Below are 288,358 nucleotides of genomic sequence, written 5' to 3' on the forward strand. Positions count from 1 at the left end.
GGGAGGTGATTCATTATCACAGGAAACTCTCAGTATAATTAACATAGTGTTTCACAGCTTGCCTTTGGAGCACATATAAATGTACAGGGTGATCACAATCTATGTCTGTTAAAATGTGCTTCAAGACAACAGTATAATATTAATTTCATGTTCTAGAATAAATTCAAGGGATGGCTTTTGCTTCTCCTGCCTTATATGTATGTTTATGTTCTTTGGGGGTGCTGTTGGTCCGTTCTGTTAAATTAATGTCAAAACATAATTACAAAAAAGGCATTGTATTTACATTGATTATATTACATTGGACTTACAGAAAGAGCTTACATCATCACTGCTTTGGGTTTTGGATTCAAGTCAGGTCTCAATTACAGCATGCCATTTTCTTCTGTTCTTTTCCTTTTGTCCTGAACTGCACTGTATTGAATTGTAAACGACCCAGATTTTTCATGGGTGTTGCACAAAAGTAAAGCACTGCAATTGGTTCAAGGGAAAGAATGTGAGTAATATTGATAAAGAGTATAAACCACAATAACCTTGATTCAATCCTTCTCTAAGTGCTGTAATACAGGCAGCTCCATAATGCCTGTACTCAAAGTTTAACCTCGGGGACTCACACTCTGCCTGTAAAGAGAGAGAGAGAGGTAGAGAGCAGTTCCATTTCACAGAGGAAAAAGCTCATCGCATGTGTGTCTATAGCTCTTGACAGGTGGAGATGAGAGGATTCTCATGTCAATTGAAGTATCCACTCTGCACCTAGCTCTCATGTCTAAGGTCATTCAGAGGATAAGTTTGTGTGCTATGCTACATGGGTCACACAGGAAATGACTGCATGCCAATCTCTCTCTTTCTATGTTTCAGCTTTTTAAAAGTCCAATAGTTGCCTTTTTGACTATATTAGGTTATGTTCAGTCCGCCCATCAAGGCTTGTGGTCAGCTGATGAAGTGTGAGTACTGCTTCACCTGACACTATTTTGAAGGACATTGTGAGAAATTCTGTATCACTCTAATGAAACTTAAGTTAAATCTGCCCTGGTACTTTGCGAGCACCGCTGAGCTCTGTGAGAGAGCTGACTGCATGTTTGATGCTGTGCCGTCACCTTTCCGCTTCAGCAGGCATTGGTGCACTGTGACCTAGAGGCTTGTTACCTTTCACACAGTGTCATAACTGTGGTTCCACACACGAGAGGGTCAGTGCAAGACACTTTTTACCTTTTGGTTCTGCTGAAGCATGATGGAGCTCTGAGGATGTACCTGTAGTATTCCTGTGATGGCCAGAGTCATATATGCATGATATATAACTCTCACATAGGATTTCTCATTTCTGAGGTGCAGAATCTGTGACAAGTAGCCCTTTCCTTGTTCAGTTACTGAGGGTAACATGTAATATGCAATTTCTTTTAATATGTTTTTAACATCATGGTTGTAAAGGAGTAAATTTAACGACTGATGAGTACCATGCAAGATATAAATTTTCTCTGAGATGATTCAGAACAATGCATTAAAATGTGCAGTAATGCAACATCTGCCAAAGAAACCAATTTTCAGGAGTGTAGAGATACAAGAAAACATACAGTCCAGCAGGCAGGCATTTTGACTCATGGAATGTTGAAGACTCAAAATTGAAATGAGGAGGCCCTACTGGATGAGGACTCTTTCCTGGAATTCGATTGTACTGTCTTTGGTATCCCATAAGGGTAAAAGGTTCAAAATGCAATTATTTTTCTTATTTTTAGAAAGTCATATTTCATAAATACACTTTAGAAAGTTATATTTGGCTTTTGGTAATATTCAAATGCAGATATTTCTGTTGCGATGATATAAGCCTTCATATGTCCTCTGATATCTTCTTCTATTACTTGTAGGTCTTACTTGTGTGTAACACATTTATTGTAAATCATGGCTGATTGAAAAAACTATTTTGTGTTGACTTTATGCAAGATGGGTCTGTCACTAAACTGTCAGGTAAACCAACTAGAGAGTTTTATCCTTTTATCCTGTTTCCAAAGTGCATTTGTAAATAGCCTTTAAATGAAAACAATATTTCCAACAAATGCACACATTCATAAACCCTATATATAGTTCTTGTAATAAACATGTCACCACACCTTTTCTGTTTGAGACTCACCATGGCTATATAAGACTCCCATTGCCCACTGCACTGAGTCATCGTGCTGCATTAGGTCAGTGGTGTTAGAGATCGAAAGCTGCAGTTCTTCATTGCTCAGGATTGAAACTGATGGGCAGAAATGGGGACCTGTCTGCTTTACCCAGATATTCACAGCCATTTATACTGAATGTGTTCATCCTCTCTCTCTCTTTCGGGTTCTCTCTCCTCTGCCTTACCACTTCCACTGACTTTCCCTCTTCCCCCCTCTTGCCTCTCCCTCTTCTGGCACTTCCCTCTCCTTCTCTTCCTACTTTTGTCTCTCTCCCCACTCCTCCCCCTCTTACCTCATCTCTCTTTCTCTCTCTTTCTCTCTCTCTCTCTCCATGTCAGTGCTGGCACAAACCCTCAGGAGCAAGACTGAGAGTGGTACACTATGAAGATCTTAATCTCTGTCTTGTCAGAGTGATACTAAAAACATGAACAGGAGAGAAACATAGCACTGAATGTGTTTAGATCAGTGTTAATGAGGCAAACTCTCCGATGAATCATGCATTCCTAAAACTTTCATTGCATTGCTAGTGGGAAGAGATGTAAGAATCTGTATTCTTGAATATATATCAGTCTTGTTCACACTGGTCTAACTGGAGAGATTGAGCAGCCTACATTTATTTTATGCCACCGGACTATTTGTGTCAATTCTATTTAATAATGGAAATGTGATATACCACACCTCCTGCTATTCAGGTAGCACTTGATAGGATGAAGTAGGTTCCAGTTATAAACCACATAAGGTGTTAAAATAGCTGTATCTGTATTAGATTTGCATGTTATCTTGTAGTCAACAAGTTAAACAAAACTAGCTCCAAAATATTTACTATTTTTTTTTTTTTTTTTTACCTCTGGTAACCATCTTAGCAGGTTATGAACATCACCCCAATTTATCCTACCAGGTAGTACAGGGTGTCATAATCATAAATTCGTTATTCCATCATGTGATATCAGGGTGACCTTTCCTTATGTCTTCACAGAAGGCATTCTTCCTGCAGAGATGATCCTGTTTTTTAGGTTCTTTCTCATTAGTTGTTCAGATTGTTCAGTCATCTGTGTATTGTATTAACAGGCTAAGAGTTCCAAATTTTGGAAAAGGAAATACATACAGTGTGCAGTGATTTTGGAAATGATTTATTTCTTGATATGCCACACTCACAGATATGGGACTGATGAAGTTCAGGTTCATACATTACAGTATGAAACCGTTTGTTTATTATGCTTAAAATTTAATACGCAAAATATCATTAATTGACAAAGTCAATACAATGCATAATTGAGTTAATAGATTTGGAGGGGCTTCTTATTTCTTGTTTAGATGCAGAATTACAATGTGTAATGGGAGCGATGATTTGCGTTTTCATTTTGCATGGAACTTGTCCAGATAAAATACATACTTGCATGCATCAGGATTTAATATTCCTTGCATGTGTTTCAAATTTGGTCATTTAAGATCTCCACAGTTTAAGATAAAGGCCAGCATTTGTGCATTCTTGTCTTTCAAAAAACATATGACTGAATGTTTTCTACTCACCTTTGGGGGGTTTAAATGTGCAAATTGCCCATGTTTACAGGGGTAAGTGCTGAGGTAAATTGATCCTGGTCAAAAATGAGATTAAAATTCAAAGTCTGTCATGAGTGCAAACGTTGTTCTGTTTGTATTTGCCATGTGCTGGACAGCTACTTCAGGTAGAACTGAAGACATTCCTTTTGAAAGAGGTGTGTTTGAACCATGTACAAATGACTAAATGGACCAGTGAGGGGAAAATTATTTCCATACTCCCTCCACATAAATCATTTCATTGAGTTTTAATGATTGAAGTCTGAATGAATTGATTGAATGATGTCAGACACACAGTAGTTAAAGTAAACAACTAAAATATTTATTAACTTAAGAATGTACAGAGAATGCCATCACGACACAGTCTTCAAGTCAACTGACACTTAACCCTTTAAGTACAATTACTAATGGTGGTGAGTTCAATTTAGAAGCACTAACAAGACAGAGGCCTAGATGGGTCATTGAGGATTTAGTGACATGGAGGTCTAGAATTTCCAATAACTCCTCCTAACATATATATATATATATATATATATATATATATATAAATGTGAAATATGAATGTTGTTGAGAGCACATGAATTTGTGATTTATATTTTACCCTGGTAAAGTAGTTCTTTTTTGGTGGACCTCTGGTAAAGTATTAGAACTTTAGTCCATATAACAATATAATTAAACTATTGTCTTACATATGTAGACTTTCCAACACCAAGAAATAATCCTATTCACACATATTTACATGTTAATCAATAGCAGAGCTGTCAAGAATTTTTTGAAGTTGTTGAACACTCCCATTACCCTTTCCACAGACCACTTCCCGGTAGTGTGTGCACCACTGTGACTGAAGTCTGCTCCAGTAGTTATTATGTAAAAACAGTTTGATCACACAGTGAGAAAATATCTGTCAGTATCTCTGAAATGTAATCAAGACAACAAAAAATGCCATGGAATTTTGATATTACAATTCCTGTTTTCCATGTTTAGAAAGAATGATACTCAAACAAATTCCATAAACCTTGTTTTGCTTTACCTGCCACAGTTTCACTGTTTAATCCTTGTAATGAGTATGTTTACTGTATACATGTAGACTGATACTCAAAGGGTTAAGGCAATAATACAAAAAAGTAATTAAAAAGAACATAATTTGTTGCTCTTTCCACATTTAAGTAGCTTAAGACCTAAGAATGTATAATAGTTAGATTTATTCCCATACACATTTTCTTCACATAGGCCCTGCTTTACACAGTATTTACAGAAACAACAACAACAACAAAAACTAAACTGAGAAGCACATATATTAGAAAATAATCTAAACATAATTTCAGTATGTTACAGTGACATTTACACAGAAATTTTGAGAAAGATGGTGTTATTGTTGGGTCATTCCATACAAAATCAATAAATAAGAATTGTGACCCTTTTGAGGTTAATGAAAATTTTCACAAATGTCTGCCTATGGAGGAAATGCTGGCGGTATGGACTTGTGAACATGAGTTGTCCTTAAGAGTGAGGTCAGCAGTTCATTGATTTGGTATGGAATAAGCCTGTTAAACTTTAATAGACTGGATATGTTAACACCACTTACTGTATGCTCCAAACCCTGAAAAATGTACACTTGAAGGGCGTCTCTCTGATGCGCCTGTGCCTGTTTTTTACATGCAAATTATTAAGAACACATCTCCTACTTCCATCCTGTCATGTGTTTAAAAATAACCTTCCCATTCAAACTGTGCATGTGTGTGCAGAGCAAGACTGCCTTCATGTCAGGAAAAGATCTGTCTGTGCATGTGAACATGGTTAATAGGTGCTTGTTGATGCACTCAGTGCAATACAGTTCAGCATCTTGTGCTGAAAAAATGGAACATCAATAGCCACATCTAGCCATCTTCATATATTTCACAAGAATTCCATGGTAAGTTTCATGTTAATTCATCAGCCCACAAATCACAGCTTCAAACCTCTTGGCCGCATGAAATTAAATGAATTTTCTCTGATGTATCTCAAGGACTACATCTCTCATTTACCACTAGAATATCAACTCAATGCAGGCTGAACACAGATTCTATGAGTTAAATAACAAAAAGGACTGATAAATCTGACACAAACTGTACATGTACATGATTTGACACATGGTATATGAATGGTGTATGCTTACTATTTGCATATTAATTGCATACTAGTTGAATGTTACTCGCAGTTTACCATGTCTCTAGTTCTACAGAGCCAACTGTATTGTTTTTTACAGAACTTTGAATCAGAGATTTTACATGGGTTACAGCATTTCTGTAACTGTCAGTACTTCGGCCCCCTAGCTGTTGTTTTTGTGTTTCTCCCTGTCTGTCAGTGTCGTCCATGTGCTTTTGTTTACAGTTCCCATGTGTTCCAGCCCTGCCCCGCTCTCCGCCCTGTCCCCGCCCACCTGATTTCCTGATCACCTCCACCTGCTTGCCTAGCCACCTGCATCCCATCTCCTCGTCAGCCCAGCCCAGCCCTTTATATACCCTGCTTGTCTCTGTGTTTTCTCTGCATGTCTTGGTGTTTTCTCTGTTATGTTCCCGCCTTGTTACTCGTGTTGCTGATCCTGTACCGACTTCTGCCTGACTGCCTACCTTGTCCCTGCCTGCCGACCTGCCTTGGTTGCCTGATTTGCCTGCCTACCTGGTTTTTGACCCTGCCTGTTCTGCCACCTCGAACTTGCCCTGCATTTCTAATAAAGCCGCTTGTAACCTGAATACACCTGGTCTGCGTTTGAGTCCATACCTGTGCCCTGACGGTAACATCAGCGGCCTGATTTTAATTGTGCAAATACAAGTGTCTAATACTGTACAACAGTCAAGTGCAAGTGGACAGAGGTGGTGCCATTTGTGGTATCTGGACAGTGCAAGAAGCCTGTCATGCCTGGCTATACAAGTGGCAGAAGGGTCAGGTAATAGCTTTCAGTGGGTTGTAGGTGTGAAGGTGTGACTGTGTGCTGGCCAATCAGGATGCAGCCACATTACCTTTAAACACAGTTTTGCTTGAGTGTAGTGATGCAGTGACATTCTAGCAGCAATGTACAAGACAAGAAATGATGAGCCAGTTACTGAATGTGTTGTGTTCATGCTTTGTGTTAAATAACCCTTCCTTGATGTAAATGTATATATAAGTATATGTATGTTAGTATACATCATTTTCAGCTGTTAGTGTAATATATCTCTCAACAACAAATATTCTCTTGTACAAAAATATACAAAAATGTTACTCACATCTACAAAAACTTGGTTTGGCATTAAAAATATTTCTATTTGATACTGAGGCCAAGTTACAACAACCAATTTGGTAGAACATTATCTCACACAAACTGAATAAGCACTATTTCAAAGCAATGCTACCCAATATTTGCCTAACTCCTCTCATGTAACTTGGCTTGATGAGAGTGTGGTCAAACAGAAGTGTCAAATGCCAAAATGTAACAAAAGCACTTTGTCATTTTGATGTCCATTTTTTAAATTAGAGGTCAAATGATATAGATTTTTCAAGGCCAATATGAATATTTTTAAAAGCAGGAAGGCTGACAGGCCCGTATCAGGCGATATACCCTCCAGGCGACATACTTTTTATTTTTTGATGGTCATTCCTTCAAATACTGCAGTCAACCATGCCTGAGCAGTGTGTACTCATAAAGTTAATCATTTTAGAGCAGTGTAAAAATGGCAGAAGTTGCCATTTTATGTATTGGGTGTACACATATGAAAAAGGAGAATCACACCAAATAATTTATCTTAAATTAACTTTTTTTTTACCAGCAATATTATTTAATAAAACAAGTACAGTGTCCTTGAACCACAATGAAAAAGGTCAGACTGGATTAGATTAAAAATTAAATTAAATTAAAACTGAACATATCTAATTCAAGTTTTAATAATAAAGAACATTTACAGTCAGTGTTGCACAGCTGGTTTAAGAAAGTTCAGTTTAAGAGGCCTTTGTCTGAGTCTACTGTTAATATATTAATGAATTTTCTGAAATGACATGTAGTGTCATGCCTGATTTCTTCACTCTTAAACAAACCAAAGCAACAGAATTCATAGCAACATGACTGTCAACTAGCAAGTTAGCTAGCATGTCAACTTTAGGTTCTCTGTAATTTGTTGTGCACATGGTTATAACAAGCCCTGTCGTTTGGTCTTGTTTTATTATTATATCCAGCTACTGTTAAGCACGGCTGAAATGTTTCAATAGTAGCAGTCTTCATATTAGTTTCTGTACCACTGAAATGCACTGCATTATTGACACCTAGCAAGTGAGTAGTTTCCAGCTTGCCAGTGCTAACATGATAGTCTGAGACACACTGCCATGAATTTTGCAGACTGGCTTGTTTTATCAGATTGAGAAAGTTCTCTGTGACACCTGTTTGTCTTGCAAAGTGCAATTTCAATCATAGAAGAAAGTAAGACTGGCGGTGTCTCAGACCGAAAGGTAGTCTGTGCATATGCCAAATCCAGCAGGAGTGATTGCATCGGTGTGTATGAACTGTCTAGCCAGATGTTAAACATTTTTGAAACATCTTAAGGCTAAGACAAAGGCCTCTTAAACTGAAACATTCAACTATTAAAACTGCACCTTGCAAAAGACGCCCGTCACTACCAGTGTCTCCCACATGCACACACACACACAGACACACAGACTCTATCTCTCTCTACGAAACACATTATATATTCCAGATATATTCCAAGATAGACAAAGGTCCAATAATACAAGCAATGTTATTAATGTAGTGTCAAGGCAGTACATTACTGCTGACTACTAACTTGTGTATGTGTGTGTGAGAGTATCTTTCCCTGTTGTGTCTGTCCTGCCAACATTGATGTGTTTAATTGATTAGGGGAAAGCCTTTGGGTGGGAATAATTAGGGTGATTTATTGGGTTCTTGGGGTTTTGGGTGGGCTTAAGGGGAATTTTGGACAGAGAAACCCCACTGTTTTGTTTTGTTCGGCATTTGGAGAGAGATCAGTTTGAGTGTTTCCACATAGTAGTAGTGACAGTTCCTACTGAGCTATATCATCTTGGTAGCAAGTGACCTTCTTCATTCGTGTTTATATTATTGGCACTTTCTACTGCCCTTGTCTAGTTTTTTTTACAGGCAATGAAAATACTGTTGTCATTATTTGCCCTGGATACTTTTCTTTGCCCTTGGAAAAAGTCTTGAGGTTACAACAGTATTAGATTTGCAATATTTCAATAGCAATATTTGATCCATATTCATGCCATTGCCTACTGAAGGCAGAGAGATGTGCTCTTGAACAAGGCCATCATATTATATTACATGTTTGCTCATATTAGATTCCACTAGTCGGATTTTATGGCTAGTCAGCCAGCAAGCAAAGGATGGCAAATTTGAAATAATATTTGCCATGTATTTCACTGGCTGCCCCTGTAACCATGGTGCCCTGCTGTTTGATTACATCCAGGACTTATACAGTGAGCTAGGAAGCTACTTCAGCCTGGGCGAAAAGCGCAATAAACATTAGTACAAGAAAACAAATGTTAAGGTGCATGATTTTGAAAGTGGATTCACTAAGCTACCTAGCTTCTAGTTTCTTAAATGTTTTAGTTCATGATCATATGACAACCAACCAATGGTGAGACCAGATAGAGAGATGAGAGAGATGGCTCTGGCAGAAAGATATTTTGAATCTAATATAGGGATTGCCCTTGATCGTGAACTGTATTTGTGTAGACTATAGGAAATTACTTTAATATACATTTTGGTATGTTAAATATAAAGCTGCATTATGGTGAAGGAGAACTCCTGGTAGCCACATTTGTAGGATTTAAAGAGAATGTTACTGTCTTTTGGCATTTTTGAGTAATTATACTTTACATGAACTGATATGGCTAACATTCCACACATTGCTAACGTGTTAGCTATGAGGCCTATGTTGTAATTTTGAGAAGTTGCCTTTGATGAACACTTGATATGATGCAGTTATGAAGTCAGAAATGAAGGAAAATATGTTGTAGAACTGTCCAGCTGTTCATGGCATAGATACTGTTTGCCCTTAGCAACTGATCCTGCATCAGAGTTAACATTTCACAGTCAATAGATACAGATAGGAATTGAGGTGGGCAATCTGACCTCAGGTCTGTTGTGAAGGGACAAACATGGACTGGAATAAGACATTAATGCATTAATGTTGTCTAACTTGTGATTAGTGACAATGAACAGTTAAGGCTTTGCCTAAATCTGGGGAGACACCAATAGTGAAATGCATTATTCAGGGACCTAAGCATTAATGATAGTGTAATGTGGTGTGAATAATAAGACGACAAAGAATCAGAGGAGGATAAGGAAGCGTATGAAAAAGGTCCAAGGTTAGGCATTTATTGTGTGTCTATATGAGACTGCATTCAAATTCTGTATCAAAATGAATGTATATCAAAATAATGACAGCCTTATGAAGCAAATGGTCTGTGGTTTCTGTGACCTCACATACAGCAGAACTGACAGCTTACTGGGAGTTACTCCATGGAATGACCCAGTGGCATGGAAAGACAAAGCATCTGTCGTCTTTACAGCAACAGGTCAGGAATGTAGACAAGGTGAATTGGTTCAACATTAAAGAGACAGTATAAATCTGCCATATATATTCTCTATTTTTTTACTTTTTCATAATGTTTAGTTGGGTATATATTATACACTATATGGACAAAAGTATTTGGCCACACCTGTTTTTCAGGGTTTGGGCTAGGCCCCTTAACTCCAGTGAAGGGCAATCTTAATGCTTCAGCATACCAAGACATTTTGGACAATGCTATGCTTCCAACTTTGTGGCAACAGTTTGGGGAAGGCCCTTTTCTACTCCAACACGACTGTGCCCCAGTGCACAAAGCAAGGACTATAAAGACATGGTTTGATGAGTTTGGTGTGGAATAACTTGACTGGCCCGCACAGAACCCTGACCTCAACCCCATCCAGCACCTTTGGGATGAACTGGAACGGAGATTGCGAGCCAGGCCTTCTCATACAACCTCAGTGCCTGACCTCATATATGCTCTACAGAATGAATGGGCACAAATTCCCACAGAAACACTCCAAAATCTTGTGGAAAGCCTTCCAAGAAGAGTGGAAGCTGTTATAGCTGCAAAAGGGGGACCAACTGCATAATAAAGTATATCTATTTGAATACAATGTCATTACAGTCCCAGTTGGTGTAATGGTCAGGCGTCCGAATACTTTTGTCCATATAGTGTATTTAGCTTAATAATGTTAAATTTTAAAACCAATTGGCTGCCATTGACCTTATTAACATTTTTAAGCAAATGTTGCAGTTTGCATGCCTTTCCCAGATCTCTCACAGTTGGAAGACATTGTGCCAGTCTTTCCACTAGGTCTTAGGTGGACACAAATGCAAAAATACCTCCTGCACTATGCCAAAATGCCACTGCACCTGGAATATTCACAAACAGGTCCAACACCCTCCTAATTTGTCAATGCAAATGGGATGAAAAAGTCGGTGCTGTTGGCATTTCTACCGACTGCGCTGACATCGAATTACCAAACAACTGCTCTGCATACATTTGCCGACTGCACCAACTTATTTTTTATGGCGTTAAAATTGGGCCCAAGGGCTTGAAGCTTTGTTGTTTCAGATGCGCCCCCATGATTCTCGACACCAGGCATCGGGAAGCCAGAGGCTGACTAAGTGAAAGAGCTGACGAAAGCCATAGAACACCCTGTTCTGGAGTGAACACTTAAGGCAGAGGCCAGATTCCTTTCCTTTTTAATAAGCTTGCCAATAAGTAAACAAGACTGACCCTTGCTGAACTATTGGCATATAAAGTCTCCGTCTGTGTGACTTGTCTTTAATTATATTTTTTTCTGTAGTCCTGCTGTCATATTGTTAACAGTCAGGAATATGCTAATGCTCTTTGAAAATCAAGGGGCCTTGTCTATCCATTAAACACTCTCTGCATTGAGAATTAGCAGAGCACTTCTGGGAAGAATTACTGTACGCATTTGATTTGCCATCCTTCACTGGCACGACCTTGTCTGTACTGATTGTTTTTTTTTTCTATCTTCTAGCAAAGGGTGTGTTTGCTTCTGTCAGAAAATGTGTTAATAGTTTTTTTTGATGAACAAATCACTTAGTGAAGTGCAAGGCCAATTTAGCAGGGATGTCTTTAAACACAGTCTTCGCAATTCCCTTAAAAGGGAAGATCTCTGTGTTTTATCTCATAACTAGGGCCAAAATGTCTGCCAACACCAATAGTTGTAGGGGGAGATGGAGATAAAAGCTGTTGTATTTACAAGATGAAAAATAAAAGTGTCTCATGAAAACTATTTTACATACAGTATGCTCACAGTTATTGTCCACAGTAATACACGTGGCTGAGTGTTTTCCTCTCTTGTGTTTTTCCCAACAGATAATGGATAGAAAGCTAAAATACAACACGTTTACCAGGAGGAGGTGAGGATGGAATCCAAGCCTGTCATTTCCTTGTGATAGACATATTCAACCCACTTGGCTTATCCAGTGCCTCTCCTGAACCACAGCCTGCAGTACAACTGGTTCCCTTGTAAATGCAGTTCCAGTCACATTCCTGGTATGGAGACTTTGGCAATAGCCTGGCGTGTAAAAAAATGAGTTGGACTTTTAAACCAGATGATTACTCCAGTTTGGGGTTGGGAGGTATTCCATGGAAGCTGCGTCTAGTTGTTCTGGAGACATTCTAACTCCACTGAGCAGCAGATGCTCCCATTCTGGGGAAGAAAGGAAGCACTGAAGCAGATAAGCACATGAAAAAACACTCCAACAGTGCATGCTGTCAGAATCATTTTACCGCAGATCAAACCATGGTAAACCCACATTAATAAATATTCTAACTGGAGGACTGGGAGAGGAGGACTGGGCCTTAGACCACACATTTTAAAAACAATAAAAACTAGGCAAATTTTCTTTAAATTAAATTGGGACAAACCATTTCCGGTCCCTAGCTGGGTAAATATAATAAATCTATTGTTGTATTTCTTAACCCACAATATGAGGTTTTGATAATCAAATTTAAAGACAGCCTATATACAGTGTGCAATGAACACATTAGGTGCTGTTTGGCTGTTATTTCACAGTTCATTGAAATACGTATTTAAATGTTAGAAACATTAAAAAAATTACAATATTCAGTTCTTGAAAAACACTGAAAATTAAAACAGGCATCAGAGAATGCACAACAATAGCTTTATAAAATAAAAATATACATTTTTTATAATTTAAATGTAGAATTTAATCATGTCATGTAATCAACATCACATAACTGAGTTCAGTAGTGCAATGGCTGGCTTACGTTATAAAGTAATATGTAAATGGTAATTAAACAGTAATAGGTACTTGAGCGGAGTGCTGGAAGTTTTTCTGGCTCAAAAGCTATCCACCCATTGGCTTCATGGCCCACCCTTCACTCTAATTATGTTCAGCCCCAGATTCTTATGCCTTTCTAATGAGGATCAGATTGTATTCTAAAAGGCTACAGGTCCTGTTAAGTAAACATGGCATTTCCTTTACTGTAACTTATGGGCTTGTTACACTGTAGTGTGCAGTGATACCATAGGTGGGTGAGGTGTGCAGTCTTCCCTCATACCTTGCACTTGCATGTGGTGCACTGTGACCCGGGCATGATCCATATGGAGCCACTGAGGCGCGTGATGCCAGAAGTGTCCACGCAGGTTTTCCTGATGTCATAGGCGATGTTGTCGGCAAGACAGGGGTCCGTTACGCAGCGAGGGCAGCACTCATCTTCGGGCACTGAGGTGTATTCACAGGCAAGGATGGGGCAGGGCAGGGGCCAGCAGTCCACCTCTCCCTCCTGTACAGACAGGAGATGGGCAGTTCAGCTTTTTTTAGTCTTAGTTTCACTGAGGTCAATTCAGGTGAAATTGAGCCAGTTGTTAACGCTGTATAAATGTTAACCTATCGGCCCAACTCTGAGGCGGACTGAAAATACAATGATTGGATAAAAAAGACACTCAGAGAAGCTTTTCCTGGGGAGACGGGAAATCTGAGTCAGAAGCTAAACAGGATTTCACATAAGATATTAATCATGCAGTCACCTACAGGCGGCAGCAATTAAAAATGCTATTTTGACAAAGCTGTGCAACAGCTCCGCATTACTGTGTCATTATTACAGAATTAATTGCAAAGCTGTCAAGGCAACGTGATTCCTGGTCAAATCAGACAGGTAGAGATAAAGAGAAACAGCCAGAGTAAAAAGGCCAATACTCTAGCATAAAGGGTACATTACAGTAGCTGCGAATGAATTTAACCTAAAAGATCGATTCCATCTCACTGCATTGAAATATAGTTGATATCATAAATATTTTATTCTCGTTTATCAAAATATGATTTATCTCCTCAACTCTGATCCAGATTAGTTTTGGGATGTCAGATCAAATTAATCGCACTAAATGAGAAACCATAAATCAAACATATATTATGAGTATTCAAGTATTACATATCTTACATAACCTGTACATATTAACATTTCCGCTATAAAAAATTATACTATAAATCTGATAAATAATAGAAAGAAGAAAAAAAAGAAAGAAAGAAATTTCTTATTTAGCTACCAGACACTTACTCAGGTAACCAAAAATACCATGAACATGTGGCTCTAATTTCCAATATAATAAACAAAAACTAAAAAAGAGAAAACATTCCATGGCAGAGGCCAGAAGACTTGTCGACATACAGATCCTACAGGGGTTAATTATGGGATGTGTAACCATGGTGTTTGTGCCAGATGCCATTATCCAATGTCTGTTATGATTCTCCTAATTATAGGATCACAGCTGCTGTCATTTCATCAGAGGAGAATAAATAGCTCTCTCATTTGGGACTGATTGGAGGCTGGACCCTAGAGTGGCATGCTAGGAAAAGATGCTGGGGAAATACAATAGCACAAACTACCAAATCTTCACTTTATTTCTGTCCAGGTTAGAGACTCATTCTTGATTTCAAGCACCTTAGCATCTCCTCTCTGTCAGCTGGCCACTGAGCGCTGCTAAGGATGTGTGAAATTTTAAGCACAGGTACCAATTAAAGAAGGCAGCTTTTGTCAGTGCATGACAATTAACTTGATTCCTCAATATTAAAATTGCCAGACAGATCAGATCCCCATATCTAGAAAAACCTACACCTTGCTAATTACTGTCCTTTCCAACCAGAATATTGTGTTGTAGATGATTAAAATACATCCCTAAAATACATCGCCTTTAAAGCCATTCAAGACAATATGATGCTAATTTAAATAAATGGAAGGCTTTTGTAGAACAATAACAAAATGTCCTCATCACCTGAGTAATTTTGGAAACTCCGAGGCAACCCTGCTAAATACTCTGAAATTCCAAACTGACACAGACTGCTGCAAAATCAAAATGCAAGCACAGCACATTTTTCAGGGCAATGTGTTCCAGCACGGTAGAGCGGACGGGTACGCACTAGGCATCGGCACTGCTGGCAGCTGTAGATCCAGCTGTCCCCACTGCCATAGAGCGTGTGGCCACTCTGGTGGAGACACTGGCTGCTCTGCCGAGCGTCGCACTCTGGGCAGCAGGACAGGTCCACGCTGGCGTCCTCGCAGTCACAGGCAATTCGTCTGCAGAAGATAGTCCCATCCTGGTCACAAAGAAGAGGGAAGGGTGGTTAGGGCACAGGCACCATTACAGCTGAAGGTCTACCCTGTCGGGCTCAGTGCTTTGCCAATACAGCACATCTCACCAGGAAGCAAACCATTGCCACAACCCAGCAAGCAATGGCAAAGCAGAAAATGCTACCCTCAGAGCAGTAACCAAAACCATCTGCAGAGCTACATTTTACCACAATTGTTATGCTGTTGCAGTAAACTAGCTATTTCCACTAAAATACTGTTATTGGCATGTGATAAAATTTTTACAATTGTCCTGGCTAATTAGCTAGCATTCCTTTTTGAGCTGAATAAATACTGTTGCTGTATAAAAAGCATGAGGATATACAGTGAAAATATTTTTTCAATTTCTCATTTGCATGCTAGATTTATTGTTACAATAATATAATACAATTCATGGCTGGCTTTCATAGGTATGAACCCAGGTTAACCCAGCAAGATAACCTTGCTCTGAGAGAATACACTGCATGGAAATTTACGGATGGATGGAGGTCATTCTCTCTATAAAAAACTAGGAAAAGAAAAAAAAAATATATATAAACACATATATATATGTTAAATATATATAACAACTGTATGGAAAAATAACACTGTGTAGTTCCTTCTCAGCTGCTAAGGTATTCAGCTGGTAAGATAAGACAAGCTTGCAGGTTGGCATATGAAGCTTCACAGAGGATAGGGTTCACAAGGGTCTTAGATGTGCGCAGTGTATTCTGAATCCTGATCTGGCTTTGGCGGATCTGCGTGTGATCTCAATTGATTTGTGATTGGGCTTGGGGCGACGTGCCGTGACAGAGGAGTCTCACAGAGGGAGAGAGAGTGGTTTTGAAATTCCTTTTGCTGCGCTGCAGTCTGATAGAAGTGGAGCAGATTAGACAATATCTGAGATCCTGAGGCTAAATGGCGAGACTGACGTAAACTCATGGACGTCTTGCTGCTGACACGAACTCCTAGTCATCGATTCAGTGGATGACACTCTCAAGCTGTGTGCTTTCAGGACAAGCACCCTGTAAAGAGTCCTTGCTGAAGGCACACTCGATCTATGCCCCTAACATGAAAAGTGCTACAGCACGATAAATATTGCAGCATAATGTTCCTGGTTTCAGGATAATGGCAATGATAATGCAATGCAACATACTACAAAGCTAGAAAATGCAGGAAATTGTAAATTATGAAATATACATGTACACACGCAGTATATGCCAGGGGAACTAGCACAGCTCGATCCTCAGATGGAATCAGACTATAGTTACAAACAGACTGCTTTTTTTCCAAGGAAGGGCCAACCTGTTCAGATTTCTCCTTTGCTTCCAGACCTTGGACGTGGTCTACATCCAAGTATGGTCACATGATGCTAGTTAGCTTTGCCATTATTGATGATTCTTTGGCACCAGGTTAACATAATAATATCATGTAATATTGTTTTTTTATAGATTACTGTTAGGCTGTCCATGCCAGTATGATGTACACAGGTTGCTACTGACATATAATTGTTTTGTATAATATACATGGTTCTATTTTAACAGTAATTTTCAGCATGATGCTCATGTACTGAATGGCTGTTGTCTTCCTATATTATTGCTGCTCTTGTTTGCTCCTGTCATATGTGTTGAATGTATCATGTCATGTCATTGCTCTGGATAAAAACATCTGCCAAGAAGATTATTTTTTTTATTGAATAGTGTTCAAAATTGATTAAAAATAAGTAGATATGCAAACATGGGTATTGGTAGGCTACTGTATGTGACATGTATTTCACATTTTGTCTGTAGGAGGCTAAATGTCTCAGAATGTGTGTGTGCCTGTGAGAGACAGTCTGTGATTATCTTCCATAGAACTGACACACTGGTGACACAAAATTGTAGAACAGGTTTGAGGAGAGACACATTCCTCCGCATCTTCAGTGCGGACCTCCCACCTCGGCACTTTAAAAAAGCATTTTGCATATGGCTTGCGCATGTAGAATTCTAAATGGAGTAAAATTTGTTTTGACACACAGCACACAGCATTACCCACTAGCCTCCACAGTATTGTGTAAGAATTCAAAGCTAGTGTGCAGAAACAACCCTGATTGCCTTTGATATTTATTTCAACTTTGTAAAACAATTGATAAACCCAGATGAATTTTCACACATGAGCTAATAAGGCGAATGCAATTTAATTTCTGATGAAACTGGAATGGCAGAGATAGATACCCCTGCAAACTGTCATTAGCAACCTAGTAAGTAATAACCCAAAGAGGGCAGATCAGCAGAGGAGAGGTGGCAGTGATGCGGGTGTCAGGCTGGCGAGGACCATGTCTCTGGGAGTCACCCACCTTGCAGGAGCAGAGGGAGCAGTGGTCCTGTGGGAGAGTCCAGACCTGGCCGTTATGCTTGACCCCCTCCCCATCAGGGCAGTCCCCAGTGCAGGCGGGGCCAGTGGTGCACAGGCAGTCGAAACCTCCCTGCAGGTTCACACAGGCTGAGTCGTTTGAGCAGGTGTGGGTCTGTGTGGCGCACTCATCAATGTCTGCAACACACGTACACATGCACATACACACACACAGACAAACACACACATACACAACAAAAATTGAGTGAATCACCATCACCCACTGTCACAGCCATTCATGTATCTTTAATATATCTTGCTGATAAAGATGTTGTCTGGATGGTTCCTATCAGGTAATAATATTTTTCTGTGCACCCTACAGAAATGGAAAAGCTGGTTTTTAACATTGTCCATTTAACAAAACCTCTTTCACTAGGGTGCCAATGTGAATTCACATGCAGGTTAAACAGTTAAGAAACTAGGGCAAATCCAGTGTCTCTCACAGTAAAAACTTCTACCCAGTTTTAGCAGGAAAAAATGAATATTCAAATCCAAAATATTTTTGAAAAGGTTTAATCTCTCAGTGCTTCTCTGATTCAGAATTTTAATTACTTCATAAATCAATGTCAGATACGAACCAAAAACCCAGGCCAAGATTCCTTAATTCTCTGTGTACAGGTGCATGTTTTGAGACATTGAATATTAACGACCAATGTGTAACAACTGAGCACTGACCTGAAAGCCAATGAATTTCCAAATGTTTAAAATCCAATTACCAATGTGTTTTCCTTTCAATTTTTAATTGCAGTTGCCACAAGATATCCACACTATCAACAAGGCAGGGCTGACGGGGCTCAGTGCCGGTGAATGTGATACAGTAAAGGTCCACTTTTGCTTTGAGTCCAACCTTAAGGAATAGCACAGCAATGTGCATTTTGATTGGGTTCTGCATAAACTTACAGTGATAGAAAAAAAGTGCTTTCGACAATTTATGTGAAAGACCGACAAGCAATTTGCATAAACTAAATGAAATACCTGTCAGGGAGAGAGACATACCTTCATAATTCACTGCTGATTAATAGGTGTTCATGCCATACTCAACAGAGTGCTGTTACACCCTGCAGCCAACCTCTCACTCATTCACACACACACACACACACACACACACACACACCCTAACAATCGATTAAAGAAACAGATGTTGGTAATGACTGGGTTCTTCTGTATTTCAGCTTTACTTCATCGTCACATCTCTCGGCCTGGCCGTACGGACAGGTCGTGGATATTAAAATGAGCACACCAAGCAGTCTGTTGGTTGCATCCTGTCATAATCTTTATGTGCAATCTGTATATCCACACACCTGGCCTCTAAAGCTTGTGGATCAAAACTGTCTGTTTAAGCCCAAAACATCACTGTGCAATGATTCTAATAAAACCAAATAATTTGTACATCAGATTAACCTTTCTGCTGTGGGGCTGAAAACATACAAATTACCTTTCTCAATGTCTGGAAAGGGCACCCGTGGATGAAAATGATATACATGGACTAAAATAAAAAGAAATGAGGTCATCATATTTGTTCCTTGGCAGTAAATGGGAAGAATGATACAATTTCAACTTACATCTTTTAAGCATGATTTCTTTAGTATGGAAAACAGGTCCTGTCCTGGAGACCTGACTGATCATGCTGGGATGAAATCATATTCTTGTTTAACTGCATTGCTTGCAGCTCAGTGACTGTGGCAGTCCGTGGATGTGCATCTTCAGGGATGCCACATTACCTTCCTAATCACAACTTGCCACTGGATCTATCAGAGGAGAATTATAAGGCTGAGGAGAAAGCACACCATTGGCTTCCCTCGTGCAGATGGTGAGCTGCCTAGTGGTTCAATGAGGGGCTGTCTTTAATGATCTTTCAGCAAGAAAGAAAAGGCACACGGGCTCCTGGACCACCACGCTTTTCAAATCCCAACACTGTGGCAACCTTGCCAACAGTGCATGTTAAATGCAGTATACAGGGTTGGGAGGGTTACTTTTAATATATATTCAGATTTATTCAGATTCAGATGTATTCAGATTACGGAATACTTGCCCTAAAATATAATTTGTAGCGTATTCTGTTAGATTACTCAAGGTAAGTATCATAATCTAAATAATTTGGATTGCTTTCAATTTTTATGGTTCTGAAAGGTTATTTTTAGGATGTTTACTTAGCATTGTCGTGGCTAACATTTTTTGCAGCCCCATGTTAAGTCTATGCATTTCATCGCAGTTTCTTCAGAATAAAAACCTGTACATTACATGAAAACATGAGTTAGAAAAGGCATGGGCCAACCTAAATACATTGTGAGTGAGAAAGGAGTATCTTAACAATTTAATGTATACTATGCATTATGTAAAATTGTTGGAGTAATCGCAGTTTTGAACATTCACTTTTTGAAATTTCACTTGTTTTATCACTGTATCTACTGTTAGTTGAATAACTAATCCAGTGCAGCCAACTATGTAAGATAGCTAGCTAGCGATCAATATTATCTTAAATAATGAAAAAGAGAACTTACTTCAAGATGTGGATAGCAGTTTGGTTGCTGGCAAACACAGCTTGCATTGCACTGTTATGTTGTGACCTTAGCCAAATTTGAAAGTAAAATGGTCCCGGTATTTCCATGACATAAACGTGTTGGGCTGGTTGCTTTCTGTCTCACTCTCCATTCTACTGTCTTGTGAGTCAGGCAGGCTGTGCACTTTCTTCTTTTTTTTTTTTCGTGAGGGGCATATGGGACATACACCCCGGAGTTGCCTATCATTGGATAGATTTTCCAACTGAATAAACATTAAATGAAAAAAATTTATGAAATTAAATTTAAAAATCCAATGTAATCCCTTCAGTAATCTAAATATTTTTAAAATGTAACTGTAATTTGATTACCATCAATTTAAATGGTAACTGTAACGGAATACAGTTACTCATATTTTGTAATTTAAATAAGTAACGCCGTTATATGTATTCTGTTACTCCCCAACCCTGGCAGTATATGCCCTGACCATGTGTTTGTGAGACATAAATCCTCTTTTGCGTGGTTTGCTCAAATATCAGATTTTGACAGACTACAGACAGTGCCTCTACTGGCAGATTCCCTGTAATCATTTTACTTCACTAAAATAACAACAGTACATTCTTCCACAGGGTTGGCAAACTGACAAAGAGATATAGGAATTCAGTGTAATATATGTACATTCTTTTAGGACCAATGATTCACATTCCCATGTATATTCAGACCACAGTGTGCAGCAATTTTTGTTTTTTTACATGAAAAACTACATTAAATAGCTGCATACAGAATGGGATTACATCCAAATTGCAAAAGGAAGCTTCCACAAAGAACAAAGGGCTTAGACAAAGGAATGCATTCTGGAATAAAAGTGGTAATTCTATAAACACAGACACACACATTCTGCTGAGTAATAACAAAACCTTCTAATCTCATGCAATATAGGCTTATGACTATAGGCCAGCCACATGAAAAATGTTGCGCACACACACACACAAATATATACACATGCCACACAGAAGACTGATGATTGGTAAGGGATCATAATTACTGAACATTTATGTTTAGTTCATGAATTTAATTATCAGATATGTCAGTGGTTCATTAAAACACACATGAGCTTTGATCACTGTACAGCACCATGTTAGCGAGGTGTTCACCAGCAGATGCATGTCTGCATGTAGGCAGGACAGCTAGAAAGAAGCTGGCTCTTGAGTGAACGACAGGGGTGTGAAAGCCTATGTGAAGGTCTGGGGAGTCTGACCTGAATTCTCTTAAATTATGTATTCAATGAGTGGGAACAGTCCTAATGAGAGTATGATAAGGCTAGAGGCTAATTTCTAGTCAATCTGAATGACAAATACTAAGCACGGTGACACTGTAGTCTTGAGGTCTAATGTAAAATCTCTCCCCCCATACCCAGTTCCAGAGAAGAATGTACATCATATCTGATTCGGATAAATTATTCACGCACTCTGCGTATGCTATAGAGGCCCAGTTCATGCTATGACAAGGGCAGCGTAAGAGTTCATCATGCAATGTAAACTTGATACAGTCTGAGAGTTAACTGAATATAGAAGTGCAGATGGAACACTTCCAGTGGGGTACATGAATACTGTTTAGCTCCCAAGATGAGTGGAGCTCTCACAGCACTGCTTTCACACACTCCTTAGTCAGTAGAAGTTCTGAAACCCATACACAGATTATGTAAACACACTAAAAAATAAGCCAAAACCAACTACAAAGCACGCTAAAGAGTCTTAATGTCTCACCTCCTTGGAATTTGCCCCAAAATTCATACTTCGTACTTTTGTTTACCATAAGAACCAAATGATTTCTCCAAATTTCACAACTTCACTGTCATCTTCACATCTACTTGAACATATATTTAGTAAGGAAAACGAACTGCTAATCACACATTAAAACCACTTACCTCACACTCTCCAGTACTTGCAGAGTACATTTTTGTAATATGACAGAGTTTTGGCAAAGTTCATGCACTATTCATGTACATGTTGCTGGTTGCTTCTATTTGCAGTATTGTGAATAACTGGAGGGCACATCACTCCGAAAACTAATAGGTGTGCCAAACAACCAACAAATAGCTAATTATGTTGAAGCACCTTTTTATACACTCCCTCATTACTCTAAGGCCTCTCATTACAAATTACTCATTGCTGTGGGGGGAGTTCCTTTATTAAGCATGTGTGAGGACTGAAGCAGGAATGTTAGATTACCACCCCAGAAAACCTGGCCTTAATGGACTCGCAACATTGCTTTTGTCTGTGGCATCTTCCCAGAGCCTGTAAGAATTAATTGGGAATAAGGCTGAAAGGCCTCTGCTTAGTCTGTGAAGTGAAGACTAGGAGGAGCTGTTTTTAATTGCTTACCGACACAGGAACCCCCATCGAGCAAGTAGGAGCCATTGTCATGGAAACCACTCCGGCACTCGCAGTGGTACCAGCCAGGGAGGTTGATGCAGCGTGAGTGGTTGTGACACTGGATAAGACCCTCTGCACACTCATCGATGTCTATCTCACAGAGAGAGGAAACACACACACACACAAACACACAAGGGACGTTACTCCAAGGCCATTCATCCACAATAGGTAAAGGTCTGGAAGGTGGCTGCCTTCTTTTCAATCAGAGACCAGTGTTGTCTAATCTTGTTATTTTATGTCCCTTGGCATTAAATTTACAGCACCTTTAATTCATCTTGAAAACATTTTCCATACCCTCTTTGTGTCTTTTTAGATAGTAATTCATGTGTGTCCAAAGGGCACATGCTTAAAAAACCAAAGCTGTACAGCCTGTGCAGTTTCATCCTTTCACCTTGTCCATTGATTTAATTACCGTAAAATACATATTGACATTTTTTTTTTCAGTCAGCAACACCAACACCAGAATGCCACACTCCCAAACTCCTCACACCCTCCATTCATTCCACCCACTTATTTCAAAGTTTAGATAGTAAAGCCACCTCGCTTGTCCTTTATGTACTGAGGTAGAGTTGCATTTCTTGTACTCTTCATTAAGGGTTCAAAATGACCTCCCAAACTGATGCTTCCATAGGTCTTTCAGGCACAGATTTCCTTGCCCCAGAATGGCCTTTTGAATTTAAATGAATTAAAATTTCATCATGCCTCACTGATTTTGTTCTTGCCAAGAAGCCTTGACTACGAAAGGAAAGAGGCCAGGAAAGGTCATACATTTATAGGTCCCTGGCTGGATAGATTTCTCCTTGACTTGTCAGATCACATTTGCCGAAAGATCACATGAGTAGGACAGAGGTCAATGCAACAGGCACTCAGACAGATGACTGTGTATAATATGGGGCTTGTGCTCTTGTGTTCACCTTGAAGTAACTTAAAGAGAAGTGAAAAATGGAGTGGGTGGTATTCCTAAACAGCAGTCAGTAGTGAGCAATGAGCAGTGGGTGGGCTGGGGGTAATGGGGGGCGGGTTGGGGGAGGGGTGTGTTGGGAGTTGCGAGCCTTGGTCACATACCATGATGCTTCCAAAGTATCAGCTTCAAAGGGTTCAACAGTACTAATACCCAAAAAAAACTCTGGCTCAAAACCACATGTTTCGTATACACAGAAATGAACAAAAATGTAGCTACAAGAACCAAAGATAAAGCTTTTATCTTGTGTCTCACTTTTCTATGCATCATTCATCCAAAGGATTCAATATTCCACAGTGGGAGTATTGTGGGGAACAATTTCATCTGTGTGTGTTAGGGCTGTCAGTCACCCCCTGTAGTTCACAGGGAAATCAACCTGCAACACAGCACATGTGTCCCTCCAAGACAATAAGCATGCAGGACCTAACAACATATGCTGATGGGAGGATAAATTAAACCATAACATGCCTTTATTTTAGTTTTTATTTCAATATCGAGAAGTGCACTGTCAGTCTCAGACAAAAGACTTGGTAAGACACATGCCTTTCAGATTAATGCCCAGGAGAACCCCAGTCCGTGCATTTCAACTCCTTATCGTGGCAGAATTTTGCATTAAGATTGACATGTCTTTGTTTTCTACATAATCTTCTGCCCGTTACAAAAAACTCTTTTTTCTAATAACATCTCCAGTTGTACTGGCACAGGGATTTCATGTTTTGCCAGGGTTTTGGCTTCAAAATTCATGACTAGTAGGTGAGGAAACAAACAACGTAACTGATGTATCACCAAGTCCATTTAATGTGAGTGACAAACACCTTATACTGGAAAAGTGTATAATTATCACACTATTCAAAAATGACATTTAGCCTTTAAAAGTACAACTCTCTCAAATCCTCACTTATGCTTAAATATTCTTTTCAAACTGTCATCTAATTGAGAGAGAACATTTACAGCCATTTTCTCTTAACCCACTGAACTGTAAACCATTTTCTTGTCATGGGAATTTTGATGGCTGGTCTAAATAGTACGTATTTTCTGCTGATTTCCAACTTTTGACACTCCAGTAGTACCATATTCATTTTTAAGGAAAATATTTATGCAGCTTTGTGCTGTCAAATCAAATTATTCAACATCTAGCCTTCATCTCTAAGTGCTATTTAAACTCTCAATATGTGTAGGAGCAAGCAGCATTTACAACAGAGTATGAAAAGTCACATCAGCCTCTCACACTGTTGTGTAATACCTGAACTTTCTGTATCTAGAGTGACATATGGAGTCACACAAGTGCCACAAGGAGAAACGATATAAACAGCAAAAAAACAGCAATGCCAATATCCTTTTTTGACCCCATGACGAAGTGATTGGCAGTCACTGTTGACAGAGCTGTGACTTCTACTGGATGCTGACCCATTAAATATATTTTACATATGGAGAAAATTAAATAAATGTCTGCCATCTGTGATTACATTCTCTCCACTCTTGCATTTTTTCTGCAAGTATGAGGAAAACAGAAATGTTCATTGAATTTTTGTGAAACGGACCATACGTGTTATTAGAAACCATGAAGGCATGTTCTCTTTGTGCATCCTGCATATCAAGTCCTAAATTAAGCTGGTAGCTATATATTCAGGGATGCAAGAGGCTTTCATACCCATAGACTTCTGTGACATCCAATTCTCATTGGAACTGCCATCAAAAATATATGCTCCTATCAGCTTGGTGTGAATAGAGTATTCTCTGCCAAACAGCACTTAACACCAGCAATCATGGCTGCTAAAGACTCTGATGACTAGATGAAAGGAAAATGTATCTCTACTCTAACGCAATATAAATGCAATTTCCCCTTCTTCACTCCTTGCCTTGCTGTGCAATTCAGGACTTGTTTACTGAAAGGTGTCTCGACAATACATCACTTAAACACTTCACAGACGAGATAACTTGTAAGAAACCAAATTAAAAGACATACATTTCACACTGCTTTCATTATGTTGATCGTTTCTGCAGTGCATTACATCCTTCAGGTTCAAAGTCTACTAATATCTGCTCTATGAATAGCACCAGTGTAGCAGTTAGTACCAGTGTGCTTTTAAACCTCACACCTACACACTCTTATTCCATATGTAACATATTACTTGTACAGGCCACGCTACCTAACCTTATACAAACCTATTAACATTTTCTATGAATAATTACATAACATGTGTCATTTACCTTCACAACTTAAAGTGTGGAGGTTTAAGTTGTGTGTTCAATAAACATTATTTTCTGTGTCAGACAACATTAGGTCTGTTGACATGCAACAGACAGCAAACAACCATGTTGATGGGCATTAGAAAGCACATATTTTATTAACAAGTAAAATGTTTGCAGCATGTAAATGGCATGCTAATTACAATTTAGTAACAAGGAATGATGGTAGTATGTACAGTGGGGTCCAAAACTCTGAGACCACATTGAAAATCTCTAATATTTTCACGTAAACCTGGAAATAATGAAAAAGTTTGAGGATTCAGAAACATTTAAAAACACAAGAAGTTATGTCATGTAAAATGAAGAAGAAATATTTAAGATTCTGCACTATTTCTAGGTCAGGATTCAAATTTAAGCAAATTTGGGGCATTGACCAACTTAACTCCTTTGTACAAAAGGTCATTTCCTTGAGCTGTATCTTTTCCATTGAAGCATGTGTTCAGATGACACTCAAGTGGATTTGATCTACTCATCAGAGGCTCGTTCAAGTAACTCAACTCGCAGCCAGTTATAAATATGGCTGTGCATCAAGTTTCCAGCAGATCATTGCTTACTAAGTAGCATTGTGATAGTGGGAAAAATGGCATCAGAACTAAGAGAAAATTGTTATACTAAGCAAAGAGGGGCTTTCTCAGCATCAAATCATGACTAGACTAAAGGTTTCTAACGGGGCTGTGCATGGAACTCTGAAAGGCTTTGCAGAAACTGGATCAGGTGTATCCAAAGCATGATCAGGCAGGCCAAAACTGACCACACCATCAGAAGATCAATACATCAAGCTTAGTTCCCTGAGAGATAGAAAAGCAACTTCATCACATATACCGAATTTGCTAAATAAAGAACGCAAGACTCCAATCAACAAAAGTACTGTCAAAAGAAAGCTGTCTTGTAGTGGTCTCAGAGGAGGAGTAGCAGTTTCTAAGCCACTTCTCAGGAGGGGAAACAAGGCCAAATGCTTGGAGTGGGCTAAGAAATACCAGCATTTCACAATGGATGACTGGAAAAAGTCTTATTTACTGATGAATCCAAATTTGAGATTTATGGCAGTAACAGAAGGGTGTATGTAAGGAGATGAACAGGAGAGAGAATGATACCACAGTGTATCAAACCGACAGTGAAACATGGCAGTGGGAATATTCAAGTCTGGGGGTGTTTTGCCTACTCTGGAGTTGGACACCTACACCGAATTGACTACACCCTGATCAAGGAGAAGTACCACTCCATTCTTCAGAGACACGCTATACCCTCTGGTTTGCATCTTTGTGGAGAAGGATTTATACTGTAGCAGGATAATGACGCCAAACACACCTCAAAGCTTTGTAAGAACTACTTGAAGACCAAGGAGTCCTGACTGTCATGGACTTTCCTCCATAGTCACCTGACCTCAACCCCATTGAACATTTATGGGGGCACTGGAAGACTGAGAAAGCCAAGCATTCTGTGACATCACCAGAAGCTCTTTGGAACATTGTCAAATCATGCTGGGATAACATGGGTCATCGGGTTTTGCACAAACTTGTGAAGTCCATGCCAGCTTGAGTGCATGCTGTCATTAAAGCAAAAGGGGGACATACCAAATACTAAGATATTCTGAAATTTATGTACATTTTTCAAAGATTCAACTTTTCACTCAAATTGTTAAGCTGATATTATCATTTGTAATGAAAAAAATTAGTATTACATTCGAAACAAATGCAAAATAGAAGTGTTTTGACTAGTGGTCTCAGACTTTTGGACCCCACTGTATTTAAATATGTTTTGGCATAGCCACACATTATATGTCGGGGCTATGCAGTAAGATACTATTCAACTCATTAATTCTACATGTGTTGTTCAATATATATCATTTTAATGAACAACCTTTCTAAGGCAAACTGTAATGGAATAAACAGAGAAGCTCTCTTTAAATAAGTAGAGTTTGAGTGTCTGTTCAGAGGAGGGTGTACATACAAAACATCTCTAAATCTCTTTAAAGGAACTTTTAAGAGTAGTGCTACAGTCCTGCTTTTGAGTTGTTGGTGGGCAGAAACCATGATCACGCATTGATTCCTCTCTCACTGAATGCCACCACAATATCTACAGGACAGATGTCCACAATGATCCCCAATGGTTTACCTCACCTTCACCTCAGGTCAAACCCCTCCACCCTCCATCCCTCATATACCTACAGCTGGAGACTTTTTTCACCTGATGAGTCTTCAGCTGGATGGAGTGGTCAGCAGGGTGCCAGTATTCTTTTACTTTACATTACCACTTAAAAAAGACAGTACAAGTGAAATAATTTATCTGTGGAAAAATCAGCTAGGCCTCCTTGATTTATTGGAGATTCTACAGACTGCTGCTTTCTAGTCACCCACATACAAAAACTCTAATCTTATCTGTCATGTTCATGGCTGTACCCCTATACACCATTTGTAAATGGATTTCTCCGCCCTTGTTTACCGTTTCTGTTTTTTTCTTGTTATTGTTTTCCAATCGGCTGACTGACATAAGATTACATGATAAGACCTGTGGTTTGGATACTTGCACTCCACATGGCAAAGGAAACGACTTTGTTATGCCTAAAAAATGGGGCGGCAGTGTAGCATAGTGGTTAAGGAGCAGGACTCGTAACCGAAAGGTTGCCGGTTCCATCCCCGCTGGGACACTGCTGCTGTACCCTTGGGCAAGGTACTTAACCCGCAGTTGCCTCAGTAAATATCCGGCTGTATAAATGGATAACATTGTAAAGAACTATAACCTATGTAAGTCGCTTTGGATAAAAGCGTCTGCCAAATGAATAAATGTAAATGTAAAAAATAAATAATTTGTCTCCTTACTGGTTCTTCATTGTACAATAGAAAATAGTTAAAAATAGTTAGAATCTTTAACAGACAGTTTTCTCAGAGGACAGGTGGAGATTATGCTGACATGTGGTTGCCTGGTTGGTTTGTCTGTGACAAAGAAGACACAAAAGACCCTGCTTTGCTCATCAAACATATTTGCACTGGAGACAAACAAAGCTACACATGATCAAAAGAGAAGGTGCATGGGAAAATGTATGCATTTTGTATGAAATGACAGAAAATACATGCGATTGTATCTGAGACCCTTTGTTGTACAAAATAAAACAAAAGATATAGTAAAGTACCTAAATAAACATATTTAACAAAACAAACACTTGCCAGCTTTCCTACAACAGGTCTCCAGATGGTGTCAGTGGTGTAGTCCTAGATATTCTATTTTGTATTACTATTTGTATCAAATTGGTAGAATAAACAAAGTCATTTATTGTCATATAAAGCAGATCATTCCCAAACCTATAAATCAGAGATTAAAGCCATGAAACTACAGTCTAATCTAATCACACAAACTGACAGTTGCTGTTTAAAAAGCTGTAGAGAGTGTGCATAGTCCTGTCTTTCATGGCCACATGTTCCTCTCATGGAACATGTAGAGCTTTGCATCAGGATCATCAGACAATCAGATCATTTCCATTACTGCATCCACAGTCATCGGCTGCATTTAGACATTCCCACAATAGAAATGATGCTTGGGGAACTTCTGTAATACATGAGCGAAGCGTCCATTCATCTTTGATGCATTCACATCAAGCAAGCTACTTGAGTCGACCAGAGTTTTAAATAAACCATACATCATAAATTTTGAATTCCTGATGTGGGGAAACATGTATTTCTGTACTTTCAGAAAAGTAATATGAATAGAAGTTCAGATGCACCATCTGTGCAATATGAAGACACCCAGGAGTATATTACAGCTCTCTGGAGTACACTGTATATCACCACTGTGCCATAACCATGCTATACTGTCACCTTTGTAAATGTCCCGATATGTGACAGTGCTTTTCACTACCATATTAAAGGCCGGGGATCAAACACCCAAACCAAATGCTGGACCTGTCAAGTCACACTGTTACATATTTGTTGATGTAATAGACTATTAGGCAATGAAATAGGGATGTTTATCGTTACATAATAGACCTCCTTGTCTAGCGTAACTTCAATTACAGTCCCTACTGCCTGCATCACATTGCTTACTTCCATCCACAAAGATGGGTTTTACCAGAGCAATTCAAGAGGGATAATAGCCATGTTCCAGTAAGTAACAAATGCTCCCTTGACCTTCACCCAGCATCCTGAACATCAGTCCACCTTTGAGGAAAACGTACATTATAATTACAGAGGGCTACCATTTGCTATTCGTCAAAGGTATGCTTCGAGAAAGGAATGAATAGCACAAATAGCCTGGAAGACAGATAATTTCATCTGGTCCACGCTATCTTGGAAATGTTCAGCTTGTCTGCTGTGGGCTGTGGATTCAGTGCTGTGTCCAGCAAGGGAATTAAGCTGGATTCAGCTCCAACCAAATCTTGCTCTTCTTCCATTATCTTTATTTTTAGATGCTTTTAACCTCTTCTTAAGCAAAAAAAAAATGTGTCCAATCAAACCAAGGGCTGCTCCTAAGTTGGCACAGGAGCACATAGAGTACACTACGTTGTACCTTTGGGGCTCAATTAAGAAGAGCAGAAAATAAATCTGTTTCCTACCCAGTTGCGGGAGATGTAGACGAGCATGCGCGTGTTGCCTTCCCTTTCGTGAGGGGATACACCACCGAGCAGAAAAGAAAACAAATCTTCAGAACACCTCGGGCTAAAGGCAGAGATCCACCGGGAGGAAACTAATTACTGAAATGATGTGTTAGTCTTTGCTTTACAAGCACCTGCTTTGAAAGGGCTCACAATGATTTCCATATCAGGTTTCATGTTTCTATTTGGCTTTCTTCTCCCCTCATCCTCCTCGTCCTCGTCTCTCTTGCATCAGGATGCAAGCAAAATCCTTGAAAATACTGAAAAAATGTGCAGAGGAAGTGTTACCATTTCAAACAAATGGCCTTTACTATGTGTACTGAAACCTAAACTACAATTGCACTGATGAATTCTACCAATGGTGTTGTGTTTTACATGGAGTCACATGGATGCAGCACAGTTTGGAAATTAATCAAATCTTTTCCAAAAACATGTTAAGAGCAATCTAGCACCAGAACAATGCCTCACCAACTTCCAACAAACTTCCCTGAAAAGCAGCAAATCTCAACAACCAATAATATTTTTTTCCCGTAGTTTGGAAGTTTTACAAAGAGGAGCAGGGATACAGCCAAGAGCAAGAACCTTTCGCACTGTGATTGTATTTTTGTGTTTGACTGTTTATATCCAAGGCAAAGGGCTAGTCATGTCAGCTATATTATTAGTGTCATTTTTAACATCTAGAGTCAGGTAAAGAGAAACCACATGGGAACTTTGATGGAGCACAATGCTAACTGGTGATGATCCTGTAACACTAGCCAAACATCATAGCAAGGGGCAAAGACACCACCATAATTATTACTATTATTACTACTATCATTGTTGTTTTTGTTGTTATTATCAAGTGTCATGTTGACTATGTTTCTTCTTACCAAATATTCAAATTTCTATTTCACATGCCAAATTCACATTTATTGAGCTATGTTAAATTAACCTTAAATTAACCTCCACAACAAAATCAAGTTATATTAAATTTGCAGAACTCTCAGTGTTACATTAACTAAAATAATCTAAGAAAAATGTAAAAATGACTCAGTGACAAAACAGTGACTTCAGAAACATTTTAATTTATAAGACCTTTGCAAATTGTGCTCTTTTATTTAGGCTTATGTTTCATGGAAATTTGTGACTTTGCACTTAATTAGTGAATACAGCAAGTGGCGGGCGCCAATTTCTTTCAGCTCTGAGCTTTACTGCTACGCATCGGCAAGGATCTCTGCTCTTAAATGTCACTGCTCAACTCTGAAACTTCTTGGTCTGCACAATTACAGCTTACTATAATGGAATGGAGAAGAAGCAACCACTTACAAGTTGCTTAATTAGCAGAGGTGATGAGACAGGAGTAACACTTTTAATGTGTATGAACTTACATGGAAAGGTGCAATTCAAAGATGTAGTCAGTCAAAAACCTTAGAGAGGTCTGTCCCTACATGGGTATGAATAATAATATTATTATTAATAATAATATGAGATGATCATAAATTAAAATATGAATTGGTTTTTGATAACTTAAAAACTTGCCGGTCAAAATGTCCGGTAACAATGCTCATACAAAATGTAGCTACAACAAAGGCTATCTAAACAGGACATGTGTGTTTTGACAGCAAAACAGCCTATTAACAGCCAGCAACAACAAGTGCTTATTTATGAGTTCAGCGAGCTGTACCCTGACTGGGCTACACTGGCAAAAATTGCCTGTGTTCTGCCCGTGTCAAGTGTGCCAGCAGAGAGGGGCTTCTCTCTACAGAATCGAATTAAGACAGCGCTGCGAAGTCGTCTGGAGCAGGAAAGAGTGACGCGGCTTATGCGCATTGCAAGCTGCAAAGACACATTGGACACATTTGATTTCAACGGCAGCAGAAGACTTTGCTGTATTGAAAAAAAGGAGAAAATAAAATGTTACCTGGTAGCCTATAGGCTACATTTGATGCCATGTAGGCCTAGCCTTTTTTTAAACAGGCTACAGATGTTACAGGGTACAGATGTTTATATATATATATATATAATGAAATAATAAAATATATACTGTACAGTATAGCACTGATTGATCTGCTAGTGAAAATCAGACAGATTTGAAAGAGGCAGAACAGTTTCAGCTTAAATTTTATGAAATATATTAATAAAACCTGACCTGCCCTCCCTGATGTTTATGAAATGCAATACTAAATAGTTTATGCATGTAAACAATGGTTATTTTGTAATTGGAGCATATTTTCTTCAATTAACGAGAAAAACACTGCCTACAGCACATTGTCAAACCTGACTGCCATGGCCTGGTGCATGGATATATTACATCAGTGCATGTGTAATTATGTGAAAATACAACCTTGAGCCCAGACACTTCAACCTGTCAGTCTCCACTGGAACTCAGCAGGTCATACACATCTAAAGAGGAATGCCTTCAATTAAATTAGAAACAGAAATGTTGCTGAGTTAGGCACTTCATTATACTGTTTATCCCATAATAAATAAACCCAGTGGTGGAAACTGCAACTGCATGTATAGAAACAGAGTATTTAAAATACACTAAGAATGGAAATGAGTGTTTCCTGGGCTGAAATTATGGCACCACAACCAGGAGACTGGTGGGGCAGGGGCCAATCCACTGAGGGAAAGGGACTATGAGGGCAAAGAGGGCAGATGGACTAATAATTGGTCTCATTCCTCATGAGCTCACACCCACAAATCATGTGACACTGCTGTCCAAGGTAGAAAGCTGTAAAATGTCAGGTCAATACATTTTTCTGCAGAACCAATCTGTTATTTAGTATGATTATTCTAATACCATTTAATACATACCAAGTTTCAGCACTTGAAATTGTGAATAAGAGTCACTGTATTGAGTATGCAAAAACCATACTCATTAAAAATAACTACAAAGATCACTGAGCTATCACCAATAAAACAAACTGCATTCTGAAAAGCAACAGGGTGCCTTTCAGTCTTAATGGAGAGAAACTTAACAACAACTCTGGGTTTTAGGAGACTGAAGTTTTCATAGCAAGATCAGAGGATGAGCCTGGTTGGGCCCTTTTTGTTGGAAGAGATTAAACTGTAGGCAATAAAGTTGGTAGAGTGACTTGGAACCTCAGTGATGTATCATGTTATCTTTTTTGCCCCTCTAGGTACTCCATGCTGTGCAATGACACAATAACACAGGGTATAAACACAGACAACTGTCAACTGACGTCAGGCATGGAAGCAAGGATGTGGGTAAAAGATCACTGAGACTGGGCTATATACTTGTGAAATAATGAATACTAACCTTAATACATTACCTTTTGCATGACCTACCCTTTGGTGTCAGTTGAGTTTATGTAAGAGATACAAATATACAAAAATGGCACTTAGTCATTGCACTGTGGTCTTCAAGAATGAAGAGGAAGAGAGTGCTAAACCAAGGAAGGAAAACACAGCTACAATTTCCTTTAGCCTGAAAAACTTGTTTAAGCTTATATTAACAGATGTGGCCTCTGTCACATTGCTAATGTAACAGGGTCCAAAGTGATTAATATGGTCTGAAGTGATTACACTTTCATGACAAGATTAGATTCACATAGATTCCCAGAGAACAGTTAAAAAAATTAGAGGCTAAGTGAACACTAACTACAGAATACAAGTGGAAGTGAAGGTCTTTCAGTAGATGCTAATTCAAAGCTAAAAATAATGTGTTGTCATTATGCCTATTTCATGAACGCCAGTGTTTGCCTACACATACCTCTACTAAGACACCTCTTTAGCTCCAGCTTGTAGAGAGAAAACAACCTCACTGTTACATTCCTGCTGATGGAATACAAAGCTAGTTTCCACGGCTCTGTCGTTTGATCGAGGGGCCTGTTCTTGATAACCACTGTTCTGTGACCACAGATCTGATGGCTTTACCCAGCACCTCACATTAACTACGACAACAGGATGAAGGTACTCTGTCAGCTTTTGACAGGACTGCTCGGGGTTAAGGGATTCAGGAGGGGCAGGGTTTGAACAGTTATTTAATACTGCTGTAGGAGAACAAATGTATCCTATACCTTACAGAGGGAGCAAGTACCAAGTGAACAGCGGTTCTTCACTTTGTGGCTGCATTCATCTACTTGAACAGATTAGAAATTATAATCGAGGTACTGGCAAAAAGGCATTGTTAGATCATACCAATGATCCCATTATGCTACCATTGTTTTTTGCATTCAAAAATCAACTCATTATCAGGAGTAACCTGCTTTAAAGGAAGACAAATAGATTGCTTTGCAGTTGCTGAAAGAGATTTGACTAGAGTGAAGAGGAGGGTCACAGTCATGTACGCAGCATGCAGTGCGTTTGCCAGTGTTGAGGAGTCCTACCTTTCTCGCAGTAGCGCCCGGTGAAGCCAGAGGGACAGAGGCAGGTGTTGGGGGACACACAGGTTCCTCCATTCCGACAGCCCTCCTCACAGAATGCTGGGAATGAAATATGATGAGACTGGTAACCCAAGTTTCAAAAAGGTAAATTTATATATAATGGACTTGTTTTATTAGAAAGCACTTTAAATACATTATTACATTCCACAGCCTAAAATAAATTAGCACACATATACATCCATCAGTGCAAGCACTAAGAACAGCAAAGAGGAACATAGCAGCCAGCCACTTGCATTTGCTCATTTTCACGCTTGACTCATATGACCGTAGCCACAAACTAATGGCAAAATTGAGGCCACTCTAATGTCAATCACAGTCAAATATTATTTTAAAATAATGCTCTATCACTTTCTGCTCACTGATTACACAGTGAAAAAGATGTATAAAAAGGTTTAAACGATACATACTTCCATTTTCATCACATTGGAATTTTCTCTTTACTTTTTAGAACACCACCAAGAGTACAGTAATTTACCTGTCTTTTTAAAAGGGTTATTACATTCTGTGAAGAAAATACTAACACCCAATTTGGGGAAAAATAGGCAAATTATCCCCTTTTGTGCAGTTCCCTTGGCAAAGTCTGAATACTGTCATTGTTGTCTGCTAGCTTCCTGCTCAATATGGTCTTTTAAAAAATGCAGCTGATCATAAACTGAACAAAAAGAGACACCTTTTTTACCTACATGGCATACAGTACATACTGTATTTTCAGCAACTGCTGGTGGATGTAAAAATACAACGTGAATATATCCATGAATCCAATGAGATACTTCAAATTTAGAAATTCAAACATTCACATCCCCAACAAGAGAGGGCAAATTATGCAAAGGAGAGAGGAAGGGGAAAGACAGAGATACCAAATGAACAACAGGGGAAAAAGAAGATTTAAAAGGGGAGGGCAAACCCAAGAGGAGAGCCGCATTCATGGAAACCTTATTATTAAAGTCAGAATTCAGTGTTTAAGCTTAATGAATAACATGACTTGAAAGATAGGCCAGAGCAAAAAAAAAATTATTATTTATAGCCAGAGGTGCTGGTGTCTCTTGTGCATGTCCCTAGGCAATGCTGTAAGTGTGCCCTCAACATAATTTGCAAATATAATTATTTGCATCCCTCAAAAAGGATAAAGCCACAACTGCCTTTTAATTTGACTGGTTCCCCTCTTTTGAAAACTTCTATCTGGGCCTAATTAGGAGCCTGATAGGTTCTGCACTAATACCACACGCACTCTGAAATTAATTACAGTTGTATTGACTCAATTTATCCATTTCTGTGATGATGATGATTTTAATTTCATCAGCACAAATGGAGGCTTGTCACAGTAATGGCAGCGGTTAAACTGAGCATCATTTGGGCTGCATCACGAGTGTGGGGGATGGGGCTGATCTGTAATGGAGCCCCTCTGGCCTGGATACAGAAGGCAAGTGCTGGCTCAACATGCAACAGCTTCTGTACCAAACACCAAGGTGTGTAAGAGAGAGGCCCAGTTGCTAGAGGACAGGGATTAAGTGTGGACGGTCTCTGACAGGGTCCCTGCATTAGAAGCCGCCTTGGTCACGCTTGAACCTTCCTGCCTTTTTGCCTGGCGTGATAACCTGTAGTCAGCTGCAGGAGCTGGTGGTCAAGCATTGGTGCTCATCTCCTTTAATAATAGATCAATATCATTTCCGGTGACTGTGCACTGTGGAACCTTTGCCATTTAACACAGCTGGCTGCTGATTCAATGCAATATGATTCATGCTTGCATCTGTATGAGGAATGGCAATTAAGATCTAAATTAGAAACCAAGATTGATTTTTACTCAGTGATTGTGGGAACCATTTTTGTGTCATTGATGAAGGATGTCTACATGGTCACTGAACATCCAACTATCTGTTTCCAACTGAGAAGATATTGGAGAAAAAAATAAAGCATTGATTAAAAAAAATGGACAGAACTCAGACATTTTGAAAAAAAAATAGTTTTCATATTATGATGTAGAGGATAATGCAGATTATTGCATGAAAATTACAATTTTATTCTAAATACTGTCATCAGCAATAATGGAATTCCATCAGAATGCCATTTAGATAATGATGCTAAGCTGTTTTTACCCCTTCCTGCATGCTTATGCAGCTGGCAATAGCAGTACTACTGCAGGCAAGGAATACAGATTTCTGGAGATTTTACTTCTTACACCAAGCATTCAAATCACAGGTGTAAACAGTGTAAAATATAAACAGTGGAACATGAAGTAACACAAGTACTGCACTATCTAGAATGGTGATAGAGGGAAATAAATATAGACATTTGATATAACGGTCTTCATGACTACAGTACAACCAAGCTGAAATGTTGTGGGAGTTAAAAATGCTTGAATTAATTTTAATGCGAACCTATTCAAAGGCATCTAAGTATATCAGAGTGGTTAATTCATTTTTTCTTTTCCAATTCTATTGATCTGTTCAACTTCAACATAATGGTGAGAATGATGCAGATGGAAAAGTAATTAGTGGTAATTAATCAAGACAAAACACTTTAGCACGTAAAGTGTCTATCTAATAATAGACACTTTAGCAACAGAACTTAAATAACAAATTCCACAAGTCAAATTAAAAGTTTAACAGACTTTCAACTGAAAATCCACTTACTGTGACTGTGTTATTTTCTACCTGATTTGAAACCTCCTGTAACAGATTTTCCAAAGCATTGTCAGCCAGATTTTCATATTGGATAGTACAGACAAGTCACAGACACAGGCAAATAGATCTGTGCTGTCAAGTTAATGCCATTGAGGAAAACACTTTACTAATCTTACACCTTTGTTACAAAAATAACAGTGCACATGGTATGATGGCAAGCACACTTCCTTGTTTTAATGCATTTTAACAGTTGCACTGTCAAAGCAATCCTTTTTAAAAAACTGGAAGGTGATTCCCTGACCACAGGAATGCATGGAAGACAAATAACTACATACAGTACAGTTCTAATTATGTTAATTATGCAAAAGATCTACAATCTCAGTTACATAAATCACCCTGGATATGCATTACTGATTACATGGTATTCCATTATGATAGTATATTGGGATACTGAATTATGAAATAGCAATGTCAGAAATTGAACTGTATACACAGTCAAAAGTTTGGAAATACCTGATTAAGATAATGGGAAACATACACTCAAAGACATTGTGATCTAAAGATTTATTCTTACATGTTTAAAATTTGTTTCTTAGGCAAATATAAATAATGAAGTTGATACCTATGTATGAATCTCTTTCCAAAAATGTATATATTTTTGGCTACTTTGAAGAATCTAAAATATATGATAATTTTGATTTAACACTTTTTGGTCACTGCATAATTCCATCTGTGTTATTTCATAGCTCTGATGTCTTTACTTTTATTCTTAAATGTGGAAAATAGTAAAAACAGAAAAACCCTTCTAAGAGCAGGTGTGTCCAAATTTTTCATTGGTATTGCATATACACCTTATAAATATACTGTGATATGTAATGACATGACACAAGTGGGTTTTAGAATAGGCCTGTCAAAAATATATCACCCATAATTACACTCCCTAAGACAATGAGTCAAGTTGACCAACCCTTCATTTCCCCACACACTCTATCAGCTCTTGAAATGTAGTAGCTAATAGTTTGATTTATCACTACTGCAACTGACAGCTCCCCTCACACCTGCCATTTTCTGCCCATACACATATTTCAAAGTTCCACACCCTGTAGCAGACAGAAGCATCTCTGTGTGCTTACTCAAGGTGTTAAAATGGTGCCATCATCTCTGGGGGACTCTACTCCCCCAAGTATGAGTAAGTGTCTTTGGTTTTCAAAAAGAAAGAAGGCATTTAAGTAGTAAATGAGACTCCAGTCTGTAGGTGATGTGGAAAGAACATCACGGCTATAGAAGGAAATATACTGCATACCGAACCTAGCTTCCCACCTCCATGAGCATCATCCCTCATGTTACACCAGTATAGCACCAGTGAGTGATATAGTGTATTTAACAGCTTTCAAGCTAGCATGTTTTAAATATTAGCTAGTTAAGTTGTAGTGGCAGGGTGATCACCTTGCTTGCATCATTATAGTGGTTTAGATGGTCGCCTTACATGCAAGCTGAGCACTAAGACCCAAGGATGATCATAACCATGCCATCAGCTTACAAGTAGTATAAAACTAGACAAAGAAATGTACAATAAACAGACTAAGATTTACATTTTGCATGATTACTTTGTTAACAAAATGCTTTCTAAAAGAAAATATCATACTTTGAAAATCTCATACCATTTTACATCTAATATGAACAGCTAACAAATCATGAGTGAAAATATCTCATGTAAAGCTCTTACAAGACATCAAGGCTACAAAGATGTATGCACCTAACACTACACATTTACAGACCTACAAAAGCTTTTAGTAATGAGTTATGTGTTGATCCTTCAAGCATATTGCATCTGTTATTTGGAGGTGGGGCGGTACTGGCTGAATATCTAAACAATGTTACCAAGGATGATGAATAATTTAGGGAAATGGTACAACAGCATTATTGATCCATGCAATTTAGTTAACCTTGTACAACAAAAAAGCTAACAAGTGGCACAGACTGAGCCTCTAGTGGTTTTACATTTAGGAAGGTGCTCATTCAGGACACCTTCCAGGGACAGTGACACGTTCCCTCCAAATGCAGCTCCTTACTCTTCCTCTGAGAAGATTCATATTCCTGATTGCTGCACCATTACTGCCTCTATGTATTATTGATGTAGTCAGTAAGGAACATTCTCAATTTAATCTCAAACCTGCATAGAGCCTATTTCAATTAAACAGTTTCTGACTGAATCTTAAGGGATGCCATTGGGAGACAAAGGCTGATGCAATCATTTTGTTTATTTATGGCAAAAGCATTGGATTGGGACTAAATCCAGGCTGAGAACATCAATGCAATGATGACAGCATGAAACAAGAAGATTTAAAGGAGTGGAATAAAATAAGACATAACTACTCTTCTATTGGATACTGATAACATGTTTAATTTCTGAAGTTATGGAAGGATAAGCATGGTGGAAATGTAAAAATAGGCCTCATGCAGGAAGCGATATACATAACAAATTTCCTCTTATTTTTGTTCGTATCCACGATTTGTTCTTATTTTGTTAGTACCCATTGATTTCTGGGATTCACCAATGTTTTCTTATTTTTGCTCTTGTCTTAGGTAAGAGAAGATTTTACGAGTGGTCAAGAGCACTCTTACCAAGATAAGAAAAAACATCTCATTTTCACAGTCCACAAATTGTTTGTCCAGCGCAAGGAAACATAAGTTTTAAATTGGAGGAACAAAAAAAAACGCATGAATATCATTTAATCAAATTTATATTATTATATGTTTTAGAGTAATTATAATGATTATATTATTATTATATTATTCGTGGGCTAATTAGTTCCCTCTTATCTTGTTCCAAGACCCCCAGAGGATGCATGAAAGCGCGGATAGTACCAAACCCTATATATACTGTTAATGTTAATGGGCAGGTAGCATATACAGTGTGGATATGCTGGACAAAGGGATGATTCACGTCCCGGGCAGGACAACACGAGATTTCATCAAGTTCACGTTCTACTCAGAACGCTGCGCAATTTAAAACTTAGGAATTGTTTATTTCTGGAATTTTCCATTTAATATTTTTGGACTGCGGGTAACTGAACCCGCAGAAAGCGAAACCACGGATAAGGCAGGACCTATTAGTCCATTGATCCCAATTAAGACTATAAAAACCCTTGGATGATATTGCGTGTGTTCAGCTTCTGAATGGCCTAGACAATGTGTTTTTTTTGCTTCCATTTTCATGTCAAACCATTTTCTTTAATTTCAGTTATTGTGCGTCCCTCTGCTGACACGGAATTTACAGCATCACAAATGTTTAGCCATTGCTGGGTTTTTGATTTTCTAGTAACGCCGGTACTGACACTCTGGAAAATCACGTTTACTTTGTTTAAGTTTATTTAACAGTAAGTTGATTTCACTACTGCTGAGGTTCTTCTTCTTCTTACAGCCTTTTTTTGGTGGCATCTCTCTAATTCTTGGGCGTGTGCCAGAGTATTTGCACACGGCACAACCATGGGCACAACACCTTATGTAGTGTTTAGGGGGCGTTACCTATGCTAATAACAAACAATCAGCCACATGCCTCCAATTTATGATCAAGTGAGATTCTTCATTCAGCACACCTGGGTAAGAGCAGATTTGGATGGTTAAGAACGTTTGATGCATCTGGAGTTGACTTCTCTTATTTTTTGTCTTAACAGAAAATTAAGAGAAAATATAAGAGAAATTTAAGAGAATGTTGTTGCATGAGGCCCAATGTTAGCCTTCACTGAATTAATAGCAGTATGTCATAATTGTTCATTGTCCTGTCCTGGTGATGAATTATGGCAAATATTTTTGCAATATTACTGACAATATACTGATTGTTGGTCAGAAAAATGGAAGAAAGGAAGTACAGAGGAAAAAAGCAGAGCTTTGTGAGAGCTAAGACAAGCACTTAGGCACGAACATATGAAGGTTTTTGCCCTGCAGGGAAAAGTTGACAACAAACACGAATGCACAAAGGAAAAATGCTTTTCTGAGGGGAAAAAAATGGGTTCATCTGGAATGCAGTGGTGAGCCAACAGCATTTCCAGCTTTTCCACACAGAGTCCGGGAGCCAAAAAGGAGCTTACATTTCACTTTCATTTACTTCATATGCTGACAGAAGTTGGAATATTTTTAATACGGACCCACTAAAAAGTCTGCAGAAAAAGGCTCCAAACAGGCTTTATAAGGAATGTGTAATGAGACCTGAATTGGGTTTGGTTCCTGGGGGTATCAGCAAGTGACATGTAAAGTGGGTCAGGCTAGGGTTGGGTCTCCAACAATGTTTTACAAAAAAAAGTATGATAAAGAGCAGGTACAAGCCCAGTTATTTATGTTATGCACAACGTTATTTTGCATGGCACTGCAAAAAAGTGAACCTTCCCCTCATTTAGCAAACACTGTGACTTGTACTGTTTGTTCTTCCCTGGCAAGGTTGTATACTGAATATTGCAAGGGTGAAGGTTAATATAACTCAAGATGAATACATGATTGTAGATAACATCTATAGGGCAAGCCAGTTTGACATGTGGAATGGAAGGACTGTGATCAAGGAAAATGACAGTAGAAGTATTTGTCTCACAAAAAAAATGGAAGCGATACCTTGAGAAGTGGACTGAGTTTTCAGTGCTGTATGTAATGCCACTTGCACATTATTTAGTCTCAATAGAGTTTTTTTCATTCCACAATTTTAAAAAGGCTGTATTTGACTAGATGACCAATCTATTGCTGTTAGAATCCACACTTGCCACACAAGCAGAAGACAACAGTGGCATAGATAGAAATGCCATTAATGCATGTCAGAAAATATGGAGGAGTTTAACAACAGCATTGGACATGAATGCATCCACTGCTGCATCAACACTCATCATGATGAGGTCTATCTGATGTAAAACCAGACGTGTGGTCACCAAAGGCACACAACAGAAAAAAATGTACTCTCAGTGATGATGTCTTGTGAGGTAGCTGGATAAGTATGCCTGCACTAATATAAACATGTTTCATTCTTGACAACAGAGAGTGTTAACTGGTCCAGCAGAGAGTGCTTATGATGATGATGATGATGATGATGATGATGATGATGATGATGATGATGATGTGTGTGTGTGTTTGTGTGTGTATAGATTGATAGATAGATAGATAGATAGATAGATAGATAGATAGATACATAAATATGCTTATTCAATAAAAGTTTACAACTTTGGTCTTAGACAACTCAATCAGCAGCAGGATTTTTGCAGAAGTCAGGCAGCTTTGAAGTGTTTGGGGTTTGGGGAGGGGGGTGTTGGCATGGAGTGATGGGTGTGCAAGCTGAACAGCTGCTTATTAGCTGTGCAGGTGGTCCCTGGAGTGTGCAGCAGAGGTCCCATTTAGCCTGCCACTGATGTTACCAGTTCTATTATGGGAGTACGAGGCCACTGGTCACCACGCTCACACCAGAACATTACAGAAGAATTTTAGAACAAAGTAGCAGAGTAAGATTCATAAACCACTAAACAAATGTAAAATCTGTGGGATCAAAAATACACCCACAACTACAAATAACCCCCATTTTCTCATCAGGATTGCCACAATTTCAGCTCTCCTAATGTACTCACTTCCTAAGTAAACTATTCTGGGAAACTTGCTAATAGGCCTAAGTAGGCCTGAGTGAGACCTTAAGGTCCACTGAAAGCTTTGGTGTGCTGGTGGTCTCTGATGTTAATGCTAAACCAGCAAGGATCAATCAGTAGATAAAGGATCTAATTGTTTAAATATACAGCATTAGAAGCATTCCTGTTGCTGTGTTGGCTTCATAATTATTGTACTCATTCACGCACACATGCAGGCGCAGACAGACATGAACAGTTAGAGATCAGCATCTCTAAACAATACAACAGGTCCCACACTGGCCACCACTGACAAACCTTTGTGGAAGCTATAAGATCTGCATTACAATATCTGTATTTGAATCAAATGAAATCAATGTATATCAAAGTTTCATAGTACCATGTAGCACTGATGTTTTCCATACAACAAACAAAATACACTATTGTGTAATGCCATGCACTAGTATTCTCTGCATACAGTTATATATATGAGAATTTTTGTATGCATTTTAGCAAATTAACAGCCATGCAGATATATGTGAACATAATAAAAATCAACCTAAAAACCAGGAGAGATGAAACAATGGGTAACACACTGTAGCAGAACATGACTTGACACTACATACAGAATCTCCTAATGTATAAGTTAAAGAAATCGGCCTCATTCCTCTATTCACACTATTAGCATGAATGCATGGGGTATTGTAGTACTCTCTGCTGATGCTTCTGAAATTGGTTTCAGGGGACCTGCTACATTAGTGGGTGGGAAACAGTTGTGGACAGAAATGAAGCATGATTCAATCCGGACCTTGGATGCAAGATTGGATTGGATTGAATGGGGAACTGGAAGGCTCAGTAAATATAATTAAATTCTAGGTATCAATCCCTAGTAGGGTTGGTTACACATAAACACAATCATTCACTTAATGGCATTAAGAAAATGTTACTCTACTCTCAACAGTGCTTGCTTATCGACCATGGAAAGTTCAGTAAATAATACATTCTCTCTACCTTCATGAGGAAGCAGATCACTTACAGACTGGGCTGAATACATGCAAGTGTCTCTTGCTAGATTGATGTGACTGTCAAGTTTGAGGTGCGTGGACAGGAAGATGACGGGCTGTGAGGGCCTGAAATTAGTCTCTCTGGGCCTAATTTCACCCAAAGTGGGGTGAGAATTGCTGACGGACTGGGAGAGAGCAGGAGATGGACAGACCAGCCTGCTGTGTTCGGGGGAAAAAGCAAGGTATCATTTGACGTTCTTGTCAAAACCTTCTCCAAATGTCATATATCTGTCTGTCACTGAGTCAATCAAAGATGCACAGACATGGATACTATAGCAGGGTCATGGTGGCCAAGAGCATTTCTTGTTAAAGCTTTTGGTGCTCTTAGTAATGTATGTACACATTCTTTCACAGTCCAAGAGAGTACAAAATCACACGGCAAACAAAACATCCAAACAAAAGGTCACAGATTGGCACCATAAGAGAATAATGCCAATAAAAAGTAACTTCTGCAGAATGAGCTGTCAAACATTGTATGTTATGTTTGTGGCTAAGGATCAAAAGCTTCAAAGAAGATCATGTCATCATGTCATTTTAGTGGTCTGAAAATTATATTGTAGATTATGCAATTGTTTTGTCAATGCTTATATTTTATCAGTACGTCATGAGATGAAGCTGAGTCTAATGGAGATGTCAAGGTTAATCATAGAAGCAAGAGCATTAATTCTATGACAACAGCACACATAAAATACATTGCTATGTATGAATTATTAAAATAACAATCTGACACAAAAAATCTATATGTTAATCATCTGAACAATGAAAGTGAACAGCCAAGAACCAAAGTTCCAAAGAATTCATAATTCTTTGTCTACCAGTGTCTACCATGCATTATTTATCAGTAATCTCAGCAATCTGAATGTTTCAAAATAACATAAAACTGAATATGTAAACATACATAGTTGTTCATCAAAGGGACTGGTATAACAAGTAACTGTATGCCACATCAGAGATAAAACCATCACTGTCATACACTAAAGGCAACTCACAACGGAGAGCACAGCCTTCTAAAGGACTCCAGTGCTGTTCCTCTCTGGTTTGGTTATGCAAAGCTTACAGTCAATGGCATACCATCCTGCTCCTTATCGTCAATGTAACAAGTTGTTTTAAATGTATCCTGTCTGTTGGGCGCTAATGAACAGCTTGTCTCAGTTCTGTTCACTAATGAACAGCTTGGCTCTAATACTGAGTGTCTCTGGACACTGAGGGCAGTGGAGGAGGTGGTCCCAGAGGAGTGCTTTGAGCAAACGGGTGCTCCCAGTAGAGAGGCAGGCTGTATGAAGGCACAGGAGATGCAAATGCCCCTGATTCCCCAAACTGATTCCCTTTTCCCTGCTGGGATCGGCCATACAGATCGATGTAGCAATGAAAGAATTCTCTTGAGTTAAACACATTGGCCCTTCATCAGACTACAGTACATCTCAGTTGATTTGTTTTCTGTTTCTTGAATAATAAAGCAGTTAATTTTCCAATTAAAAAATAACATTTAAAGAAAAGTAGTTTTACACCAACCAATTTGATCTTTCAAATTCTATCTAGGTCAATCCTATTATATAAATGTTCAGCATGTACCTTTTCAATTTATACATTCACAAAGTCAAATGCTTTAAAACTTGATGAATCTCTCATAAAAAATGAATACCTCATTGAAGTTGAATCTCCCAGATGAACTGTTACAGCCCTGTGAAAGTACATGGCAAACAGGAGGGAGAGTGACTTTTTCCCTACTAATCAATAAGGAATTTTATTTTCCGTGTGAAGGATCCCCCCCAACTATATTCACCCCATCCAGATTAACAAGACTTATGCTCTACAGCCTGTTTCTTTGCCACATCAGGGACACACAAAACACATTTCCTCCTCCTCGAAGACTAGCCGGCAGGAGTTCTGAGGAACACCGCCAATTAGTCTCTGTGACTCTGCAGAGCAGCAAACCAAAAATAAAAATCACTCTATTGCCAAAAGCATTAAAAGAGGAGAGTCGTCAAGAACTAATGCAGATGCCAGAGCCTTCCTTTAAGTGTCCTGCACCTGATAAATCTGTAATAAAATTTATATAACATTTACCCCCCATGGTGGGATTACTGCTCCCCACCCCATGCTTAACTGTTTGATCTGGGCAGCTGGCCGTACAAAGACCCCCCTCTCTGACAGTGAAAGAGCATTGTGGCAGAGCATTGTGGAGGGGCTGGGAAAGCCAGCACTCGGGGACCCTGGTCGTTATGGGAACCCAGAGAGCTGGTGACTGGCAGGCCAAGTGTCAAGTGTTGAAGGTGGTGCTGGCAGATTAATAGCTTTGGTCATCGGCGTGGATGAGAAAGCCGTCAGCAGTCATAAAGCAACTAATCAGGAACACCGAGTGCACTTGATGAGTCATGCTAGTGTAATGGCATGGCCTCCTGGTTTGAAAGGCTGATACGTGCGGGTGAGTGAGGAGATGCCCATCCTGGGAGAACCTTTAGACTGTGTAATATGAGAGATAGCCTCGATGCTTAAGTGGACATCAAAGTATAACTTTATAACATGATGGATATAAAGTAGTATCATAACTGGATATTACTCCCAAACTTCAATAAACCACTACTTATGAATCAATTTAGCATAACTACAGAAACAATATAGAAAATACAGAAATAATCAACAAGACTTTACACAATTAAGGACAGATAACCAGAGTAATTGCTAAGACATTTGGGAATGATATGAAGATCTCTCACTGATAACTGAAAATGAAAGGTGGCAACTGAAATGGGATCCTGTTGGCACAGTTTAGTATGACAAAAATTAAAAATTGCCCAGATCAAACGAACACTCTAAATGTATACAATTATATCTGTCTGATTTTCCACTCTAGTAAACTAATGATGGCTCTTCTGCTACAATACTCATTCCATGGGCATAAATAATAACAAGATCAATTAATGCAGACATGATGATAAAATAATACAAGAAATGAAGTGCTTGGGATAGAGACTTTAACACTGCTTTACCAAAACTGTGGTATCCTAGATCAAACAGCATTTTCTTGATCTTTTTTTGCCATTGCTGGACAACAGACAACAGACAAAGCGTTGCATAGCATAGCATTCCATCGCCTACAGCAGTGCATTCCAGTCCTGTTTTCAGCTATATGCTGTTTTTGCCTAGCACTCCCTTTAGAGCAAGAAATACAGGAGAGGAATGTATGGCAAGAGTAAAACCATTATACTGTGGCTGAGCTGCAGAGGAACATGAAAAACAGCTCCCTCCAATCCCCCAAAATGTGGCATTACCCTCAATCTTACACTGCAAATGAGTGCTGTCACCTTATTATAACAGGCTATCAAGACAAACAACAACAGTCAGAGGAGACAAAAGCTCCTGACAATACCAATCTATTATCTTTCACTGTGTTTTAATTGTATTACTGTGTTCTTCTTATTGTTATATGCAGAGAAGGTATTACATTACATTACATGCATTTAGCAGATGCTCTTATCTAGAGTGACTTCTATCACAATAGAACATAAGTGTATCATTCAATTTAAACGAGCAACAGTGTCAGACCAGGCTCACAACACTCCCAGATCAGTGAGAGTGAACATAACACTATTCAAGCCCCACCACAAGTTAACCAAGTAAACTATGATACAACAGTTTTTGCATAATTGTATTTGCATAATGTTCTGTCTGCTGGCGATTACTGATATTTTTCCCATAGACTATAATAAGATGGGACACAGGAAGAGCTGTTCTATCACCTTATTTCATGACTACCTGGCCACCTTGCCTATCATAACCAGTACTGCTACTGTATAGCCTCAGTAGGTGTCTGTTGCTCCTTTCTTTAAAACAGTGGATGAGCTGCACACAGTAAGAACAAAGTCCTTGTTCGGTCCATACACGTCCTTGCTACATCAACATTAGCAATACGACCTGTTTTGATTATTCTGGCATTTAATCATGATCTTTTCAAGACAAAACTCTGAGATTCCACATTTCAAATCAGCTATGGTGGCCTAGGCCATTCTGAGCCCTTGATTAGCTTTGTTGCTCATGTCATGTCCTGGTAAATGATACATTTTAATCACAGATACAATGCAATTACACATTTTTCATTTGAAACGGCTTCTAGCACTGTAGGCAAAGTAAAGAGCTATCTTACCGCTATTCTGTGACTCACAGCATAATGTGAGCAAGATTGGCTCTCACCTCTGTCTTATTCAGTGAGAAATTCTCATGCTTGAAGCACTCATGGATCCTCAAGGCAAAGGTCTACCAAGAAACCACAGATATCCACACTAGCATTATAATCTATAGTAGTTATACTTTACACATTATTGTCAAACCTGTAACTTTCAAGTGCCATCTATGCAGTGATCTAAGCATTCAGAGAATTGCGCATATTGAGAATTATGACCCATTCTCAGGGATGATATTTGTTCCTATTGTGGTGATGTATTTCAGTGAATAGCCACTGTTGGATATGTCCTTGGTCTTTTAGCGATGGGTAGATTTTCCTCCGTGACAGCAGGTGGGAAGGAGAATTACAGTCCATTCATGACACAGGTATTTGATGGCCAGGATTTGTGCTAACTTCATTTCGCAGAGACCAAAAATGGTCATTTAAACTTCTCCAGGCCAGACAAGCACGATTGTACATGCCTGGCACAGCTGTGAGTCTGTGGTGCACCGTCATGACAGAAGGAGGTCTATGTCCGCATCACAAGCAGAATTACTTTACTCGAAGACACCTCCTATTTTCTGACATCCCTTGAACAGATGGTGCAGAAATGCTATGGCAGCTGCTTTGTTTTATTTTTAAATCTACACCATCTCGGAGGCTGGAATTGCTACATTACTGTGTTGTTGGGCTAATAAAAAATGTATTGGCCTTTTTGGCGGGCTGAACACATAATTTCATCACATTCCATGGGGAGCAGGGGGTACCACAAACCCCAGCTGAGACATTCTGCAAAATATCATGATGCTCTTTATTTCCAAAAGCATAGCAATGCATCAAAATGCACTGAAGAATTACTGCTTCTTCTCAAATCAATTCCCGCCTTCCTTGCTATTGTCTATACATTAATGATGTCCCTGGGGGCTGGGGTAAAGCCGAATGGCAGTGCTTGGCTGGAACACTCTTATTGTGCCTTTGCCTATTGTGCAGTGGTTTCTAATGCTGCTGTTTATCTGTGGCACTATATCATCTCAGCCCTGCACCTGCTGCACTGCATACATACAGATGAGCATCATGAACCTGAGAGAGCTTTACGTCAGCAATAGAACAAAAAAGAAAGACCTTTTTTTACTACACTGTAGACCTGACCCAGCTATAAGCTATGGCCATATCTGATATCATAGCAGCCTACCTAGAGAACATAAAGAGCAGCCCTCCATGTATTGGTGTGTGGAAACAAAGGGCTGTCATAAGAAGGTGCTTGTCTCAAGTTTGAAACTGGTGTCATCTCATGACATTGACTTAAGAGTCCACACTGGTGAAGCAAATTGACTACATTCAGCTAGAGGTAGGGGTGGGAAACTAGGCTGGAGTACCCTTACTGTACTACTCTCAGCACCATGTTACTCATCAGGTATCTGCCAGTTGCTCAGATGATGTTAGTGGAGTCACACATATCCTCCAGTTAGTGTCCACTTTGATGAAGTGAACTCTGAGAGTTGTAGTCTGAAAAACAGTTGATCTGGCAAGCCTGTGTATCAGGGGATTGTCTTCACCTTGTGCTCACACACAAATGCAGAGGTTGTCACAGTAAGATAAGACTAAAAGCAACCCAAAATGGCAGCATGTCAGTATATCAGCTCAAATGGTACCAGTTACAAGAGGTTTAGGTTATTCTGGACTGAACTACAGGCATGTCGGTAGCTGAGCAAAGAGCAACATTACATTAATTCAAATACGCATGTTAAAAGTAAAATTCAGTTTTTACTCATGTGTTATTTAGTCTAATAATGAAACTGTATCTGTGCCTATGCATGTGGCTAGGGAGGTAGCTAGAGGGAAATGTGTTGTTAAGGTTAGACAGTGACTGCAGGCCTAGAGGAGCTGCGGACCGGCATCAGCAGGGATAATCCTCTGTTGTCAGGTTACTTGAAGGTGGGGCTGGGCGATTAATCGGATTTTATTTTCAATTATGATTTTGGCTTCCAAGGATTATGAAAACAAGATAATTGAGATGAAACGATAACTGTGCCGCATTATTTATCGAAATGATACATATAATTTATTTTATGTATTTATCTCAGTTTCTACATTCGCTAGAAACTTAGCTAGCTAGAAACATAACTTAGCTAGAATTTTTCACACCGGTTTTAGCATACACGCTAAACGGCAAATCACACAGGTGTGACCGTACGTGCAAAAGGGTTAAAAAGACAAGTTTTTTTTAAAAGTTCAATAAATGCATGATGTTTCCAAAGTCAATGAGTAATCGTGTTAAATAATCGTGATCTCAATATTGACCAAAATAATCGTGATTATGATTTTTTGCCATGCTGGGCAATTAGTGTGTAGGCCAAGGAGGCTGTGCTGATAAAAATATAATATATATATATATATATATATATATATATATATATATATATATATATATATATATATATATATACGTATGTATATACACACACACTCTTATTAACTTAAATTCAACACAAGAGGAATTCAGTTTTGTCTCTTAACCAAGGAACTGTTCCTCTTACCATTTAATTTCCTAACGAAAGTGATAGCAAGCTAATTTAGAAATGCTACCCCTGCGGTTGGTAAAGAATTACTATAGTTAGCTTCAGAAATGTTTTAAATAGTTTCTGTGTCTCATCACTTTCAGAATTTCCAGCCTCAATGGTAGGCTCGGAACTTTGAGCTAAACTGAGCTCGCTACAGGAGTGCACAGTAAGTTATGGACTGTTAAGTTAGGAATGAGGGATGTTTGAAGTGGTGTGCTGTGTTATGTACCAATGTTCCTCCAACTTTTAGATGCACGTTGTAGTCACTGTAAGTTGCTTTTACAGTGTCTGCTAAGTGACAAAATGTAAATGTGAGCCATTTAAGCAGTAATACTATTATGGGAATATAATGGCTTCATTTTAGTGATTCCAGATCTGAATAGACCTATGTAATTAACAGACAACTGATGTCTAGAAATAGTCAGATCATTCAATTGCATATACAGCATGTGATGTACATAGTAAGCAGTGAGATAATAGCTTGGCAGTTTTGAGTGGTCATTGAAATTTGGATGAACTGCTGCTGACTTTGTGTAAAACATTCAGATCAGAAGTTCTGAAGCTGAATGAAAGTGAATGTAAAATTACTGAGGTTGGACGCCAATGAAAATGCTATATAGAAAATATCTAACTGAATCTTATCTCATCTTTACTTAATTTATTTTTCATAGTATTCTGCTGATATATCTTAGTCAAAGTTAATTGCAATCATTGAGTGGCATTTAAATTCTATGAAATTAACAGTATGATCATATTAATATGTATTGTAAATGATGCTTTTAGATTGGCTTGACAAATGATTATCTGCCTCTATAATGTTCACCGTCTAAATGGCAAACCAATTTGTAGTGAGCTTTGCACAGTGTAATGATGTGAATGTGACTGTCGGTACAAACCAAAGCTATATGCAAAAGGTTCACATCCCTGAGTTCAGTAAATTATTCAAGTTGTTCCACTTCTCCAAAGCAATAAACCCTTTTGTCCTCAGCAGACTTTATGCATATTAGGAACTGCATAGAGTGAAATGTGTGGATGTAGCAGTAAAGTTGGGCAGCAACTTTTTTTCCTACCACAGTGTGCCCTGAATGTTGGATCAAACCCAGCACACAAATTGTCAGTATGACACTTTGCAAATTGCATTGATCTCTCAAGACCTGTCACACACCTGCCTCCCATTCTAATGTGCATCTCTATTACAGAGGCATGTCCAGCCATGCAGCTAGTGCCAAGCCAGAGTCCATTTCCATCATAGCAACCAACCCTTCACACAGCTTCTATCTGTGATACCTGCTGTAATTAATGGCAGATTAGCTCAATCAATATTCCACCATGACACAGACCAGATTTAGACAACAAAAGAGAAAAGACACAATGGCTGGATATACATCACCACAGATGTGCTGTGAACTCTGTAATGTGAGTTCTATTGGAGGCTTCTCCTGTTCTTCCGGTGCATAGTTCTGGTATTCCCTGAACTCATTTAAAATTAATGCAGGACCTACAATCAGTAATCTCCACTTCTTCCTTTCCCCCATTGTTCTTAATTGCAAATACATCCCAATTCTGCAAGTGTGTTTGCATCCTGTACATTCCCTGGCCTTGCATATCAAAGAATACTTTACGCATTATTGTCACTGACTGACTGCTGTAGTGACTGTCCCCATGCAGGTAGCCCCAGCAGTGCTCCTCCATCTCCATTCAGTAGGTGCTACATGTTACTCTATATACAGCCTTTGGCCAAATTCCCACAGCATCCCAGGGAGATTTGCTTTTATTTCCTCTGGGAAATAAAACACATCCTCTGCTACCTCCACAATGGTGAGGCTTTAAATGCTCAGGGCGGGGGTGCTAGAGGTGGAAGGCAGCTCTCAGGGAGTGGCAGATGTTATACCAAAATCAATTCTCATCATCCACCGACTAGCTAGAGATAAGTAACAGTGAGTGAGAGGTGGGGGGAGGTGTCACAGCGAGCCAGCAGGAGGCCCGGCTGGCCCTGGCTGTGAAAAGGCCTACCTCTGCAGGTGGTTCCATTTCCCACATAGCCCGGCTTGCAAGTGCACAGGTGACCCCTGATGGTGTTGGTGCAGATGGCGTTGTTGTCGCATGAGTGCTGCCCGCTGCCACACTCGTCATGCTCTGGGAGGAGAGACAGAGGCGGAACAGGTCAGTGCGCATGCTGTCTTCCACTTGCAGTGTGCTGTTGTATTTTAAGGGAACCTGACATGTAACCAGCTTGCACATTCCTTATGTTAAGCCTTTAAGAAAAGTCCCTGAATTGCCTGGGTGAATCCATATAAAAGGAGTAAATGTACACATGTAAACCTGAGGAAATTATATACCTTGGTATGTAGGGGACATGTATATGCATTGGGCTTTTGTTGTTGATATTAAAGAAAGGCAACTGCATGTGATGCATATCCATTTACACTCTCAGGGAAGCTTGATTAAATTGAACTTGCCATCTTATTCAGGTTTTTTGATGCTGAAATTAAGTTTATCTTGTTCTACATAAGGGACTGATACTTGAGGCAGTATTGGATCAGACATAAGGTCTGCTAAAGTATACAAAATATAGAACATGTCTCATCTTCTCTGTTCAATCTATGGGTGCACGTTTGTCTGCTGATAGTAATCTCTAAACACAGGGGTCTGGAGATAATCTGAGTCAGTGTAAATCCTACATGTGCAGATCTCACACAACAAATACCAGGGGCAGAAGGACTGCAGAGCCCTATCATTCACGTATACTGTGTGATGCTAAAGTACTTCTATTTCAGTCAATACATATATGAAGATTCAAGATGGTTGGCTCCCAGGACAAATCTCAAGAATTTGAAACTTGGGTAGATGGCAATAGATGTAGGATTCCCTGATGCTATGGAGGGCAAATTCTGTTTAACATACATGGTCTATTCACTAGTTTTAATTCTAGGCAATTTAGTTCAACTAGGCTTGTCATTTGCCTATAGTCTATAATGCCTGTCAAGCTTGGCATTTGTAACCTGTCCTTACACTGACAAAGCTCTAAAAAAGGAACCACAAAATGTCTTTTGTTATTAAAGTATTATTTTTAATGCACCAAACCTAACTTCTCCCTTTTCAACTCCAGTGCTGTCTGAGTCATTTGGTCACCTTTATCTCTTTCACACATTGACACACATTATAATACAATATCACTTATCTGACCGGTGTTTCTCGTTCACAGTTCTACGGTCCACGCGTGGTACAGCACCCATTCTTTGCTGGCTCATGTAAAATGAAAAGTGGAATTGCAGAAGGTGGCGCTGGCTAGTGAAAATACATCAAAATGTGACAATGTTTTGGTCTTGTGGCTCCAGTGGTACAGCTGCATCAGTACTGCAAATTCTATTAGAAAAATAATGGTCTAGACATGAATTATCTCCAGCAGAGGAGGTTAGAAATTGTATCACAAAGCTACACGTATATCAATAATACACACTGCAGTTTTCCTCCTGTTTCTAGCTGCTCGAAGCCTACACATGCATTAGCTGGTCTTTGTTTCAGATGTTCTTACTGCTATTATTATAACTATTACTGCTCTATCTGAATTAATGAATTAAAACAGAAAACAGAACTATTAATATGCCCCTTGGGTGGGTAAATCACACAGATTCACAATTACTATTTAGCATTTACTGTATGTTAGTTATCAGCCAGCTTATTAGCTACCTTGTATATGTATGTGCAAATTGCAAATTGAATTTCATGATTACATATTTCAACAGGTCATTATGTTCACATATAAAGTTGATAGTTCTACAGTTTTATCAGACTTGCAAAAAAAACCACTGTCTTGCTCAAACGTGTACTCACGTGTACTGTAGTGGTAGTCTGGAACAGCCATATCTTTTCTTTTTAATGACAACAAATACTGACAACAAATTCCAACTAAGGAAAAACTGATTAATCCTTAAATGTTCATCAGATTTTGCTTAAACATAGAGAATTGTTTGAACATATAACTAGTGAATCTGGTGTATGGATGTTAATCAAAAACTCAAATTCTGAAAGACTGTCTTTGACAGTAGTTCTATGTATGCTGGGAAACATTTTCTGTGACATATGAAACATTAACAAACTAAACCATTTCATTTCATTACATGAAACTGCAGCACAGCATGAAACACAGTCTTATCTGGCAGTCTGTTCATTTTTACATTTGATTCACTTAATTGTTTGGAGTGAAAGTCATCATTTGTTAATTTCATTCTCCTTCACTAATTGCATCAGATATTCAGTCAATCAAAAAATTAGCAAGTGAAGGAAAAATAAATACCAGATTCGGTGTTCATGCACCATCTCTTTTATAATCCTGTCACTACAGCTGAGTATGCGCTCTGATTGCCATACCAACAACCCTGGCTCTTTGGTGTTGCGGTCAAGCTACAGGTTTGGTACCCCATAGACCCGGGTTCGAGGCCGGGTGGGGGGTGACTGCTCTTGCCCTTTACTACATATGGTGTCAGCAGTGGGATCCAAGGCCACTGACTCAACTCATATATACATTGCACTCAAAGCATGGCTGACACGTAAGTGTCACATTTCAAAGGATGCTGAAATCATTACTGAGAAGAAAACATTTTTGTTGAATAACAAAAAACAAAAACTTTTTAAAATAAGGAGTCTGCACATTTATTATTCATATTTTCATGTCTGAACTTTCATATTTTTATTTACATATTTATTTCAGATTATATGTGCTATATGTTTAGGTAACATTTGTTAATGTAAATTTACACATTTAAATTCAAACCATCATTATTTTTAATAATACTTTCAAAACATTTTCAGTGCACAAAATTGTTGGACATTGGACAATTGTTGGTCATACTGATATTAACACTGAGTATTCATTTCAGCTATTTTTGCAAGTGTGTATGGCACAATCTAAGCAGATGTATTCATTTGTTTACACACTGAATGGGGTTAAATAATGGGCAAATATGTAGAACCAGGCAGACAGTAATGAAATTAAGCAGAGACAGAGATAATCCTAAAATTTCCCAATTGGAGAAAATGGCATAGCAACCACATTATTGTTTGTATAGCTTGTATGTATGAATATACTGCATGACCTAGTACGAAATATTTATCTATATCTTTAACATGTTAGGCACTGCTGATAGAAGAGTGGGGCATGCTTCACAACTGATTTTTGTTCATTTTAAAAGCATTCACATATACTGAATTGTCATTTGTCCAGTTAAAGGCAAAACTCTCCAATAGTATGTTATGGTCTTACCAATACATAACAGAGACAGCACCTGTAATTTATATTACATATTATATATATATATATATATATATATATATATATATATAACATTACAATGAATGGAAGTAGATATGGGCTGAATATGACAAAATAGGCTATCCAGACAGACCAATGGTGAGATACATTATCAGGGGGAAAGGGGGATTTGTGGTGATGTGAGGCAACAAGAAAATGAAAATGGAGAAGCAGAAGATAAGGAGAAAACTGCAAAACAGTCCATGTTCCACAGTTTATTGTGTGGCTGCATGAAGCAGTCTCTGAATTCTGTGCATGTTCAAATGAGGTTAGATGGGGCAATATATAGTTGAGAAGTCAGACCTCAGGGGCATTCTGCTTATTTGTGTGGAACACTCCAAAAAGCCTGAATAGGTACATCACCCATGTTAACAACAGACTGCAAAAGCAATGACCTATAAAATCCACAATTCATAGGCTTGTGCAATGTATGATGTGGCTGTATTTTTCATCCATCTCCACTGTTACCCTCACAAAAGAAGGCTTGCTGCTCTGTAAGTACTGTGTGCTTTTAACTATACCATTTGTTTGTACATCTAATTAATGAAACACAGCCATTTAAGTATCAAGGAGGTCTATGTGAAATCTGAAATACACACATTGTCACTGAAACGACAATCCATGTGTGATCAGGAATCGTATTATAGTAAAGGCTGTCTGAGAAATGCAATCAAGCATAGGACACCATCAGTGAAAAAACTGTAATTCACACATGAGCTTGCAATGAGAAGTATAACTGAGTTTTCATGACTCACCCAAAGAGGTAGGACAAGTGGGATTTTCAGCAAATGGGTACAGGAGTTTGTGTAGATAAGACTAACATTGTGTACATTTAAAGGCATCTGGTGTGGCAGATTACTTAAGTGAAGTGCCATTACTGACTTTTTTTCTGTGGCAGGTGAGTGAAGCTCAAGCCTGAGTATTAGTATTATTGTATAATTGTATAATTATTGTATAATTGTATAAGTATTATTGCATTATACATTTACTGTATGTTGCTCAGCTTTATCCTCTCAGTCCCTCAATAATATTTATATTGTAACCAAATCTGAAAGTAGTGTGTTGAGTGATAAAGGCTGCTCCGCATAGCTAAAAACTGCCATATCCAGTGGCCTCATTCCCTTCTTCGTGTGAGTGCGTAAATATATTTTCCCCTCACATTTTCTCTTAGTCCTTGCTCTCGTCGCAACACAGCGATTTCATGGCAGGACATTTCTCCTCTCAGTGAGGAACACCTCCTGTTATGTGACACAGTCCTCATGAATATGCACAAGCCATCATGTTCACGACTATTAAGTTTCTTCTTAATGAATGAGTTGCACTTATTGAGCCCTCAAGCAAGTTTAACACATAAAACGATCTTCCACAAACACTTCCTCCCCAGTGAAATATGGGATGAGGGTGGATGTGTTATTGCACATCTGGGGAACATCAGCCTGCGCTGAAGATGAAATCCTCCACATTTCATTCAGTGCAGTGAGAACTTGAGGCTACCCTCAATATGCAGATTCACTTGTCACAGACAAATTTATAATTTTTTTTATTTGGGGGTTGGGGAGGGGGGGTTGCACAGTGTTGCTTTTGAATTGCAAAGATGCACCACACAAAAATAAGCTTAACACTGCAAATTGGTATTCTTCTCAGTTCCATTTTTCAATTTTGTAGTGAATATGTGGAATATGGATCATTTACAGCCGCTCCCCGACACAGGCACTCTAGTCATTACTGGATGGAGGCTTGCTGTGCTGCATTTCCACCATGGTGTCGTGTCCTCGACTCACCTCCATTACAGATCATCATTTCTCACCTTTTAAAAAAATCCATCTTAAACCTGGAAACTGGGTTTACCCAGAGCCTCATATTGGGATGCTTCCCTGGCTCTCAGCTTCTAAGACATTCCTAAGCTATTCCCGTGGAAACAAGCAAACAAAAAAATAATCATACTTAATAGGTATTTGGAGTCTTATCTGGAAATATTTTAACTGATTCCATTAAAGATTATTTATGGGTCTTTCCTGTCCCCACTCCGTGAACACACAAGTCAACAAGTGAATGCGGTGTTGATGCTCTCTTTATTTAATGGAGCCTACAGTTAATAAATGGAGGAGTGCAGTGCATGCAAGGTGACCCTTTAAGGGCTTTCTGCCTCCAATGAGTCTGTGCATACTGGAGAGTGGGAAAGCAAGGGTGAGTGGTAATTTAAACAGAAACCCAAATCCAAGGTCAATGATGAAAATTTTTTCACTCCTTAACATTCTAGATGTCTAAAATTCAGGTCTAAACATGGGCCATGCACCGTATCTCGTTTCCCCTTTAGCGGCACATATATTTCCCAGGCTGAAGAAAGTAATGGTGACATTGCACAGCAAAGAAAAGCTACACATATAATCTCTGCCTAATTTGAAGCTCATCAGGATAATTATGAAATGATGTCCATGTCAGGATGAATCATGTCAGAATTGACCCTTGACAACCGGGGAGAATGATGTGTGGTAACTGGCCATGCTCTGCTCCCATGGTGACGTGAGTAATAAAACACAGAATTTTGGTCATAATCTCATGTGTATGAATAATCCAATTCCCAGCTGTAGTCACAGATTTCAACAATTCATTTCTCTGTATTATGCATATCCAGTATCTTACGTGTATATATACAACAAACAAACATATAAATAATGCATCTTTAACGTATTCAAAAGTTATTACTTTCAGTACTCTTTATCTTATCCTGAAATCATGAGTTACTCATAAATTCTTTTTGTTTTTCAAACAGAAGCCTTCCTCTCAGACATCAAACAGTACCACGTGGTAAAGTGAAATTTAATGGCCAGAGAGATTCAGAAATTGCCCCAAGAGCAATACAGTTGCCCTGTCATGTGTATATATGTATACCTATGTGTGTATATGTATGTATACCTACCCACATACATACATACTATTTTCTACATGCCTACAAAGTCTGATAATGAGCCAAACAATTAAAAAAGACAAAATCTAAAAGGTTTTACATGCTGAGTATGGTATGTTGCACATTACTTAAATATATAAATATTCTTTACTCTATTCACTAAAGGCCCTGTAACATTCAGAGTATTCTAAAGCTCCCCTCTGCATAACAAACACAGAGTGGGGAAACCATAAGGAGATACTGCAACCCATTATATTGCCCAATAAAATGGTAAAAAAGACTGTGGGGAAAATAGCTTGGCTTATATGGCAACTTGCATTTCTCAAACTTTTTTACACCTTTCAGCATGAGAGTGAATGTAATCCTTTTATAGTTCCTCACAGTGCATATTAATCAGGGCACACCAAAGAGGGAGAGGACAAGGCAACAATTCAGACACTTTCACTACTTTTGATAGGAACAGAAATGACCTAGGTCTCCCCATCAATCCCACTGTAAAATATCATGACATAAAGTGCACAGTGGAGGCATGTTATATATTATGTGGTTTATAGCTGAACATAAACTCAGAATTCTGGAACAGAACTAATACTGGAAAATAGAATATGCTGAGTAAAAGAACAGTCTGCTTTACATATTATTTCTTGTTGAATTTAAATTGTTTTCCAGACTGTGCCTATAAGAACAGTCCACACACTGAAGCAGCACTTGGCCATGTTAATAGGGTTGGGATCATTTTCTCGCTTTGGGATCATTTTCATTTTACTGTAGCAGCCATCAAGGGAACACAAAGCCTGAAAAGCTTTTGGATTTCATTACACTTGAGCTCAAAATTCATTATTTGTGTAACTGGAATTGGATTTAATTAAACTTACAGATACAGTATATCTCAGTGAAAGTATCAATTTTTCATTACCATAATCTTTCAAAATAAATATACTCAGCAGCAAAATAATACACTCAGCTGCATTAAATTGATAAATTCACAACATAGCATTATCAACTGCCCTGTATTTAATATACCAACAAAACATGATGTCATCACTATCCATTAATATTCCTATTACTTCATGTCACAAATTTCACATCCATCCAACAGATATACAATGGATAAAAAAAAAACATGCTTCAATGGTTTCAGTTGTTACGGCTTCTGTTCAGATATCGTTCAAAAGATATTGCCTTTACTAGTACTGTGCGACAACCATCAGGTGACCAGACTATTTTCCTATGATTTGCCACTGAAACACCAAAGCACACCTTCTCATAAGTCACATTTTTATCTACACTAGCAGAAAATGAAACACGATGATATCTCAGAGAAATGGCTAAAGGCCAATATAATAAGCTGCAGGAGACAGAGGTGAGTAGCAGGCACCAGCTCCGCAGTCATTGGCAAGGGGTATGTTAAATAAGATTTCAGTGCATGCCCTACTCCCAGCAAAAGGTTGCATGTGAGAAAGCAGCAGCATATTGGCATGAAACTGAGGGGAATCATAATACAATAAGGCTGAGAGTGGGAAATGTCAGGCTCATTCTAAATATGAAGGGGGCTGAAAGCAGATGTAGGCACACTATGGAAGATGAAATGTTAAACATGCACAGAGAGATTGTTTGCATTACAAAGTTACAAGCACTACCTGCATTACCTGCTTTGAAGACATTGTAATATTGTCAAGACATATTACTTATGAATTACAGTGATGCATTACACTGGTACATGACTGGTAACATGTAGCATCACAAGAGGCAAGACCACAACAAAATGGAAAGTACCAACAGATGTTATGCCACCAACACAAAAGCCTTCTGGCAGAAAAAGAGACGCCATCAGTTACCAATTGGCTATGTGACTGGTAATTACTGGGCTAGCAAAGCATTAATTGAGCACCAAAGTCAATTAGCTCAATACAAAGGGCAGTAAAATGGGAAAAGACTCTGCACCGATTTCAAAATATTAATATTGACTCACAGGTGAGCTTTGGCAGGGGAAAGCATTGCATAAAGTACTTCAAAAGAGGAACTGTGGAGGGATTCACTACCTAATCTGTGTTGATAGTGCGAACCCATTAATGGAGCCTGTGTATGTTCCGTGGCACTGACCCAAACAGTTTAGAAACATCAGAATGCATTGATTTTCCATGGACACTCACTTGCACACAATTGCCAACTCTCAGCCAATTAAAGATGGCTTTTCCCCATGCAGCAGCACTGACTGAACTAATCCGGCTCACTTGTAAACACGGTAAATTCCATCTAATACTCATTATACGCATCGCTCTGTGATGTGAAAGCACCAAAGGTGTTTAATCACACACTATGATTGTCTGATTTCCTTCATTCTCCAAAATTTTCTGGTTTATCTGAAAGGTTACTACTTGCATAAACTTATAATTATCTATTGTGTTGTCAACAAGCTTAGCCCCATTTGGGATCAGTAAATGCCATTTGCAGTGGAACACTGAAAGTCAAATGTATTTCCATACACAAGAGCCAGTTGAAATGGAAACTGCTGATGATCTGTGATACACAAATAAAAGATTTAAAAAGCATGACAGCATGATTGTCTCACTATAGTTATTAAGACATCATTATTTAACACTAGTGAATTAATTTCCTACTTTTGCCATTAATTAACGCTTCTTTTAAGTGTAAGCTCACAGCAGTTTTACCCCACAATGAAAAAACATTCACATAGTTGACAAAATGAATTTCATTCTTAATGAACCTGTTGTGCAGTGCATTAAAGTCCATGCGAGTCAGAGGCTCCCGGATAGCTCAGTAGTTTAGGTACTTGCCTCAAGCATAAGCTGAGCTCAACTCCAGGGTCAGACCCGGCCATTTCATCAGAAGATAACTGGCTTTGCTCTGCCAGGCAAAGAGGTGGGTATGTCGGCAGGGCTTCTCACCCCACTACTCTCAGACAGCCTGTGATTCATCAGGTAGCTGCAAATTGCTCAGGTTACATCAGTGAAGTAGCACCTGTCCTCCAAAGAGCAGCCACTTCACTGGAGTGTGCTGTGTGACTTTTGTAGGGATGTCACAAGAACTGATGCTTTGGTACCAAGTTGATGCCAAAATTCTGAAAACGTGACAGTACTCGTTTTTCTACAGTACCATAGGTACCGGGGATGCAGCTGCAGCGACAGCTCCGCCTAGACTTGTCGAAAACAAAAACAGTAAGAGTCGTGTATGGAAGTATTTTGCGTATGAGGCGGATCATCAGGGATTAATAATAAATTTGCAAAAACCAGTATGCACGGTGCATAACGGTGCCATCGAACTTTTCAGATGAAAGGAGAAACACTTCCAACTTAGCGAAGCACCTCAAAGACAGACATCCAGATTTATTCAAAAAAATTCAAGGTGAGTGAGTTTCATGTTAATTCATGTTAACGTTACAGTAGCAATGTATGCAAAGTATTATCCTTGTTATCCTTATCCTGAAATACGCGTTACCATTATTTTTGTTTGAGACAGCTGGCATTGCTGTGCAGCCAACTATGTTCCATACGACGTTTGAAATGGCTAAACGCTAAAGGCTACCCTGTTTAGGCTAACGTAATGTAACCATAGCTCGTAGTAGTAGGCTACCGTCCTTACCATTCAGTCTGTGTCATCTGTCATCAAAATATAATGTTAGCTTTTTAAATAAAGATTTAATGGACTAATGGTTTTTCACCATGTCAGTAAATTTAAACTACTGCTTGCACTCTGAGTATATAGAGGTGTGTGTGTGTGTGTGTGTGTGTGTGTGTGTGTGTTAGTACATTGTGTGTTCAGTTGTTCAATTGAAATGCTGTGCCATCATAAAAAGTTTGTAATTAAGCACAGTATTGTTTGTTTTAAATACTTGAAGGCTACATGCCACTGTTCTTTTTTGTAATGTTAATAGCTGTTTCTTTTTACTTATTACTTGAAGGCTACATGCCACTGTTGTTGTTTTTTTGTTATATAAAAATGTTTTTAATAAAGGAGTGTACATTTAAGTCCATGGGATTTATTGTTTTGTTTTTGTTTTTTACCGTGGTAACGAATTGGGTATCGAGAATCATGGAATTTCACTGGTATTGGTAGCGACTACTAAATTTCTGGTGTCGTGACATGCCTAGACTTTTGGTGTGAAAAACAGGCATTGGCTGTGTCCTAGTGTATCAGAGGACGGCTAAGTACTCCTGTGAGAGTTTCTTGCACTGACACAAGCTTACTACTTCCAATTCCAAAACAGTGTTGCGTAAAGGCAACAAGCATGAAAAATCATGGGATTCATACATGGAAAAGAGAGACCCCAGGATTCATATGGTTTCTGTACTACACTAAACTGTGCAGAGCAGTCACCAGTTGGCTTACCAGCTGGATGTGTATATAGGAATGAACAGGAATGAATAAGCATTATCTGTCAGCTTTCCAAGACTGTGTAAAAAACACTTTTTTATATTTAAGAAATTACTGCAAAATGCAATAATGATTATGAGGATAATGATGGGAATAATGGCAGTGGCTGCAGTCTTATTTCTGGGAGATCTTCAGATCACACCAAACAGAATTTTAAAGGAAGCCACAAGCCCTGCACTATATTTTAACTGTCACATAACATCTCAGCACACCCTACAGAGTTTCTGCAATTACAATGGCTGGATATCTGGAAGTGGCTGACACTCTTCAAGCCAAAAAAACCGAGAGGGTAATGCTGTCAGACAAAATGGATACAATTATACATGTGATATCCACATTACACAAATCAATCACCGTAATGAACCAGCCAGTTCTTTATTATCTCATTGGAAACACTGCTGCTGATTAACGGCTCAGCTAATCAAGCGCTTTGCACTACCTCTCGTTGGTTTGCAAATTTCTCAAATGAATCAGAAAATACAGGGAAAATGGCACAACACATTGTTGGAACGCTGAGAGGGATGTCTTGCAAAACGACCAGTGGAAGAGTTTGATGTGAAGAAAGTTGCAGAAGGATGTCGAATGAACACTTTCTGCATTAGCCATTCTGAAGTAAATGAAGTATTATAGTATAGTATAGTATATAGTATAGTACTACTCAGAAGTGCAAGGCGTTGTAGAGAGCATGATGCAGTGGTGCACGCACAGATCTATACAGAATTACACAGCAGACTGAGCCGATACAAAGAAAGAATGGCACAGTGTCTACAGCAGCATGCAGGCTCGGTTTTATTGAGTCTACACCATATAAAAAATTCAGCTGATAGAACATCATCACCAAAATTGCACTGGAGCAACAGCATTGCTTTTGACAGGCATTCTCCTACGCAGGGCCGGTCCAAACCTTTATGGGGCCCTAAGCAGAATTTGATTTGGGGGCCCCCCACCGCCTTGGCACCGCCAATACTATTGACTATTGTTCACATAATATTGCGTTTTTGTATGATTAGCATTGACATAATATAATTATGGCTGTCAAGCAATTAAAAAAATTTATCTAATTAATTACATGCTTTGTGATTAATTAATCTAATCGCATATATCAATATTTGCCATGAGAAGCATTTAAAAATATTTCAGTTCAAATGGATTTTAGTAGATGACTGCATCAAATATAACAGACATTATAAACTTCAAAGGCCAACATCTCTTTTATTTCCCATTCAGAACATTTTTTCACTGTTAATATGCAATAATGGCCATAACATAGGGATGCACAATTTTGGATTTTTGCCGATATTCGATATGCCGATATTTTCAACTCATTTTGGCCGATTGCCGATGCCGATATAGTGTAGATATAGGTGCTGTGTAATTTAATAATGGTCTCACATAACTAGCATCCTCACAGGGTGAGAAACCTAGCTAGGGGTCGGTCGAAACCATTAGGCCCTCTGTTCAAGTCCCAAAGCATGAGCTCGGCGATCACGAGCTGTCTTATTTCCCATCGCATTCTCTCTTTATGGAGCCACGATATTTATTTTGAATGAGCAGAGACACAATAAAGTTACAGAAAAGCAGGAACTAGGCGATCACAGGTTGTCTTGTTTTATTTCCCATTGCTGTCTCTGCTTCCGGAGCAGTGTTATTTAAAATTTTTCTCACACCCCCTCCAGAAGCAGAGAAAAGCTTAGCAGCACACAGATAGCATCCTACCAGGGTGAGAAACTTAGCTAGGGGTCGGTTTAGACCATTAGGACCTCCATTCAAGTCCCAAAGCATGAACTCCGCGTTCGCGGGCTATCTTGTTTTATTTCCCATTGCATTCTCTACTTATTGAGCCGCGATATTAAACAATGATCTCACGCCCCTCCAGAAGCAGAGAAAAGCTTAAGATATAAAATAAGAGAAACTTATTTTACCACTCCTCGCATCCCTGGTGCTTTACAAGCATTGCAAATAGCAATTTTGTTATCTGTTTCAGATACTTTGAAATAGGCTACTTCCATACAGCTTGCTTGTTGCTGGCGCTCATAATAAACATTTAGCATCATCATGTGCGCATAGTTAACGCGTCACCTTATTGGCCAGGCACATCGGCGGAAATTTAACTTCTTAAGTTTTTATGTCGTGCCAATATTTACATTACATTTACATTTATTCATTTGGCAGACGCTTTTATCCAAAGCGACTTACATAGGTTACAATGTTATCCATTCATACAGCTGGATATTTACTGAGGCAACTGTGGGTTAAGTACCTTGCCCAAGGGTACAGCAGCAGTGTCCCAGCGGGGATTGAACCAGCAACCTTTCGGTTACGAGTCCTGCTCCTTAACCACTATGCTACACTGCCGCCATTGTGTTATTGTGCATCCCTACCATAACAATCAAAAATATGACCTAATGAACTGAGGAAATAAAAAATCAGAAATGTTTCAGCAAAAACAATGATGGAAATAATAAGTTTGTCATTTTATCCTTGACATTGTAATGATTGTGAATGTGTCATATTTCAGATGCCAAAAAACTAAACTAAAATTAGTTAGGCAACATAGACCAACAGTAATATATAGTGGATATATATAGTATATAATGTGGATACGTTTCCGTGTATGATATAAAAGAACCTAGCTAGCCTGCAGTTGGGTATGATAAACAATAGCAAGCTAGCATGCCTACCGTATATCTAGCCTGTCCATGTATGCTACAAAGTAGTTCGCTAGCGTGTAGTGGGCTACGATTAAAAGTGGCTTGCTTGCCTACTGCATAGCTAGCCTTTATGTGTATGATAAATGTAGCTGGCGAGCCTGCTGTTGGGTATGAAAGAAAGTAGCTAGCTAGCCTTTTTGTGTATGATAAAAAGCAGGAAGCTAGCTAGCTAGCTAACTAACTAACCTGCAGTCAAGAAACTGTTTAAGTGTTGCTTGACAACACGTGTAAATGTAATCTTGGCGGAGCCGAATAAACAACAAAAAAACATAATTTGTTGTCTCAAATTATCGTTACTTGATAAACAGCCTTGTTTGTAGAACTGTTGAATAAAAGCAATATCACACTCGAGGTCGTGCTGTTATACTGAATATCAGCATGGCTGTGACTATCTTCAACACTTGGCTTGCAGCCTCATACCTACAACCGAATCACAGCCATGCTGATATTCAGTATAACAGCACTACCTCTCGTGTGATATTGCTTAAATGCACAATGACATATGGGGTCAAGGGGCATCATAGAGTGCGATTAATCTGCATTTATTTTATGAATGAGTTATTTTTTCTATAATTAATTAATCGAAATTAAGTCGTTATTTTGACAACCCTAAATATATCACAAAAAAACATTTCAAACTCTCTTGTGGGACATCTTCAAGCGCCTGGTGGCCACGGGGGGCCCTAAGCAGCCACTTAGTTCGCTTATGCGTCGGGCCGGCCCTGCTCCTACGACTGCTTCAGCCCACCAAATTCATTTGTCAAATGACAGCAATATGATCATCGTTATCAAAATGTGGGTTTTCAATGCTACAAAAATATTACTTCATAGAATTTGCAGTACAGTCCTGTGCAAGGGGTACATTTTTTTAAATGTGCAGATCTGAGTTAATCAATTCAAATAATAGCAACTTCTTGGAAACACTCCAATTTAGTGCTTAACAGAAGATGGAAAGTATCACAAAATTTCAGACAGCCTAATCTCCACAGAGTGGGCCCTTACTATCTCAGTAGCACCACTCCTCATCTTAGTATCCATTTATGAGTATATATTTACTCCTTAATCTTAAAATCTTAAAACATACCTCAGTCTGTGTGTCTCTAAACAAGCAACACACGACTGCTGCATGTACTGTACTCCTGAATATACTGTCACACTTCCAAGTGACACCTGACATGAGGCTGCCCAGGAGGTGTTGTAGTAGTCAGGAAAAAAACACTCACACTGAGACTGAATTTTTAAAATAAAGAGTGGAGCGGCCTGCTGTCTCACCTGTGCAGGAGAAGTCGTCGACTCGGATGAAACCGGGCAGGCAGTCACAGCGATGGCCTCCGGGGAGATTCACGCACACAGTGTTGGCATGGCAGTAGTGCATCTGCGTTGCGCACTCATCAATATCTAAGGGAACAAGAGCAGAGTAATCTTCACATGAAACGTTTGGCATCCTTGTGATCTTAGGCTTGACTAACTGCAAAATGGAAGGGCTTAGTGAATAAAATACTCATGCTGAGGGGATGGGGTTTCCAGAAATCAATCCACTCATTTTTTACCTGTGCATTCATACAATGATGTGGATGTGGATGTAAAAAATACAACACTTACCAATAACTAATTATCATTATTTTACTATAAATTTACCATTTCTGATACAATATAAAATAAACATTTTTCAAGATGAAAAGCAATGAGGATTATGAGAATGACCAATTTTGAGAAATTCCAAGAGAGAAAACCCACAGTTTCAGTTTTTCACTACAATCCTTAGACTCAAGTACCATGAAAAACATGAACATAGAAAGTTGTAATTGTGAACACTAAAGGCAACCTGATAAATGACCCTCCCTGCATATTTATTTATACGCATGATTAAATAGGAACAAAAACATGCGATATAAGAAAAATCTATACATCGGATGTTTTTTCCACTTAAATAATTATGTTAAATAAAAATGTTGTACTTTAATATTTGTCTCGTGGAGCTGTTTTGGTTCAGCAGCTCAGCACTCCCGAATGACTGCAGAGAATTGTCATGGTGAGTCGAGTGTAACATATAATTGCTGAATGCAAACAGGGGAAAAGCATGAAAAGGAACCATATAAAGCTGCATGCATGAATGTTGCATTCATGACAGAGTGGCAAGGAAGAAGCGTCTTTTGAAGACTATCCACACAAAAGAGGCAACTTGAATTTGCCAATCTACCCTGCAATGGCAACTGGCAGCTTGCCTTATTGTCAAATGCAATGAAAATGTAGATTTTCGGCAATCTGGGTAATATTCTGCACAAAAGATGAGTCTTATAGCTAACAAAAAAAAAAAAACACTGTTAAATATGGCAGATTAGGTTTTGCCATAGCTGGTTCTCTCTGCCAAGATCCTCTGGCTGAACATTGACATTCCACCATGACAACAGTCCAAAGCATGTTGCAAATCTACAAAGAAATTGTTAAATGAGCACAAAATAAATGTTCTCAGTTAATCATGTCAACCTCTGCACCTCAATCCAATTAGAAATTTGTGGTTCAAGATCAAGAGGACAGCTCAGAAACAAAAAACAAAAGGACCTAGAGAAGGACCTAGAGAAATTTTGCCAGTAAGAGTGATCAAAACTCAACACAGAAGGGCCAGAACCTCATAACACACTACAGGAAGCACTCTGTCAGTGTCATCTATGCCACAAGACAATTTACAAAATACTAACTACAGGGACAGGTGTTTTCCAGAATAAAATATGTTATTTGTGTACAGTAGGGCTCTGTGAAATGCTTTTACGATTAAAGTATAACATTTTAAGCAGAATAATCTGTCTATAATTATCCAATGCATACATTTTCATTTAGTTGGGGGTATGCACAAATATGGAACTGTAAATGCTCTCAGCCTAGACAGGCTTTCCTTGCATTTCAATTTTGTTCATTTTAATGCATGACTGTGAATAGTCTGCACTGAGCATGGTCCACACAGATTGGGTGCACCCAATGTCAAATGGAGACTATGAGTCAGGCTGTACTGCCTTATCCAGCTCTATCATTTAGGTTCTGTTGAAGGAACAAAGCCAGACAAAGCAAACTCATCAGGTATACAGTAAGAATAGCAGGCCAGCACTACCATTGACAGGGACCCATGCAGTGGACAGCCGAGCCCCTTTCCACTGAAGAATGCAGAATTTCACTCTGAACTGATTCTGCCTCTCCTCACAGACACTGGGCCAGTTCTGCAGGAACACAGCTTGAGCAGCAACAGAATGAGACAAAGCAACACGTTCCTGTCCAATGTGTAAGTATCTGACACTGACTGCATGGCCTCCTTTGGGCCTGTGTCACCTATACCAGGATCCTACAGAACAAGGGAGAGGACCAAGCAGAGGAAAACACCTTGAATCCTAGTGATATGATATTATTGTAATGGATTCTAATTATGTCCACCTCTCCATTTTTCCACTGTTAATGTACCATGAAAGTCATGTCAATGAGCATATTGTATCACTTATCAAAGGCACAGGAAAAAGCCACAGTTAGTACTTGAAATGTAAAGATGAAACTAAACAGGTTAGTCAGTGTTCTTTGTTACATATGAATATATGCATTTGGATGCACTAAATGAAAAAAAAAATGTCAGTGGAATACAAGGCAATTGCATCTCCTGTCTTCTGTTCACAGCTCTTCCTGATTCTAATCCTGCCTGCTTTGACTGATCTCTGCACACTTCCTTGACATTGAGCATACAGAGCAGGTGAGGATTTGTGGCAGAGCAGGGCCATGTCATTTTACACCGGGGTAATTAATTTCTCTGACTCGTCTGCGCCTGTAGCCTTATTTATTTATTTCCCGGCAGATGTAGGTCATGACTGGGGAAAAACTGTTCGCTAAAAATAAGACTGTCTTCCTTGCAGAGAGTGGGTTAGCTTGCACAGGAGGTTTGCAATGGAGGTTAATCGAAACATGTCTATCTGACAGAATCGTCTTGCCCACAGTAAACAAAGGCACAAAAGACTGACAGTGATTTGCCGTAATAAATTATACTCTTTCACTGTTTTGAGCGGAGCAGGTTGTCATTTGCAGAATGGGGTTTGAGCAAATTTGATGACAGAAGCTCTGAGACGGTAAAAAATAGGAATGGTTTGATAATGTATTTGTAAGGGTCATTTTTCAATCTGATCCCCACAGGCTAAAAAAATAATGGTTTGAGATTGAAGGCTCTAGCAGAAAAACTCATTAACACCCACTCCGGAGGTGGAGCGAGGTCTTTGTGTGTCCAGCAGCACCCCCTCCCTGTGGTGGTACACAGACACAGAGCAGATTCTGATGGATAGGCTTGGACAGGCCCATGTGACAGGGGGCCAGAGTTCACAGAATGAAGGGTCACAAAAAATGAAAGATCACATTTAGCCAACATAGAGACAGTGGGCCGAAAAGTACACTCTGCACACTTATATTTCCTTATCCGGGATGAGTACCCTGGTTCCTAACATCCATAATAGGCTGCCCTGGTACCACTGTGCTCATTCCAGTGGTGTGTATAAAAGTTAGCAGTGGATAGGTAGTGGTAAGCTTGTTTGTGTGCAGATCACAGGAAAAAAATTTGACAACCTCTGCTCTTTCCCTTGTCTTTTTGCAGAGTCCACAGACATTATAAAACGTGTGTTCAATGCAGATACAGACAATATGTGATTTCCATGCAGAATTTGTCTGCTAAGTAGTCAAACTGAAGCACAGATGTTAATCCCTTTTCAGTTCTCAAACAGATGCATATTATGTTACAACTTAGGCAGTCCTTATTTGTAATAGTTTTACCTACATGCTTTTCAATCTGCAATCAGTATTGTAGTGTGCTGCTCTAATCATAAATGTCTTTACCACAATATGCATGTGTTTGCTCCTATATGCACGTTAAGGTGCTGAAGAGATGATGACGCAATATGCATTGATTGATTATTGTCTTCTGTGAAAAGGACATCAGGGGATTTAGAGCAGTGTTACTGTGGGGTCAATTAACTATTCAGCTTGAACGTCTTGAGATGAAAAGACTTGCGGAGGAATATTTAAGTCTGTTATTGTCATAGATATAGTCAATCAACAACTGACCATTATTGTTTTAAATTAAAAGAGGGAGCAAGACAACTAATATACAAAAAGGCCAATCACACATTTCTGTGTAAATGCAGGAGTAAGCCTATTACAGCCTAGAGACAACAGAGTATCAGTTGAAACAGGCAGGACTACTTTGTAACAGTCTTGTTCTATGCTGCACAACACCCTCAGTGGTCGATGAGTTGACTAAAGACTGCAAGTTACATGGTGTATTGATCAAATAAATCAAATGTAATTCAGCTCAACCACAATACATCTCACAAAGTAAAGGCTGCTATAAGATGAACAGAGTTCAGTATATCAATATCATTAACTCAGAGTTCATTGACAAAGTTGATCAGTTCATAGAGAGTCCATTTCCAGCCCTAAATTATCCAGTACAAGAAAAAATCCTTGATCCTATCAGTTTGATAGGGAAAATCAAATTCTCCAACCATGTCCAATGTCCAAGAAAAAGTAATCGAAAAAGGCAAAGCCAATAAATCCACAGGAAAGGAAAAAACAAGCTCCAAACTGTTCTTGAAATTCCCAAAAAAGTTTACATCCACAACATGGGAAATCACTAAAAAGGAGACCTACAACTCCTTTCCCCTTTGTTATTCTGAGTGCTAGCTGCTAGCAAACTATTCATCAAATATTCAAAATTATATACAGTACAATTATATACAAAATTACTGCTGTGGCATATGACTATCCATGCCACACCCTTTCCTGTTTGGATTAAGGGTGCTTTCACACTAGAGCTTTTGGTGCGGACCCGAGTCCACTTGAGCTGTTAGTTCGGTTTGTTTTGTTGATGTGAAAGCTTTTTCTGAACCTGGGTGCGCACCAAGGGACCGTACCCGAGTCCTCCAGAAAATGGGGGTCTGGGGTACGGTTCACCTGAACTCCAGTCCAATTCGCATTTGGTGTGAAAGCTAAAGCTAAAACCAGGAAGTAAACGCTATTGATGACATGTTTCCACCACACAGTAGACCGCAGATGGATCCAAATTCTCCCACAATAAATAAATCACTGTGAAATTATTAATTAACATGCAATTTTCAAAACCGCTAACAATCTTAAAAATAGTGACTAGAGGTCAGCTATGTGGCAATTCATGCTTGTCGCATCTAAAAACTATTTGGGAAATAATTGCAGATAGCCACACTGTTTGCTCACCTTGAGGGTATGCGTGTATGGTCTGCAAACAAAGCTGAAAATTAATTTCGCATTGCCGCCTGTCTCTGCAAAAACTTCCTTATCCGAGCAGCTTGCATCACTCTCAGACAGCGGGACGCATTTATGGCATAGTGAAAATGCCGAACATGGTTATTTTGGTGCTGACACCATATCAATAAAAAGACGAATAAGAAAACAAATATAGTGTGGCTTTCCATTTTGCCTCCCTTTTGCGTCATTGCCTAGCGACATTGGTAAATAAAAGCTGCACGTTCCTTACATGTTGATGATGTAAACGAACCAGGGTTCGCAACCAAAAAAATGTAATGTGAAAGGAGACCGGTAGGGGCAGGGGGAGGGGGGAATAATCACACTCGTGTTCAGAGCAGCAATACGGACCAAGCGTGAAAACAGCCTAAAGGTGCTCTCTGCAAGTGTCAGTACTTGGCCTTAGTCTGACATTAAACACCACAGTATCTTACCATCTTTATGACCATTATCATTACCATTACCGTAACTTCATTTTTAACATTTATGTTTTACAGCCATTTGGTGATGTACAAATGTAGTCCATTATGACTCAGTCTGGTTTGAGTAGGACCTGAACTTTTCTTTACATTTTGTTAAAAATCGCCCTTATGCTCTCATAAATATTCATAGCTTTGTCTTGTTTATGTCAGTGAGATATTGCTCACCTTTGCCCCACCTGTATTAAAACATATCTAATCTCTTCCTGATATAAAAGTTTAATGTTTGCTAGCAGTTAAAGAAAGTGTTTGACAAGCATGAAAGCAGTCTGATTCCATCAGGGTTGTTAAACTACATATGAAACGTGGAAGTGGCACATGGTGCAGGCTAAGACAAATTCTTGTTGCTTATCTCACGTTGTTGAAAAGAAATGTGCTAACACCTCCATTTGATGTATTGCTTTTTGCTATAGAGTCATACAGGAGAAGTATCTACTCATGCATTTAATTAGGGCAACCTCAAACATGTACTCCACCTCTTATCTGTATTTCTTTTCATGCAGTCTCTTCCAGGAAATATCCACCATGCCCAGATTTTCTTCACGTAATTGTCTAGTTTAATTGCTTTACTTGAAGAATAGGATTCACAATTTTGTGCCAATTGAAGGCTGACGATAAATACTTAGAAAGTTTGTTCTACAAGTCTTCACATGCAAGACTTAATACAGATGACAGCTCTACACATCCATAGACACAGACACAGTACCTTGGTGTATAACACTACTGCTCAAAGACTTGTGACAAAATGTTATTCAGATCCAATCATATATCAAATGGACAACAACTACACACAACATATAACATAATGCATTATGCCAATAAAATATAATATTGTACAATATAATGCACATATTTTAAGTGGACCTATAATATCCCTTGGAAAAATTATATAGGACAACAGTTATTATGTTGAATGTCTTTATCAGTATGAACTATCAACTTGAAATGATTGAAGTTCACAGGGGGCCTTTTCAATTAGCTGTGTATGAAATGATTTCTATGATACATATTGGTAGAGACTTCATATTGAAGTGAAAACCTTAAAGAGCAGCAGCCACTATATTTCATTGTCCTCATAAGACCCTGCTATTCCTCCTCGAGGAGTAGAAACAACTATTCTTTCAGCATTTGTTTGTTAAAAGAGCTCCTTTTCCCATCAGTAATAAAGAATGATGTGCATATATGTAGGTGAGTTGAGACCTGGGAAGAGCTTATCCCTGGTACAGTAAATTGGTGTTATTAACTATGGTGCTCTGGAAAACCCGCAAAGGGACTCTTGCTCTGACAAATCCTCATATATTTAAATGACATGAACACAATACCACTTTCCCACAATCCTTGGCAGGGCTCATCTCAGGAGCAGCTACTGCTGTAGTACTTTTTAAAACTAAATAAAAGGCTGAATGCAAATTAAATTTACTCTCTCTAAGATAGTTGAATGCATACCACTGAAATGCAATATTAGTCAACATAACAGACACAGAAAGGAAATGAAATTAATATTCTTTTTAGAAAAATAACAGTTCAGTAGTAAGATGAACAGTGAGAGACAAAAATAATATGTAACCACTGTTTAATTAAAAACCTGACTCGACTCATGTGAATGTACCATGTAGATAAAAGCTGAATGCAAAGTCCCATTCATTCATGAGCTAAACAGTGCTGTATATAGTTTTAAGTCAAAATAAGTGGAAAGAAAAGCTGGAAAATATGCAGAATTCAGATAAGAACACTACAGCTCTTCTTGAAAATTCTTATAAGACTTTGATGCATAAAGTGCTTTGCTGACTGGAACTATGATGTACATGGGTTCACTTCCCACCACAGCTATAAGGGTCCCCACTCAAATCAAATTTATGTGCTGAGATGAATTAAAACAATGACGGTGTTTATGGTTTCATTTTTTTTTTTTTTTTACAAAACAAGAACAATGCAGACTGATTTATTTCTCAGCCAGAAAAAAACAGGTACATGCTGGGGTACAACTGAAGCACGAATGTTGAACCTCATCAACCTCATTTGAATCAAATCAAAGGAGGAAAAATACCACAGGGTCAATGAACAACTTCCATATCGTCTGTCACCTTCGTTTGCTGCCAGCAATGTGTACATTCAAAACAGAACCCAAATCTGGTGACTTGTATAGCCAACAGTGAAATAATTATATGGAATCTAATCAAAAAGCTAGCTATCTACCTACCTACTGTATCTGTATAAAGCTAGCTCGTCTCATTTCACAGTCACACCTCTGAATTTATTGAAATGGGACGCCACCTTCAACATCTTTCATGAATTGCCACCTCCACTCAAAGCCACCCCTACATGTGAGGAATCAGGTAGCAGTATGACATAGTGTTTAAGGAGCACAGCTTGTAACCAAAGGTTCCTGATTTAACTCCCAGGTGAGCTTAACGTGAACTGCCCCAGTAAATATCCATCCTGCTGTATAAATGGATAACTTGTACAAAAATGTGTGTGTGTGTGTGTATTATATATTTGTAAATCGTTAACTATCCATCAAAGTACTTGTATGCTGAGCAGGAATGTTACAGAATCATAACTAAGCACATTTGAGTCATACCAGCACAATTTGACTGATTTCAACTAAGAAATTTTAGTGAATATTTATGATAAAATTAATGTCATAATGTGCCTTTGTAGATGTCCCAATATCATCACAGCCTTGTACATAAGATGACTAATGAGGGGACTTCTTTGATCTAACAGGATGCTTGGTGCAACAATTCCAGCCATTTTAATACATGCAACTGCCAGCTCAAAGTTCGCATTTTGAAGCTGCATAACTGAAAATGACAGGATTTTATTCTAAATGGCCAGTGGGAATGTGCTAGACATACAAAATTATCTCTGTGTAGGCACTGAAATGGATGACAAAAAGACATCCTTAAAAATCAGGTTTAACTCTTTGGCTAGGTTGCATTTCACTGAAATCATTGAATGCAGTGGTGCCGTTAGGTCTGATCATTCCGGGCTATAGGCCCAAATATTTTAAGCCTAGCCCTGAATATTTTCGCCCTGAAAAAGGTAGTGTTTACAGCAAAACAACAGACAGACTGTGTAACAGAGCGGAACTTGACTTGCAGCGTCTGAAGGTGTGATAGTATTTATTTATTATAAAGGTAGATATAAACTCCCCAACTTACTGATGCTGATCTCCCTTAAAAAAAAAAAGACAAGCCCCAGGAAAACTTGACTTAGCCCTGATTTTTTCAATAGCTAGAAACACCCCTGATTGAAAGCATGATTAGGAAAAGAGAAGTTATTCAAAATCTCGTTGTGCACAATAAACTTCCACACAAGTGTCTGCAAGCTGGATAAAATGATGGCATTACACAAAGAGATCAACCTCTAATAACAGCTACGGCCTATTATAAGAATCTTAACTGTCTGTTTCCTTGCGGTTAAGTAACCATCTCTACAGAGTGATGTGACCATGTACTGATACCATTCACAAGTATGAGAGGAGGAGCTTTGGTTTGTCATGTCAAGTCCAGATGACAACACATATCTTTTTGCAGAAATTTTGTGGCAGAAATGATAGTAATACTAATGCTTCTAAAAAAGCAAATATTATTTCAAAACTGACACAGGCACAGCCAGAAACACAAAATTAACCAAGTACCAAAACTAGCACTGACAAAAAAACTATGTCTGCAATATACCAATGCAAACAACAGTGCTGATGAGAATAATGGTTAAGATAGCAAGACAGACAAACACTATCAGTATCATAATCATACACTCAAAAACATGCTTACTTATACAGCTGAGCTTCTTATGGAAGGTTTACAAAATGTAGCACAGCACATTGCATAGTGCACCCAACTCCACACAACTACCTCAGTGTACCTTCTGTGACATCCTTGTATGTCTTAATGCCAACACTGAGGATAGCAGTCAAGTTCTATAACTGCCAGTCTCTGCCCTTCAATTATCACCTTTCATGGGTTGATTCAAAGGCAACCGTACGGCAGAAAGCTGTGCATGCCACAGCCTGATCAAGATTTATGAGTTTGAGTGTCACTTTTGGGATATTACAGATCGTCTTTGGCAGGTCCCCAGTGTCATAAGGAAACAAGATTTATGCCTTGGCTTGATATTACTAAAGCAGTGCATTTACTTTTTCTATGTTTCACAGGAATATTTAAGGCCTCTCAAATCGAATATGACAGAATATGATGTGCACATTCAACCTTAAAGGTTTGAACAAAGGAAAACCAATCCTTTTTGTAAAGAGGGATGGACACCTCCCAATAAAACCTACGCATTTCATCTTCCTAACTACTATTTATCAAACAACAAAACCAGATGACCAAATAAATGTTAGGTATAGGTACTCAAAACCATAATGGTTAGCCACCTCACCTCACTAAATTTACTCACTGATCATTAGTAAAATTTTCATTCTTTTTTATTCAAATGACACTCCACAAAAATGTTGAAATCGATTTTTCCTACTATACCCTGCATATCATTAATATTGGTGGGAAGCTGGATTCAATAGGATTTAGTATTACTAGCAGCGATTTATCTGGGGACATTGCTATCAAAACTCTTTGAATAACTTTGCTCAAAATATCCCTCTGTTATGGGGTTCAGTTTCATATAAAAGTATTCATGTTCGTAAGTCACAAGTTGTACCAGTAAATGGTAATTCACATTACAAGACAAGAAAATGTGCGGACATGTAGTTCTACACTTCAAAGATAATTCCCCAGCTATCTGTAAAACACACGCAGATCAAGGGTTATTAGATATTATTTTCAAGCCTTGCTGTAGAAGAGCCCTCACCTGTGACCATTATATGCCAAATTTTTACATTTCTCTCTGACAGACATAATTAAAATGTAAAAATACTTAGTGTGATATATTCAAGTATATTCAAGTAAATAAATAAATAAATGAAATTCACAATTCATGAAATGCAGGAAATAAGGGGCTAGTTTCAAATCCCTCTGAAAACACAGACAAACAGCACAAAGATGAAAAAAAATACTGAAACAGTAGTTCCTGTGCACCACAGTGACATCAGGAAGTGACAGTTATTCAAGAGCATGGCAGGGCAGCCCATGATGCACCACTCTGATGCTAATACCGAGCTGAGCTTGCAGGGCTGACAGGCATGATGTCACTCGGCCTGCCAGGATGTTAACAGCACAGATGCAGTAGAATGCAAATGAGCGGGAGCACCAAGGATTTTGGAGGAGCTGAGACAACCCTCTGATGGAAAAACAGAGGACAAACACAACTCACACATCTTTGTTCTGACTAAAACTGAACCCATGCCAGCGTTTTCAGTGAGACACAGATGGCACGAGAAAGAACAAGAAAATACACTCTCAAATGGTAAGGATTTCCCAAAATGTTTGTACAAATTAGATTATTGAATTTCTTCCTCCTCATAAATGTCCCCTTAAGCATTACTCTGTTAAATGACTTCCTTCTCTATCCAATTAATGAGGGGTTGCTATGTAAACATGTCATCTCCCTTCCACATACCTTGAGGTCTGATGGAATTTGTTGGTTTATACACAATCTAATTCATACGTGATCTGATCTCATATCATCCAGAGTTTTTGCTTGCAGGAGTCAAATTACTGACAGCAGAAGCATGCAAAATTCTAGCTATTCCAGATATTTCTGTAGCGATACATGTCCAAAAGGAAATCAAAATTAATGTATTTTTGGATTGGGTTTTATAAAAACCTACACACATCTATGACACTTTGTCAAAAAATTGTCCATTTGCTATATTATAATGAAATTACTTTTTACTTCAGCTGTGCATCAGTATGCATGTATTTTTCCCCATGTATCTGTATGTGCTGCAGTCCATATATAATATCCTATCAATGAACATTCCAGAATGGTCAATTTATCTTTCATCAATACCTACTTTACATAAGAAATTTGTGTGAACTATATTAAAACGATTGGTTAAGCAAATATCACTATCATTACGTTAACACAAGTCAAATGCCAAATAATTAGAACAATCCAATAAAAATCTAATACCAAATTTGAGAACTGTTTCAATGTGTTATACAATTTACATGCAGACAGCAAGCAGATGTTCATTGTTAACATATCATAAAATGGTTTCATCTGTATTAAATACACAGCAACACTAAATTGCTGTGTCCTTTTGAAAAAGATGTGCTCAGTTGACAGCAATTTATAGAGCGACGGTTTATAGAGCCAATTTATTAAATATAAGCGTATGAAATGAAATGTATAATAGCTATCATTTTCTGGTGAGTATCTCACTGCGAAAACAGATGTCGACTCTGGATACTGTAGTGAAGGGCGAGAGCAGTCACTGGGGGTCCGATAAGGAGCATGTGTCTCTGAGCACAAACACTGGGGAGGACTTCTTTAGAGGAGAATGGGCAGGTGGCTGGGAGAGAGGTTGGCCAGGTCCTGCTAGAGTGGAGTCCATTGTCCCCCTCCTCCACCAGCACTCAGAGGTATATTCCAATAAGCCAATCACGATGCTGTTTGTGCCCTGAAGCCCCAGCTTGTGAGGATCAACAGATGGCTTGCCTAATGCCCTCATCACAGTGGTTTAAACACAGAGAAAGTAGGGCAGACTGAGCATTCTCTCCACCTCTGCAATGGACATTCATTTGTGGGAAATAGCTGATTATTTTAAGTTCCTGTAACATCAGACCATTGTCCTCTACTTAAAAATCCTTTCTGTTTCAACAGTGTACAGAGTAGCCAACGAACAGGAAGTAGACATTTACAGTTTAAGTCAAGGAGACAACCTTTGGCTAAAGGGCATTCAGAAAAAGAAAGTCCTAGTGATGCATTTACGCACACACACTCTTGGAGAGTTAAGATATGTAAACACACTTATACACAAGTATGCCCACATAGGGAAATGTGCAGCATGTCAGTCACACACCTAATTAGGTTTCCTTTTGGCAGTTGCAGTGTACTTCATCTAACTACAAGCAGCACTGAGTTACCAAACACCATCTTCATCACTGTCATCTAGCAGACACTCTTATCCAGAGCAATGTAGAAAGGCTTTACATGTTTTGCATTCATACAGCTGGACATTTACTGAGGCAATTCTGGGTTATGTACCTTGCCCAGAGGTGCAGCTGCAGTGCACCAGCAGGGAATTGAACCAATAACCTTTTGGATATTAGCCCTGCTCCTTACCAGGATGCTACACTGCTGCCCAAACAATGTGGCTGATCCAGAATTTGACTGATTCCATGGTACATGTAGAAATAGGACACAATCCTTGTCATACCATTTCATGCAGCAATATTTTCTTTGAAATAACATATTCTGTAGAATCTAATTCCAGAACCAGCTATCTTACACCCCAAACCAAGATAAATGCTGACAGAAACTGCAAGCAAGACACATCCGTGGCATCCATTGTACATCCATTGGCAATTGACAGCCTTTTCCTCCTTAGCTAAAAAAAAGAACATTAGCTGTTTAAATTATTTTTTTCATTTTTAATGATCCTTGCACAAAATTACAAAAACAAAAAATTACTTTGCATGTTTAGTGCAAAGCATGCTGCCTGTTCATTGACATAGAGCCACGGTGATTTGAGGATGCACTACTCTGCCTCCTCCCCCCCAGTTATTGGGTCTATTTTTATCTGTGCTGTGCGATGTCCTGTCTTTCACAGTGTCCTTCTGCCCGAGTCTCTGTGATTCTGACTGCTGCCCTCTCTAAGATGCCCAGATGTTATCACCCAATGATAAATTGTTGCGTGCTAAGCATCCAACCGCCCCTGCCAACTGCTATTTTTCCACAATTCGAAGGACTACCAGAAATAAAGTGGCACCAGCTTTGAATACCTACACACCTCTGGGTGACCAAAGTGGTACATTTAATGTTCATTCCCTCCATGTCTTGAGTCCAATTAAAGAAATGTTAGCCAGGCCTGGCGTGACAGCCCTTAGACAACGCTTCCACAGCAGCCACATATGAGAGAATTAACTCTCACTCATGTGCAACTCTCTAAGCTCCCCCCACACCCATCTAAAATGATGTGTGTTTCTAATTCAAGCACTCTCCACCTTGGCGAGGGAATGTTGTGGTGCGGTATGATGGTGGTGGTTGGGACAGGGGTTGGTTCAGTACTATTAATTCGAGATTTAACATGAAACGAGGTGCCCCCAATGTGCCTGGAGCTAAAACAAGCAATCTGGGTTGCACACACTGCAGACCCTGATAGTGAGGAAACCCTGCAAGCATCTCCAGCAGGGCCAGTGGGTCAGCCATTAATCATGGGCTTTTCCCTGCTCCACGTGGCACTCCAATGGCCATGTATGAGGGTAGCAGGACATGAAGAGGACAAAGCATGCCTGCTTCAGACCATCAGAGCCCCGCCCAGCACTGAGCTGCTATTGTGCTGTGCTGCTCTCTCCATCACTGGCCAGGATCAGGGATGATGTGGAGAGGGACTGATGAGTGGTGAGCTGTTCACTCTTCCTGTGGAAGAGAGAGAGCAACATCTGCTGACATGAGGGAACAGAAGGCGGCAGGGGTGTGTTATTTGCCAGTGGCCAGGCATCAGCAGGGACTCACAGAGCCAATCATCAGCTGGTTCTCCATGGAAGTCACCATCCCCTGTAAGTGCTATAAATACTCAGCTGCTTCCCTCAGCAGGGGCTGAGAAGTGCTACTGCTTCTAAATGGCCAGAAAATCACTGGCTAGCACATTGGTCCTCACTTAAAATGCACACCTGAAAAATTCTCTGACAACCAAAAAGCATGAGTTCTCCATTCTAACAGGGACAGTTTCTTATATATTAAGCTTGTACTTTTGATAAATCAGAAGAATGGTACTAATTACAAAATCATATCCTATTACATTAACTATCAGCTGCTAAATATTTCATGTCACATTATGAGACTTTCCTCAGAAAACTAATCTTCAAAATCAGTGAGACGGGCTTCCGCTTGATGAATCTAATTGCCTTTTCCCCACCATTCACCCCTATTTCAATGGAAAAAAGTTAGAAATCGTTTCCATTATTGCCCTTTCTCCAAATAACACTGGTGAAGAATCATCCATGTGTTAAATGCATGTCATTTACAGCAAATGACAATCCACTAGGTCTCCAACCAAGGGCTGTCACCCACAGGGTTCATGGGAAGAACAAAAGCAATCAGATCTACAACCAGCCCAGCAGGTCTTTTCCCCCACATGTTTGATCACGCAGAGAATTACCAGGACACACATTCCTCCTTCCCTTAAGGTCAAATCTATGATTTGTGTTGCTTGTCATAATAGAGTTATTCAAGTTATTAGACATGAGTTACCGCCAAAGGCGATTGTTCATTAAAGCCCTGGCTTCTCATTGGCTTCTCATTCTTTCCCAACATTAATGATGAGCATAGAGAGAAAACAGCAAGCTGGTAGTTTCACAGAAACAGATGACAAAAACAAGAAGTGGGTATCCTACAGTTCAGGTGCCTATTCACAAGTAATAAGTATGGCTGATGAATGTTTAGGAATTTTTACAGCTTCAATTGATAGCCCCCATCCATATACTTTCTCATATACTGGAATGTAATATGCAATTTATGTTGTTAGTTTTATGCTGCTTCTTAGTTGTGCATTGTGTTAACTGTGCATTTGGTTTGATTTTAGGAAGTTTTTTCCTGTCTTGTCAATTCAAGAAACAAGAAACAAGAACTGAATAATTCTGCACTTTTTATTATAATACTTCCTATTACATAATAACCTAATGTAGTCCATTTTGTTCATGTCAGTGGCATATATATTGCATTTTGTAAATACTCCTGCTGTGTTTCACATACTGCATTTCTACTGTCTATAAAAATATGTAAAGTTAATGTGATAACCAATAAAACTAAAGTGGTTGTGAAGTAAGTGGCAGCTATTCCTACAGCCACAAATATCTCTCCCATTGCCATGTACAAACCTAAATGATCAGAAGATTTGCCTTACATGTTGTTGTTTTTTCAGTGCTTCAGAACATCATCACGACTTGCCTTTAAATGTTCATCACTAAAGTGAAATCACATTTACACCATGGAAATTACTCAGTTGTCAAGGATCCATACCATGTTGAAATATTTTAAATGCAAAAAAAAGATGCAGAGAATGCTTGGCCATACAAAGGTCCTCTTGTGCTGTGCTCCACATGCATATACAAGAAAAAAATATATGTAAAAGTCACTTTGTTTGGGAATGTGGTTAAAAAGATTATCACTCTTTGCGTTGTACAAACACAGGGGGGAATCAGTAGGGGCTAGGCTGGCTTCTGCTAGTCTTAGTCTCCTTGTCCTCATTAACATGTCAGTGGAGACGTGACTATCCCCCAAGTTTTTTTAGCATTACTACTAAAATAGAGAAAATGCTGGGTTGGGGTGAGTCATTCCAATGTTTTATGAAAATGGGCAAAAACAAAAAGAAAAATGAAAAAAAAAAATAATAAGTCAAATGCAACCAATGGAACGTCTTCGTGTATGAGTGTTAAACATCCAAATGGTTATGCAGTTAGGCACATTGCCCTGAAAAGCACTAAAAAATGCCTTCATAACAATTACTATTTCTGTTGATAGCTAGATTCTGTTGCTAGCTTCAGTTACATTTATCACACAAATTTATCAGTGATATTGTTCACTGTCAATGAAATGCTAGCTGCACTAGCAATCCAGTCTAAATTGCTTCCAGAGACAACTAGTCAATAAGTTTGTACACAACACACTAACTTGGTTTAATGTTTGATTATGTTGACAGGGTGGGTAATGTTAGCTGTCTGAGGAGCACACAGGAGCACAGCTGGCCATACTGCAATACGCCAATGCTCGCTAATCTATCAGAGGCTATCATTGGTCCACTCATGCCGCATTACAACTGCTAAACTTTCAGTCATTTGTCAGCAGCCAATAGTGGAATTTTGATAGTTACGTTCAAGTGCATAACAAATTTTGCCAACTTATGCCAAGATACCAACTGGGCCTATGTCAGCTCCCAGCACTGGGCCAAATTTGAAGTGCACTGTACTGCAGTTTATGAGTAAATTCAAAATGGCTGGCTTAAAAAAGATGGTTGAGCAACACAAAGTAAGATAATGACATGCATTCTCTGCTCCCTCTATTTATAGTTCACCAGTTATGGTCTTTTCCCAAGACAGACCAGTTTTAGACTTCATTAAACCAGATATCATTTAATTTGATGATAACATCATGAAGTTCTCTTTAAAATGAGTGTAGAGGTGGTAAGGAGTGAGAGGGTAAGACAACTTTTTTGGATCAAAGATCATCTTGAGTTTGGATTTGACTGAGAATTGATTAAAAAATAGTGAAAATAGTGGGAAAGTTAATGCCAATTACTGCAAAACGAACACAGGTAAGGCTGTAATAATGACCTTTCAGTGAGTCAACATAAGCTGCTGACTGACAATTAATTGTTGGGTTCAGCACTGACTGGAGACAGATCAATGGTTGTTGATGGATTACAGTGCTTGGGTATGTACCAATGCCAACAGCAGACAATGGGCCATTTGGAGGCTTCCGCCTGTATGCCAACATTGGCAGCTGACACATGAGTGACTGTGGGATAATTTCATGCACTGTACTTTCAGCAAACCAATATTGGCAAATAGCATGCAACCTGTTATTGGGATATTGCTGTGCACCAGTATCTGGCTAACGTAGGCTCCTTAGCGTAACTGTTGGATAATATCACGGCATTCAACATGGCACCAATATTGTCTGGAGACAGATGGACAGCTGTTGGACATTTATAGTGCATAGAACTGTGGACCAGTCATCCATTTGGAAACTGCAAACAGTATATCAATGTTGGCAGCAATTAATGATTTTTGGACAACTGCTATGTATTTTCTGCAAACCATTATTAGCAACTGACATATCACCAATTGTTGGCATTTAATGCATTATTATTTTGCCAACATAGGCAACAAATAGGCAATTGTTGACTATATTGTGGGTCTCATAATATAAGGGCATCCAGCATGGAGACAAGAATGATTAGTAGCCAATTTCAGTATAACAAAATATGTGCTAATGGTGGAAGTCAACGCTGCCATAAGATGGCCTCTGTTGGCTCCTGATAAAAACATATCCACTGGGCAATTGAGTAAGAACACTGCAATGCCAGCATTGACTGCTGTCTAAATGATAGCTGGTAGATCAACCAACACTGGCTGCTGAAATATAAGCAATTCATTACAACACAACTGATAACGTGCCTCCAATGACCATCACCCACCACAGCCACCAGTGTCTACTGCTGGTACAACTATGTCATCTTTACAGAGATTCTCCCCCCATTTACACCCTTTATCTCCTCTTCAATCAAAATTCACCACAGACAACATCAGATACCTCAGCGTGAATATTGTCACCAACCTGTCAGAGTTCCATTTCAACTTTAGTCCACTCTTGAAAGCAATGGAAGGCAACATAAACCAGTCTATGAACATAGCCCCTTTCCATCACTGGACGCATTGCAACAACCAAAAATAACAATACTACCAAAAATCAATTACCTGTTTTCTATGATCCTAGTCCAACCTACCACCAACTGGTTCAAAACATGACAAGTGAATGGCAATTCTACTGGAAAAATAAGAAACCTAGGACAAATTTACCCTACAAAAAATCAAATATCACTGAGGCTTCCATTCTCCAAGGTTCACCATCTACGACCTAGCAAACCAACTGCAGTACCTAACCAAATCCAACCAATCCATCCAAACCAACACCACGAGCTGTGGATGAAAACAGAAGAAGCAGAATGTGGAGAATTGCTACAACTCTGAAAGTTTGGTGGAAGATCAATAAAATCACGGATTTCAACATGACACATAGCATACACACACCAATATGGTTTAATCCACACTTCCTAATAAACAAAACACAGTTTATCTTCAGAACTTGGAAGCAAAAAGTGATCACACAACTACAACATATAGTCAAGAATAAGACACTTTCTCATGTTGAGCTCTCAACAATCAAACCTTTAAATGAAAGCACCACTCCTATACCCATTGCCTTAACAATTGCCAAGAAAAAAATCCTTACGAACTGGAAAAACAGAGGCCAACTCTCCATCTTGCAATGGTTAGATATCCAGACAGAACACATATCTTTGGAAAGAAACTCCCTGAAAAACCAATAATTTCCAGTGAGCTAATGCCACCTATCCCACAACAAACACACACACAAGCATATACTTACTAAACTACTAAACACATTAGCACATTAGTTCCAAATACACATAGTACACCCATATAATATACAAAGTGACCCCAACATGCAAACAATAACCACACCATGCCATCTCCTTTAGTTATATTTTTCTTTTTCTCTCTCTCCTTTATCTTTTTCCTTTTGTCTCTCTTTTCTTAGCCTTTTTTTGCATTGATAATTATCATTAATCATTTCCTAATTATCTATTTATTTTCACCAGATGATCATGTATCACTCCCAAAAATACTCATATCACTCTAAACCCAAAGCAATATAATGTCTTTCTTGTCCTGTTCATTCATATATGCTGTACATCTGTCTGTTTGTTTAACATGGCTGTTTGTTCATTTCATTTGTTCTGTTTGTCTGTCTGCATGGGACAGGATGCTGGGGTAGGATGGGTAAGGGTGGGGGATACGGTTGGAGTGGCTCATATTTAGGGGGTTGGGGCATGGGGTGGGGTTTTGATGTATGGGTTTGGAGAAACTTCACCCTGATAATGTACTGAACTGAAATGATTTAAAAAAGTCATGAAATACCTTTATGTTCAGATTTGCCAAATTTCACATTACCAATTTGGCAATGTGCAATATCTCTAGGCTGGTGCCTGCATATTCTCCACTCTTGTGAAAAAATTTCAGTTGAGTTTCAATTAGATTTCAAATTTCAAAATTTCAGTAAGGTATTTGCAGATAAGCCCATTACTGCACAAGCCACGTTGAACATGATAAATACAGATCTTAACACACCGTTTTAAAATTCAGATAATATTAATAATATAAATAAAGACAACTGCACAGGAGATTGCCACAATGTTACACCACTGTGAGAAGTACAGGACAATAATACTGACCCCAGATGGCCGAGGGGAAGAAACTATCAAAGCCATTATAAATATCTTATAAATGCAAGAGCATGGGGGCACTGTTCTGCTCCTCCGTCTTTACTGGTTGTGTTTTTGTGTTGCTGCTGGGGCTAATAACATTCTCATCATGTGGAACATGGGACAGGGGATGAGGAAAGAACCGTTCTGCCCTCTCACAAATTGAGTACGGATTTCAAACCCCACCTCAGAAAGGAAAGGCGCTGAAGGCAGTTGTCTCAGCTCAGTGGCCAGGGGACGGCTGCTGGCTCAGTCCGGCAGCGGTCGAGTGTGGCTAAGCAGAGCCATAAGAATACTAATCGCAGGAGTCAGGCTGCCATTGGCTTCTGGACCAACGTGTTGAAAGAGGAGGAAGAGCGACTGGCATTCTAAACTGACAGGGCTAAACCACACAGATTAGAAAGACTTAAAGTGAACACAAAGACACACACACATACTTTCTTTGCAATTTTTGTGATTGAAATGCATTTGCAAAAAACAATTTCTGCTTCCTAAATTCTTGATGATACATTTTTTTTTGCCAAAAAATAAGTATCAAAAAGTACAAAAATTACAGCCATTTTAGAATCTACAAGATATAAGATAGGTAAAAATATATACTGCTGGCGCCATATGTAATAATAATATGGAGAACAAAACCTGAGCAGGCATGCAGAAGTGTGAACGAGCTGCATGTGGAGGCTGTGGATTTCTCATTGCTGATGGAGCACAGAAGGCCACCTTATTGATCAGTATCTGATTTTACACTCTATTGATCTATTACACTCTACTGAACTCTATTTATCAATCTGAGAGAAACAAGGGCACAGCCTGGTGCTACGGGAACTCAGGTTGGCTTAATTCACCTCTAAGTGAAGAAATAGACCTGTTTCATGCCACACTGTGACTGGTAGAGTGTGTTATGATATTTGGCCATGGGGCTGCAGCATGACCGTGAGGGCGCTAGGTTGTTATTGAGGTATTGCTGAGCTGTGTGTGGTGCAGCAGTGCCATCTGGCACTGGGACACGCACCATGGCACGTGCACACAGGAGACAACCTGCCACCGCAAGGATAGAGTGTGGAGGGTACGAGGGGGGTGACATAGAATAGGTATGACGTACCAAAAGTACGGACTCCTGTATGTTTAAATTTGTCCACAGCTGGCATAAGGCTGTCCAACAACATTATTGATTATAAGAGCCTTACTCCTCAGCTTGCAGCCTAATTCAGGACTCCTATATAGTTTTAAAATGTAATACATTTCCCCATCCCCATCCTCATGTGAATTGAAACTGGGGCATACTGCTCTTCCCCAAGAAACAACTCCTTTTCGCCTTCTCTTCCTTTTCTCCACTACTCCTTTAAACTGTTCTTCTGATTTCTAAGGCAGGATTATCATTCCTTTCAATGTAATTTAAAATAAAGTAAATAAGAGGGAGACGTTAAAAATGTCCAACTTCTCAGAAAATTCCTAACAGCCACTGTCATCAGCACCTCAAAAACACACACACCTTGGCATTACTTGTCATGTTACAGTGAATCCTCTGGTTTGCTTTTACATTGGAATAATAGCATTAGGCTGAATGAGAAGTTAGGCAAAATGTATTTTGCAGACAGAGAATAGCATTGTTTAATTCAAACACCACTACTGGCAAACTACAAAGGTGTGGGAGATCTACTGCTCTATCATTTAATCAGTGGGGCTACACTCAAACAGCATGCAGTACTCAAACAAGGTGCAACTACAGATGAGCACTAGTAACATAAGAAAAAGCACAGCACTTGTTTGTGCATTAAAACTACACATTTATTTAATGAGTGTGTTTAAAATACCTGCTCATTTGTGTCAGTCCTCTTTGTCAATCCTCTGAAGGCTAGTAATACCATCAAGTTTCATGTTTATGAAACTTTAGGGTTTAATTTAATAATCTGTATTATCTTCTGAAGGAATGGCATGATTTTTATTTACTGGACCTGTAAATAACTGAGAAACATCATTATCAGTGATAATTAGCCTCCATAAATTCACTTTGTAACCAAGAAAAGCATCACTCAACAGTGACTGCCTACATTACTTACATGTACAACAGGTCTTTGTTCCAGAAAAAATAGCTCAGTCAATGTGGTTAAAAGGACAACACACCGGTAGAATTCTACAATTCACAAAGACACAAAAACAGTGACTTTGCATGCTTCCCTAAACATAGTTATCCACCTTTTAATAAACTCTGAGACAACAATTGCCTTCTTTCTCTTCATATAGACAGAACCCAGGCATCTGCATTCTACTAATGGAAGCTCTTAGCTTATATATGTTAAATGGCATAATGTAATGTAAAAGATATGTGTAAAAGTATGTGCCTTCCCTCAGGTTTTCAATAATGAATTACACTGTATTGAATCAGCAACGAGCAGCAACTACAAAAGCTTTATTAAAAGAGCCAAGATGTTAAATAGATCTTGTGAAGTCGTTTTTTCCTAACTGATTTTATTCCATGATATTTGTATTTTGTGCTGTTTAGTAGTTAATGTGACTTTGGTTGTGGTTTACATAGTTACTCCTGACTATGCACAAATGATTTGCCTTGACCTGTGGGGAGAGTGGAGGTCTCACAGTCCGATGAGAGATGAAAGATATTGTAATATATTGGGAAATATCTTGTTCAGCCCAAGAATGTATTGAAAATTGAAAACAGCAATAATTTAATTTTGTATGGGGTAACTGATCATTTTACAGATTTAAAATGGTTTATTAGGCTATGTCTCTCGGCCTGTTGTGCTGTACCTGTAAGGCCAGCCCCCTCTGCAAACACTGGTGAATCTGTCCACAGGATTGCATTGAGGAAAGTGGCACAGTGGTAAAATATCAGTTATGCCTCTATCTGTGTCTCAGTCTAGCCTAGAATACACTATATCATCTGTATCTGCCCTGAAAAAATGTTACTGTTGCTGATACAGTTAAAAAGGAACACAAGCATAGACATCATGCCTTAACAACATTAACACTGTATATAACATGCTCATGAGCTACGGTAGCTGCTTTTACAAAAATCTATGTGCTGTGATTAAAATTTCAGCAAGTGAGAAACTAGTCACCAAAACTGTATTCAGCACCACATTTCAAGAGCTGAATTTGCAAGAACTATAACTGGTGCAACTTGCCCTGACTTGGCAGCTACTCCCATTTCCAACCAGGCGCTAAACCAGCTCAAGTTCCATGCTTATTAGTTTACCCAAGCATCATTTTCAATGTCAACATTTAGCATGTTATGACCAACTCTAAGCTTTGTCCCTGCTTGCACAGAATCTAAAATACAATTTTGCCCCTCTAGTTTGCATACTGCGATGATCCATAAGTCACTCTGACAACTGCCAAAAAACAGACATTAGCCACACTTAAGTATCATAATAACAGAAAGAGACATGGAAATTGCACCAATTACAGCAAACAATTATAAAAAAGCTGGATGGTTTGAGGTGAACAATGAAATCTGTTATCAAATATGTGAGTGGAGTCAACTGGTTTGTAAAAATGATTCTTCAACCACGCATAGAGCTTCACTCATTGTTACATATTCCCCATCAATAACTGGGGATTGGGGTCATCTAAACCTTGTGCAATTTGTACATCACAGGGATGCTTTCTTTCTGGAGAGCATTTGATAAAAAATGTGGAAAGGGAAGCACAGTGACTTCAAAGAATACTGTATACTAGTGGGAAGGACCTTTACAAAAAATGATCTCAATTACCAAGCTACACCTGAAAATCTCACTTTCATATGGAACGACTTCAAAAATCTGCATTTTGAGTAAACAGCTATGACTCTGGTCTACACAATTAGGAGCACCCATACAGAGAAAAGAGAAAGGAGAGCCAAATGTCAGTTCAGAGCCAAATCAGCAATGTCAGGCATGTTAAAAGGTAATCTCCAAATTTCCCTTGGAAAAAAAAGACAGAGAGGACAGGTCAAAAAATCTCCTGAATCATTTATCTTCCTTTAGTTTCATTGGAGTCATATGAAAAGTGCCATAAAATGAGCTTGGTATAGGAAGGCCTCTTCCTTCAATACACATCATATAGTCATCAGAAGCCATGTATGATAGTAATCTTCAAAAGGAATTCTGAATACAGTGACAAATTGCAAAGTGGAAAGTAAAATGGTCTCACAACATGTCACCAAATTATCAGCAAAACGTAGCCAATATGGTGTGCTCCTCCAAGGGCAGTGGCCATTTCAGAGGTTTAATTTCAGGGTGGCACTGAGCTGTACTGATTGAAGGGGCTTTTCTTCTGTAAACAGTGCTGTAGGTCAGATATTAACAACACAGTGACATATAACAACACAATAAATATGGATACGTATTATCTTTCATTTCCACAATGAAGCATCATGGCTACCTTCTGTTTCCCATTTGTGGGAAATGACCAGAACATGTAATTGCTTATTAAACAGATAATCCATAAGCACAAAGAATACATGCATATGAAGGAAAAACTCATTTTAAAGTCCACAATCAATGACAATTAGGGAAACCAAACAGGAACAACAGTGCATATTTACCAAAGAAAATGAGTTAACTGTGTATACACACACTTTAGCTGACAATATGTTTACCCATACAAATACACTCACAATTAACTTAAATTACATGTGACATGTTAGTTTATAAGAAAGGATCGTATCACATGGGTTTGATTAAGTGTCTAATTACTGTCCAGCGGAAGTGGAAATGGATGGTTATATAGGATAAAGAGGATTTATGAGAATTATGTCTTCAAATACTAAAGAATTAAATGTAATTTTTCCACAGTGGCATGTTATTACAAGGGCTAATTGCAGAAAATTGAAATGACTGCTTGTCACTGACTACTTTACCACTTACTGCTATTTAAAGAAAATTAAATGAAACAGCATTGTAAAATGAAATCAGGAACTGCATTACAATTTTACAGCAATAATAACTGTTCACTCAGGACTTCGTAACATATTTTATCAACACATTTTTCCCAGTATATCTCTATTTCAGTTACAGAGAAAACAAATATACAAATGTAAATACAGTAGCAACACAAATACAGAAGCAATAATTAATATCAGGCCCACACTATTTTATTCTATTGTATTTAAACTATATTCCTATATTCCCATTTGTAGAAGCCATAACCCCGACATCAACTCTTCAATTTTCAACCAGAGTGACAGTTATCTAGCATAGTGCAGTGACAGTTTATGAATTCATTTTGTGAGTGACCCACCCACACACCCGAACATGCTGTCCTAGTATACTGTAAGGCCCAAATGAAAGAAAAAAAAGATCTTCCTTTGCAGAGCAGTTAGGAGGAAGGGGTGTTTGTCATAATTCCCATGGTCACCATCTATGTCTAAATGTTTCAGCCTGTCTGTTTCTTATCTACAGTATATTCTTCCCAGCTTGCTTTTCCCACTTGAAATTAAAGTCTCCCGCATGAATTTTAGTCTCCCATTTTCCTCACATTCAAACACACTAAAGAAAAACACAGTGTAACTGCTCAGACTTCAGCACTTCTTTCCCATTTTAGAGCACAAGAAACATCATTCTGGTGCAGTGGGATCAGCTGTTGCTCCTGCCTCCTGCTTTTGTAACAGCTGAATCCATGCCCCATGCCCAGTATTAAACCCCCATTACAGAGCACTATGGCCTGAGAACTTGGGAATAGTGTTCTTTGTGATCAAACCTACAGACTAACCCTAAATTTCAATGACTGCACTGACCCTCCAACATCATCCTACCCACTCCTCCAGATTTCACTCTGCTCCCTGCATGGCTGGATGAAGGTGTTCTCTCACAGCAAACCATATCTGAACCCTGTGGAGCCACTGCAGTAAAACCAAATAGTCACTGCGTACACTTCAGCCTACTACAGCCTACAGCCTACAGCCTGTCTCTGGCATAAAACAGTATATGTATTTCGTTTATAACTGCACCTATACAGATTTATATGGTTATCTTCTCTTACAGAATACATCTCTCAACTTTTTCAAAGTGAGTAAATTCATTCACAGGAATGCTTTGTATTTGTGTGTGGAGTCTGAGGAAACTCTACGCATGGTGAACATCTGACTTGAATTTTGACATTTTTGGTAATGTTTAGCTTTGAAAAATGCCAAGAAAACTTCAGGTATTTGTGAAAACTACAAGCTGTCTCAAGCTCAGAAATTTGTCTTCATACACAAGCACAGCTGCTCAGCATGGTCACTGGTTTTACCTTCCATGCTAATTTGGTCACTATCCCTGTCACTTTGACGTGCAGTAATTGTGTATTCTTCTGAGACAGCTCTTCAAAGATACTGCCAGGCAGCTAGCAACATTGCTTATTGTTATAGCTGTTAATTTATTCATACAGCAAGAAATTATTCACTGTGCACAAACACACAGCAATTCTGTGAACTGTTAGCTCACTGTATACAATGTACAGTAGGATATCGATACCCAGCAGTAATTGGGCTATAGAACATTTGTATTGATGTGTAGTATGTAATGGTGTATATGCACACCATTTTCCAAAACTCTCTTGCAACTGATTGAGGCCTGCAGTCAAAAACAAATCCCAATTGTGCCTGAACCTTTTAGCTGGGTTCTACAGACCACCACACATCTAAGCCAAGTGAAACATTCATGATATGAGTAGATACATATGCTAAAAATCAGGGCTAATCTAAAGTGACTGAGCTGTCTGAATTTCTACGAAGGGCTGTAATCTGTCTGGCCACCCTCTTTATAGTTTCCCTCTATCCCGCGTAATTTATGGCCTTCATTTTATCACCAGAGACCTAATTATGGGCTGCTGTCCTTATCTTTCAAATGGTCCTGCCGCTGGTGAAAAATGCTTAGTGGCCTAAAGAATGCTATTTGCTATTAAATGTGGAAGACATTCTTTAGCATCCTAGTGCAAATATCTGAAATATTCTAAGGAATCAAAATGAATCTGTCTAATTCTCCGCTCATGCTAATGCATTTATAAAAATCACACTGAAATGATCAATATATTTTTACTTTTCAATTTTTTTTTCTAATTATGGTACACTGCTGTAAGCTGTTAGTCACAGAGGAATAGCAGGCTGCATATCAGAGGCCCATTCATTTGAAATGTTCAAATTCTCACCAGATCCTCTGTAATCAACATGAATGAATTTGGTCCCTAGATTGCATACCATAATAGGCTTGAAGATGGATTTAAAAATGGAAAATCAAGCAGGTTTATGTAAATTTTCCTAATAGACTGGGGATATGATGATCTCTATTCCATTTGGTACCCCTTAATAAAATGTCTTGATGTAAGCGAGTCAAGGTAACACACTGCATGTATTGTGCATAACACTTTCAAGGTCATGACCATTGAATGCTATGTTTTACTGGCCTTATTCAGTGTAGCTGGTCTGTACCATGTCTGCTCAGAGCTGTTCAAAATGGGCTTTTCTAGTCCAAGTCCCTTTCCAGCAGCTTCTGAGGGCAACTTAACCCTCACTCTAACCTCATGTGGATGAAATCATGACACTACAGATACATCATTTCTGAGCATGTCTCAGGGGTGTTTTATTTATTTTATCTGCCATTGTGCATGGACTTTAGTCATGCCAGCAGTGAAGTAAATTCAGAAAATGAAGTTATAAGTTCAAATACGCTTTAATATACTCATTGTAGGGAATCGAGTGTTTTAAGTTTTAGGTCCAGTTTAGGTGAGTGTTAAAATTCTAAGTAATCGGCTACCTAGTGACACCGATATACAAAATGGGGTCTACCGCTTGGTTGAGCAGACCTCTAAACTGAACCATGTGTCTGTTGTTCAGTTCTGTTTCTTTCAGTAATGCAATAAAAAAAAAAACACAAAGACACTTCTTTTCAGCCATTGTTTTTTTGTGGAAGGCTTGTGGGAATGAAAATAAAAACATGGAGGTTGGAGTGCAGCTAAACATATGCTAAAATGTAAATGTGTTGTTGTTGCCAGTTTTTAATTGTTAATGTGAGCCTCTATTGGTTACATCTATGCTGCTTTGTTGGTGATGAATAGGATGATCGCCCTCTCTGCAGTTGCTTGCTTCTCAGGCAGACTAAACACCCAGGTAGTGGACATATGAAAATCTAAATGCCAATTGTGTTTCAGTTGCCCTTTAGATAAGAAACCGGTTAACCTTGTGCCAATCAAATGCTGCTGGTTTCTCTCTCTGAGTCTAAGTGGGGGTGGAGGGTGGGGTGGGGTTGGGGGGCAGCACATTTCACTGGAAATTGTAACGTACTGTATACCAATGATACAAAACCAGCTTCCCTCATAACCCATATCTTTCAATAAACTTTTGTTCTCACCACTCCAGACAGCAATACTTAATAATACTTCAGTGACCTTGGATGCAATCACAAAAATAGGCATTAATAGGAACGGTTTATCCACTTATCAAGGTCTAAAAATCAATTATGTTCACTTTCCTACCTTTACATATAGCCATACCTGACAGTCATTTATTCTTCATTGGTACTTTTTAAAGGAACACCTATAAACGGTAAATGCAGGTTACCCCAAAACAATGTTGATGAAAATCTCTCGTGAATGCATTCATTTGCACTTTCAGATGAGTATGAATAATGGTCGGTGTTCTGATAAGGATAAGGACGTAGCTGCATCCTTGAGTTAAGGTCTTTGTGATATGATGTGCAACAGAATCATGAAAAGCTCATCAAGTGTTAATAGTTATTTTCACCTAAACATTACTTATAAAACAAAAATGAGGGAAGAAACATATTGCATGTAAAGATGTGGAAAGGACTGCATTCTTATATTATTATATATATTTAACAATTCCTGTCCACACACTCCCACTTATAAGCAAAATATTCGATACAGAACGTCCTTTCCTCAATGTAATGTTATAATTGTCAGTAATGCTACAATTATAACAGCCTTTTTTCAATATTCAATAAAGTGTTGTTAAATAGCAACTGAAATCTCAAATCCCTTGCCTTGAGATGACAATCAACTATCAGAGTTCATCATAGTGACAAGAACAAGCAGCTTCATTGGGGAGCCCCAGCCAACATCCAAAAGCATTGTATTAAAATCCACAGCCCTTCTCAAGGTCTAACAATTCAATTGCTTTAAAAGAATCAATCCAGCCATTTTATCTGTGTGTTTAATCAACTGCCAACATCCCACAACACATATAGTATCTATGCCATTCCTTCAGCAACAGCTCCATACAAGCAGGTGATAAATTGTCACTGGTGATGAAAGGCTTATGATTACAAGTTACAAGATTAGATAGAGGGAGAATTGCAGTGCCAAATATGTAATTCTGGACTCTTTCATTCAAGGCATTCATTTTTGCCAAGGTCACGAGTCTGTCTACTTTTAATTAGTTTATCAACTCAGCGTTTTGATACGTGGTCATGAATGAATAACCTACCTGTCAGCGCGATAGCCCAATCCATCACAGGAGTGTGCTTGGAGTTTTAGTCCTTGAAACACCTTTGTCAGTGGAAGTAATGTAATAGCACATTATAGACCTAGCCCTGAAAATACAGCCTCCTCCATAAATGCTTACCCTATCCATGAGAATGCAAAATGACTTTTCCCCAATGCTTTTCCTCTCATGGATTTCAGCAGGTTGGGTTAATCAATAGAAAGCAAAAAATGAAATCATTCTAAATTATGAATGATGACAGAATTTCTTTCACAGCTTTGATCGTGTAAACCCAGAATAAATCAATCGATGCTTGCTCTGGCACATTGAAAAGAGCTGATGCTGAGCCAAAAGTTCCCCAAACAGCTCACAATTCCACCTGTGCATGGCTAAAATTGGTAGCAGTAAAAAAAGGGAGAGATTGAAAAGGCTGGGGGTTTTCAAGGGTAGGCTCAAGTGCGTTTTCCCTATCAACAACTTCAACTATTCCTCCTTTCATCTCCTTCTCAGAGTGCTGCACACTCCTGCTACACTGCTAGTGTTTGTGTGTGGCAAACAGACAAGATGCAAGCTACCTCTCCAATAGCAATTCCCCATTGTGAGCGGTGCTTGTTTTGCTGCTACCGAGAGGGAACAATCTGCGATTTGCATGCATAATGTATAAGTGCTTTCGCACAACATACTGTTTTTTTTCACAGAATAGATCCAAGTAACACATACTACTGCTGCTGGCCTGGGCAATTTGATTTGCTTAAAGTTGTCTAATATGCACTCCTCTACACGGTTTTTCTGCAAAGGTTGAAAATCCACACCTCCAAAACTAGGGTTACTCAATGTTTAAATTCTAATTTTCCAGCTCATCAGCTTTAGAACTTCAGCATCAACAATGAATGAGTGGACGACTGAACTTATTAGAATTTGTAATAGCAGAATACAGACATGAAGAATGTCTAACTGAAGAACCCCATCTCCATTCTGATCTATTGCCACACAGTCAAAAAAGGGGGCACGCTTTACAGGCGTGCTCTGTGCAGTCAGCACTACTGGCCATTACCATACAAATAATACACAATTCTCACACTGGTAAGCCACAAAGAAACTGAATGAATATTTGCACAGTACGATACTGTATATTTGTTCCAGTCAGCAACAGACAGCACATAATGACCTTCTAAACATTACACTGGGTCATCTTTTGCACAACACCACTTTTAATTAGTACTACTTCAAGCTCTAATTAGAATTTTAAGTAGCTGAAACTGAATTAAACTTTTCCTTTGAATTAATTTTAAATTACTTCTGTGAAAATGTGTTGCTCTGCAATTTAAAAAAACTACATGCTGGGGGAAATGAATGGCACAGTGCAATAAAGCAATAACAAGAACATAAATATAAAAACAACTGTAATGTTGATCAACGCTTTGCATACAAGGGAAGGCTCTTTCAGAAAGACAACAAAACAAAAGGTGACAATACTATAAGTAAAGACTCAAGTAAAGACTCATACAACAGAGAAAGACAGCTAAACAATGTAATAGTTTTAGAGCAAATGAAACTGTTCACTAATTCAATTCACATTTTAACAACAGTGATGCAAAGCCTAAAAAGATCCCTCCATTAAAAGCATAATTAGTCTTAAGTATCTGCCTATATCGAGAAAGGTAAACAGCAGCAGCCATGGTCTTGCATTGTTAAAAGGAGAACTGATTTGTGATATTTTACAGGAAGACAGCCAAACAATTCTGGTCTCCTGCAAGACTATTTCTTCTTAAATATTTCAAAGCATACATGGTCATCTTTTTTTCCCTCTAAAATGCCATTTTCTGCAATGCTATGGCCTTTTGTAACACGGAAGCAATTTCGTTCAATAAGGCAAGGCAATAGCTTTTTCCATTCCCATGTCTCAGCTGAGCAGCCATCAAATTAGCAATACTGTGCCTGCTGGAAACAGGCATGCACCTCTGCTTAACTGAAAAAGAATGATGTCTACAATCTGACCATGCTCTCATTACTGGAGTATAATAAGATCATTATTTCCTCAAACCACTGGTGCAATTAATAGTTTGGGGAGAATTAACTTCTGATTATTCCAGAAATCCCTGTATGAAATCGGTACAAAACCACCACTGTGCTGCACTGTTCTAGAGTAATACCAGCTGAGAGGTAAAAAGGAGGAACCTGTACAGTACTCTGGCTTTCTAATTAATATAATTCATTCTCTGTCCTTTACGGCAGATTACACTGTACTCAAATAAAGGGCTTTCCTGCAATGACATTTCCTTTCAAGGAGAACATAACAGCAAGCCTGAATGTGCAGGCCACACAGCACCTTAATGAAAGGTATCCAGCCATAATATTTTAACATAAAAACCTGTATGGCATGGCTTAAAACATAAGAAAATGGAATTTTTAAGAGTGATGGATTAATTGGAGGTTTCGATACTTTTGAGATGAAAAACAGAAATCTGATCTGGGCAATGAATATTAGATGTATGCTAGTTCCAACATATTGGAAATCTACAGTTCTCTAGAACTGTATTGTGGAACGTATAGTATATAGTAAGCATACCATCCCTTTCCAACAGAAGCTTTCAGGTATTATTTTAGAATTGTGGTTAATCATCACCAGTAACCCTTATCTAGAAAAACAGGCTGATCTGGCAACCTACTTGCTGAATTGCTGTCATCGACTTTAATTCAGGGAGAGAGAGCAGGAGTCGCACTCTGGCCCAGTGGGGATTTCCAGTCTAGCAGCTGAGAGAGCATCTCCTTTTGGCTCCAAACCTCCAGTTTCCTTTGACTTACCTCCAGTCGCTGCTGAACGAGTGGGGGAATTATACACAATCGATGCCCTTGCCATATACACCCTAAGAGAGCCTTCACAAAGGGCCTCACTGAGTCCACCATTTCTACTGCAATGAGGAGGAAGTGGAAATGTTTCTCCTGCACAACTGTTCTCCTTGAGGATAAGTAATTCTTAAAAATTTCTTGAAAAATTAAAGGCGTGTACTTTTTATTCCCCTCTCTCCAATGATTCATTGATAAAACTACTGGTTGAGGATTAAATGTTAGAAATAATAAATTTCAGAAAATAAAAATAATATCATATATTTTTCAAAGGTTGTGGTCACCTTTTAGACTGACTGCTACTGAGAGTTGTAGTAACCAGGGTTATCTCTATAAGAATATCCTCCTTGAAAAATATCTGTATACAGTAGTTTATCAAGAGTTATGAGAACATATCAATTGAGGACACCGACTGTAGTAAAAACAATCTGACACCTTACACCCCAGAAAAGCTCAGCTGACACAAAAGGACAACAGAGAGAGGGAAATAGTGTGACCTACATTACTGGTTTACTGGGACGAGTTATTCATCTTAAACAACTGTACACCAGAAACATATGAAAGGAATCCCTGAACTCCACTGGGACCTCGGTCTTGAAGAGAGCTGCTTTTAGAGTTTTTTCTCCTAGAAAACAGCATTTTTAAAAAATCATTTAATAAATAAATAATGTGGGTTTCACAGCGTAGTGGTTGTCTTTGGTTGTGTCCTTAATGCTCACAGTGGAATGGCAAGGAGGGAAGGATACTCTGTTAAGGAGGCAAACAAATCTGTGAATGAAGACATGCACACACATGTTCTGTCACTTGCTTTGATGCAATACCCCAGCAAACCATACGTGAGCAGATTGCATTGTAGGAAGAACAGCTCAGGAGCTTCAAAAAGGCATGCATCACAAATATTGCGTGTTATGTATTATGGGCACAGAGACTCAGAAGGCACTGCAAACCGGATTACAAAAACCACATTATGCAAATATCTCTGGGGAAATAACTTCACATTTTTTTGCGGTCCTGTAAGACTGATTCTTGGAAAAATAGATTTTTATGAGAAATTAATGTGTTTACTAAAAGAAAAAAACATGGCTTTATATTCTCAGTGTATGTCTTTTAAACGGCAGTCAACTACATGCTAAAATTTACAATAGATCTTTATAGCACGGAGGATATTATGTAGTCCATGAGAGGTGCTGAGGACTGTCACAGAGGCATGAGAAGGGCACAAAGCATCTCAACCATAGCCCACTCTCGGACCCCTTATGAGCACGATGCACATGATTAGTTGAAACAGAGCCCTGATTGATATTCACATAAAACAGCCCAGCATGCAAGCAATGTGGCATGGAATGATTTTCTGAATCAGACATGTACTGGAAAGCAAATGACAGGGCTGCCAGATGAGAAGAGCCTCATCTCCTGGCTTGCAGCAGGAGACAGAAGCCCTGGAAGAAGAAATGGAACTGCTTTGCGCTTGCTGCATGAAAGGGAGCTGGCTGCCTCCACGTGTCCTCTAATCTGAGGTGTGCGAGAGGCATCTCACACCAGCTCTCAATGCGTCTGCAGGTGATCCCTCAGTTTGATGCCTGATTTATATACATATCTCTACAGCTACATGCTTAATTCAGCTGCATGCTGTAGCAAGTAAGAAAATCTTACATAACTGCCTGGGTTCCACATATCCATCCTTGTACATGTGTATCCCTCACATCTGACAACTTTACATTGAATCTTCTTTTAATGCTATTGTTTATGTGGCTGCATTCTATAAAATAAAGGGAAAAAAGTTGGCTGGAGTTTCAGAAAGCTTGTAAGTTAAGGCTGTAAGGCTATGTGCTTTTCAGTAGAGGCTGTGTGAGTGGTCAGTGTATGTCACATAGGACTTTGGCTATACAAGAAGTACTTGGTACTTTTTTTAAATTATATTCTGTCTCAATCAGCAGTCCAACAGAATTGGGTTTGCAATGTCCCATCCATCAGAGAAAGGCTGCATAGTGCAGTATTTTGTATGCTGAAATTTTCAAACAATCTAACCGTCATTAACATACACTATATGGCCAAAAGTATGTGGACACCTGACCATCACACCTATATGAGCTTATTGGACATCCCATTCCAAAACCATGGAAAAAGAACCAAAAGAGCATTTATGCATTTATCCAGCCAAAAGAGCATTTATGAGGTCAGGCACTGACGTTGGACGAAAAGGCCAGGCTCGCAATCGGTGTTCTAATTCATCCCAAAGGTGTTCAATGGGGTTTAGGTCAGGGCTCTGTGCAGGCCACTGGAGTTCCTCCACACTAAACTCGTCAAACCATGTCTTTATGGATGTTGCTTTATGTACAGGGGCACAGTCATGCTGAAACAGGAAAGAGCCTTCCCTAAATGGTTGCCACAAAGTTGGAGGCATACAATTGTCTAAAATTCTACCACTTCAGCCACCGCTTGGTATTGCGCATGGTGATGTTGGGCTTGTGTGCAGCTGCTCGGACATGGAAACTCATTTCACGAAGCTTCCGACGCACAGTTCTTGTGCTGTTGTAGCTAGAGCCAGTTTGGAACTCTGTAGTGAGTGATTCAACAGAGGACAGGCGGTTTCATGGTATGTGCTTCAGCACTCGGCGGCCCCGCTCTGTAAGTTTGCGTGGTCTACCGCTTTGTGGCTGAGCCGTTGTTACTCCTACAGGCTTCCACTTGACAATAATAGCAGTTACAGTTGACCGGGGCAGATCTAACAGGGCAGAAATTTTGCGAACTGACTTATGGCAAAGATGGCATCCTATGACAGTGCCACGTTTAAAGTCACTGAGCTCTCCAGTACAACCCGTTCTACTTCCAAGGTTTGTCTATGGAGATTGCATGGCTATGTGCTTAATTTTATGCACCTGTTAACAATTGGTGTGGCTGAATTCAATAATTAGGAGGGGCGTCCACATACTTTCGGCCATACAGTGTATGAACAAATATTCAACATTAATCAATGTACCAACAAGAATGGTGACATATGGTTTATGGCTTATCTGACAGCAAGGATATTCATGATGCACAATTATCCAGTTTGTAAACTATTTGTTATATGTTTATTTGATACTCTTTGTACACTGACATTGAGAACCTACAGATATTAATGAACATGAATGAATGGTGAATGAGAGGCATTGGAATATATACTGCAGTCCTCTACTGTATTTATCTGAATGCCAGTAAGCAGGAAACCAATTAATCAGCTGCTGTACGGTAGCCTGGAACTGACAATTTTATCAGAATTTCATTCAGCACTGAACTGACAATATATCCATTTATGACCTTGCACTGTACACATCTTCATGTAAAAATTAATGTTGCCTCCTGTGTTAAGGGAAGACATTAATAAAATTTTTCAGAGAGTAACGCCGCTTATGTGTTTTGAATTTCAATCAACCCATATGGTGCAAATGTTAGCATTCAGTGGAAGAGAACTGCCAAACTCAATTTGCATTTGTACGCTAAACCATGTGTGCGAGTGGCTTTCTGTCATTGACAACTCAATCAACCACCTCTAGCATTCTCCAGTAACACCAATAAGTAATAACCAAAGCAACATGGAAGCATGGAAGCAGCATCCAGTGAATCCAACAGAAAAACAACTGCACACTTGTACAGCAGTTTACTGTGGACACACCTGCTGATTTTCTTTAATAATAGCCCTTCCCCTATCTAGATATTAATCCATAGCATGACATAACAATTTACCTTTCTGAAGTGGTCTGAATGTGTTTTTGGGCTTACAGCGGTTAGCTAAATTGCTGATGATATTTGCACTTAATGGCTATCCTGTGTTTGTTACTGGCATGAGTTGCACTTCTGAGATGTGGGGGAAAGGAATTTTTGGGCAATGTAAGCCAGTGGCAGAAACAATGAGCACTTGGCGTATTGATCTGTGATCCATGTGGGGAGAACGGGTACACAAACTGATGGATGTGCCATTTCTCTTGATCCACCTGTCCTGACTGTCAATGGGACCTGGCAGGCACTGAGGCCAGACAGCCATCAAGGGTGCCTTTGAAACACAGACAGCTGATACAACCACTCAGGTAAAGGTTCATCCAGGCTACACATGCCACAGGAGCCTGAGGTTAGAAAGGGTTTGCTGGGCAGGCAGACTGAGCCAGCTTGGCCCATCCATCTCTCATATACCCAGGCATGTTCATTAATGCATGGCACTGTAAATAAACACCAGATCCTTCATCCAGCTTGGCTGACGCAGCTCTTCTGGTCTGAGCAAACTCAAGCTCACTCAGTCTCAAGTTTCTCACAGTGGAAATATGTGCATCTTTGTGAGCGGATTATGTTCAGGAATATTAAAATCTGGTCACAGTGCACGTGGAGATCCGCACACACAAGTTGCTGTATAAACTGGGTATAATCATGTACATCATCATGCACATCATGTACGGTAAAATACAACTGTAATATGCAATTACAGGTACAAATGGAAAAAATGGACAGTCCTGAGGAAGTAAACAGGCTGAAGCACAAAGCATTGGTATGGTCTTGAGAAAAATAACATTACATGAATTTAGACATGCAGGGATACACAGCAGAGTGAATTATATTCATTCATTATATATTACTATCATAGTCATTTGAATGTTAGTAAGCTGGAATCCAATTACCCAGCTGCTTATATTGTAGAGTGGAAATTAATATCTTATCAGTGTTTTATTAATCACTGAACTGTCAATTTATTCAGCTATGACCTTGCAATGTACATTTCTCCAAGCAAAAATTTCGATTGTTTGGTGCATACAGAGAAGATACACTAATGATATCCACAGTGAAATTGCATGGAATGTGTTATATCAATGGGTGTAAAGTATAGTATTCTGCAAAATGTCACATTTAGGAGTAATAGAGCATGGCAGTTCTTAGTGATTCAGGTAGATATATAATGGTATGTGTCTGGCTAACTGAAAATTCAGTGATCTTAAATAATTTTAACGATCATTTGTGAATATGTACTTCAGACTTAAACACTGGAACAACAATCACCTTGTGCTCTATTAATGCATTTAAGTACACATGACGCTCCTGTATCAACAATCCTTTTCAACATGGATGCAGGAAGAACACTTTACTGAATCTGAATGACTGAATGACTACTTACCAATAAAATCTGATCTCTGTAAATCCATCTCACACGTCAAAATTGTGTCATTTACTTTGAAAATAATGCAAAAGTGTCTTGTTCACAGTAAGCTTTGGCACAGGAGGCATTCTATATTATTCTATTCATTCAAACTAAAACCATGCTAGGAATATATAATTCATTATGACACTGTGGAGGTGCCCCAGAGTATTCTGTATTAAGAAAAAAAGAAATAAAAAACAGGCAGCAGATACAGTATGAAATACATTATGGCTCACTATCATAGGCGATTCACTGAGTGAAACAATGAAATCCTTTTTCCATGCATTAGCAGACCTTGCTTGTGGGGGAGAAGGCTTTTGAGTTGTCTTTAGGAGAAATGAAGGGTTGAGAACGATCAGATCCTTTCTCTTCTGTGACAATTGGATATGTACTAATGCACTTTGCCTTTGATCCCTTGGCATGGAGAATGTTCACTTTTATGGCATTCATAAGAAAAAACATTTAAGACAAGTGCCAAATTTAATCATGAATTAACGGTAAATTTTTCCATTTTCATTCAAAAATACCTCTTCTTTGTTTCGTGCTTTATTGTTAGTCAAGTTCATATACTGTCAGTTTTACTTTGGATTCATAATCATTGAAAACTACTGGCCAAACAGATAAACCATGACAAACACCAAAATGTGACAACCAGACAATAATCACAATGTGTAGCATCTAGCTGTTCATGTTTCAACCCCTCACAGGTCTTCTTCAGAGTTATCATGTGATAGTAAACAAAAACCACCAAGTGCCTAGCTCCCAGCATAACAGGACTCAATACAATGCAATATAGAGCACTGACGAAGCACACTACTCTTCTTCACATAATAGCTTTGCTCAGTCTGTTGCACATCTGCCACCCAAAGCTTTTGACTGCTTCAGACATGTATTGGGCTGCTCTGGGCACTGTTAGAACTTGCCAAAGACATACAATAGCAGAGCCCTGCCTCCTACCTTCACAGTACATGGAGTCTCCATGGATGGACGCAAAGCCGCTCTTGCACTCGCACACCGCTTTGATATTTCGGTTTTTGCATACTGCGTTCTCCCCACAGTTCAGTCCCTCAGCGCAGAAATCATAGCCTGAAAGAGAGGGGAAGTGAGTGGAATTCCCCCACCCTGCTAAAGCGCACAGGGATGCTTTTGTTCAGTTTCTCAAAGCATCTTCTTCTCAAACACAGAGGTATTCACAATAAAGCAGTCCTCAAAACATCAAGAAATTCAAACAATGCATTAACAGGTTACTGATTTTCTTGCAACCGAACATTTCAATGACAGAGTAATAAAATGAAAGTTTAATATATCAAGCTGTTCAAGTTACAGGCCTTTAGTCATGATGATGGTCAATATTTTTCTCTGTGCCAGTGAAAGAAGTTATCTGTGCATTACAGTATGTGCCATGCAAATTAAATAAGAAATTCACAGAACAATACATTCTCCACAACACAGTAACATTGCTGCAACATTAAGACAACATTTTGATCATGTATTGTTTGCTGTGTAACTACTGTAAATTGCTTGACAATACACTCACGCATTCACATGTGGTATAACCAAAGAGAGGAATACTGAGACAGGGAGTGCGCATAACTACATCGAAAGAAACATTCTTTTCTTTACAGCCCGACAGAGTTTGCATTATACCTCTGAACAAAAGCCCCAGCATTAATCTCACATCACACATTCACACACCCCTAAAAGAGCTTTAAAAGAGCCTGTGAGATTTTTCAGATCAAAAGTGTATATATTACTTCTCAACATTTTTCAAGGTTAACTGATTTACACCCCATCTGAATGATGGTTGACCCCACACATTCGAAAGTACATTTTCTGAATTCCAAAGTGGCCAGAGCTCACAGAACGCTTCTTGACGATGCAGCACTCTATGCATATTTTCAATTTTAGTCCACTGTAATCACCTATGGATGAACAACGTATGCTGATAAATGTAATCGTATGGGAAGGCAGGTGGTCTTTCAAAAGCTGGCTTCTTTTGACTTCACTTGACTGACTCCGCAGATGAAGAGAAAGGAAACCTGCCATATGTGTGATTGTGTGCGTGCACTAACCGATCCAACAATCTCCCCGCCAAGCCTTTAAACATTGCTTTCAGCTGAATCTGAGGATATGCAGATTTAATGACTAGTTGGTAATAACCAATTTTACAGGGACTACTCCATCAAAAGGGAGATACTGCCAGGCAATAAACAGAATTGACAGAGTTCACAGGGGAGGCCAGGCAGGTAAAAAGAACTGTGAATTAAAGGGGGATGCATGTGTGTGCAGAAGTTCAGGGGAGGATTAGGGACAGGCTAATTACTTCACCCATACACACTCCCATGCCAAAGCAGCCATGTGCCACTGTAATCAGGTTCTTTGCACTTCAGCTGCAGGAGAGCTGATGCAGTGGAAAAGTACCCTGTATAAAGCAGTACAAATTCTTCTCATGCCTCACTCATAATCTGTGATACCCATGGTCTCAGACAGGCCAGGTGAAGATGGAATGGATTGATGCTAGGGTCACACCTCAAGGAATAACTTTAGCACTCAGTAAAAAAGACTTCTATATGTTTCACATAAAAAATTCTGTAAGGGCATTCTGTATAAATCCTGTGCTGATCACGATTCACAGAGACTGAAATAGTCCAAAACTAGTGCAGGACTCTTTACAGGCTCAGATTAAACTACTTGCTCATATTAATTAATTTTCCTCTTTAAGAGGCACATTTCAAATGAGCACATTTTTTGATCGGTTCATGGAATGAACCTGGATTTTTTGTTAACAGGTGTTTACTGTCAGGGAGAGGTTGTTTAAATTGACAGAGACAAGATGCAGAGCAGCAGAGAGCCCACTCTGTACAACAGCCAAAACCAGACCAAGTGTACACAAAAAAAATAAAAAAAAATAATAATGAATAAAATAAATAAATAAATGAAACGGCTTCAGAATAGATCAATGGATAACTCAATCTGGCCCTTGGCGCTGTCAGAGACTGACAGAGAGGATGGGAGGTAGGACAAGGTAAGGCCTACCTTTGCAGACATTGCAGCATCGGTTTTCTGGGAGAATCTGTTCGCTCACTGTACAGTTGAGATCTGGACAGGTCCCTGTCACTCTCACCATCATTCCATTCTGCAGAAACACACACACAACAGCCTGAGGATTTCAAAACACCAACAGGCAGATAAGATCTGTAATATTTTTTTTGTTGTAGCAATATGACAAAGATTCAATGTGTGAAATTTTAAACTCCAACAATTCAGCTAATTTTGTCTTTGATCTTCCTTAAAGGTCACTTTATTAAAAGGTGCTGTGTGAGTAATCCATTAGAGGTACTGACATCATGCTGAACTCAATGGTTTTCATACTTTAACAACATGAATAGATTTTCTTTTTAGTAGTAGGTTCATGAGACATATTGACAAGCAAGTGATACAAAAACGATATTATGTAAAATATTGTGCAGTTCTTTGTAGAAGGCAGAGACTGCACCTCCAAAACATCTCTGCTATGCATAACAGTTAAATTACCCATATACACAGGGAAAAGACTGCAGTTATTTGTTGATATTCTCTTTGAGGGTAACAGCTTTAGTATTTTCTTTTCCTTTAGTATGTTCTTTTCCTGTCAACTTCCTTACAACATATTAATTTTACAGCCTAGGCATGACTTACTTTCACATTCACACTTAACACAGATGTCAAAATAACCAGGCAATGATAGAAAAGAAAAAAGGATCTTGGTCAGAACATAATCAGAACTAAACCTGAAGGTTCTACTGTCTTGGATGTTTAGAGCGAGCTTTGGATTCCTTCGTTTGTCCATGGCTGAGCCCACTGCAGCTGACATGAAATTCGCTGCTCTCCACACCACCATCACAGTCTTCAGCAGCTGCGCTGATCTTAATTAAATGTCTGCAGGTCTGCTCACCCACTGAAAGATTTCACCAAGGCCATTTTGGATATGTCAAATGTCAGGGAGGGCTCTAGGAGTCCAATGGAACAAAACACCCTCCTAAAACCATTCATAGGAGTTTTCACAAGCATCATCCCCTTACATGCTCTACATATACACTGCACATTCAGAGCCAAATTAACTAAACAACTGCATATGCATGGCTGGCCTCCAAAAATAACCACAGTACTAAAGAGTCCTAATGGGTGCCTTCTGTAACTAAGAGCTGTTTCTCTAGAATATCACCACTGTACACCTTTGTCTTGACGCATATGCAACTCAGCTGATGCATATGCATCAGCAGGATTGGAGTGCTGAGACTGGGAGGGGATCTTGCACAAATATGACCCATTAAGTGTTCTGCTGAAATCAAATTTAACCTTCATTTTTGTCAGGACATTTTATAACCTCTGAAATGCAGGGCACCACAAATATGGCAAATTTAATTAGCTCATCTTTAGAAGTAACATGTAAACTTAAACTCATTCGCATCTCAGTTCATAGGTGGGGTATATATTTATATACTATACAGTATATAAACAGACAGACTGATAATCTAGTCTTTTCAAACACTATGAAATATACACTATATTCTTAGTAAAGAACACAGAACCTGCCTCCTGATAAACAGAAAACCTGTCTGGCTGTATTTACTATTTTAAAGGCTCACTCCACCCAACATGATACTTTAAAGAACAGTTTTTCCATGTACATTGTAATCAGTTCATGCATTGTCATTTATTAAATAGCATATAATGATGTGGTATTAATTCCAATGTTTTACTTTTTTACTAAATTGCAGAGATTGTCCAGATTAACTCTGAACAATCTCTTAACCATACAACATGGCAAAAATAACAATGTCATGATATAGACTTCTTTTGTTTAGTAGACTAAGCAAGTTACAGGAAGCTATAATTTGCGTAAAACTATACCTTGTGAAGCTTCAGATGTCAGGTTTATTGCATTATCAGTTCAGCCTTATATATGTTTTCCACTTGTTCTACATGCAGCTGTTTGCCATATCAGATGATATGCTGTTCCTATAGGCAGATTATGATCTGGATGTTGCCTGCACAGCTTTAACAGTAAATCCATTTCTTCATCAGTGCACCCCTGACTATCATGCCATCTTCGGCTGTTCCATTTTACTGCAGAGCAGTTTTACTTGGAGCACAATCTGATCCGAAGTCTGTTCTTGTATTCTGTACTGTAATAGGTTACGTTTCCAATTACCCTCTGAAAACTTTTGTGCTCCACATAAAGTGCCTGAACAAGACAACACGCTATGATGAACATGCCACTGACTGTACCAATGGGGTGTTTCAGCAGAATGGCTGTGTAATTACATGCTTTACTACTAGCTTTGGTAACTTTTTTATCCTCATCCCCCTTCCTGTCATGGCATTGAACACGTGCACTGTAAATCTTACTCAAAATGTTCTGTGCAGGTCCCACCTCATTGGTGTCTTTATTTTCAGTAACACTTACAGAACCAATGCACTGACTCAAAACTGATAATTTTGTCCGCACATGTTAATGCAACACTTGGAACTTCAATCTACATAAGGTTAAGTCTCTCATCAGACTGGTGCACAAACAGCAGGGGTGCTTTTCTTTGCAGTCTCCAAAGGTAATGGTTATGGAAGAACAGTTTCTTCCTTACCCTGAAGAGCGTATCTATCTCTGTTCTATAATACGTATTTTGTGCTAAAGAGATTTCCCCCCAAGGCAGGAGCTATGGGATACCCTGTACATACACATACATATATGTAAACTGAGTATGCACACAATTATACCCTAATACACATATTCATGAGTCAAAGGTGTTTTATTAAAAAAGCTAGTATGTTTTCTAAATGCCTGAGCTGGTCCTTTGTGACCCTAACTTCTCTATCTGTGAACAAATGTAAGGCCATGTGGAAAGCCTGGAGGTCAAGTAGATAATAATGTCTCAGAGGGATATTCAATGTGATACAAGCACAGCTGAAATAAAACTGTTAAGTCCAAGCTCAACCAAGCCCAACCCCTGCAGCACCCACAGATGGCAATGACCCCACATTATTTATCCTCAAAAGCCTGCTAGCTAAAGTGACCAGCACAACAAACTTCTAGAACTGATGAAACCAACCAAAAAATATTTTGAGTGTGCTTATACATTCTGTTAACTCCATGGTCACTGGTATTTAAAACACCCTACAGTTGTTCAGGCACATAGATTATTGCTCCATTGATTCCATGCAGCCTTCAAAAAATTACCAGAAGTGTAGAGACCCAACTTTCAAATAAATTATCATCACAAAGCATCACATAGTTACAGGGACATTTGCATTCCATGAAGGTCTCACAAAGACTGGAAGCACTGGGAACAGCAACAAACATGTAATCTCTTTGCACTTCCAAAGAAAAAAATATGATTCTTCTTGGGCACTTCTGCAAATGCTCACGTTTTACTTTTGGTTAAAGAGATAGGTGGCCACACATGGTGAAAACCCTTTTGCCCTAGCTGAAAGGGCTCCATTAAAGACAGTCAAAACAGAAATGCTATCTGTGTGTATTCCCTCTGGTACACAGCTTTATCGCTCTGAGAAAATACTGCTTTGCTTCATTAGCGTTCAAACACCGTATTCCTTTCTAACCATGATGAAAAGTGATTTAATAGAGTGCTTGCACCTTCCATCTCTAATGGCTACTGTCTAAACATTTAAGTTAAGATTACTACTTTAGGGATAGTGATAAAATGCAATTAAAAAAAAAAATTACCTTGCATTCGCGACAGCCTTTTGTCAAAACCCGTTGTCCCTCCGAAAAGACTTTGCCCATGTATGTACATTTGGCTGCAAAAAGCAAGGAGGTGGAAATGTATTTTCTGTAGCAAGTGTATACTACAATAATACTATACTATTCCAAAAGCACATATGTGAATACATATACATACATATAGAACATAAGACTACTAAACACTGAAAGTACAAAGTAAAACATACTAAAAAGTGCATTTCCTATTCTGTGCTTCAAAAGAAGGGTAACGACTAGGAAAATGCTGCTTGTAAAAGCACCACATTAACAATGGAGGAGATAAAAGTATATACATATATAAAGCCAGCCCCGGTGCTGCATTCTAATCTCCGCAGTTGGGGGGCTGTGAACCTCTCATCACTGGGGGAAAGAGCCACACTTGGAGTGCTGCATTCTTCTTCAGAGCTATCATGTTCACAGGGGAGAAGTAAGGGAGGAGGGAGACTGACTCTTTGGAGGAGTGGAGCCCAGCAGAAGAGATGCCCCATTCCCCACTGTGAGAATAATTTAAAATGTGCTGTCAATTTAGCGCCAGTGAGACTTCTTTCATTGAGACAGACACAAGCCACTTGAGTTATCTCTCAGTGGATCACCTGGTGAAAGATTTTCCACCTGAAGCTGGGGGATGGCTAAAAGCTCCTGCCATGCAGCCCATGTTCTCCCTGCTCTCCACTGGCACTCAGTGGATTCAAATTGACTTGGACTGGTAGAAGTCTTCACCAGGGCTTCCCGCGATCATGCGCCTTTGGCAAACATAATCCGTAGCATTTCTACAAGTCAACTCCTCTCTGCTGAACATCTTTGCACGCCACTGTCAATGAAGGGAAGCTGGGTTTCACTTACGTCTGCACTTCTTGCAGCACTTGCCCTCAACGTGCACAGGCAGAGAATCTGCAGAGCAGTTGGCAGAGGGACAGAATATTCTCCGGCACTCCACCACACCGTTCTACAAATCAGACATTTCAAGCAGAAATAGATAAATGAGGGTGGAATTCAACACTAACTCTCATAATATATACCAGTGATTGATGTCACATATGGCCACTTTCCCAGCTTCCCACTCACAGGGAAGTCTCACAGTCATTCCTCATTGGATCCCATGCATGCTATTGGCAGGAAATTGATGGGAGTCTAAAATATTCAGCCTTCTTCCTGTGTCTTGTCTTGATGGGAAGAGAGCTCTTCATAAAAATCAATCAAGCCCTTTTGAGCTCCTCATTGTACCACAGGCTAATTTAGTCCTCATTAGTCATCCCAAATTACTTGTTTCAAAGGACCGTGACCATCTTTTAATGGTTGGTCAATTAAGCAATCACGTGTTCGATTAAACTCTAGCACTTGAGTTTCTAGGGTTATTCAGGTGCCTCTATTATACTATAATATTCAGGAATTTCTAATGTTTCTAATTAATTACTTGACTAATAAACAAATTATGCTGAAATGACCTACAGCAAAAGATGTCTAACACATAACAGAATTGTTCACATTTACCTTAAGTTTGGGTTTTGAGTGAAACAAGCCTTTCAACAAGCTGACTTAACATATCAACTGTCTTAACTGAATGGCTTCAATGACTGCCACCAGTTAAGAAGCAGTAGCACATGGGAAACGCTTTTGTGCTTGGTTGTGGACCTGCCGCATGGAGCTGTACCTGGCATGACAGGGCCCTACCTTACAAGCACAGTTCCTGCAGTTCTCCGCCTCTGTCCACAGCTCATTGTCCCGGTACTCCACCCCGTTCACCTTGCAGGTCCTCTCACAGTGGCAGCTCTCCAGCTGATTCAGCCTTGACTCTGCGTAATTCAACTGAAAAGCAAAAAAGAAAACAACCAGCACAGACTAAGACCCTGGCACAAATCATGGACTGCTCATCCCTGTGTGTCCTTGTGTGGTGTCAATGAGCATGGATGCAACCTGAATGAGGGGGAACTGGATGCTACCCCAAGATTATCAGCTCTGACACCACGGCTTCCTCAGCCCGATAAATTTGAGAGGCCGTTAAATTTTTCACGTCCACATACATCAAAGTTAGCTGAGCTCTGGTGACACATCATGAACAGTAGAATCAGACCTTTCCAGAGCTCTACCACTGGGCATTTACTCAGAACTCTTTTAAAGGCACTCTATCTACTTGATGTGCTTTTATTGATCACAGAAAAGGTCTTACAAAGAGCAGAGCCCCATGTGGATTTAACAATATTTTCAACCACAATGAAGCTCAAGCTTACAAATCCTTCAACGGTGATAGTGTTTCCTCTGTTCTGCCAGTTGAATGCATTGGCTGGCAGTGCTACTGAATCCAAAACTTGAAATTTATAAGAACATTGTTTCTGTTCATTATATATTGAAATTGCAATTACTTTAAATAATTGCTTTATACAAAGACAAATCTTGGGAATGCAATGGAGAATACAAAATTTCTCTAAAATTTCCCATTATCTATATGTTCTATTAAATAATAAGGAAATATTTATCATATTTAACTATCCATATAAACATATAAATTCATATTCTAATTGAATTGTCTCCAAACGGTGGCTCATGAGCAGTGTAAGTTATCATAATGTAAAAGGGGAATTACCGTGTGTTGGAATTACTGGTGTAAATCTGCCATGCTGAGGAGTAAATCCAGGCCAATAATACAGTCAAAGTATAGAGTGATGTTTGAGCAGGCTCAATTGTGAAGCCGCACGAGAATGTGAGCAGTGCTTTCATGTCCTGAAAGTAATTCAGTGTATGAAAGTGCAGAATCGCTGAAATTCTAACAACTGTTGTTTTCATTTAAGATGTATTTAGTTTCTTGCTTTGTAAACTAAGGATATCTACAATAACTTTCAATGGCCAAATAATACTATTAACCTTTCCTAGACCACATGGAAACATGTTTTCTTAAAATTCTCAATGTCCACCTATGTAGATATTTCAAACAACTATAATATTATGCTATATACTATAATATTTATAAAAAACAATTATGCAAGAGTCAGCCACAAAGCTGTTTTTTTTCACTTTCTGTGACAAAAAGGTAACTTGTATTTTGTTTTAATTGAGGGCTTGTTTTGAATCACTTCCAGTGATATAGTTCGACTGGTCTTACATGCTGCTTGCTATGAGCTTGTGGGTCAGACAGAACCCAGTGGAAAGCAGAAAAAGAACAAGCTATCTTTCCATCTTTGCAATTTTCTTCTGTCCATCATTGCTTAGTCACCATAACAGAAGGAGGACACGACTTTTTTCTCAGATATATCCATTTTGATAAAGAACGAATGCGTGAGTATGGCTTTGGCTGTCAATGTCTTTTTCACATGGCAGATTCAAACCTCTGTCACAACAGCATCATAACAACATAACAACATGCAACAAGGTGTTTTATATGCCACTTTCAGTATGTACTTCAGAGGGCTTTGTAGGGCTCAGCTAGTCTCACTAAATTCTATTCCATACAGCATGTGATGTGTCATCTCTTTCTACCCCTTACAAAGACCTAATTTCCCAGATAATTCACCAGAGGCAGAAAGAGAATAAATCAAAGGCACATTAAAATGTAATTAACCAAAGGAGCAGTTATAATTATTTTGCAGTTCTGACTTCAAATAAATTATGTAATAAAATGAAGCAACAAGCTTTCTTTGGAATGCCACACAAACATGGTAGTTATGAAAAGCAGGTTAGGAAATAGTGAAGTATAATATGTTTAATGGAGTTTTTTTTTTTTTTGACAGCACAAATACTGTCCAGTAAGTTGCTCTGAACCATTTTCATATGTTTATTATTCAAATGCAAGAGGCTCATCTGATTTGTCTGCATTATTGGTAGTCTTTGAAGGATTGAGATGTTGCTGCTGACATACTCTCATGAAATCCAGACTGCAGTTATATATGAGTATAGCTGGAAAAAGAAATTAACCTGGAGAATGCACAATTTCAAAGAACTTAGCTCCCCAGTACACAATGTTCGACAAAGAGGAAGTAGTACAGTAGTATTTTCTCAGTTGTGCTCAAACGACTACGAGTTTTAATTCAAAAATTAATAGAAGAGTAAGACATTACATTCTTTTCCATTCCTTCAATAAAGCAACAATACACCCATGGAGAATAATTATAGCAAATAAGCATTACTACAAAAAAGTTACACTGAGGTATTTTAAATTGAAATAAATAGACAATGGCACCATTCAGAACTAAACACTGTTAATCATATCATTGATACGTTAGTATTTGTTAATTATTGTACAATAAGTTATTGAGTAGCCATTATTATAGGTGTTATGCAGTCATAGTCTTTTACATTCGACAAAAATACGTGCATAGATAACAGCCGATAGGGAATCAATTTCTCATCAGATGTATATACATTGTTTTATAAAATGAATGCAAAATATACTCTATTGCTACATTTCCCAAGGCAAAATGAATCTTTTATGCATACTGATTATCACATATATGTCTTTATTGCTATTCATAGCAAGCAAATTAAAATATACGGTTCCCACAGATTCTGATATTCTGTGCCAGTGTTAACTTCAAACTATTAAACACTGTTCTACTTTACAGTTGTTAACAGAACTGTACTTACTGTGCTACTTTATGGCTTGCTAGCAGGGCACGTAGCTAACACACTAGTTTGCAATAGTTGTGATGGAATTCACATTTTTATACACAACTGTGTATGAACATACTCCAAATTGGTGAGATGTGTATTAGCCACAGAAACTGCTTATTTCCTTCAGTCCTTTCTTCTGTAGAACATACTACCTATAAGGACTGACTGACTAACATAATTTAAACTTAAACTATGCACTATTCTCCATGAACATATGTTCAGAATTTTGTGAACAATAACGAAACACTTGTGTTTCTTAGGCTGTCTGGTCATCAGCTTTGACTGGAATCTCAAAATCATGTGACAAGGTCATAACCATTCATATCATAGCTACTATTTTGCCTGGACACCGGGCTGTTATCACTGACAAATGACAAAAACACATATTTCTGCGTATTTTGGAGAAAGAAATCTGTGAAGGGGATCAGAAAGATATTTACATTCCTTGTTAAAATACACTGCTATGTGGTTTTGAAAATGCAAAGCCAAGTCATTAATAAGAATAACTACCTGGTTATTTAACTATAAATCAACCAGCACACCTACAGTTTAACATTAAAACAGTTAAATTACATCTATTGACTGTGAAACTGTGTTGGATACATGCCACACCAAAGACCAAGGTTATGGTGTAAAAAAGGTGACAAATTTGCCTTCCTAGGTGCTCTGTATCTAACTGAATGTGGCAAATGGTCTTGTGTGTAAAACACATTGTCTCCTGCAGGGGCCATTGTATGCCTGACACTGAAATCTTTCTCTGCAAGTGCACAGCACTGTGCATAAGGGGTAGTGCTGGCCACTGCCACGACCTATACAGCTCCATTAGTGCTAAAACTTCCTGAAAGACAATTTAGTCCTGTCACATCACATGCAGTAGGCGTATAAGACTTCAAGAGTCCATCTGCACTTGAGAACCCAAGAAGTTGACCCGTTTCCAGGCTAGAAATTGTGATGGGTGAATCAGGTTGGACCACGTTTAGGTTTAGGCATGGAAAGCACAGTAAATGCACACTGTGTTGTGTGTGGAGTAAAAAGAAAGAAAAAAAATCATAAAAGGAGGTACTTACTAAAAAGTCAAATTAAATTTTGTGAGCAAACAGTACCATAAAAAAGAATCAAGAGATTTCCAGTAAAAAGAAAAGAGAAGATAAAAAAGATAAAAAGAAGAGAAAGGTCAGCACTGCAAAGTAGTAAAAGAAGGACAACTGCTTTGTGTCAATTTGTCCAAGACCAAGACATAATTTGATTATTTTCTAGGACGAAATAATAATTGCACTTTTTGTGGGCTCCTACTTTTAATTAAAATGGCCTTCTTTTTCTTTTTTAAATGGTCTCCAATTATTTTAAAAATCACCTACATACATCTAACTCAGCAATTGCAAAAATGTTTATGTTCATTTACTAATTTATCTGACATGTTCTGTAAAATAATCTTCTGGTGTATATTATTCAGAGGTTCTGCAAAGATGTTTCATTTAACTGCTTTATTTGTGTCCACATATCTATTTCTTCTGGTAGAGAACAAACTGCACTTGTTTCTGATGAGCAAATCATACCTCAGTGGATTTTAAAAATGTACTTTTATCAATATTCATTAACAAAAAAAATCTTTCACATTCCAATTTAATACTGGCAAAAGCCACAAAAGACAGAAAATTCATCCTCTGCACTAAACGTATCGTCTGTACTGCTAAGGCTTTTCAGCACACTGATTTCTTACAAGCTATGATACATGGTGTGTGAAGCTACACAGGGTTACTTCACACACCATGTACTCAGCACTGGGCAGATTGGTGAACACTATCTCAAACAGCAAAACATACAGTCCTCAGAAAAATACAAGAAATAGCAATGAAAACAATTTAGTTACCACATAAACTTGACCAATTACATGTACTGTTACCTTCCAGTAAGTAATTGAGGGAATAAGGTCATTTCATTCATTTGGAATGAAGAACAACCTGGAGAGTAAACTGTCCAGTCAATTATTTAGTATTTGAGAGTTTTCAATGATGAAAATACTAACAATATTGTTTTATTGTTTATAAATACTGCACAGATTTTGTTGTAATGTACTGCTTGTCATTGTGAGAGTTGGTGTATAAAGTCTCAAAAAGAACTGTTGCTGAGATAGTTGATGCAATTATTCAAAACTCGGAAGGCCTCTAACTGGGGATGGGCATGAGCATGGTACATGTGTTTATTTACTCTCCATGACCTACATAACTACACAGAAACAGATCTGGGAAAAAACTGGACTGCTGAGGACATTAACAGTGTTTTGTACTGCATAATGCTCAGAGTTCCCCTGGCAAAGAGATGGGACTCTGTTGAACAACAGATATATACTCTATATATACTACTTTCCTACTAAAGTGTCAGAAACCCTAGGCTAGACATCAAATGCAGATGCAAATGCAGAATGCAAATGCAAATCCTGAAACATATCCAAGTTCTTAATATATTTAACATATCACGTATGGTTTATGGTTTGTTACAGACTTTTGATTAGCTTTTTTAATTAACTGTACTTTCACTGATTTTTGACTTAGAGCACATTGTATGTATTAACTACTAGAAGAACTGTGAGTTGCCCAAGATAATATGTGTATCTCCTAAACAACCATTTACAATGTGACAACCAATACTGTTGTACTGAGGCACTTTATTTACAATAAAAAACATGGGGATCGTTCTAAATGAACATTACTTGAACATTGTAGAAGAAAGTTGGCCCCATCCACAGTTTAGCAGAACAAACCTTTAACGTCATTTTAGCCAACAGCTCCTGGAGGTCCATGATCCCTTGCACCAAACTCAGGAAATCACTACATGTCGGGCAGGCTCAACGGTAGAAAAGGAGGGAGAGAAAGAGAGAGGAGGACAGAGAGAGAGAGAGAGAGACAGAAAGAACGAGACATAGACACCAAGATGAAACACTGTCAGCAAATCTAAAGCCAAGAAAAGGAAAATGACATGCAATTTCAGAACAGCTACAGATGGGTGATTTCAGGGTCAGTGTAGTGGCCCAGAAAATACAAAATGTCCTTTTCTCCATATTAAACACAGACTATTAATTATAAACTGTTAAAAATGGAATCTAATCTCTATGCAGAACAAGATGCAAGTGCAATCCAAATAGGTTTTAATCCTGTTTGTTTGCATACTTATGTTCAAAGATAGGATAAGGAGCAAATCATTAATTTCCTGAATGTAAAAGAACATGTGCATACTTAGTCATTATAATACAAAACATCATGGAATGCACAGAGTCCTTTCTGCCCTTGTTTAATGTTTGTGAATGTACCCATGTCTAATTCGTACAGCATGCAAATAGAAAACACACTCAAAATCAAATATTACTTAATCAGCTCCTCTCTTCACCTTTTTATGGACAAAAATAGCCTGTGCCTAAAACAATGCAAAACTACAGAGACTGTTCCGGCATATAGCCCCTTGCCATAACTGATTTCAGCTGACAATACTCATAACAGGCCCTTCCCTCTATTTTTGGATTTTCTAAATAAATGGGCTACCGAAGGGCTTGGCTGTCTTAACATACTTGGGCTGAGTACAGGCTGACTCTACAGCTCAGATGTGGGCTTGAGTCAGAAGTCAGACCCTTGGCTATAAATTATGGGCTGGCTGAAATAATTACTTAACTCTACCTAATGTATGTGCATTTTTACCTACACATACTGTACCTGTAGTTCCAAAGTAATACATTGAACTGTCAAGGCCAAGCTCTGTTCTCATTTTTAACCCTGTTCTGTTTTCTAAAGTGACATACAACTGACCTCTAAAGGCAGCCCCGCACAGGGTCCCCAGGCAACAGGTCAGAGACCTGTTGTACTTACTGCGATTCAAGTTTGGACACTGTGTGATGTATCCATTTGGAGCAAAAATAAATTTCACGTCTTGGATGATACCCTGAAAATACAGAGAGATACAATATATGTTTATAGTTGCACTTTTAAAGGAAAGAGCATAGTTAGTAATTCCTTGCTGTTGCAGAAACGGTGCTGGTGTTAGCCATGACTGCCTGATGGTAAATAATTCACATGGTCCCACTGCATTCACAGTCACAACTCTCCTTAAATTTAAAATCTTTGAGAGCAATAATCTAGAATTTTAGAGTGAAACTAGATTAAAACGTTGTTGAAAACAACATTAATTGAAAGTAAGTTTTAAAAACAAACAATATGCACAATGGAACTCTGCATTACTAGAATGTCTGCTTGTATTTGTGCCAACTGTGATAGTATAAATAACACTGCTGTCAAGACTGTATACACTTATTACAGGCCTAATGCTCATTATAACAAGCATATGATTATATGACAGTGTTGTACTTGCTTAGAAATTTACCAGTACCCATGAAGGCTTATATGAAAAAGTAGAAAGTTAAATGTGCTCAAGAGTGCCTGATCAATACTTGAGTATGTCCATTACCATATAATAGACATATCCTACTGGAGATGAATTGGTCTGCAGTTGCCCATGGGCAACAGCAGAGCCTTGGGAGCACTTGGATGTTTTTATTCTGCCATGAGAATTTTCTACTTACCACTACTAATACATTTTATGTGAACTGGAATTTTGTGCAGGGCGTGTTAATATGGTGAGGCACAGGTATTATAATCCCGTTGTGCTCGTTGGGAAGATTAGTCCTGTTGAAATTTTTTGGTCAGTTTAATGTTTAATCAATACACAGAGTCCCTCACCAATTGCCTATGCAAGTTTTAAGCCCAATTGTATACTTAGCTAACGTGTAATAGCTTCTGTCATAATACTTATATCACAGAAATGTGATTTCTGCTCCCAACTGCCAACATTTCAAGTTTATATAATACCAGTTTTGAAAGAATCATTCATTTTCAATAGTGTGAGAGCTATTTGTTACATTTGTTAGTTTTATGTTGGTATCATTTTTGGTCTCAATTTCTGCACTTTAGTTTCAATAGCTGGATGTTGAGGCACACCAGTCAAACGAGATTTGAGTGATATTTTCAACTTTTAAAGAGTTTCATACAGTGGACTATGGAAGCTATTTCAAGATAATTTCTGTTAGAGAAAATATTATTTACAAGGAAATTTTGCATTGACACTAGAATTTTGATCACACATTATTTTTAATGCATGGAATAGCAGAGATCCTTGAGATCCAGGCTGATCATCATGCCAGATACACTTCACACTATGGACTAAATGATGAGCCTAGTTAGACTAAATGGCTGTTTCTGATCAGAAGACCTCTCATGTTTGTATGTTCTTATTGGTTTCATTTGCATATGCAGTGCCCTGAGTGTTTATTTTTACCCTGGATTAATTGGGGAGAAAACAGAACAGCAGAATATAACAGAAGTTGTATGTATTTCATATTGCTTATTTTTCTGCTTAAAATGTTTAAAATTTCCAAATTTAATCATAATGCAAGCACAGGGAATAAATTCATATTGTTTACACCAAGGTTCCCACCCATTTTCACTGATTTCAAAGATTTCAAAACTTTTCCATGACTTTTCAATGACCTTTAATGAAATTTCCATGATGTTTCACTACATACAAGTACACAAAATTGCATACTTTACCCCACAGGTTGGGCCTAATTATTAAATGACAATTAAACAGCAGTAAATTGCTAGCATTTACTGTCAGTCACGTTGTTATCAGACAAATCCAAGGCTTTGGCCACTGACGTTTTCGATAGAATAGGCCCTGTAGAAATAGAACAATTTCATCACCATGATGTCTGACAACCAAAATTAGATTTCCTACTCATTTACACTGCTGGACATGGTGAATGATTTGGAGGGCGGAGCTCAGACTAAAACTTCACAGAGAACGAAATGAGATTGGATAAAATGTGTTTTCCCCCCTCACTCTGATACCACACTGTTTAATGGGAGTAGGAAGTGATCGGATTTTATGACTCGCATTAATCCATAAAATATACAATAAGATGTACTTTATCTCCTATATCTCCTACGCCCCCGGTATGACAAAATCAAATTTCATGACTTTTCCAAAACTTTCAATGAATTTACTGAATTCCATGACTTCTCCAGGATTTCCATGACCATGGGAACCCTGTTACACACAATTTTACATACAACATTTATCTAAAAAGTGTTATTCTTTTATTATTATTATTATTATTATTATTATTTTATCCTCAATGACAGAATGCCACGATTCCATCACCTGGATAATGAATATAACCATCGTGATCTATTATTACAACCTGATCATGAATTGTGACATAAAAATTGTGCACTTTTATTGTTAAGTGCTCACACTACAAGTTAAACTGATAAAAACTCACATTAAAATACTCCTGGAGCAGAAAATAAGACAATTTCACATGCCACTTAGACCTTGCACTCACTTATTTCGAAAACATTTTTTTTTGTTTCTGCTACCATTCTGTTCCTGTGCACATCTGTGAAGTAAAACATTTTGAGAACAATACCCATCTTAACTATATGCCATTTTTGTTGATAATGTATACAGTGTATGATGTTGAGACCCACAGCTGTAACCAACAGCTCATAGCATGAGTCTTGGCAATGCATTATATGTGAAAACAGTCATATACAAGGGCAAAATAAACCAACCAGCATGGCTGGAATCATGAAATTAGCCAAAAAGCAAAATGGTTTGAGTCAATGTATTGCACGCTTGTAGGACCATACATCAAACACCAAACAGTACATTAGGGCTGGGCGGTATGGCCTAAAATTTATATCACGGTATAATCTGAAACACAGACGGTAACAGTATATATCACAGTATATTCGTTTTTCTTAAAATTTCAATATAAATGCTTCTGAAGGGGTAAAGTACTGATATGGCAACTGTATGGCAGCTATTGCTGTACTCTTAACTGTATTACTAGGTCATATTTCACATAGTACAGAGGTATTTTAAGAACACTTATTGTGCAAAACTGCAATAATAAATAGAAAAAAATACAAAACCTTTTCTCAAGAAACTTCCATCTCTGAAAAACACTTTTTCATGAAATAAATAAAATCAAGCTGCACAAAATGAAAATAAACAGTGACTCAGGGATTAAAGTTCTCCGTCGCTATGACGGATTTCCGTCAATTGAATTCCAGAGAGGCCAAGTATGAGATCAGTGTAGATCCGAAGGGAAAAAAAAAGTGAAGGGAGGGGGGTGTTATGGGACTTAGGAATCGCGCTACCAGGTGATAGGTATCTGATTTGTATAGGCATACAATCTACTTGGATGTTGGTAATATATATATAAAAATATATAGCCTATCAAAACAATTGGAGACGATAATTAATATAGCCATACGGTGTATTGAAGTAGGCTAATCAATCCATCACGTCTCAGCGGACGCGCACACATTCAACTTTAGTCTACACACAAGCCGACGTTAGATTAACACCAAAGCATACATTTGTAAACGTGACAAAATACCCCAAAACCCCCAAATTATGAGAGTCTTAATGTCCAGCAAGCAATAAAAATAGTTCAAATATGAATAAAGTTAATCAAGATTGCAATCAAAGTCAAAGTTTGTGACGAAGAAGGAACGAGAAGCTACAGTTCAAAAATGAGCAACCTGCAATCTCACCACTCTGACGAACGAGAAGAAAGCAATCCTTTTGCAACCACCCACATCTTCAGACCGAGAATAATCCACCGAGACAGAGAAAGGAAAGTTTATTCCAGCAGCTAAGAATCATGACAGTTTGCAATTAAATGAGCCCGAACGCCGTGTTCACCTGCATGCGCCCACTAACCTCATCCCTAGCACTTGGCTTGTGAGGACATCCTATCCGTCTTCATTATACAACATAATCAACTAATAGCACACACAATGCATAGCATAATTCAAGAGTAATGGAAGGAGAATAACACATTATTATTAAAAGAAAATAACATACAGATAGACTTTTAATGGGTGGCCATTATAGTGGGACATAGCTGGGTTTTGTCACGTCATTGTATGTAGGCTACATTTTGTGAGGTTAGGCTACTGCTTTTTGTGTGTGTGAGTGAGAGAGAATGGGTGTGCGTCTGACAGTAGCGCAAACTCAGGGTGTCCCGGACAACAATATTTTAATGCTTCAGAAAAGATTAATCACTGTCTGGTCAGCAAAGATTTGTGTATGTAGATAAAGCTTAATATCGTATCTTTTCGATGAAGTTACACCTAGATCTATGAGGGCTCTACCGGTCAGCACGGTATAGTCAAAATCCATACTATAGGGCAAATTCATACCGATGTACTTTCTATACCGTTTATACCATCCACCCCTACGGTACACATTCCCCTCCAGCCTCCACTAATTGTACTCCTCTCCCCACGACAATGTTAGGGTTTTTGTCCACCAAAATCAATCCATGGTCAGCCAGTTCAGGAATCATTAGAATTTCAGCTGCAGCTATGGCTAATATTAGCTTTCACTGGGAATTCTCAAGGAACGCAAAGTTCTGTGTTGTCAAACTTAAACATTTCAAAATCTCTTCCCACATTTACAGTAAAAATTTCTAAATATTTTAGCAATAATTTTCAATATTTGCTCCCAGGTTTAGGTTACAAAGTTTTTGATATGCACAGTGTTTTAGGGAGGGAAAAGGAGTTTTCAAAAGACTTTAAACTGCAAGCATGTATAAGGCCTTGGTCTAAATACCTTTTGAGATATTCAGTAAAGTTCTGACAAGTACCCTTGTTAACTGGATGCTATCCAGCACAGACGATTTTGAATGACCACAGTTACTTAGATTGTACTCAGAAGACAGAATCTTCACATAAAACCTGTAAATAACAGAAATTTGTGGAAGATTATCTGATCATTAAAAACCACAACACCTGGGTAACACATGCAATCTAGTGTTCATGAGTATATATTTTGATCACAAAGCAATGGCTTTCTAGACCAACCAATGAATAGCAGTGCCAGTTACTGAAATGTGTCTATTTCTCCATGTGAAAACTCCATATAAAAAGGAACACAGCATATTATTCTTCTGTTTTGCCTCCAGAGGACAGGACAAACAGACAAATATAACAGGATAGAATGACAATAAATGGCTTTCATATGCTGGGTCTTTCATCACTTTTCTAGGAAGTGACAAAGTAACAATGTCTTCGAATTCAAACAAAGCATGGCACCTCTCTTCCTCACTTCTGCACGGATGACCCTAAATTAAATAAAGCTGCAAACATATAGCAAATAATGTTCACCTAAATGCCTGCTCCTCTCCCTGATGTTAGGCAGAATGGATTAAAAGACATACAGTAAAGCTCTAAGGTCAGTAAACCATCTAAACATGAATGACAAAAATAAACACAATATGCGCTGTGTGTAACATCTGTACAAACATGGAAGCACTCCATATGATAATTGTCACAGGCTCAATTCATGTCTCTTTCTCAAGAAACATTTGGTTTGCTTCAAAATGTTGTTAGGGAATATAATCCCATACTCTACCAACACACAAGTAGTTGAACATTTGTACTGCTTTACAGACCAGCTGTACCACAGACAGCCTTTCACAGCAATGAAATGCACTGAAGTGCTTCCTTCTGGAGGGATAGACACTTACTTGCTGTTGCCATTCCAAAAGGAGGTGTCCTGATCACGTTAAACAAAGAAGGGAGTGTGTATGTGTGTGTGTGTGTGTGTGTGTGTGTGCGCATATGCATATACGTATGAATGCAGCTTCAGTTTTCATTTATCTGTGTCTCTTTATGGATGTTCACTTCTCTGCCATTTGCTTAACACGGGAATTATGCGAAAACATGCTGTTGCTGGATAATTCTATTATTTATTTTTTTATTCTTAACATGGTACAATGAATGCCAATATGTAGCAATGAGGCTAATACAGCTACTACTTAGGCAGGATAGCTCGAGCTGATCCTGTTGGTGCCTGTCTGTTCTGTGATAAAAAGCTGCAAGTGTTCAGCAGCTTTGGGTTCAGGATGTGGGAGCTGTGAGAGAGGTAGTACTGTAACCTCTATGTGTCTGCACTGCTGTAGAGTCTCCCAGAGGAGCAGCTACAGTCATTTTACTAACAGTAATTACAGGCACACTGCAGAGAGAGAGGCTGAAAAACAAACACGCAGGAGACTGAGGCACAGGGACCTGTCCTGGAAGCATGCCAATTAAACCCTCTCCAGGAATCTGCACCACACGTGTTCCCTTCCATTGCATTATAGCCATCTGTAGATGAGTTTGCAGGGATAGCTAAATTAATTATAATGTTGATGTGGGTATATTAATGTCTATCTTGGCATATTTCATCAAACTAAGCCATGTCTTTTTTCCACCGTTTTGTAAAGCAGTGTGATTCCTTCACACAAATCCGCTTGAGATTTGAAAACATAATTTGTTATACTCTGTTATACCTATCTTAATGAGTGTGTTCTGAAAAGACTATAACCTGCTAAGGCTAACAGTCGTAACTATTGTTTTTGTTTCCTTATTGTTATCTCACTCCGAACTCAGACTAAAAAGTAATAAATTACTAGGTTTACTAGGTTTACTTCCCACTCCTTCTTACACGGGACGGTAGTAAAAAAAGGTGGATTTCACCATTCACACTGCAATACATGTTAAAGTATCAGCACCTCTGACTCTTTTCCTGAGAGGAAAAGGGTAAGTCTGATGGCTGTGCTTCACATTCCAACCACAAATGTGTTTTTGAATATGTAAACATTACAATATGCAAGCATGCCTGATAATTATAATTTATGCATAATGGATTCATGCATGATCTACTACATAACTGTAGTATTAACATCATGTTCACATCTCCATGTTTTCTTTTAATAACACATCTGCAATTAACACCACTAATTAAGGGAAAAAAGGGGGCTCCCGAGTGGCTCAGTCGGTAAAAGCACTCGATCCTGGCCATGTCACTAGCCGATAGTGGACGGGAGCTCACAGGCGGAACACATTGGCTTCGTTCTGCCGGGGATAGGGGTGGGTACGTCGGCAGGGGCTTCGGTCCCATTAGCGACAGCGACCCCTGCTGGTCGATCAGGCGTTTGTGGTCCACATGCCAAAGCTGCATATGAAATGTCTCCCTCTGACTCATCTCTGTGCTAGCTTAGCTTGTGGACCGCAGTGCGAAAAGAAGCAGCAGCTGACATCACGTGTCTTGGAGGAAGAGGGCATGTGCTTGTCCACGCTCTCCCTGATTGACAGTGGGGGTTGTACAATGGGACCGAACATCGATGACAAATTGGGCATTCCAAAAATTCTGGGAAGTGGCCATTCCAAATTGGGGAGAAAATGGAAAAATGGCGAAAAAAAATTAAGGGAAAAAAGTCTTGAATAATTTAAAATGGTCATTGCCTGTCAGGACTGCGGCGTCTTAGCCGGTTATTTTCTTTTCCCTGTCCATGTGCTTTTGTTTTTCCCTGTGTTTCAGCCCTGCCCTGCTCTCCACCCTGTCACCGCCCACCAGATTACCTGACTGTTTGCACCTGCCTGCCTGCGCCCCTGCATCCCGTCTCCTCATCAGCCTTGCCCTATTTAGTCCTGCTCGTGTCGTGTCTCGTTGCCAGTTCATCTCAGTTCGCTGTGTCGCTACTCGTCATTTGTTTCTTCGTGTTTACCTGCCGGTTCTGTTTCTTTGCCTGTGTTTCCTGACTTCATTCCTCATTCTTGCCCTGTGGTTTTGGTCGCCATGTCTGCTTGGTTTTTGACTCTGCCTGCCCTGACTTCGATTTCTGGATTTCCCATTTGGATCAATAAACCTGTTTGCATCCATCTCCTCTGTCTGCACTTGAGTCGCTGCCTGAGTTCTGACAATTGCCTATGACTATTGGTGGTTATTAATGAAATGCTAACATCATATCTGCTATGTACCATGGTGTGATCGCTTAGCAATATCCAAATGAAAAAGTTGAATATATCTAGACATGGTCTGGATCTCAGTATTTTAGAATAAGCAATTTTGACCAGGGCACAAGAATCCTTCATCTTGAGCCCCAGGAGTTATGGGGAAGTTGTCTTACCTTGAAGAGGCCATGTTTGTGGCTGTGCTGTCCCAGCCACACTCCACTGCCCAGGGTCAGGTCTGTCTGTGGGGGATCTATCACACGCTCGTAAATCCTGCCAACAACACAACAAGTCCCATCAATGGGCGAGACATAGAATGGACGACTGCCAAAACCTGGGAGGAAAAATGCTAAAGCAGCTGCAAATACAGAGTAAAGCTAAGGGAGGGAGATGTGTTTGATTGCCTAGGAGCCTGTTGACCACCTGACTGCTCTTATTTCCAGCACACAGACAGCACATTTCTGTCTTTAAACTTTGCATCTGTAGTAGCTACAGCAGTTCCTGTCTTCACCAAGATGATGAGGGTGAATGCTGTAACAGTACCTTTTATTTTCCTCTGTTATAGGATCTGAAGTCAGATATTCAGTTAGTCAGAATTCAGAGTTGCACAGTGAACTAATTGTGGCTATGATTGAAGAAAAACAAGCCCACTCAGGTGTGTAGATCACCCAGAGAGCCCAGCTCTTACCAGGAGCCAGGCCTAACAGCACCAGGCATTGTGAATTCCAATCCTCAGAACACCTCAGCGCAGCCACCACTGCACCCAGAGACTGGGAAATGAGATGCCAATTAGGCTGGTAATTTAGCAGCAGTGACACACGAGTGTTCCAAGCCAGGGCTGAGACCATCACAAGCTCATTTTGGAAATTTAGAATAAAATAGAAATGGGTTCCTCGAGTCTTTTCTCTTAAGCGCTGCATTTTTCACATGGGCCCAGAAAATGAACAAGGACAATAATAATAATGGCATTATACTTTGTCAGTGAAAGAAGACATGAATGTCACTTATTCCCCAGAGTCAATTATGCTGATGGCTCACAAGGTAAAGACTGTAGCACAATGGAAGCTGATAAGCTAATTTCTTATTTCTCTCCTTATTTTGCTCAATAGCTGCACTGGGACTTTGCTTTTCAGCATTAATTTCTGTCGGATGAATGTTTTACGAATGAAGAAAATCAACAATGCACTTTGAGAGTGACTCAAGTGAAGACTGAAAACTATCTTGTTAGGCACAGAAGTGCAGCAAAAGGCCCCAGAAAGACTAGAGAGAAAACGACATGGCAGATAAGCCATGAAACACTGCTAATTCATGATTGGAGTAATGGGGCAAGTGTGAGTCAGTTTCAATAATTCTTCAGTGGTTTCAACCCTTGGCAATCTGGTCAAATGGCATATAGAACCATGTCACTTTTTAAAACAGACAACCATGCATGGCCCACAGAGCACAATGTGACCAAAATCTTTGCATACTGCGCAAAGGGACGCTGGGATGCTGTTACACAGTGGCTCTAAACTGTGCAACACAAGCACAAAAAAGCAGAAAACCAAATTAAGACATTAAAAAACAAAAGAAAACACAGACTCTGACTGGAACATGCAAAAAAATATAAAATGCAGTCAACCAACATCAAAAATGAAAACACAACAAAACAACAGGGGGGACACAAAAACATAAATAGTGAACTAGCATATAAAATGTGTACATGCAAAAAGTAAAACCTTACTATGGAAAACATACACTTACTTGTATTAACCAATAAATAAGCAACCAAAATTATATATCCTTTAAACCAGGCCTCGCCAACACGGTGCCCGCGGGCACCAGGTAGCCCTCGGGGAGCCTATGAGTCACCCGCAGTGCACGTTCTAAAAATAGCCAATGATTCACCTGCAGAGCACGTTCTAAAAACATCCTACATTTTAATGTTTTTTTTTTTTAAATACTTGTTTAAATGTAGAACAGAACCACTTTAAGATATTATATAACATTTGAAACATTAATTTAATATTTGTAATAATTTACAAATCGTTGCCTCGTCAAAGTTTAGCCTCCGTCGCCCCGAATCCCCTTCCCATTCATTCTGTGGAAGTTAGCCTAACTATAACACAATAATGATTGATGAACTGTAGTCTAATAATAACAATTGGTGAATTATGGCAGAAAAGAAGAAAAAGAAGATATACCACTTCCATGAGGAGTGGAAAGAAGAGTTCTTCACAAATGTAAAAGATAAAAGTGGATGTCTCATTTGTGGGGCTGCTGTAGCTATGGCTAAGGGACACAATGTGGAGAGGCATTTCATAACATGCCACGAGACTTTCAATGCCAGCTACCCACCAGGCAGCACATTAAGAGGAGAAAAGGCCCCTGAGCTGAAGGCAGCTTTGGGCAAACAGCAATCGTTTTTCAAAAAGCCCTTGAAGCAGTCACAAGCTGCAACTGAAGCTTCATTTAGGGCTGCGCATTACCTGGCGATAAACAAAAAAACCATTTTCGGATGGCAAGGTTGTGAAAGGGGCAATGGCTGTAGTAGCAAACGCCTTGTTCAAAAACAAGAAAAATGGCAAACATATAATCTCTGTTCTCTCATACGTCCAGTTGAGTGCAAACACTATTGCCAGAAGAGTGTCAGTGATGTCCAAGAACTTGACTGAACAGCTCAACCGAGACCTGAGCACATACTTGTGGTTCAGCATCCAGTGCAATGAGTCTGTGGACAACAGCAGCACAGCGCAGCTGAGCCATAAGAGAGGAACTCCTGACATTACTGACCCTGAAGACAACAATAAAGGCAGCTGACATCTACAATGCGATGAAGGGGTATTTCATGGAAAAAATGTCCCCTTGGAAAAGTTGGTGTTGGTAATGACAGACGGAGCCCCCATGATGACCAGCCATCACTCAGGTTTCATTGCGCGCTGCAAACGTGAACCTGATTTTCCAACTTTTCTGCATTACCATTGTATCATTCATCAGCAGGCAATATATGCCAAAGTAATGGGCTTTGATCACACCATGACTCCAGTCGTGAAGATCATAAACAGCATCCACTCCAAAGCGACACAACATAGGGCATTCAAGGTTCTTTTAGAGGAGCTGTCAGCTGAATACATTGACCTCTTGCTGCACACTGAAATTCAATGGCTCAGCAGGGGAAGGGTTTTACAGCATTTTTATCACTTTTGGGTGAAATAAAGGAGTTCATGGAGTCGAGAGGGGAGGACACCGCTTTGCTTCAAGACACTGAGCGGATGCTGGACCTTGCCTTTCTAACGGACATCACAGGGAAACTGAACCATTTGAACTGTGAACTGCAAGGCAAAGGTAAGAATGTCTCTGACATGATCAGTGCTGTAAACGCATTCAGAGGCAAGCTGAACATTTCTCTGTGCATTTACAGAGGAAGAAATTCCTGCACTTTCCTTCTGTGCAGTCAGTGCTAAATGACAATGCTTCTGCATCTGGGGCCTTGGACAGGGCTGCAGAAAAGTACTCTCAACTTATAACTAGACTTGGGCAAGAGTTTAAAGACAGATTCCATGACTTTGATAAGCTGGAGCCATGTGTACCATTCATTTAAAATCCTTTCATGCAAGTGGACATGACATGCATTTCTGAGCAACTAAGTGAAGCATTTAACTTGGATACTAGTGAGGTAGAGATGAAATTCTCACATTGCAAAATGACATTCACCTCAAAGCCCACCAGGGGTCCTCAAACTTTTGGTGCCTTGTGGACCCAGAAAAGTACAAAGGTGTGCACACAGCAGTTGCCTTTAAAAGTTGCCTGTCTTTTTGGTTTAACTATCATTGTGAATCAGCCTTCTCTGATATGAATTTCATTAAGAACAAACACAGAACTTGCTTAACTGATGCACACCTTGAAGACTCAATCAGAGTTGCTGTCTCAAGTTACACTCCTGACTGCAGTGTGGACTTGTGGACTCAATACAATGCCAAGCGTCCCACTGATATTGGTTTTTACAATGCATAAAAACAGAGTGGAATTTTATGCTTTAACTGTAAACTTAAAAATGATTCTTCATAAATTTTGGTAGTGTTGGTGTGACTGCTATTGAGATGTTACAACAGATTAATTGTCCACTGAATTTGGAACTTTAATAGCTTTAACTCTGCTTTAACTTAATGCTGTGTATAATACAAAAAAATGGTAAATAATTGATTGTTGACCCTATGAGATTAATAGAAAACCAAAATAAATTAAAATGCACAAAACATTGGAATTTTTATTAAGTTTAGATTTAAATGTAAACTCAAATAGTGTTGGCATGATATTGATATTGAAATGTTGAAACAGACTGATTGTTGAGATTAGAGATCATTAAATTTGCATTTTTAAATATATGTGTCTGTCCATGTTTACTTATTACAGTTATACTGGTATGAATATCGGAAAACGTGGCTAGCAGGCTTCGAAGTAGCTAACGCTTTGTTTGCAATGTGAAATGCAGTGCAATGTCAAGTTATCTTGCTGTTAATTTACACATTGATAGGGTTGTAGTGGTATAGAAATTTATTTACCACGGTATTACTGCAACCAAACCCCCCTGTGTTTAATTATTCATTCATTTGACGGTACTTGTCCTTTAATATGCGATACAGTGGTACTATCGCTACAACTATCGCTACTATCGCTACCACTATAGGCCTAAAAGCATTGAAAAAAGAACCAACAAAGACAGGAAAAACTGTTTATTGGCTTTGTTGTTTCTTGTTTTTTTAAAGGCTACAAGTATTTTTGTGTTATTGTAAATACGCTGATTTAGGCTTGACTTTTATCAAAAAAAAAAAAAAAAAAAACTAGGCCACCCCTTATTTTGACTAATAAACTGCTACACCAAATAGCTAACCATCGCAGACTTGTTCCTGCCTCATTCGCAATAACCAGCAAGGGATTTAATTTACCAGAACTGGGGGCACTAGGTCTATTTTAAAATAGGCTATATAAATTACTCACAGTTTTTAATTCCTTAAACTCCTTATGCTCAGCAGCTGCTGGCAATTTCAAATGTAGCCGTGTAAGAGAAGCAGAAAATATCTGTATTAAACAACAAATATGCCTAACCTAAACAGTGATACAGTCATTTGGTGCACAAACATCGTTTCTACTGTTTTATCGCTTTCAAAAGACAAAAATCCATCCATCCGCCTAGGCTAACTGTACTAGTTTATTCATGGCATGCATTTCAAACACCATATAAAATGCTGAATATTTGGTTGATTAACTTAAAACTAAAGAACCAGTTATTACACACATTTAAAAGCAGTTTACGTGAGTATTGTTACGCATTATAATTAATAAACATGGGTATAGACAGGGGTTATCATACATTGAATGTTTTCCTCCATAACATTATTTGTTGACAGGTTACAATGACATGATGCGCTTGCTAAATGTTATGTGTATGCTCAGTGCAGAGGTCTGGGTGTGTCATTACCTCATCCGTGCCCGCTGCCCGATCCGTTCTGCACATGCGCATGCTTGAGCACTCAGAAACACAATTTATTCCTGCTCGATTTGTACCACGCATGTGTGAACATTTTAGGGTGTTGAAGCACTTAACAGCCGCCAGCAAGTTTACATAACCGGAAACAACTGGCAGTTCACAGCGAGAGTCTGTTTAAAGATATTTAATGCTTGTTACTGACGATCTGAAACTGCTTCGCATCCTCTAAGCATTACCACTCATCTTTCTTTTTTGTGAAGTGGCCGATATCAGCCAAGATAAAAGCACAGATAGGTTGCACGACTGCTCTTGTTTTATTAACATTGATTGTAAAAAGATGTCTTATTAAAATTACGTCGTGATCAATACAGAAATAAAAGGAATATGATGACACAAGGCCACTGAAAGGATCGTTTTTTGTTTGTCCATGTCACATCACACACTGCCGTTTAGGCTACCTGCTTTATACAGCTAATTTGACCACCTATACCAACCACTACCAACTCCTGCTGAGAATTAAAGCGACATAAGAAATCCCGCATGCGTGGAACGGATCGGGCAGTGTTGTAAAAGAGGTTAAATTCTGTGCATGTGCTGACTTTTGCGCATGTGCAGAACGGATCAGGCAGCGGGCACGGATCGGGCAGTGACAGGGTGTTTTAGAATTGTTTTTTCATTCTCATGTGGAGATCGTTTTCAAAACTGAAAAAAGTGAGTTTTCAAAAATATCCGGATACATGTACACAAGGCCACAGACCAAGCCAAAAGTTAGATGAGGATGGCAGCACTCTCAGATACAGTAAAAAAAAAAAAAAAAAGCTGTTATGACGGTAATGTCAGTGACGGGCTCAACACCTCCTAATACTGCAGTATGGCGGTGATGCGGTTATTGTTGCAGCCCTACCCATTGAATGGGTCACCTTAGCCATCATCGCAACAATTGTCCCCCCTGAGAGATTTGGCAGGAGCCACCACTGAATTGTGCATACATAGTTCAATCATTCATTGCCAAAGACAATTCATGCCAATTTTTGCACATGCTTAGGTCATGGCTGGCTACTTTTATTTTATTTTATTAAAGAAGGAAAGCAGAGCCACTTTAAGTTAAAAGGAAAAACAAATTTTATATGAATAAGAAATGCTGATTTATTATTTAATAAAGGACATTTTTTCAAGTCATCATTTTTCATGTTTTTAAATATCGCAATAAATATTTTATCGTGGGCTTTTTATCATGTTATTATCGTACCATGAGTTTTTGGTATCGTTACATCCCTATAATATACTAATTATCAATGCTCTTTTGACGAAATAGCATACATATTTCTATCAAAAATTAAATCTTCACTCTATTTTTCACCAAATGAGACAGAACAGAAAGTATTTTAATGCAAAAGAAAGATTAAAGTGCACTTTTAAATGCTGGAGCAATACCTATAGTACCTATGCCAAATTCAGAGGGCCTCAGATGTTCCTGTTGTCAGACTTCAGAAAGCCTGAGATTGCATTCATACAGCCATTTTTAATTACAATGGAGAGCGATTGACAGCTTAATTTACTCTCTATCTCACATATGTGAAAGCAGAATAATATCACAGCACAGCAAATCTTGGGAGTGCCTGGCCACAATGGTTCAGAATCCACAAGCTTGCCCAAGTAATTTCATACTGGATGGGCAAAGGATGTTGGGGCTGTCACAATTAGCGATGAGCAATAAGTACATCATCTGTTGTGCAGTTTGTTATACATGGAAAAGCAGAGACAGAGAATTAGTGTTGATTAGTTTTCATTTTTGGTAAGTTCATTTTTCAGCTGAATCAGAGATAGCATTTTTGTTTATTTGGGCTAACTTTTAGATGAAATGATATTTGTTTTGAATGACTGTCCAGTAATCCTGTAGTTCCACATTCAGACAAGTGAACTTTTCACAATAGATATCCCCTCAGCAGGGGATAACCTGGCTCATACTTCTATTCATATGGGTCCAGGAGGAAGACTTGCTGATTTGTGTGGAAAAAAAAAGAGAGGAGGAGCAAAATGGACTAATGGAGAAATCTAAAGCATTTTAGCCATTTGGGGAGATAACAGTTTATCAAAGGTCAAATGACAGAGTTTTTGGAAGGGTCAGTGAGCAACCTCAGGCAAAAGTCAAGAAATTAAGGCCTAGGTGTATAACTGCAGGATGCCCTTCAGAAATCCAGAAATGGAATCACATATCACACGGCCTATAACCGATTTATTGCCCCATTTATATTTCCTGCTCTGAAAGCAAACTACCAGTTTATCATCTCTGGAACTGATCTAGGCCACTGTACCAGAAAAAAGATTTTAATGTGAAAGAGCCCATAAGCATGTCTTTCCTGCTGGCCAGGAGTGCTGAAAGGCTGTCCAGTGCTGTTTATTACTTGTTAGCTTTCTAAACAGGCTGTGAACTGTGCACTCAGCATTAATAAAGACCCGTTTGAGGGTAGTCTGCCTTTTGCTCCCTGGGAAATCTCACTTTTGGTATGTAGCCATCACATCCTAACAAGAGTTCACCACTGCATGTTACACAAGCACTCTTGCACACCTAGGCTTTATGTACACAATTAAACACTTAAGAACCCACCCTTTTATAGCTTTTAGTACTTAATATGCCTTCATCCACACAGACACAGGAGTTGCTACAACTGCTGTGCTACAACTTACTATAACTGCTTGACTTCAGTACCACCTTGAAGCATGCACAAAAAGTTTGTTTTGTCAGGCTCATGTTTCTAAAGCAACCAAAACTTAAGTTCTGATGTTATTACTGCATAATCACACTAGTCACAGTGATATAGCAACATCTAAACAAGCGTGGTTACATGGCTTTTGCACACTTGTAGCTAGGTCTCCTAATTAACCTGGTCAAAAACATTAAATATATGCATATGTCCATACATATACTGATAACATTAACTAAAATAAACATTGCCCTTCTGTTAACCCCATGAGCAGTGGGCACACCTGGCTGGAGTCTAGTACAATAAGTAGCACTTACTTCAGCAGCAAAAACTGTGTGTATGTGTGTGCGTGTGTGCATGTGTGTGTATGTATGTGTGTGTGTGTGTGTGTGTGTGTGTGTGTGTGCGTGTCTGTGTGTGTGTGTGTGTGTGTGTGTGTGTGTGTGGGTGTGTGTGTGCGTGCGTGCGTGTAGATCCACACTGCAGAAACAGCCGCGGGTTTAAATGGAGCATTTAAAGTGTGTGTAAACGCATCCTTTAAGGGTTCTCTCAGTCTCGCTAAATCCTTCATCTCTTCCTTTGTTCCTGTTCATCTGGGTTCCCCTGAGCAGACAGAGCTTCTGCTGTGTTAAAATAGCCTCTCAGTTCTACATATTTTTATTTGTCCAATCTCAATGTCATTGGTGTTCCATGTAATTATCCTATCTACAGCTCCAAAATTGTTACAGGAGAGTTACTGTGTAGTTATATGACTGTCTTACTTCACCCCACACAAACTTTAATCATGAAACTCGAGATTACTTTGTGTGCCAAGAACACCTAAGTATAATGGGTGATCATGGTTTTTGCTCCAACGTTTCATGCCTTTGGCTCCTTCCAATTCACTTGCAATGAAAAGCACTGTAAAGTGAAATGTATTGTTGTTATTGTGAGTTGAAATTTTTCAACTTAAGATTGCTTCATGATGATTTAATTGCTATTAACTGCTAACTAATTGCTATTGCTATAATGGTAGCAATTTAAATTACTGTAAACCATTTAACACTCTTTATATCTAAGGTAAATATGGTTTATTTTGATATGTCAGTGCTACGTGAGCAGAGCACCAAGTTTAATTAGATGTATTACATTACAATCTCTCTAAATTCTGCAGGCTTTTGTTATCCTCCAAAGCTTTTCATAACTTAGTAATTCTGTTGACCCAACAGGGGAAATCAAACTCATTGTCTGGCAACAGCAGGGTTTTCTGGCTCTGCAATATTCAAGATTAAGTAGTTCTGCTTGTATGAAACAAAGACAGTGAAATAGTTTGGCAAGCTAAAAGCTACACCCCATGTTTGTGGAAAAATAACAGCGCCTAATAAATTTATGTGCAGTGAGCTACAGTTTACCAGAACATCCCAGAATGTGAGAGGGCCTACCTGCAGAGCTGAGTGGCCTTACATATGATCATATGACTTTCCTTAATGTCTGTGGGGAAAAAGGTCTAAATGCAGCATAAACATGCTGCGGTAATCATCACAGGCCAGGCCTTATTATTACATGGTACTTTCTGTGCAGACTGATGACAGGAAAAGAACAAGAGTGGCAGTATGCGTTCCACTGCATACAGAAAAGGTAGGAAAGCGTGAAGGCCTTAAGGAAGCAGAACTTAAGTTTTATAAGAATGGTCTTGTAATGTGTTTGAATACAACGATTATGTGCAGAATGGGCAATGAGGAAACTAATGGTTACATTCAATGAACCATTCATAGTGAATAAATGGTACTTTATAGTGAATTGGCAAGAATTACATTACATTAAGCCGAATTAAATGTTTCATTTAATACATGTACTTAGCATGGTGAAATAATGTTTGATAGCTAGGTAGTTAAGATTATAAGTACCTAGTTGCACATTAAACAAGCTGCTAGATCTGTTGATTTACTGGTAGCCAGAGAGCAACTTGTCAGTATTTCAGGACATCCAAAATTCAGTTTCCATTTTATTGTTATCTAAAAAAAGATAGATATTTTTATGACAACAGTACAACACTAGTTTAGAACAAAGATATCATTATAAGACAGGACCTATCAAGAAGGGAAAAAATATACAATGCCAGCCAAATTAATTATCTGATAATGAGCTGAGAGTTAAGAGACTAATTTTCTTTTCTACCACCAGTTGGTGGAAGGAAAATATCATGAAAACCCAATATCAATAGATTATTGGCACAAAAATCTCACAAATTGTTTTTTCTTTATTTTTTTACCCACACCAAACAAGCCCTGAAGCATGAAATATTTCTGTGCCCTGACCCTGTGCCCCTCTAGGCCTCCCCACCAGGAATAACCCTATCCTCCACAGCTGGTCAACTGGAAAAACAACAAAAAACAACTGTTTCTCTCTTTTGAGATCCTTACCTCATACACTTTAAACAACCACTGCATATAAAACCTGAATAACAGTTTGAACAATCAATGTGTCCTGTTGTGTCGCTACAGAAACACGTCTCACAGTGCCAAAAAACAATGTAAGTGCTAAAGAAGAATTTACACTTGATGGAGACATAGCATGCTACTAGAGTGTATATGTGTGACTGTAGTGTGTAATCCATAGGGTCAAAAGAAGCATTAAAAGCTTTATATAGTATACTCTTATTTAGAAGAGTCTCAATAAATAAGAACATATTCCATGAAGAAAACCTCAGTTTCAGAGCATGAATCTGGCCATTTATTACAGTTATTCCCATTACCAAGTGTGTTGAGTAATTGAGTAAAAAGCTCATGTTTCCATCTGAATTGAATTGTGAAGAGTGTAATAATAAACCCTCAAACTTTACCAAAACTCTCCCACAGGATAAAAGCGTCAATCTGATACAATAGAGACGGGTGAAGTTGTTGCTGTCTAGGTCCCATCTAACATGTGACAACCAATGCGCGTTTTTTTCATGCAAGGAAAAGCATTCTGAAAATCTCTCACTATTCTGTTTCAAAGTATCTCTTTATCATAGTTATCAAAAGCCTTTGCTTAAATAAATGCTGTTACAATGTTTCCACAAACACTTTATCCCTGAAGGGTAACTGCCAATCTTCTTCTGAAATCCAATTAAATGATAAAGTGGTATGGTATGAAATGTTTTTTTTTTCCTTTTTCACCTCTGAATACAACTTGTAAGATTTATTTCATGTAAAGAAAGTACACAAAGAACTGAAAAGCACACAGGAGATGAAAGCCTAATTGGAGACGAGAGGGCTTGAATCTGGCAAACAGATGGCAATCGCTTCCCTTTGTTTTTCACCCTCTGTCTTTGCAATCAGAAATCCTCAAATTCCTGTGACTATCAGCTGCCCCCATCTCTCTGGCATCTGCATTTGCATTTTCAATCAAAAAACCTGTTCAACACATGCAGGGGCCTGCAATGCCTCTAAGAGCAAGACTCGAGTGAAAGTTAATGGAAGTGTTTACCATCATTCAAGGACTCTGAATCCCCATAGCTAAACCTGTGTGCCACTGAGGAAACTGTCCTACAAAAATACATCTGAGAGAGGCAAAAATGAGCACTTAATGTCCACACCTACATATGTTCAGCGCTGTTCATGCCTGCAGATACACAGTTGAGGCAGGACAGATTTAGTACCTCGCCATGGCTCCCCCTGGGCCTCATTTCTCTTCCCCTGGTTTGCCCTGGTCACATGGGACACCAGCGTCTAGGTATGTGAGGTGGACACCTGCTGTGGGGAGTGCTGGGAGACTCTCATGCCTGTGTGAGCTCTGACAGCATGTAAGAAACAGTGCTCCAAATCCTGGTGGACTTTCAAAGATTCTCACTCTCACCTTCCAAAAATATATTGTCAAATTAGTGTATCTATAGAACTATAGGAACAGACAGACAAGAAGTCTCTGATTAACTGGCTAACGGTGTTGACCAACACTTAGGAATGGCTAGAGGGCTGCTACACAAACAAATAACTTCATTAATCAAATAAGAAAACATGAAATTTGGTCTGGTGATTCTGAATTGTTGTGCCTCAAGCAAGATATTTTATATGAGTTGCTCCAGTAAAGACCCAGAGGCATTCATGGATTACATACTTTCAAGGCATAAAACATGAACTGCCCTGAATAAGCATGCCTATAAGGAACCCATTCAAAAAAAGGTGCTGATTGACAGACCTTTCATAATCAACTTTAGCACAAATTAACTGAAATATCTTAAAAGTCCTTTAAAATAATTTTTGTACTGTAGCTCATCGTCAATAATTTGGTCTGATGAGAGTGGAGAAGGTCTGTGTGCTGACCTATGTCCATTCTGCAAAAAGAGAACCGGTGGGTTTTCTCTTTAACATTTATTGACATTTAAACTTCTCCTTCATTAGGCTGTATAATGAAAGAAGGTCATTATCAGCAGAGAGCATGCTGGCGCTTTGTGCATGTGGACAGATGCTATTATTCATCCCTTTTTTATTTGTGTTCTGCTGCGAGTCCTCCCATTGATCCAAGACCCAAAGGGCCAGAAATAATTTGTTGTTATTTCATTGCTTACATGGTGCTTTATCTGTCAAGGCACAATGTGCGATGGACCGTCAGAAGCGCTGATATATCAGACACCTGCTCAGAGGCAAATCTGCATGTGTTGTGCCTGAATCAGACACTCTGCATAATTACTTACTATCTCCTCTGCTCTTCAAGGAGTCGCTGTTATCATAGCTGTTACCTTTTAGACTGCTGATTGTTGTACATTAGTTGATTGTCATGCAAATTTATCAGTGCCCACCGAGGCCAGTGATGATTTTACCAGATAAATCAGCATAGGTTGAGTCAGTATCCCCAGTAGCTTTTTTTTTTTTTAGAAAGAAACACAAATACCACCAAAATCAAGCTGAAACGGAGATTGTGGAAATGTTCAGAATGTATGTGTGCATAATGTGATCTCAGCTTGTACAGCTTATGATGTAGTGTAACTGCCCTCTTAACCATCCATGTGCTGTGATTAATTAATAGTGTGGGTCTATGCAATCTTCCTCAAAGCCCTCTCTTTTACAATAGGAAATAACTCAGATTTAGCACCCCATTTAGCCCCATATTACCTCTGTACCACTCAAATTTCATTTGGTGTAGCTCATTTGGGTTTAGGTGTAGCATTTTAGTCATCACTGTTCTATGAATTGACCCACTTGGCATGTGCTTGGGTCCATTTCTGCTTAACAGCTTTCACAGACTGCATTGATCTGGTAAGGTCCAAGGTTCTGCTAATCCCAAATCCATCCATTTTATCTTTGATTGCACTGATGCAGCCATTGCTCATTGTAGAGATGTCCACACAACTGAAAGCTTCTCTGTGAAGGCTCACGGTTGTGCTGTTGTGAGGTGCCTGTATCTACATACATGGCTTTCACCACACAGCGGGCAGAGAATGCACTGTGTCACAGTGCCTGGTGGTGCATTTTTCTGGATGGCAAAAGAGTCCTAAATTCAGCAATCAATTGACCGAATAAAGAAATGAATAATTGAATAGCTATATAAATGTCAATGTTGAGTCCCAGCTGGTCAATTGCCAGCCACCTCTCACTAGTGCAGGCAGCTTTACACAAATGAGGTTTTTGTCCATGACCACTGAAACCAATGGTTCCAGTGAGGCAGAATGTTTTAGCCTGAATTGTTAAACAATGATGTAGTTTCACACTAGCTACGTTTACATGCACACATTTTTTTCATTCGAAATGAAATCATTCCGATTGATGATTCTGAACGTACTGTTTACATGAAGGCGATCAGATAGTTTGTGCACTTTTACATGACGCAAGTGTACAATTGGAATAGATACTCTAGCTAGCCAACTAACATTAGTTCTAGAGTGGACTAGTGGCCACACTATACCTACTGCTTCGGGTTGCTTTATAGGATATTGAATAAAAACAGCAACCTCCAACTATAACCTGAAAAGTAGCCAGCAAATCGAACACAAAAATGTAGCCTACAACCGTAATCCAAATGTACGAATACTGCGTGTGAGGTGGGAGGGAGAGGTGACTTATGTTTTCCTCGGAGACAGAACTCTCCGGTGTCTTAGGCGAGCTGAGCCCAACATCAACACCTTGTTGGGCTGCGGTAGCCAGCAGCCGTTGTCCCATAATTTCCTCCATTATGCCAAAAAATGGAAAGTTGGTAGGGGCTGCACCACTTTTGTTTTGGTCAGATTTTGCCATATAATACCCACTCTTCAGCCCCTTCCAGCGGTATTTAATTTGGTCAATAGACCTGTTTACCCCTGCTTCATTAAGCTTCTCCCAAACTTGCTTAAACAGCTCGTTGTTGCGGGATTTGTGCCCATCTAGTCGCTTCACTATTCTTAATTCTGTGAGAATGTTTAACAAGCGTGGTCTCCGTCATCGACCAATTTTGCGCACTGGCTGCCATGTTTTTTTTTTTAACTCTGTCATGCATATTAAAACACCAATGTGTCATTACTTCGCGTAATGAACATGTGCAGAAATTTCCAAGTGCAGAAGGCAATCCGATTGAGCGTCTACATGGCTACTATTTTCCTATCGAACAGATTATAGAAATCTACACCACCTCTTTAAATCTGATTGAATTCTCAATTTGATTGGGGTTTCATTCCGATTGAGGTGTTTATACGAGGCATTTTCATCCAGATTGTGCTCAAATCCAATTATTAACGGAATATTAGGCTCTATGTAAATGCACATACTGTTGTGAGTTAAAGAATTGCACTGTTAATTGCCTGCATAAATAATGGAAGAGTCTGACTCTCAGTCAGAGAGTGATAAAACTCACTGCTGCTTTATTCACATGGCTCCGTCAGTGCCTCTAACTCCTTCATTAGCTATAACTACTCATCAGAATACTCCAGTATGCTGGCACTGCTTTAATGCTGCAGTAACATGTCAATGATCACTACAGAAACATCATAAGGACAGTTGGTGTTACATAAAAAGGTACGTGGTACATGACACTTAAAAAAACTTCAATCAAAACACTATCTTCCATGGTAATTGGTAGTTAATCAGTAGCTTGTATCTGTACACACATTCTAGCCCAAAGGTGGCAGATCATGACAATTTTGATGCACTGAATCCCACGCAGAAGCTGTAATGAATGCTGAGGATCTGAGGAAGTCCAACATGTCCTCATTAAGGCAGCCCAGCTCAGTGTTAATTGTCCAACGGCTGCAAAATTTGGCTGCAGCCCGATTTCACATTATCTGCCCCACTGATCCATCAGCCGGGACCTTCACTAATTATTACTCAGAAACCCAAAAGGGTTTCATCTACATGCATGCCATTGTGTCTGCATTAAAATGCACCCCCCAATTACCACTCTTGTCCATTTCCCATCCAGTGAAAGCACGGATTATAAAATATGGCATGAAACTGGAGGGGATTCATATCTCTCTTGAAAATACTGGAGCAACAAGAACGTAGTGCATCTGTCACTTTAAATGAAGGAGAGCATCTTTTATTAAGGTAGACAACCCCAGAGGTGACACCTTTTTCTAAAAGGTACAAACTCTATTTTAAGAAAATCTCTGGTATAAATAGATGAACAAATGAACGTTTCAAATGAACAAAATGATCAGTTTATCCTGGATATAATTCACAGAATACTCGACACCAATCACGTAATTAGAACAAATGATTATTTACATTTACATTTACATTTATTTATTTAGCAGACGCTTTTATCCAAAGCGACTTACAAAAGTGCATACAGCAAGTATAGCGATTATGCTCGCTAAACACCGCAGATTGTCAGAAATTTGTGTGCTATTGTGAAAGCTACAGCATGAGATTGTTTAATTAACAAGAATATCAATTTGAATAATTAAATTAAATTTTAAGAATTTAAGAATTAAATGGCAAGCAATCCCAAATCTTTCTTTTAAATGTGTCACATTATAGCTTTCTTGTGTTACAAAATTCAAATTACAAAATGGAGCTAAATTTAGTTAAATCGATTTAAATTACTGAGAATAAACTTTTAGGTTAGGTTGAGTGCTCTGAACAATAACGTTTAGAACACAGACCTCACAAAAGCTGTGATGTGTCATGAGCATTTAACATAATTTAAACCGGTAAATGCCATCCTTGTTAATAAAACAATCTCACACTGTAGCTTTCGCAAACTAACAAACTACAGACAATCTGCGGTGTTTCGCGAGTATAATCATTTCTTCTAATTACGCAATTGGTGTTGATTATTCTGTGAATTATTTGTTTTATTGTTAATCAAGGAGGATAAAGGGGAACAGGTTGAAAGTAATAATAGATTTAAAGGTAGTGTTTCGGCCTCCGTTTTTTCCAGCTCACCAGCCGCCACTGATTTTTGGAGAAACTCACAAAAGCTGAAATTCTAAATAATTTACACTTGATGTTGCCTATTCATAGATCGGAGCCTGCATGTCCCAGAGGAAGTTGTGGCTATTCAAGGTTAATGTTGTGACATAGAGCTGATTAGATCCACCCCAGTAACTGAATTTAATTCCAATAAGTAACCGGTATCGTGTTCAATTACATTGAACTGTCCTTACATTTATAACAAACCAAATTTCATGAAAATCGGTTCAGACTTACAGTCGATTTTGTAGAGAAGTCTGCATCTCTCAATACACATTGTATTCATTTACTAGCGGATCTTGACCAATATGGAGACCACGCAGGCGCATAGCGGCGACATACAGCAGCAGCCAATGAGGTATTACGTTTCTATACCTCATATATAGTGGCTGGACACTTTGAAAGCTACTGGCTAGGCCAATAGTTGTTTTCTCACAGTTGTGTCTGTGCATTTGCTATTTTTCCTATGTATCAATAAAGCTCTTACTTTTAATCAACATGTTCCTCGTAAGTGTTTTTTTTCTTTCCCCGATAAATTCATTCATGTCCTTCATTATAGTGTAGCCCATAGGATAACAATATACAACATATAGCACATATAACACATATGACACAAATATATATTCTTCAGTAACTGCAGTATTTTTGATATAGGCTTATTAATTATACACACAAATTAAAATTTAATTATTATTATTACTATAATTATTTTGTAAGGTAGGGGTTTACCCAAGCCTGTATTATAATAGCCCAGGGTGACCAATAGCAACAGATCTACCAACCAATCACAAGTGAGTTTTCTTTTTCAAAAATGGTGGTTTCATCCAACTCTGGAGTGAGGCAAGCTCTCTAGCCAGGCAGTTTCACTGCTATTCAGATGCTAATTAGAGCCATTTATGCTACTGCCCTCCACACCATCGCCCCCCGACACAGACAAACGCGATCTTCACAGACTGTAAACATCTGTTGACTGCCGGGAATTAGTGAGATGTCCGGGCGTTCACAGGGTTGAAAATCTGGTTTTTCATGCAGCTCATGAGCCTGTGCCCACTGTAGCCTCAGTTTCCTGTTCTTAGCTGAAAGGAGTGGTACCCGGAGGGGTCTTCTGCTGCGGTAGCCCATCCACCTCAATGTTCAACGTGTTGTATGTTCAGAAATGCTTTTCTGCATAGCACTGTTGTAACATGTGGTTATTTGGGTTACTGCCGCCTTCCTGTCAGCTTGGACCAGTCTGGCCATTCTCCTCTGACCTCTGTCATTAACAAGGCATTTTCGTCCACAGAACTGCCGCTCACTGGAAGTTTTTTTTTTTCACACCAAACCAACCTGTCTGGTACCAACAATCATCCCACAGTCAAAATCACTTAAATCAGATTTCCTACCCATTCTGATGTTTGGTCTGAACAGCAACTGAACCTCTTGACAATGTCTTCGTGATTTTATGCACCGAGTTGCTGCCAGATGATTGGCTGATTAGATATTTGCATCAACGAGCATGTGTACAGGTGTACCTAATAAAGTGGTCACCGAGTGTAAATCTCCATATGAAGTGTCTCTTCCAACTCAGGTCTGCACAAGCTTAGCATGAGAACTGCAGTATGTAATGAAGTGTAGGCTGACATCACGTGTTTCTCTGCACCCTCCCACATTGACAGTAGGGGTTACATCAAAATGGGCAGTATCTAAGGACACAATTGGGCATTCCAAATTGGGGCACAAAAGGGAAAAAATCATGAGGCATTCCAAATTTTCTTTGTACATTCTCAGGATTGCACGCAGGTGTGACTTATTTTTTGCTCATGGTGTTTAGATGTGGAGCTCCCGAGAGGATCCGCCAGGAAGGTGCTCGTATTAAGCACAGACTGAGACCTGCGGCTCCCCAGTTGTATTATTGTAAGTCCACAGAGGAAGGGGATTGGGGTGGGAAGGTCAGCCAGGGCCGCCTTGTCTCCCTGCTCTCAGGTAACCCGCAATCCATCAGTCACCTTTACGATGCTTGAATGATGCCAGTTGGACTAGTGCCTATCCTTCATCTAGTGCCCATCTTACTGTGGTGCACTGTGGGACTTGCAGGGTAAGTTGGCTGTATGTAAGTGTATTGGAGTGTTTTGCAATCTTCTCACTTCGACACTGCTTAAAAGTGCAGAGGGGGTTGCTGTGAGATGAGCCTAACGCAGAATTGGCAGTTCCAGTCAGGGTTGTGTATAAGAAAGAAAAAACATTAAAAACCTGTGTCTGTGTGTGCAATATTTTCTGTCATTTTTAGTCTCAAGCCATATCTCTTATTTCCACCAAAACCAATTTTCCATATATGTCAATACTTACTGACAGCATTCAAATATTTATCTCACCTATGACACAATCATCAGGCATAGAATATGGATGTGTGTAAACTGGCCATCAGGGGTCTAGGCCCTGGCATCGTAGAATATGCTCAATAGCACTGTTATCTCTAGATGTGCATCATTTAATTTTCTATGAATGATTTTTCATACATTTTTATCACTAGTAATATTTGCCATGTTGCTCAAACAACTTATCTAGATGTACTCTTGACCATGGCTCAGTGTCATCAGCTATTCAGCCTTAAAGCCCTGTGTTTGCCTGCAACCACCACTCCAAAATGTTCTGCAGAGAAAATGTCTTCTACACAATACAATCAAAACTCAACAGGGGAACTATTGATGTGGGTCCATTACTTGCGCTACCCTGAAGGAACAAGCCATAATGACAAATAAGTCTTATTTGAACTAAACGGACAAAGATTGTGTTTCATATTTCAAGATTGCAGTCTGCTCTGTCTCAAATCTTTTTTTCCCAGTTCCTTCACAAAAACTTCAATGGATATATTATGCTTGCAATACTTTTAATAATAAACAAACATTCACTAGGGGCTAAAACAGTACACACCGAATTCATATAATGCTTTCAGTTGAGGGATATTACAGTTTAATTTTGATTCCCAAATTGAAGTAGATGAGTGACTCCTTCTGCATAAATCATTTTAGTAATAATAGTCTAACACAGGGGGCCTAACATTGTCTGCTAGAAATGAGTCAGACAGCACCCAAGACACCGTGTCTGATAAGATCTAAAGACAGCGAGAGACCAGAATCAAAGTTAAGCTTGACCTATTCACTGATCACATTGAGAACTGACACTACAGTTGACAGCCACTGATGTCAGGAATAGACTTCATGTAATCTTTAAACAAGGTTCCATTCTATCAGCTCTTGCACATATGAAAAAAGGCCTTGGGCCACATATTACAGATGTTTAACCATTTCATGTAAATTCAAGTCACTTATTAATAGTCATGGCCAAGAGGTTTGACTCTGCAAACAGGATTCTGTGAAAACTGGCATGAACCTGGCAGTGTAGCATCGTGGTTAAGGAGCAGGACTTGTAACCTAAAGGTTGCCGGTTCAAATCCCCACTGGAGCACTACTGCTGTACCCTTGGACAAGGTACTTAACCCACAATTGCCTCAGTAAATATCCAGCTGTATAAAGGGATAACATTGGAAAAAAAAACTGTAAGTGATGTAAGTCGCTCTGGAAAAGAGCGTCTGCTAAATGTCAATAATGTAATGCAGAACTGATGGCATTACCATAATTGCTAAAACATATTTCTGACCATAAAGTAAAGGAAGGGAATTTACTGGAATATTAATGACTGTGATGGATGAGGTTCAAAGATAAATTTGAACAAGTAATTACACCCCATAATCACCTCAATGTGACCCTTGTTATTACTAATTTGGAAATTAATTCCAGAGAAAACATTGCTTTCCATCTCTAAACATCTGGCCCTGTCATGGAATCACAAGCTGTTATAGGATATTCACCTTCTGCCTACAGCAGTAAACAAGAGAAAAGCATTTGAGAATGCCACTTCAGCTGACAAATGGAAACAAAGATTACACATAAAACACACATGTACAATAGTAAGGATTAGTCTACAAACAGAATCTCACAGAAGTGCTGTGTACAGTGCCATAGCATACAATAAAGCAGAAATCAAATAACTGTGAAAATCATTTCCATCTGGTTAGCAGAAGTTGCTGATTTTCTGAACACTACAATAGAATTGCCACGTTAAAGTTCAAGTAGAATTAATTAATTCTGCAGTCTGGCTACACATATGCGTGCAACACAAACATTTTGACGCCACCCTGTTGGTCATAAATGGCAAACACCACTGCACTTGCATGCAGAACACATGTGACCTTCTCCATTGCCACTCTGCTTTTGAGATAATGCGCTTCTTTGAAATGTTGTCAGACTGTGCATAAAGGGATTATTCAAATTCCAGTCATCCACAGTCTTTGCTTAGGTTTGCCTCACCTTCGGTGCTGAAACCAACCGTTTGTGGGGAAAGTGCCAGAGGTGGTGAGAGGCTTCACAGAATGCAGCTGGTGCTGACGTAACACTGGAATCTTTGGGCTAATATTTACAGGAGAGATTTAGAATCACCACCACGCTTTGCGTTTGCTTATGTTGGTGTTGCAAACACTGATAATCATGTTTTGCAAAATTACTGAGTACTGAGCATGTTTTGGGTGACACAGCAGAGGGGAAATACGGGATTTCATAAATAAACTGAGTGTGGATCAGAATATACATGACATTCCCTCTATTGTTTAAATAAAGCAAAAAAAAAAAAAAACACTGTAAAGCACTGAAAAAATGCACTGCAAACCAAATATCCTTGAAAGGTAACTATTGACGGGTTGCCCTCAGTAAAAGTCCGCTGACTGATTGATCCACTAATAGAGGCCACATTGCTCATGTTCAATGGTGGATTGATTGGACAGCCACACCAGCATTAGACAGGCATCCATTCTCAGTTGGGTCAGAATCAATGGCCAAGGGCAGAGAGAGGGTTGTTCCATGGACTTAAGAAAATAAAACACAGCAGGTGACACAGATATTAATATTCACAGCAAGTGACAGCACTGCTCCCATTCTACTAGCTGTCACCATTTGACAACAGTGAAAATTATTTCCAACACAAAATTTCCCACTGCTGAAACAGAAGGAATCTGATTTCTCCACTGGAAGTGATGAGTTAGACGCCATGTGTGTGTTGTGAACCTGACAAGTCTAGGCAACCGTAGACCAAACAGCTTATATTTGTGCTACTTTAGGTGTGAAACAATTCAGGTTGCCCAAGTTCAGTTAGCTCCATGAGCTGTGAGCGTAGATGAGTCTCCATTTATACATCACTGTCACATTTTCCATCATAACACACCTAGCATGCTACAGTAAGGCCTGGTGTCTCTGTGTGGTGTGCATGTTACCTGTTGCAGTCGACATGCAGCTGCAGGTGGGAGGCACTGATGGACAGTGCGAGCTTGTGCCACTGCCCGTCGGCCAGCCTGTAGGGGAAGGACTCAGAGCGTGGCTTCCCTCTGAAGCGGTAGCGGTAGCGGATCTCCTCCCGCAGGCCGCTGCTCTCCAGCTCAAAGTAACTGGTGGGAGAAGGAGACAAGACGTCAGATCCGCTGCTCTGCCAATCCCTTCCTTTCAGAGCACAGCCTGCACGCCTCCTCTGACCACAGGCCACCTTACGAACAACACTCCCATGCCTGGCTCAGAGGCACTGACTCCAACAAGGGAAACACTCTATCCATACACACAAACACTCAGGGCAGACCACTCAATCAACTCACTCAATCTGTGTGATCTGTTTTAAACACAAACAAACCAACACCAGCTTGCTGCTTTTTGCATTTTTGTTGAATAAGAAGTGATATATATCAAATCATGACATCGTACCCCACATTCATAAGCAGTACAATATCAACTGGTTTAGTTTACATGGCCAGCAATCACAGTGACCAAGCATAAGCAGAACACTGTTTCAGCTGTAACATTTAGCTGTGCCTAAAAACCAAACTGGTCAGTAAGAAGCCAGATGAGGACAAAGTATACCATATTCTTTACTGAATTATATAGCGCTACAAACAACTTTGGTTGTTCAAATCTGTAAATTCATTGGATTATGAAGGTCATTGTTTCATGTAGCACCTTTTCCATTACTTTACAGATAGAGTTCAAACACAGACTATATATTAGCATTAAGTTTCAAAAGGTCTTTTCAGCATTTCATATAAAATCCATAACCACCATCAGAACTTGTGAGTTCAGTAAAAGCTGTCAAATACAAAGTTACACATAATGAGGAATATTATTGGAAATCACCAGCTGGATAACCTTGACAAATTTCTGAACTACAGATCAAATACAAACCCTGTATAGTGGCCACACAATGTGACCACTCAATGCCATTTTATTTCCACTTACACATTATATACATATACATATAGTTTCAAAGCATCTTTATTCAACCACCAGGAACTTGTAGTAAAATAGTTTGCTCCCTGTGATTTAATTTCATCCCTGAATTGATGGTCTTAATGTAACGGGTGGTCTCTTGCGTTGTGTTTTTTTAATGTGATGTTACGTGGGTCAGTGAGCGAGCGAGTTTCGAACCGAGGTTCTTACTGCTCGCTGCCAACCCCTTAAAGCCAGCGTCGTTGCCAGTTGAGCTAAAGGCAAATTGCCGTTAGCCTGTCGGCGACAACGCTACTTAGCCAGGTCTCAGGGGGAGTGACGTAGCCGCTGTAACCACTCGGCTACCTGCTACCCGCTACCTAAGGCTTTACGCAGGACTCACACGAGCTAATCACTTCAGCTCTGCTACATTAACACTGCTTGAATGGGTAAATTCCATACATCAGAGCAGCCATGTTTCACACATTGCCATGAAATTCTGAGATGTTTGCATATGTTTTCAAGCGTATTTGCACCATACGCCCTGCCAAAGGGCGCCATGTATGTCATATTTAGTTCTCATCTGAATGCTGTGAATGCACACCACAATTTGACTGGCTTATGGCAGCTATAGTATTTAGTGCAAAAGCAATCTGTACAGTGCCCACAGAGCAAATTAGTCTCAACTGCGAAATGTTCAGCATGCAAAGCCATATCTCTGTACCAGGTTCCAAGCCACTACAGTGCATGGGATGCTTGTGTATGAAGGCAGCTTTTGCTTCATTGCACAGCCAAATCAATGCTACTAGGTGTTTAGATGTCTACAACAGACCTCTACAAGCCTGCCAAATTTTGTAAGATTTTTAATCAGCTGCCTGGAGTCCATAGTCAATTTTCAGAATAAAAAAGGATTGGACCAGAAATAACAGGGTGCGAACACATGTAGCTGTGTTTGACCTCCTAACAAGCTTAAAAATGTGTTCAGCTCGCAATACACCCTCATCATTCTAACCAGGCACTAAAACCATGCAGAGCTGGTGACAAAAACATGACAAAAATGTCCACCTGGAGAGTATGAAAATGCCTTTTCATAGCTTCTTACGCAAATCTTCTCCATTCACACTCTTTTTTACTGGCTCCTGAAGTCCTTTTTAGAATAAAAGTGCCTCCTTTCATCAGCGCCATAACAAAACAAGGTCAGTGCACAAATCAACATGAGGTTCCTCCAAAATACAAATGCATTTAGACTGCATAATGAAGGAGCAGGAGGAAAAACAAACTTAAGGAAAAAAAAATCATTTACAGGCATCACCAGGGGAACAGAGGTCGGGAGCTATTCCAAACAAAGACACCCAAGCCTGGCGAGGACCAGCTCGATAAAGGCCCTCGATGACGCCGCAGTGATGAAACAGGGTCGAGTGACACAGGGTCACAGGGGCGCTGGTGTATGTATATGATCAGCTCCTGATGGCTCTGATAAATAGAGAGCAAAGGGGCAGGAGCATTTAATGAGAGAGCTGTAGTCAGCTGAGCATGACATTTTATAATTCCCACAACTGCTGCGAGCTTGCCTCGCCTGCGCCAGCCAGACCCAAACAACCCTCATCCATATTTATGGGAACAAGGACAGGGGTGCTAGATGGAATACCAAGTGAGGCTTCACAGAGCATGGGGTTTAACCATCTCCTAATTTTCCATTACATTAAACTGAGAACATCTAGAAATAAATGCCAGTCATCGACAGCACATCATGGGGAAAAAAAATCATTAAATTGCAAGCAATTTTTCAATTAGATTAAACTGAGGGTGGCGTATAGATTAATGAATTGTGGCACAACGGCACTTCTGGGGTTGCAAAATATGAAGATTCTAAGATATAAACTACCAACATTTGTAAAGTACATGTTTACGATACGCTCTGGCTCTAAAAAACTGGTCTTATATTAGCCATATAAGCAGAGATGATTACCTGTGAAACTAGCCCATAAAAATGAAAGGCAATATCGAGCTCCATTTCTTTTGTGTCTGAAGTCATTATGAGAGCGACGGGTCTGAAGGACCAGTAGAGCCACTGAGAGCAGGATATATTACCATCACAGTGGGAAGATGTACACATGGAGGAGTGTTTACTACAAACCCACAGGTATTGCTCTGGGGCTTCATCACCTGATTTTCCTCTGAGTCTGTGCCATACCTCCTGCTGTTTCTTCCCCTGGAGGACACCACCACTACCCCAAGGAGGCACAGATATTAATATTCCAAGCAGCACCATCAATTTAGCATATCAATGTGTTTCAATCATACTGGAAGGACGACAAAGGATGGTCAGTGACTGTGAAACAACAGCCACTGGAAAAACATACCTCTTTACATAGCTATTCATAGGCCTAATTAAAAACATGCTCCTTACTTTGGGTCATACATTGTGTAATAATATGCTTATACAGGCTCTTCTAAGGGACACCATAAAATGTAGGGGGAAAGAGTAGGACCACTGAAAACAGTATGTAAATGGAACATCCAGCATAAGAACCTTCAATGGGTTGAATTTTAAATACTAATACAAACTCATTTCAAGACAAATCATCTGATTAGATACTAGACACATGCTTATGCATAACCGTCCACGGAGCACGCCATGCATGGCCTTTGAGCTAAAGCTAAAGAGAAGGAAATACTGTCAGTATTGGTTTCAAAGTCATCATTTGGTGTCTTTCCTTTTTTTCTTTGTTCCTTCCCTCATGTGTACAACCTCCTGTAAATTATAAAAACTTCACTCCATTAAGTTCAAGCCATAAATAAACTAGTTTTCAGAGATTCAGAAGCAGAAAAATCAAGGAAATTGTAACAGTGCCTTAGTCAACACAAAAACAAGAGAGATAAAGAGGGAGTAAAACCATTTTGATTAAACTGTGAGCATACCAGTCCCTAGAAGTTTAGGCAATCTCAAGTGATCTGGTTCAAGTGTTAATGTAGCACACACATTTGACAAAAATGGTGTTCCTCTTCAAACAGTTTCCATGGTAACTCGGGCACCCTCCTGTGCAAGGATCTTATTAATCTTAAACAATGAACGCACAGCAAATTAACAGACATTACAGTTAAATCTTTTGTAAGAGACTAAAATGCATTTTACATCAAAGGGGTTTTCATTCAGTCTGCTTTCTCTGTAATCAATCAGAATGGTGGAGGAGGAAGAATACAGCTTTTCTTTGTCTTGAAACAAAATGAATAAATCATTCTCTATTAGCAAACAAAGACCTGACAGCTTCAATCAAATATAAAAATAAACTTGATCAATGTAAGGCAACAGTGTGTCATTTACATTTTCATCCTAGACAGCTGTAAATGCATAGATTGACCTCTGCATTTTCATAGTTTCATAGTTTCATAGTTAAAGTAAACCCGGCAGTTAACATATGATGTTTACTGTTACATTATAACAGAGTGAGCATGTACTGATTTGGTTCGCAGATTCCCCACAGGTAGGAATGTGAAGTACACCTTCTTCAAAACTGAATACAGTGTTACATTAAATGGCACATTTGTAATAACTTACAAAAAAAAGAGTACCACCATAGTAAATGCTCAAAGCAGAGAGGCATATCACATATTCCTGTCTAGAGGAATCTTGTTGCAAGACTTGATAGCCACATCATCTCATTGGATGAAGACACCCCTTATCTTAATATTCCACATCATGTTCTCAGATCCAACCATAGCTGGATATAAATACAATCAGCCCACACTTTTAGAACTCATTCCTGTAAACCCTGTCATGAACCTGATCATCAGAAACTGAGTCCTAGTTTACCGTAGATACAAGTCTACAAATGGGCTTAAGCTACTGCACACAGGTGAGAAATAGATTTTCCACCAAAAAATCTAGATAATCATGGGATTAAGTAAATTATAAAGTTTTTATTAAGTGCACTCTATATACAAAAATACAGAATGTATATGCAATATTGTGACACGATGTGGAGCAGTTGGCAGGCCATGGATATGTGTGTGTGTGTGTGTGTGTGTGTGTGTTTGTGTGTACTAATAAATAAAGGGAAAACAGGTTTAACCTGCTATAATCAGCAGTGAACCCCCGAATGACAGCACATTTGTTAAAGAGTTCCATTACAAGATATATACTGTATATTACAGTGTAATATCGAAATGTGTCATTTTTATGTATGCCTTCAAGCAAACTGTGAGTAAATTGACTGGTTCTGAAGTGGAGGTTACCTGTACAGTAGGGATGCAACGGTACAACGGTATTTTGTCGAACCGTTCAGTACGCCCCCTACGGTTCAATACGCACACGTGAACTGCGGTAATACGATATGCCTTTCATTTTCCTATAATTTCCAAAACTCGCTTATTGCGCTGCAGACTACACGCACGTTGTACATTCAGATCCACAGAACATCTCTGGAGCCTGTCAGAATTTCCCTGGAGCCTATCATCGCTCTGTATGCAACTATGAGCTGGAGAAGAGAGGGGAAACTAAACACAAACATTCTCGCGTACGGTCACACCGGTGTGATTTGCCGTTTAGCGCGTACGCTAAAACCGGTGCGATTTAGGGTTGAAACGGTTGCCGGTAAAATTCCCGACGGTTAGTATTACCATTTCAAATTTTAATTTTCATTAAAACCGTGGTTGACGACCGCGCTTTGAAAAACTCACGTTAAATACTGCCTAGCATCAACCAAAATTAGCAAGTCTCCCAGCCGCAGGTGCACAGGCGCAGCATGCAACGTGGGTTCGTTTTGTGTCAGTGAAAACATGGCGGAAGGAAGTGATAGCGCTCCGGAGATTTTTCAACGGTATAAATTTTCATACCGTTTCATCTCTAGTGCGATTAGAACACTGGAAAAACAGTGATTTAACGTTAAAATATATAGCAAATGCTAACTGAAAACAATGAGAAGCTTAATAATGCTAATGAAAACATAACAAACCATGTGACGTAACAGTCACGCTACATAGCATAAACATAAGTTACTATGCGAAAGGGTTAAAAGTTCAATAAATGCATGATGTTTCCAAAGTCAATGAGTAATCGTGTTAAATAATCGTGATCTCAATATTGACCAAAATAATTATTATTTTTGCCATAATCGAGCAGCCCTACTAGTCAGCCATGCTGCCATTTTTCTGAATGGAAAGTTTTGTCTGTAGGCTAAATAAAGAGTTCATTGTTTAAAGAGTGATGTGTTTTTATTTTTTTCTTAAATATAAAGATACCTAAACCGTACCATTACCGTGACCCAGAAACCGCCATACATACTGAACCGTGGGCCCACTGTGCCGTTACATCCCTACAAACAGATTGTGGCTGGCCTTTTATTTTCTGTATCAAGATAGCTAGGTAGCTAACAGCTACCTCATTTTTGTTCTGCTATTCCAGTTAGTGAGATACAATCTATCTAAACATTTTCAGTGTGGGGTAGCCTGACTAAAGGATAAAAATGAATATTAGTAGAATTGTACACTACCAGGAGTTGCACCTGGTTCAGCCTTTTGGCATGATGTCCAGATACTCTTAATGGACTCTTTACTTCTTTACATTTAGGGGAATGCCACAGTCAGTTATTCAGACAGTGACAGAGAGAAAAAGACGCTATAGCCACCTAGGTGTACACAGTGTGCACCACATTCAGGAGTCTATAGTACACTAACCCAGCAAAGACTGCTGTATCAAATGTATCTATTTTAGAATTTCTGCACAAATTCAGAATGTGCGATTTGAAAAATAGATTTAATGTAATTTGAGAAAACAGATTCAATAAGTTGTGTACTTTGCATTCAGCATGAGTGAAAACAACATTTAGCAGCAAAGAAAAGCAGTTCAAAGCTCCTGTCTGCCTCCTCACATTCTGGAGGCACCAGCTGCCCTCGACATCAAATGAGTGTGGAACAGCCACCAGCTCCTTCACTACATTTCAGGGAACTTCCATAAATTTCAGTTGTAGTTTAAAGTGAAAGCTGTCATATTTTAGACTTTCCATAGCTACCTGAGAATATGTTAATAGTGGTGAAGCACACAAGACAAAGGACAGAGGAGAGGAAAGTTCTACATAAAAATGAAGCGAAAATGAAGCCCTGCATTTTCAGAGTCCCTACACGCACCACAGCAATATAGTTAGTAACCAAGAGGAACAGAGAGAGGCATCTGACAATCCACTTGACAGAGTATGATGTCTCCCAGTGTTATCCCCTGAAAACGAAAAGCTCAGCCTTTGAACCCGTTCACCAAAAACAATGGCTCTACTAATAACAAGGGGTCACAATCTTCCAGCTTTGTGCCGCAGACCGGGTGGAGGAGGCCTTTGTTCTGTGGTACACATCTTATAAGAACAATAAAGGAGTTTCAGAGCTGCTGATAAAACACTGCAGTACTGGTGTTTTAGGAAGGAATGGAGCCAAAAGACTTTCATTATCAGATAGCCTAGCCTTTAAGTTGTGTGTCTCTGGATGAAAAGAAAAAGTTATTACAGTATCTGAATGAGCTGAATAACCTCACTGTGAGAGGCTAATCACGGGGACCTGCTGGAATGAAGCAATGCTTTTTTTAAGTGTCAACCATCCTCAGCTCTTATGGTACAGCTCCACAAAAAGGACAGCTCCTGCCTGAAATCACTGTAAGTTTCTAAGCATATACTTTGCAACTGTCATTTCATTAATTATTCAACCATGTAGTCCACAAAACAGGTTTTAATACATTTTATTCTACTCAGCATGTTTTAACACGCAAGATCTGCAAGCCCTTAGGAGGGGTTAAGATAAAGACAAGCTTTGTTGAAGAACTGTACTGGGTGAATGGAAACTCTGTGCTAAAGTGAGATACCAAACACAGAGGAGTAAACACAAAGGCAACCTAAAACAATACACCTGACACAAACACAAGCATAGCTGTCCATTCACACGAACGCAGACACACAACACACAGCAAGACATCTCACTCGCCAAAACTTCCCCTCAGCTGTGCTCTGCAGAAGTCTTTAACAGCTGTGTCTTCCTCAGCACTCCCCTTTTTTCTCTGTCCTTCTTGTGCTTATGATAAACAAGTGTTCTCTTTGAATAATGGAACACCACTGTCCTAGATTCCTTCCCTCTGCCACGCTGTCAGCGCAAACCGGTCCCGAGACTCTGCCGAGGAATTTCACAGCCGCCACAGCCCCTAGCCATGGGGGGGTGGTGGGGTGGGCACGAGTGTGACTTTGTGCAGGGAGGGGACAAAAAAAGAGCTCTGCAAATTATAATGCATGCTGAGTGACAATTAAGCTCAATGAAAATCCAATGGCTCCATTTAGCAAGAGTGACATTTGCTGTGCCTACTGGTTTCCAATAAGGGCAGCGTGGTAATTAAGAAGGTGTACCCACTGTGAGGGGTCACCTTGTGTGTGAAGAAGGCGTAGGGGGTGAACACGAACCTCTCAGCAGTACACCAGTCCTCTCAAACCCCCTCTCTCTCCAGGGATACTGAAAGAGCTGGAAAAATTGCATTCTGGGCAATTTATTTTGTTGGAAAGTCTACGACAACAGTATATTAATTATGTTCTGCATCCAGATGAATACACACTCACCCACAAACACACTGCTCCTGTATTTGATGCTACTGAAGGCGTTCGCCAACCGTGGGAAAAGAAAATCAATGTCTTCTGCTCAATTCATTTGAACGGAAATACAATTTTTATTAAAAGCCTTGAATTCAACTTCATGAAAGGATGTGTGTTTGTTATTATGTTTTTTCAGTTTGCAACCAAGCTCAAACATTCTTGATAAAACAGTGTGGGAAGTCAAAAACAATACAATAAAATATCAAAAATTCTCATAATTACAGAACTTGACACAGGTTCAAAAAACTGAGATTTAACAGCAAGAGAGATCTGTGCAGAATAGAAATTTCCTTTCATAAACCAAACCAAGAAACAGCCTACAAAAGTAACCATCCTGTCAGTTTCACTCATATAAAAAACATATTCAGTACTAATGAGTTCAGCTATTGTACACTGCACTCATTTTTCTCCATCATTAATGCAAGATGCACACATTTCCATTCTAAAATTATCTGAAATTGATCTTTTTAGTCTGATGGAATTTAGCAGCAAGTGACTGAGGAATGAATGAGATGACAATTCAAATGTGAGTCCTACACTACATTCAAACAGGACTATTCAGATTCAACAGTTTAAATCGTTGACAGCTTCTGCAGATAGATTCTTCAAAATGGCACTCATAAAGAGGATTATAAATGCATTACCTGTGTTCAGACTCATGGATGGAGAATATGACTCCTGACGTAGAGGACTTCTGCTGGATGGAGGCCAGGAAGGTGAATTCACTCTTATTCCTGAACAGCTGAACCACCTTCTCTGTGATGTGCGCTGGAGCATGAACTACCCTCTCTATATCTGCAAAATTATAACAGAAGGAAGAGCAGTCAGAAAACAATTTAAGCCTGCCACACAAAAATGTCCAGCTCCCCTAATAAACCTATAGTTAAAAAGGGGGCACTAAATATATGTTGATTAACAAACACCACAGTATTTGCCATTACCCATATGTGATGACACATTCAGGAAACATCACTTAACATACTGGTGTGTGACAGTAGTATGTCATGCATATATAATTGCCTCACAGATGGCAAAATACATTCACACTAAACACATCAATAGAAGAGAATGTATGATGGAGGAGAAGTAAATTAAATATTTTCATTTTTGTGGGGAAAAAAGCCATTATTTCCATTTTATCCTTCTATTGCTCCTCTTAACTTCAAATGTTGCCTTTTTCAATAGAAATCATTCATATGCATATATACCATTTTGGCACAGCATTGCAGTAAACTTTCATGCTTCATGGCTTAAAAATGGAAATGAATATTTTTGCACACCATTCCAATCTGTTGTCTAGTTTAATTTGATCTGCTGTAACAGGGTCACTGCAACAACAGGAGCAAACTAATGCCCTTCTTCCAACTATGACTATTCTTTCAAACTATGAAAGCATGACAACAGCTGGAAATACTACATATAATTTAGTACAGCTCACATTATCAGAAACTGGTGGATCAGTCATTTCAGAAAACACACAGCTAAAAGGTTCAGTAATTTAAGGCATCAAATTAAGATAAATAACAGCAGGATTACAGCAAATGGTAGCTGTACAGACAGTATACACTCCTGATGCTGTCCTACTTTTTCCACAACAGAGAGAGAGAGAGAAGAAAAGGACAGATTAAGCAATGAAGGCACAAAAGATGGAAGAGATTGTCTATTAGTATTTAATGACCTCTGGAGACTCAAGGGCAGGCACAAAGGAATGATATCTTCATCATTCAAACATTGGTAAGCACGAGCAAGGGTTCTGAAGTAATTCAAGCAGCACCAGGGTTCTAAGCAACAAACCGGGGAGCTGAACAACAAAGCAGCTTAACGAGAGGCAAACCAGCCAGCAGAGTTTAGTATTAGCGGAAGATCACAGAGAGAGTGAACCTACATTCAGATAGCTTGTGCCAGACCACTCTGCTCACTGTGTAATGAAGTGTAGATCTACAACCTGAGAAGCAAAAAGGCTGACAGCTCCAGTTATGCCATGTCCTTTTTTGTGGTTGCAAAGCAACACCTGAGGAAACAAAACTGTTTTTTTTTTTTTGTTTGTTTAAATAAAAATAATCAGCCAGTTATCTTCATAATGTTAGCAAGCCAGATCAGCTACCTTGGTTGCTTGCTTGTCAGCCAACATTTTTTAATGACTGAATCCAGGCCTACAAATTGCTACATGGCAAAGCAGAGGTAGCTTTGCTACACCACTCATCTCCCATGGAAAATAAATAACTTGGCAATAAACCACACACCATAGGAGCTGGCCATTAGAATGAAGGCCAGCAACATAAGAACATACAAAATCAATGTATGTTATAAATGACCAGTTTTGGGGAGTGGAGAAAGCATCAAGTCAGAGAAGTAATGGATTCAGAGAAGGATAGCAACTAGTCCAGAATAATTTACAGGTTTAGTAAAAGGGAAAGGGGAGAGAAATCCTCCAGAGACAGAGAGGTCAAGGAAGAGGATAACAAAACAAGGTATGGTAAGAGAACAAATTTGGAAATTAAGTTTTAGGTTGGTGTGCAACCAGCCAAAGAAGCACACTGCATTACTGTATTCAGATGGCTCATGCCGGGATTTTAAAAAATTACAAAAAATAAAATAAAAAAAAAAAAAAAACAACAACAAAGTAGCAGAAAAGGCAATAATTCTGCAGATTTCAAGGATTGATATTCAACTTTAATTTTTTTGAGAATATATATAAGTCCATTTAAAAGGAGAAGGAAGGTAATCTTAAATAAAGGATGTGTTATTTGTGTTGTATTATTTATTTTAATTGGCATTTTGTTAAGCTTAGATGAAATGTAAGATATTTTTACACCCTGCTAAGGAGTTTCCTTTATTCTTCCACTTAAGAAAAATACAAGTAGACTAAAGACAGCAGCTCTGCAAGAAAATAACAACTGTGGGCTGGCCCACACCAATCACTCATTAGAGTGTGTATTATTCAGCCCGCAATCTCTTGCTGGCCTTTAACCCAGGCTCTGATGCTGCTGCACAGCTAAGTGATGTGTGATCTCCAGAGAGCTGAGCCGAGGCTTGCACCAGACCCAAGCCAGAGGACTGATCTCCAAAAATGATAAGGTTCTCCCTGGACCTCTCAGGGCCCAATGCTGCCAGTACTGCCAGTATGAAGGTTCCCGTGGGTGGGCGGAAACAGTCTCAATCCAGTGCAGTCTAAATTATTCTTTTAATGCAGCTGTTGTGTTGGCGAGGGCTCTGTCAGCAGTTATATGAGGTGAACCAGAGGCCTTGCAGAAAAGCATGGAGATAATTTACAGAGACAAGATGAAAAAGGAAGACTGTTTAACCACAGTTAAAGGGGTTAAGGCTAAAGATGACATTAATGTGGCACCTACCAACCCTTATTAACCACTAATCACTTACTATTATTCTGGAATACACTACAGCTACAGTTTGGTTTTTTCTCATGTCGCAATAATTATACCAACATACATGTTGGATTCAAGCACATAATGTTACGTAACATGAACTTAAATGATAACTAGTTTGGTCCTATGCACATGTTGGAATATTTTTACATTTACATTTATTCATTTGGCAGATGCTTTTATGCAAAGCAACTTACAAGTGAGGTACAGTACAACACAAGCGAAAAACCATACAGGGTTAACAATATTAGAAGCACTGCATGACCAAGTTTCAATGGTTGGCCAGGCAAGATACAAACTAGCAGGTAAAGCTAATGAGTGCATTAATATATATATATATATATATATATATATATATATATATATATATATATATATACACATATATTTTATAGTTTAGTAGGAGACAGTTTGAGGCATAACAAGTTCCTTTAGGGAGTAGTGTTTCAGGTGCTCAGATGAGAGCAGAAGAGCTGCGTCTTCTCTAACAGTGAGTTCAGGTAGGTAGGTGTGGTTTTGTTGGTCGCCCTGTACGCAAGCATCTTAGCCTTGAACATGATGCAGGCAGCTACAGGGAGCCAGTGTAGCAAGACCAAGAGAGGTGTAACATGAGCTCTTTTTAGTTGGTTGAAAACCAGATGTGCAGCCACATTCTGTATCAACTGCAGAGACTTAATAGTGCATGCAGGTAGGCCAGCCAAGCATTGCAGTAGTCTTGAGATGACCAGAGCCTGGACAAGGAGATGCGCAGCATACTCAGATAGGTAGGGCCTGTTTTTCCTGACGTTGTAAAGCGCAAATCTGCATGACCTGGCAGTCGTTGCAGCGTGGTCAGTAAATTTTAGCTGGTCATCAATCACTAATCCCAGGTTCCTTGCACACCTGGACAGAGTTAGTGTTGCTGAGCCAAGCTGTACGGTGATGTTGTGCTGGCTGGGATGACTAGAAGCTCAGTCTTGGATATGTGGAGTTTTGTGTACGCTTATTTTTCCAGTACATACAGTGAAAAGGAAAAAAGTAAAGTTCACACTTCACCATAACCAACATCACTCCATTAAAACATTAAAGTAACAACCACATCAACAGACAGTACCATTTAGTTGATCACCATAGCACATTAGCAGCTATATTTACTATTTGAGGGAGAAAACCACTAAACTTCTTCCCACATTTGAAACATGCTGTTACAGACTCCACAGTTTGATACCTCAGGAGAAAAGGCTGTGGGAGCATTCTCGCATCACTGAGACAACTGCAAGAAGGCACCGCTGTTAACAGTAAGCATCCTCATAGCAGAGGCTTAGCAACATGGTGGAACATGTTCCTGGTTTACAGAGCTCTGTTTCTAGTGTAGAGACCCGGCTGCAGGCAGGCAGACAGCCTCTCCTCAGTTGTCAGATCAAAGCCTGAACCAATTCCCTGCTGGATATACACATGCACCAAGTCCTCCAGACAGACCTCAGCCCCCACTACCCACTGACCCAGCAGCACAACAGCTCTCCTGCTGCTGTCTACCATGACACTGCTGCAGTGGTTATAATCACTGCACTACCGACCCAAAAGCCAGGGAATAGGTAGAAAAAACACACTTGTAAACATGCAGCCAACCACTTTAAAGATTTATAGAGGAATGGATAACTTCATAATGTATTACAAGAAACCCTGCCAGTTGGTAAAGACTGCTTGTGTGGCCGTCCTTTTTTTGAAAAGAGAGAGAACAGCACAGCTGGAAAGAAACTGCATCAAATTTTAAGGAGAGGGTGAATGTTTTAACAGCACTACATTAGGTTCAAGTTCTGTGTTTTACATTTATAATACTTTGCCATTTATAACACACAATACCGTCAAAAACACCGAGGATGACACCGAAGTCCGGACAGTCAACTTTCCTGCAGAGAAGTATAAACAGACGCTGGCACTAACTTTTAGTGAAAGGGTTATGGATGTGGGGCGGCAGTGTAGCATAGTGGTTAAGGAACAGGACTTGTAACCGAAAGGTTGCAGGTTCGATCCCCACTGGGACACTGCTGCTGTACCCTTGGGCAAGGTACTTAACCCACAATTGTCTCGGTAAATATCCAGCTGTATAAATGGATAACATTGTAAAGAACTGTAACCTATGTAAGTCGCTTTGGATAAAAGCGTCTGCTAAATGAATAAATGTAAATGTAAATGGATGAATTTCACAATGCTGAGTGCCGCATTAAGAACCAGTATTGACTACTGCAGGAGGAAACTGCATCCATGTGTATCAATGTGGTATTTCTGAAAGCATTTCACTGCCATCCATGAGGAAAACAATCATCTCCTCTAAATGCCCACTTCCTGAAATGAAAGTCCTCGCTGTCTGGGGGCTGTTTGATGAATGAGATTTTTCTCTGGCCGTTTGTGTCGAGTATGACAGTGAGCCCTGAAGCCCAGAGAAGCTCATCTTCATGAGAGCAATGGTTTATCAAGGGTTCCCCTGGGAGCTGATCTATTTTCAACAGCTCATGGTGAGCACGTGGTGAGAACGGCCCTGGACAGTACAGTACTGGGCAATGGCACATGTTTGGTGGAGGCCCCTGTAGGCCACATCCGTTGTACTACCAGACCACCCTGCGACAGCCCCAGACACCAGCAAAAAACATAGCTAAATGAACTCACCCTCACTTAAACAGCCATTACTTACAGTGTCCACCTTTAATCTGCAGTAATTTACCCTTCTCTGTACCTAGAGAGACAGTCCTAAACCATTCAATAATTTTGAAGATGATCTGAAGGACATTTAAAGCACTGAATATTATGACTCCAAAATAATTCAATTCAATTCAATTCATTTTTATTTGTATAGCGCTTTTTACAACACAAGTTGTCACAAAGCAGCTTTACATTGTTCCCAGGCCTGAGACCCCCTGAGAGCAAGCCAACAAGGCAACAGTGGCAAGGAAAAACTCCCTATCAGGAAGAAACCTTGAGCAGAACCGGGCTCATGGGGGGGCCCATCTGCTTCTGGCCGGCACTGGGCAGATAGAGTTAGACACAATATTATGCAATGTACATTTGTTATTGACAAACAATAGCAGTTAACAGTAGAGTGATTATAAGAATGTCTCCTAGGATGTCCGGGTCTTGGAATGCAGTTGGCTTTGATGGGCAGGGCAGCGAGGTAGCAGGACTGGAAAACGAGATGAGACGCTTGGGCTACAGCTCCGGACAGGAGCCCGGAGCAGGGAATAGGAAGCAAACAGAAAACAGTGGTTAGTGGATGATAAGAATGGCAGGGATGTAGAACAGAGAGGCAGGAGAGGAGGGGCAGAGAAAAAGGTGTGCAACAAGGAAAGGCCCCGGCAGGCTAACATTATGGCAGCATAACCTAGGGGACGGGAGGCAAGGGACCGGCATAGTCATGAGGGCGACCCTAAGACGGTCAACACCAGATCACGGCACAGGGTCCATGAAAGCAATGACCACTTAGTCCACCAGAGACTCTATGATCCACGCCAGCACCAGGCCATGTCCCTCAGCTGAAGGATTTACTATATAGATATGTTTTGAGCCTAGACTTAAAGGTGGAGAGAGAGTCTGTTCCCCGAATCTCAGAGGGTAAACTGTTCCACAGGAGAGGGGCTTGATAGGAAAAGGCTCTACCGCCTACAGTAGTTTTGCCCACTCTTGGAATGGTGAGAAGCCCGGCATAAAAAGACAGCAAAAGAAAAAAGAAAGGAGAAGATTATGCTGCCTGACATTTAAATTAGTGCTGAAATGGATCAGGAATACATATGAACCTAAGCAAATCATGATGTGTTTGACAATCTGCTGTGTTCTCCCACACTACAAATAAAAGCAAAGTAAGCACTGCACTACTTTTTCATTTTTGCACATCATTTGTGGCTGGCCACTGGAAAACATACTATTCATAAATCTTTATTTTGAAATAGCTACAGTATATCAACCTGTAATGGGTCTCCATGATTAAACATATTCGTTCTCCTTGCTCTGCATTAATTCACGGCCCCAAAGGCAATCACAAAAATTTGACACTGTCCACTTCATAACCTCCAAAGACAATGTCTGCAATGTTCTAGCAATCTGCGCATCATTTCATGTAGTTCATGGAGCCCAACTGTGCAACAAAATAAACCATCCAGGCCAAACAGTCATTCTCTTCACTCCAGATGGGAAGCCCTGGGCCCTAACAGACACTGGAACAAAACAGATATTTGTTATCTGTTTTTCCATCCACACCAGGACAGCATAACTGTCCCAACAGAGGCCCTAGGCTGAAACACACATCCCTCCCTGGGCTGTGGTGCTGGATAAGGCTCCTGTTGGCTGGTGGTGGCAGTGCCAAGGGAAACCAATCTGAAGCTTATAACATCCTCCAGCCCGCACTGATAATATGAGCCTCCATTGTATGCAGATTCTGTTACCTGCTGCTGCGCTTGGAGGAAGATCTTGGGGTTGAAAATCATGCTAATTTGCTAGCAGTCTCTCCTCTCCCAGCTTTGGCATTTATCAGAGCGTTTGCTGGCCCGGCAGAGGGAGCATGGCTCCCGGGGATCCTGCTCCAGCCCCTTCTGTAGTGAATGCTGCTCTTTAATTACACTTTCATTTTTCTGACTTTTCATTACATTAGCAGGCATGGTAATTACTGCACCTACGTAAGAGGATCATTTTTTACATTTCATTTGAGGCCTCTTGCAATTCAATACCGCTTATATTAAGTGCCTGACAAAATGCTACGCATGCATTGATTTACTTGGTGAAATATCCCTGAAGTAAACGTAGAATATCTGGAGCAAGAACATAGTGAGTTATTGAAGTAAAGTAGGTGGTTTTTTATCATCTCTCCTTTAATTAAGCTGTATGAACTTTTACTTAACACAACACTGTACTAATCTATCCATGGTACTTTCAAATACAGATCTCTTTAGCTCTGGTAATTGCTCAGATCATTCAGAGAATCCATAAAACTAAATAATTTATGGCACATCCAGCTCAGCTGACACTGTTTCAAAAGGTATGTTTTCATGATTTTCCCACCCAAAGTGTAATAAACAATTTTTATAACACAGAAATTATAATAAGAAATATTTGTGCATATCACAGATATAATGTAGTATATACAGCAGGTTAAAAAGGCCAATATATTTGAAATGGTCAAATAGCTAGTGTCACAGAATACTTCACCTCTGTGACATCAGACATATGAATGTACATAAAGGAAAAAATCCCTTCATGCAAAAGATTAAAAAACTTACAGATGAAAAGATAAACTCACATAACAAAGATAATACAACCACACTTTAAACGTGACACAGAGGGCTTCACAACCAAACATATTCCAGTTTGTATGATATGCCTGTGAGTTTTTCAATTAGAACTTCTTGGACCACATTTTAGGGGTCACAAAAGTATTTAATCCAAAAATTAATTCTGAATAGCAAATTGGAGATTAGAAAAAGCCATTTATTGCTTTTGCAAGTTCTAGGTTTATTAAATAATTTGATTCTTTAGGTAATTAACATTTAGCTCATTAAATACTGGAGCAGCATTAAACTCAGGGGTATTTTGTGATGTTTATCATCAGTTACGCAACCATGCAGGGGAAACTCATTAACTACTGTAGTTGTGGACAGCAACCCAAACAGCTTCACAGGTACTATTTACACTTGGTACCACATTCCATTTCCTGACCAATAAATATCAACGTCTCTTCAAAGTATATGCCAACTTACACATTCATCTAAATATTAAACACTTCTGTAACCATTATTGTTGTGATTCTTAAGAACTTGCAAAAAGACTTCTGCCATCATCAGCAGTATGTGAAATCCTCCTAATTTGTGAGACAGCCTACTTCAACATAACCCTCTGAACTAATTCATTTGCAAAACAATGAAGCAGAAGGAAGCAAGTACATTCAATCCATGTAGACACTATTTTATGAAAATAAAATAAAATGCAATTCATTGTGCAGGCTGTGCAATAAGCAAGTTGCTTGCCTCTCAAGCTACTGCAGGGGCTTATTCGGGTAAGGAGATTCACACAGTAGAATTTAAAGAAATATATTCATGATGGCGTTTTCACTGCCTGAAACCTGTACACAGATTTGTTGTATCTACCCAGAGCACTCCAAACAGCATTATTAATTGATCACTCCTTTCATATCGGGATGAGCAGCACATTGGGCTGGTAGGCAGGTTGTACATGCTTTAAAGCAGATCTGAAGCAGCAGTCATGTATTCCTCAATTGTTGGCACAGGGTTATAAAATCATTGGGGAACTTTTTTATCTAAAAAAAAAAAACACTGGGTAATTTTTCTATCTCAAGTTCAGCTTACCTGAATTCTGAAAAAATGAGCACCCTCTCAGCCATTTACAATAGCATACCACCTGCTATGTCCAAACACATCCCCGAGACTTTTATCACACTGACAGTGCATTCCTTTGCAGAGCGAGTGTGAGTATGTGGTTGTATTCAACGTTCTGTGGTGGCTGTAGGTTGACCAACTGTAGCATTTTGTCAAGGTAACTTTGTTATGCTACAGTGGGATCCCAATCATAGATGGCTGATGACATGGATGTGGTTGAGCACAGGCCACAGGACACAGCCTATACTCAAGATGAATAAACTGACTGAGCCACTTGGGAGTCCCCAACGTAAGACTTTCTTTTTGTGTTCAAATGGACCACACCATATCAAACCTGACTATTAAATACTTTTAGCAACACATGGACTGATACAGCAACTGCAATGTCACTGCAGAGTAATTATCCGCATGCTACAGTCCACCTTTTCACAGGACTGTCATATTGATGTCCAGTGACACTTTTAACTGCCAACACTCACAACAAGTGAGATATGTTAAACATTAAGATATCCCTGAGTAAGTGGCAGGGGACAATTATTCATTAGGCCAGTTATCAATACAAAAAAAAGAATAATTACAACATGCTTCCCAGGCCGGACAGATACCTCTCCTGGACAGAAAAATGCATGCAGGGACATGTTTGAGGACCATTGTTATATATATTACATTTTTCTTGAGATGTCCCTTTTTATTTAAAGCTAACAAAAATTTTTGTTGTTCACCTATTGATTACAATCTGTCAGCATTTCCTAGTGGGTATTTGTAAAGACAGACCAAAACTGTGGCCTCTGACCAACTCAAGATCATCATATTTTTGAGCAATCATGGGTATCATGGGTTTCAAGAATCATCAAATTACATCTAAAATTAAGAAATGAAGTCTGTAATATTTTAAAGGAAATCTTGACCTTTGACAATACTTTTTTCAGGTTTTCAGTCACAGCACATGCAATTAGTCAATTATGATCATGTAACTTCATATCATATTACAAAAATGAATCTGAATTATTCATGGTCTGTAAATTCTAGTGCTTTTTTATTTTTGTCATAATAGGAAATGTGCATTAGGACACAAAGCACTGTTCTTTTTGTAACATTAAATTTTTAGGGTTGAGTGTCATTATAGTTCATGCAGACAATGTAAAATGTAAAGTGAAATCAATGTATAGTTCATGTTATGTTCCCTTTCAGCTTTGCATAATAGTGTAACATACTGCATTATCTGAATGCATATCTTGTATAGTTTTTCTACATTTCCTCTTTGAATTATTTTCAATTTAGTCTTTTCAGTCACAAACTGTTATTGTTCTTAAGCCTAGCAAGCCCCTATTACGCCGATTGACACACATGCAGATAGTGAAAGAGCCTATTTTTTCATTTTTTGTTTTTCAGATTTAGTGTAGTGTTAGTGTTATGGAAAGAAGGGCACTTTCACACCAAGCTGTAAATTAATTGGATTTGGGGACAAAGTATTTTTTTTTGTTAACTTTGTCAGCTTTTCTCACTTTTTCTGGTCATTTTGACCAGAAAATGTAAACAATTTTGCAAACATCTACAGTGTAATGGAAAGACCCTAAGTACAGGGATCTTTTTCTGTGTGTTAAGTGGTTATGTCATCAAGTACCTATAATACAAACAGAACACAGTGAAAAGTATCTGTGGGATACAATTCATCAAGTAACCTTTATTTGTTATAACACCCAAAAATCAGTTAAACGGGTAAAAATGTTTCCCTGACACCTTGCAAAAGGAGTTTCTAAAATATATCCACCTTGAAATATGTGAGGAAAAGGATAGTTCATATTTATCTGTTATTACAGTCAGGTTTTAGTAACAGTCTACCATGGAGTGATGAGACAGGGTGTAGGGACTTTTATCCCTGTTCATATACTCAGAGCTGTGAACGAATTGCGTGTGTATATTCTGCAAACCTAAAAACACTAAATAATACAACACTTACATGAAATATTCATTGTCTTTATTAATTATGATGTCCTAAATTACATATTTTAAATTGTCAATTACAAATTCCAAAATGTGCATATTGTCAAAGATCCCTTTCTTCTAAGAAAAAGGCAATCGCTTTAGACATCAAGACTTCAGACTGCAGCAAATTTGCGGCCACTTCCAAACACCAACCTTTCAGGGCCTAAGAGCATGCAGAGACTAAAGAGCTGCTAAAACAAACACAGAGAGTGTGGGCCAGACAAGTGTGGTCAGGATGTTAAATGGAGCTCAGTCGATAAGCACACTGGAGGGACATTTGCTGAGATAGCCCAGAGTGGTGTCACCCAAGGTCAGTATCTTCAGCCCATTTCCAGTACTTCAGGAGGCAGCAGCCTGCTGTGAGGAATACAGGGATCCACACAGTAACAGCTAAGAAGCACACTCTCACACTCCATCAGGCACAGGCACAAACCACAAACACCTCCAGATTTCATATTTCCAACATGGTGTGGAAACACGGCACCCCTGGCCCAGGTTTTCCACTCTACTTTTTTGTCAAGTCAAGCAAGAACCTACTGTGAGACTCCATAATCTAACTGGTGATGGCATTGCTGCAAGCAGGCCAGGGGCAGATTCATGTATAATGGAGTTGTGACAATCTGTGCCAAATACATTCAAACAGCTCCTTTGAAATCTTCATAGCAACACACTGGCTGAAAAGAGGTGACACCTTATGGATAGGTTTCAGCTCACATCAATTAAAATCATGTGCCCACCTTCATAAGTAAGTATGTTGTACGATCAGGGTTGGATTATCTAGAAGGAAGATTGACTTAACAAAATTTTTAAAACACTAAATCAAAGAGAGGTTTAGTGTCATGGCTTGTGGATCCCTCAATGTCAACTGGAAACATCCCATTACAAACCAATTACTTCTGGCGTGAAGCAACCAATGGCTCTGTCCGAACAGTGCCACATTGTGTCCTTTCCTCGATTTCAACATCTTCACATCCTCTGAGACCCTAAAATCAACAACTAGTTGCCTCCTTAAGGACAATGCCAATTATGTAGGAGATATATAAGGGAGAAAGACAGGTTCTCATTTGTCTCCTTCAGCAGAGAATACATCAATGTATCCTCATGCAGAAGAGTTTTTCAAGGATCTGTGATGTAAGCTGCCATGCATGTGTCACATCATATGCATTGTTATATAGTCATGACAACATAAACAGTCACAATACAAATAAATTATATTTTGACAGCAACTGCACGCATCTCATGTTTTCTCAGTCTTAAAGTTCTTAAAGAGGTGGTGTAATATTTTAAATCTACCTACCATTTTATGGATGAAACATTTTGATGGCAAAATAGTCAAAGTAATCATACATTTCATGTCAAACAAATCTGCCCTGAAGAGGAAAGGGACTACTGCTACAATTTGTGTGCTCATTATCAAACATTCATCCTTGCTTTCTCTAGTAACATAAACATGTGATAGCTTCAGTTATTCAGCGATGATCATTTTATATTTAACATAGCAAGTACAAGTAGCTACGTGCTTACAGCCTGCACCACTCAAACAAGGAGTAACACAAAATACTGCAGCTATTTTTGCCACGCCGGCAAGCTAACTAACTATTTGCAAACGTAAGCCTAAAATAAAATATTTTTGACATAATTAGCATTTCCCCCCCTCTCTCAACATTGTGAAATATAACACAAATAATAAAACTGATCCACCACCTGCCCTTGCTGGGTGCTCCCTATGGTAATGAGACAGTCTCAGTGTTTCTCAAATGCTGTCTATACAGAAAGACAGCTATGCTGTCTTGCAGGCTAGTGGAACACCTTCCATAACTGTACAGCAAATGAGACCTTTGAAAGGCTTTCCTGTAGATAGAATTCAGGGTCATTACTAAATTTACTTTCTGGTTTGTACAGCTTCATTTGAACATATATATTTTGGATTCTCTTTCTTTTGTCCTCATCTTCTTTTCAATAATAATTTTGTTACGGCATTACATCATCAGGTCCTATACCCGAATTTATGTATCTCTCTGCTTATGTGTTACGGGTATGCCACATGACGTCAGGAAAAGGGTGCACGGAAGTAAGGGTTAGGGGTCACATGACGTCAGGGTCACGGGGGCACGAACTTGTGCACCTCGGGTAATTTAAACGTCTATGGCGGCAAGCACAGTCGGGGGGAATTTGAGTGAGTACCAGCGTACTATATTGTGCGAATTTAGTTGTTGTCTCACTTCGTGTTTAAAAGCAGCTTTATGTGTAAAGTTCGTGAGACGGTGGTGCATTTTTTGTCGAGTTTATTTTCTAGTTTTGTTTTGGTTGTTTTGGATAGGACGGTGGAGCCGGTCCGACGGTCTATTGCAGACTGGCCGGTCCCCACTGTTTTATTTCATTCTTTTGCTCACCGATCTCCAGATCCATAATTTTCTTTACTCCACATTACTTTCTTCCCTCTCTCAAACCACTCTTTCTAAAACTCCAGTGCACTGCTATCTCTCCAACTATCTGTTCTCCAATCTGTATAAATACTGTTCAACCCGTTCAACTGCGAAGCACTCGCAGCTGCGTCTTCTGCCCGGCTGGACCAAACTCGGAAGAGTGAGTAGCCGGGTTGTTGTATTATTATGTGCGGAGTATTTGTCCTGCCAACTGCCCTGTGACTGCCTGTAGTCACCTTTGGTAAGAGTCTGGCCGTAACATAATTTGGGGGCTCGTCCGGGATTTGTTCTGTTTCAGTCGCATTGTGGTGCGACTCAATGTCGAGTGTGCGGCATTAATTTTGTATTGCAGGTTTTAATTGTTGACGGGTGCTGACATTGAAAGTTGGGGCCAGATCTCAGTATTGTTGGGGTGTCGCCTGCATTTCTTTCTGAAATCTGTTACTTTTTTTCTGTTTCGAAAGTGTGCTTGCAGGAACGAAAATGGTTTTCGAACTTGGCGAGTTTGTTGCTAATCCGACAATCGAGGTGTTCGATAGTTCAAAAGCGAACTTGTTCGAGATTGCGGAGTTTTATAAAATCAAAATAAACCGTGCTAAGACCAAAAAGGAAACCAAATCTAGCATTGCACAGGTGTTGGTGGAACGGGAAATATTACCGGCTGACGTTGTAAAATCTGAGGAACCTATAGCTATTGAGCAACTGAGATTACAGTTGGAGCTAAAAAAGGTTGCGTTAGCTGAAAAGGAAATTGAACTCCAGTTTAATGAAAAGAGGGAACAGAGGGAGAAAGAACTAGAGATACTCCGTTTGGAACAGGAGAAACTAAAACTGGAGCATGAGAAGGAGTTGCAAAGTAAGAAAATGGAGATGGAAATGACTTTGCGTATGCGAGAGCTGGAATTAGGCGTGAGAGCGCACGAATCCCCGTCCACTGGGTTTGATGTGAGTAGGCACGTCAGAATGGTTCCTCCTTTTGATGAAAAGGAGGTGGATAAATATTTTCAGCACTTTGAGAAGGTGGCTACCAGCTTGAAGTGGCCAAAGGATGTTTGGGCTCTATTGCTACAGTGTGTGCTTACTGGGAAAGCCCAGCGTGCATATTCTGCCTTACCTGCTGAGCAGAGCTTGAAATATGATGAGGTGAAAGCAGCCATTTTAAGAACATATCAGCTCGTGCCTGAAGCATATAGGCAGAAATTTAGAAACTATAGCAGACTGGAGGGCCAAACATTTGTGGAGTTTGCTAGGGAGAAAGAAACTCTCTTTGATAGATGGTGCGATTCTCAGGACATTCAGGCAGATTTTAAGAAACTGACAGAAATGATGCTAATGGAAGAATTTAAAAGATGCCTCCCTGAGGATCTTGCCACACATTTAAATGTGCAAAAGGTGCTGGAGGTGAGTCATGCTGCAGTTTTAGCTGACGAATGTGTCCTTACTCACAAAGGGGGTTTTAGACAGTCCTCCCGAGAGTTAAAATTTGAGGCCAAAGGTGGACTTAAAAGTTCACCTAGCCAGGAGAGGCCTGTAACGGTCTCAAACGCCACTGACAAGAGACCAGCTGAGGCTGGGTCAGTAGCAGGAGAGAAGGGCTTGGGGACAAAGCAGAAGCTTGTCTGTTTTTACTGTAAGAAGAAAGGCCACAAAATGGCTGACTGCTGGATCCTTCAGAAAAAGAATCAGTCCTCAAAAGGGGTTGCTCTTATGAATTCCCAAGCACCTGTAGTTGAGACGGTGGTTTCGACAGAGCTAGCTTCCTTTAAGAAGAGTCGGGTTCTGGGGGAATATGAGCCTTTTCTTACAGAAGGTTTTGTCTCTTTGGCTGGTGGAGGGGAGGCTGTTTGGTGCCCAGTTAAAATATTAAGAGACACTGGTGCAGCCCAGTCTTTCATTTTAGAGGGGATTTTGCCCCTGGGTGAGCAGACCATGACAGGCACTAGTGTACTGGTCCAGGGTTTTGACATGTGTTTTGTGGAAGTTCCTTTGCATGTGACTGAGCTCAAATCAGAATTGGTGTCAGGACACGTTGAAGTTGGCGTACGTTCCAACCTTCCAGTGCCAGGAGTGTCCTTCATTTTAGGAAATGATTTGGCTGGGGGTAAAGTTTTAGCCAACCCCAGGGTTTCAAGGGAACCAGTACATAGGGAAGTCCCTGAAAAAGTAGTGGAAAAATACCCTGTAATTTTTCCCACTTGTGCAGTAACGCGGGCAATGTCTAAGAGGTTTAGTGCCCCTACAGGTGATAAAAGGAATGGGTCTGTTCATGATTTGGATGATGTTGACCTTGGGGAAACATTTCTGGGTAGCATGGATGGACTTGCCCCAGTAGAATCACCCCCTCAGCTGGTTTGTCCCCAAGACGTGGATTGTGAGCAGAGTGAGAGTGGCTTCGCTTGGGCTACGGAGGGGTTGGGTACAAACTGTGTAGCCCGAGAGGAGTTAATTAGCCTACAGAAGAGGGATGCAGATCTAGCACCCCTCTATGAAAAAGCCCTGATAGAAGAGGAAGCTGAGAAGGTTCCTGTGTGTTATTTTTTGAGGGATGCGGTGTTGATGAGGAAATGGAGGCCACCAGATGTTCCAGTTTCTGAGGAGTGGAACATTGTGGAACAAGTTGTGGTTCCACTATTGTACCGCAAACAAATCCTGAGTCTAGCTCATGATGGTACAATGGCGGGTCACCTAGGGATTACGAAGACGTATGATCGGGTTTTGAGGCACTTCTTTTGGCCTGGCTTGAAAAGGGATGTGGTGTCATACTGCCGATCTTGTCATATTTGTCAAATTAGTGGCAAGCCAAATCAGAGGGTAGACGTAGCCCCTTTGCAGCCTATTCCTGCTTTTGAGGAACCCTTCAGCAGAGTTATTGTGGACTGTGTTGGTCCTTTGCCCAGAACTAGCAGTGGTTGCGAAGCACTCGCCGCTGCGTCTTCTGCCCGGCTGGACCAAACTCGGAAGAGTGAGTAGCCGGGTTGTTGTATTATTATGTGCGGAGTATTTGTCCTGCCAACTGCCCTGTGACTGCCTGTAGTCACCTTTGGTAGGAGTCTGGCCGTAACATTATGTCTGCCTTCTGCCAATTGTCAATGTAGCCAATTGCAAGTCACTTTCTGCCCTTTTCTGCACATCACTTTCAACACTTTTCTGACAGCCATTACAATTGATGAATGAAGACAACATATCTAGCTACCTACATAAGTAATCTTAAGATTAATAATATTAACAATATGGCAATATCACCTCAACCTTTTTTAACATTTTTCAGATAATTCATATCAGTTGTGATTTAACAACAGTAACATCTTGTATGTTGACTCACAATAGGTAATAAGGTTAAGAGGTTGCCATTAACACCAATCTAAATTAGCTATTCACAGCCAGCTGCAACGTACTACCTTTGGTATACAAATGGTTGCCAGTCAGTCAGCTAGCTAGCACGTCAGCTAAAGGGTAGAACACCTACATTAATATCTGGCTACTTACTTTCAACTGGGGGCTCACAAGCTGACTTATTGGCTAGGTAGTATTAGGAATATTTACCATATTATTATTAACCGGAGTTAAATTTGTTTACAGACTATGGGACATAGTGTCCCAGGAAAGCTCATTAGTATATTTTTAGGAAGTTCTGTCTACAGGTAAACACTTTGTCCATTACAATTAACATAACAGTCACCACTTATTAGGTTGATTTGTCTCTTTGTTCTTGAACTGTGGGTGGACCAATATGGAAGGTCGTGCAAAGTATAAAGACACTCAGTCTGTAACATTTCTTGGCCTTGTAGTACCTGGTGTACTTGTACATCATGATTATCATTTATTACCTTCAATAAACCATACTTTATTGGAACCTGTCTGAAGTTGAAGGTATATAACAAGTTCTATTCAGAAACACACACTAGCGTCTGTCTCTACACGCACACACACACACAGGCTTCAGTATCTGACAAGTATTTCTTTGTCACAGTAGGCCAAGGGGAGGTTCCAAGGGCTCAAGAAATCTTACAGTCTCCCTTCTGATCTACCTGTTTTCTGTCTCTGGCTGAGTGGCCTCTTCAAATTCACCTTAAACAGATTACAGTAGATGACAGTGGGTTTTACTGGAAGGAGAATACAGCACTAGTTCTTTAACTTGTCAGCTGGAGAACACTATTCCTTTGGGTATACACAACCACAAACTAGATATTTTGGTTTCTGTGTTTTGGGGGCCCCGATTTTGACACTGCATTATCTTAAACACAAGCTACCAGAAGTTACAGATAAAAAACTGCCAATACTTGCCCTTGTCACAGCCTCACTTTTTTCCTTTTCATGGTTACAAAGGTGGGCTCATATTCCATCATCCAGCTATCACTCCACGAGTCTTGCAGAAACAATGACAACATCTGACAGTCACACCACATGGAAAGTGTTAGGAATTAATTATGAAAACTATTAACACAAAACGTCAAACAAAAGTCATTTTTCTCTACACCTGTTTTCGTATGCTCCTGTCCTCAGCAGAAAGGCAGCAGCAGAAACAGCAGCATGGAAATAATGTTTCTTTAGATGTCTGCTGTTTTACTCCATAAAATTGCATGAAGAACGTAAAGGCACACCCAAATGAACCTCAGCTTGTGCTAGCATAGGTTCTAAAACTGGCAAGTTAGCCAGCTAGCTAGCTAGCTACACTCAAGAGCTGATCCTGACTCTGATTTCTAATTAAGCATTATCCTTATTTACCAAAATGTTGTTATCTGCCTTATTGTAACTATTCAGATATGGATTCCAAGCTTCTTTTCAAATAAATGGTCTTGCATTTTCACACATTTTTGCAGTGTTGCCGAATGTGACCATAACAATAAGGTCAACTACCAGGAGTTGTACAAATTTACAAAACTCTCAAAACAACCCAGCCAGTGACTAGAGACAGTTGTCCTGAAGCACATCAATTGATATAATATAAATGGTACATCAATGTGCCCATTGAACATCTCCAGTCACAATGTTGGTCAGAGGACAGAACATAAACCAGCCTCAGCAGTGGATCTGTTTACCCTGTGAGGCGTCCTGCTGATGCTGTACTCTCCCCATTTCCAGGAATTTCAAGGACTATAATTTTGTTTTCAGAACTACAACTAGCCTTGCTGCAGGAGCACTAAACAAAAAAAAACTCACCTTCCAGACAAAATGACAAATAAATGGACCCATGGAATGGTATAACAGTTCATTTTAACATCTACAGATTTATGAATCTATACTGATTGTTAAGGTTTATCCTATACAGTGCCTATAGAAAGTCATCATACCCTGTGAAAATCTTTACCCTGGAAAATAAATTAAGTCTAACTTTTTTGATCTGTATGTACACATTATAATCCTCATCATCAAAGTGAAAATAACATTTTAAAACATTCTGGAGAATTATTAAAAATTAATTAGTGAAATACTTGGTTTGGTAAAGGGATCAGCCCCTTAGAGTATACCATTATAAACCTGCTCAGGTGCAACCAATCATCTTCCAGATCAAACACAAGGCTAATTGCCCCACCTGACATCAGTTGTAGTGGTTTTGATTACTTCAGAACAAAACCAGCTATTTCTTGAAGATTCCACTACTAGTAGTGCATGGTACTGCAAAGAATTCACCACGGTTGGGAAAGTGCTTTCAAAAAAGTCGTAGAAAGGCATACGTTAGGAGAAGGCTACAAAAAGATTTCCAAGGCTTTAGCAATCCCTCTAAGTACCATTCAGAGCATCATTAAGAAGTGGAAAGCATATGGCACCACCAACACGTTGCCAAGATCAGTCCAAACTGGATGACCGAGCCAGGAGGACATTGATCAGAGAAGCTAGGCCAAAGGCAACTCTGAAGGACTTTATGGCTGGGACTTGTCGGTCTGTGCATGTGACATCAATCTCACAAGCTATACACAAAGCTAGCCTGTATGGTAGGGTGGCAAGGAAGAAGCCTTTCCCGAAAAAGTGCCACACTCAGTCTCATTTGCGCTATGCAAAAACACACCTGGAAGATTCTGATGCCATATGGCAAAAGCTGCTATGGTCAGATGAGACCAAAACTGACCTTTTTGGACTGAACTCCAAGCATTATGTCTGGAGAAAAGCAAACACAACACACCACCCAAAACACACCATACCTACTGTGAAGCATGGTGATGGCAACATTATGTTGTGGGGGTGTTTCTCTTCAGCGGGGACTGGGCAATGGGTGAGGATTGAATTGAAGGATGCTGCCAAGTACACCCAAATTCTTGAGGAAAACCTGCGTCCCTCTGTTAGACAGCTGAAGATGGGCAGGTCATTCACCTTCCAACACGACAACGATCCTAAACATACCGCCAAAAGAACAGCACAGTGGCTTAAGGATAGGAAGGTGAATGTCCTTGAATGGCCAAGTCAGAGCCCTGACTTAAATCCGAGTCTGTGGATGGACTTGAAGAGAGCAGTCCATTGCTGCTCACCACGGAATTTGGCTGAACTCGAACAATTCTGCAAGGACAAATGGGCAAATATTCCCCAATCTAGGTGTGCAAAGCTAGTACAGACATATCCAAAAAGATTAATAGCTGTAATTACAGTAAAAGTTGGCTCTACAAAGTATTAAATCAGGGGACTGATGACTTTTCCAACCCTGTTATTCTAGTTTCCAGTTTTTTATTAATTTTCAGAACCTTTGCCTTTTTCTTTCATTAGTTTGATGTTGTAAGGCAAAATTTGTAAATAAAGCTGGAAGTTTTTTTTTTTGGATTGGGTTTTGATTTCAGGCTGTACAACAAATAAAGTAACTATTTCAAAGGGGTATGATGATTTTCTGCAGGCACTGTATATGCATATAAGCATTTAGCTACAACTTAAACACCTAAACCGCAAACGCCATCACTTTGATGAACTTCACTTTTAAAATATGAAAACACATATTATTCTGGTGCTGTGAAATACTGTTTCACAATGCCTGACTTTTCCTAGTTATGCATATACAGCACATTTTTTCTGCTTGAGAAAGCAGGATCTCTAATAAACAAAAGTTATAATCACTTTCAAGTTATAATTTCAAGGTAGGAGATAACATCCTACCTTCTGGGTCAATTGTCTAATTTCACAGGGCACAACACCATTGTTTTGAAGTCTAAAAAGTCCCTTTCTGACTGTAAAGATCTATATCCTATTCACTGTAGCTGCCTGCTTTCTAAATGGCAATTACTGTGTTTCCAAATGCATTGGACCTGCCACAAGTCAGGTGTTTTATTTCAACAATCATATGTAATTGCTGACATTCCAAAGCTTTCCGAATCAATCTTTTTAACAAAAATCTGACATAAATTGCATTTTTCAGATCTGACAAAGTAATGAAATCGATTATCTTTGAGTTACAGCACTTAAACATTTAGCCTGCAAAAATGTATTTAAGTCACGTCATGTAAATGTAATCAAAGATTTACAGATTTTCCAGCATTTGGCTATTCTTTACATTAAGTTGCACTACAGTTTAGTTGTATAACGTATAACGACTATAACGTAGTTACTTTGTAAAGGCCTGCGCAGTAGTTATACTCTTGTTATATTATTATTTAAAGCACATAGTTACTCCTACCAAAAACCTAAACCCTATAAATAGCAATTACATTGTAATTAATGTGTAGTTAGTCTTGTTACCAAATTATTTACAGTGCAATAAACTGGTACTTGTATAACCTAATATGAAGTGTTACCAAATGTTTCAATTTATGAAACAGTAAAACTACATTTTACTACATAATTACATAATTATTCATTGCAAAATAGAGTAGGTGGTGCAGAAGCTTCTTATGTGCTTCTTGGCATTATTAGTTGTCTTTAAAAATCAATTTACATGTAACCACTCTATTGATGGTCTCTGGCTACTAAAGGCAGGTTTGAAACTCATCCAGTTGTAGCATAGCATAAAGGGTGTTTTTCCTAAGGCTGCCCCCTAATAGTCGACCAAATGTTAGTCGATGAGAAGAGTCTTAGTGACCAAGTTTTCATTGTTTGGTTAGTCGCAGAAAAAAACCCCTCAAACTCCATTCGGGAGCTGCGCCTTGTCATTAAAAAGATATTAGACTATGTCGGGCAGGAAATCATCCAAAGTGTGGGATCATTTTGTGTGTGTAAAGGATGACCCCAAGAAGGTGACATGCAAACTCTGCATGCAAAGATTCACCTATCATTCGTCGACCTCAAACATGACTTATAATCTACCCAAGAATCTGTTTTCGATCACGGAAAGTAAGTTCACTCAAGCGGCAATTTTTTTTGAATGACAAGTTGTGTCTATTGTTTCATGTGTCATAGTCATGATCATGTGACCGATCAATTAGTACTTTCACACATCCTGAAGCTTGCCATGTCAGAGTTTTTCAGTTTAGAAGCAAGTCAGGTTTAACTGTCAGGATCATTGTCAGACAATTGTAACAGCTGTTTCTTTCGTCCCTCTACAGTAACAACGATACTTCTTATATTATTATACCGAAGTCGTTCCACATTTGTACAAAATAGCACCTGGTACTGATAGAACACTCATGTGAGTTGTTGATCACAATGAAAATTAGTTTCTGTTTGTAACGTTATCTTTTAAAATGACGTTTATCTGAACTTTCGTCCCTGCTCCCTAACTTTTTGCACTTAACTTATTTTATGCTATATAGCACGCGTGTTACGTTACATGGTTTGTTATGTTTTCATTACCGTTATTAAGCTTCTCATAGTTTTCAGTTAGCATATTCTATATTTTTTAACGATAAATCACTGTTTCCTCAAAGCTAAAATTAGCTAGAATTTTTCCAATCTAGTGTTCTAATCGCACAGGTTTTAGCATACGCGCTAAACAGCAAATCACACCGGTGTGACCGTACGCGAGAAAGGGATATTCCATTATGCTAAATAATTAATGGCCTAATTAACATTAATTGCAAAGTTAAGGCTATATGCAGCTAAATAAATATATTGTCATAGGCGCTATTAGGCTTATCCAAGTGTTCGTGGTGACTGGGGAAGCTAAATTACCTCGCTTACTGCATGTTTAACTTCATGTTCTATTTTTTATCATTTGTTTTATAAGTTATTGTGTTGGTGTTACAAGTTCATAAGTTGCATTATTTTATACTGTGTTGAAATAAATCAACAAAATGTGTCCTTGTTCCAACACATTCAGAATCATTACCGCTTTTGTCATTAGCGTTGTCGTTAACAGGTGGCTTGTGCTTGTAAAATTTATTATTTTAAAGGCTCATTATTACACTTTTGTATTTCTCTGTAACGTAGCATGGTATTAACAATGTTACTTATAACATTCTTTCTTGGCCCTGGAACTTATACCATTTTCTGATGCCCCAAAAATCTATATTTAAATAATTAAATTAATATCATAAACGTGCGATGACTACTCAACTAATGGTTTGAACTAACGACTACTAGTCGACTAGGAAAATCTTTGGTCGGGGGCAGCCCTAGTTTTTTCCACAACGAACTGTTTTATCATTGAGTGCAAAGTCAAAATGTCAGTGCTCCCGCCCCCTAGCTATTGTGTTTCCATAGTCCCTGGTGAACGACGTCCTCCGGGATATGCTCAATCGGTTTGTGTTTGTTTATTTGGACGATATCTTGATCTTTTCTCGCTCCCGGTCCGAACACGTCCAGCACGTTCGTCGCGTCCTTCAGCGCCTGCTGGAGAACCAGCTATACGTCAAAGCGGAGAAGTGTGAATTCCATCGGGGCACCATCGCCTTCCTGGGTTTTGCCATCTCCGCGGGAAGCATCCAGATGGACAGGCAGAAGGTCCAGGCGGTAGAGGAGTGGCCTCGCCCCACTTCACGTCGGGAGCTGCAACGCTTCCTGGGGTTTGCAAACTTCTACCGCCGCTTCATCCGCAATTATGGCATGGTGGCTGCTCCTCTCACCTCTCTGACTTCTGTTAAGACGGCATTCTCCTGGTCCCCTGAAGCCGAGAAGGCATTCGTCGACCTGAAAACCCGGTTCACCTTAGCGCCTGTCCTGACCCAGCCGGATCCTGCCCAGCAATTCATTGTGGAAGTGGACGCTTCAGACATAGGAGTGGGGGCCATCCTGTCTCAACGCTCGCCGACAGACAACAAACTTCACCCCTGCGCCTTTTTCTCCCACCGCCTCACACCCACCGAACGCAACTATGACATCAGTGATCGGGAATTACTGGCAGTCAAACTGGCGCTGGAGGAGTGGAGGCACTGGCTGGAGGGGACGAGCATCCCATTCCTGGTGTGGACCGACCACAAGAATTTAGAGTATCTCAAGTCGGCCAAACGTCTGAACCCCAGGCAAGCCCGCTGGTCCCTGTTCTTTTCCAGGTTTGACTTCACCCTGTCATACCGCCCCGGTTCCAAGAATGGTAAGCCAGATGCCCTTTCACGACAGTTTTCACCCGCAGAGGTACCCCAGGAGCCCAGCACCATCCTGCCCGCCCGATGTGTGGTCGGGGCTGCTCAGTGGGACATCGAGACCGCCGTCCGCACTGCTCTTCGGGCCGAACCGGGCCCTAGCACCTGTCCCCCTAACCGTCTTTATGTTCCCCAGTCTGCTCGCTCTCAGGTCCTGCAGTGGGGGCACTCCTCCAGACTCACCTGCCATCCCGGTGCCCGACGTACTGCGGCGTTCATTAGACAACGGTTTTGGTGGCCCACCATGAATGATGACGTCCGGACCTTCGTCTCTGCCTGCTCAGTCTGCGCCCGGAACAAGACGTCCACCTTGCCGCCCGCCGGCCTGCTACAACCCCTGCCAATTCCCAGACGACCCTGGTCCCACATCGCCCTGGATTTTGTCACTGGCTTGCCCTTGTCTGACGGTAACACCGCCATCCTCACTGTCATAGATCGCTTTTCCAAGTCAGTACATCTCATTCCACTGCCCAAGTTACCCTCTGCCAAGGAAACAGCCCAGCTGCTCATTCACCATGTTTTCCGTTTGCATGGACTACCCACTGACGTGGTGTCCGACCGGGGGCCCCAATTCACCTCTCATTTCTGGAGAGCTTTTTGCAGGCTACTGGGTGCCACGGTCAGCCTGTCATCTGGGTTTCACCCCCAGTCTAACGGCCAGACCGAGCGGGCCAACCAGCAGCTAGAAGTGGTACTGCGTTGCCTCACGTCTCAGGAGCCCACGGCGTGGAGCCAGCAGCTACCCTGGGTGGAGTACGCCATCAACTCCCTGCCCTCTGCATCCACAGGGCTGTCCCCCTTCCAGTGCTGTGTGGGCTACCAACCTCCCCTATTCCCGGCCCAGGAGGAGGAGGTGGGGGTCCCCTCGGTGACGGCGTTTGTCCAGCGCTGCCGTCGCACCTGGAGACGTGCACGTACCGCACTGCTCCGCTCCTCAGCTCGAGTCAAGCGGTTTGCTGACCGCCATCGCTCCAAGGCACCCCGCTATCGCCAAGGTCAGCGAGTGTGGCTCTCCACCCGGGACCTTCCCCTCAAGGTGGACTCCCGCAAGCTGGCTCCCCGCTTCATCGGCCCCTTTCCCATCGCCAAGGTGATCAGCCCCGTGGCAGTCCGGCTGAAGCTCCCGCTCTCCCTTCGCCGCATCCACCCTACCTTCCATGTCTCCAGGATCAAACCCGTCGTCCGCAGCCCTCTCTGCCCGGCTCCCCGGGCTCCTCCGCCTCCCCGCCTGATTGATGGAGCACAAGCCTACACTGTACGCCGTCTACTGGGGGTTCGGCGTCGGGGGCGCGGTCTCCAGTACCTGGTGGACTGGGAGGGCTACGGACCTGAGGAGAGATGCTGGGTCCCAGCCAGGGACATCCTGGACCCTGGCTTGATCCGGGATTTCCACCGCCGGAACCCGGGCTCGCCTGCTGTGACGCCTGGTGGCGTCCGTAGGGGGGGGTTGTTTTTCCCTGTCCATGTGCTTTTGTTTTCCTTGTGTTCTAGCCCTGCCCCACTCTCCGCCCTGTCTCCGCCCACCCGATCATCCCCTCCTGCCTGCTTACACACCTGCTTCCCATCTCCTCATCAGCCCAGCCCTATATCTGCCCTGCTTGTCTCTGTCTTGTTGCCAGTTCGTTGCAGTGTGCCTTTACCTGTCTCGTTCCCGCCGTGTTTTCTGCCTGATCGCTATTCCCCGAATCGACCCTGCCTGCTCTTCGACCTTGCTCCTGCCTGCTGTCCTGCCTTGTTCACCTGATCTTCCTGACTACCTGGTTTGACCCTGCCTGTCCCCGGCTTTGATTCCCGTCTGTGTTTGGACTGCCTTCCTGGTATTTTGACCCTGCCTGTTTTGGACTGCCTGCGTGTTCTGCGATTTTGTTAATAAACGCCTGGACTCTGGAGTTCTTGTGGTCCGCGCCTGAGTCCTTGCCTGTGCCTTGTCACAAAATTTCAAATAGTGTGCCTCACTTTTCTTGGCTCATGTCCCGCAGCTGCTCACCCTGAAATCCATGCTGTATTGCAAAGGGGCCAAGTCCAACTTGAAATATGCATGTAACCCCTGCTGAAGTGCTTCTCAGGAGAGCTGTGCACCTCTACTACCACTACACATATTTAAAAATGGGCCATTGCTAAACTACATTCTAACAGGGGAGATGGGTGTTTGGGATGGAGCTTTCCAAAGAGTGCGCATTTTGCCTAAAATTAGAGTGAATCTCATTCGAAATCTGTTGACCAACAGGCTCCAAGAAAGGAGGTCTGGTTATTCAGGGCAATTTATAGTTATTCAAAGTATGCAATTTTGTTCCACCAATTTTTAGAGATACACAGGTGCATAAATTCAGCCTGAATCCCATAAAGTGAAAACATGTATAACATGTGTTAAACTCTAGGCCCCATAGTGACTGCTGTAGCATGCAGAGAAGCTGAGCATGAATTCTGCACGCTGGTTTTCATGATTTTAATGTAATGTAGTGAATTAGTGATCTCTTTGAAAACACATTTTAACACATTTTAATCGTGTTACATTGTGTAGTCATTTATAGTACAGTAGTTTAGCATGGTTATATGAAGGATTCCGGGGCTCTTGAATGGCTCAGCTGGTTCATGCCCTCCCAGCCTTAGTCCTACAGCGTCTATAGCCCCAGACATTGGGGTCTGGGCTATTTTATAACAATACAATAACGAGCAGTACACAAGAGAGGAACATAATTGGTTCTGCTGGGATTAGATGGGTTGTATTTCCCCGGGTTGCCATACCACTCAACAGTACTCTAGATACTTGTCAGCCAACTGCGTTACTCATATGACGTCAGTGGGGGTTGCACCTATTCTTTGTTTGACCTCCAGTGTGCACTGTGCAATTTGCCATGACAAAAATAATTAAATTAAATATTCTCAAGGGTTTCAAGGTATTGCATTCATTGTTCTTAAGCACTCCTACATGAGCATGAAGGATAGTAAGGTGAAGTGAGCTTAATGTGTGTACAATTGGCAGTTACGAAGGCAGGATGAAAAAACGCACAATGAAACGAGAGAAGGCAACTGCTAAGGTCATAGCTTATCTTACGTATAACAACAGGTTTGTCAAAGAACCAAGATAAGATTCTTTAAACCACAACAACTTTGTGATCATTCTGTTCTCTTTGTACAAGTGCAACAGTCTTGTTGTGGCTTATTTAAACCAATGCTAATACAAACAGATTTGACTTTCACTGGACTTCAGAAACAATTTCGGAGCTATACTATGTTACTCATTAGTCAAAGATGCTGTCCATTAAGGTTCTCAGGAAGAGAAGAACCATAAGTACTAGAAACGCAAAAGTAACTGTTCCTATCATGTTACCTGGCAATTTGTTTCTGCTTATGCTTTTTTTACTGTTTACAGATTAATTAAATAACCCTTCATCCCCTTACCACAACTTATTTCAGCTGCGGTTTTATAAATGCATGGTTTGTGCCTCATCTACTTACAAAGCAATAAAACAAGCTAAACAAAAATTTCTTCCACAGCAATCAAAGTCTCATGGACTGAACAACGTCGCTGGGCATGCTGGGGCCTGAAGTAAGAACAATTTCAAAGGGATCACTGTCCGTTTCAGCCATCATTTGGTAGAATGATAATATCTTGTAAAAACATACAAACGTATAAACATAAAGATGCTTTGGGGGCTCATTCTGAGGTGGTGAAAATAACTGGCTTGTTTATAGGGACTTTAATATGAAATATCCACTCACTTCTGCTGAATTCACCAGAGAGGGAAAATGCTGTACAGCGTGTCAGAGTGAGGAGAATATGAAAAACATGTTCTTGCATTTCATTTGGGTCCCCATTAAGTAGTGATTTAAAAAATCTTAATATATGGTTTGCCGTTTATTGCTGCTTTAATACACTCCTCAATTTCCTCTTTTGTATTGTCTTTTTTATTCTAGGACTAATCATTGTCGTCAAGCCATGGTTGCACTATGTTTGGTTAAAACAGTCATATTTATAGAGCTAACACATACAGATGCTGCCTGGTACAATTACTGGTAAATAATGCAGTTTCACACAAATATGGATCATTTTTAAAGGAAACATGGAAAATGTCCTTCCCAACTAAGCCATAATTTGCTGTATAGGTAAAGAAATCCACCTTTTTCCTTTTTGTTTCTTTTTTTTCCTCAGGGGAACATTTATGCACCCTTATTGGGCAAACTATGTATGAAAAAATGTGTTTAATTTTAAGGTCCAAACAATGCAGAAAGATATGAAAATTTGTCAACTTGAATTTTTACACTGAGCTAGCTAGCAAGCTATGACGTGATGGTAGTATTTACTAGCAGTTGCACTGGTTGCTATCTAGCTGGACATCTGACATCATTCCACAGCTATTCAATGCATTTCAAAGTGATGTAAGGTCACTTTTAAGAAGGACCCATGTCAACATGTCGACCCACCATTAAATCTAGATGATGAAAACTTTCCAGTGATAAACCAAGCAGTTTCACTTACAAAATTCAGATTCTGTCATCACAAAATATCATAATGTCATGGGCCTTTCTCAAAATTTATATTCCATCAAGTACAGATAAAAAATTCACTTTTCTGCCTAAATGTCACTCAAGATTTATCAATCTGATTTATAGACATTAGCATTAATTACACTTTACAAGTACAGTAAATATAAAGATACTATACTATATGCATAGTGCAAGATACAGTGTGGTACATGCTAAGGTTGGTACCTTTGTAACACAAAAATATAAGATACGTGCACGCCTTTTTTTAAGACCTACACCTATCCTTTTCCAAAACGTAGTGACCTACTGTAGTTACTTACCTACAGTACTTAGAAATGATGAGTAGCAAGCAGATAGCTAGCAGTTAAGTTTCAATTTGGCAATTTCTTTTTGAAGCCAACTTTGTTGTAACTAACCTATGGAGCTGCTGTCTAGCTGGGGCTAACAAGGTAATACACTGCAAGGTGGCCTGCTTGACATTTATGTCAATCATACCTCCAAGGAAGCTGGACAACTCTTCCCAATTCTTCTGTATGAGCTGAGACTGCAGTTTTCTACTGGACAACCACTGTGGAGCCCCTACTTTTCAGCAGTTGTGAAATCGCAATGCTGACCAAATTGCAGAGTTGACCTTTGGAAATGGACTTTCTGTTTTTGATTGGAATGAGACATTTCATAACAGATTTTCAGAAGCAATGCTGAGTTCTTTTACCCAATAAAACGAAGGGAGAAGGCATATTGACATTTGTCTAAACTACACAACATGCACAAATTAACTGTAAATTACAGCTTGTGTCTGTGCTTACTGATTTTTCTCCTCAGGAATACACTGAAGTTACAATCTCACAATAATTCACATGAGAAGTGTGCAGGACTTTCAGAAAGGCTAATCTACTACAGTAAGAACAAAAGGCTGCAAGAGCACAAGATGGGCCTTCTGCCTCAAGCAAAGTTTCTGCATAAGAGGAAGTAGAAGCAAGTAGAAGTTCATTAACTGCTGTTAAACTTGAGTCACTTCTTATGGTTTCCATTTACTGCTGAATATGATAACAGAAGATATCTTTTCTTTTTTTGCCAAAAGGATTCAAAACATACTCAAAATAAACACAGAGCACAGAACTGAGCCGTATGAGTATGAGCCGGATGTTTAGTTACATTGTTGTAATTCAAACAATGGAAGCAGCGCATCAAATAACACTTGCTGTCTCAACGACGGGAGAGTTAATTCAGAGCCACATAAACGTTACACCAAAGAAAAGACATGCAAAATGCTATCTGCTTTCAGGGTTTTCATGTTTCATGTTCATGTGTTTGTTACACATGATTTTCCCCAAGTTTTATTTTCTTAAATTACAGAGTGGGAATCCGTTCCAGGGAGGAAGCTAAGAGCGTAAGGGATTCATATTCACTGAATCTTTAATTATGCAGACAGAGAATTAATTATTTAATAAATAGCACTCCAGATGTTGCTGTGCTCTTTGACAAACAACTCCGTCAGCGTTCCCGGGGCTGGGTGAAATGCACTCTCATTATGAGACTGCTAGATAAACCTCAACCGTTTTTCTATTTTCAGCTTTAGGTTTTTCTGAAACAAACCTAACTTGTATTGTTCTAATGATGTAGCTACATTATCTCATAGCAGCATAAATATGTGAACAATGTGATAGCCTACCCAGCCAACATGTACAGTAATGCTAACAGCGCTGCGTGGGATAATTTTCTTGGGAAACAGCCGTCAGTGATTTGCCATGTGCTCTTGGCAGTACTGAGAAAGCTGTTCTCTCCTGCATCAAAGCCACAGAATATTCAGTCACCCCACCACCACCACCCATGTTACAGTTCTTGTTGTTTGAAAGCTAGGCTTCCTACTCCTGTAAAGTCGACAAACAAAACATTGCAATGCCTTGAGGTGTAACCATTTATCAGTGCCTTCTCTGTCTTTGATCATGCTGTTCAGACACGCTTTTGGAGCAGAGAAACCTACTCGTTCTGGACTGTCTTGCAGATTATAAAAGCCCAATCCTTTGCTAATGTGTGTGCGCTTTGCAGGTATGTTGCTTAGTTAGGCATTACGATATGGCTGAGGAAAATAACACGGGAAACAGTTTCTACCACTCCAGCACATGTGCAAAGAGTGAGAAGAGACATCTTGGCTTTCTTTTACCAGATGTCAGGGACTAAATTGTAAAAGCTGCTGTGCAATCTGTTCCAATACGAGTCCAAGCAATGTCCAAGAGAAAGATTGAGTTTAACGGGCCTCTTCTCTGTCTCAACATTCAGGGCCCCTGCACATAATCGGCATTGCAACCCCCCCCCCCCCCCCCCCAGGAAACATCAAACAAAACCAGTGTCCAGATTTTGTACAGTGATAATGGAGCTACAACCAGGAAAATTCCTTCACTGAAATATAATGAAATGTAAATCACAGTTTATTCACTGAGGTGAGAGCAGGGAGAGAACACTGGCCAAGTTCATAAAAACCATAGAAAATTTTTAAGGATAGACTTGCAGAGAAAAATCTAAATGGTGCAAGGACACAATTGCACGTCTGGAGCTCACACCATGTTTTATACCTTTTATGCCAAAATATTGCATCAAACAGGCGTGAATTTGCTCCAATTCATACTAAAATTTGGAATAAATCAGACAATTAACAGTTTATATCTTGTTTCAAGATATCTAATAACACAACATCATACATCCATTTCAAATGACCTCCTCAGGATACTTGGCAATTTGTGTGACCATGCCTTTTCACATTATAGGATATGTTCACTTGGTATGTACTGAATAACCCTTACAGCTTCACCTGTTGTCATTCATGGTGACAGATACAAGACTCCAGGTCATTAAGGTAAAGGCTGGGAGCCCCAGGGAATGCAGGCAGAGTGTTTCAGTTGACTGGTCACAGAGTTTTTTTGCTGGCATCCAATAAGCGATTATTGGGGTCCAGTAGAGTCTTTCATACAGCATGACCTTGGAGACTATAAAGGGATGATCAGAAAGATCATAGTTATTTTGAGTATTTCTAAATTCATATTGCCATGGTCATGATACTAACCAAATATAGAAAAGAAAAACACTGTTAATCATTCCCTTCTGAAGCAATTCTGTGGTTCAGAGTTTTTCCATTAGTGTTTTTTCTGTCTTTGTTCACACAAGCTGGACTGTGCACTTTAATTACAATGTGGTCATTCTTACCACTTCAGTTGCCTCTTGTGTATAACTTGCCATTTTTACTGTTCTTCTGCTAAGCCATACCCTAACCTCTCTGATATAAGTGCTGAACATGCAAAATCACACAAGCCACCTAAGTATCACTTTGCATTTACATAGTACTATTATATATTGTACATGAAGTGTAACTTTAAATGCATTGTGGGGCTCCTGGGCAGCTCAGTGGATAAGCGACTTGCCTTGTGGGCAAGCGGGGCTCTACAGCCCAGGTTTGATCCCAGTCATGTCATCAGCCAGCGATGACTGCAAGCCCACAGCAGCAGAACAATTCGACTCTGTTTGGGTTCAGGTGTAAGGCTGGATGAGTCAGCAGAGGTTGTTCGTCACTCTTGTCTTGGACACTCTTACTCATCAGGTGCCTGCAAGTTGCTTGGATGATGTCGGAGAAGCCACACCCATGCTCCCCTTGGCACCTGGTAGTATGCTGGGTGACTTGCAGTATGAAAAATATTTACACTGGTGTGTGAATGTGTGAGTGTTCATTACGCCCCACATGAGTCACAGTGAGAGACAACAGTGTCCAACTATCTATTCCAAAAGTGGGGGGAAGCAAATAATTAATAAATGCATTGTGGCCATCAGATTCTATTATTATCTGTTATTCTATAATGCAAATAATTAATACATGCATTATGGCCATCAGGTTCTATCATCATTATCTGTTTTTCTACAATGCAAATAATTAATAAACACATTGTGGCCATCAGATTCTATTATTATCTGTTATTCTGCAATGCAAATATTTAATAAATGTGGCAAACAGATTCTATCATTATCTCTTTTGTCTGCAATGCAAATAATAAATAAATGCATTGTGGTCATCAGATTCTGCATATACAGTGGGCTAATTGTGCTGCCAAGACAGAAATTCATTCAAGTTTTATTTGTGCCAAATGTTGTTTTCAGAAAGTCAGCTGGTAGACAATGAACAACTAATAGGAACAAAAACAGAAGAAATATAAACACTGTACATCACAGAAAGATCATTTTGGAGCCTCCACACACTGGTTTTGATAGGATCCAAAAAGAAAAGAAAAAGTCATTAAGATTGTGCATAATTAGAATACTAGGCATCTATGGGTTCTGATTAAGATGAGATAAAAGCACATCACACAATTTATAATTGATACTACCCTCAAATATGGTTGCAGGCTATTGCTAAAATTTTAGAGTTAAGTTAATATTGCATCAGCAGATGGTGCATTATTTTTTTCATCAACAAGACTGGCTGAGGGAGATATGGAAAGAACAAACAAAGCAGATTTGTCAAAGAGATGTGTCAAAGGGGTTTGAATTAGGGCAGAGAAGGTATCATCCTAGAATAAGGTGGTATACTGTAGGCAGCTTATGTGCTTTCAATGCACACAAAAACATAATGGGCCCCTATTAGCTGGCTTTCAAGAACAGATGCACACTGCACTCACTTATCAAAAAGAGTGTTCACAAATAATGAATTTTATTCCAGACAACACAAGGGACACATTTGCAGTTTGTAGTTAGTATTTTGTGAATCCCTCTCTGACATTATACTGATTATACTGACAAGATACCACTGGTAGAGATTCTGAAATTTTGGGGGGTTCTTCCCTACCAAAGGAAGAATTGTAAACAGTGAGTTGTGAGTTTTTTTTTTTTTTTTTAAACAAAGTCATGGGACTTGCCCTTGCTCAGTCCTAATGGCTCTGATGTATATACGATGAGCTCTGTAGAAGTGTTTCTTTCCCACTTTTCTTTCGTATTTGCACAGGACTTTAAGTCCCAGTGTCCTTTATATTTTTTTGTTTTGTTTGTATGTATTGCTTAATGATGGCTCATTGCCGAGGGGGTGAGGACCTGTAGTGTGCCCTTATACAGCCTATTACAGGCTGTATGGAGATGCAAAACAGATCCAGGGGAAACGTACGGAGATGGAAGGGCGGAACAGAGAGAAATTCAGATTACAATGAGGTGTACTATTTCAGTACACCTCATTGTGTGAGACCATTTTTAAATACCGCGGCTCCATCAGCAGTGACAGCGATAGGAAATAAAACAAGACAGCCAGCGATCGCCTAGTTCCTACTTTGGGACTCAAACAGAGGGTGTAATTTTTCTGTTTGTACACTTACACAAGGATACTGGACAGCGAATTAAGTTTTCTGCAACTCTATTGTAGGGCTGTGCGATATGACCAAAATTTCATATCCCGATAACGATACATATCATGATATAGCACATTTCCTGTAAATTCAATGAATAAACAGTTTATATAAAACGACCACATGGAAAGGCCTATTTATTTATTACATTTCGAATTATATACTTGACAAATAAAAGGTACTTACTCATATTTGATTATTTTTCTCCTTTTATTTAGAACCTTTGTGCAAACTTTCAATTAGCCCTTTTGTGCGTAGGTGCGATTAAACTGGATTAGATTGGAAAAATTCTAGCTAATTTCAGCTTTGAGGAAACAACGATTTAACTTTAAAAAATATAGTAAACGCTAACTTAAAACTATGAGAAGCTTATTAACGCTAATGAAAACATAACTAACCATGTAAGGTAACACGCACGTTACATAGCATAAAAATAAGCTGCGTGCGAAAGGATTAAGTATGTAACAAAATATAAAATATTAATGTATAAAATATAAAAAAATAAATAGAAAACACTTTTCAACTACAGTTCTGTGTCACATTCACTTTCCTGCCTGCATCCGTGCAGTGTGGAAGAACGCAAAGCGTCGTCCAAATGACAAAAAATATTGCCGTAAAGTGTGTGATTTGTGACACAATGAAATAAACGATAGAGCATAATATGAAACGAATGTTTTTCTATCGTCACACACACACACACACACATATATGTGTATATATATATATACATACATACATACATACATACACACATATATATATACACACACATACATATATATATATATATATATATATATATATATATATATATATATTCAAATGATGAACTCGTTATGAACTCCTGAAGCTGCTTATTAACAAACTGATTATTTAAATCAGCTGTGTTGGAACAGGGAGAGATCTAAAACATGCAGGACAAGGGGTCCTCCAGGAGGTTTGGGAAACGCTGTGTAATATTATATATATATGAAAAGATATATGGGGTATATAAATAATATATATTACAATTATATACACATAGATACACACACCCACAAAACCTCACTTCACATCCTGACTGGGCTGTCTTTCACTTTGTATTGTCATATGTAACCCCATGGATATACAGTGTTACTTTTCTGTTATTTAATATTTTATTTGTTTACATTTATATGCTCACAATTGCGGTAAAATATTTGGTTTAATGTCTCTGAGATATTTCATTGTAAGATGAGAAATTATGCCACGGGTTAATCTCAGCCAATCAGTGAAGGTGTGAGAGGTCAGAGGGTGGAGTTTGGAAGAGGGAAAAACGAACTTTGATGGGGTTTTTTCCTGGGTTTTGCAGGTTGAATATGTAAAGTAATTAATCACGTACAGTTTGTTAGCAGGGTAGCGGGTCTTCATAGGATGAAGTTAGCGCGACGAAACCACGAAGACTGCGCAACGAACGGGAACGAATTTGGAGAGTGACTCCGCGCTGGAGGTGCAACTATTTACATGCGGAGGGACTGTGACTTTTTGCGTGTTACGGGCAGCTAGCAACCGACTGCGCGCGGTGGGTGCTTAGGGAAGAGACAGCGTGGAAAGTATCTACGATACTGTGTGCAAATATCTACAGGACGGAGGTAACGGGTTTTGTTTTTTCCTCCCTTGGTTCGATTAGTAAAGAGGACGGTTTCCTACAAGCGTGCCCACGTAAAACAGGCCTGCAACAGTTCTTTTTGGTTTAAAGTTAGTTTAGATAATTTGCCGACATATGATTAGCGTTAAGCAAAATTGCTTGTCGTGTGTTGCACTGAGGGAGTGAACTGTTTTCCCCCTTTTTTTGCTATTCTCCTTACCACTGGCTAATTGTAGCAGGATTGTACCATTTACCTAATTGTACCTTTTACCTTTACCTGTTGTTACCAGTCACCTTTGCTTTAACGAGAGGAAAACGGAAACACAGCCTCCATTTCTGAAGTGCTTTCTGGCCCACAGTCCATGTGAAGAGTGCAGCTGATGTAGCATACTTTTTTTTTCCTGGTCACAGCTTGGCAGGGCTGCAGCCTCACTTCCTCCACCAGAACTCTAACAACTCAGGAATAAAACAAGAAGGTTCTATCGTATCCACTGCAGTGGCTTCAATGACAGCCACTCCTTCATAAACATTATGTTTGAAGCTGCTGGCCTCTGTGGTTGGCAAGGTTTCCCTTGAAAAACTTTGCCACACATGAGCCTACAGCACTGTGCAGTTTGGGAAGGCTTATATTAAAAGCATGAGAGCTTACCTCTGACCTTCAAAAAGCTTTATATTGTTTCTCTGCAAATTCCCAACAGGACTAGTTTTTAGCAGTGGTTCACCTTCCTCTGCTACTCCCTGCTACATGTGAGCATTGTGCCTCTTGGCACAGGTTAATGCACTGCAGTGATCTTTGCAGTATGATTTCTTTAAGGAGGCAATCAAACTAATCGGCAAAAAATACAGTCAGTAAATATTCTGTGAATTTGTTCGAAGTGCTAAAGATGAACTAAAATAAAAACACCCCACCTTGTAAAACACCCTACACAAACATATTCTCATTTCACTTTCATACTAGACATCAGTCAATGCTGTAGCCAAACAGAACATGTTGTCCTGGGGGAAGTGATCCTCCTTTTGCTGTCCAGTGCATTACCATAATGCACTCTGGTTAGTATGGGCAGGACTGGCATCACCAAGACCATGGGTAATAGGTCTAAGAAAAGTGCCAAACTGACCATCAGTCTCACTCAGCACAGTAACATGTTCATATTTATTCTGCACTGCATCCCTATCTGCAAGACAATCAAAAAACTGCTACAAACAGAATGGCACTTCTGCATTTTTAAGCGCACCTCTTGCACCCGAGTCACAATGAGTCACGTCTTCAGAAAGATACTGAAAAATGAATAAGAAGAACATTTGTTAGAGCCTGTGTGCCATTTCCCAGTCTGATCAAATTTCAACACACAGTTCAATTAGCACAGTAGATAAAGACATTGGTACTGCAGCTTGAGGTGCTTTCATGATATAACAGCAAGATTTTCATCTAAATATTGTTAGTATTAATGCTAATATTCACCAAATCTCTATCATTGTTGTGACCTTGTAAACATAGTCCATTGTGAAAACTATTTCAAGGAACCACAAAGATGACTTATAATAATAATAATATGGACTTAAATATTCATCTTAAAAACTTATGGTAAAGGTAAAATGGTGTTGATTTAATAGCTTCAGTGTACACACATTCTCCCTAAACTTCAGTAGCACAGGACATCTGTTGTTTATGATTCACTCCCTAACAATATTAGCAAATGTTGCAAGAACCATAATAAGTTGTTTCATCATGTGACTCTCAGAGAAGAATGTGTCATTTTTTTTCCATCCACTCCATGAAATGCTAGTTAAAACCTGACTTGAATCAAATACATAAATATCAGTGGTTTCCGAGTAGCACAGTGGTCAAGGCATTCACTCTGAACACAAGCTGAGTTGCATGGACCGGGTTTGATCCCAGCCTACGATGACCATGAGCCCACAGCAGTGGAAAAAACTGCTGCTCTTCCACAAGGAAAAAGGAGTGGCTAGGTTGACCAAGATAACTGAAACTGAAACCCAAGCCTGACCCACACCCAGCCTGCGCACTTTAACACCCAAATTATAATTTTATCTGATACCAAATCCAGTTTGATAGAAGAAGAGTACCATGTCAGTTGCTTTGTGTTAGTAGCTGTGAGACTGAAATGCAGCATCTTCAACTCAACAAAGCTAGTAGTATGACCAAGCAAGTTAGCTAGTTGGTAAGTGGGCTCATAATTTACTGCCTCCCCGTGAGAGGCAGCATGGAATTACTTAGTGTATTAGCCTGAACTGTGACGAGGTGAACTCACTAACCATGAGCAACTACTTTCAGCGGTGCTACAGCGACACATACATTATTTTGTGTTCTTTCACTCATGTAGACCAATCACTAAGACATAGCCTAAATATGTAGCATCCCCTTGTTAATGTTTTAGGGAATTGACACCTTGTGATCTTGATTTATATTATAAAGAAAGATTTGAACTGGAGGAGGGAAACAAGTCTCATTTTTTTTTCTGAGACAGTTTCAAGACAACTGGATATTATTATTTCATATCTTCTAAGGTGTGCCCAAAGAGAAGATGCCAAATTTTGGAGATACTTACACTGCAATAAAATTACAGCTGAACCTGACTGTCTAGCTGAAACAGATTCAGGTGAGAATTCCCTTGTCAGGAATTACCATTGCAGAACCAAAAACTGATGACTGCTTGCCCAAGCATTCCAAAAAAGGTAAAATATCCACTTCCACTGGAGGAAGTCTCAATCTATAGAAATATCTTGAATCAATGGGCATAAAATATCACCACAGGATTCCAAACAGATCATCCAAAATATTGAATCAACACCACCCTTGCATTTATCAGGAAATAAAAGATCCTTCTATCAACGGGAAGCTGTCTCCTACACACTATGCTTGGGAAGCTACTATTCAGTAAGGTTTCATCTTTTTGTACAGAAAAGGGAAACGTGAACTGCTTAGTGCACTGTGACATTTTACTGTATCACATGTAAACAAATGAAATTAAACAATTGATAACTGCTTTAATACCTTCTGTCATAGCTTTAATAACTATCATGGCAATATAAAAACAATACATAACACTATACATGAACTATGTTAATTGCTGAGTTTTCTTTTCTCAAGTTAGCTTGCTATTTGATTTGAGTCTCTTAATTGTCTGGGTTGCAAGCTTATATGCCACCATATGCCTTTGTCAATCTGAGTCAATGTGTATATTTCTGTAAAATCCAAAACCCCACTGATTTAAGGCCAGAGAGCCTGGCCTTAGCTCTAGCTAACATATGTGTATGTGCCTACACTTTTGACTACCTCTACTCCTAACAGAAGATTTTACATGTGAAGTTTTTGCTAAAAGTCATGAGGCCTGTACACTTCCCTGACAGAAACCTAACCCAACCCCCAGCCCTGCCCGTGAAATGCACCAGCCTATATTCAGCCTGAGCAGCAGTAATCAATGTCTGCTAAGTCAGATGGATTTTCACAATTTCCCCTCCCAACAAGATTAGAGCCTGTAAGGAGCTGTGTCTGTCTCCTTCCCTCTTTCTTTCATTCCCTCTCTCTTAGGCATGCAAGTTGTGTTTAAGAGTGGGAGAATTGGTGGTATGAAACCAGCCTCTCTTTTTCACACAGGAAAGTGTCAGTTATATATAGCATTGAATGGGTAGCTGACAATGGAGGTGAAGTGAAAGGGAATAAAGCCAGGAGTCAAGCTATTATTGGGAATGTGTATCGGACATGCAATGAAAAAAAAAATCACAGAATATGTTGTTTTAAATAAACAATCAATTTGATGATTTGAATCACACATCTGGATATTTACATCTTACTGAACTCAACAGATTTGAGCCATTGCGTTTTTGCTTGGTACACCATGTACACTGCCTTTTTGGAGAACAACAGAAAATACAGAAGTGGAGGTTACTGAAGCAGCCCTTGCTGATAGCTCTGGAACTATATTAAGTGCAGCTTATGTAAAAAATATCTCAAGCTTAATGCATGAAACTACAACTCTTGCATAGAAACTTAAAGCATCCATATTCTTTATAATCCCCTTATTTACAATGCAGTGATATACAAATTTAAAAAGTACACGTAGCATGAATATTTACTTTGATGTGAATAAGGCAAATTATAGTACCACCTATTGGACCTTCTCCGAATCTGCAGTTGGATAGGCTACTGTTGTCCGAGTCAGACTGGAAATAACGAACACAACATTTAGCCCACACAAAATTGATTCAACACAACAGATAAACATTAGCCACTGCCATCAGTGAATGTCATCTTATTTGCCGATAGGCTGATGGCAGTCAACAAGGCGAATATCGGCCAATACTGATGTTTGGCCGATATATCGGTGCATCCCTACTATATATTCATTTGAAATATTTCATTTTACACCTGAGGGGGAAGTGATGAGCTGGCTGTTTGACCAAATATGCACTGGAATTTTTGCTTTTAGTAAGATGACGGGGATATAGGGCTGCCACCTAATAATCGACCAAATGTTAGTCGATGAGAAGAGTCTTAGTCGACCAAGTTTTCATTGGTTGGTTAGTCATAGAAAAAAACCCCTCAAACTCCTTTCAGAGCTGCGCCTTGTCATTAATAAGTTATTAGACTACGTCGGGCAGGAAATCATCCAGAGTGTGGGATCATTTCGAGCGTGTAAAGGACGACCCCAAGATGGTGACATGCAAACTCTGCATGCAAAGATTCGCCTATCTTTGTCGACCTCAAACATGACTTATCATCTGAAACATGTAGGGGAGAACCGTGAAGAAATTAACACGCCGATTTTCTCCGAGCCCATACAAGTCTGATATGCCTGACGGCGTCAGCATGTACAGCATGCAACACTTACCAGAACCGTGAAAAATCACATGTATACATCATACTTTCACAGAGTTATACCCAAGAATCTGTTTTCGAAAAGTAAGTTCACTCAAGCGGTAATTTTTTTTTTTTGAATGACAAGTTGTGTCTATTGTTTCATGTGTCATAGTCATGATCATTTTACCGATCAATTAGTACTTTCACACTTCCTGAAATTTGCCATGTCAGAGTTTTTCAGTTTAGAAGCAAGTCATGTTTAACTGTCAGGATCATTGTCGGACAATTGTAACAGTTGTTTCTTTTGTCCCTCTACAGTAACAACGATACTTCTTATATTATTATACCGAAGTCGTTCCACAAAATAGCACCTGGCATTGATAGAACACGCATGTGAGTTGTTGATCACAACGGAAATTAGTTTCTGTCTGTAACGTTATCTTTTAAAATGACGTTTATCTGAAAAGTGTTACTTTTATCCCGGCTCTCCCCTAAGTAGCCCAACATTATTATCCCTTTTGCACTTAACTTATTTTATGCCATATAGGGCGCGTGTTACGTTACATGGTTCGTTATGTTTTCATTAGCATTACTAAGCTTCTCATAGTTTTCAGTTAGCTATATTTGCTATATTTTTTAACGATAAATCGCGGTTTCTAATCACACCGGTTTTAGCATACGCGCTAAATCACACCAGTGTGACCGTACACGCAAAAGGGTTATTCCATTATGCTAAATAACGGCTATTAGGCTTATCCAAGTGTTTGTGGGGACTGGGGAAGCTAAATTACCTTGATTACTGCATGTTTCACTTCATGTTCTGATTTTTATTTATCATTTGTTTTATAAGTTATTGTGTTGGTGTTATAAGGTCATAAGTTGCATTATTTTATACTGTGTTGAAATAAATCAACAAAATGTTCAGTCTCCTTGCTGGTTGTTCCAACACATTCAGAATCATTACAACAGGCAGCTCGCTTCTTGCATGCGTTTGGAAAATTTATATTTTAAAGGCTCATTATTACACTTTTGTATTCCTCTGTAATGTAGCACAGTGTTAACAATGTTACTTATAACATTTTTCTCGGCCCTGGAACTTTAACCATTTTCTGATGCCCCCAAAAAAAAAATATATATATATATATATTTAAATAATTAAATTAACATCATAAATGTGTGACGACTAGTCGACTAATGGCTTGAACTAAGGACTGCTACTCAGGACTACTAGTCAACTAGGAAAAGCCCTACAGGGATAAGCTGTTTTGTCAGTATACGGCACCAATGACACTTACGGCAACAGCATTAACTAATACATTAATGGAACAGATAAAGCCAGCATTCCTAGTAGTGGTTTCTTACCGTGGGCTTGATCAATAGATTTTTGTTCATTCACTCCTGAATTCCCTCAGTTTCACATTAACTGCCCACAGACTGTTGCATTTGAACAAATATTCCATATTAAATATTCGAGCTTTTAGAGTATTCACCAAAAATTGTAAGTGTACATGAAGCAGAAGACCAAAAGCCACTGCTGTTAGGGACAAATTAGATGTGTGAAGTAATAAACACTCTCCACTCTCGGGAGTCTCTCAGTTTGACACTAAAAATAACACCATCTCATACACAATTCCATTCCTGTTTCCACTGGGCCATGAGAGTACTACATGCACACAAAGCAGCAAAAGGAGGCTATATTAACAGCGGTACATCTTAATTACACTGCCAATAACAGTACATGTATCAGTGCAGTACCAGCATAACATACAATAGTATCAAATGCAGTCATTTTGCTCTACTCTGTTTCACTGAACTACCTGGACTGGCCTCAACTTTATTTAAATTTCCATATGCAATGTCTGGCAATAGCATTTTAGGAAGCAAATTACAGCAATATATCCGCGTTTCTTGTAACCGTTGCCCAACAGCCACAGAAAGATATTATGCACAGCTTGAGGTCAGTAACATACAAAACCCCTGTTGTTTTATATCTAACACGGCACCATGATAAATCACACACAGTGAAGTCAAACAGATGGTTATACTTAGAGTTTTTCAGGCATAATTCAGGACAACCTAAATAAGCACCATACTCTGCAAGCTCTTAAAAGAGAAACCCCAGACATCATAGTACCAAGGTTTTTCACAGTAGAGCTTTGTTTCTGGACCTGAAAAGGATGTTCAGGGCAAATTTTGTCTACCAGGTTCACATTCAGTGCATCTTTCCTGTCAAAAACAGACAGAGGAGGATAAAGATTTCCATAACCTCTTGGATGTTCAGCAGCATCAGTCAATCAATAAATATTTAGTAGTTTATCCTTTTTCAGGACATCGCATAATTTACACATAAAATCACTGTAATTTAAATTATTTCCCACTAAGAAATAATTGCATTTTAATACAGTAAGTTCACTTGTACTCGGTGTGCTCAGAGACTTTGCGCAGTGGTTAGGTATTTTCATCCAACTAAACTCAATACTGAGGTGATGCAGTTCCTGATCTTGACTGATTAAAATTCAACTTTTTGCATGATTGCATCATAATTTGAGGGGGAATTTACCATAGACAGAAAGAGGTGACCATGGGCTGCCAATATTGCCACTGCTTTATCATAATCATCATCTCTTTCATTCTCTCTCTCCCCCTCTCTCTCTCTCACTGACTCACTCATTTAAAGATCCATTACCTCGAAACAGGAAGGCTTTGCTGTTGTTGTGAAGCCCTGCCACCTGGGTTATTCCAAAAGTTGCATTTGCCAAGTCCAGTTCATTGATGATATCAATTTGCAAATCGGGGTCTACTCCAAAACCTAGAACTAAAGAAGGAAAATATTAATGAACACATGCAACGTTTTATACAGTGTCTCAAATACTCAGTTATGCACTGACCTATTAAACATGTTTTCCCTCACGTGGTGTTGCACTGGCGTACTAATCGTCTCTGAAACAAATGCGCAAAGACCTAAATGCAGCAATGGGCAAGAAAGAAATCTGCGAAATCATCTAACCACTAGTGAAGATTCTGACCCGCGGCATTGATCTTGGAATGGTGTGACTGATACGAGATAGCAAATACCAGTTCTAGATCGGAGATGAAGCGATTTACTAGATACGTAGCGCAATTAAATTCCCAGCATTCACCTAATGTGCAGTTAGTTACATTTATTTTGGGGACAATAAAAGATATCAAGTCTTTCAGAAAATTGAAGAAACGCACTTTGGGGTCTAAAGAAACGCTTTTCTGGTAGAATGCAGAACCAAGTTTACACCCACCCCTAGCCTCATTTCAAGCCGGGAAGCGCTCTGTCCCCCGTCTCCATTAGTACCACTCTCCCTGCGGTCCCATCAAGGAAACCAACAGACGAATTAGGTCTTTCCATCTATCCTCATAGCGCGCCTGTTGGTGGCACCGGTCGCGCGGTAACAAAAAGGACTTGCGAGGTGCTGTCAAATCGACAGGAGGTTGGCATTACATTCACAGATGAGGCGACCTTTTTCAGTTTCCAAAGTTTTCACACACTTAGCATTTATTTACCTTGCGTGCATCGATAAGTTTGAGTTGACGTATTAATAATACGCAAGAACTTTTGCAAAAATGTCGCCAAAAATCTTTAGCGCAATTACTACAGGCTTAGCATTTTACTGCTCATATGGTTCACACTCAGCGAAAACAAAGGCATCGCACGTGCGGCTATTCATCGGCAGCTTGGAATACGCTGAAATGCTTCGCACTTCGTGCAGATTTCCGCCGCACCTGCCACTGCTGCTTGCTCAACGTAAAGCTCCCGGCATCCAAATAGGCATCCTCAGGAAGGTCTTTGAAAACCGAGAAACACATTTCGTGTTTTAACCCTGAGGCGACTGTCGGGTAAGCTAACGGTGCATATTTAAGCCATCCCTGTTTAAATGTTGATTTGTATACTGCAGATTTAGAGATTATCGTCAAGTTTTCAAAGCACAGAGAAAACTGTATAGCCTCCATCTCGTGCTGAAACAAAAGCGATTGTTCGGAACGGCACGAGACAAGATGTTAGTTACACAATCTACAAATAAATATCTCGTGCATGTCATCACTGTTTGATTTGACGGAGTGACACCTACCTGGTGTAGCAATGAGTAGGACTGGTAAAATGGCCACAAAAATATCCATTGGTATGAGATGGTCAGAATTGTACAGTTTCCTCAGAAATACGCCAAGACGTGTGCTTCCCAGAAACCCAAACTTGACCTGCTCAGAGCCAGTCTTGAAACTATGCGGCACACACCAATGTAGGATGTAGCTGATTGGAACATTCCACCTCTGTGAAATAGGGGATCCGTCTGTGTCCGTGCAGCTTAGCCACGTCTGACCTATAAACCATTTTGTTGTCACTACCTGTTGTCGTTTTGGAAAAGGCGAGGAATTAAGTCTTTTTTAAAATGTTAAGATGTGTCAGTTGCACAAGAGGAGCAATTTCTTGCAAGGTATTAATATTGCACTTAAAGTTATTCCCCTGTAGATATAATAGACACCTCCCGTTCTAGAGATAGCGAGAAGGCTTTTTCTAATAATTCCAAGGAACTCACATTAATGACATGGTTATTATTTAAATAGTCATCATAATTGTTTCTGACCTATACCTATGTTATCCACATCTGAAACAAGAACATACAAGATAGATAATAGTCAAATCGTACAAGGCTTCACCATTAACTAGCCTAATAGTCATGATTTTGCAGCAAATTACCTTGGTTGGTTTTATGTTAATAGCCTGCATTCAGTGCATGCAATAATTCATCAAAGACTGCTAACTAGGTAGTGCTTTGGTCATCTTTCAGTGCTCCCCTTATTTCTCCCAGTTCAGCTTATTCTGTCTAGCTCTTTGCTTCTTTCTCCTGGGAATTGCAGCCTTTTTAGAAGCACAGGTACTACAATACATATTTCTCAGGGGAGCAGTACTTGTACGATCCTATTAATCATGGTACTCTCACCTACAGTCTATCTAATTTGTGAACAATGTCATGTTGTCTGGGTGACACACCTTGTAAGAATGACAGGGCACAGTGCTGACGTTGAAAACATTGACATTTATTTAGAGATTTTAGAAGTTACACATTATAGGATAAACTTTAATTTATGACATAGTAATATAGGCAAAGATATTATACATAAATTGCATTTGTATACATAAATACAAAATCTGAGGTAGGGCCTCAAGGATTAATGACATTTCAAAATAAATAATGCCTCTCACATGTAATATATGATATTTTTTTCTCTTCTAGCACAAGATTCAAAACATTGTTATTATATATTTATACTCTATTTTATGGCAATGCAATGGATGTCATGGTCTGACGGAGGTACATATCTATATCCATAGGCAGCAGTACCCCACATAGAACACACCAAAATATATGACATTACGCAAGTAATTAGGAATTTAACCTATACAGTGATAGGTCCACAATAAAGTGCCAAAAAGACACAACATACACAAGATAAGAGTTTCGGTATACATGGCAGACTATAGATTGCTCTGTACTTTTAATACATACAATATTCTACAATTAGAAGACATCTATAAGGCCAATGGTTACCTGAAGATGTATCGTAACATATTGGCTAATATCAATGAACACAGATGGAAAATAACTGGCAGTATCTCAGTCTCCCAAATACACATGCTTTTCTTTTTTTTTTTCTTTTTTTTTCTTCAGAACACTTCAGAAAGCTCTCCCTCTTTGGTTATCTACTGCCTAAGGTTGACTTATAGGCATAAAATGACATGGTTTTTACTGTAAACGGAAATTCTAGGATAAACAATAGCTTTCCCCACATGCCAGTATTCTGAGGAGGTGACAGGGAAGACTACATTGATGACAACTTAGTGGACACATGCATGGCAGGGAGTTAGGAGGAGCACAAGCATACATATACCTTCAGAGGCCCAAGCGGGATCACAGGGAGCACAGAAAAAGAAATAACACTGTCAAGCTTGATACCATTTTTTAACATCATTTGATAATGCCTTTGGATCTGCAAACCAGTCCCCGATGAGCTAAAACTTCCAGGAGCAAACCAAAAACATACCTTTTTTTTCCACTGGATTCACAGTTACACATAGGCGGTTGTATATATTCCCACCAGCATTCACTGCAGAATTATGTAATTGGGTTTTTGGAAAATAGCCAAAGCATTTGTTGAAATCTTTGACTGAACAGATGGAGCAGAGCTGTGTGTTCTATTGATGTAGCGCCAGTCTCACCAGTAGGAGTGCAACAGCAGGAGCAACTACAGAACACACTTGGACGAGTTTAGGGTTAGCAAATAAACTGTAAATAAAATAAGCCGCCACTGCAGTTTCAGGTCAGATCTACTGCAATATATTAAAGACAGCAGCTTATGAATCATACAAAATTTCTACACACAAATATTGATGTATGTTGCACTCTTCCATAGTGCAAACAGCTCCTGTCATTTTCCAACACTTTTTCGATGCTGAGGGCTGGATGTCTGGTGAAATCTGCAGCACGCATGGAATCATGCACAGGGAAACAACACTTCACAACACATTTACAAGTAGTAGGGATCCTATTTTTCTATTCAGTTGTCTCTCTAAGAGTTTCTCCCTGTGTTGTATGCAATTAGTGGAACATCTGCTCGCATGCACCCCTTTTTTCACTTAAAGGGCTGCTTCCTTACGTGGTGATAGCATGCTGGCAAAGCACAGCAGACTGGGTCCATACATCACCCTCAATAATAATCTCCCTAGCAATCCGTTTCAGAAATATTGTTTTCCTTGACACCACAGTGTAGTCACTCACTACCCACCTGATGGGTTAAAAGCCTTTAAATCAAACCACATCCACTCTCATTAGGAAGACAAGAGCACAGCTAAATTGTGTGGCCAAAGCACATCCATGCGGGCAACAAGAGGAGGCTTGGTAGGTACCAAGCCAATGCAGTCGCACTCTTGCTTGGGGGAGTGAATCGTCTCAAAGAAACGATAAAAAATACAATCTGTTATTTTTTTTACTTATCTGCACCCTGCTAAGTTTGGAGGCATTTTTCAAACAGAACCACAAAAATTAGATATTATAATGCCAGGCCAATGCTGATTATAGGCACAACCTAAAAGGATCACCTTGATTTCAGTGGGTGAGCAATTCAAACCAAGCTCTTAACTTGTCAACAACATCTCCATTTGGCTTTTGATTGTTTTTGTCTTCTTTTTTGGTGTGAGAAGACTTTTTCATTTCTTCAAAATGCCTCAATGCAACATGATAGGAAATACAATACAACACTTGTCATCCTTTTCTGGATGTCATCACTGTGTAAACTGCATGTACGAAAGTGGCTGATGAAGTCAAGTTTACCTGAGACCCTGATACATAAGACAGACAAACAGACCAAATGGCATAACGGTCCCCAGAGGTCCACAACAGGATATCAGAGAAGCACAGGTCCAGAAAAAAAGTAGTTCTTGAACTATTCTCACCGTCTCTAACCATTGTTCATAAGTATTTACTGGGACATGACAACACTAGTGCTTACTACGTGGACACAAGGATCACTTAAAAAAAACTGCATTTGTACAAGATCTATCTATACAATCATACACATTCTCTCTTAATTCTTAAATCTACTGAAACTGGATAAATGGACAGACAATCCACAAATGCCATAGAGAGACAACAACATATACATTTTAGCAATAAATATTCTGTATCATTTTATACACACATATATGGCCACTCAGTATATTTTACCTTAGCAATGTACTGGTGCAATCCTGCACAGTGGCTTTGCACGTCTTTGCAGTAGAAAAGATGGAGATACACTGATGTGTCCTACACTACACATGTGCTTTATTTTAAGTTAGTGTAAGAGAGAATATGCATTAAGGTGTTCTTATATAGAGGAACTAGGGAACAGTTAATCACCCCTTAAGGAGAGAGAGAAAAGTAGACCTAGACTCTACAGCACAGAAGGGTAACCTTTTTTTAGTTAGAACATAATGAAACAACCAGCATTATGCAAAACCGTATATAGAGGATAATTAGGACATAGAAGTAGGCACAAATGACAGATTTTTACAATACATTTGTGATAACATTAGAATTGGTAAATAGGTTAAATACACAGGTAAAATATATATGATATATGATAACATACTATGATCGGTTAAGCTCAGCTATTGTTATAAAGGTTAGTCAAAATGTCTTCACAACCCTTGCCAGATTAAGGAACCAATATTGCCATTTGCACAAATGTGAGGGAAGCTGTGACCCATAATTAGGCCTTGATAAATGCTAATGTTTTATTGTCCACATATTTATTTTAATGGGTCACAGATGCTTGCATTCTGTGCATGAGTCATTTGTTTTATTACCATTAAAGCACAGAAAAAGCCAGGGAAACACATCTGTCAGGGGAAGGTCTGTGCAGGCTAGCATTCCCTTTGAGATGAGCAAATTTACTCAACATTTCAATTTTGGAAAGCCCCCTTTGGAAGGGCTCTGCATTAATTGTCATGTCTATGAGTCAAAAACACTCAGTATTAACAGAAAACCATTGGAAGAAATGCCAGAAAGAGCAGAAAGAATCCACCTGGGCGACGCTTCATGGATGAGCCTGTAAGAATGGAGGGGGGCAGGGAGAGAGGACAGAGAGGGGAGAGTAGGCGCGCCGGGTTTCTGCATATGATACTGGGTGGCTGCTACTGGTACTGGGAGCCCAGCTCGAAATCCTTGGGCGGGAGTTTGAGTCCCAATGAGTTGGTCCCCAGGGGGTCGATCATGTTCTTGTAGCGTTCCCCACGGTGCTTCATCAGGAAGGGGCCCCAGTCGGGTTGAGGGGAGCACACCAGCTTCAGCCTCTGTGTGGGAGGAGAGGGAACCGGATTTATCCAGCAGGCATCCCCACAGCCCGACACACATAATGATATGGTTGGCAGAAAAGTGGAATTGTGGATCAGGCACATGAATGGCTGCCAACAGCGGGCTGTAGATTCCAATCCTGGGGAGGGCCCAGTAGCATTATTACTATATGTAATTTTGTAAAATGGCACCCTGTGCTTCCATGAATCACATTAGTCCAGCAAGATAGTCTTATTTGCAGTTGATTCTTAAAAGCAGAGGTGTAAAATGGACATTAATGTTTTAAAGTTTTTCTTATTGAGAAGTCCTTAGAAACATTTTCAAACAAAACATATCTAAAGTTAATCAATTCATATATATACACACATACACATATACATATATATAATATAATATGAATTGATTAACTTAAAAATTACCTGCCTAACATTCATTATTTTAATATTGCCACTCTAATTGCAAGCAATTTTGGAGGTGCAGTGTAGTACATTAAATAATAATTTAATTGCCGTGCCCATTCAGTCACTTCCACTGTTTGATTCACCTTCACTATCTCCTTCGCTCTTGAGAGAATCACAGACAGTGTAGGCTGTTGAATGCCCTGTCTTTCAACTGCATCTCTACAAAGACTATTGTGAGACTCAAAGGGGCAAAATTTATCATGTGTTGAAAGCTTCTTTTCTTATTCCTCCTATGTTGACTGGCTTCGAGGCATTTCACTAAACTGCACAACTTTTTGCTGAAATGATTTCACATGCTAGGTGCTTTGGTAATTATGCAAAAGATACACTGCAAGCATATTATAAAAGATTTTTAAGCAGAGCTTTTAAACTGTATTAATATTGGAATGATTGTGTCCCACTGTTTTTATCACTGTATGTGGTTGAGCCTTATATCAGGATTTTTTATAAGTAGAGTGTACAGTAACTTGATACATGTGTGCTTAAAACTGCAGATAAGGTGTTGTCAAATATTGTAAATAACATAGACAATGTATGTTGTGTCATTGAATACTGAATACAGTATTGTATAATGCTGTACGATGTCACCTTTGTCCTGCATAGAATGACAAAAAATCCTTAGAAAACATTTACAATATTTTATACAATTCCACTTTTAATTCCCTATTCTAAATCTGTACACCATTTGTTAACATGTGAAATAGTCATACTAAAGCTTTTACAAGTGACATGAATGACAACACAAAGATAAAAGGTACAAACACATACTAAAACATCACTGCCAAAAGGAATGTGCTGTAATTGTGTTAGGTGCAGCACTCAGCAGCTGTTTTCAGGACATTGTGAGCAGCACTGGTTCTGAAAAGGTTAACCATGGACTGCTCCAGTGACAGAATTCATGCAGTAAAATATGATGTTCACGGGTGCTGTAGGATGCCCTGGGTACAGACATCTGCCCTACAGATAAATACTGGTTTTCATTTCCCATCCACTCTCATGAAGCATGACAAGTGTCACCTTCCCATCATTCAGCAGCTGTGACCCTCCTTCTCAACACATTTACACATGGACCATAATACAGGGCTCCTGTTCCCTTCCCTTTATATGGGCCAGATTCCACCACAAACACAGCTGGACCCTCACATTTGCACAGACAAAAGGCATGTGTTTAGCTGAACTTTTCTAGCTTTTCTACTGATCGATTATCAAAGGCAAATATTCTTAAATGTATTCTCTGAGTTGTGCTTTTAGGATAATTAAAAGCCAGACTCAGTGGTCTTTGCAGTATGACTGTATCAATGAAATAGATTAGATTGGGGTGTGTTGGTGAGTTTTGCACCTTTGCACAGTGACTTAAGATGCCTAACACCTCGGCTGACATGCAAATATAAGTGGCTCTTTAGTGACATGAAGCGGAGCGTGCGCATATTTTGATATGGTGAACAGGGTGCTTCAGTCATGCAGGAAAATGAAATAGCAGCATCTCTTCTCTAATAGCGCCTGGCAGAGTAGCACGGGAAATTTAAGACACGTAGCGGTCACACGCTGTTCTTGCTGAAGGCCCATCACTGTGGATTAATCAGAGCATTTAACTCTGCCCACTGGCCTCAGAGAGTAATACGCAAATTAATGCCAAACCCAGTAACCCTTCTGCTTCGATTTAATAAGGGGGATGAGGGGTATTGACTCAAGCCTGAGCCAGTGTTTTCTTTGGCAGCAGGCAAAGCTGTTTTCTCTTGGTGTCCTTACCTCGATGAAGGTGCCGGGCGCCAGGTGCATTTTGATCACAAACATGATGGGAATCCAGATGACTGAGCAGATCACCATTAGCCAGCCCAGGACCATGGACCAGGTCGGGTAAGTGTAATCCTCGTAGGTCATCACCTTCCACTGGTATAAGCTCAAGCTCAAGATGAACTGCAATGAGAAGGAGCATATGGTTCTCCCAGTGAATCATGCTTATTTATAACCATGAGAGCGTGGCTGGCAAAGTCAAGCGTGACAATGTTTAGACAGGGTTTAAAGTGGATTTGAACCTGTACTTAACCGTTACACTGATTGCCCTCAGTCCAACGTGTAATTAATGTTGTTCTGCTACCATGTGAACAAAGCCATAAAGCATTGTACAAACATGCCATTTTTCAAATTGCACAGCATTATATATTGAACAATGCAGGTGCTGATCAAAAGGAACTGTATAACAATCCTGCTTAGAGAGATAGAGGTGAAAGCAAATTGGACTGAGGTGCTTTGTTTTCAGTGCTTGAAACGTGCATTGATTTTTTCCTCCCATGCCTGAAAAGACAAAAACGGAACCAAAAAAAGACAAAATAAGGCACCCGACATTACAGTCCATCGGGGGCGTGGAACAGACATACCGTCAGAATAGTAGGCGTCACAAAAGCCCAGCATATCCTCCAAAACTTGTTCGGCTGGAATCCAATCATCATTTCGATGTCTTCACAGAACCTCTGCAAGCCTGAAATAGAAAATAATTGAGCACAGAATGAGAGTCAGGGACATCAGTTGTCAGTTCTGACTCCATTTACAAATACAGCAGCATCCAACAAAAAGTGACCTAGTTTTACTTAAACCAAAGTCAGAGGGAGGTAAATAGGCCTGCTAAACAGTGAATATCCCACTGGGACAGAGTGACAGGGTAAATGGGACACAGCAACCCCTGTTTTTAGTCTGCAGAACAATCTATTTTCTCATTTTGACGCTCTTCTGAAAAACAGGTTTTTGAATTGGGAATTTATTTCCATGTGCTCAAATGGAATTCAAAGTTAACCCAGGCCCTCTCTCACTGATAACTGCTAGAGCAACCACAAAGGATAACTGACGAGGTGCTGGGGACATCTAGTGGTAATAAACAGTAATGTCCTCATTTGCAAATGGATAAGGCAGACACACGAGAATAAACGCAATCACACTGGGAGCACAATGCTTTTAAAAAACATCACTTGACTTACCATATATATAGGAGACTCCCACCAGCTCAAAAATGGCAATGATGACAAGAGAGTAGGAGGCGGCATATGTGTCCACCAACTGAAGCATGTACATTCCACTCTATTCAAGTGACACAGAAACCACAGAGACACTGAAGTAAAGCTGTACACAACAGTGGCAGCACAGACAACCAGTCTCAACTTATATGAAGATCTTAGAACTTCATACCTGCGGCACCCAAACTGATTATTCTGCAGGAATTCTCTGCACCCACACCCATTTTAAAGAATGCCCTACATATCCGTTCAAATCAGTGGGGCATACATAGCGATGCATCCTCAGCATCTAATGGCTGCATTACATGATGTTTTCATGATTATAATTGATAACAGAGTGCATGCCAGCAGTGTTAATGATGCTTGTTTGACCCATTTGATTTCCCATTGGGACCCTGCTCATTACCATGGGTCTGTCTGATTGATACGAGCGGTAGAATCAGGGGCATCATGAGTGTACACTTGTCAGGGCTCTCTCCTCGCGAGACTAATGCATCTAATTACCTGCAGCAAGAGAGCCCCACCCTCTCTCGCGTTCTTGGTACGGCTCCCGACTGCAGCATTGTGATTAAGCCGCACCCATCAATCAAGCGGGGGGGCTGAACCCTGCCCCTCCTCTCTCACCACTGAATCGTCCTCACCTCTGTGATCATGGGAAAGCCCAGCACGAAGAAGGAGATGCAGCACACCAGGGTGAAGATGGGCTTGTGCTTGCGCAGGTATTTGGGGAACTCGTCCGACACTGATGTCACAATGGTCTCGATGGTGGCAAACTGGGAAATGAAGGCAGTGGGGCAGGGGGTCAATTGTAACGGATTGTGGATCCACAGAATGTTTGCACACAGGAAGAGAAGGCTACACTCATATGGTTGAATCCCCAAACTCAGGCTCCACTGTTCTGATACCTCTTGGTACGCTAATCCGCTGTCACACAGATTTATTCTATTCAAGTCTCAGGACAAATTTATTTTCAAAACAATCCCCTCTGAGCTTAATGAAATTTCACCAAAGCAGGACCCATGCTCATCAGGCAATTAAGCCTGTCTGTAATTAAAGAGTGCCTGATTGCAGAGTTGTTTTCCCATAATTGGGTGAGAGCACTAAATCGAGCGTGTCACCCACCCCAGTTCTGCAGCAGTCAAACGGGCTGCGTGAGAGGCCACTCATTTGTAAGGATCAGCACGGCTGCTCAAGTGTCCTCAACACTCAACAACCTGGTGGTCGATGCAACATGACCTTCTGCTGCATTCTGTTTCATACAAAATCAATCTGATCACCTGCATGATTATTTTGTTCACGTAATTTTCCCAGGCATTTTAAAAAGAAAAAATATATCTAATAAACAAGTAAATGCTCCATGATTCAAGGATACTTCAGCAATTTACTTTCTGTTTTCACCTTAATTATTACCGACATTTAATTTACGTTTCTGGTTTGAAAACTACTGCAGTGTGTGAAGGTTCACTTTCCAAGTGACAAAAATCCAACCAGCAGTTCATAACAAGCTTGAACTTTTCCAGGACAACTTTAGCAGTAATACATTTTCTGCACTACTTCCATTTGGAACTACTCTCATTTGCTAGTGAAACTAATACATCCCTAATTATTCTGAATGTGGGGCCCAGCACACACAAAGACCAAATAATAAGTAATAAACTAATCCTCTTTGCAAAAAGACTTACTTTGTGTCTTTGGAGAAAACAATCCACTGACAACAGGGGCTTTTATTAAATATGCTTTGGGCACAGTAATCACAGTAATCTTAGGTGAACAGATCATCATTTACAGGTCTTAAGAAGTCAATGATGCTTTGCGTTAATACATATGTGTTTGTATATTTATGCAATGCTCCCCATGTTAATAAAAAGGGGTTTACCATCCTTCTAACTCTCAAAGTGTCTCTAGACACCCCAGTTTTTTTTGCTCTCTCTCGACTCTAAATTCATGAGGACTGAGAGAGAGAGGGGAGATAAGGAGAGGGTAGCTAAAGGGGGCCAAAGACAATTAATTTCATGGCAAACAAGGCAGTGTGATGAAGTGTTGTGCCCTATATTGCCTGAAGAAAGAACAGTCCCCTGATATTGGGACTGGGGGCGGGGGATAGTATATTGGAGGCCCAAGAAAAAGAAAAAGAAACACTTGATTCCTACTGGTATCCCCTCGTTGGGGAAATTGTGACTCACATACATAATTTAATGTGTTTATTCCTACACTTGTCTTTTATTAGATATGTAATAGCTATGAAAAGTTTTCCCCAATTCTATACCACTGAAATCAGTTATCTTTTTTTTCCAAAATGGAGAGATCTCCCATTGTCAACCATTAAAGGTTTTGACTCCACCTCGGATCAGAAGATTAGAAGTGTTGCATAACATTTTGCCTCTTGAACTCCACAGGTGCTTCTTTAATGCAGTTACATAACTGGTACTGATATTTCTGCACTAATGGATTTTTTTCAAACAGTGTCAGCAGCAGCCAGACTGTAAGAAACCTTTATGGTATCCGTAGTCCAGTGCTGTTCTGTTCAAAAGCACATGTGATGATTCACTCTCTTCAGATACACCCACATCTGTAATTTCCTGCTTTGTGAGTTTTGATTTTGTGTTGGAAATTGACTTGACTTGAAATCGAAACCAATATGCTCACACAACTTTGTCAAACAGCTGCAGCAATTGATGTGGGATTATATCAGTGGGCCATACAATTATTGTAATCACAATTGTGATAAGCTGATGAGTTGAGGTATGCTTTCATAGACTTAAAAAAAATCACACCATTTTCAATTTTACTTTGCAATACACTGTTGGAATGCTGAAATATACATTTTTATAAGTACTATAGTATTTTTCTGAGATTGTAAAGTATTTCTTCAGTCATTATTCATGTGCTTAACTATGTCCCTACCCTGTGAAAATTAGAGTCATTCAGTTAGATGGTGTTTAAATACTTTCAGCAAGCCTCACTGTCACAGTAGTTAATACTGTCAGGTATTACCAATCAAACTTATAGGCAAATAATTACTTTGCACTTTATAATTATTGAAGAGTTAACCCCTCTTTCAGAGTGTATATGTGGAAAACATATACACTTAATGTGGCCAATGCTTAACTCCATTCCAATATATTCCAAGTCATGATCATGTAGTCACGTGTTATGAAATATGAGGATGGCATGATGGGAGTTACCATGGTATCTAGTCCAAGCGTCAGCAGCATGAGGAAAAAGATGATGGCCCAGAAGGGAGGTACAGGCAGTCTGGTCAGCGCCTCAGGGTACACCACAAAGGCAATGCCTGGTCCTGGGGGTAGGAGGGAGGGTGGATACACATGACATGGGTCATATCATGAATCTCTTTCAGCAGCAGTACACCAATGCATTCAGGACATATGGCCAAGAATGACTATGTCACAGCTCATACCACACTTTTAAAAAAAAATAACTGTAGCTCATTCTTGTTTTTTGAAACTTCAATGTCATTCAGAAACTTTCTATTTGTGTTTTTAGGATGACAAGAGAAATTCAAAACTGTCATCATAGGTACTACAAATGACTAAAATGATAGTAAGTGTTCATTCAGAACATTCCCCTTGTGGGTTCTGCATTTGATTGAGTGCTACACTTCTACTAATGTTAATGCTTTATGAATAATGCCAATTCTTACAGATGTGTGAGATGTCACTGTCTTTAAAGCAATTAAAAATAATAGCTGTGTCTGGAAAAGCATCATTTCAGTAAACTGTTCCCCTTTCTGATGGCATGTTTTCCTGAAGCACAGACATAGGACCATGTGTACAGCAGGAGAGAAGGATTTTTTATAAAGGAAATTATGAAATGTTGCCATTGGCAAGGTAATATAAGTTGTGAGAGTTTTGCTGCACTGAGCGCACTATGTACACTGATAACCTTTGCCCAGCAGATATGTTCCTTTCTCATAACACAGATGTGAAGTTGCAGCAAGGCTTGCAGCAACAGTATTCAAGTGTTAGCTTAAGGAGTTAAAAAATACAGGCCCGAGGAGTTGTTTCTTTACCTTCATCAGCAACCTTCTCGATGGGCACTTTCAGCTCGTGCGCCATGAAGCCAATCACAGAAAAGATGACGAAGCCTGCAAAAATGCTGGTGGCACTGTTTGTACACGTCACTATGATTGTGTCCCTGCAAAAGAAGGACACGAGGGCAGTATGAGAACAGTAAAGAGAGGGACACAAGGACAGTATGAGGATGGTAAAGAGAGGGACACAAGGACAGTATAAGGACGGTAAAGAGAGGGACACAAGGACAGTATGAGGGTGGTAAAGAGAGCGGCGTTCAACCACACTGTAGGGTACAGCAATTAATATCTCTTTGCGTAAATGAAAACACTGACATGACGCCTCTGCAAAATCACTCCAATGGTATCATATTGTCATGGCATCACATTAGTCTGAAAATGCTAAGCTTTAGAAGGGAAATACGTGAGAGAGGGAACTATGTGACATTATGTATGTTGAATATTGTATTTTTACATTGTAATCATAACCAAAATGTGCATTGTTGGAAAAGTTATTTAGGTGATAAGCAGTAAATTATCAAAAAATTCAACAGTTATAAGAATCATAATAATAAAATGTATTATTTGCAGAACATTATCCATTCAAGCATTTATTCCACAAGGTGCTTCACAGCTAATAAGTATAAACCAGAATTAAAAAGTTAAAAATAGAAAAAATAGAGTAAAACTGACCACAGGTCTACTGAAAGATGTTATGTTATGTCAGGTTGGGCTCTGCTTATCCTTGGATTCAGTTTCTAAACTTTCTGTAATGATGGCATCCACTTCATAGTACTACCAGACTTCTGGTATTCCGAATACCAGTGCCCTCTAGTGGAATACAGAGAAATAACCAAGACTGAAGAAATGTTAAATCATCCTTCAACCTGCTCCTTCCAGCGAGACACTGAATAGTTTAATCTTTCAGCCTTTCAACAATTATTAAAGGCTTTTTAAAAAAAAATTATTTAAATAAGCATTACACTTCTTGTCTACAGAAATCACTGTGGAATGGATCTGATGTCCTCTGCCAAATGAACGTGTGTGCATTATTCAAAGTCTAATCTGTGGGAGAGGGAGTGCACTCCCTTCCAAAAATTAACAGTCAGATATTATCAAGGTTGAAACTGAATATAAAGCAGAATATCGGCGAAACCGTGACCTCTGATGTCTGACATGCTTTCTGGATATACTGTTGGCTTTTTGTGCACAATAATAGCGTTATAATAAAATAATAAAATTATAATGAGACAAAGGCTGACACACTTATACTGCAACTTTATTAATGTGACAATGGTCTTCATGCACTCCATTAGACTGTTGGATTATCCAACATACTTATTCTGGGTTATTAGAATAGCTCCATCATTCCACCATCACAGTGGTGTAGTCTATGTGATATACAGGTCTACGCCGTATACCCACTAAGAAAGCTCCAGGATTTCCGGATACCCACTCAAAAACATACAAGGATACGTATCAACATAGTTTTGTGACAGAATTTTCACATGAGCTAATTGTTTTCGCAAACACTGGATTTGGGAGACAGCAAATTGTGCAAATGTCGCTGAATATGAAGAAGAAAAAAAAACCTTTCATAATGTCCAATCAGACAGCCCTCCCTCCATCCCCCCACCTCGCTCCCTGAGCACCAACGAGCATCTTTAAGAAGCTAGAGTGCGTACACATGCGACCACTGCAGCTGTGTGATTTCGGGATTTTAAAATAAAATTTGGATATTGAAGTAAAGATAAATGAAATAAAACAAAACAAAATGAAACGAAAACAAGCAATACTCTTGCAATTTATAAAAACACATTTTGAATCTTTTGATCCTGGCAGACTGGCACCTGAGATTGCAGAAAAGGAGCCTGATAACGTTACAACTGGTCGGGCCTAAGTGAAAATCTCATACAGATTAACATTATCTGATTAGCTAGTACATATTACTCTAACAGCAGGGGATGTGTGATATGTGTATTGAATTATATTTGCTGCCATGTCTAGTATGTCCCTGAAGATAGCTAGTGAGCAATGGTTTTCATAGTTTTAACCACAAAATCTAGCTGTCTAGCTAACTAAATTGACTAGCTAGCCAACAAGTAGCAAAGTTAGCACAGTAGCAGTATCTCTCTCCTCTTCCCCCGTGTTCGCCAAACCTTCCTCTTTTGGGCTACTAAACATAACCATAAGAAAACGTAGCTAGATAGATAAATAATCAAATGATGGTGCTCAGAGACGACAAGCTTTGGCATGACTGGTTAACATCAGTCTTGCACGTGATATTGATACGGGTGGATGAAGTAGGGAACTTTGTTTTAGTGAAAGTATAACTACTCAGATATATGCTGTACGCTGGTAAATGCAAAAGTAGGCTACTTAATTTCAAGGTGTAGTTAAGTTAAAGTAGCTACTAAGTACGATTTTTTTTTTTTTATATATACACAAAACACAACAAAGAACAGTCTTCAAAAACAGTTTCAAAGAAAAGACCCCCCCCCCCTCCCAACCCCCCCCTCTAGCCCCCCCCAGCCCTTCCTCCCCTTCTTACCCTCCCCATAGACAGAGTGGAAAATACAACCTATGGCTGGATCAACAAATGGACAAAATAAATGTATGTATAAATACATATGGGGGGGGGGGATAAAAAATAAATAAACAAATAATAAAAAAGGAAAGAAAGGAAAGAAAAAAAACAGAAAATACACCGACAGAGGATCAGCAGCACTGTATAAAGCTTGCAGAAAGCGGACTCTAATTTAAACGGTTCACTTTCTTTTGTTTTTTCCCCTTCTTTCTTTTTAAATTTACCCCCACCCCCCTCAGAGGAGGACAACATCTTGTTCTGCCTTCTCCCTTATTATACAATATATTTAATTATTCATTTACTTTCTTTGTTTAAATATATTACCCATTCCATCTTTCAGCCTCTCTAACTTTATCCCATCTTTTTGCATAAGCTAAACCTCCTGTTTCCTGTGCCATAAGACACTCAGTTCTACAGTAATAGCTGACAAAGTTCTTGAATCTCTCAATTCTTAGTCTCCACTGATGTCAACCCAGAAATAAACACTTTTCCCAGCAATATAATTATGTTGTGTATTGCGTGAGAGTGTTTTGATATATCACCCAGTAACACTGTAAACAAGTTTAACTGAAGACAAACATCAGGCATAGATAACCAATCTTGAACCTTTGTCCAAAGTAAGGCGACAAATGGACAATATCAAAACAAATGCTCTACAGTTTCCATCTGTTCTTGGCAGAATCGGCATATGGGGGATGAGTCAATTCCCCAGATATTTAACACCTTTTTTGTTGCCAAGAACTTATATATTAGTTTGTATTGGAAATATCTTATTTTTGAATCGAATGTTGTTTTATAAAGGATTATGAAGATCTGATTCCATGGGATTGGTGTATCTAACATTTTTTCCCAGCTATCTAAAAATCTTGTATGGTATGGCAACTAAGTTCTTCGTTCTTAAGTAAAATTTGTACATATCTTTGTTAATCTTTGTTTTTTTAGCCAAGTTGCCATTTTCATATGTGGCCTACAGACTAACTGGCATCCAGTGCCATTTCTAATTTTCTTTTTACATGTTTGTGGTAAAGATCCGATAAGTTGATTGTATTGTTGTAATGTGCAAACATTTCCATAAATACGAATTAGTTTGTTTATATGACATGAGTTTACCTTCTTCATCAACCATATCCTTTATAAAAATTATGCCTTTGTCAAACATTTGTTTCCAAAAAATCATTGTTCCATCCATTATAATACTGGAGTTCAGCCATATGATTCGTTGTAAGACTTGTTCTGTATTTTCTGGTGGATGAAATTGGTATTGTAACCAACTTAGTAGAGCTTCTTTCAAAAAAGTGGAGATATTTGAGAATATGTAATTAATTACTGAATAATCGATAGGTTTGATTTGTAGGAATGGAAAAAGACCTTTTTCAAATATGAGGTGAACACACTTAGTATTTTAGTGGAAAACCATTGAGAGTTGAAATAGAATTTAGGAATAAGGGAGGCTTTAAGTGAGAGGCTTTTAAATTTAGTCATTTTAAGCCACCAGATATGTAATCATTATAGAGATATGTCCGCTTAATTTTATCTTGTTTGTCATTCCATATAAATTGGAACACCTTCTGTTCATATATTTTGAAAAATGATTCCTCAGGAGTTGGTAATGCCATGAATAAATAGGTAAACTGGGATACAATTAATGAATTAATTAAAGTTGTTTTGCCGTAAATTGTGAGATGTTTCCCTTTCCAGGGCTGCAAAATCTTTGTGATTTTACTGAGTTTATTATTAAATTTAAGTGTTGATATTTCATTCATGTTCTCCGGGATGTGAATGCCAAGTACATTAACCGACCCATCTGTCCATTTGATTGGTAAATCACATGGTAGGGAGAAATCTGTATTTTTTAGTGGTCCGAGCCTCAGTATGTGACACTTATCATAGTTCGGCTTTAGTCCAGACAGGTTTGCAAAGTTGTCTAGGTCTTTTATAAGGTTCTGTAGGCATTTATTGTCAGGGCTCAGCAAGAAACTTGTGTAATCAGCATACATTGAAATTTTTGTATTTAGTCCTTGCAATTCCAAACCTTCGATGTTATTATTTGATCTTATTTTTATAGCAAGAATTTCAATTGCCATGATGAATAAATATGGGGATAAAGGGCAACCTTGTTTTACCCCCCGTGAGAGTATGATAGGTTTTGATAGATATCCATTATTTATTACTTTACTAGTAGAGTCATTATACAGTACTTTAACCCATTTTATTAAAGAATCTCCAAAATTAAAGAATCCCAAACATTATATATAAAGTCCCATCTTATTTTATCAAAAGTTTTCTCAAAATCTGCTATAAAAATTAATCCTGGCTTCTTTGTTCTATCATAGTGTTATTATAGTTTCAAGTAACTGTCTTATGGTATTTGCAATATTTCGTCCTTGCATAAAACCAGACTGGTCATGGTGTATGATATCAGGTAAGATATTTTTAATACAAAAACCTATGCATTTCACTAATATTTATATTAGATTGCACTTTCTTGCTGATTACCCGTGAGTATACCTTTTTCATATGAAAAATTAAAACATGTAAGGAGGGGTTTTTGATTTGTTCATAAAATGTTTGGTACTGATGATGGTATTTCAATTGGAATACCATCAAGGCCAAGTGTCTTTCCAGGCTGAAAGAACATAATAGATTGGTAAAGCTCATTTTCTGTAATTAGGCCTTCACATGATTCTTTCTGTTCATCAGTATGGGTATGAGGAAAATAATTTACAAGTGACTTCATTTAATGGTACGGGTGAGGATTTAAATGAAAAAAATCTCTGTAAAATATTTCTCTACTTCATTCAAGATATCAACTGGTGTAGTGAGAATCATTTATTCATTTAATCATTTTGAATCATTCTTATCTAATTTTTGTATATTTTACTTTGCATTATTTCTCTGTTGAAGGTTTAAAAAGAATTTATTGCATTTTTCCCCCTTCTCCATCCATTTTGCTTTATTTTTGTAATACATAATACTTGACCTGTTATATATTAGTTGTTTAAATTCTCTTTGTTTCTGGTCCAATTTGTCAAACACATCCTGAGTTGCTTTTGAGCTGTCCAGAAGTGATGTAAACATTTCAATCTCTTTTTTAATTTTTTGTTTGTTTAACCTAAACTGTTTCTGTCTTTGTGAGGCAAATTTGATTGAGTGTCCTCTAAAAGCACATTTAAATGTGTCCCAAACAGTAAGAGGGTCTGCTGATCCTATGTTATGTAAGAAAAAGTCTGTGATAAATTCCTTTGTTCTTTCTACAAATATCTCGTCCTCTAGTAGTTTTTGGTTGAATTTCCAATACCCATGACCCCGGGGATATTCAGTCATTTCTAAATGGAGTGATACAAGTTGATGATTAGATCTTATTTTGTCTTCAATTAAAACCTTTTTTGCTTTGGATATCAAGGAAAATGAAATAAGGAAATAATCTATACGACTTGCCTAGTTTTGTCTTCTCCATGTACACCTTTGTGATTTTGTTTTTTTTTAATCTCCAAATGTCTATCAGGTCCATTGTGTCCATTATAGATGTAATTTTTGTAGAAGCATGTGGGTAGTAATTGAATGAGTTATTTCCTTTACGATCCATCAGAGTATTTTGCACTATGTTATAATCTCCAACCATTATATAATAATCATTTGTAAATTTTTCAGCTCTTATGTTATTATAAATTAGCTCAAAGAAGTTTGGATCATCATTATTTGGGCCATATAAGTTAATAAAGCAGACTTTCTTGTCTTCAATAGTTGTGTTTAAAATGATCCATCTTCCTTGAGTCTATTTCTGAAGCCTGAGAAGTGATTTTGAAATTATTTTTAAACAAGATCATGACTCCCCTTGAGTTTTTCAAACCATGGGAAAACAATATTGGACCACCCCATTCCTCCTTCCAGTTTCATCTGAAGGTACCAAGTGTGTTTCTCGCAAAGAGATAATAGAGGAGTCTTTATCTTTCAACCAGGTAAATACTTGTCTTTTTTTATCTGCTAGGTCATTACAATTATAGCTTGCAATAATAAGTTCCTCACTTCCCATTATTTGAAGGCGAAGTTAAAATTTGAAATGTTTTTATATCATGATCAAATCTTGGTATGTATACATTGTGAGATGGAAGAAGTAAAATGCTGCCTTATGATGCAAGAAGTTGTCCCTCCACTGCCCTCCCCTATCAGTCAGAAATGTGCATTCCTCCTCAATCCACACCACCCACCCTTCTCACAACATTGGCCCCCAAGCCCAACCCCCCTTTCCCATTGAAGAGAGAAAAACAACAAAAGAAAGCGAGAAGCAAAACAACAAAAGCATAACAAAGCAAAACAGCAACAACCGAAGAACAGCAACAGTCTCTCAACACTACCCCATAAATCCTCAATACTACTTACTCTTCCGACTGGATTGATAAACTAGACCCAAAAGTGATGGGCATGTCGGAAGACTCTAGTATAGATTCACATCTTGAAAAAAGAAGAAAAAAAAATAATAATAAAAAATAGGTCTTCTACTTACAACCATGGTGTAACTTTTGAGTCCCTGTACAGCTGATTATTGATGTATAGTTTGTCCTAAGTACGATTGTAAGTTTTTGTTACCCACTGTGTTTGATATAGCTATGATTTTTTATTGTTAAGAGGCATTCAATGTACAAGCCTTTGAACTGTGAATGTTAGTGGTCAGGTGGTTAAATGCGGACTTTACAGGTGCACTCTGTGATTCTAATCCGATACGCTTTTCGTCAAATTCAGAAAATTTCTCCTCACGGTCCTCTAGCTGTCCGTTCTGTAGGCTTAAGTGCGCTCAAAAAAACTCAGGTGTTTCTACACAGTTCTGCCCTCACTCTGCCATGGATGCATGGAGGCAAAGCAAAGTGAAGATGCCAGAGTACAAACACATCATAAAAGCTTTGTAGTCTGGACACCCCCCTTACCCCACGCCCACGGACACTATGCTACCTTAAACATGTAATGTTGCTTTAAATAAATAGGTTTCATCCTCTGAAAATACATACCCAGTCCTTTGGAATGGCCTCAATTGTGTGTGAATGCATGTACAGTATGCGTTGGTGATTATGGTGGTGGTTATGGGGTTGTTGGGTGTTGCGCTGGGGTGTGCGTGTGCATGGAGGGAGGGGGTGGGGGGAATCATCATAGTATACCCACCACTGCAAACTAGACTACACCATTGCACCATCATGATTAGCACAGAAACAATGTGTTAGATTGACCAAAATCTTCAATTTACCTAGTGTGTTGTGTGTCACTAAACTTATGCCAATAAAACTCAAAATACTTCCTTAAAGATGTCAGTCTTGATGATGTGGAAGATAATAAAGAAATACATAAGAAAATTAGAAGAGATACAGAAAATCACTGAAAAAATGACACAATGAAGGAAATGAATCTTTAGTGATCATTTTAAGTCTCTTCATTGTCTTCAAAACCCACACACCATATGAAAGAAATGCATACCAGCATTCAACCTACCAGACTACGAGTTAATTGCATCAGCTATTTCATGTATATGCTAATGAGAGTGATGGCTTCTCTGTTCATGCCACGTATTGACCCTTTGCATAGCTGAGATTATACAGGAAAAGGCTCTGGTTTATGAGTATGAGAGTATTCCAATACTCTTAATTCAAAACCCACAATCTTTGAATCCATATACAAAACCATAACTATTACTCCATACTTCTATACACACACAAACACTCACACACACACACACACACACACACACATCATACTAGTATAATCAAAAGCTGCAATTAAATATATGTGAGCTTAGTACTCATCAAATTTATATATATATATATATATATATATATATATATATATATATATATATATATACATCTGGAACATCATGTGTAAAATTTATCCTGTCATTTAGCCACGTTGGATAGAGCAGGGTAATGTATATCAAATAGAAAAGGGATTCTCAGGAACTTTATGGATAGATATTTTTGAGAGTATTTCAATGTATGCCTACCACCCCTGCTGTCATTATAGCAGAATAAGGCAAAAGGCATAAATTGAAGACTTCAGCTAAGCACCAAACTTAACTAAACATGAAAAAGACTTATGATTGCTAAATATGCTAAACGGATAGAACTAAACATTGATTACAATGTCTGCCTGTCACCCCCACCCACCAACCCAGATATATTGAATGATTACTGAGTTATTATGCCCTCCTTTTCAAGGATGTCCAAAAGCATGAGAACTTCAACAAAAAAGGACTAACCGAAGAAGATTACCAATCAACCAAATGCAACCAGCTTAGTGTTTCCAATTTAGGGTCACATGACACTTTTTTTACCTGTAGCAGTTATTGTGAAACTTGTTGTAGGAAGACAGAGTAATGAGTCCACCCCAGGCAGCAGACAGGGAGAAGAATATTTGAGTAGCAGCATCCTTCCATACCTAGTGACAAAACATAGTGTTGGAGGTTACACAGAGCGACAGCAAGAGGCACCAAAGCATGGAGAGCCTGCAGAAAGAAGTCTGCATTTAAAGCCCCTAAGAGTGTTAGCTGGGGCATAGCAACATCCCACAAAAAAGTTACCTAAATGAATGGTGAGGCATACAGAAACACTGATATGTGCCCTTTAGCATGCTAATAATGGAATCTGGCATTCCAAAACTGAACATTAGTTTAGTTTGTTTAAGTGTCATAACGAAAGCCATGATGACCATGTCAATTCACAAACTCATTAAAATAATCAACAGTTCAAATTGTGAAAGAAGACCTATTAAGTCTCTATAAGTCTCTTTTCAAGGCAAATCTGATCTACAGTACAGACTTGTTCAAGGAATCCATTTAATAATCTTCTACAGATATTTGTTTGACAAAAACACAAAATAGCATGCACATTGCAATAAACAGTATGAACGAATGAAAGCTGTTTTACTGCCAGACATTAAATTCACCAGAGCCTAACCAAAGTTCTTATCACTGAGTGCATCTGTATAGTACACCAATGTCATATCTGCTTCTGTATTCACACAGAAAGGAAACGTGGCATGTTAAGTGGTTCTGCATTACCTTGGCATCATTGAGTTTCTCCCATTTGGGTGTTATGAAGTACAGGATGCCAGATCCTGCCCCTGGCAGGGTGACCCCTCTGACCAATAGAATGATGAGCACCACATAGGGGAAAGTGGCTGTGAAATATACCACCTGGACACACAGAGTACAGAGGGGATTACTCTTCTAGTTGCAGTGAGCAGGAGATCCATGAGCAAACTGCATGACAGGGGACTTGTGTTCTGTTGAGCAGACCTGTGTTGCAACTGATGCACAAGTGCAGGGATAAAGGCTGCATTGTTAGTAGGTGTCCACTAGGGGGAAGCCTTGCACAGGAAATCTAAGAATACCTGAGAACATTGCAGGGTGACTTTACCACATGATATATTTGCTTAGCAGACACTCTTATCCAAGACAGCTTACATAGCTTACATATCATTGGCTATAGAGGTTATGCACGTGACGTCACAGTGGGCGGGGTCACCACAGGTTACACCCACTGAGTGGCAGAAAGACTTACTGAGTGGCAGCGTTAGCGTTCAGCTTGAATGCCGCGAAAACACAAAAAACACATCTAAAATGGGAAAGAGCTGTTGTGCAATTGACTGTACAAATAGATTCAACAAGAAATCGGAGCTATCTTTTTACAGACTGTTGAAAGCTACAGAAAAGAGAAGCAGATGGATTGCTGCAATTCGCAGAAACAACTGGAATTCAGGCACTGAAACGTGTAGCTTATATGTTCCAAATAAAAGTTGTAATAAAATAAAAATATTAGTGCAAGCCTGTCCACATACAACCAGAATATCCATTGGTGCTCTCGTCACTTTAATTTTGCCAACAAATGCCACCTTGGAGTAGACTACGACCAAGCATCAAGGCTTTTGCGGACATTCTAAAATGCTTGACGTGAAACGGCTTTTAACATGGCTTAATGTTCCAAAACAGCGATCAATGATCACCAAATTTCTCTCAGACATGTCTTGTCATAAACATTCCACCTGTCAAAAAAATCAAAACTGAAATCCTACGAGTATAGACGTAATCTTACATTAAGCGTTTTGCTCTCCATTGATGCCCATGTCAATGGAGAATTTTGCTTTTTTGATTCCTGGCCACATGCCAATGTCTATGGACCACTGATTCTTTGATAAATTGTAAGGATCACTGCCGAGTCCAGCTGCCTTTAATGTAAGCAGATCATTTGTTTTACTCCCGGTTTCGCAGTTTCCTGTACTAAATGCAGCCATGTTGCAGGATGTTTTGCCACTCAGGCCGACTGAGGGGGCATATTCCAGTGACAAAGTGATGTCAACGCATACCTTCTATATGAATATTTGCAAAAGTTTCTGAATAAGTACCTTGCTGAGGGTGCAAGAGCAATGTCCTACTGCTCTATCGGCAACTTCTGTGATATAAGCCCTGCCCCTTATCTCAACACCACACTTCACCGTGACATAGGTAATATTGTTTATTGACAAAAAGAACCAAAGCTCTGTCTCACCTTCCCGGATGACTTTATTCCTTTTGCCAGAGAGGCATAGACTATCACCCAGGCTAGAAATAAGCACAGAGCCAGAGGCCAGCGGATGTCTCCTGGGTACTCAATCCCTTTAGAAATGTGCAGCACATTGTACCTGCAAAGACGAAGGCATTTCAGACACTTATACAATACAAAAGGAATGGGGAAAACAGTGAAAAAAAAACATCAAATCAGCTGACATCAAGCAGCTTCTCCCAGCAAGCGTAGGCAGCTCTCCTCAAATGTAAATAACATCCTGCCTCACTGTGAGATATCTGGTTCATCATATGACTCTTCTAACTACATAAAGCATACAGTTGCTATAGCAGGATGCGCACACTGAAACTATCCGTGCAGGCCCATCTGCAAGGACAGCCCATCGGCCCTTGCTATTTGCAGTGCAGAAACACATGTACCCTAGCCAGCATCCACTTACTTGAAGTACTCCTCACTAGGGCTGACGTAACTTTTGTTGTCTGATGTCAGGTTGGCCAATTTGCTCAGATTCCCCATGGCATTCACCGCCAAGCAGCGGGTGGTGTTTCTCACAGTAGTGATGTTCCTGTCCCGCAGTATGCAGGATTCTGTCACAAGCGCAAAACAATGGCCATAAAAACAGCTGGACAATGGTCTTTACACAGGTATGCTGTGTGATTCTGTCTTTTCCACACAGAATCCAGTGCAGTGTAATGATTCAATAAAGAACACATACATAGGAATGTGGACAAACTAGAGTTTTGCATATTGTGAAAAACGTTTTGTCTTATATTGGATAGCTATGTATTGATGTCCAGGTATTACTCCTGAATGTAAAGAAAATGGTTTTGTTGTGCATCAGTGTCTTACGAACGCAGGGAAAGGAAGTCCACTCACATTTCTATGGAATGCGGCACAACCTCAATCATGCATTGCAATTTACTATATGGCCACAAGAGGGCTCTTCAACACAGAATGTTGAAGAGAATGTTGCTGCCGCAACCTTGTACAGTAAATTAGCCAAGCAAGCATTTTTTGTACAGAATTCACTGTAAGATACCAGACAAATGTATTTAAATGCAATCTGCTTGGTTAAAATTTGCCTGAAATATTGTGCTGGGGGACAGTGGACGATTTCAGTTTTCTCAGAGGGAAAACATAATTTTCTTTGTGGATAAAATCTTAAAATTGTTTAACATTATTCGCTAAAATGCACGTAATCGTTATTCATATATACAAACCCATTATAAATCTGGATCGTAAACAATAACATATGCCCAAACAAATTCGCGTGGCTGTTCTTGTAGAATTTTTGTACAAAAAAATGCGTGTCCAAAATGGTACGCCCTGAAGGTGAAAATGCACCAACGCGGGCCCTTAGAAACACTAAGCGCAGAGGAGACGGACGCATTGCGGATTAGTACAGTTGCCGGCTCGAGCGTGACGCTTTCCATTAAATTCTTACCTAAAAAGAGCATATCTTTGTCCTTACAGTCCGGGGTGTTCCACGAATTCTGACAGGTAGCCCATGGAAGTGAGCGCTTCAATGAAGCGAACAGGTAGTACAATGTCCAGCACATAATAATATTATAGTATATGGCTATTAAGACAGATATAATCAACATGGCAATCCCGCAACCTACAATAAACAAATAAGAGGACATATGTAAATTATTCTTTTGGAGAAAAAAAATGTTATAATCATCATATTTGTGTATATCGCAACGGAAATGAATTAGTCTGTATGGTGAACATATTTCTCTAGCTACAATATATGCCTATATTTTAATCCCAAGACAAAGAATTCAGCAAAAAAAAAAAAAAACAGACGTCAACGTTCAAAACAAATTCCCCGTCATGACTGAAAATCACATAAGCACATGCTGGTGGAATTTAGTTTACCTTGAAGAGCTGGAATAGCTTTCCATACAGATACGGGCCCCTGGCTGGCGAATTGGCCCAGAGATACTTCCAGTAAGAATATAGGAATGCCAGCGAGGCATAACATTATCAGGTATGGTATCAAAAAAGCACCTAGAAGGAAATTACAGAAATAAATTACACGAATCACCTTCCAATGTGATTAGATAATATGCTAGGAAATATGTTAACAATTGTGAATACAAGTTGGGTTTCTTATAACGAAAAAGTGCAGTGTTTGGCGATGTATAAAATGTTTAGAATAAATCTCAGTTTTAACAGAACGAAGCTATAGACAGTCTCTTGGGATTAATTGTTTGTGTTTCTTCCAATTCATTACAATGCTGCCTTGAATGGATGTGTATGCGTACCAAAATTGATTACATATTTTGCCTAATATAGTAAGCGTTTTGCTGTGCTTAAGAATTTCGTGGATAACCAGGTTTATTATTATTATTATTATTATTATTATTATTATTATTATATACAAATCAAGGTAAAACAGAAAACCTTCACTTTAATGTATATATTCCACTTCACCAAATTATTTTTAGACAATCAAACCATTGATAATGAACTACAGTTTTATACCGTTACGTTTGCAATTGCTATTTTGACTTCGCAAGAGTGCGGACATGTTTTGTTTGGCCCACGTTTAGTAAAAATACATTTAGTTAGCGAATTCCATCATACTGAGGGCCAATGACAACGTAATGCAACACGACGCGCTAGTGCAAATACAGAAAAGCATTATTACTTTACCATACCTGAATGCTCAAAATGAAAGAAGTGCGGGTCAGTTCGAATGCTACAATCGTGGGTGTGGGCCTATTATTTCCAAGAAGGGGAAGTTCGTGCTTTTTAACGTTAAATTATTAACGAAGTATTTCTGATGGACTACTTTGAGTAAATGGTATTTTTTTTCATATTTTAAGTTACTTTCACACAAGTCCCGTACACTGTTAAAATGACAATTTTGTGATCTTTTATTATAAAGCAAACATTCTGGGGTTGGAATCGTTTACCGTGTACGTTCGTATTCCTTACCTCCTCCATTTTGGAAGGCGAGGTATGGAAACCTCCACACGTTACCCAAACCAACAGCGTACCCAACCATAGAAAGAATGAAATCCAGTTTATTTGACCAATTTCCCCTAGCTTTGTTCTCATCTCCTTGGTCGTCATCGTCATCATCCTAAAGAAGACAGTTATTCAAATATTTAATTTTTATGCTTTACCGATACTTCCCAATTGGTAGTCAGTATTTGTTTGCACTGCACAAAAGGCTAAACATTATAAGCAAACTCGAGTAAGTAATATTCTGTCATAACATTAACTGTTTTCACTGTAAGAAAAAACTGCACGCAACCGCAACACGCCTTGGCAGATGTATACAGCTTTATTTGACAGTGTAACCCGCATTCAAAGAAATTGCATTACTCGTTTTAATAGTCCCATGCCAACGAGACTGCATTGTGCTTCCCAACAGAAAACAAACAGGCGCTAGTGAAAACCCCACTTAATTTGCTCTGAAGTGTCCCCGAGGGATTGAACAATAGCCAGAACCCGCATCCTTATGTAATACATTATTCCGCAGTGCCACTAGTAGCAGTAACCAATCCCGAGAGAGCAAGGGGATTTGCTCTGGGGGGTACCTGAATGGAATACGGTACAGGAATGCGTAAAATTCTCTTTGAAAGGGAGTATCTTCAAATATGTGCTCATGATGCATCTGCGATCAGCGTTTGGCTTTTCTCCAGCGAGTGAATTAGTCAGGAGAAAATACTGTACGTCACTCATTCTTAATTATTCTATCCTTTTATTTTTTTTATTTAATTTTCATTTTGACTGGGCGGAGCGACAAATCTGTTAAAGTTGCAATCGATGTTAATTATTTCAGAGAAAATGGGCGCTTTCATATGTTGCACTGTGTTCAGTTGTTCACCTGCAGTGCGACGATAGTTAAGCGAAACAATAATCATTACTGAGGGTGTGAGCAAGACTCATTCCTTTTAAGATTCCGTGTCGCTTGTGGGCATAACCATTGCAATACACGGGCGTTCAAATCCCTCTAAAAAGTCAATCACTCCGAATGCCCAAATCAAAAACTTGGCCTACGTTATTGTTATTTCTTAAGAGAGACTGCCACTGGCCGTGTCTAAGAGGAACTTAATTAGCCTATCGCACTGCAGACTCATTCTCATGGCACCCTTCTTTTTACATGACAAGCATGACAATACCTTGTTTTAGCTCCCAGGCATCAGATTATTTTGTAATTAAATCTCACACATGGCCACCATGTCTTTGTTCGAGACCCTAGAAGACGGCTTATAATGCCTCCAGTATTTAAACGTTCACTTGAACCCATCTGAAACCTCTTACCTCGGTCGCCGTGCCAGGCAGAACAGAAGTGTTGCCATCTGTTCCCAGTATAACTGTGGTCTGGCTCACGGAGGTCCAGTTGCCCGTAGCGTTGTTTTGTTCCATTGCGCTCCTGGTTGCACCGTGATTAGGTAACGCGTCTGTGCAATGGGAAGACATTAATGTGCCATGAACAGTTGTAGAAACATCCGTTCGTGGCATCGCGTTTCCCGCGGAATCCTTGCGGAGGGCAGAATTAATTGGAACCGGAACCGGAGCTGCATTTTTAAACGTCCCATAAGCTTTGCTGACCTCTGCCTCTCCCGGCTTATTTTCCACAGAACAAAAAGTTTTTCTCTCGTTGGCCGGATGGGGTGGCGGCGCAGACTGCGCGTCGGAAGGTAGGTGTTGGACGTTCTCCGTTTTGTTTGTTGTAACTCCAGCTGTTCTTTCGTGCAGAGGTGACGGGTGAACACTGGTTGGATTGTTGACTAGCTGCTTAGTCATATCTCGCTGCTCGGAAAACTCCTACAGAATCAGAGTTGAAGATTAGTGTCATTATCACTGTCAGGACAAAATAAAAAGACAGGCATTTTGCAAAGACAACTTAACGATGCAGCGGGGAGCACAAATAGTCTTTTTAAATGAACGATAGTCTATTATGACCAAAAAGGCCAAATTAACGTCAAAATAATTAATCTAGCTGTCCCTCAGAACACACATAGTAACTGAAACAAAGAGGACTTGAACAGAAGTGGTGCTAATATACATATCTGTACATTGATGAAATTGCTTTTTCTCGCGTTATAAAAGGCCTGTCTTGCATATGTGCTCTGCTTCTTTGGCTTTCAGCTCACGATCGGCCGGTGTTAGGTTCTCGCTTCACCATTACAGAAAGATTCTTTAATTTTACGCCCCATTTCCTCCCTGTCATTCAGCACGGCACTTCCACTGATTTTATGGGCAATAGACAAGCTGCTGAGCTTGCTGTAGCCGCGCTTTCCCCGACAGTCAGTCTTACGGGCATTGCGGTGCTGAATACACTCAAGCAAAACACATTATATTCCGGATGAGGGAGGGAAAACCCATCTAAAATATGAAAATGTACATACTCAAAAATTACAGTTAGGTTCTGAAAATTGAATTAAAAGTAAATAAACGTGAATATTTATCACACAAGCACGGGTATTTCTAAAATAACGGATGTATTTTGTTGTTTGATCTGAAATAAAAGATTATTTTAAGATAATAGCATACGTAGGACTTAGGTAGAAATAGAATAAAAAAGTGTTAACGGGCAGAAATCCTGAAGTAGATGGAATTACAACATAAAACAGAATACTAACAATAAATACAGATGTTGCGGCGTGTAGGCTCACAAAGTTTCCCCGAAGGGAGAAAAACCGCATGCTTGTGAAACTGCAGCAACAAATCAGTAAAGGACAGCGCTCAATATTCTGCACAGTTTCCGAAGGTAAAATGCATATGAAAATGTGTACATATAAAGTTTTCGAATATGAAACTAATTAAATTGTAACAGCAAACATCGCTTAAATTAAATACTTGAAAATGTGTAAACGGGCAGTGTACTTACCATGTCTGCTGCTGCAACAGAAAAGTGGAAGGCAGAAAAAACAGCAGTAGGACTGCAGACGGACTGAATTTAGCTGCGGTAAGTGCAACGCTTTCTATACCTCCGTGGGAAAGATTGGGTTTGCGTCAGTGCATAGCAAGGTGCCCTTCGCGTGACATTTTCTTGATAATAAGAGTTTGATAAATTATTAGCCTTGGATTCAGATTTTTAAAGGGACAACACGCGCAAGCTCTGGTTAACTGTCACTCATTGCAGTTGAGCGTGCGTGTTTGGACTGACTCATTTGGAGCTGATTAATAAACTGGTCTCGGGGGAAAATACGTAAGTGTTCACGGCGCGTTGGAAATCATGTGGAGGTACAATCATATGAACAGTTCAGCCTTACAACTCTTCGGACTTTTGATACCAGGCAAGAAAGTTCCACACAAGCAACACAGTTTAGGAAGACAGTTTCTAATGTTTGATAGTTTGTTCATTTCCTGCAGTATGAACACTCCATTTATTTTGAAAATTCAGTCCCTTCGTAGCCTAGCATTACAATTTCATGAGGATATTATTTCCACCAAAATGGGCAAATATTCCATGATATTATCATTTATCTGGATAATTAGCTACTTGATAATGGATACTGGATAATTAGTCTTGTACGAACCACTATTTTGTGTCGTTAGGAAAATTATTTCAATAACAAATAATATGGTTAGACAGTATATTACTAATGTAAACTACTATTGTACCAAAGAATCTCGTAAGGCAATTTAAAAAATGTTCACCGATGCAGTTCACCGATGAAGGCACTGCGCAGAAAATGAGCATGTAAACATGTAAACGTGGAAAGTGGAGTTTACCAAAATGCCGAACAAAGTATTATTCTGTTACCACATACAGTGCAATGTATTGTATGTGAATGCATAATACTTAGACTCGTGTGAACTCACTCAGAATGGATGCTTTATGTACGTTGCTCTGTGCACCATTGGAACATGAATTTATCCACTTTTAGAAGCTTTAGGTGCTCGTATGTTAAACTTTGACGCCAGCCAAAGGCGGGACTTTCTATCTTTAGCAAAAGCTAGAGCTGACACGCAGATATAAAACGCACTGCTTCGTTGTTAAGACCTCATTTACAGTAGCTTCAAGTCTGAAGCGCATAAACGTTGCGATTTCCCCCATTTATCTACCTTTAAACATTAGGTTAGTTGTTAACAACAATGGAATTTATTTTACAATTTGTTAGCAATTTGAATTGACGCGTGGGCTACTTTTAAAGAATATATTTTTACATTTGATTATTTAACCAATACAGTTACCTTGACTTTTAAATTTGTACACAGTGAGGGGTGATACGGCCTCAGCACCAATAGGGGCTCATGACTATATACGGAACGGTATTGCGGTTCCCTGATAATGTGTGATAATCACTAGAAATGAACGCAGTAGAATTGGCCATAAATCTGAGCGCAGCACTGATAAGCCTTTCCGTAGTTAATTAACTGGCCACGCCAGTCTTAATTGCTTTGTCAAAGAAGAATAATTGTAATTGATTTCTGCTACTCTTCTCGTTGCCCCTACCTTTTTTCTATGGATGCTACTTCATCCACGGTGTTATTTTGAAACCCTTTGAACGGAAACGTGATTCTAAATAGTGCAAACAGCTCGTTGTATCTGGCATTGTATATATACAGTATTTTTATAATGGATATGGACACTGCTAGTGGGTGAGAGTTTAGAAATTAATTTAAACCGTTGTATGCTTTATTTATTCAAATAAAATACGGCAAGGAGACAAGGAACGACAAGGAAACTGATATAACGTTGTGGCCATTATGACATGCAAATCAAATTAATTCCAACTTGTAAAACATTGCAAGTGATCGTATCAGCTTTAGAGTCACAGCATTTCATAGAAATACATAAATAATGTTCTTAGGGTGGCATTTCGATTCTCTTTTATTCAGAAATAGCACTGCCGGACGTACAAGGTACAGACCTTCTCACGACCGATCCTGACCCGAGATAATAGTTGTAGCTATCAGATAGGCATTAATTACACAAGGCCGGTGTAATTAATTCATCACTTTCTCGCTTTTCTGACGAGAATGCGATAAAACTCCCTGCGACGAAATAAAACGATTCGCCGAAGGTCAAAACCAGTCCACCAATGAAACTTTAACACTGCAACTGCGTGAGTGAAGCACCCTCGTCCATTTGTAATGTTCCTTATTCAACGAAAAAAGACTCCTCAGACGTAGAAAACCTGAATCCATTATTTGACGTTACTCATCCTAATATGAAACGTGCTTCTGTTAACAAAATTTAGAGATACAGAATCTGCTTTAAAATATCGGGCATCCAAGACCACTTCATCATTGAATACCAGGGGCCATGGTAACGAGAAAATTTTGCTCTTCAAATGTGTTTTTTACTTTAGGAATTATGATCCTGTAGGAGACCTGGAAAAAACAATTCTAATGTCAGCAGGCTGCTCAGTGATGTGTATATATTTTTGTCAGCATTTTTAGTTGGAAGCTGAATGTCTGCTATTCCTGAACAGACAGATGGGAACCCTGCAGAGAAAGCTTTTTTATTGAAATTCAGCAGCACAAAATCAACTTTATGCAACACATACTGGCACTAGGACAGTTCTGCACAGCCTGCTCAGATCATTTGGAAAAGGCTACCAGAAAATGCACATTCACCAACAAGAATGAAAAAAAACAGGAAACAAGAAACTGCTTAATGGACCTGGCCACAAGACCAATGATCTTAATGGAGTTTGCTCATCTAAATTCACTTCATGGAGTGAGAAAAGGCATTGCAGAAGCCTCCAGTGTTCAAATAATAATTCATATGCAGCAACGCTTCCACAAACTTCAGATTAAAATTCAAGTACAGAATGGTTTTTCCTAAAGTGATTACAATGGTTTAGTGTTTATGTATTTTAAGAGGGCTTTACATAATAACAATGGTAAGCAGTTCAATCATTATTGGGTATTAGTCAGTAATGTCACAACAGACAGTGGAAATGGTAACACAGGGATAACATGAAAGAGGCAACAGTTAATTGCACCACAGTATTGAGAAAGGCTTGTGAAACAAAATCCATCAAGTTGAGAAGGCTCTAAAATGCCATTCTCCATATAATATGCTCAGTTTATTGCATATCTAAAAATGCTCTAATCCCATCACTGATAAAAGTCATGTGGTGTTTCAAACAGCTGTTGGCAGTGAGGAATGCCTTTCATGGGGCCTGTCCATCTTCTCCATGTCAGAGAGGCTGATGGCAACAAGCAGAGCTCTCAGGTTTTATCCATACCTGTACAGTAATTTTCACTATAAGTCCTCACCTGAGCAATGTAAAGGAGAGATATGCCACGAAGAAAATGCAGCAGCTTTTAGTCACACCAAGACACGTGCCCACGTTGCTGTTACAGTGTGAGCTGAAATGAACAAACATGAGGTATTAAAATCCATCTGAGCACAGAAATCAGCTAATCAGCATTTCAATCACAGTACTCATCACAGACATTTACACGTGTGGAGCCTTTCCTGGTCACACATGATAACACCCATGCTCCTGAAACTCAGCACTGCCATGAGCAGCCCTCACATTTAGACAGACTGCAGTGCTGTCTTTCTGATGCACAGGGATGAGGCACACATGCGCAAAGCCTATCCAGATGGCAGTCAGAGCTTGTATGATTACAGTAGAGGCGACACGCTTTTGGCTAGGAGATAATACGGCAGTATAATTAGTTTGATTAACAGCACGTTTGACTGCCAGGGTAAATGAATGTTTACTCATTCGGCAAACAAGCCTTCTTCACGCCCTTCTCCTCAGATCACTGGAGGTTAAAGCGGGACAGGGGAAGTGCTGACTCCAGCATTTGAGCTGAGCTTCTCAGCAAGCTTTTATTGGCCTCAGCGGTGGTTTGATGCCATCTTTTGGCATCTGACAGCTGTCACGGGGGACAGCTAGAGCCGATTCTCAGCCTGTGCCTCAAAGAGAGAGCAAGCAGACAGGACACATGTCACCGGAGAGCATTTATGTTCCCATTCCACAAGTACAATTAAAAGGTTGTCCAATGCAACCCTATATCAGCCAATGTTCTTTAAACACAGGAGTTTGGCTGCCTTTGCAGCTGAATTGAGTTGAAGGGAATGAGGTACATCTGTACATGCAGAAGGATGCTTGACTGCACTGGAGAAGGAATAAAGCCAAAGAAGCAGAGTGTTATACCTGAATAACCTGAGGAATTAACCTTGTGAACAGGTCACATGTAAGAGTTTAACACATTACCACACTAACCATGTTACTAGGACATTTATGATTGCCCTAAAGCAAGGCCTTAGCTGAGGACATGACACTGCGTTAGCCTTCCAAGTTATTACCAGCAATACAATAAATAAAAGAAATGCCAAATGACCAGACTAGGGCTGCACTGAAAAATTCGAAGCTTTAAAGCTTCGTTCATTGAATTGGCATTCGATTGTGAAATTTAGCATTCGATTATTAGGATGGGTGCTCAGTTGCAGTTTTAAGGTTTCTGCTACTGTAATCCAAGAATTTTAGATGTTAATGTGGCCTATTTTTATTATCATTTAACATAAACAATTTTGCCAATAAACTGTGGGGCACCAAGTGTAAGACCTTTTCACTTTTTTCTTGGACAGAATGCCTCTGTGCTACGAAACACATAAATTCATTAAGAAACCATAACGCGTTAGCATTGTGTCCACGAAATATTGAAGACAGCACATACTTTTGTGCACAGTAAACAAAACGGATGATTCCTTTCGTGCACTGAATTGACCGTTGTCTTTTTCATTTTGTGGATAACAGAAACTCATTTTGTAGACAAAAGTAATTCTGTCTGCGTAATAGATGTCCTAGGCCAGTATTTATGCTTTTGTGGCACGAAATGCAGAATGCGCTATACTATCATCATTCCGTGCCATCGAATGTTCATTTTGTCCACCTAACTGTTTTCCTATATTACTGAAAGTACAATGTGCACGAAAGGGATTTAGCACAATATATTCCGTGACTCTGCAGTTACAAAAGGCATTCCGTCCACGAAAGCAAATGCTGGTTGAACTTTCGTAGACATCAGTGTTTTGCTTAAGTACAAAATTAATTATGTTCATAGGCTGTATTACTGAAGGTATGATGTGCACAAAAGGGCTTTGGTCCAATACATTCCGTGAGTCAGCAGTTTACGGAATAAATTATGTGTCATGAAATCGCACAGGAATAATTCCGTACACTAAAGCAAATGCTGGTTGAACTTTTGTAGACAGAACTGTTTGTTACATTCATTTGGTCACTTACAAAATGCGGAAACAAGAGGCCAAAACTATGACGTCACGTCACAGACATTCAACACTTCATTCGAAAAAGTTTGGCTAAAATTCGAATGGCAAAAAATGGCATTCGATATAGCCCTAGACCAGACCATTTTGAAAAAGTAAAATATACTCTTCCCTTATTCAACAGATTTCATCCATGCAAAAGAATGTCAGTAATCATAAGATATTTGCAAAATCTCATTTCTGATACTGTTATTTCAATATCTAAAAAAATTTGAGAATTGGATCAGTCTAAATCTAAGTAACTAAAATTAACATTCTGAATAACAAAATGAATAAGACATGCATAAAGACTAGACTTTCACAATGGAAGTGAAACCATTCAAACAGGATGAATTATAGTTTAGGTCCCCTCATACATAAAGCTCTGTCCTCAGTTTCAACACCTGCAGGCATGCCGAGAGTAGCCATAATGAGCTATATAGTCTTTGTTTAAGAAAATAATACCAAAGGGATGCCAAAAAGGGACCTTTGACTACATATATCATAACTGCTGGGGTATTTGGGCAACTACAAAAAAATCACTGTAAACCTCATAATACAGGAAAGCACACAAAATCTGCCTTTACACCATTTTCAAGCCAGTTCAATATTTTTTATTTGAGGGAGTGAGAGGCAAAGTTGCTTTAAGAGAGGGTTCTTGCTGAAAGACTAACTGCATATTGCCTTGAGTAATCTTAAATTGGAAATCACAATCTAAGAAGGAGCTAACCATGTGTAAAAATTAAGGCAGAAACTGTGCTGACGCCTGTGGACATACAGTTTCTGGTGCCCCTGGACACATCTTCAGTGATGTTCCTGGAATCATCGGGTGTTTCAGGTCTTTCAACATCATACACCCTCCTCAAGGTGACCCAGCCAGGGCTGATCAGACCCCAGCTTGTGTCCAGATGGCTAGCTACTCTGACTCCATGGCTCTCCTCTTTTGAGCCACAGCCATCTCGAAGCCCTTTCTGCCGCATCGGTGGTACTGCGGATGGCTCTCCTCTTCCTCTCTCCCTCGATGCCCAAATAACTAATGATGTCCTACCCCTAAAAGACATCATGCATCACAACACAATTTGCATCAGGATCATGGAGCAAACTAGCTGCAGCTCTAGTGAAGGAACGTGAGCATGACGTACAACACTCATGCGCATAGTTTGAAAGACAATTTGAATATTCAGTAAACATACATAATCATATGATGATTCCCTCAGGATTTTAAATCGAGAAAAAAATTCTCCCTTGCAAGGTGTCTAAATTCCATGTTTTGCTTTTAAGCTTATTTAGTTAAACAGAGGAAGTCTGATGTTAATGTCTCACATCCACACAGTAAACTTGTTCCTGATACTTCTGCAGGCGCTGTACATTCTGGTCTACACAGATGGTTTTAGCTTGAGTGGTTTCAGATCTCTAAGGTGTTGAAAAATTAATGTACAAACCATTTCATTTTTTGACTAAGAAATGCATTAATATGCTATTTAAGTATAAGAAGGAAAACTAAGCAAGAAACTACCCTAATGTACCCAGTATAAACCCCACCCAGACCCCCCACCCCTACCCCCCGGCACATTCAGGAGAGGTATACCTGGTGGATTTCTATGGTGTTCCATCACCTTCAGTAGGGAAAAATCTATTTTTATTTTCTCTGTGACTCTGTGAGCTCCCTCAGATGTTTAAACCCTCAGAATGAAGGAATAGAGGATAACAATATTCTTAAGTGCCATATAGCTAGCCTGTAAAAAATAAAGTATATATACTTATATAATGAATCATATGTAATTAATTACATTCATTAAATTTAATTAAAATTTAAAATTAATTTAAATTAATTAAATCCCCAAGGTAAGCCACTGAATATAACCATATCATAGAATTATGTCCTGGTTTCAGCTGTACTAAGTCTGCATTGGGTTTCTCCTGTCATACTCAACTTGCCGCACCATCAGCAATCCACTGTTTACATTTACATTTACACTGTTTAAATTATCACACTTTTATCCACTTATTACAACTGGGGTAACACATAACACAAGGGAGATGATCAAGCTCACTGGTCACTGTTCTATGGTGTGAAGGACACTGGCATCAGACAGTCACTGAAATTAAAAAGACAATATACATCAAATAAAACCTTTGCTTTAATCTGTTATGAGGCCAAAGCACATATTTCGTTTCTTTATTTTACCCAGGAAGGACATTCAAAAGGTTAAATCCCCTCATCACCTGTGCCCTGTGCCCTGACCAACAAGCTCACATGGAACTTGCTCACGTGCATCCGTCATTTATGGATGATCGATAAATCAACTTGACAGCAGGAATATTGAATCAATATCCAATTTCTGCACACGTTCCTAAAAAATTTCAGATGTACAAATGAAGTGATGTGTTTCTTTTGAGAGTTTTTAGGAGTAAACTTGCACAGACATACATGGTGTGGATGGCGGGAAGGGGGCTGTGGGGAGTACTCCGCCAGCCCTCTCCAAAAGCTGTCTCTGTTTCTACCTCAACAGTACGGCACAGAGCAGCATATTTATTCACACCTTCTGTGGCAGACCTGCAGAGTCATATATTCCTCATACCTTCAACAGGCCTCTTTTGTTGCATGCATGACCTGGCCCCATATAAGAAGAGTTATGGTTCAGAAGAGATGAAAGAGAATAGCTGGTCACTGTGGAAGCCACTGAAAATGCCTTACTCATGTTCATACAACAATCATCATCCACCTCAGCAATGCAGGGATACTGTTAAATTACCATTAATTTTCATACTACTACCCACTACCCAAATTAACTTTTCACAGCTTGCTATTATACTGGCATTTATACAGTCTGGTATTTACTGAGGCAAATCAGGTTAAATACATTGCCCAAGGGTAAAACAGCCTGTGGGATATGAAAGGAGTCACATTTTCATTCCAACCTGTGGATGTAGAAATGAGGATAAATAGAATTAGCTTTTGAGATTGTTGTCCATCTCCTACCATAAAAGTACTATTTATAGCTTCCATAAACAAAGTAAAGCATGACAAATGATCATCCTTTCAATTTATTAACCTGCCAACTCCAGGCACTACTCCAGTCATCCGCTCCACACTGCTGCATATGCTTTCCTTTAATACACAACCTCCAAACCAAACCCCCTCCAAAATTAATTACAGAAATTACACAAGCTTATTAAATACACTTTTGTTGGTTCACTTGAGATAAATTACCTTGTGAGCCAGAACTGACAAACATCAAAAGCTTGTTTTTCATTTAAAAGTGCTCTATTGTTTTCTGTATTCACCTGAATTCAGTCAGGCTTTGCACTGGACTCAAAGTGAATCTCATTCCCACTTTGGTGGAGCAGTGGAAGGCAGGACGAAGAGTTGCTCGCCCTTGGAGTGTCTTTGAGCACTTCTCCATGCTGACGTGAAGTGGGGAGCCTTATACGTGGGACGAGGTAACGCTTTCCCCGGGCAGGCACCACTGCCGCGCTGTAAAACCAGCTGCGGGGGGAAAGTGGCAGGCAGCCAGTGAAGGGTGTTAAAACGTAATCTCTTTTTAACACCCCGAGAGGGCGTAGGACCAGCGCACTGTGGAGGTGGAGCGAATGAGTTGATTAAGTGTGATAATCACCTCCTCTATCTCCTGGCTGACAGGAAGGAATACTCGGAATACTCATAATGTCCCCGCAACCTTTCTGTAATCCTATCAATTTTTTGCAGCCTCACAGCGACATACTGAGGACAGTTACATTTCTCCCAGTGCCTCTACACCCCTGCAACATAGAATGAAGTGTTGATTTCCATTGAAGCCACATCCATGCAAAAATCTATGGATAAACACATCCCACAACATTGCCCCAGGGCTTTGAAACATGCAAATATCTCGCATGACACACTTTATGGAGGAGCACACGAGAGCTCTTCTGCATCCACCTTATCTGGCCAGCAGGACACTGTGACCTCTGCTGGCTGATTAAAGCAAGTGGAAATAAACTGGTGCACTACACAGAGGAAAACAAAGGGTTCGTGCAGAGACTACTTGACCCAGGGTTAATATTGCATTCATTTACACGGGCATGTTACATGATACCAGCGGCCTGCCCAGGCCTGTGTCTTTATTGCCTGTAGGTGTGAGTCTCATCCCTGCAGCTCACTGGCCAAAGAAAACACAGTGTCCTGCAAACAGACATGGAGCGTTCTCAGCTGCGCACAGATCCGGCTTCACACAGATCACACAGATCTCTGTCACTGGTAAAGACATCACTGAACAGCAATCTGCAACCCCTGAATCCTACGCTTACCAATGCTTTAATGGTGTTTTTTGTGTAGTCCTGGCACAGAAAGGAAGCTGTATAGTATGGAGTAACACATGCAGAGCCAGTTCTCCGCAGATGAAAAATGATACCTGGGGATAAGTACAGGGTTCCATGTTCAATGGTCCCTAATGCTGTAACTCCCACCATAGAAATAACACATGCTGGAAAATCAGTCAGTCTTGAAGAGTAGAACTCAGGAACCACTGGGGTAGAACTTAATCCATTTTGGGGATATGCTAGACTGGGAGCCATTAGGTGTGGTGGTGAAAAAGCACTATTGCATTTGTCAGAATTACCTACTCAGTTGAAAGCCATATGTGGGCATGAGGTGTGCCACATGAAATAACATTGCAGAATTAATGAATAAGAAGGCTTTGCTTTCTTTGATGGGGTTGTATGAGCATAACCCCCGCCCTTGGAATGAAACGAGATAGATTTGATAGCCAGACATCAGCTGACACACAACACCTTTTGAATGTTTTAATGTACTCATTGATGAACCCTGAAGACTTTGTGAAATCTCCTTCCTTCCCTCCTCTATGTGAAACAAGCACTTGTAATGCAGGGAAACATTGCTATCAGCTGAACAACTTCCCCAGTAAAATTTGAAAAAAATAAAATGCAAATGTGAAAGCCACGCTGACCACTGCCAAATTAATTCAGCAACATGAAAAATCCATTTGTAAGTTATGTCTAAAACAGGTTCATCTGGTGGCAACCTTAGAGGAACTCTGAGAAGAAATGTTAAGATAGCATTGTGTGGATGTCAAAGAATAGCAATTCTTATCATAATCTAGGCATACAAATGACTGCTTAGTAAGCTGTCTTCTTTCTTATCAGAGCCGTTGGTCAAAAGAGGTGAAACTACAACCAAAGCAAAGCCTCTCCTCCCTTTGGCTCATCATCAGACATCTTTCGACAATGAGATTTCCATTACGATAAAATGGCATATATACAAGAGTCACGTCATGGCTGCTAAATTATTCATCTCGTCTTTTGGTCAGTAATATTTCAGAATTTTAGTACAGGCTGAATTACACTGGCATTAATTACAGGCTGAAAATAAGGTGGGGGCTTTACAAGTGTATTGAAATGAGGTACAGTACTATTGTGCTGAACAATAAAAATCAAAACACTTCATGTGAATTCAGCACTTTGAGAGATTAGGACAAATAAGGGAACTTCTCGGACACAAAGGTTCACACAGTGCTTTAGTGACTGAGTGTGGAGCATTTTATCATGGTTTATCATTTCTTGTTAATACATCTATTGAGTCTTTTGACAATCCCACTGTCTGCTTGGTGATAGATACACCATATCTCTATATGACAAATATCCTTATCGCAAGACTGATGTTGTGAACAGGTCAAAGATGGAGCATGAAATGACAGCTGTAGATATCTCCTAAAGGTCCCGTCTTACTGTTCTGAGCGAAAACCTGACTTTACAGCACTGCCAACCCATTTAGGAAAACTCAATAATTTGAAGAATTTAATTTAAACCTGAGAACAAGACACAGATGATTGCAAGGCACTTTTGTGTCGCACTGAGCTGGAGTCACCAGTGAGGAAATGCTTATTTCAGCAGGCAGGTAAGATTGCCTTCAAATTGCCTCAGGGCAAACAGGAAAGCGTGGAGCGTAATTGGCTTTTGTTAAATAACACACTGCCACTTACCTTGTTGTTGCAGCTCTTGTCGAAGAAAATGCCAAAGTATTCAACAATAGCCTGGAAAATAATGAGGGAGTGTGGTTAAAACACAAAGTTACAGCAAACCTTTGGAGTTGTTTTGTTAACTGAGAAGGATGATCCCATTAAAGTGTGGTCGACTTAAGTGGAGGATGAAAGAATATTTAAAAAATTAGCATACTCATGCCCTGTATATGTTTGTCTCATGTCATTAATGAACCTACACTGTTGAAGAATGCAGTCAGGCTTACAGTTTACTTGTTCATAGTTATCAGGTTTAGTGTTGAGAATGGACTGGTGACCCTGCAGATATACAAAAGCAAAAAAAAAAAAAAACTAAATAGGACTAAAATAACTAATGTAAAAGAAATATAAAAAATAAATGCTCCAAGATGACATTTTTTCACTGTAATGGGGGGTTCATCACTATGCAAGCCATTTAAGTAATACATGAAGGAATAATCAGTATATTTCAGTAACAGACATTTCAGAGGTAGGTTGCTCCTGATTTTCTGCTGCAGCCAGGCATGTGTCATTAACTTATACCCATGATGCTGCTTACTTCAAAAGAACTTCAGATGTAAATCTGGCACAGTGCTGTCTTCCCACTTCTCATCAACACTACATAACAGTCCGTGGGTACATTGTTTAGTATTGTACCTAACATTTTACCAAAATGTAAGTCTATTACTCACACAAACAAATGATCATTTCATATCCCACCTCCCAGCACAGAATACTGGCAAAATTTGCTGACTGAGGTAAAAAATAACTCTGTGCTAGAAATGTACTGAATCAGCTTTATATTAATGAACAAGCTCAATCTCATACTGTGATACCTTCAGAGATCTATTTAACTGAACATTCTACACTGAACAGCACATTCATCTCAAATAAGATGAAATATTAAAAAAAACATTGTGCACTGCATCAGTAACCATGTGAATATGTACACTGACGATAACAAACTAGAAGCTCTGAAAATGAATGCTGAATTCATTGGCAGAGTGCACACAGGGGGTCTGGATTTCAGGCTTGTGAGACAGTGAAACCCAGCGATTTCAGTGCATTTCAGACTCCAAAGGAGAGCCACTCTATCAATCTTGGGAGGTTGCTTGTAGTGGCAATGATGCAGAACTAATAGCTTTTAATCCTGACACAGCTGACAACACAGAGGAAGCCTCTTCCAGACAAAGAGAGCAATAATCAATGGAGAGCTAGCCAAACCTACTGAAAGAGAGAGAGGAGTACACTAAAATAAGGAGAACCAGAGAAAACAACTGATTCTTATCTGGTGTTAACCCATGAATGGAGAAGCCCCTGATTCAACCCCAACGTGGGCCCTGTATCATTTTAAAAAAGCACGGAATCAAAACTCACATACAATTGCTTTAATATGTTTACCCTGGCTGAGTTATTGTCATTTCGTGTACCAACATGTGACCTTACTATAAGTCAATTTCATAATTAAAAGATTACCAAGCATTACCCTAGCTTTGTTATCTACACTGCACCACCTCTATTGTAAAACTAATACAAGTCCATGTGATGGGTTTAGGTGGTATATGAGCTGTGTGTTACCGAATGTGTTGTGCGTGGCTGTAATGAATGTCGCAGGGGTTATGAGGTGGCAGATCTGCAAGTGAGCACCCAGCGAGTCCTCTGGGCCATGCATCATAATAACCATGTCAATGCTGCATGTACCTGGCCCCGCTCCAGCGCAAGCGCAAATCAGCCCTAATGGATTCCGACAGTCGAAAGCTCAAAAACCATGAGGAGCAAAGCTGAAAAACATGTCAACCCAATGCAATTATGAAATTTAATGATCGTTACAGAACATTTGCTGGACCCTTAATTACAAAATTAGCTATAATTGTTTGTCAGGAGAACAGAGGCACCCGATCCAGCACCAGGATCACTTTCCTTTTTAAACAAGACCTTACAGGAAATGCAATGTGCGTGATGCTATTGTCCTGTTTAGCTTATTGGTCAATGTTTAAAACAGATGCACAATTCTAAGTAAGATAAAAAAAATATCCAAAGCAAAAAAAAAAAAAAATCATTCAGATTTTTCTATTCTTGAAAATTTTTTCAATGTTATACTGTAATCTTAAAATCACTATACAAACCAAAGCCATAGTATTTACAGATAATTACTTTTATTATAGAAAAAAAGATCATACTTTTTTTCACAAACTATGTAATTTTCAAGAAATCTGTTAAATTAATTTCATGCTGAATTTATGCTTTCTGGAAGTTCAATGGAGAGGAGGAGGCACATGCATGTTGCCAAGGTGAGCTGTCAGGGAATACAAGGTACACAGCGTCCAGAAGTACCCTTCTCTGTATGCTGCATAATTGTGGAATTCTTGGCTGGTGTGCAAAGAAGAGCCCCCTTATGATGGACAACCACAATAATCAGAGATTTCAGTTTGCCAGACTACATGTGAATGACAATTGGAAACTTAACATTAGGGGAAACAGAATTTGAGCTTTTTGGATAAGCTCATCAGTCTTAGGTTTGGTGTGTGTGTGTGTGTGTGTGTGTGTTTTGCTCAAGTTGCCAACTCCAACACATAACAGGACATTTTAGCAAAAAAGAAAAGAACAGGTTTCTCCAGCCAAGAGCTTCAAGCATAGTCAAAAAGTATTCATCTACATCTTGGTTAACCAAGGGCAAAATAAACTTTCTGAACAGACCATCTTAATCTCCAGGCTTCAGTATAATCAATCATTTGTGGCTCAGTATCACAAACAAAAAACAAAAAAATACTTTAGGAAATATGTGTTTTTTTTACTGGTGTTTTCTGTGACTAGTGGTGCTGCTGTTGAATTCCAAAATACATAAAACTATAATATAAACTGAAAATATATTACACTTATAATAGTCTATAATTTCAAATAAAACATCTTAGAGAGTTTTAAAGAGCATTTTAAATCATTTTGACTGCGCAAAAATAAATCCTTGTTCTCTAGAGGCTAGCCGGGTCGCTAATGAGCACTAGCTAAAAGAGAGAAGTGATATTTGCAGCCACTATAGCTTCCACCAACTCCCTTGCAATGTTTACATGCCCATGAAACTATTTCCAGAGGTAACGGCAAAATTATGAACAGTTTTGAACAAACTGCTCACTCAGTAGTGCAGTGGTTTAAACAGTGGGAAACATTACATCATTTGAATTCATCACTGTTAATGTATTTTCTTGTAGTATTAAAATAATGTAGCAGCAGCTTGGCCCATATTGCAGACAGCTGTATGCAGAGCCCTGAAGGGCTATAGGAACAGTCCTCTTCACCACTCCGTGAGGACAACCCTCTGATGCACCCACAATCCCGCTGAAACACTGATTTAAACCCCACCCCATGAAACAGGCCAGGGAAATTGAAAGCGATGACTAACTGACTGCAGTCATAAACATCAATAACTCCCACCTTCAGAGGACAGACAATTGGTTTAGACTTTCTGAAGCACCAGAGGCAGAACAATTTACCCTCTGGTCTAAAAATAGGCTTACTTTGAGCTAATAAAAATCCTAACCATGGGATTGCTCGTCTGAGCCTCCAGATAACAATAACCATAAACATTGCTCAGTAAGAAATAAAATGCGCAAGACACAATGGAATGGAGTCACCTTTCATGGACTACCTTTAAACCTGGAAAAAAGAACAGTGAACGCAGGTCTAAATCCCTTTTTAAGCGTAAAACAATAAAACCAATTTAAGCCACCCTGAAAAGGGAATACTCCTCTTATCTCAGAAGGGATTATTGTAGCTTTGGCACCAGAACAAGCTGCGGAGGGACTGAGAGTGGAAATAGGGCCAGGTGCCATAGCTGCGAGCCAGACATTTAAAGAGTCACACTCACCAACCCTCCAACCTTGTCCCTCAATGAGGAAAAAAATTAAAACAGTGAAAATGGGACAAATGAAACGTGTGCTTTATTTTCACCAGCGTTTAGCCTTCACCCTGGAGTGTGTCGAGGATAAATAATGAAGGCGATATCCCAGCAGCTCACAAAGGAGACAAGGGAACAAAAAACGCTGCTCCCAGAGAAGAGGAAAATTAATAATTATCATCATCGCTTACATCAACAGGGAGCAATTTATCATTTTTCCTTTACTGGTATCATGTCTGAGCAGCGTGTGGCGGAGCCTGATACAATTATGCAGCTGGCCATGGAAGGGGGCGGATAATGTGCTTTTGATGGAGTTTATTCAAGTGTGGTGCCTCCACGCTCGCCAGAATCACAGGAGGTGTTATAGGGCTCTCCCTGCAAACGTGGCCCAACCTGCACGCAGGCCCATTCTGTTGGCCCACCAGAACATCACAACGTGTTACAAACAGTGCTTAATTATGAGGACAGGGCTCCTTTAGTAGTCCTGCAGATGTACGTCCAAAATGCAGAACCAGTTTACGCTGTTTGGGGAAGGGGTTGGGGGATTAAGGCCCTCTCTAATCTGGCTAAAATGCAACGCTGTGGCTCAGGGCAAAATGCTGTCACCCATGTGAGATATCAAATGCACAGGCCTTCAGAGACAACAATGTACCTCAGTAATGACTTGAGAAAAAAAAACACCCCCCCATCATGTCTTTACACTCAAAGCAAATGCTCAGATTTAAAATTGTGCAATTCAGAGCCACATAAACATGATAAAAGAAACATGCCATGGTTACTCTGGTGGTCTCTCAAGCCTTAGACAGGGGAGATTGCAGGAATATTGAAACCAGCAGTGACAGCTTTCTGACCCAAAGCACTGAGCAGAGCCAGACTGCCTACTGAAGCATAGCCTGTAAAATGCATTTCCAGGTTGCCAGGTCCTTGGGCTTGAGGATTACGCAACATGACCCTGATCAGTTGTCCCTTTGATGCCACGAATTTAGAAAACCTATATGGGAACCATTAAGGGAAATCAGCTTTTGTAAGGGATACGGCACATGCAAGTCTGACTGTTTTATATCTGTAGAATAAAAATGAAGGGTTGCACTGTTGATTTAATGCAAGGTTAGGCAGGCTGATATGATGAATGGATTGTCAGTGGCAAGCTAAAAGCAGATGCTCAATCATGGAAGAGGCAGAATTTTCACTCATTGAACGTCAATAGGCCTTTGAAATATACTGCAAAACATGCCACCGAATCCTATTTACACTTACATTTATCAAATAAATCTTCCATGTACACATACAGCTCTGGAAATCTACATGTATTAGTGAATGTTTCATTTGTCTTAGCCTTTGGACCAAACTAGTTAAAGGGTTTGGACATGGAAAAAATAATTTAAAAAGATGTTTGCTAATGTTTCTCAACTGTCAAAAGCTGCAGCCAGTAAATACCTGATATTGATTAATCCATAAAACCTATGCTAAAGTTAGGAGATCCAAAATTTAATGATTGGATAATGCACAGTAAAGGCAGTATCTCTCCTAACATTTCAATATGCTAGTATTTACCTTTTTCCAGATTCACAAGACAGTCTTAAATACAGCAGGTAAAATGCAGTTTAGTTTCTGGGAAGTGAGTAAAACAGCAAAAGACAAAGACAATCCAAAGATAAAATTGCCCCTTTTTCCAACAGAACCAGAAGAGCCTGAATCCCAGTTTATGAACCTCCTTAGCCTTATCCACACAGCAGATTTACCTCCATATATAAATAAAGGCACTGTCTTCGCTTAGACGCTTGGATTTACCTTCACCTGCAGCACTTGAGGTCTGCTATCAATCAAGCAGGTGTTCAATTCATCTGAAATTTGAAATGAACCATCTCAGCCAATCTCCCCATCCATTTGTCTCAGCACCTGTAATTAATCTTCTTGTCTGACAATCTTGATTAGACAGGGAGATAGACGGGGGGGGGTGGGGGGGGGGGGGTCACCGTGCACAGGTCGCTGTCAGTTATCTTTAAACAGAGGGCTGCCGCACGCCCCCTCCCCGACGCACGCCGCGTAGTTACCTGTGAGTGAAGATACCTATGAGCGCTGTGAACGTGTCTGCGCCTCAGAAGCTTGATATTCCAGTCAATTCTTAGTGTTTCCGCATTTTGAGATTTGACCTATGGTGTTGCACTCCGCACCCTCTCAGAAACCCTGACACAGACACAAAATGATCACACCCCAGCACCCAGCACCCAGCACAGCAAGGGTCCTGACACAGGCAGCGGTGTAGAACTGTCAGGAACAGATGATCTCAGCCTCTCATAAGCTGGGACAGGCCACATTGACAGTACCCAGTCATATCAATATAAAAGGAAAAGATAACATGACTTGACTGTTTGGTGGGACTGTTGATTTTGTGTGACATTTTTGCAGTATTTTTCCCCCACTTTCTTTCCCCCCAGCTTTTAGATGTCTTCCGTGTCTATTCTTTTCACATCACATGTCCCACAGTGCACCAGGAGGCAAGCACTGTTCAAGGCAGGGTGTATCCTCCTGATAGATACATACATACATACAGAGTACTTTATGGATCCAAAAAAGGAAATTGCCTTGCCATCAGTCAAGCATGTTGAGAACAGAGGTACACAACATAAAATAAACATATTGCACAGAAAATGTATTAACACAAAAGACAATAAAGGTTTTTCTTAACCAAAAGCCGTGGATAAACAGCAATGTGAAGGCATTACTCAAAGAGTGGGCTGCAGCTTTTGAGTCAGGTGACAAACAAGCCTACAGTGAAGCACAGGGGAAACTCAAAAGAGGCATCAGGGATGCAAAGTGCAAATACAAACAGCGCATTGAGCATCAATTTGACAATAACAACCCCCGTAGCACATGGAATGGCATCAAGGCACTGACGGATTACAAAACCAACAATCTGCTGCCCAGCGATGACGTCACACTGCCTGATGTCCTGAACCTGTTCTTTGCCCATTTTGACACCCAGAGAAGAGGGTCTGCTCCACGCATCAACCCAACCGCTGGAGAGTCGACACTGGTTCTACAGCACCACCAGGTGAGGACCACCCTGAGGAAGGTCAATGCAAGCAAAGCGGCGGGCCCAGATGGAGTGCCCAGCCGGGTACTGAAAGCATGTGCAGATCAACTTAAAGAGGTGTTTACCAAGATATTCAACCTCCCATTACAACAAGCTGCTCTACCAACATACTGTACCTTAAATCCTCCACCATCATTCCAGTGCCCAAAAAACCATCTGTGAAGTGTCTGAATGACTATCGCCCAGTGGCGCTAACACCCATAGCCATGAAGCGTTTCGAGAAACTCGTGCTTTCACCCATCAGAATCATCATCCCACCTGATCTGGATAAGCACCAGTTTGCCTACCGGGCAAACCGCTCCACAGAGGACACCATTACAACAGCTCTCCACACCGCTCTGACACACTTAGAGGAACCCAACAGTTATGTGAGGATGCTATTTGTGGACTTTAGCTCCACATTCAATACCGTCATCCCCCACAAACTGGTCAGAAAACTGAACAACCTGGGCCTTGGTTCCTTGCTGTGCGCATGGATCATGGACTTCCTCACCAACCACAGCAAGTCAGGATTGGTAAACACACCTCTTCCACCCTCATCCTAAACACAAAAAACCCACAGGGCTGTGTGCTGAGCCCTATGCTCTTCATGCTCTTCACCCACAACTGCACCCCCATCCACACCTCCAACTCCATAATTAAATTCGCAGACAACACCACAGTAGTTGGGCTGATTTCAGGCAATGAGGAGACGGCCTACAGGCATGAGATGGAACATCTGGCTGAGTGGTGTAAGGACAATAACCTTAGCACCTCGAAGACAAAGGAGATGATCATTGATCATTTTGATCACACCTGATCAAAAAGGCCCAACAAAGGCTCTTCTTCCTCAGGAAGCTGAAACAGGCCCAGCTCTCACAGAAACTGCTGCTAGATTTCTACAGGAGCACCATCGAGAGCATCCTGACTAACTGCATCATGGTGTGGTATGACAGTTGCACAGTTACTGAGTGAAAGGACCTGCATCGTGTGGTGAAGGTGGCCCAGCGCATTGTCGGGATGGAGTTCCCAAGACTGGACACCATCTACGCCGGCCGACTGAAAAAGAAAGCGAGCAGCATCATCAGGGACACCACACACCCCGGCCACTCCCTGTTCGAACTGCTGCCATCCAGCAAGTGGTTCAAGACAATAAGATCCTGCACCAATTTCCCAGAGCTGTGGCCTCCATCACACCCCTCCCTGCCCAACTGCAGAACAGAATACAGGAACTGTGAGTGTACACACATACACATAGACATCAGAACTGTGAAACACACAACCAAATTTGCTGCTATTACTGCTCTGCTGTCTTTCTGGCACTGTTTTTATTTATTTATTTGCTTTATTTATTTGTTTTATTTTCTTTTAACTACATCGGGAGAAGCCATGCAAAATTTCATTGTACCTGAGTATAATGACAGTAAAGATCATTCTATTCTATCCTCTATTCTAAAACATAGGACAATAAGGACAATAAATACTGCAACTGCAAACTGCACCATTAAAGTGACAGTTGCAGAATTTCGGTAATGTCCATAGCATGCTTCTTGCACTCATTGCACTTAATGTATTGCACATGAGGGGTTTCATACTTGACTGCAATGAGTTATTGCACTGGAGGCATCAAATGGTGATCTCCCCATGGCAGAAGGGGGAGGAGTTTAACAGTGTTATTGCTGCTGGTAGGAATGATCACCTGTGACATGTCGTGAAGCGCTTTAGAGGGATGAGTCTGAGGCTGAAGGTGTTCCTTTGGAGAGCCAGTGGGGAGGGGGTGATCTGGATTGTCCATGATACTCAGCAGCTTGTGGAGCATCCTCCTCTCCGAGACCTCCACTAGAGAATCCAGCCCTGCTCCCAGGAAGGCACCAGCCCTCCTTAAGAGCTTATTGATTCTATCTGGGTGGGGTGTGGGTACCCACGTGGGTGTCAGGGCAATGGCGATACCTGGTGAATTGACCCTAGACTAATCCCTGCCAGAACAAAGTTCCACTCGTGGTAATTATTGGAATGACATGGATGGGATTGAGCCCAGGTGAACTTAGTTTGTTCTCAAGGCAAGCACTTTAGCCACTGAGCTACTCAGGAGCTCCCCTTTTACAGTATTTGTGCAGTGAGTAAAACACTATATGGCCAAAAGTATGTGGACACCCCTCCTAATTAATGAGTTCAGGTATTTCAGCCACACCGATTGTTAACACGTGCATAAAATCAAGCACATAGCCATGCAATCTCCATAGACAAACCTTGGAATTAGAATGGGTCGTACTGGAGAGCTCAACGACTTTTAATGTGGCACTGTCATAGGATACCATCTTTGCCACAAGTCAGTTTGCAAAATTCCTGCCCTGCTAGATTTGCCCCGGTCAACTGTAAGTACTATTATTGTCAAGTGGAAGCGTCTAGGAGCAACAACAGCTCAGCCACAAAGCAGTAGACCACGCAAACGTACAGAGCGTGGCCGCCGAGTGCTGAAGCGGGATAATGGTCCAGGGCTGTTTTTCAGAGTTTTGGCTAGGCCCCTTAGTTCCAGTGAAGGGTAACATTAATGCTACAGCACACCAAGACATTTTAGACAGTTGTATGCTTCCGAACTTTGTGGCAACAGTTTGGGGAAGGCCCTTTCCTGTTTCAGTATGACTGTGCCCCTGTGCACAAAACAACGTCCATAAAGACATGGTTTGACAAGTTTGGTGTGGAGGAACTCCAGTGGCCTGCACAGAGCCCTGACCTCGACCTCACTGAACACCTTTGGGATGAATTAGAACGCTGATTGCGAGCCAGGCCTTCTCATCCAACATCAGTGCCTGACCTCATAAATGTTCTTTTGGCTGAATGGGGACAAATTCCCACAGACACACTCCAAAATCTTGTGGAAAGCCTTCCCAGAAGAGTGGAGGCTGTTGTAGCTGCAAGGGGGGGGGGGGGGGGGGACTCCATATTAATGCCCATGGTTTTGGAATGGGATGTCCAATAAGCTCATATAGGTGTGATGGTCAGGTGTCCACATACTTTTGGCCATATAGTGTATTTAGCTTCCTCTACAATTCTGATTGAGAAACTCTTCATTCCTCTCAAGGAGAAAGTGTTAATGATTTAAAACTCAAAACACATTATTTCCTGTGTTTATGTCCTTGATCAGAAATGAAAGGAACATTCTGAATATCAATTCTTAATTTGTTCCAAAACCTAAAAAAATTAAATGTACTCTGCATATATGAAAATGAACTATAAATATGGAGATTCACAACATATTCATCCAAGCTTGGATGCCAGTGACAAGTGAAGCATGTCTATTAACTTCAGCAGTGCAGTTTTGGAGCAGGAGAAGAATAATGCAGTTTACTAAAGAAACTTCAAGAAATAATTAGATAAATCAATCAATGACCATATTGCAAAGAGCAGAGTGGTTTCTGTGGGATTTCATTTTTCTTTTACTCAACAAACAAGATGAGTCCCCTACTGGTAAAAATGTGAAGTGCAAGTTTGGCTCTTCACAGAACGCCCAGTTACAGCAGTTTACCAGCTTCACACTTCTCCCAAGTCCTGGACTGTATGAGAGTCCTTCCACTCCAGCAGTTTCACCAGTGAGAGAATGGACAAGTGATCCAGTTCCATTCCAGCAGCCAAATACTTTCTGTAAATGCATTAATGACAGAAATAACAAAATACAAGGGAGCTGCTGACCCAGCAGTTCCTGCTGTAGCAAGTCCCTCTGGAATATTGCTATACAACAGTTATTGCCCCCTTTAACAGAGATTTCAGCATTAACTTGGAATGGAGTCTTAGTAATACACTCCACTGAAGACAGGAAGTCTTATATGTGTATTACTGGATGCCTTTGTCTAAGTCAGACATGCTAACCATACAAGTGTTCATTCTGGCCCTTGCAGGTAATTCTCCAAGATTTCATTTCATGTTCCAACAACTCAGAGATTTTACAAATTAATAACAATTAAAAGTCAACTTTATGCAATCATTTTATACTAGCATAAACAGACATGTGAGTGCACCACATTTTAAGAAGCAATGTGTTAACGTGGCTCTATAAAGCTACTGAATCAAAAAATTTTATGCCATTGTAACACATACAGCTTTTGGTAAGTGTTTTTCTTTCTTTTGTACCATTATTTGTGTGATACGTGTTTTAAATTGTTCTGCTGAGCATCTGTAGTTAAAACAAAAGCTTTTTCTATATTAGCACATAAGGAAGTCTTGGAGTTTGAAGAAGTCACTCTGAGTGAGAGAATCTGCCAGCATTGCTACTAGAATTAGGTCACCATCAAGGTAAGCAGGATCTCCATTCTGTCATGGGTGTGCACTTTCACATCCATCAAATATTTTGTCAACACGCAGTAATGAAGGAATTAATCAAATAACAAAGTTCATGGCTATTGAATCCTAATCTGTTTGTCTGTTTAGGACCCTAGAGAAACATATATCACTGACAGATAAATATAAAATGTACAGCTAAAGAGTTATGAATGCACCACGCAAGGAAAACTTATCAGGTTGACCCCCATTAAACACAAATTGAATTTTAGCTTTTATTTCACTTTTTATTTGGCCATAGTTCCATATCAGCAGTGATGTCCATACCTGCTGCTTCTCATCAAAGAGGGAAAGGTTTATAGATTTGTGTTTTGATACAAAAATGTTTCCCAGTCAAAGTTTTCATGATTCACCAATCCAAATTCGGTAGAATGATCATGTCTCCGCACTGACACAGTGAGGGTCCGCACACAGGCAGCAGTGTAGCACTGTCAGTAACAGATTATCTTTGTCTCTCATCAAACAGTCAACATCCAATTCACTGTACCCAGGGAAGTCAATCTAACAGAAAAACAAATCATCCCACAATTTGGCAGGATGCTTATTTCTGCATGAGGCTTTCATTTTGGCAATGCTGCTGCAGCAACACATGTATACCTTGCTCTATGATGCAAGACTGAGAGGATCTCTATTCCTTACAAGGAGAAAATCTTATTGATTTAATTTGCAAATCTCATTATTTCCTGTGTTAAAGTCCTTGATCACAAATGAAAGGAAATATACAGGTGATATTAAACAAATACTAAAAGCACTGGCTACAATCAATCAATATGTGACAACTATTAAGAAAAAAACAAACATTATTGAACATTCACTTTTTGAATAACAGTACTTGATTTGTTTCCAAATCTAAAAAAATGAAATGCTCTCTGCATATATAAAAATGAAAGCTATAAATATGGAGCTTCACAACATATTCATCCAAGCTTGGATGCCAGTGACAAGTGAAGCATGTCTATTAACTTCAGCAGTGCAGTTTTGGAGCAGGAGAAGAATAATGCAGTTTACTAAAGAAACTTCAAGAAATAATTAGATAAATCAATCAATGACCATGTTGCAAAGAGGAGAGTGGTTTCTGGGGTTTTTTTCTTTTACTCAACAAACAAGATGGGTCTCCTACTGGTAAAAATGTGAAGTGCAGGTTTGGCTCTTCACAGAACGCCCAGTTACAGCAGTTTACCAGCTTCACACTTCTCCCAAGTCCTGGACTGTATGAGAGTCCTTCCACTCCAGCAATTTCACCAGTGAGCAGCCAGTTTATTCATCTTGTCAGTTTGACACAATGTACAGTGAGTAACTACAAAGTTTTGTCAACAGTTTTGGTCTAAACAAGGCAAGTGTTGGCAGAGAGTTATTCCAGCTATCATTACTTGTTACAGAAATAATATAAAGACAGTTTTGTCTCTTTGTCACGTACCTGGATTTTTGTTGGTTCAGGTTTCAAAATATTGGCCTTCAGCACCTCCACCATGATCACCTGCATGGACGCCATCTTGAACCTTGTACATGTTGACCCAGAATGCAGTGCAATGCTGTCTGTGTGTCCCCTGAGCAACCAGACTGAAACAGGAAGAGGACAAGTGATCCAGTTCCAGTCCAGCAGCCAAATACTTTCTGTAAATGCATTAATGACAGAAATAACAAAATACAAGGGAGCTGCTGACCCAGCAGTTCCTGCTGTAGCAAGTCCCTCTGGAATATTGCTATACAACAGTTATTGCCTCTTTTAACAGAGATTTCAGCATTTCACTTGGAATGGAGTCTTAGTAATACACTCCACTGAAGACAGGAAGTCGTATATGTGTATTACTGGATGCCTTTGTCTAAGTCAGACAGACAGCAGGTAATACTCTTTATGCAATCATTTTATACTAGCATAAACAGACATGTGAGTGCACCACATTTTAAGATGATTTAGGTCATGCTTATCACTAGGGCTTGTTGCTGAAGCATCAGCCCTTGTGTTCAGCCCTCCTTGTGTTAAGATCTACTTGGGTAAAGACCAGGGAGTCTACCTGTGCGAGTCCACCGAGCAAGGCCACTGAAAAGGGAATCTGTCCTAATTGCCCTGGGCACAAAAAAAAAATCTAACGTAGGCACCACAACCTTAACTATGTGCCTCCTGCCCATTCCCGTTTCTCCAGCAGCCACAAAGCACACTATTGTGTTAAAAGGCAAAGATATCTGGCTAACCTCCAGGTATTGCAAAAATCCTCACCCACAGTTCTCTGTTGGGTTGTGGTACTGCCAATTGGCAGTTAACAAAGCTGACTTCATTACAGCATATGCCAATCAGCTGTCTCTTGAGCTACTTGTGCTAACTGAGACTTTGATCAAACCTGAAAACACTGCTACCCCGGCTGCACTATCCACTAACTATTCATTCTCCCATACCTCCCGTCCATCTGGGCGAGGAGATGGGACATTCTAATTTCCAATGAATGGAATGAAATTCACACAACTGTTGCCTCCCACCAAATATGCCTCCTTTGAGTACTTGAGTACCATGCCATGAAAGTCACAGCTCCAGTCCAAGTCTCTGTGGTTGTCATTTACCGTCCACCAGGACAATTAGGTGATTTTGTGATTGAGCTAGACTCACTGTTATCCTCCATTCCTCAACATAACTCTCCACTAATCATCCTAGGCAGCATGAACATCCACTTAGACAATCCTAACTCTGCTGACTTCCTGTCCCTGATATCCGCTTTCGATCTAGAACGGGCTTGCAGCCCTCCAACTCACAAAGCTAGCAAAGAACTTGACCTGATTCTCACTCGAAACTGTACCACAAATGGCCTTATGGTCACACCTCTGCACCTCTCTGATCACTACTTCATTCAGTTTACTGTATGCCTCCCTGAACAGTCCGCTGTTCGACCTCCAATGGTCTCCTACCGCCACAACCTCTGCAACCTGTGAAGTGGTCTCGTCGACATTGCCTCCTATCAGCACTTTTTCCTCATTAGAGGTCAATGATGCCACAGAATCTCTCTGCTCTACGCTGAGCTCATGCCTGGATAGCCTATGTCCTCTATCCACTAAAAAGGCCCAGTCCAACCCGCCTCATCCATGGCTAACTGATACCCTCCGTTTGTTGCGCTCTGATCTCAGGTGTGCTAAGAGAAGATGGCGAAAAACTAGAGATCCCACTGATGTCAAAGGCTATCAAACTCTCCTATTCTCCTTCTCAACCAACATCTCTGCTGCCAAATCGGCTTACTACAATGACAAAATAAGCAATACCACTGACTCTCGGAAACTATTTTCCACCTTCAAAACACTACTATGTCTGCACCCACCTCCACCTGACACAACCCTGTCAGCAAACGACTTTGGTTCTTTTTTTACTGAAAAGGTGGCAGCCATAAGCAGGCAATTCTCTGGGCCTCTCAGAGATAATCAGTCTCCCCTGGTTAAGAGCGCAGTACATTCAAACAATTCAAAATGTAGCAGTCCTACTACATGTCCTCCTCTGTCTTCCCTGGAAAATGGTGTAACACACTCAAAGCCTTCATGTAGCAGTCCTACTACATTCCCAGCCAACAGCACTTCATATGTGTGTGACAGTCCTACCACATCTCCTCTGTCTACCTTAGTCAATGGTGCATCACTTTCTTCGTTCACCTCTCTCACTGAGAGCGAGGTATCGAAACTCCTGACTTGTAGCTGTCCTACTACATGTTCATTGTACCCTATTCCTACCAAACTCCTCCTGACCATTTCCCTCACAAATGTGGCAAAGCATCGTCTTGGTTTGAATCCTACCTCACTGGGCACTCATTTAACATGTCATGGCAAGGACAGACGTCCTCATCCCATCGCCTTTCTACAGGGGTACCCCAAGGCTTGGTGCTGGTGCCCCTCCTCTTTTCAATCTATACTACCTCTCTGGGCCTGGTTTTCCACTTGCATGGCTTCTCGTGTCACTGCTACGCAGACAATACCTAGCTATATCTGTCGTTCCTGCCTGATGACCCCACAGTCTCGGCGCGGATCACGGATTGTCTTGCAGACATATCCTTATGGATGAAGGCACGCCATCTTCAGGTAAACCTCTTTAAGACGGAACTCTTGGTCATCCCAGCCAATGCATCACAACATCAATTTAAAGCTTGCCTCAAATACTCTCAAACCTTCTAAGGTTGCAAGAAACCTGAGTGTCATGCTTGATGACCAACTGTCCTTCTCGGACCATGTTGCCTCAGTCTCTTGGTCATGCCGCTTTGCACTACACAATATCCGCAAAATCCGGCCCTATCTGACTCAATATGCTACCTAGCTTCTGGTACAGGCTATGGTTATCTCCCGCCTCGACTATTGCAATGCCCTCCTAGCTGGCCCCCCAGCATGTGTGGTGAAACCACTACAAATGGTTCAGAACGTGGTGGCGCATCTGGTTTTCGATCAGCCCAAAAGGACCCATGTCACCCCATTGCTCATTGAGCTCCATTGGCTGCCCGTGGCTGTCCGTATCAAGTCTCTCATGCTTGCCTATACAGGGACCTCTGGGTCTGCTCCGACATACCTGAGCTCAATCATACAGGCTTACTCTCCTTCTCGGCCGTTATGTTCCTCCCAGGAACATCGTCTAGCATTGCCATCCCTACACACAAGGCAATCTCAGTCCAGACTATTCTCATATGTAGTTCCCTGCTGGTGGAACAAGCTACCTTATGCTATCAGAGCAGGGGCGTCCCTCTCTATCTTCAAGAACCTCCTGAAGACCCAGCTCTTCCAAGAGCACCTCCTCTCCTAACACTTCTAACAACTCTAACACAATTCCATCTCCACGCACTTTCTGCCTCGCACTTCTTTCTCCTGTCACTACTTGTTTGTCTCCTCTGCCTGTCTGTCCTTGTGTTTTCACCTCGTTTACCTTTGTTTTCTACTTTTCTTGACTTTAGCTGATTTAGCTGAGTTTAGTTGTTTACGTTTCACTTAAAGCTTACTCCAAGGTCTCCTACACTACTGTAGCTTGCTTGCTGTTCCTCACTTGTAAGTCACTTTGGATAAAAGCATCTGCCAAATGACCTAAATGTAATGTAATGTAATGAAAATGAAATTTCAAGATTTCATTTCATGTTCCAACAGCTCAGAGATTTGGTCGAATAATTACTCAACAAATTCTTTATCTGATCAAGTGTCATGGCATATCTTGTGCTTTCTATATTGTGTTGTTCCCAGTGGAGCCTGGGTAATTTTCTACTTAAATAAATAAATAGACATGTGAGTGCACACAGTGCACCCAACATGGCTCCATAAATTTACTGAATCAAAAACTTCCACCCACCAAATACGTCTTTTGGTCTTAGTGGTTTTCTTTCTTTTGCACCATTAGTTGTGTTATACTTTTACTGAATTATTCCACTGAGCACAGAATTAGGTCACCATCAAGGTAAGCAGGATCTCCATTCTGTCATTCTGGGTGTGTACTTTCAGATCCATCAGCTATTTTGTCAACATGCAAAAATGAAGGTATTTATCATACATTAAACTTTTGTTATTATCTAATAACAAAGTTTATGGGTACTGAATACTAATATTTTTGTCTGTTTTGTACCCCAGAGAAAAATATATGACTGATAGACAAGTAAGAAATGTAAATTTAAGCGTTTAGTAATGTGCCAGGCAAAAAGAACATATCACATTTCAGATTTTTAAAACACAAATTGAATATGATTGTTAGTCATTGATTAATTTCTCATTTGGCCCAAATTGAACTGCTTACAGCCACTCTTGCCCCTATAGTGCCATATCAGCTGTAATGTCAATACATGCTGGTATCCATTAGAAACACTTTACAGAGCTGTGTTTTCATACAACAATCCTCCACAGTAAAACATTTCACAGCTCAGTGAAACTAGCAACAAAAATAAGCTGTATATGTATATGTATATGACATCTGCTATAAAAACAGATGTCAGCACAAACAAATTTAGAGTATGAAAGAGTACTGATACACTTGGTACTCTTAAAAAAAACCTCTAAAAAAAAACAGGGACAGGGATATCTGTGCATCCCATAGTACAGTGCGTCTGCAGGTATCACATTCCTCTCCTCTTTTTAGTCAAATTGCCATTTTGACCACAAACTGTTATTCTTGTGTATTATAACTTGAAAGACAGTTTTGTATGCTTTTGTTGGTTTGATGATAGCATTTGACCTCATCTGGCTATGGTTCACATTATTAATTTGCTCTGTTAAATGTTGTCATATAAAATATTGAAAAATCAAAAGGTTGTGAAAGGACAGTGTGGGAATAAACAAAAGCAGACAATTATGTACAATTCCCTCTATTTAATGTCTCACAAAAATCTGCTACTCAGCAGGAATTCCTGATTGCAAAAATGTCATCACTGGGGTGACATAATCAGCTAACAAGGATAACTATGCTAAAGGAACACTAAAATGACACACAACTTGCCGGCTCTATGATTGGCCAGGATTCTTCTTGGCCCTAAGTATCTGGAGCCATGTTAGGTGACATTTTGTCACTCGTTTTTTTTTTCTTTTTTCTTTTTTCTTCATCCAAGAGGGGAGTTAGTGAGTAATTAGGTGAGGACCCAGGTGAGAGGGAGAAAGTGCTGATTGGAGGAAATGTGAAGGCGCTGCGCTAGCGAGTGTGTGGCGCTCGGGAGATTCATGGCTTTGACATCTGTGTCCTTCTCGACTCAGCGCCCAGGGCCCGTTTGTCATCCTATCCCAGCCCACGTGGTCGGTTGAGAAAGGGGAGGGTGAAAATCCTTCATCCCTCAGCAATGCCTCACAAATTCGGAGACATTTAATGATAAAGAGAGGTTAATGTTGTGGTGAGAGAGAGCAAGAGAGAGAGAGAGAAAGAGAGAGGCAGGCACCCTCTCAAATGTAAACTGGAGGTAGTGGGTTATGGCAAAATAAAAAAAAATGGAGCTTACTGCAGTGGTGGTGCCTGCCTGCTGCCAGGCCTCAGAGTCCTGTGTAAGTAAACCTGCCAGGCCGGACACACCTTCATAAGCAGTCCGGTACTTTTCCATGCACCTGTTTTCACCAACTAACTTATCAAATATAATTCTATGGGGCTATATAATCATACAGTTTAATTTGTAATATTATAACAAGCATATACTTATTGATCATACTTACACTTATTGTATTTTATGTTAATTAGAAATCTGCACTATGGCACAGGGCGGAAATCTAGCATAATGGTAAGGAGCAGGGCGCATAACCAAAATGTTGCTGGTTGAATTCCCTGCTGGCACACTGCTGCTGTACCCTTGGGCAAGGTACCTAAACCAGAATTGCCTCAGTAAATATCCAGCTATATAAATGGATAACATGTAAAAACTGTAACCTATATTAATCACTTTGGAGTATCTGCTAAATGACAATATTCTAATGTAATGTAATTGTAATCGTCTCCCTCTAGCACATTTTTGTTTTACGGTTCTGTTTGTGTAGAAAATGTGGAAGTAGCTCCCATTAAGGAGAGTTCCTGTGAGATGGGGGGGTGATATGGTTTTTCAGCCACGCATGCATCATACGCACACAGTGCACATTACACAGCATACTGCTTTGCTTGCAAAGAAAGGGGAAATACATTTTGCATTTTTAGATTCATGGGTCGTCACCATTTCTCTCTGGAGAAACAAGCTCACTCTAGGGCAGTGGCATGGAAGCCACTGTGTAGATGCCAGCCTCTAAAATAGCTAATTCATATTATTTTCAGTTTACCCATTTATAATTACACAAACAGTCTCCAAATTATTACTTCATATCAGGGTTTTCACAATTTCTGAAAGGAATAAGGTCCTAAGCAAGTAGTCATGTATGCTGCAGTAAATGGCCTGATTCACAGTGTGTGTTTCAGGTAAAGCCTGCATTCATACCCCCTCCATCTGCCTCTGCCTCTCCAATGATCTCCAGAGGGCTGACCTTTCAGCCAATCTCAAGGGCTTGTAAAAACCAGTGTCTTGGAACCTCTCCACCACCAGGGCAATGATTGTCACAAGTCATTAAGCTGGGTCAGTGACAAGGTGTCCTGCCCATCAGGGAGGGCTCTCTGAATACACAAAACACTAACCTGAAAACACCAATGTATAGTGTGTACACAAATACATAATAATATAGCTGAAATCCAATGTTCCCTTGGTGTGGACTCCTAAAAACTTCAATTTTTATGATTATAATGAAAACATATGAGTGAATTTTCCAGAATTAGATTCATGAAAAGTTATGAAAGTGCACCCCGGTCAAAAGGTTGTGTATCAAGCAGGCATCAAAATGTTTTTGATGTTATAAGGTCAGTTTCAGTTCTTTCATTTTTGTAAACCTTGACATACACCCAGAAGTACAAATCGATGCATTGTTAAATGTACACAATTGGCTTGGCTCTAGAAGCTTCTATGGTGTTTTCTTCCTAGCTGCTAAGGCTGTGTTTACATTACAGGCCTTTATTAAAATTTTTTAGCCTGACTGATCACTTTTCAAAGTAACCCACATACAATGCTTGTACTTAAATTAACATTCTGGTGGAAATTACCTGCAATACATGAATGAACAACAAAGAATTCATTAGTTGGAATTGAGTCGTTATTAACGCAGTGTAAATGTAACACAGCATGAAATAACACAGTGTGAAGGCAAACATGTTAAGGGTAGCATACTGTAGGTGTGCTTAGTGCTGTGGTTTTTAGTGCAGTGTTTGTCTTGTATGGTGCAGCGGGCTGTCTCTCCTCGGTGAAGACGGATCACCACCGTTCCCAATTCTGCCTGTCACTGGTTAACAGTGCAGTGCTGCTGCTCGCATCAGTCAAGTAAGTGGCTTGGGCAATGTGTTGTTCTATAAGCATCTGCTAAGGGGTGGCGGGGAGGGACACCTCCATTGCTCAGACATGGTTGTTCACCTCCTGATGCATCCGGAGGTATCCGGGCTCCTCTCCTCATTCTTACGAGTGGCCTCGAATCCGGCGAGGCAATTATTCTCCGAGACCCTGATGTGCCAGGAACGCTCTCTTGAAAAGCCATAATGTCCCCCGGAACACATGAACAACAAAGAAGTGCTAAATGATAGCAGGAGCCGCCGATATTGCAGGAAATCTAATATACCAAATGAACGCCTGGGAGCCTCAAATAATGGGACTATTTTTCATCCACGTGAGGATCTTTTTCAGTCAAGCATGGCGCTTCGGCACAGCTGAGGACTTGCAGCTGCTTCGTCCAGCGCCGGAGTGTAAACAAACCTAACGTATCTCTACGTTTCTTACCCAGCCCTCCTTTAGCCAGGTGCAGGTCCCTGCAGCATGGACTGCAACAGCAGGAAGCCGTTTTGAGTGTGGACAACAAGGCGCTTTTTCACAAGCACACAACTGCAAGTGCCACACACATTGACAAACTAACCAATGTGTTTACATGAATTGTGGTCATAAGCAGAGGCCAATTAATAAACATATTTTTGGTACTTTTGACATTATGGACACTTGGATCATGATTTCACAGCCGACATGAATCCTAAAAACTCAGGTCAAATCATCAAAAGCAAAAAACAAGGGGTTTCAACAACTATGTTAGCACTGTTCCAACAAATAATTATTCTTGCTTGATTAAAAATACACACTCTGCTTAAACAGTGAATTCCTCCACATGTTGGCAGGCTTAGTTCCTCAGGCAGGACATTATAATCACAGTCTGTAATGCCGTGCCCTTTAGGACCTACATTAAACTATGACATATAGTGGATTAATACATAAAATACAGAGACACCCAGCAGTAACCCTGGATGGATGTTGTTTTTTACTAGTTCCGAGCTGTCTTGAATGCAATATTACTTGCTATCTTGCTAGTGGCATTCCAGCTAACATCACAGGCATGCTCAGACAGCCTGGGACAGTGGCATCTTGTGGTTAGTCATATATGGAAGACTTCATTAGCGATAAATCAGGCTAGCTACCTTTGTTCCTAAGGACTATATTAATTTCTAACAGCTAAATTTAGGTGTTTTTATAGCGGTTAATCTTCATTGTTGTCAGCGAAATAGCTTGCACCATCCTCTTGAGGATATTTTTTATTAATGAGTTTTCTGTCTGTGGAGGGTCAGTTTAATTGTATGTATTTTTATATTTTCAAATTACAAATTACTTGTATTTTAATTAAATACATTTTCTCAGACCAGTATTTTGTATTTTATTTTGATACATTTGATGAGCAAGTATTTGTAATTTGTAACAAGATACTTTTTGATGTATTTGTGCCCATCTCTGTACTTACTCATGTACATTCTCATGTACATTCATACAGCTGGATACTTAGTGAGGCAATCTGAATTAAGTACCTTGCCCACAGGTACAACAGCAGTTGCCTGCTGGGAAATCTAACTGGCATCCTTCAGGTTACAAAACAGTAAACTCCTTTCATAGGTAAAGGGCCAAAACAACAATACAACAAAACAATCTACTGCAATAATTTCAGAGAATATGAACACGTTACCCTGTTGTCCCAGTTGTTTCAATATACACCTTTAAATTACATTGGCAAATGTGCATGAGCCGTGGAATTGACTTCACCCCCTCACATTTCAGGGGAATTCAGGGGCTTGAATATATGCTGACTTCATGTGGATTGTCCTTCCACCACCCCCCCCTGCTACCCAGAATCCCTTATGCCTGCTGTGACCCCTGCTTGACCCCATGATCTGCTTGAGTAGACACCATATTACCCCTAGTACTATTCCATTATTACCAGAAATTGAGTTTTTGTCCACATTGTATTGGCTTCATCCTGGATTGCCCATGTTGCTGACTTGCTGCTTTTTTCTATTCTGTTACACATTTCCTTGTGTATACAGACACACCCACAATCCACACAACATTCTATTCATAATATAGCACAGACGCCAGGCTCTAAAAAACAGTGCTACTTAATGAACCACACAGATAGACTCATATAAACATGAATATGAATGTATACAGATATAGCTTCCCTCTTCCTCTCTTTGATACAACATTCAAATAAAATAAGGCAGGGTCACTGTGTATCAGTCGCACTTAGGTCTTTCACATGGAGAAATGTTACCCAATCATTAGGCCCAATTGCAACTGTCCAAAAGCCACAATAAATAAATACTCCAGGGACAGCCAAAGCTCACACTTGACATTTTGGAAATGTTGCTGTGACACCATGTTGTTGCTCCAATGTGACAGAAAGCCTTTCGTGGGACAATAGGTAACTTCATAGAAAGGGAATCGTGCACATTATGTTTAAGAATTCTTGCTTTTGCCATCAAGTATTAAAACACATAGTATACCATAGTTTAGTGTAGGGTCTCATCAGTACACCTGGCCTGTCCATACAGATTGATCAGCCTTCAGGAGATCACTGCCTGTTGGGGGACAAATTTGCTAGGGAAAACACTTGTCAGCAGACAGTGCTCATCACTCAGGCTCAGACAAAAAAACTTACAGCTAATTACAGGTCCAGTCAGCCCCCTTGATAATGCATGGCTGAGACCATTCCCAAACTGATCTAAATGAAGACAAACAACTCCAGACACTGAAAAACACAAGAAGAAGTGTCTCGATGTTCCATTCAGTTCCACTTTTGTACCACTGTCCTCTGTCTGAACTTTATTTACCACTCCAACATGCACCTCCTCCCACCCTCTTGCCTGGTGCTGACCTCGCCTGTGACAACGCCCACGCCCAATCAGCTGGGAGACACCACAGCTCTGTCCTTGGTCTCAAACAGGCCATTTATAACCCACATCAGGAGCGGTCGACGAGAGTACGGCGCTCATATGCGGCGTAATTTAAGATGTAATTTCACAGACGGCTGCCTCACCTGTAGGGGAGCCATCTGGAAGGAGAATTATATCTGACGCCGTTTCCCATGATGCTCCTGGTGGCACGGCCTCCTTGCCATGGCCACGGCTCACGTTCCTCTGCATTTTCGCCTTCACAATTAATTACAGATAAAGAGGCAGCTACGCAGCACGAGGGGCCATGAGCGGAATACTAATCCGCAGTGGAAAGTTACCGTGCTCAGCCCCTGCGGACCATTGGTCAGACGGCTTGAGGCAGCTGTGGCACTGCCAGGTAAATAGCACAGTTCACAAGGTGATCAAGCCATTTGTGTCTTCAGCGGGGGCCGCCAATGACATATAAGTCATGACATAAAATGTTTCCCAGCCAGGCCTTGCACTGTGTACTCTGGTCAGGGCCATAGGAGGAGTTTGACATTTGTGCTGGGGGGGGGGGGGCAAACATTTTTAACTGATGTCAGTACACAGTCCAACTATTGCGTGGCATGTTACGCATATACATACGGTAACAGAAGACAGTAGCGCCAAGCTTGCCATAAAGCCAAACAACACAGCACATCAAATCAGTTTCTGACCACGTTGTACTATATCACACATAGGCTTACGTAGGGTATTTGGCTTTCACACATGAGCCCACACAACTGAAGCGCACTGGCAACCACAAAGTTAAAGTCTGTTAAAAGTGAAATATCAATTTGTTTATATTATACTGTTAGGCTTTCATTTCCATGTACCCTTTTAAAACATTTAATGTACACCTGAACTAATTTCGTGTTGAATTGAAAACTATGAAATATGCATACTCACTCATATCCAACTTATAGCGCGCACACACGCACAAAATTAGAAAATGCCCAGCAACAGTGTCGCCTGTTTTTACAGTAGGCTTGTAAAATATATACACTACCAGTCAAAAGTTTTAGAGCACCCCCAATTTCTGTAAAGGAAAGACCTACACTTTTAAGGGTTGTAATGTGCTGTTTGTCTTCGTTTGTTAGTTGCCTTTTTCTCGCCATTATGAGAGCAATATACTACTTCCTGCAGTGCAATATTGTCCAAATAATGCTTCAGAGGGTGTAGTAACACAGTCTGTTCTAACACTGCTTTTATACAGACAAAGGGTGTGTAAGTAATCAACAAAAGTCGGGACACCTGTAGGAATTGTTTGCATCAACTTTAAAGGCTTAATTTATTTCCATTGCTGCAGAAAAGCTGTAAGTTGTTAACCCATTACTTGTTCCCTGAAAAGGGCCGTTTTCTGACATTTACATTATTTTTCAGTTTTTGGTAACCTAAACTTTTTTTTTAACCTCTGGCAGTTTACCGCTTCCTTTTGTTCCTTTTCTTTTGACCGGTAGTGTATATATTAAATAACCAGTGTCCTAGCTGAATCACTGAATGCACAAAAGAAAGAGAACTCGCATCTAACGTCGTACGTCACAATGTGCCATGTCACATGACATGAGTGCTCAAAAATGAATTTATTACAAAACCAAACATAATAGAATTCAGATTTATTTCTTACCATCATTTTATTTTATTACATTACTTAAAATATTTATATTTTAAGTAATGCAATTACCGTAAACTCTGCGTATGGTCAGGGCACTCTGGAAATAGCACTAAAAATCAAGAGAACCAGCTCTTTGGAATAAGTAGGGGTGAGGATACAGAGAGTAAGATGGCGATTATGATCATATATGTGGAAGGACCAACAGAGTGAAACAGGGCAGCTGCCTTCTCCCAGCTTCTCCCAGTTGCTCTAATGAAGAAACTCATAAGTCCCTGGGTATTAGCAACAGCAACCAATTAATTCAGTTTCTCTCTCACCAGAATTGTTTATGATGCTTTGTGGTAAAAACTGTGGCTGGTCTGCACTTGCTAACAATGAATATTTAGGAGTTCTGTGGCCTTCACACTTGGGCTTCATTGATCGGAGGCTGTGGAGGTTAATGTGAAAAACACACTGGGGAAATAATTATAGGGGGCAGAAAATCTATCACAGGCACCAGGAGCTTGGGTGTCAGGGTGAGTCTGGAAACACAGTGAGGGAATGAGTCAGATGCTATGGACAACCTGCACAACAATGTCACAATCAACTATGTCACAATCCCCAAGAGACAGGGCCATGGCCAGTTAAATGAGAAAATCAAAATCAGGTAAAGCATTTGATTGGACGTCCTGTACATTTATAAAACACCTTTGTAAAGACCATCGACTGGGGGCTCCTGAGTAGCTCAGTGGTTCAGACATTCACTTTGAACATAAGCTCAGCTCTACAGCCTGGATCTGATCCCAGCCATGTCATTTGCATCCAGAACTCACAGCTGAGGATAGGGGTGGGTGAGTTGGCCAGGGCTCCCTTGTTTCACCACTCTCAGACACCCTGCAACTCATCAGGTGCTTACAACTTGTTCAGATGACATCGGTGGAGTAGCACATTTCCTCTGCTGTAGTGCACTGTGTGTCCTGTAGTGTGAAAAGTAGCCATTGGCTGCATGCAACTGTGTCAGAGGACTGCATTTGTCCTGCCTCAGTGCTCCTGAGTGAATGCAGTGGCAGTTGCTGTGAGATGAGCCTAACATTCAATTGGTGATTCCCAAATAGGATTGCATAAATGGGAAAAAGGCAAAAAAAAGAAAGTGTGTGTGTGTGTGTGTGTGTGTGCACTCAACAATTATTTCATACAAAATACACAGAATTGAAATCTACTCAGCAGTTTTCTTTTTAGTCAAGTTTCTTAATTTAAAGTCTTGATTTAAACGTTTAATTAATCATTTAGGAATATAAGAAATTATAGTTCTCCATTTTTTATTATTAAGAAATACTCAAAGGTGCATGCAGTGACACTCAAAATACATACAAGAGAGTAGGAACTGACTTTACACAAATGAGATAAATAAGACTGCAGATTTACCTACTGAAGGTTTTCTCAGTTCTAATGCTTTAAGAAAGTTATCTTCAGACAATGGGAATAAGCCATTCATACAGTGAACTGAGGTCAACTGATGTTTTTCATTGGTTCACAGTGTTCTGAGTGTTGGATCCAAAAAGCCATAAAATTAAAACAGATTATATGTAACAGACACTGAATACAGTCACTGAGTACTGTATGTTAGGTGCCTAAGGTACACGTTCTAAGATATCTAATGAACCACAAATTTTAATTCAGTCAATAAAAGTTCTGTAGGAGGTTTGGCAGTAGTTAATAAAAAACACTTAGGTGTTCTGCTCCACAATAACACACAACTCAACCAACTTGGAAATGTAAAAAATGAAAATATATTGCACAAATCTTAATCAAAATTACCCTTTCGGTCCTTTTCACATTATAATTAAATTAATCTGAAGTACCTTCAGCTCAAGAAAATGAAAAAAAAAACAAACCTGGAACTTAAGCTCCACTTGAAATATACAATTGTTATCCATGTCCCCCTTTGAAATTAAATTATTTCAAACTTTTGTTTTCTTGTTTGTAATATGTAAATTTTAAAGTTCTGTTATATCCAACAACAAAAATTGAATATATTCTGAGATCTCAGGTAAGGAAAGTACAAATAAAATTAAATTCTCTGTGTCAAAGTCTTTTGGAATGATACCTCTTGGAGCCAATGGTGTGATTCAGTTCTGGTGTCCACAGTGATGAAGACAGCAGTGGTGTTAACACTCACTAATTAAGCTATTTTAGCTTTTTAGCTAAAAAGGAGCTTTTTTTGCATTTGCTGGAGCTCTGCACAGAAAAAAATAAAATCTCCTGCCGTGCACTGCAATGCAGTGGGAACCTAAGGAGTGTCTACAAATTTCTATGAAGGGAAAAAATGCAAACATCTGCAATTTGTGCTTGAAAAAATAACCAGGGTTACACATTCAAGGCAAGATGCAATTAAAATCAGAATGCTCTGCCACTCTGACAATACTGAATAGGCGGCAGTCATGGGTGGGTGTATTACCCACCTGCATGAGAAGTACAGAACAGCCAACACCACAACAGCACTGGGAAAATATTGTGCAAAAATTCATATCCTTTAATTCAAAGGAATGGAAGTGGCATGCGGAGAACCTGTTTGTAACCCTGTGGCATTTGACAACTTACAGTGTATATGGTCAACTCTTCTGTAGAGTCTGAAGAACAGATATACATGTTTGAAGTTCCACAGGAAGATTCACAAGGAGAATTTTTAGACAATCGCCATGCAATCAACAAAGCCATTCCATCCTCAAGTATAAAAAACCCACTCACCACTGCCTTTTCATGTCAGGTGTTCACAGCATCCCTCCTCCACTCCATCTCCTACTTATTTCTATTACCGTGCATGATGCAGGGGGGTGTGGGCTCAACAACCTTGGCCGACAGCAAGGTGCCACCCCTTCCTCAGACTCCAAGCCAACAACCTGTACCCCTCCACCCGCATTATTACCAATGCCCCTTATTCTACTAAATTCATACCTACTGATTATTAGTTGGGGGACAGTAGTAAATGCAGAAGTATAAGTAACAATACATTTTTAAATTGAAATAAAATTGTCAGCCAACTCTGTGATCTTGGAATGAGACCTTTTAATTTGTGGACCTATCTATATTCCTGTAAGGCTGTTTCATCACAATCCTTTCAATAAACTATCATGAGCCTCTGTGACCTTCACCTTTGACCTTGTGTGGACCAATTCGAGCAACATCTGTGTTAATTCAATCAAAATCAGTGCATCACATCACCTAGCATAAACTGAAAACCTCTTTCATATTTGTGTGAACTTTGGACCTGAAAATCCTTTCTGTGGTATTTAATATTTGTGTTTAATCAAAATCCACAAATAATTGGCCGACTTTCAGGCTGAAAATTATAACCCAAATTGATAGCATTCTGGGGAACATTTATGTCAAGTTTAACTGCAACCCATACGTATTTGCAAAAATGTGTTCATTTTCCTTAGCAGACTTTTGATATTTATGTTATCCATTTATATAGCTTTAATGTGGTGGCTTAGATCGCTCTTTAACCTTATGACTTGAAAATGGAACTCCTGTAAAAATTTTTTTTTAAAAAACATGCAAAGCTTTACCATCCATGCATATCTGGCCACATTAGAAACCGAAACTAAACAAGAATTTCCATTAGCAAGGCATTAAAATGTATATCATGGAATAAAATGTCTTGAGGCATGATAAAAATGTTTTCCAGTTCTGTACCTTGTAAAGCTTTTACATTTTCTCTCAGTAATTTAATTTTCAATTGAAAAACGATATGTATTAATTACATTACAACTGTAGGTGTGAAGCTAAATTGTCCCACTTCTATATTCAACCTTTTCAATAGCCTGGCCAGGTATTTACAGGATTTAAAGCCCATATCAGAATTCATAGCAATCATTTTGTCTCATTAACCAGCCATTGGTAATATATTTTTAAAAATGCTCACACTAATCTCAGTTTGTAACATTATGTCAGACACTTGCAAGACAACAACACATGACCACACTGCTGAGATATAATGGTGTATTTGTTTCCCCCGGAAACTAGACCTCCACACTCAATTCTGCTGATTGCATTTTTGTATATTTTTGTTGGGCTGCTTGACGATTATCATTTTCTGCTACCATTGACACACTGGCTCCATAAAACACCTGGCATTGGTCCTCCTCATCCGCCCATACGCTTCCTGTTAACTCCTCTAATTACTGCAGAACATCATTACCCACTCCCTGGGGAAGCCTGGCTGGACCTGGAGCTCTCTGCCTGGCAGCCCATTCCACAAGCTCCAGCCCATGCTGGACCCATGACAGGGACCTCCAGCTCTCACGGGAGCATTTCACTGAAAGAGCAGAAACAATACTGTACACCCATACTTAAAGGGAAAAATAAAGTACAGAGTATGGAGTGGCTTTCTGTTTATAGCATGCTCAAGAGTAAAATCAGTTCAGCTGTTTTCCTCTCCTTTAGATATAAATTGCCAAGAATGGCTGCACTGTAGAATGGAGCACTCTGTGGGACGATTTCCAACTAAACCACTTAGAGGCAACAGAAATGGAAGGACTTTATCTTAGGACTGGACAGATGTTGGGATGAGGGGGAAGGGGGTGAACACCTTCACAGTTTGTGCACAAATTGCTCCTGGTAGTAACAGAATCAGCCTGTGGTCCAGGCACTGAACAGTAACATGGAAAATGTAGACCTCAACTAAAGTCGCCTGTCCTTACCTCTAAAACACAGGGCAAGGGATGAACATTTACTAAAATGGGTATGGCAATTTCCCCTGGTAGAAAATGGTATCTCTGCAGCCCACTAGCTTCCATAGCCAATCCCCTTCCTCTGCTATGGTCACCAATGGCAAAAAGAGCACTAGAGCATGTCTCATGCTGGTACACAGGGGGCAGGTGCCCTCTTAGTGCACACAGCAGCAAGATGAGACTCCCCCTCATGTTAGCAGATGCTTATGTTAATCTCCTTTATTATGCTAATTTCCCACTGAGAGAACGTACCCCCAGGCCACATAACAACATAGGCACAGAGAACCACTGCTCCATCTGCAAGAAAAAGCATGTTTTCAGGCTATGACCATGATGACTCTTACCATTAAATCAGCCAACCAGCAAAAGGCCTGACACAGACCCAACACAGGCTTCAAAAAATGTCTGTTTCACTGTATACCAGACTGAATTAATGAAATGAAATTTGGATTCAAATCAAGTTTAGTTGATAAAAAAGACTAAAAGATCACCAAGATTAGCTCACTGTGTAACTGAAGGAAGGCTGGAGTGGTGTCGGATTTAGAGTTACAGTTGAATTATGAAAGGATATTTTACTTGAGCATGAGGTGAGTGAACCTCCTATCAAATTACAGACTTACAGAGCTGAGACAGAATAAATCCTGTGGCCTTTGAAGACCAGTGGTGCAATTCCCAAGGCTAAATGAATGCTGACTTATTAGTAACTAATAACAAATGTTAGAGAGTGCATTCAAATGATCCAGCATGAAACTACAGAGTGGGAATATTCCACAGACAATGAACAACTTGTATTTAGGACTTGACCGGGTACAAGCTGCAAAAATAGTAATCAATGATACCTTTCTGATATTTTCATTTTAATCACATTATTGAACATTTGATGAAAAGAACATCAAATTTCCTTAATATATGCAAAATTTAAGAACACAAAATTCACAGCTGATATTTAATTCTCAAATTTTAACAGAAACATGCCATGTTATTTAAATGTCCTTGTTCAGGGGCTTCCACACGGCTTAGACTGTTAAGGTGCTAGTTCAATCCCACAGCCATGAACTGACAATGAGCAAAAGCCCATGGTGGTAGAAAAACCTCGTTGTTGTGTATGGGAATGACGGAGGCTACCAACTGGTTTAGCGTGCGACCTCACTCTTTACTTCACAATAGCCAACTGCGGCCAACTGGCTGCATGCCGTAAACCGTTACAGGCAACATAAAGCAAAATGTGACACGTACATTGACACTCTTGTAAAACAGTAGAATAAGGGCAGCACTGTCGTTTGTAACAGTGGACATCTCCCCACCCCCCGGAGAAAAGAAAAAACAAAGAGAGAACTAAAACAGTCAATCCCTGAGAGCAGTAGAAATACTTACAAATTAAACTGATCAAAGTCAGTAGGCTGTGTTAACAGTTGGCTGCAGAATTTTGTTTGTTTTTGTTTTTTTTTACACAACACAAGCAACAGTAATTATAACATTGCAGTCCCTCAAGGTTGCAGAACAACAGTAGCCGGTTATAGGCTAAACGTCAGTGAAATAGTCCCCAGGGTAGCCCAGCCGGGACCGAACTCGAACAGGCCGTGGAGGTGGTTCCCGTGGTTGCTCAGCCTGGGGTGCTGGTGGCACGTCTGGAAGGTTCCAGTCCTCCACAGGGAGTGAGAGGTCAGTGCACAGGTCAGCACTGGTGGTGGTGGACTGTGGTGTCACTCTTCTAAGGCAGCTGGCATGACACCGAGACCCATCTGAGAGGCGGAATGTGGCTGGGCCCAGCTGGTCTGTGACCTGCATGGGTGAGGACCAGAATGAGAGGAGTTTATGCTCACGATGGGGCCGGCGGATCCAGACCCAGTCCCCTATGGAGATTTCCGGAGCCTTCACCCTCTATGTTTTATTGAAATTGCTGCTCCGAGACTTTTCCATGCTCAGGTGTTGGAGGGTGTCGCGTTACCGGGGTTCGCAGTCTGTCCAGAGGAAGCTGCAGCTCTCGTCCTGTCATGAGAAATGCTGGGGAGCTAGAGGTTGCAGAGTGCTGTGAGGCCCTGTAGTGTAAAAGAGTGCTAAGCAGTGCTGATGAAAATGAACACCCCTAAGCCAAGTGTGCCCGGATGCTGTTTTTTCAGAGTTTGGTTCAGTCTCTCCATCCCCCCATTTGCCTGGGGGTAGTAGAGGGCTGTGCAGATATGGCAGATGCCCCTGACCACGAGGAAGGCTGAGAACTTGTCAGACAGAGACTGGGGCCCATTATCCATGGTGATGGCTGCAGGCCCCAGCAGGCGAAAAGAGACTCCAGAAAGTCTGTGACAGTTCGGGTTGTGACGGACCCGGTGGCCGCCACCTCCGGCAATTTGGAATGCACGTCGTAAACAACAATGAGGAAGCATTGGTGGTGCGGAACACCATGGAGCTCCCCGCAGATGTCCAACTGCAGGTGCTCCTAGGGCTTAGCTGGCCAGTTCAGGGGCTGCAATGGGGGCAGGGCAGGGGCCCCCATTTTCCTGCTAACCAGACAGGCTGTGCACTCTCTGACTAGGGCTTCGATGTCTCTGTCTATTCCTGGCCACCACACCAGATCACAGCACCCCTGTTTGACTTGCACAATGCCTAAGTGCCCGTTGTGTGCCAGTTTCAGGACACGTGCCTGGAGGCAACTGGGGATAACAGTGCAGGGTCCGCAGGCCACACAGACATCGTTCCAGCATGTGAGCTCATCTTTAACATAGTGGAAAGGGGCTAGTTCATTGGGAACCTGTGAGTGCCAGCCTGTGTGAATGAAGGTGTGGAGCTAAGATAGCACTGGGTCCTGCTCCGAGGCGAGCTGGAGCTCCTGAAGGGAGACTGTGGCCTGCAGCGGGGAATGCATCAACTGGATGAGGTCTGGGTCACAGCTATCAGAGCCAGAGACTGCAGGCGAGCATAGACTGGCGCGGGAAAGCAGGTCTGCCACCACGTTTTCATGTCCAGGAGTGAACTGCAGCGTGAAATTGTAGTGTTGGAGCCACACCGACCAGTGGTGAATCCAAAGTGGCCTGTGTCCCATGCCCGAAGTTACAAGAAGGGCTATGAGGGCCTGGTGGTCTGTCCGCAGTGTGAACGCCCACCCGTACAGGTACATGTGCCATCTCTCAGAAGCCCAGATATGTTCCCCTACAGAGTATTTTTGTTCTGCCCGGGCTGAGGGCTCGGGAAGTGAACGCAATGGGCCGCTCTGTGCCGTTGTGCAGCTGAGACAGCACTGCTCCCAGTGCTATGCCGGAGGCATTTCAGGTGACATATGTGGGGCTAAAGATGTTGAAATGGGCCAGCACTGGTGGTGAGGTGAGTTGGAACTTCCGGAGCCGGACAGCCTCTGCTCAAGATGGCGTCCAGACCCAAGGTGTGTCCTTATTCAGCAGGTGCCGCAAAGGGGCTGTGGTGGTAGAGTATTGAGGCAGAAAATGAAGGTAATAGGCCGTCATTCCTAAGAATAAGGCCACCCAAGGCAGTGGTAGGCTCAGGGATGCACTGTATGGCCTCGACATTTGACTCGAGAGGGGTAAGGCCCTCTGCAGTCAAGCGAAACCCCACAAATTCGATGACACCCTGCAGAGATGGTCATCATGGCTGGCAGCTGTGGGGCCATGCACAATGATATCATCCAAGTAAATCACCACCCCAGGGATCCCAGCAAAGGCGGAAGACATGATCTTCTGGAAGCAACTAGGGGTGGAACTGAGTCCGAAAGGGACCCTAGTGTAATGGAGAGTGAGTGACGAACGCTGTGAGGTCCCGGCAATCGAGATGTAGAGGAACCTGCAGATACCCCTGACAGAGGTCCAGCTTTGTTAACATTGTGGACCCGTGGAACTGGGTGGTGAGTTCCTCTGCCGTGGGTAGGGGGTATTTGTCTGGATTGCTCTGTTCACTGCCCTGAGGTCAACACACACACAGGCCCCCTGACTTCTTCCTGGCAATCACCAGATTGGAGATCCATGGGGCTGCATTGACAGGCTGTATAATGCCCACCTCCAGTAGGCTCCGCAGCTCAGCGGTGATGTCCTCGCGGAGGGCCAAGGGAATACGGCTGAATGACTAGGTGCACCGAGAGGTGAAGGAGGGGCTGGTAGTTGAAAGCTGAGAGGCAGCCTAGTCCATCAAACAGGGCAGGCCAGGTTTGCTGCCACAGTGAGCTAACTGTGAGGATGACTGACCTGCTGGTGTCCCGGAGGGTGAAACCAAGGCCAGTAAACAGATCCAGCCCCAGGAGGTTGGCACCATGGTGCGCCACTTGGAAGGTGAAGGTGGGCAAGGTTTTGGAACCGTAGCGGACTGTTAGGCAGATAGAGCCCACAATTTTGGAACTGCCATATCCACACAGGGCGGTGGAGGGCAGATCGAGGGGCAGATGTGGGAAAAACTGTTTGACAGTAGGGAGATTCAGTTGAAACACTGCAGCCCCTGTGTCCAGCAGCAGTGGAATGCACACATTTTCCGGCTCCACTGTGCAGGTTTTAAATGCTGGAGAGTTGGAGCTTACTGAGTGTATGGTGACAGGCGCTGGTGTAGCAGGAGAGGGCCTTGGCAGCTCTGAAGCTGGGGCAGAGAGTTGGGGCAGAATGACAGACTCTAGCAAAGTGATTTATTTTCCCATAGCGTTTGCAGCTTTTCCCCCAGGTAGGGCAATTCTGTGCCCGAGTGGCGTGAGACATGGAGCCGCAGTTCCCACAGCGTTGGCACAGTGACTCACACAGCTTCCCCGTAAGATGCACATCTGAGTAGTCTTGGGGAAAGTTGGAGCTGTGGGGCCGCATGGACAGGTCTACCTGATGCGCAGCAGTAGGGACTATGAGGGCGGCAGGGCTGGCTAGCTTGGAAGCGAATTCCATGGCCGACTCTATTTGAAATGCAGTTTCAATGGCTTTAGTGAGAGTCAGGTCGTCCGGAGCGATTAGCAGTCTTTCCCGAACTTTAGGATTGTTTGTGTGTTTGGCGAGTTGATCTCTAATAAATTTGTCTTGCAAGGCTCCAAATTTGCAAAAGCTAGCTAAGCCCCGCAGGTTGGCAACATACTGATGAACTGTCTCAACCGGTCGTTGCCGGTGCTGGCGGAACAGTATTCGGCAGAGAATAACGCTCTGGGGGGTGGCAAAATGTGAGGCTGGGAGCTCCACAGCTTCGGTGTAGCCAGCAGCAGGGCCGAGAGTTTTGAAAATCCTTGCCCCTCTGTTCCAAGGCAGTGAATTAGCATGGCCACCTTCCTTGCAGTGCTCACATCTACCAGTCCAAAATCCAATAAATAGGTCTCAAAGGATTCATGCCAGTGAGTCCAAGGCACCGGAGGCTCGCCAGGCTGCGCTAGGAAGGGGGAAGGAGGTGGGAGCAAGAGCTCCATCCTTGTCGCCGATGTTGTGTATGGGAATGACAGAGGCTACCAACTGGCTTAGCGTGCAACCGCTCTCTTTACTTCACAATAGCTGACTGCAGCCAACTGGCTGCATGCCGTAAACCGTTACAGGCAACGTAAAGCAAAATGTGACACGTACATTGACACTCTCGTAAAACAGTACAATAACAGCAGCACTGTCATTTGTGACAGTGGATATAACACTGGCCCCATTTTACCGGGGTGGGGTTAGGTCTGCTCATCTTGCTACTCTTGCTCACCCTGCAATGTGATCGGCACACAAGATTTGCTCAGCTGATGTCATAAAGTGCAGCTCCTGGTGCACTGTGGGACTTGTAGTACAGAAAACAGGCATGTTTGCATGTGAGTATAGGAGCGATATGCTTCAGCGCCCCTGTGCCAGTTCAGTGGTCGCTGTGCTGGAAAGCGTAATATGTACAACTGGCAATTCCAAAGCTACAGTGCATACATGAGAGGGGGAAAAGCTAATAAATAAATGAATACATTTCCTCATGCAATTACTTTATTTATATCAGGGTTTCCATTAGCCAGTAATTACCGGTTTTTGCCTGGTAAAATTATTAAAAAATGGATAAATTAAAAACTTGCTGGTCAAAATGTCCAGTATTAATGCTCATACAAAATGTAGCTATAACGAAGGCTATCCCTAAACACGACATTTGTGTTTTGACAGCGAAACAGCCTAATAACAGCCTATAGTTCTTTTTTCCCCAAAAGGGTGCACTGGGCTACACTGGCTAAAATTGCCTGTGTTCTGCCCGTGTCAAGCGTGCCAGCAGAGAGGGGCTTCTCTCTGCAGAATCAAATTAAGACAGCGCTGCGAAGTCGTCTGGAGGAGGAGAGAGTGACGCGGCTTATGCGCATTGCAAGCTGCAAAGACACATTGGACACGTTTGGTTTCAAGTCGGCAGCAGAGGACTTTGCCGTATTGAAAAAAAGGAGAAAATAAAATGCTACCTGGTAGCCTGTAGGCTACATTTGATGCCATGTAGGCCTAGCCTTTTTTTTTAAACAGGCTACAGATGTTACAGGTTACAGATGTTTCGTAATAGCCTACATTTTAGAGGCTAATGTTGACATTTTCCTCAATCGTTACTGTTAATTTTGCTTAATCATTTCTGTTCATTAAATAGTCAATTAGTCTGATTTGAGGTCATTGTCATTCTTTCGTCAACCTAGGTGTACATTATATTTGCATTTGTAACATAGACTGTTATTGAAACGTGACCGGTAAGCTTCAAATTTGTCTGGAAAAATAAATTCTTTCTGGACACCGGACCAGCAAGAGAAAATCCTAGCGGAAACCCTGATTTATATATCTTCACATATAGCTGTATGGAGACCAGCTATGGTGAACATAAGAAGGGGGCCAGCTTTCCATGCTTGATTGGCAGTTCGGGCAGAAGTGAATGATGGGCTCAGGTGATGGAGTTGGGGCAGGGCCCCATGAGTAAAGGTGAGTGAGCAGCAGACAGACAGAGACAGAGTGAGTGATTACAGCCACCCTGCTCCCCAGCAAGTAAGACTTGGATCAGGAGATAATGAAGCTCAAGAGGGAGTTTGTCATCAGCTCAGCTCACAGCCCCACACACACTGCTCAGAGAGGAGATTCAGCAGTACCGGTGACCACTCTGTCATTGCACTTAACCTGCCTGAATTACCTTAGTCACAGCACTGTAGTCACTGTTTTTCACAATCAATATGGCATTATGACATACTCCTGTATATGTGTATGAACTGTAGTTAGCTATGGTGGCTTAGAACAGTAATTAATTGAAATGATTTCATGGGAGGACAATGAAAATTAAGTGTCGTGAACTGCGTGGAAAAAAAAGTTCAATGCTGTTTACATACAACAGTTATTCAAAGTGAGTATTTTGTGTGTAGAGTTAACAAATCCTGCTGAACTGACAGTTTATTTTTGACATCATCAACCTTGGGCTCCTTCAGGATCCATTTGATTAATACACCGGGCTCTGTAGTACTGCAAGAGCCCGATTCATGTCTGGCTCATCTGGGCTCCAGCAATCTGTCCACTTCACAGTCCAGTGGTCTGCCTATGGCCATTTTGTGAGCAAGATCTCAAAGGACCCGAACCTTTGCACTGCACTTTTCAAGCTCCTCAATCCTACTTTTCCCGAAAGCCCATCTCAATGTGTCCGCCAAGAATGAAAGCTAGGACTTGGGGACAGTGTGGGGGACGGCAGTTTTGCGGGCAGTTCATCCATGCCTTTCCTTGGCTCCGTCACACTGCATCAATGTTCTGCTGATGAGAAGGCAAACCACAAAAGCCAAGTATGATTGATGGCTTGACAGCCAGTTTAGCCACCCTCTAGCTGATTCAAAAACTTTTCTCTTTCTTCAGGAAAGAGACCAGAGCCGATGTATGAAGGAAGCCAGAGGTTATTCCCACCCTTTTATCCAATCGGTCTGTTTGTTTTTCATTTTATTTATTTTATTTTTTCGCGGCCAAAGTATGGATCAATTCTTTTAAATTATGAGGTGACAGGACTGGGGCTCGCAGCAGTCCTTCTTCAGAATACTGGAACAGGCGAGGCTTTGACTCACTGAAATTGCCATCGTTGATTTATTGGCAGTCAATGTCACAACAGGCCATCTCAAATGAGCAGAGCAAATGGCAATTGATGAACTTTTACAATGGAAAACTGTCTAGTGCCCAGTAGATGGCACATTCAGTTCTTTCCACACTTTTGTTTAATTTTCCATCAGACTTTCCAATAACTTCATACCACTTCTACATGATGCCTAAAGTTAAGCTTATCCTCAGGGAGAGTAGAAAACATTTATGTTTTCATTCAAAGGTCTTTCCTTCTCTTCACTACTCGATGTCAATGAAACTGCAGCAATTTTTAAAAACTCGCTGACAAACCCCATCAGTTTCCAAAACATATGAATTATATTTTACTATGTTGTTCCTGTAATGTTGTTCACCTGAGCAAATACTGAGTTCATGAATCATGCCACAGAGCCATCCATGGGGAACTAGGCCTTCTCATCAGTCAGGGAGGGAGCTTAGTGGTCAGTCTATGTCTTTACATCAATTCCTCTCTATAGAGGCTGACAGGCCATTATTGTATAAATCTAGGTTTAATAAGTTTGAATCCAAACTCCTAACCATTATTCATTGCAAAGCAGTTGTTAGAGTAAGGTTTTTTATCACTGGACCAAAACATTTTATCACACTCCATGTTATTCTACACAGAACACAGAGAATTATTATAGTAAATACTTATATAGCCTATAAAGTACTGTTATTTTCGAGGAGGAATATTTATTAGCAACCATCCCACTAGGCAACAGAAAATTGTCAACAGAAATTGTGACATCCTTTACTAAAGTAATTTACATTTAAGGGGCATTCTGACAAATGGTTAAATAAAGAAAGAAACTAGCATTTGGCAGAGATTTTTGATTCTAGATCCATGGATGACTTTTAGGTCAGCCTGGCTGGCTGTTTTAGATGCATGTGACCCACTTTCTAATATCCCCCTCCACATGCACATTAGCATACAGAGCAGTGAACCTCACCACAGGACACTTTCCAGAGCACCTTTCCAGGCAGCTGTGTGATTAACCAGCTACAAGAGCAGAGAACTGATTGTGGCTGCTCCAGCCTACTTTCACATTTTGAATGTGCAGTATATGACTCATTCACATACCAGTAGGTGATGGCATGGGCAATATTAAAAATAAAAACCAAATACCCTAAAGGAGATTAACCAAATGAATGACAAAAAGGGCCACAGTATAAACAGCAGACTCAAGAAAATAAATGAGCAAACATGAAGAGTGCAGCCAGTTATTTGATAATATTGTTAATGCAGCTAAATGTGCTCTTCAAATTAACATTCACTGAGAACTGAGGCAATTTTAATTGTACAGGCAGGGTTCTTGTGTTAACACTTAAGTGTTTAATTGGCCCTGATATTGAAAGGAGACCCCCAGCTGTGATATGGCAATATAACACTACAGTGTAATCTGTCCTGTGAAACTCACTCTGTCTGACAGAACTGTCCCTGTGAAATGTATAGAAGGGGTACAGATTTCCTGAGAGTAGAGAATATATCAAGCCTTGTATTTCAGCAGCAGTATCCTACATACAGTAATTACAGCCACTTCAAAAATGTCCAATTAGTACACAGTGAATTACAAATGGGAAGTTGCTATCTTTAAACCAACAGCAAGGTGCTAGAGCCCTTTAGCCTCACAGGGTTGGAACTCACATCTACACAGAGATCAGAACTGACAGGGATTTCAATTTTATTAATGTTCATGGCCTCAAAGTCATTAAAGATTACATTGCCTATCCTTCATTTTCTGCAGCATGACCAGCCAGGATTTTCAATTTCCCCAAATACCATGAAGCGGGGCTTGTTGCTGGTCCCATGCGAGACCCGGGGTTGAGACTGCCTTAGTGGGACAGGCAAGGGCCATTCGCAATTAGAAAGGATTTCAGCTGAGCAGTCAACCCTCTCCCCAACTCTTATTGGTAGATTGAATGAAATGTTTTGTGCCAGTGGTTCTAAAAATGCTGATGTTGATGGTTTGGTTGCACAGAAAGCTCTTACTGAACAATAAGAAGCTATTTCAGTTTTAAAGCATTTCTGTTCAATTTTTGATTTAGGACCTACAACCTGGTCAGGATGTCACAAATTCTCACCCACAGGTTCTTTGCCATCAGGGCATACCTTACTACAAGTCACCCACTGGTTGGACATCGCTGCTGTACCCCTAATTATCTTAACTTAGTTTCAAAATAAGTGAAGAAGTCAGAGCATTGCAAGTCAGTCTGTATAAGGGGTTTCCACTGTTAAACCTGCATTTCCATTTCTCAAAGATATAAACAAGAATGTTATATACTTATTCCTGTTGAAAAATAAAATACATTACAGTATTTCAATATTTCAGAGGCAAGGACAACACAAGCAAATGACTATATCAATGAGCTCCAAGCTGAAAAACAGTGCTATGAGCAGACAACAATAATTATAGTACTGCATAAGTATCATCAAGAGAAACACACAAATATACTCATGTACTTAATATTTTCATGTACAAACAGACTAATAAAGATGAAAAAGGACAATATTACCTTGCATCATTCTAAAAACTGACAAGGATTTGTAGGAGCAGTTACATTAGATTTCACTCAGGATTTGGAGTGATCAGGTACCGATATTGTGGGGTCATAGGACACATCCAGTTTATGGCATGAAAGTTGAGTCTGAAGAGATGAGGTTTCTATATGCAATCTAAAGACAGTGAGCAGTTCTGCTGTTCTGAGGGTGGCGGGTAGCTCATTCCACCACTGGGAACGGCTGGCAGTGAGGAAAGAAAGCAGGTTTGGAATGCAAAGCCATAGAGAGGAGGACCACCACATGACCAGAGGTTTTGAAGTGGAAAGTGTGCAGAAGTGAGATGATGGACTGAAACTGCCGAGAAGACTAGCACCAGAGTCTTTGATGTAAGCCTGTGATTGTATGCTTCTGAAGGGGGACTTGGAAAGATGATGCATGGGCACACGTAAGGAGGTCAAAGACCAGCTAAGCAGTACCATTCTGAATTCTGAATTCAAGTGGTTCAATGGCACAAGCAGGAAGGCTGCCATTTGCCAGCTTTGCCCCCACTGTCAGAGGTTCCTTCCTTTTAGCGTGAAAATTCATGGAGTCTACCCATGACCTAGTCAGCACCTAGCACAGCATTTGTGAGATGGTTATTGCCAGCTCTGAGTCAGTGATTGTGCAGTGTGAATGGAGCTGGTGAATAACTGGCATTGACCCTGTTAACAATTTAAACAGGTCCTTCTGTTTTTCTTATAGTAGAAGCTATAGGGGTGGGTCCCCAAAGCATTGCCCTACACAAAGAAGGGCCTACCATCAAGAGTAACACAGTGATACCGCCAACCAGAGCATCATTCAAAAATGACAACCCATTGACTCTACAATAATCTTCACAATGAATTGTGTGCATTTATACACCTGCTTCTGTATGGAATATCAAAGTACAGTGTCTGGCACAAAAGAGGAATACACAATACATAATTCTTTAAACTAATGGTGCTGATATGGTTTTATCACTAAAAAACAGCAGGATGGCTGTTCATATGAAGCTAAAAATGTAGATATTAAAACACATTCAAGCAAATCCTTGCCAGTTCTACTAAAATCAAATCAAAGAGCCATAAAATTCACTGACCACATTCATTTTTTGCCAAATATATAGCTCATTGCTATATCTGGCATTAGCATTAGCATTAGCATTAGCATGGCTTGCTGAAACATGATGACAGACCATTAACACTTAGACAAACACAGACCACCATAGTTTTGTTTCTGCTCATCCATCTAACCCAACTTCTGGCTAGGATGACTGAGAAGCAGGAAGAAAACAAACACTTATCCTATACATGAGGCTACGTCAATTGATGGGAGTTACTACCCAATGGAAATATATACATTTACCTTTACATTTATTCATTTGGCAGACACTTTTATCCAAAGCAACTTACAAGTGAGACAGAGTACAACACAAGCAAAAAACCATGAGTCTGTTTCAACACATGCTGAATACATTGCTGGAGGTCAGTTCACAGAACTCAGCTGGCTGGAGTTGAATGAAAACCTTTATACGCATACTACTCAGTAAGTATATGTATTTCACTTTGGAGTGATTCAATATAGGAGTTATAGGTGGGACGTTGTACGTGGGAGGGAATGTTACAGTGGCCATGAAGCGCAAACCACAACAGCAAATCAAAAATCACAACAGCAAAATAACGAAACACAACAGCAAATCAAAAAATCACAACCACAAATAAAAAACACAACAGCAAAATAAAAATCACAACAGCAAAACAAAAATCACAACGGCAAATCATTAAACACAACGACACGAATTTCTACCGGAAATTAATTTCTATCGGAAATAGCATCTGTCTCCTCCCAAGAACGTCACTGATTGGAGGCATACAGCGGGAGAGAAAATTCACCTAAGACAGGGGTCGGCATCCGCGGCTCTTTAGCCCCTCTCTAGTGGCTCCGTAGCTTTGTCAAAAAATATGGAAGTGAATAACATTTTTTTTTTTACATTTTGCTATCATTGTTGTAGGTACAGCAGAGCTGAAATAATAGCTCGTGTGAGTCCTGCGTAAAGCCATAGGCAGCGGGTAGCAGGTAGCCGAGCGGTTGCAGCGGCTATGTCACTCCCCCGAGACCTGGTTAAGCAGCGTTGTTGCCGACGGGCTAACGGCAATTTGCCTTTAGCTCAACTGGTAACGACGCTGGCTTTAAGGGTTTGGTATCGAGCGGTTCGAAACTCACGTTAACATCTAATACACAAGGCAGTAAGAAACCACCCGTTACATAGGCCTAAAGTCATTCTTACATTATCCAATGTTCGAAATTTATTACGTGATATTCATTTCGAGAACGATAAAATAACGCATGAACACACGAACACACACTACAGTAAACAAACAACAACAACCGTATGCTTTTGGTCTTTCCTGAAGTCTTGCACCAATACTTCCGTGTCATCACATTGGGGACTGGTGGCAGAAGTGGCTTTGGCTCCCATAGACTTGCATGCAAAATTCACGACTTTCTCAATGTTATTAATGTCGGTATATATACTTTAGAGATTTATTTTAACGCGGGTTTCCCCCCATGAAGATAGCTGACCGAATGCATGTGTCAGCCTTAACAGTCACCGACCGTCTTGGCTAGTTTGGCTAGTTTAACTTATTGATTATCTAAGTGCCTTAGATAAAACTTCACATTGGGATTTCGTTTTTTTATTAATATTACACCTGACAGCCAGGGTTGCCAACTTCCTGAATTGAAAATAAGGAACGCCCACACACTTGGTTGTGAGAAGTCCTATCCATACCATACATAATCACATCAGGGAAACTGTAATGGCTTCAACCATTTACCAGACATGCATCTACAGGCCCATGTATTAAGACAAGCGAAGACACAAACCTGAATTTGATCAGTTTTGTATTTTTGAGCGTATTTTTTGATTTTTGTACAGATTATCATTCAAGAATTTTATTTAAATATCTCCAGACTACTGAAGTTGAGTGATCTTTCTTGTCGACGATGTCTTCATCCTTCGAGCTGGTCATGGGCAGTGCTTTTTCTTCGGTGTCGCTCATTTCGCTTATTTTGCTTACTTCGCTCCAACTACAAGCCTGCAACCTAACTTTCGCAACGCATACCTCTATTCCTGCGACATGATTGACAGTTCGTGATTCATTTCTGTGAATGTTATCGAAGCATAGAAAGTAATTAAATAGAACATTTGTTATATTTCTATCGAGGAAAATTATATCGTGATAATTGCTGTTATCGTTTTATCGTCCAGCCCTACTTTTGAATAAAACAGACCTGGTATTATGAAAGAATTTCAATCAGCGCTGTCAGGTGTATCGTAGCAACGCTGACAGTGCTTAAGCCATTCTGTTTGGATAGCGGAACATAACATGACACGGAGAGCAGCAGGGTTTCCTTCTATCTCATACAAATCGTATCAGTTCAATACGGAACACGTATTTTAGTTTCCAATTACGGGATGATTCCGTATTTTACGGCACGGTCGGCAACCCCACTGACAACACAATTCTTCGCTATTACTATTAGGCTACTGGGGATCCGTTCATATGTGGCTAAACTGCTACCTAGCTGCTAACTCTAGGTAACATTACTAGCCTGCAGATTCCCCATACAATCATGTGGTCTTCCCCGAATCGCACACGTTACCTTTACATTTTTTATTGTAGTCGCACAGAATCGTTACTGTAGACAGATATTATTTAATATACATCTGATAGATCATGTAAAAATTATAAAATGTAAGATTACATGATGATAACACAGATAACAGTTTTCTGATGGTACTGGTTAGGCTACTGCCTGGTGGCTTTCTGCCACCAGCTAATGCTCACGGGCCACAATGTTTGTAAATATAGGAAATGCAAAGTTAAAGTACCAAATAATCATAAATAGCCTACCGCAGCCACCATGTGGTAATGCTCATTTAGACCTATTAGCAATGCTGATAGGCTAATTTAGACTGATACGCTGTGGTAGGCTACCTGCATTTAAAGGGCTCAGATAGGTTATTTTTTGCGGCTCCAGACAGATTCTTTTTTCGTTCTGGCCAAAAATGGCTCTGTAGATAGTAAAGGTTGCCGAACCCTGTCCTAAGACGATAGGAAATGGAAAGAAAACACTGAGACAGAAGACTTCCGGTAGAAATGAATTTCATTGTGTTTAATGGTTTGCTGTTGTGATTTTTAATTTGCTGTAGTAATTTTTTTTATTTGCCGTTGTGATTTTTGAATCGCTGTTGTGATTATTGATTATTGATTATTGATGTGATTACTTTGATTTGCGGTCATGATGTTTATTTTGCTGTTGTGTTTTTTTATTTGCGGTTGTGATTTTTATTTTGCTGTCGTGATTTTAGATTTGCTGTTGTGTTTTGCACTTCAGGGCCACCGTAGAATGTGTTTTGCAAATTCAATTAACCACGTCCCATGTTCATAAATTTTAAATTTATGTAATAAATCAAGGATTACAATTACAAAATCACTGATGGAGACGATGAATTGTAAATAACTGCTACCTACAAACATGCATTTCCATTTGCTGAGCACAAAGAAAACATTGGCATTAGCCAGTAAATTTGCTCCACATTTAACAAGTGGAGAGACTATGCCCCCCCCCCCCCCCCTCTCTCTCTCTCTCTCTCTCTCTCTCTCTCTCTCTCTCTCTCTCTCTCTCTCTCTCTCTCTCTCTCTCAGCACATCTTATGGTGAACTAAATTGTACTAATTGCTGAGGTGCAAGAGCAAAATAATCAATCACTAACAGAGTCATCTATTCATCCGAAAAAGAGGG

The 288,358-nt window shown here is 39.9% G+C and overlaps 2 protein-coding genes across 3 annotated transcripts; both read right to left on the reverse strand.

The window, feature by feature from the left end:
• Positions 1-11,240: 11,240 nt before the first annotated feature.
• LOC118787848 (protein kinase C-binding protein NELL1-like) lies at positions 11,241-203,246 on the reverse strand. Of its 2 annotated transcripts, XM_036543567.1 has the most exons (20): positions 203,116-203,246; positions 201,702-201,830; positions 158,782-158,932; positions 149,546-149,716; positions 127,909-128,005; positions 119,756-119,828; positions 118,660-118,742; positions 112,968-113,102; positions 112,140-112,242; positions 111,261-111,334; positions 107,576-107,675; positions 105,497-105,625; positions 67,479-67,604; positions 52,895-53,017; positions 34,826-34,921; positions 22,648-22,788; positions 17,710-17,903; positions 15,188-15,364; positions 13,332-13,556; positions 11,241-12,456 (listed from the first exon to the last, which is right to left on the reverse strand). In XM_036543567.1, exons 1-20 carry the CDS (start codon positions 203,162-203,164, stop codon positions 12,406-12,408), a joined length of 2,427 nt encoding a protein of 808 aa, XP_036399460.1. In that variant the 5' UTR covers positions 203,165-203,246; the 3' UTR covers positions 11,241-12,405. The 2 variants fall into 2 exon arrangements, with proteins under 2 accessions (XP_036399460.1, XP_036399462.1); XM_036543569.1 differs by lacking the exon at positions 22,648-22,788.
• Positions 203,247-207,654: 4,408 nt separating this feature from the next.
• LOC118787727 (sodium- and chloride-dependent glycine transporter 2-like) lies at positions 207,655-238,691 on the reverse strand. The gene is made up of 17 exons (XM_036543361.1): positions 238,490-238,691; positions 232,360-232,370; positions 230,787-231,293; positions 229,452-229,599; positions 228,387-228,518; positions 227,950-228,123; positions 226,945-227,092; positions 226,491-226,623; positions 225,005-225,139; positions 224,279-224,382; positions 215,376-215,500; positions 214,531-214,643; positions 211,987-212,118; positions 211,310-211,409; positions 210,716-210,816; positions 210,087-210,254; positions 207,655-207,875 (listed from the first exon to the last, which is right to left on the reverse strand). Exons 1-17 carry the CDS (start codon positions 238,689-238,691, stop codon positions 207,717-207,719), a joined length of 2,592 nt encoding a protein of 863 aa, XP_036399254.1. The 3' UTR covers positions 207,655-207,716.
• Positions 238,692-288,358: the final 49,667 nt, after the last annotated feature.

The sequence above is a fragment of the Megalops cyprinoides genome, chromosome 13 (genome assembly GCF_013368585.1).
Source record: "Megalops cyprinoides isolate fMegCyp1 chromosome 13, fMegCyp1.pri, whole genome shotgun sequence".
Lineage (NCBI taxonomy): Eukaryota > Metazoa > Chordata > Actinopteri > Elopiformes > Megalopidae > Megalops > Megalops cyprinoides.

What these genes read in the sequence shown, in the direction of transcription:
- LOC118787727 (XM_036543361.1), bottom strand. Translation starts at nt 238,691, where the DNA reads ATGCGGCAGAAAGGGCTTCGAGATGGCTGTGGCTCAAAAGAGGAGAGC. An exon ending in TTTCACAATAACTGCTACAG is followed by an intron (nt 215,501 to 224,278) that starts GTAAAAAAAGTG and finishes CTTCTTTTGCAG; the next exon opens with GGACACAATCATAGTGACGT. An exon ending in CGCTTGGACTAGATACCATG is followed by an intron (nt 212,119 to 214,530) that starts GTAACTCCCATC and finishes TTCATTTCCCAG; the next exon opens with TTTGCCACCATCGAGACCAT.
- LOC118787848 (XM_036543567.1), bottom strand. Translation starts at nt 203,164, where the DNA reads ATGGATATTTTTGTGGCCATTTTACCAGTCCTACTCATTGCTACACCA. An exon ending in GTGCTGCAAGAAGTGCAGAC is followed by an intron (nt 111,335 to 112,139) that starts GTAAGTGAAACC and finishes TGCTTTTTGCAG; the next exon opens with CCAAATGTACATACATGGGC. An exon ending in GCACCACATGCAAGTGCAAG is followed by an intron (nt 12,457 to 13,331) that starts GTATGAGGGAAG and finishes TTTCTTCCCCAG; the next exon opens with AATGGGAGCATCTGCTGCTC.